Genomic DNA, 288,358 nt, shown 5'->3' with positions numbered 1-288,358 from the left:
TTTTTTAAAATATTTTCTGCAACACAGTTTCTTTGTTGTTTTGATTTAATGATGATGGAAACAGATACACTGGATGTGTTTTATTGTATTGTCTGGAGCAGTGCTGTGCATTTGCCACTGAGGTGCTTTTTACAAACATGTATCTTTGAGTTTGGTTGTGGAAAAATGGCACAACAAGTATGGGATCTGTCCAAAGGTAAATAGTACAGGAAACATTACTGCTTATGGAGGGGGATTAATCAGAATGTGTCAGGAAAAGGAACAGAAAGTACAGCGTTTTCAACTGGGATAATCTGTTGTAGATGTCACAGCAATAAGCAAAACAGTCTACAGGTAATGAACCAAAAACAGGCAGAAGAGCTGGTTCAAATGTAGACAGAATTAACTTTCCAGTACAAAGTACAGATCCCAAAAAAGTATCACTTGTTTACTAGTCAGCCTTATATGCAAATTACTTCTTTGTAGAGCAACTTGAGTAAGGTCTGTAGTAGAAACTTGGGAAACAATCTCCTCAGAACCAGAGTCATGTGCTCATGACGAAGACATGGGAGAAGCCCTGTCCTTGTCATTATCAGAATCCTTTGATAAAACATTCTCACAATTTCAAAGGTTGCAAGCTAAGTCATTCATTTTTATTAACATAACCACTTTCTTTAAATATGTTTAACCTTTTCTTTTTTCTAGGGACCACCTTAGGAGGAGACCAACTGAATGGATGACATTTCAAACCAGAAAGCAGAACTCTTACCCTGGCTACCCTGGGAAAAACCTCCAGGAGAAACATCCATGCCCAAAGTTGATGGTTCTCCCATACCCAGTATGGACACTGGAACAGCCACAAAAGGTATGCCTTACCCCTGGTCCATGGTGCCAAAAAGAACTATACTAAAATGTCCTGGTGAAACTAGTCTATGGCCACTGCAGAGTCACTCACCAATGCCTGAGGAGCAGACTGAGTCTACAGTACAGGCAAGGCTCTTTATTTATTTTTTTTCGTTTAGATACATGAGGAGGAAGAACCATAGGACCAGTAAGTGTATCCATGTTCCTGTCAAAGGAGAAGCCTGTCATAGTATGATGTAACAGCTTGTTGAACAGACATGAATTTGTATACAGGGGTCAAGCCATGGACCAGGGGTAAGGCATACCTTTTGTGGCTGTTCCAGTGTCCATACTGGGTATGGGAGAACCATCAACTTTGGGCATGGATGTTTCTCCTGGAGGTTTTTCCCAGGGTAGCCAGGGTAAGAGTTCTGCTTTCTGGTTTGAAATGTCATCCATTCAGTTGGTCTCCTCCTAAGGTGGTCCCTAGAAAAAAGAAAAGGTTAAACATATTTAAAGAAAGTGGTTATGTTAATAAAAATGAATGACTTAGCTTGCAACCTTTGAAATTGTGAGAATGGCAACTGTATTATAGTTTTCAGAATGTTTCCACCCCATCAAAAAAAGTGTGACCCTGGCAAAAAAGTAATTGCGTAGATGAATAAGTAAATAAAAATATTTACACACCCAAGCATTCTCAAAGGAAGGAAAAAATAAAACTGCAGTCATATTTCAAAACAGTTGCTTTCAATGCAACTCTGCCTTGATGCCATAAGGCTTGTTTTCATTGTAAGTGACTTATCTGGTTTAAGACCTATCTGTACCGATCTATAAACAGGCTTACACAAGGTGCCAGATTCCAATTGTCATCTCGTTAAACTGGGAGTCAGTATTCTGGGATTCCACTAATGTGAAGTAGTGCCATACATTAATGTGTGTGTGTGTGTGTGTGTGTGTGTGTGTGTGTGTGTGTGTGTGTGTGTGTGTGTGTGTGTGTGTGTGTGTGTGTAACTATAAACCATTATAAATGTACTTATTAAAAAAAAAGTCAAATTCCAGCACCTGCACAGTATAATTGTAAAAATTGTATGCAGTGACATGCATGCCATTTACCTGGATGTACCCACATTCAAGTGTGTGTGTATGTGTATGTCTGTGTGTGTGTGTGTGTGTGTGTGTGTGTGTGTGTGTGTGTGTGTGTGTGTGTGTGTGTGTGTGTGTGCGTGTGTGTGTGTGTGTATGGGTTCATAAGGGATTATTAGGCTAATTGCTTAAGAGCCTTCATAAGACATGCAAATAATACCCAAGATGTGGCAGTATTATATCTTAATTTACCAGATATGGGATGGGCTAATATTAAGGTGGTGGGTCTTTGGGTGTTGGAGCCCTGAATCATTTTACAGACTGCCTCTGTCCGTAAGGGATATGTGAAGTACCCAGAGAGTGAATTTACAGTTCCCCATCCATTTATCTAAAATTTTTCAAGAGGATGAGAAATGGGCTTGGTTTTGCAAAGGTGAGAACTCTATTACATAGACGAGGTAGCCTTTGGGATATGAATCTGTCTCTCCAGAAAGTTCTGTTAGAGTCCCAAATAAGGTTCAGGTCATGGAATGTTCAACCCTTGTATAATTTTCTTGAAAATATGTAACATTTTCATAAGGGCTGGATCAGAGAATGCCTTGTAGGTCAGGCATAAGTCACCTCACAATAAATGATGTGAGATGAAGTAATAGCCCTATGGTCTTTAATCAGTCTGCATAAGACATGTCTTATGCTTTGTATTTTTTAAGTGAGAAACCTCTGGGGCTGCTCCAGTTTGTGTGAGTGGCTGCATAGGTATATGCAGAAGGGAGCAATGTACTCGATTATGAGCCTGATGAGGACCGAGTACAATAGCATTATGATTTCTTTTGATCTTGATGCAATGCCTTTACTTATAAGTTGAGCCATACAGAAGGCATTCCTCACTACCGTAGTTTTTCTGGTTGCCAAAGTGTAGGTTACCATCTGTGTTCCTAGGTACCTCACCACTGGGTCTGCATTTAGGGGTGTGCTGTTAATACTATAATTTGCAAGGATATCTGATTTCCAAAGGGTATGATTATGCATTTTTTTAGTATTTAATCAAAGACCATGGTTTTGGCACTAGCCGTTTGTCATTTTTAGACCTATTTGTAGGATGTCAACATTGTTTGGGGATTCAGTGATTGATCCCAGCTTAAAGTCGATGAAATTGGCGATCCAGAGGCCTTCAACATTGGCTTTCACTTCAGTGAAGTATATACCAAACAGGAGGGGTCTCAACACTGACCCTTATGGGATACCACTAGTAACAGGTTCCTTATCAGAGGTGGATTCACCTATCTGAACAACATGTGTCCTGTCAGTGAGCCAGTTTGCTATCCTTCTGATGATGTAGAGGTTTATGCCTAACTCAGTAAGTTTATTTATGATCCCTGAGTGGGGGATTGTGTCAAAAACTTGGTCAGGTCTAGATAAGCAGTGTGTACTGTTTTACTCTAATCTATGGCTCTGGTGGCTTTCTCAAAGAAGTCAGTCAGATTCCATAAGATTGTCCAGGCAAGTTCTCCCTTTAACAAAGCCAATTGGGTCTGTCCCAGTGCTTGGCAAGTTCTTATGTTATTATTGATTAAGTCCACAGTACTTCTCTCCATGGCCTTGCAGATAAGACTGGTCAAGCTTATGGGCCTGTAGTTGCCTGGGTCAGTTGATGGGCCTCCTTGTGCAGAGGGACAACTGTTGCAGACCCCCATTCCTCTGTGACAAATACCATCCAGAGGCTGTTGTTAAAGAGGGTTTCTATTGGCCCTGATATATTCTGTTTTATGATATTTAAGAAGCATCCTGGAATGTTGTCAGGACCCTTGAAGTCTATATTGTTGGCTTTAGGTAGTGCAGCAATGCCTTGTTCCCTCATAATGACTGGAATGGGGATGGTTTTGGGTAATACCTTGGCTTGGAAGGAGTTGGGAACTTTAAACTGACCTTGTCTGCCAGCAGGTGTACTATAATTTCAGGCTAGCTGTAAGAGTTGCCATTCATGATTAACTTGGCACATTGCTGAGCATTTCCCCTGAGGTTACGAAAATAATTAAAAAAAATTCTTATGGTTATCTTTCACCTGGGAGCCTATCTTTGCCTCATAGTTTGCTTTGGCAGATTTCACCAACTCTCTAATTTGTTTGTTTAGAAAGGAGAGTACCTTTTTGCACTGTTTTGTCTGTTCTTTCTTCCTGTTTATGCTATGGGTCCACCAGGATAGTTTATTTTTGCCAGTAATCCTAGGCTTTACTCGGACAGGTACTGCTTTCTCTATGCAGCTATGAATGTGGTTGTGCAGTGCTTTTGTGTACAGCTCATAGTAGACCTCAGTGGCATCTGTGTTTGTAGGGGCTTGGAATTTTAATAAGCTGTCACTTAGTTTGAGGTATTTGGCCTTAACAATGTTCTTAACAGGTTTGGAGTTTGATGGGGGTACTAAGTTAATTTTTATAATAAAGGAGATCATTTTGTGGTCCGATCTTAGCAGGGAGGAGTTAATGCATGAGAGGGAGCAGCATCCCCCCATGTTCATCAATACTAGGTGTAGGATATTTGTACCTCTAGTTGGGGAGCTAACTAGTTGCTCCAGGGTATTTGCATTGACAAAGTCAAAAAACCTCTGAGCAAGTGACTTATGGGATGTATAAGTCTCCCAGTTTTTGGAGGGGTAGCTGAAGTCACCCATAAGTATGGTGTTAGGCTGAATGTTAAAAGATTCCAGTAAGTTTAGGGAGGTGTTTTTCCAGACTCATGTTATGGGGATCTGCATCTAGCAAGGATATGATAAGGGGTCACACCTATGGTTAGCTGGGCATGGAGCAGCTGAAGTGAGCCATTTTGTTGGACCAGTCTACCAGTGTACTTCTCCTTTATGAACACTGAGACACCGCCACCCTTTGTTTTATCCTGAGCTCTGGGGGATCAAAATGAATGAGAGGCATTGTAGCCTTTGAAAGTCAGGGTGCTCTTTATGGTTCTGAAGCATGTTTCTGTGACTTCACATATGTCTGCATTCTCCAGGGTGAGGAGTGCCTCCAGGAAGTGCAGTTCTTTATTTAAACTCCTAGCACTGAGCAGCAGTATCTTTGGGACATCATGAGTGATTGTTATGTTGGAAGGCTTAAGAACTTGGCATGGCCTAAACAAAGGCACTATGGGGATTGATAAAGTTTTTGTTGGTACCTGGAAGCCAAGTGACAACAAGTGCAAACTATCTCTGGCAACACAGTCAGTCATGTCTCCCCAGGCTGACAGACATTGGATCCCTTTATTGTGACAGCACAAACTAAGCCATTTGCTGAATTCAATAATTTTTTCTGGTACTGTGGCATCATCATTGGTGAAGGTAGGATCCTACTCAAGGCTAGATTCATACCCACCTGAGACGCATATTCATCATGTCTTTTCATATAGTCCAGTAAGGTATATCTTAGGACATTTGCTCCCACATGGACTATGACCTTGTCATACTGGTATTTGTGGTTTAAAGACCTAAGTGCTTGAGTGACCTGGTGGACCCTAGCTCCAGACAGACAGACCCCCAACTTAAATATACTAACTGAGATCACACTATAGTGGGGAAAAGGATATATTTCTGTAGCTCCACTGTAATGCGCTTCAGAGAACCAGCTTTTGCAAAAGTGCACTTTCGATTTAGTGCACTTTCGCTTAAATGGGTTCGATCTTCTGATTGTCGAGAAAGTGAGTTTTTGACAATCAGAAGTAGACCCATTTATATACATATTTGTATGCTTATATTTATAGACAAACCCAAATGCTCACCTAATCTTTGTAAAAGGTCACACAGAAAGACTGGTTGCCAAATTACCACAAAGCTTAAAACAAAAGCCCCACGTAAGAAAGAAATATCCCACATTAGCATAGTGAACAAATAGAACTAAAGAAAAATAAGGTTTAATGTGTGAGAAAATATTGAAATAACTCATCACACAAAGTGCGGGAAAACTGGTAAATGGTAAAATATGAAACGTGGAGTATAGTAATTTAAAGAATGCAACACTGAAACAAAATGTGCATTAAATACACAATTCCAGCTTATTTACTCCTCCAGTAGTTACACCTTGCACAAGAGACAACAGAAGTGATTCATCACAATTTAAATAAGAATTTCCCAAGCATAAAAAAGTGCTTCCCTGTCTTTAAAGTTCAGTCTCATGAAAGCCATATTTTTTCTTAAAGGTGATCACTTCTATGAATGACCTCCACAAGACAATCACTGTCTCTAACATCTCCTACAACAGCAGCCAAATTCAAGTCTCCTTTTACAAAATCCACTGAGTCTAATTTATAAGCCCACTGTCACCATAAAAAAAAAATCTTAAATAATTCCAATTTTTATTCTTAGAAAAATACTGTATTAACCTTACTTCCAAGTGTGACAGTACATTCTCAACGGAGGTGAATTCTGTGGAAAGTGACAAACATGTAACATTGCCTAAAAAGTATACACAACCACCCCAGTCCTCTCAAAAAAAGAAGAAAGAACAAATGGAAGAAAGATAAAAGGAATAAAAAGAAGACCTATACTATTTTCCTGAGAGCATTACCAAGTTAACAAAGTTGAATGAATAAACACATTGCATGAATGGATACATTTTACACAACCCAACATTTAAGCTTTTCATTCAATTAACTGAATATTAGGATCAAATCGGGTTGCATTGTAATCAATGCCTCATTAAGATGAATATGATCATTTTCACCTCTGCTGGCACCTATTGTTTAATCCCCTCTGTCTAGGATCAAAAATGCTTAACACATAGGCAAGGATGATGGATAGAAGTTTAGCAGAATGCTATATGCAAGCTGATTAAGTCCATATCCTCTTACCACATACTGTGTCAGGGGGCTGACCAGAATATGTAACTATTTTTCAGGTTTTAGTCAACCGTTTATTTCATGTGAGGAGACTGAAATCAGCAGAAAATAAATAAATATACTATGCATAGCATTTTCTTGCCCAATTTGTGGGCCTGAAACAGACGTGGACAGGTATGAAAAATAATTACAGTGAAATCTGAGGGACCAGAAATATCAGCTGGCAGAGTCTCACAGGAAACCCATTCATTTGAATGACCATCTAATCCAACTACAAGAACCCAAAGCCTGGTACATAGGGGTTAGGTTATGCTTATATAAACTTGAACAAGATCGTATGATGCATAGATGTGTGGCCCCTAGTTTATAGCTGCACTCAGTGCTATGTACAATTAATGTGTATAACTGAAAGGAAAACAGTTATGTACTACAAAGGTAGGCAGGAAATGATCACAGAAGAAGGACTACAGTCTACATAGGTTAAGGGACTGAAATCAATCAGTATGATGACAGGGCAGAAGGACAACCTGCACTGAATGCCTTCTAGATCAATCAATTTAACTTTAGTATAGGCCAAAGGCAGAAACACACACTGGCATGCACCAATAAAATACAGACATGTACTGGACTCCCTGTAAATACAGGGAATATCCATAATACAGTGAATAACTCCTTTGGAAACTAAGTGAAGAGATCATCAAACACCTATCATTACATCAGACTCTAGTAACAAAATATGTATAGCCTGGAAAAATTAATGTAAAAATATGTGGGAAATCTCGGATCTATATTATGTCACCAAAATGGCAACACAGCTAATGCCATTTCAGTGACAAATAAAACACCAATCCACCACTTCCACAAATGGCCAGACTATCAATTTTTTTCCAAGGAAAAATAATCACTTGGCCATCACCATGTAATTGCCCCTTACATTGGTATATTTACTTAGGGGGATGACCCCCACATTGGGGTGTGTGGGGGCAAGGCCCCCCCACTTTGTAATGTTAGGTATGGTGTTTTGTGTGTGGCTGGACAAATTTTTTTTTGGAAAAAATCGATGTTCTGACCATTCACGCAAGTGGTGGATTGATGTTTACATGTCGCTGAAACGACATTTGCTTTATTGCCATTTTGGCAAGATAATATAGACCCAAAATCTCACTCACATACTGAAATAAACAGTCACACTAAATGCAGTAAAAAAAAAAGGCAACCTGTAAAAAAGAAACTGAAAAATTAAAACATTGCATTAAAAATACGCTAACTGCATAATTCCTATGCATTTGTTCTACCAACAATTACATTCATCAAAATAAACGACATCAGTTAATTTAATCACAGTTTCAGTGATAATCTGCCAGACATAAAAATGTACACTTACTTGCAGTGTCCAGTGTCTGTGGGGGTATATGTAGGATTCACAAAGTCCTTGATGAGACATCTTCATCTACAGAGATGTTTGTTTTCTAGATGAGCACCACAGAATGCCTACTCACTACCCAAGCAACAAAACATAACAATTACCTTTAATACTTGCCAAACAGCACCCAAACTCATAACCCCCTTATACCAAAACAACTGATCCTACTTTATAAGCACACTGCCACTAGTTACTAAATGTATGCACAGTAAAGATCCACAACAAAAAATAAAAGTTTATATATATATATATATATATATATATATATATATATATATATATATATATGCGTCTACTTGAGAAGACTGAAAAATCAAGACTGAATCCCAAAAGACTGGAAATTCAAAATACCGAATGATGGAATCTGCCCCTTCTCTACTGTTGTGTAATCTTGGACTTGGTATATACAGTCAGCAGGGAGGGGGGGGGGGTGCAGCACCCTGCAATAAAAATGTGTTCAGTATTCTGAATTTTCAGTCTTTTGGTTTGTCAGTCTTCTGAAGCAGACCCATATATATATATATATATATATATATATATATATATAGGGTCTATATTAGCTGAAAATAGCAAAAATGCAAATGATCAAATTCTTTCCTTGCAAAAGAAATTGCTAGCCCTACCAGTTACACACTAATCTAAACATAAAGTGGGGGGCTTCATCCCCCACACCCCCAACTAAATATATCAACTCTAAGATTGCACTACACCAGGGAAAAGGGCAAACTCGCAAGGATGGCCAAGCGGTTTCTTTCCCAGGGAAAGAATTTGCTCATTCGCGTTTTCGCTATTTTCACCTTTCGACTTTTCTGGTTCGATGAAAAGCCATTCGATATTACGGCTTTTTGATAAGGTAATAGGAACCCTATAGATATATATATATATGTATATATATATATATATATATATATATATATATATATATATATATATATATATGTGTGTGTATATATATATATATATATATATGTATGTATATATATATATATATATATATATATATATATACACACACACACACACACACACACACACACACACACACACACACACACTCACACAAGCACACATATATCTGTGTGTGTGTGTGTGTGTGTGTGTGTGTGTGTGTGTGTGTGTGTGTGTGTGTGTGTGTAAAAACAAGCTTCCATGACAAGAGAATGTCTTTATTCAGTATTGTATAAACTCTTGAGGGAGCTCTATGCATGCCTTCCATGCCATTAGGGAGCCATTTGTCCTACATCCCCAGAATCTCTTCAAGTTGGATAAGTTCCACAAATAAAAGAACTGTGATCTAAATTTTCACCAACAGATAAATAAAATGTGACTGAGACAAGATCCATCATCCAGCACCCCTCCGCCTCTGGAACATGCTGCTCCTATAGATTAAGCAGGATGATACACTATCATTCTTTAGATTGGCCTTAGATTATTAGATGAGAACTGACATATTAATTTTAGGTTTGACAATCCTATCCCTCTTAAAAATGGGGTATGGCCAAAGGGTGAGTACTGGCAAATCATAAAAGGTCACAAGAGTCAATTGCCTTGAAATTCCTATGAATAGTATCAAAAAATTAAAATAGGAAAAATGTATATATTATTTTTAGAAGAGGGTCTGACAAAAAATTCTAAACACAGAATCTTTGACAATCTTCCTTTAAAATATGATATTGCATTTTAAAAACCTTATTATATGCAACATCACAATTAGCTAAAATTCATCAACAGAGATTCAGGGGGCAGCCCTAACAGATCAACACACATACAAAAGACAGATATCACAGAGATACACACGCAAATAAAATCTTAATTAGCTATACAAGGATAGTCCAAAGGGGCATTAAGAGCACATTTTCCACTGGAAGCCTGGGGAGAAAAGCTCCAAAAATACAAATGCATGTAACAAACATGAACAATTAGTTGAATTCTACATACCAAATACAGTAATAAGCAATTTAAGTCCAAGAGATTCTTATGCGTATGTGAATATTAAACATTTGAAGGAATTTACAAGATAAATAAGCTTTGCTTCAAAAGGTAAACACTCCAAAATTAAAAAAAAAAGATTGCATTACACTCCCCTACCACTGTGACCGAGTTCTTAACGGATTTGAAGTCTATAGTAGTTCCACAACAAATAGACTCAAAGTAAAACAGTTTTTAAAAAATCTCAATTACCCGATGAAATAACTGTTCACAAAAAATGCACTAAAATCAGACAACCTGTAAAAAATTAAATATGTACTACAAAGAATTACTCCACATAAAGTATAAAAGATGGTAAGAAAAAGTACAATAAATGCACAGTTCCTCCTTATTTACTCCTTCAACAGTTACTTATAAAAGATATTATTCATTATATCCTGAATAAGAATCCCCCAAACATAAACATGTACACTTATCAGTAAAATCCATCAGCTTTTTTATAAGCATGTCTCAGCCACCTTCTTTTACTTAGCTGATTGCTTTTCTAGATATTTTCTACAAATGTGCCTACTAACTCATCAAACAAACATACATATTATCTCTTACACTTAACTTCAAGTGCACCCAAGTTCAGAAGTTTTGAAGTACTCTGTGAAACCTAATTTATAAATAAGCTTTGCTACAAAAGATAAACACTCCAAAATTTTTAAAAAGGATTGAAGTAACCTCCCCTCCCACTGTGACTGAGTTTTCAACTGAAATAAAGTCCATAGAAGTTCCACGAATACCAGAACTGGGTTGAAAAAAATTGCCTGATCTCTTACAAAAGAATACCCCAACCAATCAAAAAAGAAAACCCCAAAATATCATTGTTTTACAACAGGCTACAACCAGTCAAGTCCTACAATCAGTCTGTTGTGAGAGTACATTACACCTTACTTAACAATTTCAAAGCAATAAAAGCATGAATAAATGAATATATTTTAAACTGCCCACAGTTTAAACTTCTCAAGCCATTTTCGCTTCAGTTGGTGCCTATTGTTTAATTTCCTGGTCCAAGACTTTGAGCTATTAACATATAGCCAAGGTTGATGACATCAACCTTAGAATAATTCACACGCAAAGTAATAAAATTGCCCTCATCACCAGGTCACCAGGGGATGTCTAGAATCCAGTTATTTCTTATAATCTCAGTCAACATTTTATCTGTAAGAAACTTTTTTGTGGAGATTCTAATATACAGAAAATGCTACAAAAATCAGTAAGTAAGTAAATAAATAAAAATAAAATAAAATAACAAAAAAGTGCATACAATTTTAAGTTACCAACTTATGAGCCTGTAATAGATTTGGAAGAGGTATGGGGACATTACATAGACAATCTAGGGAATCACAAATATCAGCTGCTCAGATGAAGAGCTTTAGGGAAAAAAACAACTTTTGAGTGAGGAGAAGCACAGTAATTTGAATGACCATTTTCTCTCACTGCAAGAACCAAAATGTTTCAAAATATGTGTTGGGATGGGCTGGGGTGAGCATACCAAAACTGGTATTAACTGAAGCAAAGCCCATCCTGGGATATTACGTTGCAATCATCATCTTTCCAGTGACCATTTCAGAATGTTATCTTCCTGCAATTCACTGTTCAGTGCATGCACAAGTTTATGTATAATGCATAACCATGCACATAGAACATAATTATGAAGCAGATATACAGATCTGCACTAAGGAAAAATGTACAGTAATGAGAAAACAGTCAAATGGAGACATGCAGTTTGGGAAGAAAAAATGATTTCTTAAGCTTGTGCATTTATTTTATTTGTAACCACAATCCATTTAGGTGTTATGAACTATGAAAACATGTATAAGAGGTAATGTAAAAGAAAGAATATCTTGGAAATGAGAATTAATACCATAAAGGAATTAAAGAAAAACAATGGCTATGATCAGAAATGCCCATCAATAACTTGCTGTCCCTCTAGCCTTCCTTCAGTAGTCCATTCATTATTATCATAGTAGAGTAATAAGCTATTAACCCAAAGGGCCTTGTTGTTAATAAAATTTGATAGGAATCTGTTCCCAAGGATTTTGTGTGTGTGCGTATATCTATAGATCTATATGTATATGTATGTATGTATGCATCTATGTGTCTGTGTGTATATGTGTATGTATACACACACACACACACACACACACATATATATATATATATATATATATATATATATATATATATATATATATATATATATATATAGATGGTTTACTATCAACATACAATTTGGACAATGTGTGAATAGGAAAACTCGAACGGCTACTTTCAACATTTCAAATAATTGAAAAAAAATGTTGAAGTCACAACAGCTGATGCACACTAGCATTCACTGTTGTGGAGTCAACATTTTGAATGCAGATCATACCTTTCCCTCACTGTAGTGTGATCTCAGATTTTTATATATATATATATATATATATATATATATATATATATATATATATATATATATATATATATATATATATATATATATATGTAAGCAGGGGGTGTGGGGGTGTAGGGGAGCTTGCCCCCCTGCAAAACATTCTTAGCTCATGACCGGAAGTGTGGTATTTTCTGTAAAGTTGACATGCCTGAGATGCCTACTTTCCTTAAATACCTCGCAGGTGTGAGATTTTGATAGTAAACATATATATATATATATATATATATACACATATATACATACATACACACACACACACACACACACACACACACACACACACATACACGTGTGTGTGTGTGTGTGTGTGTGTGTGTGTGTGTGTGTGTGTGTGTATATGTATGTATGTTTGAGCATGGGTAGCCAAGCATTTACAAGCTTCCTCTCTTTAACAGAGACACAAGTGCCAGACTAGGGTTATATATTTACAGTTCCTCAACCACTGATACAGGCTTTGCTTGAATAACTGCAGGGATGAAATCTGCTTCACATGGACGGGAAGCCTGTTTCAGAGAAGTGGGATCCTCTGAGACACATACTTGTCCCTCCAGCATGTCCCATTTATGTTACATGAAAGGTTTAGTTACATGGATCGGATATTCCTGATGATACTTGTTTAATGGATGTACAACAGGTTCATTAGGGGTGGATCAGAGGTTGGTTTGTAAGCGTGGCATAGGTTGTCTGTTAGCAGCCTACAGAAGGCCATGTGTAAGGATAAAGCTTTGAGATAGTCAGCACAGAACTTATTTTCCACACTATGTATTCTTTTGTGAGGAATATTGGTGGGGGATTATTGTATTCAATGACTGATCTTATAAGAGCAGAGTACAATGGAACAATGACATGTTAGGTGGAGATGCCATATCCCTGCTCATAAGTTGTGCAACACCGAATGATTTTCTTACCAGAGTAGACATATAACAGTCAAATACTAAATAACTGTCTTTATGCGTTCGCCAATCCTTGGCTGCAGAGTCTACTTTTAGTGATGTATTGTTAATGTAGTACTTTGCTGGGATGTCTATTTTTCCAAAAGATGCAAAGATATACTTTTTAGCAATGAGTTTCAGACCATGTCTCTGACATGAGTTATTACTCTGTGTCAGGCCTTCTTGCACCCAGTTTGCAATCATCTGTGAACTTAGTCAGCCAGAGGAACTTGATATTAGTCTTGACCTCATTGAAGTAGATGCCAAATAGAAGAAGACCCAGCGATGAGCCCTGAGGCACCCTACTAGTAACTGGTATTTTTGTGGAAGAAGACTCCACTATCCTAGCTTCTAGGGTCCTGTCTGTAAGCTAGCTGGCTATCCAGATGATGTAGGAGAGTGATAGTTACAGGCAGTTACTCCCCACTGCCAAACAACCTCATTTGTTGAATGGAATAATAAGACACATTATAGTGCCCAACTTGTATGCGCAATGGGTTGTGCCCTCCAAAGTGCCTGAAGCAATGGCAAGCCATTTTCACTTAAAGAGAGTCATTACAGAAGCTAGCAAGATTAACCTGTTTGACATTATGTGCATTCTGCCACTCATGCTTGGGGTCAATGTTCAAAGCATTTGTTATGTACACCCACTTCAAACACTACTCATCTTGCTATCCTATGGCATACACTAACATACAAACCGACATTCATGTTAGTTTATGTGTGCGTAAGACATGCATGCTATTGCCCCTATAAATGAACCCTTGTATCCTCATTCTGTGCACTGCCTTGTACATTAACATTGATTCACACCACACTGTGCTACACCATACTCAGATTACTCAGATCCCGTCATAATTGGGATCTTACAGGGTTTGAGGGGGTTGATGTGCACATTTAACAGGTTACACATGAAGCTGTAATTTGCACCTTCCTTCATCAACAACCTGTATGCCTTGCCCACTTCCTCACTTGTAGTGACATGTACAGCATACATGGTACACTGTACATAGACAAGAGGGTCCAGCTGGACATCTCACATCTTTACTGTAAATCCCTTTATTGAATTGTTGTCATGGCTGCTCTACATGATAGTCTGGGTCTTCTGTATGCATCTATGTCAGACCATTTTTGTGAGCCTAAGTTGTCAAAATAAAATGGTTCTTTTGTTGAAGTGAAAACTTTAACATATATGTATGCATATACATACACTTTATATAAATACGTACAGCTCTCCCTTAGCTTCCCTGTGCACTTAGCCAGCTGACACTCAAAGGACAGGACAACAGTGAGGGCTAGAAAACTTTCTCTCCTTCCATTGTTAGCCTCCTAGCATCTGGTATCCTAAGGCAGTTGTAGTAATGACCTCATGCTCACTAATAACAAACTCATACGTAACACAGAAAGTTGTGTCTGTGAGAGTTGTAAATATCAAGATAGCATGAAGATGCCTCCTTTCATGACTAACAAAATGCACTGAACATCACAATATTCATACCCACACCTCAACCATCACCACATTCTTAAACATTCTCAGAGTGCACACAGTAAGTAATTCAGTACACTGATGCGATAAAGACATCTTGCAAAAGCCTCCTACAACTTGTAAGAACAAACCTCAGCGGATGCTCAGCTCACCTTTTTGATGCCCACCTACATCGATGACTTAAAAACAGCCAGACTACTACTATCCAAAACTCAACACAGATTCCGACCAACCCATAGCACTACCACTGCCCTAATAAACTTCACCAACACCATAAACTCATACAAGGACCAAGGGGAAACTTGTCTCTGCCACATTTCTAGACTTATCCAAAGCCTTCAATACAGTTTCTCACAAACTCCTATCCTACCTCTCAGAACTCAACCTCGACAACTCCACCCTGCTATGGTTCAGTGGTTATCTAAACTATTGGTCTCACTCTGTCAAATGGCTTAACTCCCTATCCCCACCACTCCTGTCACATGGCGTACCTCAAGGCTCAATACTTGGCCTCCTTCCCTTTAACATCTTTACAAACCAACTGTACTTAACCACAAAAGCTGACAGAGTCCAATACGCGGATGACACAATCCTAATCTGCTGTGCACCCAACATCCATCTTTTACAAAGCAAAGCCCAAGAATCCTTCACAGAGATAGAAAATTGGCTAAACAATTCCCAACTGATATTAAACCCTCCAAAAATACAACTAATGCTATTCCACCCAACTAAGACAAACAACCTGGGTGGCTCAGTGGCTTAGGGAACCTAGCATGGGTGATAGTATTGATGGTTCTGATCTCGAATTACTCACATCTTTTTCAGGCTTATCAGTGGGAGTGGTAAGCACTAGGTAGCCTGCCCTACCACAAGGGGAGTGGTTTCTGGCCCAGAAATTGTAGCTTATTGGCCATTTGGGCCGTTTTTCCATATCTTTCAATTTTCTGGTTTAAAAGCCCATGTTTGTGCTGGTTTCCCACCTTTCCTGTAACTAGTCTAGTCCAGATAGATTTGCTGTATCCATGACTGTTTGTAAGCTTCTGAATGGTGCCAAAGTCTGCTCTTCAATTTTTACCTTAGATATGCTAGTTCTCTCCTCTCCTGCACTTTTACTAGCTTATTAGTCTAGCACTTTACCAGACTTCTTGTAGCAATTATTGTAGCACACAAATGTGCTACCAGCACTTAACGTTCTACAAGGAAACTGCTCCACTACTTATTATTAATGCCCACCCCTCCAGGCATGTCTAAAGGTCAGTTCCCTGTGCTTTCTCCTATTAACCTGGTAAACTTGGGAATCCTGAGGCAATGTAGCAACTGCCTCATGTACAATGACAACCCTCTCCTCTTACCTTTCAACACTCAGACTTGTGAGAGATGCATTTATATCCAAAATCGGAAGCCACACACTCTATAGCCAAGACCTGAATAGCTGGTCAAGAGGTGAAGGTCAACACTTGCACCACACAATATGGAATACATAGCCCTCCAGAACACTCACCAGTACTGCCTTCACATAAAAACACAAACCACACACCCATCTTCGTGGAGGCTCTCAATAAAAACCTTCCCAAACACCAGAGACCTCCAAGGCAGAAATGCACTCGACCACCACAACACAACACTAATCATGAGACACACAACTTTCCTAAACAGTGTGCCACTCAACCAAAGCCCCTAAGGCAAAACAGCAGGCCCAACACACTAGTCATAGGTGACTCGATAATGAGGCACACTGATGTCCCACTCACTAGGTTGAATAAGGAGAAAGTAACAGTCAGCTGCTTGTCAGGTGCCAGGATCCAGCACATAATGCACACACTCATGTCCCTCAATAACAGGTACAAATATGACCCTGTCATTGTACATGTGGGTGCGAATGACCTGAGACGTACCTCCCTGGACTACATGAAGAGAGACATGGAGGAGCTCTCGGATTATGTATCCCAGGCGGGTATGACCCTAGTCCTGAGCAGCATCCTACGATCACCCAGAGTGATACTACAGTCCAAGCAGAAAATGACTGATTTCATCAACTGGCTAAGTTTCTGGTATCATTCTAAGGGGATCCAATATCTGTCTGCCTGGGATGACATGACTGAGAGACCTCAAGGTTTTGCCAGAGATGGACTGCATCTGTCACCCTCAGGCTTCCAGATACTGGCCAAGGCTCTTGCTACCCCTATAGTGCCTTTTTAGGCAGTGCTCCAAAGGACTAAATTGCCACTGTAACAGCTACAAACAAATGCAATCTGAGGATCAGGCTGCTCAATGCTAGAAGTCTAAATCTCAAAATGCACTCGCTCAAAGCACTCCTTAAAATGGAGAACATCAACATTTGTGCTGTAACAGAGACCTGGTTCAAAGCAGAAGAAAGCACCCCTGCACTACTAGGCTATAATTCATTCCGCACCTTTTGGCCCCAGAACTTGGACCCAAGGCGGTGGTGTTTCCATATTCATAAATGATGCTCACACCTCCAGTTGGGTAGCCTAACAGAATGCATCAGAGATACTTCAGGTGCAGCTAACATTGGGTAAGACTGCAATTCAGGTCATAGCCTTCTATAGGTCCCCAACCATGTCCCAAGACTCGCACTCCATGTTCCTAAGTACCCTGGAGAATATTAAGGTCTAAACTAACACTGTTACTGGGCGACTTCAACTACCCCTCCATTAACTGGGAAAACTACTCATGTACAAATACACTTGCCCATTTCTTGGAATTCATTAATTCTAATGCCCTGGACCAGCTTGTTCTTACTCCCACTAGAGGTAGCAACATCCTTGATCTGGTCATTACTAACATGGGCAACCATTGCTCTACACCAATAGTCAACTCCTGCCTGGTTAGATTTGACCACAAACTAATCACCTTGGAAATCCACCCCCCCCCCGCAAAGATAACCTCCATGAAAAATGTCTCCAAAGTTAACTTTGGGCTCCTAAAAACAGAGGTGGCTAACTTCACAGCACCCATGCAAATGGAGAATAGTTGCATGACCGCTGAATCATACACCAATGCACTGTTCGAACACGTACACAAATGCATGTATCTTGTCATATCCAATAGAACCAAGACGCTCTCCTCCAAAAAAGGAAGCCAATCTGGTGGTCCCCTGCCATAAACAAACTCTACAACAGAAGGAGGAAACTGATGTAGAATAAGGTGAAGTCCCAAGACTGGAAAAACTCCCTTATTAGTCTCAACAAAAAGTTGAGGTCCCTCATCAAATCCTCTAAAGCTAGCTATGAAAACAGAATTGCAGCAGATAGTAGACAACCACAAGGCCTTCTATAGTTATGTAAAGAATCTTCACAGCAATACCCAGATTTGCTCTGAGCTGCTGCACAATGGTACCTCCTATACTGAGCCAACAGATATTGCCAATATACTGGCCAACAAATTCAATGCCAACTTTACCCCTCTCCCCCAAAGGACCGATCACAATACCAGTAGATTGCCAGGTACCCAGTATTACTACTGCACTGATTAAAACACAACACTGTCCAAGACCAAGAATACAGATTCTATGGGACCTGACAATATCCCTGGCTGTGTTTTACATGAACTACACAGTAAACTGGAACCCTAAGTGTGTGCCCTGTTCAATCACAGCCTCATCTCAGGCTTTGTCCCTACCAAATGGCAGACTGCTACAGTCATCCCTCTCCACAAAGGAGGAGTGATTACAGACCCTGGGAACTATAGCCCCATTAGCCTGATGAGTCTGATATGCAAAGCTATGGAACGCATCATCATGGACCTAATAAACAATAAACTCTAGATCCCACACAGTTTGGTTTTGTGAAGGGTAGATCATGCCTGCTCAACCTGGTCGACTTCTTTGAGTCAGTCACCAGAGCTGTGGATGAAAGCAAGGTGGTTCATATAGCCTACCTTGATCTGGCCAAGGCCTTTAGTACTTGATACCATTCCCCACTCAGGAATCATAGAAAAACTCACTAAGCTAGGCATCAACCCCTATATCACTAGGTGGGTTGCAAACTGGCTCACAGATAGAACCCACAGTGTAAAAGTAGCGGACTCCGAGTCAGACTGCTGACCAGTCATGAGTGGAGTCCCATAGGGTTCAGTCCTGGGTCCTTTCTTGGGTCCAGGCCAACAAGAACGGACTCTGGCTGACAAACGTCACATATGATTGCAAGTTGGGAGCTATTATTAACTCCCCAAGTGATGTTGACATCCTGCAAAGGCCTCACTGAGACCAACCACTGGTGTCAGAACCATGGCCTTAAACCTGGTTCCAATGAATTACCACATCAGTGGTAGTCCACTGAACACAGAAGGTGTTATAAAACATCTGGGAACACAGGTTGACACCAACCTCTCTTTTGACCACCACATTGCTACTTTGGTCAGAAAGTCCTTCTATATGGCACATCTCATTACTAAAGGTTTGGCGTCCAGGAAGAAAAAGGTTATTGTCTCCCTCTACTCTTCCCTCATTAGGCCAATCATCAAGTGCAATGCCCCATTTGGCATGTACCTCACTAGACACCTGCATCAACTGGAGAGGCAACAAAAGTACCTCACAAAGAGGATCCTAGGCCTTAAACATTTGTCCTATATCGACAGACTAAAAAAACTCCCAACTATTCTCTGTCTCATATCGCCTACTTAGAGGCGATCTCTGCTTGACTTACAAACCCATGTCTAACCCAGCTCTGCTAGAAATGCTACGTCTAAAAAAATCCAATCTTTCCATACCAAATGCTCCAGAGAACTCAACCTCATTACCACAATCAACAGAACATCAACAGAGACTGCCCACACTATGGAATATACTTCCCATACAGGTCAAACAGAGCACCTCACTGGCCCTCTTCAAGAGAAATCTTGATGAGTGGACGTGAAATAGAAAATTCACCCCAGGGATCAGTCCAGTGGCTGTACTCGACAGCGGCACTGGAAACTAAAGTCCAGTGGCATGATGCCAGGGTAATCCTATGGGCAAGGCTTGTTAAGCTCCAGGGCCATTAGCCTAGTACATGCCTATGAACCTTCTCCATACTGTCAACCAACAAGACAGTCATCCCCCCAGTCTCAGAGGCCAAACTACTAGGTCTTACAATCAACCAGCAACTTAAATACAATACACATATATCTCTGTCTGCAAAGTCCACAAAAAGTTAGGATGCCTCTATCATTGTAAAAGGTTACTAACCCCAGAGTTCAAAACCGCCATAGCCAGAACTCATCTCTTATCAACATTATTCTATGCATCCCCAATGCTAACAAATCTAAATAAAACCAACCTGAACAAACTTTCCACATGCTACACCAAAATAGCTAGGTTTACCACCAATCCTAATTCATGCTCTCACCTCTGACAATCTCTACATAAACTGCAATGGCTAGAACTTCCAAACTTACTACATTACCACCAGCCCAACACAGCACATCAAATACTATACCATACTGATAAATCCCCCACCCTAACTAGCTTTCTGAACTTCTACAATTCTAACAGGGAACTAAGATCCAGTAACAGCCCTGATAGAAGTTATTCCATGTAAGAACAGCTCTGGGGAATCCCTATTCCCTCATGAGGTTGCAAAAACATGGAATACCCTGCTCCCTGAACTCAGATTACAAAACCACACATCCACATTCAAAAATCTCTTTAAATCACACCTTTATGACAACCATATATGTAACTGCAGTGATCCCCCTGAAGCCTCACCCTACTAAAACTAATGTTTTTTCAGCTTTTCCCGGTTAGGGGTTGCCACAGTGGAACTCCTGTCCACTAATGATTGGCAGTGGATTTTTTTTACGGTGCCGAGTTGCCAGCCCGATGCCCAGTCTTCAAAGAAGGCACACCCATTCATGCACGCACCTACCTGCATGTCTTTAAACATCACTCGACTGTGGGGAGGACATGCAGACTCCACACAGAAGGCGCTCCAGCCGAGAATCGAATGGGAGAACCTCTTGCTGTGAGGCGACAACACTAACCGCTGCACCACCCTACTGTAGACTGTTATTGCCTGGTGCCCTGACATATACTGTTTTCTGACACTGTGCTCTACCTATGTTAATTGTAAATATTGTAAATATGTACTTACTGCAAAACCAAATATTCATATCTGTACTTATGCTTACTCTACAAATAAGGTGTGATCACATATCTGTACTAAGACCACGTGTTGTCTTTAACTGCTAACCTTTCTACAACTAGTTATCCTAAGTTGTGTTATGACCTAAACTATGTAACCTCCTACACTTTTATCATGTAATTTTTATCATGTATTACTTACTATTCTAACTTTGTGGTGCTTTTCTCCCCAGAATTCCTCTGAAAAAAGGACACTAGTTGTCCAGGCGGACTAGCCTGGTAAACAAATGTTAAATAAATAAAATAAATAAATAAATTATTCCCAGTTAAGTGTTCATCAATTAGCTTTTGACAAAAATAGTGTAGTGACTGGTAACACAGTTGGTAGGCATACAGATTCCCCACTCACCATGCTGGACAAGGATATGGTTACTGTCATCTAGCTTTCAAGTATCAAGATCACAGACATTACAAGGGATTTCAAGACCCCTTCTTCAGACAAGCATGACTACAATTTGGTATTGGTCCATGCAAGAATGAATGACCTCGGAAAAAATCCTGCAGAACATGCAGAGAAGCATGTCTGAATGTTCTATGTATGTGACAGAGGCAGGTAAGACTCTGATCCTGAGCAGAATTCTTTATTCACCATGAATGCTCCCTAGGTAAAACAAACGATAAGTGGGTTTAAAAATTGGCTTTATATATTCAGAGGGCTACAGTATGTATCAGCCTGGTGCATGATGATCAACAGTCCTACTTGCTTTGCCATGAATGGTCTGCATCTCTCATTCAGTAGTTTCTACTTACTGGCAAAGGCCTTTGAGGCACCGTAGTAACATTTTAGGCAGAGTCCATCTAGTAGACATCCCTGCTTCGCAAATTCATTTAACCTTAAACCAGACTGCATTAAGGAGTCTCCTTTCAACACTAGGAGTTGAGGACAAATTGCTTGATTTTGAGGCTCTCCTGCATATGGAAAATGTCCATGTCAGCGTAGTTACAGAGACTTGGTATAAATGTCAAGAAAGCACTTCCTCCATATCAGGGTTTTTCATCTACCATGCCTTCAGACATGATGGAAGCTGCAGTAGTGTCTCCATATTTGTCAGGGACATCCATCTAGACTGATTCCCAGAGACCCATATATTGAAATCCTAGAATTTCAGTTTACCATGGGCAAGTCAAGCTTCTATTTTCTAGCATGGTGCAAAACCACCTCCATGTTCCCAGATAATGTTAAACTCCTGCGTGTTTTATAATAAATTCCTACAAGAAACAAATCAATAATCCAAGGTGGCTTCCATCACAGACTGGAGCACCTATAACTCTAATGTAGAAAAGCAAAAGAGATTTTTGGATTTGATAAATAGAAGCTGCCTCAATAAAATAGTGAACCTACTAGAGGACAAAATGCACTTGATCTGATCCTCACAAATATTGCCTCTACCTTTCCACTCCTACAGTTTCTCCTTCATCGGTTAGGTTAGACTATATAATCTCTTGGTATTTGCCCTCAGGACGATCATACCCCTGTTCATAGGTAGGTACCAGCAGCCCCTAACATTTTGTTAGTTTTGACAGGTAAAATTTCCCCTTCTGTGTATACCAGTTGTGTAGAGTTTGTGGGAAAAACCAGACTGAAAAGTGTTTGCATAGTTTATAGTAGTGTGCTGGGCTGCTGCCTGTGTAATTGGCTAATTCTGATACATTTCACCTGCTAACTATGCTAGCTCTCCTTGATTGCCTTCCTACTGCTGTTTTCCCTTCCCATTGCCTTCATGTTTAAGCCCCGAGGTTGTGCCGTGCATACCCAGTGCTAAGATGTGAACAGAGCTGCTATTTCCTAGTTTTTTTTTTTTTTTTTTTTTTTTTTTAAACAGTGCATGGCACACACACCCATTTAAGCAGGGAAAACAGTGCTCAACAATATGAGACACACCCCCTTCCTTAACTTTGCTTAGCTAAGGGCAAACACGTGCCTTACAACTCCAATAAGCTTACTGCATGCATGACACCCCCCCTTATGAGGTCATCCACCTCTTAGACTTATACAATGGTGTTGCTGCATCTACACGGTTGGGTGCAAGCTAACACTGAGAGGAAATCTGATTCAGTATCAGTCCCCTCATTTACATAAACCAGAATGCTAATTTATAGTTACCACACTCGCACTGAGCCTTCCCCCTTAGCAACCACTATTCCCTGGTATTGTTGTCTTATGTATGCCATTGACTATTGTGGAAAAATGCTGATTTGGGTATAAAAGCTTATTTCCCCCTTTTTTCTTATTTTCGTGTTGATCCCATTTGTTCACCGCTGCCCTACGCTTAAACGTCCGAAATCAGCCAAAAATAAACTTGCTTTTTATAAAATTTCAACTATTTTTCATGCCAATGGCCATATATTTGGCCATTGGCATGCCTACTACATTGAATACATGCTTTCTTTTGAGCTGTCATGCCTCCGTTTTGTAATTTGCAGAAATGTATTGGGTTAGTAACCGAATACATTTCTGCAGGTTACTCTATTCCTGCACAGACGGCTGTCTGCTTCCTGGATTGCTAATTCACCTCATTTGCATAGTTTTCACCATCAAATTAGGTAATTAGCACATAGCAGTGGTGTTCATGCAGGAATAGTGTAGAAGCACTAATGCACTTCCTGGGAGCTCATTCCTGGATCATTCATCGGCCATATTGTATGTAGCAGCTCTTGCACTATTCCTGCACTCCATGCAGAGCTTGCTGAATCCGGGAATAGTCTATAAATAAATATCACCTTTTTATGTTCATTTATATTAATTTAAAGAAAGTTTCTTTATTTACCTTTCAGTTTTACATATAGCTTCTAAACATCTGCATACTAATTCTTTACTTAACGTCATACACGTTTTTTTCAGAATGGCCAACTAAAACAATTTGAGTTTAAATTCAATGTTTAAATCATTCGCTGAATAGCAACTTCAACAATTATGGTTCGATGATTATAAAATAAAAGTCTGATGAAATGATATGGACCCATAGCCAACATATTAGCTGATAAGTTAAATTTAGTTCAACCCACTCCAACCCTCCCATATATGACATATCTACATCCTAAAGATAAAGTTTGAGGAGATTTTAAATGCTCTGTCAGTCTTAAGCAATGGTTCAGTGTGCCCTAAAAATGTGCTGGGATGTTTCCTTGTTGGTATGAAGTACTGTCTCACTGACCCACCCCTGAATCATTGTGTCAACCTCTCAAAAGCTTTTGTGCCAGAGGTGCAGAGATGGACCTTACCATTGTTATCTGCAAGATAATGCAGCACATCATTATGGAGCTCATAAATCTAGACATTGCTTGCAGTCCCATGACCAAAACTTGCTTGGGTTTATGAAAAGATAATCTTTAGTTGCTTAGTCTAGTGAATTTCTTTAAAAAAGTCAAAAAAGCATTGTTCAAGGGGAAAAATCTGCACACATAATGCACCTTGACCTACCCAAGTCATTCCAAACCATTGCACTCTTAGACATCATAGGCAAAATAATAAAACTAAATGTAAACCCTTATTTTACCTTATGACCAGTAATAGTGGCTCACAAACAGAACACAGCAAATCAGGACAAGGGGAGATCGTCTCCTCTGAAAAGTTCACTACTAGTGGGATTCCTCCAGGACTCATCCTTAGGTCTGTTTCTGTGGGTGAAAAACTCACTCAAAATCAATAGTTAGGGAGAACACTATTGTGGTGTAGAGATGTCATTCTTTTCATATGTCTAAGCTGTCAGGAGTCTCTTGTTGACCAGGTTCACAGGTTATTTCAAACACAGAGCCATCATCAATTCTCCTGAGGATTCCCTGATCCTATAAAGTGGTAAGCATGTGCAAACAAATATATCAGGATCATGACCAACACTTAAATGCTAAAAAACTTTGAAAAATGTTTCAAGATCTTTGAAAAACATGACCATCCATGCACATACCACAAAAGTGATAACCTCATTCAAAATCAACAGTTAGAGAGAAAAGCATTATTGTGGACAATAAGGTCTCCTTCAACCACCATGTACCTAATGTCCATAGAAAGTACTTCTGGTGAGCCATGCTGATTACTAAAGATATTTCTTGTAGGTATACAGATGCCATTTATTTATTTACTCTTTGGTGACTAGGTTAGTCCCAGTAGGACAGTACCATCTTTTTAAGGGGAGACTGAGGGTGATATTAACTAGAGTCCCTATTATTTTAGCGAACACAATGAATTGCCGCTGTTTAGTCAAACGTCATTAAGCGAAAGGGAAAAAAAAAAATCACTGGGCCATTTTCAGATCTTTGCCATTTCCTCCACTGTGGTGTGATCTCATAGTTGGTATATTTAAGTAGTGGGGGTGTGAGGGGCACAGCCCCCACATCTGGAAGTGTGGGGGCCCCCCACTTTATTTTGTGTTTTGATTCTTTTTTATAATGGATCAGTGATTTTTTTTTTCCCCTGGAAAAAAAACTGCTGATCCGTGTGTTTGACATTTTAGGTTTTCGGGCATTGTGGGTCGATTATATAGTGTTCGCAATTCACTGCATTCACTTATATAATATAGACCCATTAACTAGCTAACATGAAGAAATTTGATCAGAGCACTTGTGGGACTTTCTCTACTATTTTTTTCGATAAGTGCTAAGTGATCTTTTACATCCACCTCTGCTACAACCAACTCAGGCTGATGGAACCTCAGTTTAAAAGCTCACCCAAAGGACAGCAATGCAGCACCTCCCTTACATACTGCACTTCAATGTCAGTATAGGAAAATTAATCCAACTATCTGGTGTGGGGATATACTCCATAGCATTCAGATCTTCCAACACCGAAGGTTAGTGTGCTACCTGTTGAGCCACTGACCTTGTGTACTCCAGAACATAACACACCTTTTGATGTGCACTTATCCAGATGGACGATCCCTTTTGAAAGAACCCCAATGATTCCCCACTAAGAAAATCAAAGGCCCAAGTTAGATGACCTACTCAGCATGCCTTCAAACTCTATCTCAGTTTCTGTCTTTTACTCACTTGTGTGGTATGCATGTACCTAGTTTACAAGCTCTTAAATGACCTTGACCTGAGTGACCTATATGTTCACAAAACTGGTAACATCACAAATACCTGGCCAAATCATTATCTACCTTTACTATGCCTTTTTTAGGCAATACCAATCTGATAAACCTTCCAACATAGTAAATTTGACTCAAGATAGCTAGATTTGCTACTAACTCACCTCACAACTCTCACCACTGCACAGACTACAGCCCCCCCAGCTGAAAACCAAAATAAAAAATCCATGTGTGCATGGAAACTTGAATCCAGACTGCTGTTTATCCAGTCCAGATTCAGAAGAAGGCAGCAGTGTTACAAATGCCACAGAAGTCTAAACAGTTACAACCGCATAGACTAGAAGGAGATCGAACTGCAAGGTCTGCAGTCTGTGACACATCGAGGCAGTGCAGGCATGCTCAGCATTCCGGCATGACAATTACAACAGGAACTGAACATGCAGCTGGCTGCTTTGAATTCCAGCGCCAAGAACATGGCTGGCTGTTTGAACGAAATTTGGCAAACGATCGATCTCTGGCTCCAGGTACTGTGTGTGTGTGTGTGTGTGTGTGTGTGTGTGTGTGTGTGTGTGTGTGTGTGTGTGTGTGTGTGTGTGTGTGTGTGTGTGTGAGATAGACAAGTGTGCTCACCCTCATTGAGGAAGTTTTTTTTTGTGGTTGTTGAAGAGTGAATTACAGACCGGAACTGCAAAGGAAGACTGTCTCAAGATTCTGATTTCTGCTTGATGTTCTATTGTTATCGTCAGCACTGTCAACTTATGTGGCTCTAATTTATGTGGTTGGACATCTAAACTCTGCTTTGGTTAGCTTTAGAGTTGTGGTTTGGTTGATTTTGCAGTATTCTGCATGAGCAGCTCTTGAATGTTGTTTCCTTTTACTTTTGTTTGCATATTAGATGTCAACCCATATGCAGGATTTTATTACATATAGAGCGTCTCTTGCCTCTTGATTGGTGAAACTGAATATTAAGTGGTTTAATGGTGATGAATGTATGTATATAACACACCCATTTATATTGGTGTGTACTGTAAGTCCATGTGTGTATTTGTGAGCATATTAGTCATGTGGGTTATGTCCTTTATGTAATATATGACCAAGTAAATCCAGTTACGCAAACTACTTCTAAAGTACATTAGTAAGGGATATGCAATGGGGTTTGTAAGCGTAGTATAACTAGTTCACTAGAGTATACTTCAATCTTGTGGATTCCTAGCTGGCAGAGCTGCAGTATTTTGATGAGTTCCTTCTGTTCACAGACTTGTGACAGAGTTAACAATTTAGCAGTATGGCAGAGAAATGCATGTTACAGTCATAGATGGGGGCAAAATAGTCCTATTCAAGTCATGTAGTCTGATATTGTTAAAACTTGAGGTTTTTCAGTAAAGAATTTGTGTGTAAAATGGCTAGAGAAACCTCAGCAAGTATACCTGGTGGTGGTTAGAGAATAACTCAAACACTGTACCTTGGGTGCAGGTAGCAGGAGACAGAATTCCCTACCCACCACCATTTGTAAAAGCTTTTCAGATTTTTGCCTCTTATGTTTGTTCTGTTATGTTCCTCATAAAATCTGTGGTTTTCTGAAATAGTTCACTGAATAACTGATGGGGCAGTGGTAGCACTGTTGCCTCACAGCTAGAAGTTCTTTGGTTTGATTCTTGGTTGGGGTGCCTTCTGTGTGGAATCTGCATGTCATCCCTGTGTTTGTGTGGGTGTCCAGTGGTTTTCTCCCATGTTACAAAGACATGTCTGGGGTGTTTCTCCCTGGGCCTGTGCTGAAAATTAGCTTTGTTCCAAGTCAGACTTTCCTGGTTAACAAATGTTAAATAAAATGACAGGCATTTGAATTTCAGACTTCATATTCTTCAGAAAGTATATGGTAACACAAAACCTTTTATTCTAGCAATTTTCTAAGTTTATAAGATGAATATTTGAAATTTGTCCTTATTTTGGGGGCTGCATTCCACCATTATTGGCTTCGTTCAGGTTTTTTGTGCTAAGAGGTTGACTGCTATGCTGAGAACTGAATTCACTGAATGTTTGGGGGCTGTATTCTCCCATTATTGGCTTTGTCCAGGTGTTTTGTGCTAAGAGGTTGAGAGCTATGGCTGAGAACTGAATTAACTAAATGGTACAATTTTAGTTTAAGTCTTCCTTGCTTTCAAGAAACAGCTGATTTGGCATAGTGGTATGTTGCTCTGACTGTTTTGCACAGGGTCCTAGGTTCAAGACTTGGCTGAAATGTATGGTGGTAATGCATTTTATTCTAGCAACTTTCCAAGATTATACAAGCAATGTTTAAAATGTGTCCCTGGTTTTTGGGCTTTTGTCCCCCCCCCCCATAAATTTTGGCTTTTTCCAGATTTCTTGTGCTGCAAAGTTGAGAGATACAGTTGAGTGTCAAGTGGATTTTACAAGGAGCTGAGAGCTTCAAGGGAAGAGAAGTTTACTGCTGCTGATGCAGAGTCTGCTTGCATTATTAACAGCACAACAGGTAGTGTACTGGCTTTTCATGTAGAAGGCTGTGAGGTTCTACTCCCACAGTATGTAGATGCATTGCTGGTACTCTGCTGTGTTATAAAGGGGATAGATGCTGCAGTCCTGAAAATGTCATCTTTGGCAAAGATACCTAGTAACTATGACCCTGTTATCAGTTTGCCATCCATTCCCTATTGCAATATTACTAGCTTATCTTTTTTTAATGTAACATAGGCAATTTATTCCTCAAGGACAACAGGCACTTTATTTGTAGATGAAACAATGAAATATAAAGTTGTTTGCTAGCTGCATCATCTTCATTAGTTACAGATCTCTTTAATGTGGAATTACTTAGATGAGTTTTATTTCTGCAGAAATTCTGCATATTTACTGATACCGGTGGATTGTAGAAGTTTGAGTAGACTTTGTAATGGAAATTTTCTCAATTGGGCATGCATTTTTTTTTCATTGTATACCGGAAAAATGTTCAAAACAATACATTTAAAACACCCTCTAACAACTGTACTGCATTATACAAAGAATATAATTTAATACAGTCAGGGAGGTGTATCAAAGAACGCATGTATGTTTCATGTGCAAGGGGCCTATGATTTGTAAACAGCCCAAAGTTAATCTTTATCTGCCACTGACCAAATGTATTTTCTTTGAATGGGGGTTTCAGTGCTGCTTCAATAAATGAGAGTTTCAAGGGCAGAGAAGTTATAAAGCTAAGTCTGTTTTCATTGTGAGACTGCATTGCTTTGTTTAGCACATGTCTGTTAGTGTTTGTGCTGTAAAATGCAAAATAAAACTTTCAAATGAAATCCAAATCATTGTAGAAGTAAAGCACTATGCACATTACAGTGTTTATGGCAAATGGGGTGAAATAGCCAAGTAATGGGAGATTGGAATGACTGTGGGGGGAGGCTCCATTTGACCATGATTTTGTAAGTGGGGAAGGGTGGCAAACTCAAAGACAGCCCCAGCTGAACTATACCTGAGAACTGTCCAGATGTTCGCAGAATGAATAGATTTTTGCTTATTTTTGGTTTGTTCCTCATAAAATTTGGAGTTTTCTGGCAAATCATTTAGGAATAAAGTCACTAAATAATGACAGACATTGAGTTTCAGACTTCATAACCTTCAGAAAAATGCATGCTAAAGGAAGACGTGTTATTCTATCAACTATACAAGAGCAATTTTTAGTATTGTTTGTATGTTCCCCAATATATTTGGCCTTGACCAGATTTCCAGTGTTAAGAGTTTGAGAGGTACATGCAAATAAATCACTTTATAGAATTAGGCATATCCAAACCTCTCCACTTTCCCCGATTTTGTCTCAAAATGTTCTCCTCCTAATAATCCCTCTGCAAAATTGCAATTTTGGAAGCAAACATGGAAAGTTTACAATTAATAAATAACTGTAATAATCAGTTATAGATTACTTTTATTTCAGAAATGCATGTAGATTCTCTTATTTTGTCAACTGCTCAAGTTAACAGTACTACTATTTAAAAAGTGTCCCTTCTTTGACAGGTTCCCAGCTGTATTGTGTGGCTATTTTATATTTTTTGCATCACATTTTTGGGCTGTTTTTCATAGAAGTCTGTTTTTCTGGCAAATTAGTGGAAAATCATTAAAGACTGAAGTTAGAAAATAATTATTTTAGATTTCATACCCTTCAGAAAATTCCTACTAATGAAAGACCTATTATTATATTACCTTTCCAAGTTTATAAGAGCAATATTTAAAAATTGTCCTATTTTTGGGCATTTGTCCCACTTCTATGTATGGCTTTGTCCATATTTCTTGCTCTGTGGTTGAAAGGTATGAAAAATGTGTCAGGGCCATCACCATCAGCCAGAGACATTTCAACTTGTGACATACTTGTTGCACCCCACTCCCCCATGTAGTGACTCTGGATGTGTCCAAGCAAGGAAGGAGCAGTTATGCAGTATAAGTGTGCAGAGTATCCCCTCATCCAAGGTAGACACAAGTACTACAGTGGCTTTTCATCTGTCCTTGATTTTGCAGAATGTTCTGGTTTTCTATCATATTTTTATACTGTTAATTTATGCTTCTTATTATACAGAAAATGCATGCTGTTTCAGTGCCTGCTGCCCTGTGTTTTAGTAGCAATGCTTTAATGACCATCAGGTAAGCTTGTCTGAGATTTTAAGTTGCAAGTAAGCTTTAATAAGCATACTGTTAAAGAATTACCAACATTGAAAGCCTTTTTTGTTGTTGCCATGCAGAGAATATTTACATACTTAGATAACGTATAAGTCTCGAGTATGCCAGTATTTGTAATAAAGGACAGGATTACAGTATTTTCAGACGCTCATTACATTTGTTGGAGACTTGCAGTCATCTTTGAAGGCTTTACCTGTAAACTAAATAGAATGCCAATCTATTGTGTGGTCCATAACCTGTGCAGTAGTCCTTTAAGCAATTTATCTTGAGCTTGTTTATTGTTTGTTGTTCATTTTTTACTTTGATCATGTTTTTCCCATGAAATAAGTATATAATTGTTGTCAGGCAAAAGGTCTTTTTTGGATAAGAAACATTTTTGCAAGTGGGGGTATCACAGAGATTGTTACTTTCGGCATGTTACTTGGTACTTTTATAAAGCTGAATATAAATTATAATTAGGACTGCAGTGCAAGGAGAAGTGGTTTGAGTTGAGTGCTGTTTGTTTTTCTTATACTTGATTTTGCTGGCATTCCAATAATGTATTTAGAATGTAATTTATTTTTTCATGACTCACAACCTTTTTGTTTCCATCTAGATATTAAGTAAGCTATTATGTAGGCAATGCACTGAAATATGTTTTCTTCTACACTTCATTTTGTCTTGATTGGACTCTCATAATGACAGTTTGGCACCCAGGGCACCATATTTAATTAAAGTTCCAGTTTTTGTGGTTTTGAGCATAGCTCCACCCCTTTCTAGTTGGCCACACCCCTTCCCACTGGTCCACCCATTCAGCTGTCTCCTGCAGCCCCCCTTTGATTTGAGGTCACAGCCACCACTGCCACTGCCTTGCACTCAACTGACTTCAATGGCTAGAATTCCTCCAACAATTCCAACTATCACAATTTCATATCACACATTCCATTCTATACAAGCCTACTTCTTGATCTTCTCTCTCCTCCCTTGTATCCTACTACACCCCTAATCTTCCTGTCTGTACCTCCAATCAACAACTCCTTGATATCTATAAACCTAAAAAAAATTGGCAAACTACTTTACAAATACACTGTAGCCCAAGCCTGGAATAAACTCCCCTCATACATAAGAACCATCTCCCAACACAAGCACTTCAAAAAGAAGCTAAAACAACTCATACTTAACACAAAATCCTGCCCCTGTCATGACCCTACCTAATCATCCACACCCCTTTGTCTCCAGTATCCTGTACAGAAATATTACGCTACTCCATTTTTCTCTAAACACACTGTTTATTTCATTGCAACTCCATGGCCTAGGCTACTGTGTCACATGTACTGTAAATATGTATATATTAAGCTCTACTTTAACTATCTTCTCTTTATTATAATTTAGCTGTACTTTAATATTTTCTCTTCAGACATGTCATATACTAACACTGCTTTTGTTTCCTTTTCCTCTCTTACCTAATATCACCATTTTTTTTGTTAAAAAAACACAATTTTTCCCTTTTCACAAATGGATGAGTTATAGCATGTTTTTCATGTTTTATTTTTTTCTGTACTCATAAATATATTTTTGTGTATATATTCCTTTTTTTGGTCTGTACAACTCTGGAGCTTTTCTCCTTGGGTCTCCACTGAAAATGGGCTGTTGGCTCAGTTGGAACAACCCAGTTAGCAAATGTCTAATAAATACAATAAATAAATAATAAGATAGACTAAAGGTGTTACTGCTCAATGTCAGGAATCTCAACATGAACTTCCAATCCCTGGAAGCACTCTTCACCCTGCAGAGTGTTGACATCTGTGCAGTTACTGACACCTGGCTTAAATCCACAGAAGGCACCCTGGAAGTGCAAGGCTAAAATGCACACATTTAGACCAGCATCTGCATAAGAAGGGACAAGAGCTGGAGGTGTATCAATCTACATAAAAATTAAGCACACCTCAAAATTTAGAAATACGAAAAAACGGCAAACAAACTGTGAAACGAAACACAAATCAGGTCCAACAAACAAGAACTCAAAACCGTAAAAAATCACTAAAAAAACGAAAACTGTAGTCAAAATAGTAATTTAAATGGCGGTCCTTTTGACTTGAATATTGTTTCTGAAGAAGTCTCGTTTTTATAGTAGACGAAAAGCGCTTAAAATAAACTATTTTCTTTTTAGGCCCTACTATTTTGACTACAGTTTTCATTTTTTTAGTGATTTTTTACACCTCAAAATTTGTCAAACAATATGAAATGCTTGAGCTAATCCATGTCCAATTAACCTTAGGTAAAGGTCCATATCGTATACTTGGTAAATCTAGGCCCCTAACTATAACCCAGGATAACCATACCACATACTCGAATGTACTGGAGTCACTCACAATGAAGCCCAACACCATATTCATGGCTTATTTTAACTATCCCACTACAAACTGGGATATATACTCAACCACTAAAATGCATTAAAGATTCCTGCATTTTGTCAATTAAAACACACTGCAATAGCTAATCTGCACATCTACTAGGCGTGCAAATATCCAGAATCTGGTACTCAAAAATATGAGGGAAAGTTGCTCCCCTCCTTGTGTAATATCATCACTGGAAAGATCAGATCACAGAATGGTCACTCTTGAAATAAATATAAAACCTGAACTTCCAGCAAACCCCAGAACCTTTAAAAACTTTTCCTAGGCTTACTTTCTCCTGTTAAGTGATGGAATAGCTAAATTTCAAGCCCCCCACAAACTCATTGAAAACTGTGGTGTGTTTACAGAGACCCTGTATATGCATGTAAATAACTACATAGAAACAGCAGTACCAAACTGGAATAAACTTAGCACAACTTTAAGGCTTAAAACCTGAGCTTTGGCCAGCTGAGATCTAGCTGTATTCAACTGGACGTATAAGAGAATTTAAGTACCTTTTATCTGCACGTTTTTCAAATAATACAGCATTTTAATTGATTTATTTGTGTTGCAACTGAACTTAACTGAACTGGAAGTTTTGACTCTGTTTTTTTAGTTAGTTCCCCACCCAACCCACCCTCCCTTGTTTTGTTTCGGTGTTAATCTTGGTGGCTTTTAAACTAACCGCCCCTCTTGTAAATATGTGTTTGGATACTCCTTCCGGGCCCATCTCATTTGCTCACTCAACTGAGTGCAGTGAGATCATATTCTGATTTCAGGCACTCCTACTGTGTACAAAGAGAGCATCTGAGAAAGAAAAAAAAATGTTAAGCTTGTTTCCTGCCTTTCCTGTAAGTGGTTTAGGCTGTTTGTAGCCTTCTGAGCCCCCAAGACTTTCTGTGTTGGAGGGAAGCCTTCTAGCTTAATTTTGTTCCTTAGAACTAGCCAGTTTTCTAGTTTCAGCACTCAAATCTGTTTCTTTGAACTCAGCACTTGTTCAGAACTCGTAAGTACTAAATAAGCTGCAAATTACTACAGCACTCAATTTTCCTCACTTGTCTAGAGGAAAGCAGCTTTTAGTACTTAATAAATAAGCACGTACCCAGGCATGTCCAAGGGTCAGCTCCCGGTGATTGCTCCTGTCTACCTGAGGAATCTGGGCATCTTGGGGCAATGCAGCAATTGCCTCATGTACACAGACAACACTCTCCTCCTAATACCCAACACTACAACCTGTGAGAGATGCACTTATATAGCCAAACTGGAAGCAAAGCTCTCTTTACCCTAGACTGGACTAGACAGTCAAGAGGAGAAGGTAAACACTTGCACCACACCACACTCATCACATAATCCCTCAAAACCTACACCACCAAAACACACACATAGAAACACAAAACACACACCTACATTTGAAGAGGCTCTCAATAAAAACCTGCCCAAGCATCAGGGACCTCAAAAGCAGAAACGCAAGCAAACTCCACCCCCAACACAACCCACATAGCCCACAAACTCATTGTGCCACTCAACCACAGCCCATAAGGCATAATGTACCCAACACTCTAGTCATAGGTGATTCTATAGTCAGGCACACTGATGTTCCACTCACCAGGCTGCCTGTCAGGTGTCAGGATCCGCCACATAACACATGCACTCAGGTCACTCCACAACAAGTACAAATATGACACTGTCATTGTTCATGTTGGTGTGAATGACCTGAGATGTACCTCCTTGGACTATATGAAAAGACATGGAGGAGCTCTCCAATCTTGTAGCCCAGGCAGGTATAACCCTAGCCCTGAGTAGGATCCTGCCATCACCCAGAATGATACCACAGTACAAGGACAAAATGATTGACTTCAACAATTGGCTAAGCTTCTGGTGTCATTCTAAGGGGATCCAGTACTTGTCTGCCTGGGACGACATGATTGACAGACCACGATGCTTTGCCAGAGATGGCCTGCACCTGTCACCATTGGGATTCCAGATACTGGCTAAGGCTCTTGCCACCCCTATAGTGCCTTTTTTTAGGCAAGGTTCAAATGACAAATTCACCACCATAACAGGTACAAGCAAGCAAAATCTGAGGGTAATGCTACTCAATGCTAGAAGTCTAAACTTCAAAATGCACTCACTCGAGGCACTCCTTAAAATGGAGAACATTGACATCTGTGCAGTGACAGAGACCTGGTTCACAGCTCCAGAGAGCACCCCTGCATTACTAGGCTGTAATTCATACCACACCTTTTGGCCACCTAACCCGGAACGAAGCACTAAAGGTGGAGCCGTGTCCATATTCATTAAGGATATCCACACCTCCAGGCTAGTTGCACAGCATAATGCATCTGAGATTATCCAAGTGCAACTAACTCTGGCCAAGACCCCCTACCATGCCCCAGGATTCCCACTCCTCATTTCTTGATACACTGGAAAGTATTAGGGTATAACCCAACACCCTAATAATGGCCAATTTCAACTAGCCCACCATTAACTGGGAAAACTACTCATGTACCAACACTTTTGCTCAACGTTTTTGGAATTCATAAATTCCAATTCCTTGGATCGACTTATTCACACCCCCACCAGGGGCAGCAATATCCTAGACCTGGTCATTACCAACATGGGCAACTGGTGTTCCACACCAGAGGTCAATTCCTTGTTGTTCAGATCCGACCACAAGCTAATCACCCTAGACATCCACATCCCACCCCAACCCCCAATTAGGGAAACCACCGTAAAAAACTTCTCCAAAGCCAACTTCACATTTCTTAAGACAGAAGTGGCAAACTTCATGACACCCATGCAGACGGACAATAGAGGTACAACTGCTGAATCCTACACAAATGTACTTTATAAGCACTTACATGTGCATGGATCATGCTATCCAGAATAGAACCAAGATGCTATTCTCCAAAAAAAAGGAAGCCAATCTGGTGGTCCTCTAACATAAACAAACTCTACAACAGAAGAAAGAAACTGTTGCAAAAAACGAGTAAAATCCCATGACTGGAGGAACTCCCTGGTCAACCTCAGTAAGAAGCTGAGATCACTCATAAAATCCTCCAAAGCTAGTTATGAAAACAAAATTGCCACTGACTCTAAAGACAACCACAAAGCATTCTATAGCTATGTCAAGAATCTCAATGGCAACACTCAGATCTGCTCTGAGTTACAGCACAATGGCACTAAATATACAGAACCAACTGATATTGCCAACATCCTGGCAGATAGGTTCAGTGCTAACTTTACCCCCCCCCCCCTTACCCCCTAGAGTTCCCATCTCTATACCAGAAGAATGTAAAGTTCCTGTAATCATGGCTATACAGGTAAAAAAAAAACACTCTCCAAAGCCAAGAACACAGCATCCATGGGACCTGACAATATCCCAGGCTGCGTTCTACATGAACTACAGAATGAACTGGCACCCTACCTAAGTACCATGTTAGCCTCACCTCAGGCTTTGTGCCCACTGAGTAGCGCACCACGATGGTTATCGCACTCCACAAAGGGGGAGCTATGACGGACCCTGGGAACTACCGCCCCATTAACCTGATGAGCCTGGTCTGCAAGGCCATGGAACGTATCATCATGGAACTCATAAACAAAGACTTTGGTAATCTCCAAACTATGGACCGTACCCAGTTCGGGTTTGTAAAAGGCAGATCATGTCTCCTAAACCTGATTGACTTCTTTGAAGCAGTCACCAAAGCCATAGATGAGGGTAAGGTGGTTCACACAGCTTATCTAGATCCCACCAAGGCTTTCATCACCATAGGAAATTCACCTCATGGATCACTTCTGTGGCTCTGCTCGACAGGGGTGCAGAAAAATAATTTTCTTGGGTGGCGAAAGCCAGGATACCTTTTTGGCTAGGCTTATATAGGCCCTAGGGCTAATAGCCTAGTACCTACCTATGAACAAACTCCAAAAACAAGCTCCCCTGGTGAACCACCCAGAATAAATAGGTTGTATAACAAAATAAATAAAGGGCTGTCCAAAAAATAGGAATGGCTATGCCCAAAAGACAAAAAAACTCCATCAGTCTCAACAAGCAACTAATACTCAAGTCCACCAAAGCTAACTTTGAAGCAAAAATAGCCCCCAGGTTAAAGATAATGATAAGACATTTTTCAGTTATGTACACAGCCTTAAAGTGAACACTGAAGAGTGTGATGACCTAATAGTACATGGAAAGTACTATTCCAAACTGTGGGAAAAGTAAATTTGCAGGTGGATAAATTTTGTTCCAGTTTCACTCTCTTGTCACCCCCGATACCCCCTCTCTCTACCATTTCTCCCCAGCTATTACTAAAGAACAGGTACTCACTGCACTCTTCAGAGCTAAACACTGCATCAGTAGGCCATGATAATACCCAGGATGCCTCCTGAATAGATTGAAACACAACCTGCCAGGCCCACTAGAATCTCTATTCAACTGCAGCCTCAAAACAGGCTTTGTCATTAGGGAATGGAGGACTCCAATGGTAATTCCACACAGTACACAAAGACAGACCATCAACAGACCTAGGGGACTGCAGAACCATAATTTTGATTAGTCTTCATGCAAGGCTATAGATGGAGCTGATAAACAAAGACATAGAAAATCTTCAAACACTGGACCCATTCCAGTTCATTTTTTCAAGGACAGGTTATGGCAACTAAACCTAGTGGACGTCTTCGAGGAGATCACTAGAGCATGGATGAGGCCAAAACAGTGCATACTGCCTATCACTACCTGGCAAAGTACAATACCTCACTTGAGTATTGTAGACAACCTCACAAATTTAGGCATAAATCCCAGTGCCACCCAATGGATATCCAAATGGATCTTGGATAGGACTCGTGAAGTTAGGGTTGGAGAATCCACCTCCACCAAGAAGCTTGTGGTGCCCCACAGTTCTTGGTTCTGGGACCATATCTGTTCAGAATATACTTCTCTGGAGTCAAGGGAAATCTTCTTTTGGCTGCTCCTGTCAGGGGTCGCCACAGCAGATCAACTGTTTCCATTTCTTCCTGTCCTCTGCATCTTGCTCTGTCACACAAACCACCTACATGTCCTCTCTCACCACATCCATAAACCTCATCTTAGGCCTTCCTCTTTTCCTGTTACCTGGCAGCTTCATCCTTAGCATCTTTTTCCCAATATACTCTGCATCCCTCCTCAGCACATGTCCAAACCAACGTAATCTTGCCTCTCTGGCTTTGTCTCCAAACCATCCAACCTGGGCTGACCCCCTAATATACTTATTCCTAATCCTGTCCACCCTCATCACACCTAGTGCAAATCTTAACATCTTCAACTCTGCCACGTCAAGCTCTGACTCCTGCCTTTTTGTCAGTGCCACTGTCACCAGTCCATATAACAAAACTGGTCTCACTACCCTCTTGTAGATCTTCCCTTTCACTCTTACTGATACTCGTCTGTCACAAATCACTCCTGACACTATTCTCCACCCACTCCATCCTGCCTGTATTCTCTTCTTCACCTCTCTTCCACACTCACCATTACACTGAACAGCTGATCCCAAGTATTTATGCTCACCCACCTTCGCCACCTCTGCTCCCTGCATCCTCACCATTCATCTATCCTCCCTCTCATTTACACACATATATTCTGTCTTAATCTTGCTGACCTTCATTCCTCTTCTCTCTAGAGCATATCTCCACCTCTCCACGGTCACCTCCACCTGTTCCCTACTCTCGCTACAGACCACAATGTCATCTGCAAACATCATAGTCCACGGGGACTCCTGTCTGATCTCGTCTGCCAACCTGTCCATCACCATTGCAAATAAGAAAGGGCTCAGAGCTGATCCTTGATGTAATCCCACCTCCACCTTATACGCATCAGTCACTTCCACCACAGACCTCACTGCTGTCACAATACCCTCGTGCATATCCTGTACCACTCTTACATACTTCTCTGACACTCCCGACTTCCTCATACAATACCACAACTCCTCTCTAGGCACCCTGTCATATGCTTTCTCTAAATCCACAAAGACACAATGAAACTCCTTCTGACCTTCTCTGTACTTCTCCATCAACACCCTCAGAGCAAACATCACATCTGTAGTGATCTTTTCTGGCATGAAACCATACTGCTTATCACTAATCATCACCTCCCTTCTTAACCTAGCTTCCACTACTCTTTCCCATAACTTCATGTTGCGACTGATCAATTTAATCCCTCTGTAGTTACTACAGCTCTGCACATCACCCTTATTCTTAAAAATCAGTACCAAAACACTTTTTCTCCATTCCTCAGGCATCCTCTCACTTTCCAAGATTTCATTAAATAATCTAGTTAAAAACTCCACTGCCATTTCACCTAAACACCTCCATGCTTCCACAGGTATGTCATCTGGACCAACAGCCTTTCTGTTCTTCATCCTCTTCATAGATATCCTTACTTCCTCCTTGCTAATCCACTACACTTCATGATTCACTATCCGCACATCATCCAACCTTCTCTCCCGCTCATTCTCTTCATTCATCAGCCCCTCAAAGTACTCTTTCCATCTGCTCAACACACTCTCCTCACTTGTGAGTACGTTTCCCTCATTATCCTTTATCACCCTTACCTGCTGCACATCCTTACTAGCTCAGTCCCCTCTGTCTAGCCAATTGGTACAAGTCCTTTTCTCCCTCCTTAGTGTCCAGCCTTTTATACAACTCTTCATATGCCTTCTCCTTAGCCTTCACCACCTCTCTCTTTGCCATGAACCTCATCTCCTTATACTCGTCTACTTTCTTCATCTCTCTGACAATCCCACTTCTTCTTCACCAACCTCTTTCTCTGTATACTCTCCTGTACTTCTTCATTCCACCACCAGGTCTCCTTGTCCTCCTTCCTCTTTCCAGATGTCACACCAAGCACCTTTCTAGCCATCTCTCTTACTAGCTCTGCTGTAGTTACCCAGCTATTCAGTAACTCTTCACTGCCACACAGTGCCCGTCTTAACTTTTCCCTGAACATCACCTCACAATTACCCTTTTTCGCAAATGTAAAGGGCCTTTGGCTGACCAAATCTGCTGATGACTGCAAGTTGTGGGCAATCACTGAATCCCTTAAAGATGTAGATATCCTCCAGAAGTATCTGACACAGACAAATAACTGGTGCCAGTACCATGCCTAAACTTCAATTCAAAGAAAAGGCATAATTATACCTTTTGGAAAGATGATCATCCATGCAAATATTAACATTGATAACACTTCCCTAAGAGTAGACCCAGTAGTAAGGGACTTGGGAACTCAGGGTGACAGCAAACTCAACTTTGATCACTGTGTGTCCATGGTAGTAAGAAAATCTGTCCATGTGACACAATTTATAAGTAAGCTGTCCATAATGATAGAAGTCCCACGGGGTTCTATCTTAGGACCACTACTATTCACAATCTTCACAAATGACCTCCATACCTCCACACAGCATGCATCTATCATTCAGTATGCAGATAATACTACCTTAGTCTGTGCTGCACAAAATATTCCCACCCTCCTGCAAACAACTCAACTAGCATTCTCTGACGTTGAAAAATACCTTACCAAAGCCCAACTTATCCTCAATCCAAAGAAAACTCAGCTTATGATTATAAACAGTTCTAACAAAAACACTGATAACAGTCAATTCACTATCTACTCCACAAATGCTACTCCAATAGCTCCAGTGGCACAGGCTAAGCTATTGGGAATAACCATAGGCTCCATCTAAAATTTGATAGTCATCTCAACATAACTATTAAAAATGTACATGCCAAACTGGGATCACCCTACCATATCAAACCATTTCTTACCAACAACACAAGATCAGCCATTGCTCGCTCCCAACTTCTATCCACCATACTCTATGCATTTTCCATTCTGACTAATCAACAAAACTGAACTAAGCAAAATTGACCGAATTGCCTGCTTTGCTGCAAATTGCTCATATAGAAATCATCACTGTACTGCTTTGAGACAGCTCCACTGGATTGAACTGCCCAACCTCCTAACCTACAATCAGCTCTGCCTCTGTCATTGTATCTATTACCTCCCCAATAAGTGTTCTGCCCTCAAAAATCTAGTACAACATCACTCAGCCAAAAGGCCTCTTAGATCATCAAGCAAACTACTGCTAGAAGTCAACAACAGCTACAATAGTTTTGGAGACACACTGCATAGTAGTTCAGTGACTGAAAAATGGAACTCTCTCCCCATTAGCATAAAACACACATCATCCAAAGCCTCCTTTAGAAACCTCATTAGGCAACATCTCAAGCAAAGTTGGCAGTGCCATGACTACTCCCCAGGCTAGTGAAAGCGGATAAGGTACACACACTAAACCTAGAGTACTTGATAACAGTTTTCACTCTTACTCACAAACACTGGCTAATGTACAATGTATGTACTATACCTGTGTACTATATGTATTCTACATATGTGCTAAATTTCAGCTGTACACCACAAATCTATTACCTTTATTTTTAAATTAATATTTTCTTGTTTGTTCTCTCCACTGTAACTGTTGATGTGTTGCATACCACTGTAAAAACATGTCTATTGTAATTTGTCTGTATATTGATCATGTCTAACTATCTAAATGTATCTGTAATTTTTGTGTGTGGAGCTTTTCTCCCCGGGTAAAAGGCTGCCATAAAAGGCCCTTTTCAGCTCAGTCAGACAGTTAACAAATGTAAAATAAAAAAATAAAAATAAAAACTGCATGGCATCCAGTTTTAATAAGATCATAGTTCCACTATACTCAGCCATCATTAGACCAATAATTAAGTACAATGCACCCTTCAGCATGTATCTGACCATGCATTTGCAAGAGATGGAACGGCCACAAAGTTTACTCATTAAAAGAATACAGGATGCAAATAACATGTTCTATGTGGGCTGCTTCAAAGCCCTGTCCCTGTAGTCAGTCTCCAAAAGATTACCAAGGGGTGATGTATGTCTAACCAATAAGGTATTCTCCAATCCAGCCCTGTTGGATATGCTACACATTCTCAAAACAAACAGTACTATAAAGGAACTTAAGCTGGAAGAGTGAATAAATATTTGGGAAATGATGAAGGAACACCAATAAAACATGAGCAAATGTAAATAAAACTCTGTAAGGAATACTCCAGAAGACTAAAACTAATATTGAAAACAGCTTTGACATCCAGGAATAAAGTCCAACTATAAACTAATTTACTCTTCCTGTTTTAAATTATACTTTTGGTGTGACTGACTGGTCCCAAAGATATTGGATCAGTTGGACAGAAAAACAATAAAACTCCTTCACACTTGCCAAATGATATATAAAAATCAGTTTTAAAACATGAGGAGAGGAAGTCCAAGATGAGCTCTCTACCTAGTTTAGCAGAAGCATTCAATTGGTAAGCAGAAATGGAAATCAAACCAGAAGTAGACAAAAATAAGACAGAAACCGAATGTGCCAAAAAACAGAAGAATGTAAGGAGAAGCATCAGATGAGAAGGAACGAAATGTGGAAAAGCCATAAATGTAGCGGCAAGTATAGAGTTCTCCTGGAATAACATTGTGTTGATTAGGATTTGACACAGGAATGGATAAGGAGATGTGAGGTTAATAATGTCATCCCAGGATAGTGGACTATATACATGTTTACAAAATCCATTGAGCATATGGGAGAAGCAGACAAATAAGAATTGAAACAGTCACTCACCTTCTTGCTGGGTATGATACTCTCATGGCAAAGGACCTTTACACTGAAATGCACAATAATGTGGTAAGATTTTTCCATTGAGAATTGTGCAAACACAACATTGCCATACATTGTGATTACAGTATCTCACATACAGTGAAACATAAAGTCATAAAATATCAAGATTTGCAGATAGAAAGGACAGCAATGTGGATGAAAGTTACCCAGACAGTAACAATAGTATTAGCAGGAGTAGTGGATCTAAAAATAAAATCTACAGTCATATTTAGATAGGCCAACAATACAAGTGATTCCCTATGAACTGCAGGTGTCAATTCTGGGCCCATTACAGGTGCTGTGAAGAGAACTTTTGGCGAACATCACAGATTGAAACACTACTAATTTCAGGAACTTTAGTAATACCCTGACTTAGGAATGGGGTTCATTCCCATAATAGTATCGGAAACCCAAAAGACTTGCAGAGATTATACCAGACATCTCACAGATCCATCTAAATGGTATGTTTACAAAGCAACATGCAACCTGTCCAAGTTTAACTCAGACATATTCATAACTACTCTATCATCCATTAACAGGAATATCCTAAAATTCCTCCCCTTAGATTATGCTGTAAGTGGATTCAATGCAGCTTTCCCAATTAGCCTTGCACCTCCTAGAAGGAAGAATTAAAAACAAATAATGCAGGCTAAAGAAAAAAAAATAGAAATATAAAACACCATATTTCAAAAACTTGAGTGTATTCCACAGCCATACTAAAAGGCAAAAAAGAATAAAAAAAGCTATACTATGACAGCATTCAGAACAGTAGTTAACACAACCCTAAAAAAGTCTGGTCAGCCATAAAAAATTTTTTCATCCTGGCCAAAACTTCATCCCTAATCCCTTTCCCAGTAACTCAGCACTCAAAACTGCAACAGGATTCAACTCATATTTCATAGATGGTATAGTGAGTGTCCAAGGATTCCCACATCTAATCCCTTCCCTGTCCAGCAGCCACATATCACTACATCCATTCAACTTCAAACCTGTGCTCTAATCCTATATAAAATGACTCATACTCAAGCCATGCTCAGCTTCAGCTGATGACCTTCCAAGCGAGGTCAGAATTGAACCCTGTACTTTGTGTCTATGAGATTAATCTTTATGCTGAACTTACCCTGTCTGAAATATTGAAAACGTACCTAAAACAATTGTTATCTATCTCCTGCAGGAAAAAGTCATATTTCTCACACAACATGGCTCCCATACCTCCCACAGTAGTAACACTGCACTTCTAACCCATATAGATACTGTCAGTAAGGCTAGTGATAATGACAAACTAGTACCAAAGCCATGGAATCGAACTCAACATGAAAAAATGTATTATAATGTCTTTGTGAAATTGTTTTCCCAAGCTAATTACTCCATAGATAATACACCCGTAAGAGATGACCCAATAGTTAGGGATCTGGGAACATACATAGACAGGAAAAAAAAAAAAAAAAAAAGGCCAGCACTTTCCAAGCCACTAACTTGTTCTTTCATTAGTTGGTATAGAAACCATAAAATATACAAACATTAATTTGGCCTTTGACCAACATGTGGCCAAAATATAAGAAAATCATTCTATTTCACCCAGCTCATAAGCAAAGGTATAGAATCCAAGTCCACGGAAGTTATAGTACCACTATAAACGCTCAGCTCTCATTACACCCATGTTCTCCTTTGGCATGCACCCAACCAGGTATTTGCAACAGTTGGAATGAATACCCAAATATCCGGTCCTACACAGATCACCTTAAGGCCCTATATCTGTACCTGGTCTTCTACAGGTTATTGACAGACTATCTATGCTTAGCATACATGGCATCCTCAGATCCAGCTGTGCTGGATCTCTTGCACATTTGCAAAACAAACAACACCAGAAACACTAGACAGAAAGACATGAACTTTGCCTGTGACATAAATAGAACATGCTGGAGAGACTGTTAGTTTCTCAAAGGATCTCCGTGCTATGGAATAAGCTCCATATCTACATGAAGTAAAGTTCATCCCTTGATCCTTTTAAAAAAAAAACAGTAATCTCCAGCTGTAGTACCTCGCACATAGTTGTGTGCAGCTTTGGGCGTGCCGTCAGTGATTGGCATGCCAAATGGGTGGGGATATCGAGGAAGACCGACAGGCATGCTAATTCGCATGTCATGTAAATTGTGAAATATTCATGCAACAACGAACTCCATCCTTGTAGAAATTATTTCCTTTTCTCCTTTTTCAGGGGGGCAAGCCCCCTGCACCTCCTTGTGGGGGTGCTGCCCCCCCTTCTGTACAGATGTGGATGCCTTAAGGCCAGCTGACCAGTTCAGCACTAAAGTGCTGTGCAACAGTGCTGCTACCCTCTTCAGGAAACATTTTCAGCCACTAAAATGTAACGGTATTCTATCTAAATAAATAGAGTCTTGGTTGATGAATTTCTTAATTCAGAGTGTTGTTGGAGTTACACAGGTTCTGTAAGTCTATAATAATAACTAATAATTTTATAAGCATAGCTTCTTGTGTTTCTACAGGTACTCAATATTAATGACATCCCCTACCATCTGCAAATGAATATTCATGCGGCTGCTGCCTAGTCCGGCCTGGAGGCGTGTTTTGGGCGGGATTTGCTACTGCGCAACCTGCGAAATACTACACTTGTAGATTACCAAGAAACCTTGATCATTGCATGGGAAACCATAAATGCACAATCCCAGTCTGGCCGTCATGTCTCAGATGGACAAAGGTCAATAGTAGTAAATTAATCCCCGAATAACATGCCCCCCCCTCACCCTTTAGCTAACTCTTTACTAACATACCACATCATATAGGTGACAAGAAACTCAAGGAGAAAACAGGATTGGGTAAAGACCCTGGTGGTCATTAGTGTGGTATAAACCTATAAACCTATTACTTTTGCACAAAACTTAGCACAAAAATAGGTGAAATTGAAGTGTATTAACCCACCAGATGCGTAGTAGCAAGCCCTGCCCAAACCCCACCTGCGACCATTTTGACTGCACCGCCCACCGTTTGCTTGAAAGATGCCACCAAAACACTAGGTAATATAGACCTACAAACAGATTAGCAAAACAGAAAATTAATAAATCCGTACATATTTTATTTACTCATTAAACCCCATAGAACTACAGAAAACGAATAAATCAATATGTACTTTATTTACTTTAATAAACCATACTTATTGTGTAGGTTATTTCTAAGCACGCTTTGTCTTCTAATTTGCAAAGTACCCTTTCCTTTTCTATAATCATGAAATAAAAACATCACAATGACCGTATGTGTTTCTGTGATGACGCTGCAGGTATGTAATACGTGTGTAAGTGTTGTGTAATTCTTGTAATTAATCCTACATGGCTGTTTGGTACTCTTGTTCTACTGTGTACTTTTCGCTATTACTATATGGAAATTTTCTTTCTCCCTGAAAATTAATTATTTTCTCTGTTGCTAATTAATACTATTTCAGTGTATTTAAATGTACTGTAGTGGAGCTTGTCTGCCCGGGCCTCCACTGAAAACAGGCTTTTTGCCCAGTCAGACTTTCCAGGAAACAAATGTAAAATAAAAATAAAATAAATTTTAATTGTGCTTATGTAAAAATATTGTTTGTGGGTCTCATCTTCCGTAGTTCATTAGGTATAAAAAGTACAAGTATTTGTTATTAAGACAGCCCATCTGCACACACTGTCAGTCAAGAAATTAACACATGTCTATCACAAAAGTAATGCCCGAACCTGTACAAAACTAGTGGCAGGGGGCTCGATTACATTACAATCCTCCAACACTAGATAAAATGGGAAACCCATCTTCTCCCTTTTCTCCAAACTGACACATACGATAAAGCATGTGCCAGCACAAGTACTAGCAGGCAAGTGTGAGTTTATAGGGGACACGGGATTGCAATTAATAATGCACATGAAAAACAGAAGTTTACAATATATGTTGTTTAACTTTCTGCAAAACTATTTCTAAGACTAAAGAAAACCAAGTCAAGCAGAGAAACGTGAAATTCATTACCTGTTTACCATTTACTATTTACATATTTACTATTATTTGCACTTATTTGACTGTTACATTTGCACTGCGTGTCAATCACGGCACATTGCCGTTGTTAATACCTGCCCTCCGGCATGTCAATCATGGCGGGCACGCACATTCCTGCGCAAACTCGGAGGTGGGTTAATGCACTTCAATTTCACTCAAAAATATACTGAATACATCATTCATACTTATTTATTCCTACAACATATATTCCAAATTCAAGAGTTAGCATACATAACTAAAGAGAATTTACATAATTTCTCAAAACAAAAGAAATTAAACTAACCTGTAGCATCCTTCAGTAGGCTTGTAGGCATGTACCACAATGTCTTAACTGGAGCCACATCTTTGTGTGAAACAGACCGCTATTGCAACTGAGCCAGCAGGAAAACCTACCAGGTACTGAAGCAATAAAACATGTCCATAATCACTACCATGTACAGCACCAGAAAGTGTAGTCAGAACTCAGATTTCATGACCCCTTAACAAAACTAGTTCTAAACTTATTGTCACTAGCCATAAAAGGAAAACAGAGTAAATATTGAAAAAAAAAAAAAACTAAGACACAAAAACATTCAACAATGATCGCATGCTCTCAGTTGAGCTAAAATCCTGCAGATCAAAGCAAAATTAACATGGTACACCTTCTGCAAAACCAGGTTCACGACCAGTCAGGGAAAAAAAATAGCCAGTTATCAGAGTAAAAACACCCCTCCACAGACACACACACACAAATACACTGAAATAACTACACACACAGAATGCAATAAAACTAGCAACCTGTAAAAAAGTAAACCTAAAGCTTTACACTATATAAACTATACAACATGGAAACAAGAAGTATACCAAATACATACTTTCTACTTAAAATTATCCAGTAATTACACCAAATACAAGAGATACCATCAATAATTTGGTTTAAATAAAAGTCTCCCAAACATAAAAATGTTCACATACCTGTAATATCTAAGAGTGTAGTCTAAACAAGTCCCATTAATTATTTTAGCAGCTAGATGACTGCTTCTCCAACTGTCTTGCAGAAAGTCTACATACTGCTTAAACAGAATAGAGCCATTATCAGTAAAATGTACTAAAATTCAAGTCACCTATAGCTAATCATGACAGTCATTTATAATCTCGCTGTTACAGCCACAAAAAGTAAAATTCTTTAAAAAATAGTAATTTTTAAAAAAAGGCTGCACTAACCTCTCGTCCAACCTTCTGTCATGACTTTAAATTCCAAACTGAGCTGAATTCTGTAGAAAGTGACCCACATATAATTTCATAAAACAGCATACCCACCTCCAAACAATTAAGACAAGCCTTGTCTGTCCACAGGATGCACCTAGACAATGCCTGGATTTAGTTTGTAATGAATGCATGAATAGATTACACTGGTTGACAAGTTCAAAGAAATACATACAATGGAATGAATAAGACCCCTTAAACAGCTAAGCATTTAAACGTCTTATTCAATGAAATGAAAATCACTATCAAGTCAAAGAGCAATGAGTGTGTCATCAAGTTGAATAGGGCCATTTTGACCTCTGCTGGCAGCCATTGTTTAATCCAGTATGTCCAAGATCTAAAATACTTAAATAGCCAAGGATAACTGCAGCAGTTTTACAAAAATTAACATGCAAACAAATTGACCCAGGATTCTTTACAACAAACTGACAATGATGTAACTATTTTTATATATTTATTAAACTTTTAGTTAATGTAACAAACTTTAAGAAACCATGGATTTATTTATTTGACATCTGATTACCTGGAAAGTGTAACTGGGTAGAAGCCCACTTTCAGTGGAAGCCCCACTGAAAAGCACCAAATTATTACAAAAAGTTTACGAACAATAATAATAATCTTCAAAAGTGAAACAAAAACATCACTAGTTTAAATTATAACAAATTAGACATAATATAAAAACACTGGTTAAGAATTGATGCAAGTTATATGACAACCATTTAATGGTTTTACAAAATTGTACACAGTTTGTAGAGAAGTTAAAGGTAAGGTAGTCTAATACATACAGGAATTGTAATATGAAGTAAGGAAAAAACAGGCTTATGGTAGATTTAGATAGAGAAACTGGGGAGGGAAACTGATAGAAGTAATGAAGTAAGTGATGAAGGAAAAGTAAGAAGGTACAAGGAATGAAAAGGTACTTGTTCTCATTTAGGGATATAAATTATCCTGGTTTTGAGCAAGAACAGAGCCAGATTTCAAGTAGGTAGTCTTTCAGAGTGGTTTTGAAAGATGGGAGGGAGGTTATTGACCTGATCGATACAGGTAAAGGGTTCCAGACCTTAACAACTCTGAGTACAGATAATGCCAGGCATATTTGATAGGTTTTTAGATAGACAGGAGTTCTTAGTCACTGGATCATGACTGACTGGGGACACATTTGTGTAGAATGGTAGATGGATTTTCAGTGGATATTGCTATCTGCAGAAAATGAGAATACATTTACATATACAGTTTTAAGTGTCCTAGTTATGGACCTGTAACAGACTTGGAACAGCTATGAAAAAAAAAAATTCTGTGAAAATCTGGGGAGCCACATATATCATCTGTCCAAGAGAAGAGTTGTAGAAACAGAGGCTGGTATGAGAGGAAACATTCATTTTAATGATGCACTTCTCCTGCCAAAAAAACAGAACCTCTAAATGTATGAGTTGGATTAAGCTTAGAGAAACCAACATCTCAAAATGGTCTGACACACAAAATCAAACAGTACATTAAAGTATTGTGACTGGTATACTGGATATTTCTGTTATGAAGCGCTATATATCATAATTAAGCACCAAAGGGCATCTCTTCTAAAACCAAGGAAGTTATAGTTCTCCTGTACTCTGCCATGGTTAGACCAACTGTAGAATATAATGCATCTTTTGCTATGTATCTCATTAGATATATCAAAGAACTCTAAAGACCATAGCTGTTCCTAACAAATTAGATAGATAGATATGGAGTTGTTGATTTGAAGTTTAGCAGTAAGGGTTTCTGCATTAGTATCTGAGGGTAGGAGCACATTGAAGGGTGAAACTTGGAGTTCTGATTTATACAAAATGGCTACACCTCCACCCTTTTTGGTTTTGCAGTCACATCTCAGGATATTATTTCCAGGAGGTGTCATTTCCTGGTCCTGAGTTGAGGGCTTTATGAGGACTTTAGCCATGTCTCTGTAATACAGAGAATATCGAATGCGTGCACTTCTAAGAGTGCATGTAGGTGGGTAATTTTATTATTAACGCTACAGATGTTAAGGTGAGCTATCAGGAGGAAATTAGACATTCTTTTTGGGGTAATGGTAGCATGAGATCTTAGGTTGTGTGGGTTACTGGGAATACCTGTATTGGGGCTGGGGTTTGGATGAATATCATCATCTAATAGGGGGTGTTGTTGAGGATATTGTATTAACTTTAGGATTTTGTAGTAGTTGTTTAGGGTTTTCTTGTCATGGAAGTAAGTAACATGGGTAGATCTATGGTACTTTGGAAGCATATATATAGAAGTGGAGGTTATATTAATGTGATTGAGGGAGTTTACATGAGAAGCTGGTAGGGGGTGGTGTTGTTCAGGAAGAGAATAATGTTCAAAGAAAGTTAGTGTGTATGGTAGAGTAAGAGAAGCTAGAATAGTAGTTAAGAGTAGTAGGTTTGTGTATATAGACTTGTGTAGAGTAAGTTGAGGGAAGGAGTCTAGTATAAGTTAAAATAAAGGTGGGAGAAGGAGAGAGTGCTGTAAGAGGTAGAGTAGGTTGAGGGAAGAAGTGTACAATAAACCAAAATAAAGGTGTATAATGTTAGTAATACAGGATGAAGTAGTGTTTAGAGGTTAGGGAGTGAACTTAAAAGGTATTAAATTACTTAAGGAATTGTTGAGGCTGGGGGTGGGGCTGTTAAGTTGGAGTAGTCAGTGATAGGGTGATAAAGGGAGGGGGTGTAGCAGCACTGGGGGTGGGTGGGACACACACACATATACAGCTGTATAAAGAAACATACACATATGTGTATGGGTCTACTTACTGTAGTTGAGTACCCCAGATGTTATCCTCCAAAATGTTGAGTACAAAATGTTGGGAAACACTACACTGACATATTACCATTCAAGCACCAAGCAAGAACTTCACCCTCCAAAATGTCTACAGCAAAAGATCAACAAACCAAATGTTCACACACCATCACTCATGCGTCAAGAAAGAACCTTGCTGCATGCAACAAATAAGATCATTCACCCTATTAATTATGTATAGTAACTCCAGGATCATGCAGTGTCTGGGGAGTGGGAATATTCCCCTACCCAGGGACGGTCGCTGTCACACAACTGACAACCATTTGCATATATCAACCAAATGCAGTCAATTAAACAGATGCCGATAAATAAGCATATAGACAAAGAACAGGACACCCATACACATACTTTGTTAGGGGAAAAAATGTACAATAAGCTAGTTGCATAAGTGTGCACACCCTTAAACTAATACTTTGTTGAAGCACCTTTTGATTTCATTACAACATCCAGTCTTCTTGGGTATGAGTCTAACAGCATGGTACATCTTGACTTAGCAATATTTGCCCACTCTTCCTTTCAAAAGCGCTCCAAATCTGTCAGTCAGATTGCGAGGGCATCTCTTGTGCACAGCCATCTTCAGGTCACCCCACAGATTTTCTATTGGATTTAGGTCTGGGCTCTGGCTGGGCCATTCCAAAACTTTAATTTTCTTCTGGTGAAGCCATTCTTTTGTTGATTTGGATGTATGCTTGGGGTCATTGTCATGTTGAAAGTTGAAATTCCTCTTGATCTTCAGCTTTCTAGCATACGGCTGAAGGTTTTCAGCCAAAAGTGACTGGTATTTGGAACTGCTCATAATTCCCTCCACCTTGACTAAAGCTCCAGTTCCAGCTGAAGAAAAGCCACCCCAAAGCATGATACTGTTACCATCATGCTTCACCGTGGGGATGGTGTTATTTTGGTGATGTGAAGTGTTGTTTTTTGTGCTAAACGTACCTTTTGGAATTGTGGGCAAAAAGTTCAGCCTTGGTCTCATTAGACCATAACACATTTTCCCACATGCTTTTAGGAGACTTGATGTATTTTGCAAATTTTAGCCAGGCCTGGATGTTTTTCTGTGTAAGAAAAGGCTTCCGTCTTGCAACCCTACCCCATAGTCCAGACATATGCAGAATCCGGGAGATTGTTGTCACATGTAGTACACAACCAGTACTTGCCAGAAATTCCTGCAGCTCCTTCAGTGTTGCTATAGGTCTCTTGGCAGCCTCCCTGACCAGTTTTCGTCTTGTCTTTTCATCAGTTTTGGAGGGACATCCAGTTCTTTGCAATGCCACTATTGTCTCATATTTTCTCCACTTTTTGATGAGTGTCTTCACTGTGTTCCATGGTAGATCCAATGCTGTGGAAATTTTTTTGTACCCTTCTCTTGACTGATTTTCAACAATGAGATCCTTTTGATGCTTTGTAAGCTCTCTGCAAAGCACGACTTTTGCTGTAGCAGGCAACTGAGCAAATGTCAAGAAAATCCTACTAGGACATGTAAACTTTATTTGGGGTTAATATGAGTCTCTTTAATTGATGGCAGGTGTGTACCCAAGATGACTAAATGCTGTAATTAAATCAAAAGGTGCTTCAACAAAGTATTAGTTTAAGGGTGTGCACACTTATGCAACTAGCTTATTGTACATTTTTTATGTTTTACATTTTTTCCTCTAACAGATTTTTTTTTCAATTGAATTGTACAGGTTATAGGTCCATTAAAGGGGGGAAAAGTTTTGAAATTATTTATTGTGGACTCATTTTTTTATATCGCGAAATCCTGGCATTTTAACAGGGGTGTGTACACTTTTTATCTCCACTGTAGATAGATATATAAAATGATTTGCATGTATTAGGTGTGTGCGTATATATACATACACACATATATATATATATATATATATATATATATATATATATATATATACATATATATATATATATATATATATATATATATATATATATACATATATATATATATATATATATATATACATATGTACATAAGTTCATAGGTAGGTACTAGGCTATTGGCCCTAGGGCCTATACAAGCCTAGCCAAAAAGGTACCCTGGCTTTCGCCACCAAAGAAAATTATTTTCCTGTACCCCTGTCAAGCAAAACCACAGAAGTGATCCCCGGGGTGAATTTCCTATTACCCATCCAATCATCAATTTTTTTCTTGAAGAGTGCTAATGAGGAGCTCTGTTTGGCATAGATAGGTAGTCTGTTCCAGAGTATGGGAAGTTTCTGGGACAGGAATCTATCCCACCAGCATGTTCTGTTTATTGGGGTGACAAGGTTTAGGTCCCTAGAGCGTGTAGCTCAGAGGGATTGGGATTTCTTTAAGTGGAGCATGTCCAGCAGCTCTGGCAGAGATCGCCTCTGAGTAGGTGATATGCGATGGAGTAAAGCTGGAGTTTTTTGAGACGGTCTGCGTAAGGCATCTGTTTGAGGCCAGTAACCCTCTTTGTGAGGTATTTTTGCGGCCTTTCCAGTTGTTGTAGATGTCTTGTGAGGTACATACCGAAAGGGGCGTTGTATCTGTCTCAGTAAGGCCCTTTTGTAGGATGTCCACATCGTTAGAAGTTTCAATTATGGCTCCTAGTTTGTAGTCATCTGCAAATTTAGTTAGCCAAAGACCTTCTGTGTTAGCCTGTACTTCAGAGAAGTAGATACCAAACAGGAGAGGACCCAGGACTGAACCATGTGGTACTCCACTTGTCACTGGTCTGACGTCTGATTTGGAGTCTGCTACTTTCACGGTGTGGGTTCTTTCAGTAAGCCAGTTGGCAACCCATCTTGTGACATAGGGATTTATACCTAGTTTAGTGAGTTTATCTATAATTCCAGAGTGGGGGATGGTGTTGAACGCCTTGGCGAGATCTAGATAGGCTGTGTGAACCACCTTACCCTCATCTATGGCTTTGGTGACTCATACACATACACATATACATACACATATACACACACACACACACACACACACACACACACACACACACACACACACACACACACACACACACTTGTATACAGACACACACATGTATAAATATAATAGAGAGTGAGAGAGAGATAGTCATGTAGCTATATCGAGAGATACAGATATATTCACAGAGTCAGTGTGCGGGCTAATGACCTTGGGACCCTTCCAAGTCTAAACAAGTTTTACAGAAAGAATAATGGCATTCTCCATTCAAATAGGACACTGAGGGCCAGTGATTTATAATCTACCAATGTCCATGAGGGACACAGGTGCAAGGCCTGGTGTATATTTTCTATTGCCCATCCACTGGTCTAGGTTCCACTTAAATTGAATAATAGACAAGCTCAGCTCCACATGGATGGAAAGCCTGTACCACAGGTGAGGCAGTCTCTGGGCACATATCTGTCAGCATGTTCTGTTTAAGTCACAGACATAGTTCAGATCCCTATACCTTGCATTTCTGGTACTGTTTGACTTATGAATATGCAGGAGATTCATAATTGCAGATTTTGGGGATGCTTTGAAAGCCAGGCATAGATCACTCCTCAACAATCTATAGGAGACATAGCAGAGGGCACTCACAGATATATGCATATCTATCTATCTATCTAGAAAAAATGCACAAACACAGACTTATACATACACAGATACACACAGGTATATATATATATATATATATATATATATATATATATATATATATATGTGTGTGTGTGTGTGTGTGCTTTGAGTACCGTGAATTACATTACTTTTCATATATATATATATATATATATATATATATATATACATATATATATATATATATATATATATATATATATATATATATATATATATATATCTATATATATATGGGTCTACTTCTATTCGCTGACAGCCCATTTCACTGAAACCCATTTGGTTGACAGCTCATTTCATTGACAAAAGTATTCAAGGCAAAAACCTGGGTTTTGCCCCCCTCCCCACTGTTGTGCGACTGTGGAGTTGTTATATATAGTTGGGGGTGGGGCACAGCCCCCACATTGGGGGGGCGCAGCCCCCCACCTAGAATGTTTGTCGATGAAATGAGCTGTCGACCAAATGGGTTTCAGTGAAATGGGCTGTCAGCGAATAGAAGTAGACTCATATATATATATATATATATATATATATATATATATATATATATATATATATGTGTGTGTGTGTGTGTGTGTGTTTATGTGCTTTGGGTACCGTGAATTACATTACTTTTCATATATATATATATATATATATATATATATATATAGATATATATATACATAAATACATACACATATACACACACACACACACATATATATATATATATATATATATATATATATATATATATATATATATATATATATACATATACATACATACATACACATATACACACACACACACACACACACACACACACACACACACACACACACACACACACACACACACACACACACACACACACACACACACACACGCATGTGCATGCACACTACAATACACACAAATACATACATACATATATATATATATATATATATATATATATATATATATATATATGTATATTTATTCTAACTAAACTGTAGTAATGAAGAAGAAACAATAATATTCAAAACTGAACTTCTTACACACCGAACTTCTAGTAGTTGAAGGCTATTAAGTAATATAAAATAATAGTAACTGAATGAAAATGAAGACACCAAACTGATATTTAAGCTTTCGCTCTTATTAGGTAGAAAAGCTTCATCAGAATAAACTTGAATTCCACATAAGCACATTCAAAATCTGTACATTAAGTCATATGACAGTACAGTAGCCAGTAAACAGACTCAAATTAATATATACAGTAAACGCAGTAACCAATAACCTATCTGTAATACATTCAAACTGTACCAATCCTGTGAACTGTAGTAAGTAAGAAATATGAATAAACATGAATAAACATGAGAGAATGTATATATTCACGACAAGGAAAAGAGACAGTATTAACAATACAATCTCAGGGCACATTTAATATTAATACTTTCGTTTAAACCTGGAAACACCTCAGCATTAAGCTGTAGTTGCCACTTTAGCTCCCTTAATTCTAAAAATAGTTCCCATTCACCAAAAAAGCAATTAACCTGTTCTAGGACAATAAAATGAAACTTAATAAAGGTAGCACAAGTACAGCTATGTTTGCCAAGGGCATTATTAATGTTGCAAGATCTAATGGCTCCTAGATGTTTTTTCACCCTGTCAGAAAGCTTTCTGGTGGTCATGCCAGCATAGAAAGCATTGCAAGATGCACATATTCCTGCATAAACTACTACAGTAGAGTGACAAAAGAAATTTTTGTGGAACCGAACAGTGTAGTTACAGTGTGAAAAAGTGTAATCAGACCCTGTTAGTATAAAAGGACATATAACACATTTATTACAAGTATACATTCCCTTGGAAGTGGAGGAAATAGGGGAAATAATAGTAATAAAAGGGGAATCTCTGTTTTCTGGACTCATTCTAATAGTTCTGGTTCTTTTAAAAGAGAAGAACCTAAGGCTGCAGACAAGGGTTGAGATTCAGTTAAAAGTTCCCAGTTGTTATTAATAATGTTATGAATACGAGACATATCTCTGGAAATGGGCAGCGGGAAACTAAGGGTTTTATTAGTGGTAGTGGATTTATTAGTAGTGGGTTGAAAGCCAAATAATAAAATAGGCAAATATTTGGTAAATCTATCAGAAATGGCACTGATTAAAGAAACCTGGTAATTTCTTTTCAGAAACATGTTTTTCAGTAAGGTGGCTTGTATTTTAAATTCAGCTTATGATTCTAGAGATTCTAATAAATTGACTTCTCACTAAATTCCTTTTCATAAAATAAGGGTGAGAGCTAGAGAAATCTAGCAGGTTGTTTTTATATGTTTCTTTCCTGTATATAGTAGAGCACATAATACCTGCTGAAGACCAATATATTTTAGTGTCAAGAAATGTAATGGAGGAGCCACTACCTGACGTAATTAAATTAAGAAAGACAATGCTCTTTTTCATGTCAGAAATTAATAGGTCTAAGCTATATTAATCTCCCTGCCATGCAAAAAAAATATCATCTATATATCTTTTGTATATGATTTCAATAGAACTAAACAACTCCAATGTTCTGTTCAGAGGAAAAGGGAGAGGGAAAGCCAGAAACAGTCTAACCAGCAAGAGACCTCGAGGATTTCAACCTACAATGTATTCAGACCCCCCAACTAAATAAATACGATAGTCATAATGTTATCAGTACCAATAATACCTTAGACCATAATGACTCATACAGCTCTGACGATTCCACGGACACTGATGTTTCCAATAATTTTACAATTCTTAAACCTAAAAGTTTGTTTAATCCCACTTTGAATAATCCCCTACACACTTTTTTAAAAGTTTGTGAAAGAGCTGTTAGAAAATTATGCAAGTCAAACAACACTGATAAATGGTTTAATTTATCGCATGTTGAGAAAAAAAGCATTGTCAGAACTTACAAAAGATAAAACACTATGGATTATGCGGGCTGACAAGGGGACTGGGATAGTTCTAATTGAACAAGATACTTACATTCATAAAATAGATTCCACATTACAAAATAATGAGTTCTTTAAATGTGTTGATTTCAGTACTGTTAATAAGCACTTTTCTAACAGATAATATTTTAAAACATCTACAGTCAACTAATGCCATTTCCTTCAAGGAATTCATGTTCATGTCTGTCCCAGGTCCTTGTTTAGGGGAACTGTTTGGCATACCAAAGGTCCATAAAGATGCATCTAACCCCCCATTCAGACATATCATATCTAACAAAAGAACTAAAACGGAAAAAATGCAGAATACTTAGGTACTATTATTAACCCACTAGTACAAACTACACCTTATTATATAAGCGATTCATGGGCATTTTTAAATGATTTATACCACAAAAAAGTGAGTTATCTGACTGTATTTTAGTTACTCTTGACATAGAGGGCCTCTATACTAATATTCCCCATAAAGAAGGATTTCAGTATTTCTATTTTTAAGAAAGCACACTAACTTTTCTCCTACTAAAATGAATACACTTTGCACCTTAGTTGATATTGTTTTAAACAATAATTTTTTTCTATTTTAATGATAGCATTTACAAACAAACGAAAGGTATAGCGATGGGCTCAAAAATTGCTCCTGCATTTGCCAACATTGTGTTAAGTACATGGGAATTAGAAAGCTTAATTCATGTAAATAATTTTGATCACATGCTCATATACAAAAGATATATAGATGATATCTTTTTCGCGTGGCAGGGAGATCAATATAGCTTAGAGCTATTCATATCTGACATGAAAAAAGCATTGGCTTTCTTAATTTAATTACGTCAGGTAGTGGCTCCTCTATTACATTTCTTGGCACTAAAATATACTTGTCTCCAGCAGGTATTCTGTGCTTTACTATATACATGAAAGAAACATTTAAAAACAAACTGCTAGATTTCTCTAGCTCTCACCCTTATTTCATGAAAAGGAATTTAGTGAGAAGTCAATTGATTAGAATCTCTAGAATCATAAGCCTTGACTCTGAATTTAAAATACAAGCCACCTTACTGAAAAACATGTTTCTGAAAAGAAATTAACCGATTTCTTTAATCAATGCCATACAGAAAACGGTTGTTTCTGATAGATATACCAAACATTTGCCTATCTTATTATTTGGCTTTCAACCCTCTACTAATAAATCCACTACCACTAATAAAACCCTTAGTTTCCCGCTGCCCATTTCCAGAGATATGTTTCATCTTCGTAACATTAAAAACAACTGGGAACTTTTAACTGACTCTCAACCCTTGTCTGCAGCCTTAGGTTCTTCTCCCTTATTCTCTTTTAAAAGAACCGGAACTATTAGAATAAGTCTAGAAAATAGAGATTCCCCTTTTATTACTGCTATTTCCCCTATTTCCTCCACTTCCAAGGGAATATATACTTGTAATAAATGTGTTGTATGTCCTTTTATAATAACAGGGTCTGATTACACTTTTCCACACTGTAACTACACTGTTCAGTTCCACAAAAATTTATTTTGTCACTCTACTGTAGTAGTTTATGCAGGAATATGTGCATCTTGCAATGTTGGCAATGACCACCAGAAAGCTTTCTGACAGGGTGAAAGAACATCTAGGAGCCATTAGATCTCGTAACATGAATAATGCCCTTGCCAAACATATCTCTACTTGTGGAACCTTTACTAAGTTTCATTTTATTGTCCTAAATGAGGTTAATTGCTTTTTTGGTGACTGGGAACTATTTTTAGAATTAAGGGAGTTAAAGTGGCAACTACAGCTTAATGCTGAGGTGTTTCCAGGTTTAAACAAAACTATTAATATTAAATGTGCCCTGAGATGGTATTGTTAATACTGTCTCTTTTCCTTGTCATGAATATATAGATTCTCTCATGTTTATTCATATTTCTTAATTACTACAGTTCACAGGATTGGTACAGTTTGAATGTTTTACTAATAGGTTATTGGTTACTGTATTTACTGTATATATTAATTTGAGTCTGTTTACTGGCTACTGTACTGTCATATGACTTAATGTACAGATTTTGAATGTGCTTATGTGGAATTCAAGTTTATTCTGATGAAGCTCTTCTATCTAATAAGAGCAAAAGCTTAAATATCACTTTGGTGTCTGCATTTTCATTCAGTTACTATTATTTTATATTACTTAATAGTCTTCAACTACTAGAAGTTTGTTGTGCAAGAAGTTCAGTTTTGAATATATATATATATATATATATATATATATATATATATATATATATATATGCCTACACACACACACACACACACACACACATATATATATATATATATATATATATATATACACACACACACACACACACACACACACACACACACACACACACACACACACACACACATATACACAAATGCATATAATCATAAATATATACATGTGTACTGCTGCAAATGTTGGACCCTCATTAGTTAAAACCGACCACAAATCAGTCACCTTAGAGCCGACACTAACACCAGAACTCACAGAGGGTAAAATCAGACTAAAAAACTTCACCAAGGCAAACTATACCCTCCTAAGTGAAGGTTTAAATGCATTTCAAACCCCACCCCAAGCTGAAAGGTGTAACTATGCTGAAACGTACACTAAAGCCCTGTACAATCACTTGCACAAGTGTATAAAATCGGCTGTACCAGATAGCCCCCTCAAGTAAAAACAAGCTGCCATGATGGACTTCCAGCATCAACAAACTCTACAATAAACACAAAATTATACTGTCCAAGAAAACAAAGACAAGGACCCAACAATGGAAAAGCACCCTTCTCTGCCTTAACAAGCAAATAAGACAGCTTGTCAAATCCTCCAAGAGCTCATTTGAAATAAACATAGCAAGTACTGCCAAGGATAACCATAACGCCTTTTACAGCTATGTATGTAACCTAAAGGGTATGACCCAAGCATGTGCAGAAGGGGTAGCCAATGGTATTGCACATACTGACCTCACAGAGATAGGGAACCTGCTAGCGGACAGGTTTGGTGAAAATTTCACTCCCTTCTCTCCTGCTAACTTACAACGCCCCCCCCCCCCCCACACACACACACACAGTTTACATATCTGAGGAGCAGATACTCAAAGCCATGCCCTAGACAAAGAACATAGCCTCTCTGGGACCAGATGACATCCCAGGTGGTTTTCTAAATAGGCTACAATATGAATTAGCATCACCACTACATACCCTTTTCAATCATAGCTTAACCCATAGGCATTGTTCCTGCAAAATGGAGAACAGCTACAGTTATTCCCCTCCACAAGGCTGGCCTAGCAACAGACCCAGGAATTACAGACCCATAAACCTGACCAGCCTCATCTGTAAGGCATAAATATAGATATAGGTGGCCTCCAAACCCTAGACCCTATCCAATTTGGCTTTGTAAAGGGCAGATACTGCCTGTTAAATCTTGTGGAGTTCTTTTGAAAGTGTGACCAAGGTCACTGATGAAGGCAAATCTGTACACACAGCATATCTTGACTTGACAAAGGCTTTTGACACAATCCCACATTCAGACACTACTGATAAACTTAGCAAACTGAATGTAAACCCCTTTATTGTAAGATGGGTTGCCAACTGGCTCACAAATCGGGCACACACTATCAAAGTGGGTGACTCCACATCAACCAGCAGACCTGTTACCAATGGGGGTACCACAGGAGTCAATGTTGGGCCCCTACCCCTTCTGTTTGGTATATACTGCTTAGAAATTCAGGTCAAGACTAAAGGGTTGTGCCTGACCAAATCTGCAGATGACTGCAAACTAGGTGCAATCATTGAATCCCCAAATGATGTCAGTATAAACAGGAGGATCTCACATAGACTAGTGACTGGTGTATTAGTCATGGTCTCAAACTGAATGCAAAGAAATGCATCATCATTCCCTTTTGCACAAACAATGTCCCTTCACACTATCAAATCAACAACAATACCCTAGGTACCCATGAAGTGGTAAGGGACCTGGGATCACAGGTTGACCGAGACCTTAACTTTGACCACCATTTGTCTACTGTTGTAATGAAAGCTTTCCACATAGCTCACTTGATTAGTAAAGGAATCACCTTGAGAGCAAAAGAAGTCATAACCCCCCTGTACTCGGCCCTTATGTACTAAGCACCTTCAGCAACTTGAGAGACCTCAGAGGTTTCTAACAGAAGATCAAGGGTCTCTAGCATGTGTCTTACATAGACAGAATAAAATCCCTGTCATTATACTCCCTATCATGCAGACTTCTTAAGGGAGACTGATGCCCGCACTGCCTATCATACAGACTTCTTAAGGGAGACTGATGCCCGCACTGGTTAACTCCTACCATAATCAGTCATTACTGATGTAGAAATAGGACTAGAATTCCACAAAGGTGAAGTCAGACTAAAAAAATTCACCAAAGGTAACTATATCCTCTTAAGGGAAGGTACAAATAACTTCCAAGCTCCAGTTTCAAGAGATGGCATTAACGGCTATACTAAGGTTGAAAATGTTGAAACACAGGTGCCCAGTAGGAGGGTAGCTGGAATAAAGAAACTGAACCATGACAAAGTAAAATCTCCTTTTTTAATACAAAATGGTGAGCGCTTTCACAATGGTAACCATTGCTTCATCAGACAGTTCATTCAAACAGCAACAGCACTTAAATACTTTAATTCATTACTAGAACAACTAATCCTACCACTCAAAGTTTTTTCAGCACTCAGCAATCAATTAACTACTATGGTTATGTTTTGCCCTTCATTAATTGCTGAAGTCAGAAAAACTCTGTTTAAAAACCACATGCACAAAATGTAAAGACAAGAACATGTGGATAAATATAAATAAAATATATAAAAAGTCAATGAATACATATACTCATGTTCCCCATTTAGTAACTACTTATGTGCATAGATATAAGCATAAATATATATATATATATATATATATATATAAAATATAAGCAGTACACACTCAAAAACTTAATGAATACATATATTCTGCCTAATAAATGCACATGTTGTCCACCTAGTGAATACATGTGCTTTAATACATACATCTCAACAAATGCTTGTCTTTAATGATATCTATGCTAGAAGCAGCTCAAGAAATACTGTCGTATTGACCCAAAGCCCTGCATGTGTTTATGTAGTCTTCTCTTGTTAAAATATTATTATTATTTTTTATTTTATTTTTAGCCTTCTAAATTTTATCACTGGCTTCAATGGAACACTATAATTCAAATCCAAACCTCTATGTGCTCCTAAACGCAAAATTCATTTTCCTTCCATATTTCCAGTAGTATTGACTATGTCCCCCATCCTATTTCTGACATTCTGAATGTATAAAACCTAAAACAAAAATATATGATCATCCCCCTTATCCAATGTATGCTTAGCCAAAGCACTATACAGTTGCCCTTTTCTAGTGCAGTAAAGGTGATCACTTATCTGTTTCCTAAGGTGACGGTTAGTTTTTCCAACATAGAAATGGAAACGTAGTGCAGTGAGCTACATACACTACATTCTTAGTATTGTAATCAGCAGAATTCCTTAGCTCCCATAGACGCCCTGTTCCAGGGTGCTTAAAAAACCTTGATTCATCTATATAAATGCACTGTGTACATTTTCCACATCTATGGGTACCAATCACTGTGCTATCCATCAGAGCAGGTGTCCTTGGATAGCAAAGCTGATGTTTTCAGATTTTTCTTATTTCTAAATACAAAATGTGGTTGTCCACCCACTATGTTGGTGGTATCCTCATCTACTAACAACATATGCCAATTTTGTTGTATGATGGTTTCAAACCTTTTCACATAATATATGTATTCATTAAGTTGTTGAGTGTGTACTGCTTATATTTTATATATATATTTTTATGCTTATATCTATGCACATAAGTAGTTACTAAATGGGGAACATGAGTATATGTATTTATTCATTGACATTTTTATGTATTTTATTTATATTTATCCACGTTCTTGTCTTTACATTTTGTGCATGTGGTTTTTAGAGTTTTTCTGACTTCAGCAATTAACTAAGGTTAAAACTTAACCATAGTAATTAATTGATTGCTGAGTACTGAATAAACTTTGAGTAGTAGGATTGGTTGTTCTAGTAATGAATTAAATTATTTAAGTGCTGTTGCTGTTTGAATAAACTGTCTGATGAAGCAATGGTTACCATTGCGAAAGCGCTCACCATTTTGTATTAAAAAAGAAGATTTTACTTTATCATGGTTCAGTTTCTTTATTCCAGCTACCTTCCTACTGGGCACCTGTGTTTCAACATTTTCAACTTCTGGGCTGGTTTGGATTTATTTACGTGCGGCTATACTGAAGTATACATTGATGCCCTCTAAAAACGTCTGCACAAATGTAAACACACAGTTATGCTGGATAGGATTAAAGCAAGATGCTCAAAAAAAAAATCCCAGTGGATGTCCAGCATTAACAAGTTATAAAATAAGCACTGTCTAAAACACAAAAGGGAGATGACAGAACTGGCACAGCACTCTCCTGAGCCTAAACAAGCAAATAAAACAACTCATAAAATCTTCAAAAAGCAACTATGACAAAAATCTAGCTAACCTAGCCAAGGATAACCCATAAGGCTTTCTTCAGCTACATCCACATCCTAAAAGGGTATGCCTCTGCTGTTTGCTGAACTAATTGTGGATGGGATCACACACTTTGACCATGTAGCAATTACAAATATGCTAGCAGATAAGTCTGTCAAGAATTACACCCCCCCAAGCATACCACAACCCATGTCTTCATCATCTTCTCCCTGTACCTCCAAAGTGCAATTCATCAATGCTCTCTCTAAGGCTAGGAACACAGCCTTCATGAGACCAGATGGCATTCTGGGTTGCTACATACTCTCTTAGGCAGTCTATTCAAACACAGCTTGAGTACTGGCTTTGTCCCAAATGAATGGAAAACAGCAACTGTTATCCCCTTCCTCAAGCACAGCTTGGAAACAGATCCGGGTAACTATAGACCCATAAGTTTAACCAGCCTCATCTGTAAGGCAATGGAATAAATCCTCATGGACCTCATAAATAAGGAAATAGATGACCTCCAAACTCTGGATCCATCCCAGTTCTGTTTTGTCAAGGGCAAGTCATGCCTGCTAAACCTGGTGAACATCTTTGATAACATGACCAGAACCTGAGACAATGGCAAAGCCATGCACACAGCCTATCTTGACTTGCCCAAGGCCTTCAACACTATCCACTATTCATGTCATTGACAAACTAACACAGCTGAATATCATCCTCTATGCTGTCAGGTGTGTTGCAAACTGGCTTATAGATTGACAGCACTCCTGCAAAGTATAAGACTTTACCTATACCAGCAGGTCTGTCACCAGTGGGGTTCCACAAGGGTGAGTGCTGGGCCCTCTCTTGTTTGTCATGTACTTCTCTGAAGTCCAGGCCAAATGGAGGGGCTGGTGCTAACCAAGTTTGTGGATGACTGCAAGTTAGGTGCTGTCATTGAAACCCCTATAGATGTCAGCGTACTTCAAAGGGTCAGACCAATGATTGGTGCCAAAGTGATGGTGTTAAAGTAAATGCTAAGAAATGCATCATCATTCCCTTGGGTAAAAACAATGTCCCTGATGATTATAAAATAAACAATAACACCCTAAGTACCTATTTCAGGATCCATGGTGGTGCAGTGTTAGTGTTGTTGCTTCACAGCAAGAGGTTCTCCCATTCACTGCTTGGCTGGAGTGCGGGGAGTGCCTTCTGTGTGGAGTCTGTATGTCCTCCCCGTTGTTTGGTGGCCATTCAAAAGACATGCGTAAATGGGCGTGCCATTGCTGTAGGTTGAACGTCGAGCTGGCACCTTGGCATTTGTAAAAATCTACTGTCAATCATTAGTGGACCGGAGTTCCGCTGTGGTGACCCCTAACCAGGAAAAGCCAAAAAACAACAACAACCCTAAGTACCTATTCAATGGTGAGAGACCTGGGAACACAAGTTGACTCTGAGCTGAACTTTGACCACCATGTGTCTACTGTGGTGAGGAAGCCATTCTACATTGCTCACCTGATTAGCAAAGGCATCACCTCAAGAACAAAATAGGTTATAACCCCCCTGTACTCATCCCTCATCAGGCTTATAAATTAATAGAATGCTCCCTTTGGTTATGTACTGTACCAAACACCTGCAGCAACTTGAGAGAGCTCAGAAATGTCTAACTAAGAAAATTCAGAGTCTCCAGCACATGACTTATACGGACAGACTGCAGTCACTGTCACTGTACTCAGCATATAGACTAGTTAGAGGTGAATTATGTCTGGTTTACAGGGCTATCTCTGACCCAAACCTAATGAAAATGCTCCACATCCTTAAGTCCAATGGTACTGGAGTCACTCATTCCAGGGACAACAATCTAGCCAGTGACATAAACAGAACCTGCTAGAGAGACAGATACATCTCACAGAGGTTGACACTGCTCTGGCATAGGCTTCCAATCCATATCAAGCAGAGCTCCTGCCTGACCCTGTTTAAGATCAATCCTAGTCATTCTAAGGGTATCCACTATCTGTCAACCTTGGATGACATGATCAACAGACCTTGATGCTTTGCCAGTCATCTGGTCATCTGTCACCCTGGGATTTCGGCTACTGGCTAAGGCTCTTGCCACCCCCATATTGCCTTTTTTAGGCAGTGTCTCAAGGACATAATTCCCAATGTAAAAACTCCATCTAAAAACAGCCTCAAGGTTATGCTGCTAAACGCTGGGAGTCTCTACACGAAACTGCACTCACTGGAAGCTGTCCTCATGCTGGAAGATGCAGAAATCTGTGGTGTCATGGAGACCTGGGTAAAGGCAGTGAAGAGCACCCCAAATACTGGGTTACACCTCATTCCACACATTCAGACCTCAAACTGAATGCATGAAAACCAAAGAAAGTGATGTATAAATATTCATTAAAGATAAGTACACCTCCAGATTGGTTAAACAGTATGAGTCCCTGGAGATACTTCAGGTGCAATTACCTGTTGGTAGGACACTGCCAGCTACAGGAGCCCCTCCAGGAATAGGGAAACCCACTCTGCCTATTTGAATCTACTTGAGTCTATCAAGGTACATCCAAACACAATGGTTTTGGATGACTTTAACTATTCAGCAATTGACTGGTGTCAATCATGCTCAAACTCACTTGCCAAAAGGTTCACTGATTTAATTAACTCCAGTGTCCTGGACCAGCTGGCTGACAGCCCTACACGGGGTGCCAACATCCTGGATCTGGTGCTTACCAATATGGGGGAACCACTGTAGCACACCCATTGTGAGGTACTCCCTGGTGATATCTGACCACAAATCAGTCTCATTTGAATTAACTATCACCCCCCAGCAGCAAGTAAACTAAACTAAAAAAAAACTTCTCCAAAGCAGATTATAACTTTGTACAGGATGATATAAATAGCTTCACTGCACCTACTCTCTCAGAAGGAGCTGTCAACTATGCCAGGCTCTACACCAATGCTTTATACAAACACCTGTATAACTGTATTGACTCTGCCATACCTGATGGGACCAAAACAAGCTCCTCAAGGAAGAGTAAACCTGCCTGGAGGCCAACTGCCATTAGCAGTCTTTACAATAAAAGGAAGAAATTATTGTCTAAGAGTAAGAGGGAGTGAGCCCTCAAACTGGAAACACTCCCTCCTAAGCTTAAATAAGAGTTCTTGTGAAGTCATCCAAAGCAAACTACAAGTCCAAATTAGCTTCCTCAACAAAGGACAACCACGAGGCATTCAACAGTTACATCTGTAACCTAAAAGGAATGGTCCAGATTTGTGCAGAACTGGTGGCTAATGATACCACATATACTTAGGTAACCTGTTGGCTGACAGCTTCTTTAAAAACTTCACTCCCCTGTCCCCACCACACCTTACCTCATGACATCCCTACCACCTGTCCCCTATCTTGTATCTCTAAACAGCAGGTCATAAATGGCCTCTCTAAGGCCATAAACACAGCATCTATGGGACCTGATAACATCCCAGGGTGCATCCTACATGGGCTCTAACATGAATTAGCTACACCACTGGGTACTCTTTTCAATCATAGTCTAAGCACCGGCTTCACACCAGCTGAATGGAAAACAGACACTGTTATTCCCTTGCACAAAGGTGGTGCTTCCACTGACCCCAGTAACTATAGACCTATTAGCCTGAATAGCCTTATCTGCAAGGCCATGGAGTGAATCCTCATGGATCTTATCAACAAAGATATAGGTAATCTCCAAACAATTGACCCTACTCAATTTGAATTTGACAAAGGGAGATTATGCCTGTTAAACCTGGTGGACTTCTTTGAGACAGTCACCAAGGTCCTGGGTGAGGGGAAATCTGTGCATACAGCCTACCTGGACTTAGCCTGGGCATTTGATACTATCACCCACTCAGGCATCACTGGCAAACTCACCCAACTAGGCAGCAACCCTTATATCATTAAATGGGTCACTGACTGGCTCACTGATAGAATTCATATAGTCAAAAAAGGGGAATCCACCTCCAACAGCAGACCTGTAACCAGTGGTGTTCCACAGGGCTCAGTCCTGGGACCTGTACTGTTTGTAATCTATTTCTTCGAAGTACAAGCAAAAACTAAAGGTCTGTGGCTGACAAAGTTTGCAGATGACTACAAACTGGGAGTGGTCATATAATCTCCAAATGATGTCAACATCCTACAAGAGGGTCTTAAACAAACAAATGATTGGTGCCAAAGCCATGTCCTTAAATTCAATGCAAAAAAAATGTATTATCATTCCTTTCAGTAAAAGCGATGTTACTGCTAACTATCAACATCTTAATTACCCACTCAGTGGTCAGAGACCTGGGCACACAGGTTGAGAGCAGCCTTACCTTTGACCACCATGTCTCCACAGTGGTAAGAAGGGTATTCTAGCTTACTCATCTCATAAGTAAGGGCAATGCCTCCAGAAAAAAAGAAGTTATAACCTCACTGTACTCTTCCCTCATCAGGCCAATAATTGAGTACAACTCCCCTTTGGTATGTACCTTTCTAAGTACCCACTGCAATTGGAGAAACCGCAAAGGTTCCTCACAAGAAAAATTCAAGGTCTTCAGCAACTGTCCTATGGGGATAATCTTAAATAACTGGCACTTTATTCTGTTTCATACAGACTACTCAGAGGTGATCTCTGCCTTGTATAAAAGGCAATCTCTGATCCTGCGTTACTGGAAATGATGCATATCCGTAACTCAAATGGTATACGTGTTACTCACTCTAAAGACCTTAACCTGGTATGTGACATCAATAAAACCTGCTGGAGGGACAGATTTGTCTCCCACAGGTTACCACACCTTTGGAATAGACTGCCACTTCATGTCAAACAGTGCACCTCATTGGCCCTCTTCAAACGCAATTGGGACGATTGGATGGGTGACCATAATTTCACCCTGGGGTTCCACCTGTGTTCCTCTTGCACAGGGTCAATAGGTGCTGATCATGGAAAGAAGGGTAAGAAACTGGATACACTTGTAAGGACCCTAGGTCCATTAGCCATTAAACTCAGTGTGCCACTCAACCACAGCCCATAAGGCATAACAATGTACCCAACACTCTAGTCATAGGTCATGTACCAACTCTTTTGCTCAATGTTTTCTGGAATTCATAAATTCCAATGCCTTGGATCAACTTATTCACACCCCCACCAGGGGCAGAAATATCTTAGACCTGGTCATTACCAACATGGACAACCGGTGTTCCACACCAGAGGTCAATTCCTCGTTGGTCAGATCCGACCACAAGCTAATCATCCTAGATATCCACATCCCGCTCCCACACCCAATTAAGGAAACCACCATAAAAAACTTCTCCAAAGCCAACTTCACACTTCTTAAGACAGAAGTGGCAAACTTCATGGCACCCATGCAGACGGACAATAGAGGTACGACTGCTGAATCCTACACAAATGCACTTTATAAGCACTTACACAAGTACATGGATCATGCTATCCCTAATAGAACCAAGATACTGTCCTCCAAAAAAAGGAAGCCAATCTGGTGGTCCTCTGACATAAACAAACTCTACAACAGAAGAAAGAAACTGTTGCAAAAAAGAGTAAAATCTCATGACTGGAGGAACTCCCTGGTCAACCTCAGTAAGAAGCTGAGATCCCTTAAAATCCTCCAAAGCAAGTTACGAAAACAAAATTGCCACTGACTCTAAAGACAACCACAAAGCATTCTATAGCTATGTCAAGAATCTCAATTGTAACACTCAGATCTGCTCTGAGTTACAGCACAATGGCACTAAATATACAGAACCAACTGATATTGCCAACATCCTGGCAGATAGGTTCAGTGCTAACTTTACCCCCCCTTTACCCCCCCTCACCCCCTAGAGGGCCCATCTGTATGCCGGAAGAATGCAAAGTTCCTGTAATCATGGCTGCACAGGTAAAAAACGCACTCTCCAAAGCCAAGAACACAGCATCCATGGGACCTGACAATATCCCAGGCTGCGTGCTACATGAACTACAGAATGAACTGGCACCCTACCTAAGTACCATGTTCAATCATAGCCTCACCTCAGGCTTTGTGCCCACTGAATGGTGCACTGCGACGGTTATCCCACTCCACAAAGGGGGAGTCACGACGGACCCCAGGAACTACCGCCCCATTAGCCTGACAAGCCTGGTCTACAAGGCCATGGAACGTATCATCATGGAACTCATAAACAAAGACATTGGTAATCACCAAACTCTGGACCCTACTCAGTTTGGATTTGTAAAAGGCAGATCATGTCTCCTAAACCTGACTGACTTCTTTGAAGCAGTCACCAAAGCCATAGATGAGGGTAAGTCAGGCACACTGATGTTCCACTCACCAGGCTAAACAAGGAGAAAGTTACTGTCAGCTGCCTGTCAAGTGCCAGGATCCGCCACATAACGCACGCACTCAGGTCACTCCACAACAAGTACAAATATGACACTGTCATTGTCCATGTTTGTGTGAATGACCTGAGACATACCTCCCTGGACTACATGAAAAGAGACATGGAGGAGCTCTACAATCTTGTAGCCCAGGCAGGTATGACCCTAGCCCTGAATAGCATCCTGCATCACCCAGAATGATACCACAGTACAAGGACAAAATGATTGACTTCAACAATTGGCTAAACTTCTAGTGTCATTCTAAGGGGATCCAGTATTTGTCTGCCTGGGACAACATGATCGACAGACCATGATGCTCTGCCAGAGATGGCCTACACCTGTCACCCTTGGGATTCCGGATACTGACTAAGGCTCTTCCCATCCCTATAGTGCCTTTTTAGGCAAGGTTCAAATGACAAATTCACCACCATAACAAGTACAAGCAAGCAAAATCTGAGGGTAATACTACTCAATGCTAGAAGTCTAAACCTCAAAATGCACTCACTCAAGGCACTCCTTAAAATGGAGAACATTGACATCTGTGCAGTGACAGAGACCTGGTTCAAAGCTCCAGAGAGCACCCCTGCATTACAAGGCTGTAATTCATACCACACTTTTCGGCCACCTAACCCGGAATGAAGCACTAAAGGTTGAGGCGTGTCCATATTCATTAAGGATATCCACACCTCCAGGCTAGTTGCACAGCATAATGCATCCGAGATTATCCAAGTGCAACTAACTCTGGGCAAGACCGCAGTCCAAATTGTAGCTTGCTACAGACCCCCCACCATGTCCCAGGATTTCCACTCCTCATTTCTTGATACACTGGAAAGTATTAGGGTACAACCTAACACCCTAATAATGGGCGATTTCAACTACCCCACCATTAACTGGGAAAACTACTCATGTACCAACTCCTTTGCTCAGTGTTTTCTGGAATTCAAAAATTTCCACTCCTTGGATAAACTTATTCGCACCCCCACCAGGGGCAGAAATATCCTAGACCTGGTCATTACCAACATGGGCAACCGGTGTTCCACACCAGAGGTCAATTCCTCATTGGTCAGATCCGACCACAAGCTAATCATCCTAGACATCCACATCCCACCCCCACCCCCAATTAGGGAAACCACCGTAAAAAACATCTCCAAAGCCAACTTCACACTTCTTAAGACAGAAGTTGCAAACTTCATGACACCCATGCAGACGGACAATAGAGGTACGATTGCTGAATCCTACACAAATGCACTTTATAAGCACTTACACGAGTTCATGGATCATGCTATCCCTAAAAGAACCAAAATGCTGTCCTCCAAAAAAAGGAAGTCAATCTGGTGGTCCTCTGCCATAAACAAACTCTAGAACAGAAGAAAGAAACTGTTGCAAAAAAGAGTAAAATCCCATGACTGGATCCATAATAAAATCCTCCAAAGCTAGTTACGAAAACAAAATTGCCACTGACTCTAAAGACAACCACAAAGCATTATATAGCTATGTCAAGAATCTAAATGGGAACACTCAGATCTGCTCTGAGTTACAGCACAATGGCACTAAATATACAGAACCAACTGATATTGCCAATATCCTGGCAGATAGGTTCAGTGCTAACTTTACCCCCCTCTCACCCCCTAGAGGGCCCATCTCTATACCGGAAGAATGCAAATTTCCTGTAATCACGGCTGCACAGGTAAAAAACACTCTCCAAAGCCAAGAACACAGCATCCATGAGACCTGACAATATCCCAGGCTGCGTTCTACACAAACTACAGAATGAACTGGCACCTTACCTAAGCACCATGTTCAATCATAGCCTCACCTCAGGCTTTGTACCCACTGAATGGCACACTGCGACAGTTATCCCACTCCACAAAGGGGGAGCCACGACGGACCCTGGGAACTACCGCCCCATTAGCCTGACGAGCCTGGTCTGCAAGGCCATGGAATGTATCATCATGGAACTCATAAACAAAGACATTGGTAATCTCCAAACTCTGGACCCTACTCAGTTTGGATTTGTAAAAGGCAGGTCATGTCTCCTAAACCTGATTGACTTTTTTGAAGCAGTCACCAAAGCCATAGATGAGGGTAAAATGGTTCATACAGCTTATCTAGATCTCGCCAAGGCTTTCAACACCATCCCCCACTCTAGAATTATAGATAAGCTCACTAAACTAGGTATAAATCCCTATGTCACAAGATGGGTTGCCAAATGGCTCACGGACAGAACCCACACTGTGACAGTAGCGGATTCCAAATCTGACATCAGACCAGTGACAAGTGGAGTACCACAGGGTTCAGGCCTGGGTCCTCTCCTGTTTGGTATCTACTTCTTTGAAGTGCAGGCCAACACAGAAGGTCTTTGGCTAACAAAGTTTGCAGATGACTGCAAACTAGGAGCCATAATTGAAACTCCTAACAATGTGGACAAACTACAAAAGGGCCTCACTGAGACAGATACCTGGTGTCAAAGCCATGACCTGAAGCTCAATGCCAAAAAGTGTATTGTCATCCCCTTTGGTAAAAACTCTGTACCCATTAACTACCACATAGCTGGTAGTCTACTTAATGCCGAAAATGTGATAAGAGACCTTGGGACACAGGTGGACAGTAGTCTCTCCTTTGATAATCACATCGCCACAGTGGTCAGGAAATCCTTCTACATGGCTCATCTCATCACAAAAGGATTCTCATCCAGAAAAAAAGAGGTCATTGTTCCCCACTACTCACCACTCATTAGACCCATTATAGAGTACAATGCCCCTTTTGGTATGTACCTCACAAGACATCTACAACAACTGGAAAGACCACAGAAATACCTCACAAAGAGGATTACTGGCCTCAAACAGATGCCCTATGCAGACCATCTCAAAAAGCTTTACTCCATCGCATATCGCCTACTCAGGGGCGATCTCTGCCTAACATACAAAGCTATGTCAAACCCAGAGCTGTTGGACACCTAGAATGATGCCACAGTACAAAGACAAAATGATCGATTTTAACAATTGGCTAAAATTTTGGTGTCATTCAAAGGGGATCCAGTGTCTGTCAGCCTGGGATGACATGCTCGACAAGCCACGTTGCTTCGCTAGGGACGGCTTGCACCTGTCACCACTGGGATTTTGGATATTGGCAAAGGCTCTTGCCACCCCCATAGTGCCTTTTTTAGGCAAGGCTCAAAAGTCAAACCCACCCCCATAGACAGCACAAGGAACAAGAAACTAAGGGTAATGCTGCTAAACGCCAGAAGTCTTAACCTCAAGATGCACGCATCAAGCTCTCCTCAGTATGGAGAACATTGATATCTGTGCAGTGACAGAAACCTGGTTCAAGGCTCCAGAGAGCACCCCAGCACTACCAGACTATACCTCATATCATGCTTTTCGGCCCCAAAACCCAGACTGAACCACAAAAGGAGGGGGAGTTTCCATATTTATCAAGGATATCCACACCTCCAGGTTAGTGGCATTGCACGAAGTATTGGAGACCATCTATGTGCAACTAACAGTGGGCAAGACTGCTTTTCAGTTTATAGCATCCTACAGACCACCCTCTCAAAGTCAGGAATCCCATTCGGCTTTCCTGAAAACATTGGAGAACATGAAGATCTCTCCGAACACCATTATATTGGGCGACTTCAACTACCCAAACATTGACTGGAAGCACTACACAAGCCCCAGAACCTTAACCCAAAGATTCCTGGAAAATATAAACTCAAATGCTATGGAGCAACTAGTCACCACTCCCACAAAAGGGGACAACATACTAGACCTGATCATTACCAACATGGGGACTCTATGCTCCACACCAGAAGTATATCCCTCATTGGTAAGATCAGACCATAAATTAATTTCACTGGATGTCCACATCCCGACCCCACCCCCAGCCCAGAAAACCACAGTGAAAAACTTCTCAAAAGTGAACTTCTCACTTCTCAAAACCGAAGTGGAATCCTTCAAGGCCCCAGGGCCAGTGGAAACTACAGCCCAAACTGCAGAATCCTATATAAATGCATTCTACGGACATCTCCAGGAATGCATGGATCATGCTATCCCAAACAAAACCAAGACCCAATCATCCAAAGGCAGGCGTCCAGTCTGGTGGACCCCTGCCATAAATAAACTGTACAACAGAAGGAGGAATCTACCACATGATAGAGCAAAATCCCTAATAGGGAAGGCATCTCTGATCAGTACTAGCAAAAAATTACGATCCCTCATAAAATCCTCCAAGGCCAGCTTCGAGAGAAAAACTGCACAGGACACCAAAGACAATCATAAGGCTTTTTTCAGTTATGTTAGAAACCTGGGATGCAACTCCTAGACTTGTTCTGAGTTGATTCTAAATGACAAAAATACACTGAACCCACAGACATACCCAATATCCTGGCAGACAGGTTCAGTGCAAACTTCTCCCTCCCCCCCAAAAGAGCAAGTATCTATCCCGGCAGAGGGCTGCCTCCCAAACATCTCAGATGCTCAGGTGAAGGCTGCCCTCTCCAAAGCAAAAAACACTACTTCCATGGGACCAGATGGTGTCCCAGGTTGCGTCCTACATGAACTACAAGAGGAACTAATCCCTCAAATAAAACAGCTATACAATCTCAGCCTCACTACAGGATATGTGCCCACAGAATGGCGTACAGCAAGTGTGGTCCCACAAAGGTGGAGCTTCTATGGACCCTGGAAACTATCGCCCCATAAGCCTGACTAGCTTAGACTGCAAGGCTATGGAGAGGATCATCATGGAGCTCATAAACAAAGACATTGGGGACCTACAGACACTAGATCCTACCCAGTTCGGCTTTGTCAAGGGCAGATCCTGCCTTTTGAATCTGGTTGACTTCTTTGAAACAGTCACCAAAGCCATAGATGAAGGGAAGGTAGTCCACACAGCCTATCTGGACCTTGCAAAGGCATTTGACACAATACCCCACTCGGGTATCATAGATAAGCTATCCAGCTTAAATTTAAACCCCTATGTCACAAGATGGGTCGCAAACTGGCACAAAGACAGAACCCACAGAGTGAGAGTTGCTGGAGCCATGTCGGACTCGAAACCCAGTCACAAGTGGCGTCCCACAGGGTTCTGTCCTGGGACCACTCTTGTTCGGTATATACTTTTCCAAGGTACAGGCAAACGTGGGAGGACTATGGCTCACCAAGTTTGCAGACGACTGCAAACTGGGCGCCATAATCAACTCTCCAGCTGACACAAACATCCTTCAAAAAGGTCTCACAGAGACAGATAACTGGTGCCAGCGCCATGGTTTAAAGCTAAATGCCAAAAAATGTATAGTCATACCCTTTGGCAAACAATGTGCCCACAAATTACCACATAGGCGGAAACCCATTAAGTACAGAGAAAGTTATTAGGGACCTGGGGACCCAAGTTGATAGCAATCTCTCCTTTGAAAACCACATTGCCAAAGTGGTTAGAAAGACCTTCTACATAGCCCACCTCATCACGAATGGTTTCACATCTAGATCAAGAGAGGTAATCATGCCCCTTTATTCATCCCTCATCAGGCCCATCATAGAATACAATGCCCCTTTTGGGATGTACCTTACCCAACACCTGCAGCAATTAGAAAGACCCCAAAAGTATCTCACCAAGAGGATCAAGGTTCTCAAACAGATGCCATATGCTGCTTGGTTAAAAAAACTCCAGCTCTACTCAGTTGCATACCGCCTACTTCGAGGCGATCTATGCCTGACATACAAAGCTATGTCAAAACCAGAATTAATGGACATGCTCCACCTCAGTAAATCTAAATCCCTTAGAGCCACATGCTCGAGGGACTTGAACCTCAGCACAGAAATAAATAGAACTTGCTGGAGGGAAAGGTTCATAACCCAGAGGCTCCCTTCGCTCTGGAATAGAATTCCTGTTCATGTGAGGCAGAGCACTCCACTGAATCTCTTCAAGAAGAATCTCGATAAGTGGATGGGGGATCGTAGGTTTGTCCCAGGGATTACTCCCGTGTCACTATTAGACAGAGGCACAGTAAACTAAACCTTAAAAAGGGCACAGTATACTCAAATCAAGGGGTGGCGTAAGCCATACAGAATCGGGCTAGGCTTATAATTGCCCCAGGGCAGATAGCCTAGTATGAACCTATGAACCTATGCTCCACTTAAAGAAATCCCAATCCCTCCAAGCTACATACTCTAGGGGCCTTAACCTTGTCACCGCAATAAACAGAACATGCTGGAGGGATAGATTCCTGTCCCAGAGACTTCCCATACTCTGGAACAGACTACCTATCTATGTCAAACAGAGATCTTCATTAGCACTCTTCAAGAAAAATCTTGATGATTGGATGAGAAATGGGAAATTCACCCCAGGGATCACTTCTGTGGCTCTGCTCGACAGGGGCACAGGAAAATAATTTTCTTGGGTGGTGAAAGCCAGGGTACATTTTTTGGCTAGGCTTGTATGGGCCTTAGGGCCGATAGCCTAGTACCAACCTATGAACCTATGAACCTTAGCTAAAATGTTTTTAGAGTCAAGAGCACTGGAGATTGGCAACATTTCTCTGTATACATGCAGAAACTCTCTCAGTCCTGCCAAAATGTGAAAATTTATTTATGAGCATTTGCAGTTAGACAGCCCAGTTGCCAAAGTGTATACCTCCCTGCAGAGTGATCCAGTTTTAGTTTAAGAAAAAGGTTTTGCAAACAGCTACAATAATGTAGACCATACACAGAAAACTACGTCGGTTAGTTTATGTCTTAGCTAAAATGATGTAGAGTGATAACTGAATTGTCAGATTTAGGCAGCATTGAGGAACTGACATTTCTCTTTCTATAGGGATTGGCAAGACCAGACAGGAGGAGAAGGAAACCACGCACACCACAAACCCAGTTTCACATAGAACTATCACAACTGCAAAACAAACACATAAACACACAAAGACATACTCGGAGGCACTGATCAAAAATCTACCAAAACTACAGAGGCCTCCAAAGCAGACACCCAAGCAACTGCCACCTCAAGACATAAGACATGCAACACATAGTTCTCAAAGTCAGTGTGCTAAACAGTCACAGCCCTTAAGGCCAAACATAATGCCAGACACACTTGTTATAGGTGACTCCATAGTCAGACACACTGACGTCCCACTCACCAGACTGAACAAGGAAAAGATCACAGTAAGCTGCCTGTCAGGCGCTAGAATCCGCCACATAACACAAGCACTCAGGTCACTCCACAGCAAGTACAAGTATGACTCAGTCATTGTCCATGCCGGTGTGAACGACCTGAGACGTACCTCCCTGGACTACATGAAAAGAGACATAGAGGAGCTCTCAGATTATGTAGCCCAGGCCAGTATGACCCTGACCCTGAGCAGTATCCTACCCTCACCAAGAATGATGCCACAATACAGAGACAAAATGATCAGCTTTAATAATTGGCTTAATTACTGGTGTCATTCTAAGGGGATCCAATGTCTGTCTGCCTGGGATGACATGCTTGACAAGCCACGCTGCTTCTCAAGGGACGGCTTGCACCTGTCACCCCTGGGATTCCGGATATTGGCAAAGGCCCTTGCCACCCCCATAGTGCCTTTTTTAGACAAGGCTCAAATGATAAACCTACCACCCTAGAAAACAAAAATGGAGAAAAACTAAGGGTAATACTGCTCAATGCCAGAAGTCTAAACCTCAAGATGCACGCCTCAAGCCCTCCTCAGTATGGAGAACATCGATGTCTGTGCTGTGACTGAAACCTGGTTCAAGGCTCCTGAGAGCACCCCAGCACTATCAGGTTATACCTCATATCATGCGTTCCGGCCCCAAAATCCGGACCGAACCACAAAAGGAGGGGGAGTATCCATATTCATAAAGGATACCCACACCTCCAGTTTAGTGGCAACGCACGAAGCATCGGAGACCATCCAGGTGCAATTAACCATAGGTAAAACTGCCCTACAGTTTGTAACATGCTACAGACCACCTTCTCAAACTCAGGAAACCCACACAGCCTTCCTGAAGACACTGGAGAGTATGAATGTCTCTCCAAACACCATCATATTGGGTGACTTCAACTACCCAAACATAGACTGGGAACATTACTCAAGCCCCAACACCCTAGCCCAAAGGTTCCTTGAGTTCATAAACTCAAATGCTATGGAACAACTAGTCACCATTCCCACAAGAGGAGAAAATGTACTAGACCTGATCATCACAAACATGGGGATAAAATGCTCCACACCGGAAGTATATCCCTCATTGGTGAGATCAGACCATAAATTAATCTCACTAGAGATCCACATCCCGTCCCCACCCCCAGCAAAAAAGACCACAGTGAAGAACTTCTCAAAAGCAAACTTCACACTTCTTAAGGCTGGAGTGGTATCCTTCAAGGCCCCTGAGCCAGTGGAAACCACAACCCACGCTGCTGAAACCCTTACAAATGCCTTCTATGAGCACCTCCAGGAATGTATGGATCAAGCAATCCCTAATAAAATCAAGACCCTTTCCACCAAAGGCAGGTGCCCGGTCTGGTGGACTCCAGCCATAAACAAACTCTACAACAAGAGGATAAAGCTACTACATGACAGAGCAAAATCCCTAAATGGGAAGGCATCTCTGATCAATACTAGCAAAAAACTACAATCACTCATAAAATCATCCAAGGCCAACTTTGAGAGAAAAATCGCTAATGACACAAAAGACAATCATAAAGCCTTCTTTAGCTATGTTAGAAACCTGGGTGGAAACTCCCAGATATGCTCAGAATTAGTCCAAAATGATAAAAAATCACTGAACCCACAGACATTGCCAACATACTGGCAGACAGGTTCAGTGCAAATTTCTCCCCCCCCCCCCCAAAAGGAGAAATATCTATCCCACCAGAGTCTAGCCTCCCAAACATCTCAGATGCCCAGGTGAGAGCTGCTCTCTCTAAAGCAAAAAACACAGCATCAATGGGACTGGACGGTGTCCCCGGCTGTGTGCTACACAAACTCAATGAGGATCTAAACCCACACATAAGGCTGCTGTTTAATCTTAGCCTTACTACAGGATATGTACCCAAAAATGGCGTACGGCAACTGTGGTCCCACTCCACAAAGGCGGTGCTTCTACGGACCCTGGAAATTACCGCCCCATAAGCTTGACGAGCCTTGTCTGCAAAGCTATGGAGAGGATCATAATGGAACTCATAAATAAAGACATTGGGGACCTACAGACACTGGATCCTACCCAATTTGGCTTTGGCAAGGGCAGATCCTGCCTCTTGAACTTGGTCGACTTTTTCGAAACAGTCACTAAGGCCATTGATGAGGGTAAGGCAGTTCACACAGCCTACCTTGACCTAGCAAAAGCGTTCGACACAATACCCCACTCGGGCATCATAGAAAAGCTCACCAGCTTAGATGTAAACCCATATGTCACAAGATGGGTTGCAAACTGGCTCAAGGACAGAACACACAGGGTTAGAGTTGCTGGTGCCATGCCAGACTCTAAGCCGGTCACGGCGGTGTCCCACAGGGCTCAGTCCTGGGCCCCTCTTGTTCGGCATTTATTTTTCTGAAGTGCAGGCAAACATAGGGGGATTGTGGCTGACAAAATTTGCAGATGACTGCAAACTGGGCACCATAATTGACACTCCATCAGACACAGTCATCCTCCAGAAAGGTCTCATAGAAATGGATAACTGGTGCCAGAGCCATGGCCTTAAGCTAAATGCCAAAAAATGTATAGTCATACCCTTTGGGAAAAACAAGGTAACCCCTAATTACCACATAGGTGGTAATCCATTAAACACGGAAGAAGTTATCAGGGACCTGGGGACCCAAGTTGACAGTAACCTCTTTTGACAGTCACATTGCCAAAGTGGTTAGGAAGACCTTCTACATTGCCCACCTGATCATGAAGGGATTCACATCCAGATCAGGAGAGGTCATTGTACCCCTGTACTCTTCACTTATCAGACCAATGATTGAGTACAACGCCCCATTCGGAATGTACCTTACCCGACACCTGCAGCAGTTGGAAAGACCCCAAAAGTTCCTCACCAAAAGGATAAAGGGGCTCAAACATATGTCATACGATGCCCGACTGAAGAAACTCCAGCTCTGTTCAGTCACATACAGTCTGTTCAGAGGTGATCTGTGCCTGACATACAAGGCCATGTCCAACCCGGAATTAATGGACATGCTCCACCTCAAAAAATCCAAATCCACCAAAGCCACGAGAGCAAGAGACTTAAACCTCAACACGGATATAAATAGGACGTGCTAGAGGGACAGATTCATCACCCAGAGACTCCCTACACTATGGAACAGAATCCCAGTCCATGTGAGGCAGAGCCCCTCACTGACTCTGTTCAAGAGAAATCTTGACGAGTGGATGGGAGATCGTAGGTTTACCCCGGGAATCATCTCTGTATCACTGCTGGACAGAGGCACAGCAAACTAATGGGTATAGTATTCTCATCCTAAGGGGTGGTGAAAGCCACACACACTCTGGCTAGGCTTATAAATGCCCTAGGGCAGATAGCCTAGTATGAACCTATGAACCTATACAGGCAGCAGCTCTCTCAATGTTGCCAAAATCTGACAGCTCAGTTATGCCCATTTGCAGCTAGGCAGCCCAGTTGCTACAGCGTACACCTCCCTGCACAGAGAGCTTCAGTTTCAGCTCTCCAGTTTTAGTTAAAAAAAAACAAAGCTACAAAGCAGCAAACAGCTGCGATAGTGCAGTCCACACACACAAAACTATGTTGGTTAGATTTTCAGTTAAAAGGCTGTATAGTAAAGAGCACTGGTGAGCGGCAACATTTCTTGTTATATTGCATTGCATTCATGTAGTTACAGTAAGGGGTCTGCACATAAAAAATTTGCATTTACCAAGAAAGGATCGGAATCAAAGCATGCCTGTGCTTGTTTTCCCAAGGGAAGGAAAATAATCCTGGGAAAGGTTATGACATGGTTTAATTAAAGGAGCTGAAGGTAGGGAAGGGTGTGTGTGTGTGCTGATGTCACACTATGGGTGGTACTATCCAAGCCAGACTGAGAGCAGGACTCTCTTTAAAGAGACAATCCCAGTGTTTCTTTGTTTACATTCTGCAGTGTTTATCTTGAGCAGTGTGTAATTCTGAGCATGCTCAAGATATGTCTGCGTAGGGTAGGGGGAGGGTTACATACAGGAAGTTTCAGCCTTTTAATCACAGTCCTTCTTTTTTTCCTGATCTATTCACAACACCTTTTAGGTTGAGCCATTCATTATTTTAGCTTATGGCTTGTTATTTTCAAAGAAAGGAATGTTCTAAATGTTTTTAATGACCTGCCTTCTCCTGACTTCTAGTTTCTGTGGAAATGATTAGTAAACAGAGTTATTCAGTCTTTTTAGAGATGTTAATTAGCTTAGCCAGTGGCTTTTGTCTTTGCCAAACAATAGTACTTCATGGATTTTATTCCCTGCTGCTCCTTCTGTAGAAAGCATGTGTGATTCAACTCACAAACATTAGTACATGGATTTCTCTATTCCTTGCATTTCATGTTATTTTGTGCCTACTTTGGAATCCACATTGAATGCATTTTGTAGTAAAGGCCTTGCATCTTGCTACATTACTGGATTTGATCATTGTCCATTTCTTTTGCTCTATATATTTTAACAATTTGTGCAGTTTTTCTCATTCAAAATGAGAATGAAAGCATTTTATAATGTGTCTGGTATCATTTTTCTCAAAGAAGTATTATATATTTTTTTCTGTTACTTTCACTTGACCTATTATTTTTAAGCAGAATTCTGCATTTCCAAGTATAGCTGCAGCCTGTTGTTTCATTAGTTTAGTTATTAGTCCTACAGGCTGCAATCCAAACTTTTGTACTGGCATGGATTATACACCAAAATGACAAAAATGCCACGCCATTTGAGCTGCATCACATAAGTCTCTTTCATATCAGTGCAGTAAAATAATAAAAGCTAAAGGTAATATTTTCTTCAGTACATGCTCTTGACTGACTCTACTTGCTTTTCAAAAGTTTCAAGCAGTGAGATTCCCATGAGCGATGCTTTCATAACTTACATTGCATGGCTGCAGTTCAAACAGTGAGAGTCCCATGAGTGATGCTTTCATAGCCTGCATTGCATGTCTGCAGTTCATTCAAACAGTGAGATTCCCATGAGTGATCCTTTCATACTCTGCATTGCATGTCTGCAGTTCATTCACCCAGTGTGTCTCCCATGAGTGATGCCCTCATACCTTGTATTGCATGTCTGCAGTTCATTCAAACACTGAAATTCCCATGAGCGATGCTTTCTTACCCTGCATTGCATGTCTGCAGTTCATTCAGTGAGATTCCCGTGAGTGATGCTGTCATACCCTGCATTGCAGTTCTGCAGTTCATTCAAACAGTGAGATCACCCTAGATATCCACATCCCGCCCCCACCCCCCATTAAAGAAACAACAGTAAAAAAATTCTCCAAACCCAACTTCATGCTTCTTAAGACAGAAGTGGTGAACTTCATGACACCCATGCAGATGGACAATATAGTTATGACTGCTGAATCCTACACAAATGCACACTACAAGCACTTACACGAGTGCATGGATCGTGCTATCCCAAACAGAACCAAGATGCTATCCTCCAAAAAAAGGAAGCCAATCTGGTGGTCCCCTACCATAAACAAACTCTACAACATTAGGAAGAAATTGTTGCAAAAGAGAGTAAAATACCATGAGTGGAGGAGCTCCCTGGTCAGCCTCAGCAAAAAGCTGAAAACCTTTATAACATCCTCCAAAGCTAGCTATGAAAACAAGATTGCCACTGATTCTAAAGATAACCACAAAGCATTCTAAAGCTATGTCAAGAATCTCAATGGCAACACCCAGATCTGCTCTGAGTTACAGCACAATGGCACAAAAATTACAGAACCAACTGATATTGCCAACATCCTGGCAGATAGGTTCAGTGCTAACTTTACCCCCTCTCTCACCCCCTAAAGGGCCCATATCTATACAGGAATTATACAGAATCCCTGTAATCACAACTTCACAGGTAAAAGCAGCACTCTCTAAAGCCAAAAATACAGCATCCATGGGACCGGACAACATCCCAGGCTGCGTTTTACATGAACTTCAGAACGAACTGGCTCCCCATCTAAGCACCATGTTCAATTATAGCCTCACGTCAGGCTTTTTGCCCACTGAATGGCACACAGCAACAGTTATCCCACTCCACAAAGGGGGAGCCACCACTGATCCTGGGAACTATCACCCTATTAGCCTAACGAGCCTGGTCTGCATGGCCATGGAACGTATCATCATGGAATTCATAAACAAAGACATTGGTAACCTCCAAACTCTGCACCCCACCCAGTTCGGGTTTGTAAAAGGCAGATCTTGCCTTTTGAACCTGGTTGACTTTTTTGAGGCAGTCACCAAAGCCGTAGACGAGGGTAAGGTGGTTCACACAGCCTATCTTGACCTCGTCAAGGCTTTCGACACCATCCCCCATTCTAGAATTATAGCTAAACTCACTAAACTAGGTATAAATATTTATGTCACAAGATGGGTTGCCAACTGGCTCACTGACAGAACCCACACTGTAAACGTTGCAGACTCCAAATCTAACTTCAAACCAGTAACAAGTGGAGTACCACAGGATTCAGTCCTGGGACCTCTCCTGATTGGTATGTACTTCTCTGAAGTACAGGCTAACACAGAAGGCCTCTGGCTAATGAAGTTCGCAGACAACTGCAAACTAGGAGCTATAGTTGAGTCCCCAAATGATGTGGACATCCTACAGAAGGGCCTCACTGAGACAGATGCCCGGAGTCAGAGCCATGGCCTCAAGCTCAGTGCCAAAAAGTGCAATGTTATCCCCTTTGGTAAAAACTCTGTACCCATGAACTACCACACTGGCGGCAATCTTCTTACCACCAAATGTATGATAAGAGATCTTGAAACCCAGGTGGACAGTAGTATCTCCTTTGATAATCACATTGCCACAGTAGTCAGGAAATCCTTCTACATGGAACAACTCATCACAAAAGGGTTCTCATCCTAGAAAAATGAGGTCATTGTTCCCCTCTGCTCGACACTCATTAGACCCATTATAGAGTACAATGCCCCTTTTGGAATGTACCTCACATGACATCTGCAGCAGCTAGAAAGGCCACAGAAGTACCTCACAAAGAGAATTACTGGCCTCAAACAGATGCCCTACACTGGTCATCGCAAAAAACTCCAGCTTTACTCTGTAGCATATCGCCTGCTCCGAGGTGATCTCTGCCTAACATATAAAGCTATGTCAAACCCAGAGCTGTTTGACATGCTACACCTATAAAAATCCTAATCCCTCCAAGCTACATGCTCTGGGGACCTAAACCTTATCACCACAATAAACAGGACTTGCTGGAGGGAACGATTCCTGTCCCAGAGACTTCCCATACTCTGGAACACGCTACCCATCTATGTCAAGCCAAGTTCCTCATTAACACTCTTCAAGAAAAATCTTGATGAGTGGATGGGAAATAGGAAATACACCCCGGGGATCACTTCTGTGGCTCTGCTGAACAGGGGCATAGGAAATTAACTTTCTTGGGTTGGCGTAAGCCAGGGAACTTTGTTGGCTAGGCTTACTTAGGCCCTTGGACCAATAGCCTAGTACCTACCTTTGAACCTATGAGTCATGCTTTCATGCCTTACATTGCATGTCTGCAATTCATTCAAACCATGAGATTCCCATGAGTGATGCTTTCATACCCTGCACTGCATGTTTGCAGTTCATTCAAACAGTGAGATTCCCATGAGTGATGCTGTCATGCCTTGCATTGCATTGCATGTCTGCAGTTCATCCAAACACTGAGATTCCCATGAGTGATGCTTTTCATACCTTGTATTGCATGTCTACAGTTCATTCAAACAGTGAGATTCCCCTGAGTGTGCCTTTCATACCCTGCATTGTATGTCTGCAGTTCATTCAAACAGTGAGATTCCCATGAGTGGTACTGTCATACCCTGCATTGTATGTCTGCAGTTGATTCAAACAGTGAGATTCCCTTGAGTGATCCTTTCATACCCTGTGTTGCATGTCTGCAGTTCATTCAAACAGTGAGATTCCCATGAGTGATGTTGTCATACCCTGCATTGCATATCTGCAGTTCATTCAAACAGTGAGATTCCCATGCGTGATGCTTTCATAGCCTGCACTGCATGTTTGCAGTTCATTCAAACAGTGAGATTCCCATGAGTGATGTTTCTTACCCTGCATTGCATGTCTGCAGTTCATTACAATAGTGAGATTCCCATGAGTGATGCTTTCCTACCCTGCATTGCATGTCTGTAGTTCAGTTCTAATGCTACTCTCTGCAGCGTTTTCACTATTCTGTTATGCATCACTGCCTTTCATTTTGTTCTGATCAAAATTCACTGCTTCTTGACTACCTTGCCAATTATATCCTTTAAGTTCTAGTTCCTTACTTTCTTTGCCATTGGTTCTAAGTATAATACAAATAGCAAAGAGGGAGAGGACTCCCCTGCTTGGTTCCTCTGCTCAAGCAGTGATTATAAGAGAGGACCCCCACCCACTTTAGTTTTCACTTCCAATCCCTTGGATATCATCCTAATCAACCTTATAGCTTTATCAGGGAATGAAAATGCTTCCATTGCTCTGCTCCTAAAGTCCCAGCCTACTCTGTCAAATGCTTTTCTGCTTCAAGATCAATAACAGTGGTATCGTCTTACGTTTTGCTTCCTTCTGGATCATCAGTGTTCTATTAATGTTGTCAAAAGTTTTCCCCCTCCACAAAACCACATGGTTCCATATCTATCAATTTTTGGCATCACTTTTGCCATTCTTTTAGCCATTATAGACACTTTATAATCATGATTTAGTATTGAAATGGGCCTGTCAAACCATTTATAATCATGATTTAGTATTGAAATGGGCCTGTATGAACCTGGATCTGACAGATCTTTACCCTCTTTAGGTATTACAGCTGCCATTGCTTTCTCCCAGGATGTTGGTACTTCTCCACCTCTTAAAATACTGTTAAAGTATTCCAGATCTTTATCAGTTTTTTCCTGTCTAACTTCAAAACATCCACAGGAATACCATCCATTCCTGGGGACTTTCCTGTAGATTAGTTATACATCACCATTGTTGTCTCATCTCCTCCTATTCTAACTGCTCATCTAGTACTTACCTATGAACTGGAGAAGATGCCTGGCTAATCAATCCAGTTTGAGACTAGGATAAAAATTTAATGACCATGACCTACAGTTTACCTAAAGTTAATGATTTTATTTTGGGAAAGTTTTTGTTTTCCTCAGGCTCTCCCAAATTATGTGGCATGTGAAAAAAAGCATAGTTTAAGCCAATAGTGATGCTTCATGTACTAAGAGGTGTTCACACATGCCACATGCCAAAAATCATTCATTATTTCATCAATTACCCACTTAGCTTCATTGCAGACGCATAGTAGATTTGGAGCTTATCCTGAACAGGGTTCCACCAATGAACTGCCAGGCACAAGGACAAACAGTACAGTAAGATCAAGTGAAGAAGTGTAATTTCACCACACATTATTTCATTGGATGTGGGAGGAAATGCAGTATCAAAATTCACAGGCAATTTGTACAGATGCAGATAATGTGCCACCATTTAAAACTGAACTGAAGACATAGGTAATGCAAGGCAGTAATGTTTATTACTTCATGACTGTGCTATTTTGGATATAAATTAGCATGTAGCTAATATGAAGATTCTGGTCCTCCAGAACAAGCTAAGTACAATAGTGTTTTCATTCATAATCCCATGACACAGGTATAGCATACTCAATAAGTGATCAGGCTTTAGCACTTCATTGATGTCAAATGAAACATTGCCTCCAGTGATCTATTAAGCAGTTTTCCCTTGCCTGCACAAGCACTTCACTGACACCAAATAAAACATTTCCCCCAGTGATCCTTTGAGTCGTTTCTTCAAGTCTCCATAAGCAATCAACTGTCATCAAATGGAACACTTCACCCAATAATCTCAGGACAAGCACTTTTACCAAGATCAAATGAACCACTTCTCCCAAATACACATTCAGTAATTTGTCCATGTAGGACCAAGCACTTCACGAACATCAACTAAAATATTTCCCCTAGTGATCCATTTCATAGTTTGTCCATGCCTAAAAAAGCACTTCACCAACACTAAAAGGAACATTTTCTCAAAAACAATCCCTTCAGTAAGTTGCCTGTGTCTGCACAAGCATATCACTGACACCAAATGAAACATTTCCTCCCAAAATGTCAGCACATGGATTTCAATGTTGACAGAACAAATAATTTCTTCAAATGAACCCTTCTGTCATTAGTCCATTATTGCTGAGGTCATTCACTGGCACCAAATAAAACATGTCCCCCAACGATCAATTATGTCTATTTCTGTACAAGCACTTTTACTGACACCAAAAGAAACATTTTTCCCTATGACCCTTTTTAGTAGTTTTCCATATCTGTACAAGTACTTCACTAACATCATTTTTCCATACAAGTCCAAGCACTTCTCTGACACCAAGTGGAACATTCCCACTCAATGATCCCTTCAGTAATTTCTCCATGTATGCACAAGCACTTCACTGATGCAAAATGAAACATTTCCCCCTAAAGAAACCTTCAGCAGTTTGTCCATGTCAGTGCAAACACTTTACTGACATCAAATGAAACAGTTCCCCAATGATCCCTTTAGCTAAGAAGTCAAGAGGTATGCAGACCTCTTAACTGCTGCTGCGACTGCTGGATCAGTCTTACCCCCTCACCTTGGAACACAGTCATGGATCAGAACACGCATGCTAACACAAATCCTGTTGGTCAAGCAACTGCTGCTGCCACTGCCCAATCGCTTTCACTCTTCATATTTGTATACACACATGCACACTGGTTTCCCCCCATATTTGAATGACATACAGTAGGTGGATTCAACATACTAAATTGGCTGTTGGTGAGAGTGTGTGCATGAGTGAATGAACTCTTGCAGCAGGGCTAGCCACCCAGTGGTGTAAACCTTGGCTCAAGATGATTGAGACTGCGGAAGTGACTCCCCAACCCCATGTGTAACATGCGAAAAGAGGTTGAGGATGGACACACACACACACACACACACACACACACACACACACACACACACACACACACACACACACACACACACACACACACACACTTTTTAAGTTTTTTTTCTTACTTTTACACTCGCTAAAAATAGTTTTTCTGAGTCTAGGTATACTGGCCTCTGGAACATTTCAGCAGCATAAGGGAGATACTGTAGGAGTATTCCAGGCAGCTGCCATTCAGATTCTCTGGCATTTCCTGGCAGCAATGTGCCCCAAGGTGGATGATTACAGCCACTTCTCAGCAACAGTCATGGATTACAGAACTAACATGCAACAATTCTGTGCTATAGCCAGTTTCCCCTGTATCGTTGGTGAACTACACCCACTTTCCATTTAAAACATCTGCTGTACATTATGAAGAATTGTACATCAAAACAAATGGATGTCAGCTGGTGTGCTCAGTAGACCCCTTATAATTAATATCATGGTGACACAAACTGCTAGTGACCATGGTGCTGCAATATGAAGGGAAAGTGGTCTGAGGGCTGCTTTCCAACATGGCGAAATATCTGAGAGACTACTAGTCAGTAAGTACAGGACTACAGCTATGATGTAATCATAATCCACACCTGTCAGCATTAAGCATGAGAGCAACATATGTCCTGATGGTATGATTTGAGGCCAGTAACACTGTTACCTCATTTGGATGGCAAGGGTGGCCCATTTCCAGTGGCATTCCTTGCCCTCTCATAGCAGCAGTCTGTAGGCTATACTGAGGATCGTGCCAGAGTAACATCACTGACAGGTCTCACTGGGTCTCTTGTGACTGCCCAAAGCATTAATCATGTTTGGAAGGTCTGTTCACACTTCATTCCTCCAGACAGTGTTGCCCGTCCATCCAAGAAGAATGCAATCATGCTGGGGAGGAACCTCAATTGTACTTTCATTCTCTCTGTGCGAGAAATTGTCTTCCCTACTTCTGATTGACATCTGGAGGACAGTGTGATATGCAAATGTTATACTTTATATGGAGGCTCACATATTGATATGATAATGATACAAGTATGTATCAATTGGCTATCTCACCTCTCATTTACAATACAAAGCTGTGCTAAAGAATACATTTCATTTGTATTATTGTTATGAATAGATAATCAGAATAAATAAGAAAAAATGCCTGAATATGTAACACTTAAGAAGTAACAACATCATAGCATGCACAATCCATTAAAGTTTCATAGGTCACATGGGATTTGAACCCATGGCAGTGGATATCAGAACGAGTAAGGGATAACCACACAACCAATGTGCCTTAGTAATGGTGTTCCACAGTTACATGCACATCCAAACAGAATGAGCATGTGTACTCCAAGAATGTCAGATACCACAGTCAGTGATACATATCATAACAAATGTTACTCTCATAAAATGGTATGTAACACACATAATGGAAGTTACAGTAGATATAAAAAGTGTACACACCAACCTGTTAAAATGTCAGGGTTTTGTGATATAAAAAATGAGACCACAATAAATCATTTCAAAACTTTTCCCACCATTAATGTGATCTATAACCTGTACAATTCAATTGACAAACAAATCTGTTAGGGGAAAAAATATAAAAAATAAAAAACGTACAATAAGCTGGTTGCATAAGTGTGCACACCCTTAAACTAATACTTTGTTGAAGCACCTTTTGATTTAATTACAGCATTCAGTCTTTTCGGGAAGGAGTCTATCTGCATGGCACATCTTTACTTGACAATATTTGCCCAGTCTTCCTTGTAAAAGTGCTACAAATCTGTCAGACTGTAAGGGCATCTCTTGTGCACAGCCCTCTTCAGGCCACCCCACAGATTTTCTATTGGATTAAGGTCTGGACTCTGGCTGGGCCATTCCAAAACTTTAATTTTTTTCTGGTGAAGCCATTATTTTGTTGATTTGGATGTATGCTTGGGGTCATTGTCATGTTAAAAGGTGAAATTCCTCTTCATCTTCAGCTTTCTAGCAGATGCCTGAAGTTTTTGGACCAAAAGTGACTGGTATTTGGAACTGTTCATAATTCCCTCCACCTTGACTAAAGCCCCAGTTCCAGCTGAAGAAAAGCAACCCCAAAGCATGATGCTGCCACCACCATGCTTCACCGTGGGGATGGTGTTCTTTTGGTGATACGAAGCATTGTTTTTGTAACAAATGTACATTTTGGAATTGTGGTCAGAAAGTTCAACCTTGGTCTCATCAGATGATAATACATTTTCCCACATGCTTTTTGGAGACTTGATGTATTGTTTTGCAAATTGTAGCCGGGCCTGGATGTTTTTCTGTGTAAGAAAAGGCTTCTGTCTTGCAACCCTACACCACAGGCTAGACATATGGAGAATATGGGAAATTATTATTGTCACATGTAGTACACAACCAGTACTTGCCAGAAATTCCTGCAGCTCCTTCAGTGCTGCTGTAGGTCTCCTGGCAGCCTCCCTGACCAGTTTTCATCTAGTCTTTTCATCAATTTTGGATGGACATCCAGTCCTTTGCTACATCACTGTTGTCCCATATTTTCTCCACTTTTTGATGACTGTCTTCACTTTGTTCCATGATATATCCAATGCTGTGAACATTGTTTTGTACCCTTCTCCTGACTGATACCTTTCAACAATGAGATCCCTTTGATGCTTTGCAAGCTCTCTGCAAACAATGGCTTTTGCTGTAGCAGGCAACTGAGTAAATGTCAGGAAAATCCTAATAGGACATCTGAACTTTATTTGGGGTTAATCAGTCTCTTTAATTGTTGACAGGTGTGTCCAATATTTGCCCACTCTTCCTTGCAAAGAAAACTGAATGCTGTAATTAAAGCAAAAGGTGCTTCAACAAAGTATTAGTTTAAGGGTGTGCAAACTTATGCAACCAGCTTATTGCACGTTTTTTATTTTTTATATTTTTCCCCCAACAGATTTGTTTTGTTTGTCGATTGAATTGTACAGGTTATAGATCACATTAAAGGTGGAAAAAGTTTTTAAATGATTTATTGCGGTCTCATTTTTTTTATAACAAAAACCTGCCATTTTAACAGGGGTGTGTACACTTTTTATATCCACTGTATATAGAAACAGTGCAGAAAAAAAGTCAGCAAATTAAAATAAACTGTTATGCACTCATGGCAACATAACACAATAAATAGTGAATCATCCTCATGTTGTTTCTGTCAGACTGCATGCACTAACATCTACTACTATATAACTAAGCATCAGAAAGTATCTGTAAACTAGTCAGTGAACATACAATTTACGGAAATCCTCAGAAGTCATTGCTTTCCATTAATATACCACAGATACTGCAGGTTAGTCAGAAATAATACTGCAGATATATTTTCATTCCATCCATGTGTATAGCTCACTGAGACAGGTTTCCTTTTATCCATATGTTATATCTGCATATGGGGAAAATCTCCTTGTCAGTGGTGGTCTTTTACCCATCTCTAATATATATATATATATATATATATATATATATATATATGTATGTATGTATGTATGTTGTTGAATTCTATCCCCCTCCTTTATGTGACAGGCAGATTATAATGCAGACAATTTACCAAAAAAAAAAAAAAAAAAACGACTGACACCATGTATAAGTTGATTAATACAGATTAATGATAATATAGGTATATGATAATAGCAGTCTATTCCACCACAATGCCAGCAGCTGAATGGTTACCTTTTAATCTAGCTCTACAGTAGCTGTACCTTAAAGTGAGTTAGAAGTCTGATAAAATAAATGAACACAGTAATTAGGACTGTCCACAAAGATTCATGTTATATACCAAAACTAAATAATATATACTGCTGTGTAGCTAAATTAATAACAGATATAGTCTTACCACAAAAAGAGAGGGCAGTATGGGAAAGGAAGGTTAGAAATCGAATGCCATCATGGAAACATCGAATAAAGAAAACTGTAAAGCAATTAAGACAAGAAGTGTCACTGTTAGAAGAGTATAGATGAGGGAATAGAGCAACAAAAATACTCAGAAAGATAGAAGTGATAAAAGCAATGCACAGCATTAGAACAGATTCAGATCCATTGTTCATTGTCATAAATAATAAACTAAAAATATCAGCATATGCAGAAAAACTAAGAAGATATGCAGATAAATATAAAGTACAAAATAAACAATTTATTGATGAACTAAAACAGTTTTATAGAGTATTGGGAAACAAGAAAAGGAAACCAGTCTGGTGGACTTCTGCCATAAACAAGTTATACAACAGAAGGAGGAAACTAGTAGAGAAAAGAGTAAAATCCCAAGAAGGGAAGACATCCCTGATCAGTATCAGCAAGAAACTACGTTCCCTCATAAAATCATCCAAGGTGAGCTTTTAAAGAAAAATTGCCAAGGACTCCAAAGATAACCACAAGGCATTCTTTAGCTACATCAAGAATATAAGTGGCAATGCTCAGATCTGCTCGGAATTAGTGCAGAATGGCACAAAATACACTGAACCGACCGATATCCCCAACATCCTGGCAGACAGGTTCAGCGCAAACTTCACCCCCTTCTCACTCCCAAAAGGCCCATAACCATGCCAGAAGAATGTAGAGCCCCTGAAATCACAGACACTCAGGTTAAAATAGCCCTCTCCAAAGCCAAAAACACAGCATCAATGGGACTTGATGGCTTCCCAGGCTACGTCCTACACAAGCTCAAAGACGAACTAACCCCTCACCTAAACACACTGTCAAATTCAGCCTCTCCACAAGCTACGTACTGATAGAGTGGTGTACAGCAATGATTATTCCGCTCCACAAAGATGGAGCCACAGTAGACCCCAGGAACTATCGCCCTATAAGCCTGACTAGCTTGGTCTGCAAGGCTATAGAGCGCATCATCATAGAACTCATTAACAGAGACAATGGGGCTCTCCAAACACTGGACCCTACCCAGTTCAGCTTTGTTAAGGGCAGATCATGCCTTCTAAATCTGGTGGACTTCTTTGAGACAGTTACCAAGGCTATAGACAAGGGAAAGGTGGTACACACAGCCTACCTAGACCTCGCGAAGGCCTTCAACACCGTTCCCCATTCTGGTATTATAGACAAGCTCACCAGCCTGAACATAAACCCCTACATTACAAGATGGGTTGCCAACTGGCTCATGGACAGAACCCACATGGTGAGAGTTGCGGGAGCTAGGTCCGACTATAAACCGGTTACAAGTGGCATTTCCCAGGGCTCAGTCCTAGGACCCCTCCTGTTTGGCATATACTTCTAAGAGGTGCAGGCAAGCACAAAAGGACTATGGCTGACCAAGTTCGCAGACGACTGCAAACTAGGGGCTATAATTGACTCTCCGACTGACACAGACATCCTCCAAAAGGGTCTCACTAAGACGGATGCTAAATGCCAAAAAGTGCATAGTCACCCCCTTTGGAAAAAGCAAAGTACCCACAAACTACACATAAATATGGAAGACGTAATAAGGGATCTGGCGACCCAAGTAGACAGTAATCTCTCCTTTGATAATCACATTGCCAAAGTGGTTAGAAAATCCTTCTACATGGTCCACCTAATCACAAAAGGGTTCACATCCAGGTGAATAGAGGTCACTGTGCCCCTCTACTCATCACTCATCAGACCCATCATAGAGTACAATGCCTCATTTGGGATGTACCTTACAAGACACCTGTAACAGCTGGAAAGACCACAGAAGTACCTCACCAAGAGGATCATTGGCCTCAAACAGATGCCCTATGCAGCTCCAGCTGTACTCAGTTGCATACTTCCTACTCAGAGGTGATCTCTGCCTGACATACAAGGCCATGTCCAACCCAGAATTGATGGACATGCTCCACCTAAAGAAAACTATATCCCCCTCAAGCCACACACTCTAGGGATCTAAACCTCACCACAACAATAAATAGGACGTGCTGGAGGGATAGATTCCTGTCCCAGAGACTTCCCATGCTTTGGAACAAGATTCCAGTCTACATTAGGCAGAGCTCCTCACTAACACTCTTCAAGAGAAACTTTGACGAGTGGATGGGAAACAGAAAGTTTATCCCAGGGATCACTTCAGTGGGTCTACTGGACAGAGGCACAAGGAACTAATCTAAGGGGGCTGCGAAAGCCAACACATTCTGGCTAGGCTTATAAATGCCTTCGGGCAGATAGCCTAGTACCTACCTATGAACCTAAGTAAAAGGAATTTAAACACCACCACAAGAAGAAGAAATAGATACATTTAGGAGAAATATCTATGAAGATATGAAGAGTGGAACAGAACAAAATGCTAAATGGATAGAAGTAAAAGAAAGAATAAGAAGTTCAAATGTACGGGATATGAAGTGGGATGAAGTAACAACCAGAAAGATTGAAAAAAACTGTTAAGAAAAGCTCATAATTGGAAAATCCCAGGCCCAGATATAGTACCTAACTTCTAGCTAAAAGTATTAACATCTTTACATGAAAATTTAACCATGCGTTAGAACTATTTATATGAGCATCGTGAACAGACAGGAAACACAACAGTAACAGGAAAAACAATACTCTGACTTAATGTAAACCTTCAAGATATCCTAAAAACTATAGACCAATAGCTTGCCTTCTGACAATGTATAAACTACATACTGGAATCGATGCCTACAAGAGTTTATAGTCATTTAGAAGGAAACTCAATCATGGCAATAGAACAAAAGGGTAAAGGGTAATAAAAGAATGTCATATGGAACAAAGAATCATTTCCTGTTAAATAAAGTCATAATGGAGAACTGTAAAAAGGGACATAATCTATTAGCCTAGTAACATACCATGAACATGAACACTCAGTACAGATGTCTGTTATGTATACCCATAAGCACGAGTGCACAGACAGACACACACACACACACACACACACACACACACACACACACACACACACACACACACACACACACACACACACACAGACACACACACACACAGACACACACACACACAGACACACACACACAAAGATACACACATAGGTTTATAGGATGATACTAGGCCATAAGTCCAGAGGCCCTTATAAGCCTAGCCAAGAATTTCGCCCATGTTCCCACAAAGTCAGCAGCTGTTTCCCCTGTCCAGCAGGGACACAGGAGGGATCCCAGGGGTGTATTTTCCATTTCCCATCCAGTTGTACAGATTCCTCTTAAAGAGGGTTACAGAGATTCTCTGCAAAACATCAACAGGGAGTCTATTCCACAGATGGGAGAGTCTTTCAGACACAAATCAATCCTGCCAATAGGTTCTATTAATGTCACAGACTAGGTTGAGGCCTTTTGTCCAGGTTGCATGAGTGGAGTTTGACTTACAGATCTGCAGCAACTCCATCAAGGCTGGGTCTGAGATGGCCTTGTATGCCAGACACAGATCACAACTGAGCAGTCTGTATGAGACTGAGTAGAGGGACAGGGCTTTTAGCCTATCTGTACTGGATAGGTGTTTGAGACCCTGGATTTTCCTGGTCAGGAACCTCTGTGTCTCTTCAGCTGCCGCATGTGCTTGGCAAGGTACATGCAGAAGGGGGCATTGTACTCGATAATGGGTCTGATAAGGGAGGAGTACAGGGATGTTATGACCTCCTTGTACCTGGATAAAATGCCTTTGCTTATGAGGTGGGCCATGTAGAAAACATTCTGCACAATGGAGGCAACGTGGTGGTTAAAAGTCAGGTTGCTGTCAACCAGGGTGACCAAGTCCCTCACGACTTATTGCATGCTTAGTATGTTGTTTTTTAATATGATAGTTAGTGGGAATGCCATTTTCCCCAAAGGGGATAATGATGCATTTCTTGGCATTCAGTTTTAGACCATGTTTCTGGCACCAGTCATTAGGTTGGGTAAGGCACTCTTAGAAGATATTCACATCACTAGGTGAATTTAAGACAGCCTCCAGCTTACGAACTTGGTCAGCCACAGACCACTGGTTTTGGCTTGCACCTGAAAAAAGTATATCCCGAACAGTAGAGGTCCCAAGACCAATCCCTAGGGTACACTGCTTGTTACGGGACTACTGCTAGAGGTGGCTTCCTCTATTTTGACCGAGTGGGTTCTATCAGTGAGCCAGTTAGCTACCCATCTGGTAACATACGGGTTGATGTCTGACAGGGAGAGTTTCTCTATTATGCCCGAGTGGGGAATAGTGTTGAATGCTTTGGCTAGGGCAAGGTAGGCCGTGTGCACTGTCTTCCCCTCATCCATGGCTTTGGTGACTGTTTCAAAGAAGTCATCCAAGTTTAGCAGCATGATCTCCCTTTGACAAAACCAAACTGCGTGGGGTCAAGCGTTTGGAGGTTGCCAATGTCCTTGTTTATAAGTTCCATGATAATGTGTTCCTTGGCCTTGCAGATCAGGCTAGTTTGTCTGACGGGCCTATAATTGCTTTGGTCAGTGGACATTCCACTTTTGTGTAGAGGTATGCCAGTGGCTGTTCTCCATTCAGCTGGGGTGAAGACAGTGTTCAGGATTTGGTTGAATAGGGTGCTTAATGGAGCTGAGAGCTCATGCCTGAGTTCATGTAGGATACAGCCAAGGATGTTGTCACGTCCCATGAAGACTGTACTTTTTGCCTTTGAGAGCACAATAAAGACCTACTCCCTGGTGATGAGGGGAGAGGGGCAGGTTCTGGGGATGTCCTGGTTTACTGATGGGGGACAGGGGGGGTAGGGGAGTGAACACACACACACACACACACACACACACACACACACACACACACACACACACACACACACACACACACACACACACACACTAAATGGCAAGCTCAAAGTGATGTAGCTTAAAATTCTCTCAAACAGGAAGATCAGGAGACATCTGAAGAAGAAATATGGACATGGGAAAGAAAAAGAGATTTAATATGGTGTAATATTTATGCAAAGGAGAAAGCAAAACTAACCAATACAAAAAGAGCAGTACCAAAGATGTTTGGAGAGAAATGTAGGTATAGTAATCTGGACATGGAAAACTTTACAATACAAAAAAAATAAGAAGACAAACAGGAAAAGTAGAAAAGGGGATTAGCAATGGATAAGTTAAAGAAATAGAAACTGAGGTTATGGAGTACCTGCAAAGTGAAGGATTTGGTGTAGAAAATCAAATGCAGAAAAGCACCACAACAGGATAGAGCAATGGACATCCAAACTGAAGGGAAATTAGTGGAACAGGAAATAATTGGTCAGGTGCAATATAGGTTGGTACTAGGCTATCGACCCTAGGGCCTATACAAGCCTAGCCATAACAATTCCCTGGCTATCAAGATATTTTGGAGCTTTCCACAGAAAACCAGTATAAATGTTCACTTGAAACTAGACAGCAAGGAAAGGAACAGGAAACTGTGGAAACTCTGATCCAGTCAATGTTGAGGAGTGATAGGCCAGTGAGTTCCCATATGACAGAGCAATGGATGGCACAGGATGAAATTGAAGAGAATGTGCCACAGGAAGATGCTGTAGAACTTTCTACAGAATGCCTGCAGGAAATGGAAAATAAGGGATGTGCTCTTAGTTTGGAAGAAAATGAGCTAAGAGAAGAGTTGCTTGATTTAATAGACATGCATAGATATACAGCCACTGGGGATGCACAAGCCAGTGCATTTCTTTATGCCGGTCCCAAGCCTGGATAAATGGGGAGGGTTGTGTCAGGAAGGGCATCCGGTGTAAAAATTCTGCCACAACACATATTTCCATACCGGATCGGTCGCGGCCCGGGTTAACAACGACCGCCACCAGTACTGTTAGCCAACAGGGTGCTGGCGGAAATTTGCTGGCCGAAGGAGAAGAGGAGGGAGAAGGCATGCCTGAAGGCAGGAAGGGAGGAGGAAGGTTAGGAGTGTAGCAGTGAGGGTAGGAACTTTGAATGCTGGCAGTATGACTGGTATAGGAAGAGAGCTAGCTGATATGATGGAGAGAAGGAAGGTTGATATATTGTGCGTGCAAGAGACCAGATGGAAGGAAAGTAAGGCCAGGTGTTTAGGAAACGGGTTCAAATTATTCTATCATGGTGTGGATGGCAGGAGAAATGGGGTAGGGGTTATACTAAAGGAACAATATGCCAAGCGTGTTTTAGATGTGAAGAGAGTGTCTGACAGAGTGATGTTTATGAAGCTCGAAATTGATGGTGTAATGATGAATGTTGTTAGTGCATATGCTCCACAAGTTGGGTGTACGATGGATGAAAAGAGAAATTTTGGTGTGAGTTGGATGAAGTTGTGGTGAGTGTACCCAAGGGTGAGACACTAGTGATTGGAGCGGACTTTAATGGGCATGTTGGTGAAGTGAACAGAGGGGATGAGGAAGTGATGGGTAGGTATGATGTTAAGGAGAGGAATGCAGAAGGTCAGATGATTGTGGATTTTGTGAAAAGGATAGACATGGCTGTGGTGAATACGTATTTTTAAGAAGAGGTAGGAGCATAGGGTTACGTACAAGAGTGGAGGAAGATGTACACAGGTGGATTATATCCTATGTAGGAGGGCCAGTCTGAAGGAGATTGGAGACTGTAAAGTGGTGGCAGGGGAAAGTGTAGTTAAGCAGTATAGAATGGTGGTCTGTAGGATGACGTTGGTGATCAAGAAGAGGAGGAGGAGTGTGAAAGCAATGCCAAGGATTAAATGGTGGAAGTTAAAAAAGGGTGATTGTGAAGTAGAGTTTAGGGAAGAGTTAAGACAGGCACTGGGAGGCAGTGGAGAGTTACCGAATAGCTGGGTAACTACAGCAGAACTAGTAAGGGAGACTGCTAGAAAGGTGCTTGGTGTGACATCTGGACAGAGGAAGGAGGACAAGGAGACCTGGTGGTTGAATGAGGAAGTACAGGAGAGTATACAGAGGAAGAGGCTGGCGAAGAAGAAGTGGGATCGTCAAAGAGATGAAGAAAGTAGACATGAGTATAAGGAGATGAGGCGCATGGCAAAGAGAGAGGTGGCGAAAGCTAAGGATAAGGAGTATGGAGATTTGTATGAGAGATTGGACATTAAAGAGGGAGCAAAGGACCTGTACCGGTTGGCTAGACAGAGGGACAGAGCTGGGAAAGATGTGCAGCAAGTAAGGGTGATAAAGTTTAGTGAGGGAAAGGTACTCACAAGAGAGGAGAGTGTGTTGAGTAGATGGAAAGAGTATTTTGAGAGGCTGATGAATGAAGAGAATGAGAGAGAGAGAGAGAGAGAGAGAGAGAGAGAGAGAGATAGAGAAGGTTGGATGATGTGGGGATAGTGACTCAGGAAGTGAAACAGATTAGCAAGGAGGAAGTAAGGAGAGCTATGAAGAGGATGAAGAATGGAAAGGCTATTGGCCCAGATGACATACAAATGAAAGCATGGAGGTGCTTAGGAGAAATGGCAGTGGAATTTTTAACTAGATTGTTTAATGAAATTTTGTAAAGTCAGAGGATGCCTGATGAGTGGAGAAAAAGTGTTTTGGTACCTATCTTATAAGGGTGATGTGCAGAGCTACAGTAACTACAGAGGGATAAAATTGATCAGTCACAGCTTGAAGTTATGGGAAAGAGTAGTAGAAGCTAGGTTAAGAAGGGAGGTGATGATTAGTGATCAGCAGTATGGTTTCATGCCAGGAAAGAGCACTACAGATGCAATGTTTGCTCTGAGAGTGTTATTGGAGAAATACAGAGAAGGTCAGAAGGAGTTGCATTGTGTCTTTGTAGACTTGGAGAAAGCATATGACAGGGTGCCTAGAGAAGAGTTGTGATATTGTACGAGGAAGTCGGGAGTGGCAGAGAAGTATGTAAGAGTGATACAGGATATGTACGAGGGTAGTGTGACAGTGGTGAGGACTGCAGTGGGAGTGACAGATCCATTTAAGGTGGAGGTGGGATTACATCAAGGATCAGCTCTGAGTCCTTTCTTATTTGCAGTGGTGATGGACAGGTTGACAGATGAGATCAGACAGGAGGCCCCGTGGACTATGATGTTTGCAGATGACATTGTGATCTGTAGTGAGGGTAGGAATCAGGTTGAGGAGACTCTGGAGAGGTGGAGATATGCTCTAGAGAGCAGAGGAATGAAGGTCAGCAGGGCTAAGGCAGAATATATGTGTGTAAATGAGAGGGAGGGTAGAGGAATGGTGAGGATGCAGGGAATATAGTTTGTAAAGGTGGACGAGTTTAAGTACTTGGGATCAACAGTTCAGAGTAATGGTGAATGTGGAAGAGAGGTGAAGAAGAGAGTACAGGCAGGGTGGAATGGGTGGAGAAGAGTGTCAGGAGTGATTTGTGACAGACGGGTACCAATAAGAGTGAAAGGGAAGGTCTACAAGAGGGTAGTGAGACCAGCTATGTTATATGGGTTGGAGACAGTGGCATTGACAAAAAGGCAGGAGTCAGAGCTGGATGTGGCAGAGTTAAAGATGTTAAGATTTGCACTCAGTGTGACTAGGATGGATAGGATTAGGAATCAGTATATTAGAGGGTCAGCTCATGTTGGACAGTTTGGAGACAAAGCAAGAGAGATGAGATTGCGTTGGTTTGGACATGTGCTGAGGAGGGATGATGGGTATATTGGGAAAAAGATGCTAAGGATGGAGCTGCCTGGTAAGAGGAAAAGAGGAAGGCCTAAGATAAGGTTTATGGACGTGGTGAGAGAGGACATGCAGGTGTTTTTTGTGACAGAGCAAGATGCAGAGGATAGGAAGAAATAGAAAGAGATGATCTGCTGTGGCAACCCCTAACGGGAAAAGCCGAAAGATGATGATGAGATATATTAGGATGAATGAGAGAAATAGACTGCAGAAGGTTAATAAAACCCCAAAAGTCAAAAATCCGACAAAACAAATGAATGCAGTAATTATGACTGTCCATAAAGATCCATGCGATATAACAGAAGTAAACAGGGTACATTACTGTGCAACTAAATTAATAACTGAAAGTTCTACCACAAAAACACAGGGTAGTGAGGGGAAAGGAAGGGAGAAATCAAGTACCATCATGGAAATATCAAATAGAGAAAAACTATAAAGCAGTTAAGACAAGAAGTGTCATTGTTAAAAGACAATAGAAGTGGGAACAGATCAACAAAAATACTAAGAAAGATAGATGGGATAAAAGCAATGTGCAGTATTAGAACAGACCAGGGTTTAGCATGCACTATCGCAAAAACAAATTAAAAATTTCAGCACAGGCGGAAAAACTTAGAAGATATAAAGGTAAATATAAAGGAAAAGTACAAAATAAACAATTTATTGATAGCCCAAAAAAGTTTTATAGAGAACTGGGAAGTAAAGTAAAAGGAATTGAAAAACTGCCAAAAAAGAATAAATAGTTATATATTGGAGAAGTATCTGTGAAGATCCCATGAAACATAACAAAGATGCTAAAAGGATAGAAGTTAAAGAAAGAATAAGAAGTTTAAAGGTACAGGATATGAAATGGGATGAAGTAACAGCCAGAGAGATTGAAACATTTAAGAAAAGCCTCTAATTGGAAAAACCCAGGCCCAGATGCAGTACCTAACTTTTGGCTGAAAGTGTTAACATCTTTACACAGAGATTTAGCCATGAATAAGAACTATTTATATGCACACCCTGAACAGACACCAACCTGGATAACAACAGGAAAACAATGCTCCTACTTAAGAGTGAACCTGCAAGCTACCCTAAAAATTTGTAGACCAATAACTTGCCTTCCGACAATGTAAAAACCATGCGTGGGAAGTCATATGGAACAAAGGATCATTTGTTGTTAAATAAAGTCATAGTGGAGAACTGTAAAAAGGGTAATAATCTAAGTATGGCATGGGTTGACTACAAAAAAGTATTGGATAGTATCCCACATTCATGGATAAAAGAGTGCTTAAAAATGCATAAAATACACCCTACACTGATCAGCTACATTACAGTGACCATGAAATTAAAAAGGGGGATATTCCAGGGTGACACTTTGTCACTGCTGCTATTCTGCCTTGCACTTAACCCATTAAGCTGTATTTGGCTCCTAGAAAACAGCAATATGTAAGGACTTCTCATCTTCTCTTTGTTGATGATTTAAAACTGTATAGCTCATCAGATGAGGAACTGAAAGCACAACTGCAAGTTGTCAAAACTTTTTCAGATGATATAAAAATATCATTTGGTATTAATAAATGTGCAAAAGCAACCCTTAAAGCAAGAAAACTGCAACACCAGGAAAACATTAGTCTGGGACAAGAATGTGATATAAAAGATCTTGAGCAAGAAGGAGTGTATAAATATTTGGGAAATGATTGAGGCTCAACAATATTCAAAACACAAACAAATGCAAATAAAACTTGGGAATACTTCAGTAGACTTAAATTAATCCCCAAAACAGCACTGATGTCTAGGAACAAAATCCAAGCTATAAACCAATTTGTTCTTCCTGGCCTAACTTACAGTTTTGGAGTAAGTGACTGGCCCCAGAATGTACTGGATAAATTAGAAAGGAAAACAAAAAGGTTTCTTCATGCTCACCAAATAATTTATAAAAATCAGTGCATACCAAGATTATATATTCCCCATTCCGAAGGAGGGATGGTCCTCCTTGAAATTGATTATATGTATAGATCTGCAATTGTGTGACTCCACACATATCTGCTGACCTCACAAGACCCAAATGTAGTGAACGTTTTGAAACATGAGGAGAATAAATCTAAGATAACTTCTCTGTTTAGTCTAGCGGAAGCATATCAATGTCAAGCAGGAATGGAAATCAACCCAGAAGCAGATAAAAATCAGGCAGCAACTGAATGTGCTAAAAAACAAAAGAAAGAATATAAGGTGAAGGACCAGATGAGAAGGCAAGGAATGTGGAACATGAATAAATATAGTTACAAGTACAGAAAACTTCTGGAAGAACTTCATGTTGATCAGGAACGAATGCAGGAATGGTTGAGGAGAGGCGAATTCAAAGAGGTGAAAGGTTAATATTGGCAGCTCAAAATAGTGGGCTGCATACATGCTGGTTTACAAAGTCCATTGAACATGTGGGAGACACAGACAAATGTAGGTTTTATAAAACAGAATTGGAAACAGTTGCACATCTCGTTGCTGGTTGCGACCAACTAATGGCAGAAGGACTGTATACTGAAAGGCATAATAATATGGCAAGACTGTTGCACTGGGGATTGTGCAAACATTATGGTATTGAAGTGGCTGAAAAATATTGGAAACATGAGCCACAAAGCATCATAGAAAATGATGAAGTCTACATCACATGAGATCATCCATTATTGACAGTTCAAAAGACAGATGCTAGAAAACCAGATATAGTGGTCCATGAAAAGAAGACAAAAGTAGTATTGATCAGTGAAATCACCACTATAGTGTCCTCAATACAGAGAGACACAAAGTCATAAAATATCAAGATTTGCAAGCAGAGATTAGAGCAATGTGGAAGAAGATACCCAGATAGTTCCAATAGTAGTAGGAGCAACGGGTCTTATAAAAAAAAGAGTACACAATCATATTTAGATATGCTACCAATACATGCAACTCTGTACAAATTGCAGGAGGAGTCATTACTGGGCACATTGCGGGTGCTGCAAAAGGCACTTTTGGCTGACATCAAAGAGTGAAACAATTCTAATGTCATGAACTTTAATAGTACTTTGACTTAGGAATTGGGGTCCATTCCCGTCATGGTATTAGAAACCCAAAAGATTTGGAGAAATTAAAGAGATAAAGCATGGATAGAATGGTATAAGAATAAAACACATGCCTACCAAAATTTTACATATCTCAGAAACTGTACGAAGATCCTTGTTAAATCTGACAAAAAATCATACTGCAGTAATCTCCAGAAAACACCAAAACAATCCCAAGCTTTTTTGGTCCTGTCTAAATTAACTATTACACTCCAGGCATTCCACTATACATTGTCCTTCTACTTAAGAGGCCATTGCCACTCAGTTCAACACTCATTTTATTCAGTCAGTTCTATCACGAATCAGTGACTCACTTCATCCTTTCAACTTCCACACTGTCTTTTAGGTTTCAGTCCAAACCAGCATCAACCATAAAAAAGTATGAGCTAAATTAAAAGCAACAACCTCAGCTGCTGATAACCTTCACAATGAGTTTCTGAAAAAAGGTGCAAAAGCATTAGCATCATTTTTCTCCAATATGATCAATTGGTCAATAACTAAAAACTGTGCCACATCCATCTGGAAAAAATCCATTATTATACTTCTTCACAAAGAAAGTATGTCAACACAAGATAACAATAGGTCTATAGTTTAACTATAACCCCCTCTCTAACATCCTCAAGAAATGTATTCACTCTCAGCTTATGAAACATCTAACCAAACACAACATCCTCTCCAACACCCAGTACGGTTTCAGGCCTACCCACAATACTACTACTGCCCTCCTCAACTTCACCAACATAGTAAACCAATGCAGAAATGAGGACAATCTTATTTCCTCACTTTTCCTTGACCATTTCAAAACATTTGACACAGTGTCCCACCAAAAACTTCTTTCTGAGCTCGCAGTTCTAGGCCTCACCTACCCCACCCTCCCCTGGTTTCACGGTTATTTACACAGTCATCAGCAGGCAACTAAATGGCAGCAAAACCTTTTAACATTTCAACCAATCTCTGTTGGTGTTCCCCAAGGGTCAATACTCAGCCCCCTTCTGTTTAATATTTTCATAAACTTCATACAGCTCTAACACTTGCCAGTCTCATACAATATGCCAGTGATTCAACCCTTATCTGCTCTACCCCAATCATAACAAAATTACAGGAAATGACTCAAAATTCTTTCACTGACATTGAAATATGGCAAAAAAATTCCAACTTGTTGCTTAATGCAAAAAAAAAAACTTATGCTCTTTAAACCAACATAATACTTTAAGCAGAAACACATATTTCATACTACCTGAAGTAATAACAGAAAAATAGAAACCATAAGCCAAACTAAGCTACTGAGATTCATAATAGATGACAACCTCAAATCTGATAACCACATACTTCATTCCATCAAAATAACTCACCAAAAACTTGGCTCCCTCCATAGAGCCAAACACTACTTGCCAGATAAAGCAAGGAGTACCTTAGTAGGAACATATGTCCTTCCTTCTCTATTGTATGCTTCCCTTATTCTTACAAATTACAACATTAAGTATAAAACTAAACTAGCCTCCTGCTGCTACAAAATAGCTAATTTTTCAACCACCCACACATTAAACACACAACTGGCTTGCATTAAAACAGTTAAACTAGCTTGAACTGCCAAATCAGTTGACTTACTCACAGCTAAACAAATGGTCAACATTAGAAAAAATATTCTACTCTACTATTCACCCTTTAGCGATCTTTGCTCTAGCAATATATTTTTACTATCTATCAATAAAACATTTTACCTGCTGGAGACTCTCCCTACTCTCATTATGTGTCTAAATTCTGGAATGAAATCCCCACACAGTTAAAACAGAAAACTTAAATAGTTTCAAAACTTTGCTTAAACAGCACCTATGTCAAAGATCGCTCTATTCTTATTTAGTTACACAGTTATTTATTTAACATTTGTTAACTGGGAAAGTCCAACTTGGAACAAAGCCAATGGGAACCTCTTGCTGTGAGCTAACGCTGCCGCTGTACCAATGTGCCATCAGTTTACACATTATATATATATATATATATATATATATATATATATATATATATATATATATATATATATATCACATCACAAGTGATATGATAGAAGTTTTCTTGTACTTTGAGCAAATTAATGGGTCTGCAGTTTTACAGCTCTGTGTTGCAGCAGTTGCAGCAGTTTTAGTTATGTGGAATTGTCTCATCTAATCAGAGGGCAACACAATCCCCCGGATTCACTAATCTTTTGTGCAGGTCTAATCTAGTCCTGCACAGAAGTGGCAGTTTAAGAGGAGGACGGCAGTGCACCATGCATATTAAGGAAGGTGTGCTGCCTGAACTCCTAATGCTACGCGGAGTGTGGACGAGTGCAGGTGGCGTGTCTGAGAGCAGAGCTCTCAGAATAAACAAGCCCCTGCAAAGTAGAACAGAAGAATGTGTAAATAAATGAGCAAGACCACTCATAAGTGTCCGCATATCCCCACCAACAGTCCCCAAGTGTTCAATAGCAACAGTACACTTAAATAAAATGAAGAAACCTTTGTAGTATTTTTTTTTAAAAACCCAGAGTACAGCTAACCGTAGGTGCGTGGGTTTGCGCTGGCAAGACCAGCAATATACAATGCACATAACAACACTACTCACTCTGTCTGTAGGTCTGGAACCTCATACAAATGTGTAATTGGCCTGTGTCTGCCATTCCTGCTGTAAGAGGTATTGCGACCTGCTGTCTATAACACTGCTGCCTACATACAGGAAGGATGTCCTCCATACTGGAAAGGTTAAGGGACAACGCCCACATGAGTCAGTATTTTAGCTACAGGCAGACTAACTCAACAATGGGCTACATCTCCCATGTGGGAATACACATGTATCTGCATAGATAGCAGGCTCTACAGGGATTTCCTGCTGTAAGAGGTATTGCAACATGCTGTCTATAACACTGCTGCCCACATACAGGAAGGATGTCCTCCATACTAGAAAGGTTAAGGGACAATGCTCACATGAGTCAGTATTTTAGCTACAGGCAGACTAACTCAACACTGGGCTACATCTCCCATGTGGGAAAACACATGTACCTGCATAGATGGCAGGCTCTACAGGCATGTCACATCTCAGAGTAACGGACACCTGTGTGAAAATGCATAACCACAACCAATGTGAACACAGCCACAGCCACATATGGTAAGCTAGTGTACTATTACATTATATGGACTATCTGATCTACACTATCCTCATATGAGCCACTCACACAACAACCCTACATATACTGGGCCAATAGACAGTTTGGTCCAATGCCTGTCTGTGGTATGGGACATGTGTGTGTTCGCCCCTACAAACATGTAAGCTGATAGGGTGACATACAGTGGCGCAGCATGTAACATCAGATAGAAGAGCACCAAGAACAATGGTATCTACCACAGTCTCTACACAGTCCAAGGTACATATTCACTATTAAGACACTGTCGACAGTTACCAGACTTACACATACCTCAGTACTGTATCCACAACCACAAAATGCCCAGGCTATGTCCTCAAATATAACCACTACTATACATAACGTGTAGCAGTCTGACATCTCACTGGCTTGTTATCAGATATGCTGTCAATGAATATGGTGTACAGAACATATGCACCCCCTACTGCATGATATATGTACAAAGGTTGACAGAGCTGTGGCTGGAGGCACAAACACAGGGCCAATATTGACATGTCGCTGTGATACCCTCATACATTTACTGTCGTAACAGGGTTTGTTGCACCATATGTCCTATGAGGGATATGACGTCTGTAACTCTCCTGGCTGTCACCATCTACTGACTGCAATCCTCACACTACCTTCTGCAGTTGAGAGATAGTTGCACTGTGGGTAACACAAGGAACACAAGGCACCGCACACTGCCCAGTCTGCAGATGACCTTACAGATGGGGATTCTCCATAAACATAGCACTGACATGACAAGTATTAAAACATGTAGGACAGCCATATCCACACACACCCTGTTAAACCAATATTTCCCCAACTGCAGTATAGCAGCACTTACAGTCTGTAGTCAAGACAGGCACATCCCCCTGTGTTGGCCTGTTTCCACAGTGTATGTTGTCAGAGGTAAGTCCCCAATCCATCCGTGATGCTGTTTGCCAAACAACAGATCTCGTTCCTGCTTATAGTGAATAAAATGGCCTAACACCAACATGATGTTCCTAGAAACTGGGGTGTGTTTTCATGCAATTGGCTATGGGAATGTTACCACAGCTGTTCCACATGCAATCAGGTAGAGGAGGGCTGTAATTCATGCAGAGGCCATCAGCCGATTATGAACATTACTGTCAATACACATGCCACTGCCTAAGCAAAGCAGGTGTAAGTCTCCACATCCACCAGAGAGGGTGTGAGAGAGGCAGACCGAGGCAAAGATAAGTCAGGGTGGGTTGGGAGAGTAAAAGGTAAGCATGTTTGTGTCACACACCTACCAGTCCAGGGTATGGAACCCCTGACTGACTATGTACTGATATCACATCTGTCATCCCTGCACAGTAGATATTGTGATATATGCTAGTGGCACCATATAAGAGATTTGCAAAACCCACTCAACATTGAGTCCAGTTGTTACACACTCACAACCACCTCCACATGGGACATGGATGACAAACATCAACACATTAAGAAACACACACACACACACACACACACACACACACACACACACACACACACACACACACACACACACACACACACACACACACACACACACACACATCAGGGATTAGACCTCCAACCTAACTAGTTATTACACTACAGCACTACGCAATTATTGAATGCACCATGGAGAATACTGGAGTTCTCTTTCCCCAAAGGTTTATTTCACAGTGAGTGACATCAGCAGGAGTGCCAAAGTAGGTCAAATAAGTTGTAGTCTCCCCACATAACAAATGATATCAAACTCCTGTTCCCTTCATTCTATGGAAAACAAACTCCTTTTTCCCTTCATTCCATGCCTTAGATTCCTTCTCTCTCTCTCTCTTTCTCTCTTCTCTTTCGCTCTTATTCTCATCAAAAACTTTTTCCTTCTATCATCTCTCCATATACTTTTATTCCAGTACTTATATGTTAGTTGTAAATAATGCATCAGGCTATTACTACTTATATGCGATTTGTAAACAATGAATCAGACTGTAACTATGAACTATATGTTCCTAAGAAGAAATGCCTCTCAGCTGTACAATGCAATGTTCCATTGCCAGTCAGTTTTAACTCCAACCTCATCACTATGTGTATTATTTGCAATATTTGCTGTATTCATTGTAAATGTCTTGCTCAAAACTACTACCCTTGTATAAATATAATCTTTAAACTATTGTAACCTAGATTGTTATTGGAGCTTTTCTCCCCAGGACTCCATTGAAAATGGGTTCAAATGGCCCAATGGACTATCCTGGTAAACCAACTGCAAATAAATAAATAAATAAATAAAATAAAATAGTGAGTGTGACTAGCCAAACATGCAGTGCTCTCGACACAGGCATAGGAACAGACACAAAAGCATCCACAACTCCGATGTGTGAAAATAGAACCCCTACCAGAGTTCTATATCATACTACAGCATTACATTGTTATAGCATGCACCACAGAGATTGCTGGAGTACTCTTTCCCTAAAGGTTTACTTCAAAGTGGTTGACATCAGCAGGATTGCCAAAGTAGGGCATTTGAGTTGCATTGAGTGTGACTAAACTAAATTGCCCTAAGTAGTCTGTATGCATTAACCGCTGTTCTGGCCAGAACAAAAATAACCTTTCTTTGCAGGTCATGAACCCAAGACCCTGTACACTACAGTCACAGTAGCTAACCACTAAGCCATCACAGCAATATACAAGACTGAGGTTTCACCAAAGTAATCCTACCATAGGCTAATCAAACCGAACATGTGAAAGGAATGTATATACAGTTGTCCGTAAAAGCCAACATCATGCTACTCAAGGCAGAAGTGACAATGTGTGTGACACCCATAGAGACAGGAGCTGACAGTTCAACTGATGAATCCTGCACTAAGGCACTGTATGAGCACATTCATTTGTGCATGATTCCTGACATCCCACATAGAGCCATAATGCTCTCCTCCTAAATAAGCAGGCCAGTCTGGAGGTCTCCTGCCATCAGCAGAGTATACAACAGAAGGTAGACACTGTTGTAGGAAAACGGATAATCCAAGGGTGCAAACAACTCCCTTACCAGCCCCAGTAGGCAGTTGATATCCCTCATGGAATTCTCCAAAGCTGGTTATGTAACTAACATTGTCAAAGATTCCACAGACAACCACAAAGCATTCTATAGTTATGTCCAGAACCTAACTGGCAATGCTCAGAAGTGCTCTGGGCTACAAGAGAATGGCATTACATAGACTGCTACCAGGGAATTTGCCAATATCCTGGCAAATTGATTTAGTATCACATTCAATCCCCTCTCACCCCCAAAAGGGCCCATGTCAATACAAAATGAGTTCCAATGTCCAGTAATCACAGCCACACAGGTAGAAACCACACTTTCCATAGTTAAGAGTACAGCATCCATGGGACCAGATGACATCCTGGGCTGTGTACTACATGAACTACAAAATGAAATGACAACTCACCTAACTATCATGTGTAATCATAGCCTCACATCAGGCCTGGTGCCCACTAAGTGACACACAGCTGCAGTTATCCCACTACTCAAGGGGGAACCCACCTTGGATCCCAAGAACTACCGTCACATCAGTCTGATGAGCCTGATCTGCATGGCCATGGAATGCATTATCACAGAATCTTTGAAAGCAGACATTGCAACCCACAAACACTGGAACCCACACAGATTGGGCTCATGGAGGGCCAGTCTTCTCACCTGAACCTGATTGACTGCTTTGACTCAGTCTGCATAGCAGTTGAAGAGGGTAAGGCAGTCTACAAAGCCTATGTGGACCTCGCCAAGCCCTTCAACACCATCCCCCAGTATTGAAACATAGATTAACATACTAATTAGGCCATACATCTCTATGCCACATGATGGTTTGCTACATGGCTTACTGACAGAACCCAAACTGTAGATGTAACTGACTCCAATTCCAGCTTCTGACAGGTGACAAGTGGAGTACCTCAGTGTTCAGTCCTGTGATCACTGTTGTTTGGCATCTACATCTCTGAAGTACAGGCCAACAGTACGGGACTTTGGCTAACAAAGGTAAGAGATGACTGCAAAATGCAAGTCATTATGAGTCTGACTGTACTGCATGATATGCTACTGATACCAGCCTGACATCATACATGTGGAATGGAGTACTGTTAACATCTTGTGCCCTTGTCATGTAAGGTCCTGGTTATGGGATCTGCAACAGTTGGCAGTGTATTGCAGGGCAGATGTGTTTGGCTGCAGAGGGGGAATACCTATTCGTGCATGGCATATGTTTTTGCCTGTCAACCCCCTTAATGGTGCATGTGGACATATATGTTTCTGCTATGTTCCCACTTTATCTACAGATGTATGTCCATACATACCTATATATATATATATATATATATATACCTATATATATATACATATATATATATATATATATATATATATATATATATATATATATATATATATATATATATATATATATATATATATATATATATATATATATATATATATATATATATATATATATACACATATATATATATATATATATATATATATATATATATATATATATATATATATATATATATATATTGCTGTATATATGTACACATTTGGATGTAGGCATATATATATATATATCTATAGATGTAGGTATTTGCATGTGTACATGTTCATATATATTTATACATGTATATATATTGCTATATACATATATATGTATATATTGCTTTATATATATATATATATATATATATATATATATATATATATATATATATATATATATATATATATATTTATTTTATTTTACATTTGTTGACCGGGCTAGTCTGGCTGGATACATGTCCATTTTCAGCAGAGGCCCGAGGAGAAAAGCTCCACTATAAACTAAGTACATTACAATTACATAAAAATTTACTATTCTAAGATATAGCTACAATCAGAGAATAGAAAAACAGAGGATTGAAAGGATAATTTCAAAGAAACTCAAGTTTACAATATGCAGATAATTAAATATCACACAACTGTGCAAAATGTACATACTTAAAAACTCAACAGTAAAAGGAACAGAACTAATGTAGTGCAGAGATGAAAAAGAGTGGAGGAGAAACAGTAAGAGAAACAGGTTAGTCAGGTGTACTACAGGAACAAAGCCAATGATTTTGGAAGTACCGTTTAATTTTCTGTTTGAAAAGTGGCAAGGATGTAGTCAGAGTTATGTCACAAGGTAAGAGATTCCAACTTCTACCTATTGTGTTACTGAAAAGGGAATCACCTGCTGTGTTGTTTGCCTTTATAGATTTTGTCATGAGTTTACTAGATGAGCGAAGTGAGTTAAGATTGTTGTAAGGGATTAGAAGTTGTGAGAGTATAGGGGTATTGTCAGGTTGGTGTAATATATTGTGGGCAATAGTGAGTTGAGGAATTATAATGTGGTTTTGAACTTCAAGCCAGCCTAGTTGTTTTAGGTTTATACAATGATGGGTCCTAAAGGGGCTACTAGTGGCGAAGCGAGCTATATTGTTATAGCAAGTAGCAAGTTTGTTTAGATTGGTTTTCTTTAGGTTTGTATAAATTGGGGAAGCGTATAGGAGGGTGTATCTATATAGATAGATATATATACACACACATATATATTAATATGTTGTATCTGTTTAGATATTAATATATTTTCATACACACATACATCTACATGTTGGAATACATTCTCTGTACTGTTGAAAGACTGGGCTGGATGATATGTATGTGAATACAGCAGGGTTATGTATATCTGAGATGGCTTACAGGTAAGTCACTTTGGTTATGGCATGCATGGTCCTGGGTTCGAGCCTAGCAGAGGTTGTTTATTTTGTTGCTAGGCAGTACAAGGGCCGATGGATACAGAGTGATTAAGGCAATTTAAAGCAGTTGTAAGCGGGTTTGCGTGGAAGTAAGCAGTGTTAACCTCCTGTTACGTTTTCATACATTCAGCTTCTAAAATTGCTTAACATGTGTAGGCAATGCTTAGCTATGCGCAAACCCACACAAACCTGCTTCCAACTGCTTTAAAGTGCCTTAATCTCTCTGTATCTAACGGGCCGTGTTCTGGCCAGCAACAAAATAAACAGTTCTTGCAAGGCTCACACCAAGGATCCTCCGTACCCTAGACAAAGTAATGTACCACTAAGCCATGACAGATGCACAGAAATTCAATATTGTTAGAAACATATCATCCAGTCCTGACATGCAACAGTACAGAGAATGTATACCAACACCTAGGTGTCTGTGTGTGTAACTATATTCAAATCTGAACAGATACAACATATCTATATATGTATATGTTTATGTGTGTGTATATATATATATATATATATATATATATATATATATATATATATATATATATGTATATATGTGTGTGTGTGTGAATATATATATATATATATATATATATATATATATATATATATTATATATGTACACATTTTGTTCTTCTCACTCTATCTGCATATATATCACTATATATGCACATATATACATGCATATGCCTAATTCGACACACATATATGTGTCTGCCCCTATATGTCTACATATACACAGCACGGTACATATGTGTATGCAGATATATATCTATGTAGGTATATACGGACATAGTTATATATATGTTGGCAGATATATATATATCTATATATATATATATATATATATATATATATATATATATGGCCATACATATGTAAATGGCAGATTAACAAATACACATATGTCCACATACACCATTAATGGGGTTGAGAGGCCCCACACACTATACGTGTTTTACAAATAGGCATCCCCCCGACACCCAACCACATGCACCCTGTAATACACTACCAAGTACTGTCTGCCTCCCATTGGACATGTAATATGTGGAAGCCATCAACATCCCTAAGATACAGATACACAGGCACAGATATGCAGATATATATATATATATATATATATATATATATATATATATATATATATATACACACACACACACACACACACACACACACACACACACACACACACACACACACACACACACACACACACAAACACACACACATGTGACTACACATAAACATTCAGATATATGTACAGTAAGATACATATGTAGGAGGTGCACACAATATGGAACAGCCACTATGCCTTCAGTTAACACCTGAACAACTGGACACTGTATGGTCCACCCATACAAATGTCAATCGTTGCCTGCAACATATACCCATAGAAAGGTCATAGGAAAGACACCACACACAGGTTTGCAGAAATGGGAATCCGTTAATTGTGTACTATAACAGTTCTATATGCCATGTCATATAGCTGTTCAGATACTGACAACCATATAAACAGAGTACTGCAACTGTGAAAAAGGTTACACTAATACAGTAGTCTGGAAAGGTTCACAACTGTTGCTCTCCAGGCCAAGTCCTTCAAATTGTACAATAGTGGAGACAGACTATGCCACAGGATGCCAAACAATCAACAGTATGTACTGCAGGTGTGTAGTTCAGCAGACTCTATACACACTCTGTACAAACTCAGTAGGAGGTAAAGACGTTTTGTGGTCAAATGGGTTGTAACTGGTATATAACAAGGCATACCTGACACCATCACGAGCACACTGACAAACAGAACAGTCTGGCAGAGGGCAGTAGGCTTGCAGTAGCCCAAGTAATGTAAGTAATGTAAGTATAGCTGAAGTATACGGTACTGTACATCCAGATACCTTGTGGCAGCTCACCCCTGATACCCCCTCATTTTGTAACAGCCTAGGTCATTTATGGTGCTCCCCACCAAGACTCAATAATACAGGCCCATATACCATTGTTACATACACTTGCTTCTGGAGTGCATAAGGGCACACATGTATTGTGTGGGTGATGCCCACACACATATGGCCCCAACCCCACTGTATGTGTGGGGGATATGTGGGGGATACAACAGCAGTGGACTAATGGCAGCAATGGCAGTGTGTTATACTCACAGCCCACTACAGAACAACCACCAATAGCATGACATATGTGCAAAGCTTGGTATGTGGATGGAGGACAAAAGCTGGAACACAGGCACATATGTGGAACACTGTTGCCATACACTAAGCAATGTGCTGGTGTTACAGGATAGTATTCAACATTCCCTTAGTCCGGGAATTGAGGTTAGAAACACAAATGGATGCAGCCATGTACTGACAGCATGCAACACACACACTGCCAGTGTAATATCTGACACAGGACCTGTGTGGTGGACAGACAACACATGATAGGCATACCTCTGTCCAGCAAGAGGATAGGCCCACAGTAGTGAGCTATGCAGACAGACTGCATTCCAAGGTACACTAGTATGTGCACACACACACACACACACACACACACACACACACACACACACACACACACACACACACACACACACACACCCTGTAACACCAGTACTATGCAAAGCATAACACAACTCTACTCACAGTCTGTCTCTAGTTCCTGATCCTTCTACAGATATGCGGCCGCTCTGAGTGTGCAAGTTCTCCTGTGAGAGGTATTGCTACCTGCTGTCTGTAACACTGATGCCCACACACAGGAAGGATGTCCATCACACAGGAAATGTAAAGGGACCACGCCCACATGCTGTTGGGATATATAGTGGGTGGTTGCCATGACAGCAGTAATTGGAAGTAGTACACATGTGTAATCATATATATTTGGCTATCTGGATAAGTGTATGTACATATATTTCCACCATATGTCCTGGACATGGGGTGTAGCCCTACCCCAGCCCCTATAGTCCCACAGTTGTAGTGCAATGGAATGTCAGGTATGTATTGCAGGTATTTACTAGATTATTGCTACTGTCATTAGGATTGTCTTCACAGACATGGTGTGTGAGGAAAGTGACATCTGCTTATAACATGTGTGCCATTGGCTACTGACAGACATCCTAAGGAAATCATTGTGAAGTACCGCCTTTAGCATGCATTTCCCCTGTGGAGTGCAGCAAAGATATTGGCCAATATATGTGGAATTCTGGACACACCCTGTACAGTCCAGAGGTATACACATAATTCCTTAGTGCACAACATGTGTACCAGACTTGACAATATGGATGTAGACAGCCATGTAGATGGGTATAACACATAATGACTGGTATACAATTGCCGTCATCTGTTTTGGATTCACACACTCCTGTCTGGCATGACACATAATGACTGCTGGTACAGGGGTGCCATGGACACATACTACTCACTAGATATTGACATACATCTGTACAGCATCCCACTGACACACATACATGACTTTTAAGGGAGGCCCGGCAGCAGTACACCTGCAAGTATCTGCACATGACATCTCACTGGGTAAGTACACTAAGCTGCTAGGCATGTAACAATGCACTGTGCAGGCTACAGGCAGTCTGGATCAACACTGGGGGAATGCACATGTACCTGCATATATAGCAGGCTCAATGACCATGTCACAGCACAAGGTGAGATACACCTGTGTAACAGTGCATAACCACAACCAATGTGAACACAGCCACGTATGGTATGCTAGCATCATATTACAGTATATGGACTATCTGTTCTACACCATCCTCATATGTGCCACTCACAGAATGACCCAACATATACTAGGCTGCTGCACAGTTTGGTCTGATGGCTGTCTGTGGTATGGGACATGTGTGTGTATGGCCCTACAAACATGTATGGCAAAATGGTACCATACAGTGGGGCAGCATGTAACATCAGATAGAAAGGGAGCTAGAACAATGACATCTACCACAGTCTGTACACAGGCTAAAGTACATATTAACAATACACACACTGCCAACATTCACCATCACTACACAGACCTCAGTACTGTACAATCATCCACAAAATGTCCAGGTTATATCATGAAATATAACCCCTACTGTACATGACATGTGTAGCAATCTGATATATCACTGGCTTGTTATTGGATATAATGACACTATTTATGGTGTACAGCACATATGCACCACTTCATGCACGACATATGTATAAAGGTTGACAGAGGTGTGGCTGACAGCACATACACAGGGCCAGTATAGACATGTTACTGTGATAACCACATAAATTTACCATTGCAACGGGGTTTGTTGCAACATATGTCCTATGAGGGATATGAAGTCATAAGTGTCACGGCCTTCACCATCTACAGACTGAAATCCTCACACTACCTTCTGCATTCCACAGATAGATGCACCATGGCTAACACATGAAACCAAAAGCACAACACTGCCCAGTCTGCAGATGACCCTGCAGATGGGGATCCCTCATATACATGGAACTGACATGGCAGGTATTGCAACATGTACGACAGGCATATCCAGACAAACACTGTTAAACCAACATTACTCCACATGCAGTATAGCAGCACTTACAGTCTGTAGTCAGGTCAGGCACATCACCCTACTGTTTGTTGCACTCTTTCCACAGTGTATGTTGTTAGAGGTAAATCCCCAATCCATCTGAGATGCTGTTTGCCAAACAACAGATCTAGTTCTTGCTCACAGTGACTGAAAAGGGCCAACACCCACCATGTTGTTCCTAGGTATTGGAGTGTGTTTCCATGTAATTGGCTATGGGAATGTTACCACAGCTGTTCCACATGCAATCAGCTAGGGGAGGGCTGCAATTCGTGCAAAGGCCATCAGCTGATCATGAGCATCACTTAAAATACATATGCTGCTGCCTAAGCAAAGTAGGTGTGGGTCTCCACATCCACCAGAGAGGGAGTGGGAGAGGCAGACAGAGGCAAATACATGTCAGGGAGGGGTGGGAGAGTAAAACAGAAGCATGTTTGTGTCACACACCTACTAGCACAGGGTATCAAACCTCCGACAACTATGTAGTGCTATCACAGTTCGATGCAGTTATTGATGCACCACATGGGTTACCTGCTGTGGCGCACTCAGAATGTATATGTGATGGTGAGTGACATCTGCAACAGGGATACGGTATATATACGGTAGGTGATGTACACGTGCCTGTCTGCATGAACAGCTGCCAGCATCAATACAGGCACACTAACACATCAGTGTGCTGGTATCACATGTACCACATGGGTCATGTGGAGGTCATATGGGCAAAGAGTAGAGGTGTCAGACAGTATGCCCTCAGGAGTTGTAGTGAGTGTGGATGTGGTCATATGCACCATACAACACACACACACACAGGGTGCCAGTTCTGACATGCATGGGTGCATGTCTGCACGGGTGTGTGGTGGTCACCTGTGCCAGCAGGCTGTACAATGGTAGGGGATGGGTATACCTTGACATCAGACCACATGACAATGTTCTGCATTCTGTCTCAGGCCTGTAGTTTCTGCATTTGCCCACACAGGTGGGTATTGCATCACCCATCCAGTCACCTAGGTGACTATTGTGTGTGGCCAATGCCTTGCATCACTTGCCATGTATATGTTCCTTACTCCATGACATGGATGGTGTCTGGGATGTGCACACCTCCCACATCCATGTACAGTGACATGTAAAACTGTACCTGGGGTGTCTGGCCCATGTTGTGAACACAGATTATCATTGGATGTGCCAGTATTGCCCACCTGTGCAGAGACTGGTAATGGGCAGCAGGTTTACCCTGCACCTACATTGATAGCATGCTAACAGCATTCCCTGATGTCAGTGTCATCTGTCCATACAGGGCATGTTGTCAGGCATGGTATGTCCATTGGGAGTCGCATGTGAATGCACCACGGGTGGTGCAGGTGTCCATTTGGGAACATGGTAGAGGTGCATTGTCTGCATGTACATGCACATTGGACAGATGGGCAGGGTGACATGCCCTCTGTAGCCCACTGCTATCACTGCATAGTTACGATCAGTGGCCAATATGCAGTGTACTACCCACATAATGGCTGTTGCCTAGGCATGTGTGTGCAGACAACACATGGGTTGTGTGTGCGCTCTGGGTAATAGTGGGGTTGCTAACTGTGATTGGCTGGCCTTGATGTCACATGTCTGGGTATGACTTTGCACCCCAGCCTCTCAGCTAATTTACATCTGTAATCCCTGTATGGTTGACATTGTGATATATAGTAGGGCCACCATAAAAGAACTGAGCAAAACCCCCTCCACATTGCCCACAGGTGTCACGCACTCACACCACCTCTACACAAGATCCGAGTTAAAAAAACGCACACACACCAGTCATGTCTGGAAGTAGAACCCCTACCTAACTAATTTATTACACTACGCAGTTATAGTACGTGCCATGGACATTACTGAAGTACATTTTCCTCAAAGGTGTATTTCACAATGAATGACATCAGCAGGATTACCAAAGTAGGGCATTTCAACTGTACTGCGAGTGACTAGCCTAAAATGCATTGCTCCCTGCGCAGACAGTGAGACACACACAAAATATCCACAACTGACATATGTGGGTATAGAACCCCTGACCAAGGTCTATATCACACTACAGCATGGAGCTGTTATAGGATGCACCATAGGGATTACTAGAGAAATCCTTCCCCAAAGGTGTATTTCCAATGAATAACATCAGCAGGGTTACCAAAGTAGGGCATTTCAACTGTACTGCAAGTGACTAGCCTAAAATGCATTGCTCCCTACACAGACAGTGAGACACACACAAAACATCCACAACTGACATGTGTGGGTAAAGAACCCTTGACCAAGGCCTGTATCACACTACAGCATGGAGTAGTTATAGGTCGCACCACAGGGATTACTAAAGAACTGTTTCCCCAAAGTTGTATTTCACAATGAATGACATCAGCAGGATTGCCACAGTAGGGCATTTGAAATGTACTGCAAGTGAGTAGCCTATAATGCATTGCTCCATACACAGACATTGAAACACACACAAAACATCCAGAACTGCCATGGGTGGAGATGGAACCCTGTCACAGTTCTAAATGGCACTACAACAGTATGCAGTTACAGGACATGCTACAGAGATTACTGAGCTACAACCTTCCCAGAGGTGTATTTCTAGGTGGGTGACATCAGCAGCCTTGCCAACACTGAGTATTTGAATTCTGAGGAGTGTGAGTACCCTAAAAAGCATAGTTCTCTACTCCGTCAGAGACACACAGATGCCAAGTCTGAGGTTGGAACATCTACCTAACTACATTATCACACTACAGCAGTATGCAGTTACAGGACGTGCTATGGAGATTACTGGGTTGCACTCTTCCCAGAGGTGTACGTCTAGGTGAGTGACATCAGCAGCCTTGCCAAAGTTGACTATATGAATTGTATGGAGTGTGAGTAGCCTAAAAATCATTGCTCTCTACTCAGTCAGGCGCGCACACACACACACACACACACACACACACACACACACACACACACACACACACACACACACACACACACACACACAGCAGCCAAGTCTGGGATTAGAACACCTATCTAGGTGCTTTATCACACTACAGCAGTACGCAGTTACAGGACGCACTACAGAGATTACTGGGTTGTGACTTTCCCAGAGGTGTATTTCTAGGTGAGTGACATCAGCAGCCTTGCCAAAGTTGAGTATATGAATTGTACGGAGTGTTAGTAGCCTAAAAAGCATTGGTCTCTACTCACTCAGACACACACACAGATTCACACACAAACATACACACAGTTGCCAGGTCTGGGGTTAGAACACCTACCCAACTAATTTATCACATTACAGTAGTACCCATTTACAGGGCACACTACAGAGATTACTGTGCTATGATTTTCCCAGAGGTGTATTTCTAGGTGAGTGACATCAGCAGCCTTGCCAAAGTTGAGTATATGAATTGTAAGGAGTATGAGTAGCCTAAAAAGCATTGCTCTCTACACAGTCAGAGACAGACAGACACACACACACACAGAAACACACACTCACACAGTTGCCAAGTCTGGGGTTAGAACTACTACCTAACTAGTTTATCACTACAGCAGTACACAGTTATGGGACATGCCATGGTGATTATTGAGCTACAGCTCTCACAAAGGTGTATTTCACATTGGATGACCGCAGCAGGCTTGTCATAATACTACTAAGGGGAGGGCGGTGTGTGCATGGGCCATAACCCATTCTTGTAGGGGTTGACATGCCACATGTGGGCACACACGGGGTTGTATGTCACAGGTACATGTATACAGCTACTAGATGACTACTTCCTTGTACAGTCATGTTGCACAGCTGGCACGAGCACCACATAGTTTGTTATGCTGACAGATACTGGTGGCTAGTATCTGCAGTGAGTGACATCTGCGCCTCATGTGTTTGGGGCCCTTTGGCTGTGTGCTGGGTGGGACAGGCCTGGATGGCTCCTTGTCATGGTCAACCTCTTCCACACATCAATGTCCGTTTTCCTTTGGCTTATTATAGTGTGTTGTCCTTACATACATGTCTGTATTCCTGTCCACTGTGTGTGCAAGGCAGGAGTGGTGCATACTGACATGTGTCTGCACTAAGAACTGCGACTGCCAGATATGTCTGGTCCACTGGTATTTGCTGACATGGCCTTCATGTGTTTAAGTGTATGAGCATGCCCAGTATGACCTTTCAGTATGTTGTTGACTGACATTGCCTTCATTCCTCTAAGTGTGTGAGCATGCCCAGTATGGCCATCTTGACTGTATGTGTGGATCAAGTCCAGGTAGTTTGTACTGCAGTGCTGACCTGTGTGTTGTACACTGACAGGTAGCATGCTGTGTCTGCAGGGTATCGATCGGTCATTTAACATTTACTGTTGCTACATTTCTGCATAGCAGGGGGGGCACCTGACTGTTTCTACATTTCTACACAGGAGTGGGGGTGCACACCTTACTGTTACTATAAGTGTATGTAGGATGGGGGGGCACACCTGACACTTTTGCACATTTGCTAGGACTGTACTGGTATGGCGGGTACTCCATTTCAGTCTGTAGTCTTACCTATCATGCTGAATACCATACCAGTATACTACAGAGCTTAGCTTTAACTACCTACATATTAGTTTCTGACTTCCTAGCCTTCACATCTTACATCCAACTGCCTGGCCTGCTGTAGTCTGTCTGTGTAGGCCTGGGGGGGGGGTTACGCATAGGGCTCATTCAGAGGCCATAGTACAGCATTTGTTTGTGTTTATCTACAACTATCCTGCTGGCTGTAACTGTTGTTGGCTATGTGACCCCCCCCCCCAACTGGCATGTGTGAGTCACTTACTTTGTGGGTGTCCCAGTATTAAGGGTGGTTCTGCAGGGCTGTCTATGTTGGATGCACATACTACACTCCCTATACATGGTTGAGAACAGGTAGTGTCATGTTTGGCATCCCATTTACTGTATGTGCGAGTCGGAGAGAGGTGTCATTCCCTGGGTCCCTACTGTGTCAGTGCATATGCTATGCGTTGCCTCTTTGCCAAGGCCAGGGCATACGGGGCACACCACCTTCTACCTGCTGGGGCAGGCTCAGGTTGCTCCGAGTCATTCAGTGCCTGTGCAGGTCTTGGCAATGGTGGGGGGGATGTGTGGCCCTGCCCCATGCTGTTCCTGCTGCAGCTTTTTCTGCAGGATCATATTGTGTAGCATGGCACATACAAGGGCAATTTGGGTACATGTAGTTGGTGAGTACTGCAAGGCTCCACAAGATGTGCCCAGACACTGGAACCGTGACTTGAGCATCCCAAACACCCGCTCTATTATGATTCGTGTTTGTGCATGTGCCTCATTATGGAGTTGTTGTTTGGGTGGATGTGCATTTCTGATGGGTCTCATCAGCCATAGCTCCAGTGCATATCCAGCATCCCCCACTAGGTGTCCGTATGGGATGCCTCCATTGGCAAATCTCTGGTACAGCTGTGTCAGATGCCAGATGTGGGAATCGTAGTCGCTTCCAGGGCAGCCAGCACACACATTCATTATTATGCCTTGGGGATTGCACATAACCTGGAGGTTGATGGAGGGTAAGCCCTTCCAGTTGATGTAGACCCTATCCCGCTCACCAGGTGGTGCTTTGATGCATATGTGCCTGCAGTCTATTGCACCCACTACCTCAGGGTATTTTGCTATTTGGTGGAAGAGACGCATATTGCTGGCCAACGCCTCACAGGTGATGGGGAAATATACATGCTCACCGACATGTGCTGACATGGCATCCAGGAACTGGTGGAGTACCCTGGATGCTGATGCCTGTGATATCCCCATCATATCCCCAGTTGGCCTTTGGAAGGTACCTGTAGCTAGTATTCATAGGCCTACACATACCTTGTTATCCACTGGGATGGGTTCCCCTCTGTTAGTTCTGTGTGCGAGGCGTGGCCGGCACAGCTCAACCATTTGCTGTAGGAGGTCCCTGATCACCCTATAGTGCTCCACTATCTCTAGCTCATGTAGCCCTTGGTAGGTTACTCTGGGTCTGTACACTCTTCTCTGTCTCCTCACTGTGGGTTACTCAGCAGCATTCACATCCTCACCACCATCAGCATCTTGCGCATGCTGGTTTATGATAGCAAAAGCAGCCCCTTATCACATTTTTTCTCTTGCTTTTGTTTTGTAAAATTTCCCCATTTGCATACACTGGTGGTGCAGAGTTTTGGGGGAAAAACAAGGGGGAGATGTGTTTGCAGCGTTTATAGTGGTGGGATGGGCTGGTCTGCTGCCTATGTGATTGGCTGATTCTGATACATTTCACCTGTCAGCTAAGCTAGTTTTCCTTGGTTACCTTCCTACTGCTGTTTTCCCCCTCCCATTGCCTTCCTGTTTAAGCCTGTGTGTGCACCGTGCAAACGGGGTGCTAAAATGTGCACAGAGCTGATATTTTCTGGTTTAACTTCTTTTTTCTTCATGTAACACCCAGTGTGCGGTGCTCACACCCGCTTACACTTTGTAGAGAGTGCTAGGCAGGTTTAGACACACCCCTAGCTTAGCTGTGCTAAGCTAGGAGCAATCTCGAGCCACAGAACTCCAATCCACTTAAAGTGTATGCCTGACACACACCTTCATGATGTCACCTATATTCTAATCTTGCACCCAGCTATTCATACTCTTGCACTGTTGGGACCTGTGTCACATGCTGGGGAAAACTGGGATTCACTATCCTTCCCCTCATTTGCATAGGATTGCCTGCTAATGCATAGTTACATAGGTTCATAGGTTCATACTAGGCTATCTGCCCTAGGGCATTTATAAGCCTAGCCATAGTGTGTTTGGCTTTCGCCACCCATTTTCAATTAATTTTGCTATGCCCTTTTTCGAGGTTAGTATACTGTGCCTCTGTCTAACAGTGACACAGAAGTGATACCCGGGGTAAACCTACGATCTCCCATCCACTCATCAAGATTCCTCTTGAAGAGAGTCAATGAGGGACTCTGCCTAACCTGGACTGGGATTTTATTCCAGAGTGAAGGGAGCCTCTGGGTTATGAATCTGTCCCTCCAGCATGTTGTATTTATTTGAGTGCTGAGGTTCAAGTCGGGTAGCTCGATGGAATTTGGATTTTCTGAGGTGCAGCATGTCCATTAATTCCGGGTTGGACATGGCTTTATACGTCAGGCACAGATCGCATCTGAGCAGGCGGTATGCCACTGAGTAGAGCTGGAGTTTCTTTAACCCGGCAGCATATGGCATCTGTTTGAGCCCTTTGATCCTCTTGGTGAGGTACTTTTGGGGTCTTTCCAGTTGCTGCAGGTGTCTGGTAAGGTAATCCCAAAAGGGGAAATTGTGTACTCAATTATGGGCCTGATGAGGGATGAGTAAAGAGGCACAATGACCTCCCCTGATCTAGATGTGAATCCCTTCATGATTAGGTGGGCTATATAAAATGTTTTTCTAACCACTTTGGCCACGTGGTTGTCAAATGAGAGATTGCTATCAACATGGGTCCCCAGGTCCCTAATTACTTCTTCTGTACTTAATGGATTACCACCTATGTGGTAATTTCTGGGCACTTTGTTTTTGCCAAAGGGGATGACTATACACTTTTTGGCATTTAGCTTGAGGCCATGGCTCTGGCACCAGTTGTCTGTTTCTTTGAGGCCCTTTTGGAGGAAGCTTGTGTCGGCTGGAGAGTCGATTATGGAGCCCAGTTTGCAGCCATCTGCGAACTTGGTCAGCCACAGTCCTTCCATGTTGGCCTGTACCTCCGAGAAATATACGCCGAACAAGAGAGGTCCCAGGACTGAGCCTTGTGGGACGCCACTTGTAACTGGTTTGGAGTCTGACATGGCTCCAGCAATTCTAACCATGTGGGTTCTGTCCTTGAGCCAGTTTGCAACCCATCTAGTGATGTAGGGTTTTATATTTAAGCTGGTGAGCTTATCTATAATGCCCGAGAGGGGTATTGTATCGAAGGCTTTTGCGAGGTCCAGGTAGGCTGTGTGGACCACCTTCCCCTCGTCAATAGCCTTGGTGACTGTTTCAAAGAAATCAACCAGGTTTAAGAGGCAGGATCTGCCCTTAACAAAGCCAAACTGGGTAGGATCCAGTATCTGTAGGTCCCCAATATCTTTATTTATGATGTCCATGATGATCCTTTCCATAGCTTTGCAGACCAAGCTAGTCAGGCTTATGGGGCGATAGTTTCCGGGATCTGTTGAGGCACCACCTTTGTGGAGAGGGACCACTGGTGCTGTATGCCACTCTTTGGGTACATATGCTGTAGTAAGGCTGAGATTGAACAGTAGTTTTATGTTTGGGTTTAGCTCTTCTTGGAGTTCATGTAGGACGCAGCCCAGGACACCGTCTGGTCCCATTGATGCTGTGTTTTTTGCTTTGGAGAGGGCAGCTCTTACCTGAGCATCTGAGATGTCAGGGGGGGCAGCACTCTGCTGGGATAGATATTTGCCCTTTGGTGGGAGGGGAGAAGTTTGCGCTGAACCTGTCAGCTAGGATGTTGGCAATGTCTGTGGGTTCGGTATATTTTTTGTCATTTTGGACTAATTCTGAGCATATCTGGGAATTCCCACCCAGGTTCCTAACATAACTAAAGAAAGCCTTGTGATTATCCTTAGTGTTCTGTGCAATGTTTCTCTCAAAGCTGGCCTTAGACGATTTTATGAATGCCCATAGTTTTTTGCTAATACTGATCAGAGATGCCTTCCCTTTTTGGGATTTTGCTCTATCGTGTATTAGCTTCCTCCTTCTATTGTATAGTTTGTTTATGGCTGGGGTCCACCAGACAGGACGTCTGCCTTTGGAGGATTGGGTCTTGGTTTTATTTGGGATTGCATGATCCATGCATTCCTGAAGGAGTTCATAGAATCCGTTTATAAAGGATTCTGCAGTCTGGGCTGTATTTTCCACAGGCCCGGGGGCTTTGAAGGATTCCACCTCGGTTTTGAGGAGTGTGAAATTTGCTTTAGAGAAGTTTTTCACTGTGGTTTTCAGGTCAGGGGGTGGAGTCGGGATGTGAATATCCAGTGAGATTAGTTTATGGTCTGATCTTACCATGGTCTGGAGCATAGAGTCCCCATGTTGGTGATGATCAGGTCCAGTATGTTTTCCCCTCTTGTGGGAGTGGTAACAAGTTGTTCCATAGCATTTGAGTTTATAAATTCTAGGAACCTTTGGGCTAGGGTGTTGGAGCTAGAGTAATGCTCCCAGTCTATGTTTGGGTAGTTGAAGTCGCCCAATATAATGGTGTTTGGAGAGACCTTCATATTTTTCAGTGTTCTCAGGAAGGCTGAGTGGGGTTCCTGTGTTTGGGAGGGTGGTCTGTAGCAGGCTATAAACTGGAAGGCAGTTTTACCCACTGTTAGTTGCACATGGATAGTCTCTGATGCTTCGTGCTGTGCCACCAACCTGGAGATGTGGGTATCTTTGATGAATATTGATACTCCCTCTCCTTTTGTGGTTCGGTCCAAGTTTTGTGGCCGAAAAGCATGGTATGAGGTATAACCTGGTAGTGCTGGGGTGCTCTCGGGAGCCTTGAACCAGGTTTCTGTTACTGCACAGATATTGATGTTCTTCATGCTAAGGAGAGTTTTGAGTGCCTGCATCTTGAGGTTTAGACTTCTGGCGTTCAGTAGCATTACTCTTAGTTTCTTATCCCTTGTGATATCTATGGAGGTGGGTTTGTCTTTTGAGCCTTGCCTAAAAAAGGCACTATGAGGGTAGCAAGAGCCTTTGCCAAAATCTGAAAGCCCAGGGGTGACAGATGCAAGCCGTCCCTAGCGAAGCATCGTGGCTTGTTGAGCATGTCATCCCAGGCTGACAGGCTTTGGATCCCTTTGAATGACACCAATACTTAAGCCAATTGTTGAAATTGATCATCTTGTCTTCATATTGTGGCATCATTCTTGGTGAGGGTAAGATGCTACTCAAGGTCAGGGTCATACCGGCCTGGGTTACATGCTCAGAGAGCTCCTCTATGTCTCTTTTCATGTAGTCCAGGGAGGTACGTCTCAGGTCATTCACACCAGCATGGACAATGACTGAGTCATATTTGTACTTGCCTTGGAGTGACCTGAGTGCTTGTGTTATGTGGCAGATCCTAACGCCCGGCAGGCAGCTCACCGTGACCTTCTCCTTGTTCAGCCTGGTGAGCGGGACGTCAGTGTGCCTGATGATAGAGTCACCTATTACAAGTGTATCAGGTGTGTTGTTTAGCCTTAAGGGATATGACTGTTCGGCACACTGGCTTTGTGAGCTATGTGTTGCACGTGTTTTGTTTTGGGGTAGCGGTTGCTTGGGTGTCTGCTTTGGAGGTCTCTGCTGCTTAGGCAGATTTTTATTTAGAGCCTCCGAGTATGTTTTTGTGTGTTTATGTGTCTGGTTTGCTGTCATGGTAGGTCTATGTGAGACTGGAATTGTAGTGAGTGTGGTTTCCTTCTCCTCCTGACTGGTTTAGCCAGTACTGAGTTGAGAGAGCTTAGCCTCCAGTATGGCTATATGGTTGCATCTCTCACATGTGTTGGAATTTGTTGGGAGGAGGAGAGGGTTGTCTGTGTACATGAGGCAGTTGTAACATTGCCTCAAGATTCCCAGATTCACCAGCTGGACCGGAGAGGAGATTGACAACTGACATTTGGACATGCTAGAATAGTATTAGGAATTCCTTTATAATTGAAAAAAAGGGCCAATGGGGAACGAGGTACTCAAGGGGAGTTTGTGAGGGTGTAGTGCTTTTAATATTTTAGTGCTGACTTATATAATTGCTTTAGTGAGCAAGTGCCAGGTAACTTAAATGCAATGTGTTACAGGTAACTTAAATGCAAAAATGACAAACGGTAACTTTCTTTCAAGTGAAACAAGGAAATAAGTACAGTAAGCAATGCAGATATCACTAGGGATCCACAGAAGCACTGAAAAGCTGCATTTTAGGTGGAATTAGCATTTCAGGGAAATAACAAGCAAACAAACAACAAGCATACAAATAAAGCTAGATTCAGCAGGCCTGGATCTAGTCTATGCTACAGTAAACAAGGTGTACCAGTTTCAGTAAGAAACAGTTCAAATATGCAGGCACTATAAGCCTTTAACCAGAAATTCCCAGCTCAGAAGGGCAGAGTCCAACTTCTCCTCCCACAAGAGTGTAGGCCACGAACCTTCTTAATGTAAAATAACTGGCCTGAAGCCCAAGTGCTTAAACCAGAACTAATACACTTTTAGAATAACAGACACTTCACACTGAGCCCTTCCCCTTAGCAACCATTACTCACTGGCCCGGTTGTCTTCTGCCTGCCATTGACTTGCATGGCAGAATACTGATTTTAGTTAGAATGTCCATTTTAAGTTTGTTTTCTTATTTTCCCCTTGATACCATTTGCGTGCCGCTGTCATATGCTTAAACAGCTGAGATTGGTGAAAAAAAAATACATTTTTTTTTTATTTTTTTTTATTGTTTGCAATGCCAATGGCCTTATACTTGGCCATTGGAATGCTTGCTCAGTGATATGCAGCCTTTATTTGGAGCTGTCATAGCTCCATTTTTGATTTTGTAGAAATGTACTCTGTTACTAACCGAGTACATTTCTGCAAATTGCACTTGTCTTGCACGGACTATTGCAAGCTTCCTGGATTGCAAAATCACCTCATTTGCATGGATTTCTCCTGCAAATGAGGTGATTTGCATACCAGGGCTTAGTCCGTGCAGGATTATTGCTGGAGCTCTCGTGCATGCCCCTGCTGGCTGTTCCTGGATCGCACGGCAGACATATTGACTGCGTGGGCTCCTGCACTCATCTTGCACTCCGTGCAAGCTTTTGAGAATCCGGGGGAATATCTCTGATTTAAAATGATAGTCATTCAGTGATAGTTTTATAATTCTTCTTTGGACCTTATGAAATCCTGTTGTTTTACTTTAAGGATTCACCACATTAACTATTTTGACATTTTTGATGGGGTGCCAGAAGCTGAGAAGTATAGGTGTGTGCATGTCTTTATGCATCTCTGCTGTGGGGAAATAAAATACCAGCTTGCCTTATCTGTGCAGGTATTCCTTTAAGAAGACAGGAATAGATGTGTACTTGTTTACTCATCCTATACTTGGATTTTAAATTTTACATTTATACCTTGTTTCAGATCTTGTCTTTAACTGAGTATATTAGGAAGCCTGAGTATAATGATACAAACTGGGAATGTTGTCATTTGTATACCTGTATCTTTCTTGTGTTCACCCCATTTTGGTTTGAAATGCACTGGACACATCTATGATCAAGAATTTATAACTTTCAGAGATTCTGCAGTACACAGCTAACAGAACGGTAATGCTCTTCTACAAGGTCTGCTGTAGCAGTTATTAATGGATTCAGTGAATCATTTGTGACACCCGTATTTTATGAAAATGCATACAGTGGAACACAGTTATAACTGAATTCCCATTTACTGACACAGACTAGCAGTACTGAGAGGCATGTTTCATCGTCTGATGCTAGGAATGGAGTGTCCGGTCTGTAAAATAACGTGATTGCGTAATATTTGCAGTTGCAGTAATGGTAACTACTTAAAGCAATGTTCCTATTAAATAAAAGCATACCTATCAGCTATCCAGATTTTAGCTTATCAGTATTGATTTTCACATTTGCCATTCCCTCCTAAAATTTTTGATTTTTTTGTAAATAAATTCGGATTAAACAAAATTAGTTATGCCAGATTTCAGAGTTTCACATGTATTTTGCTCATAAACTGAAAATGGATGCAAAACCTAATGTTTTATTTCAAATCTCATAGGAAAACAAAACCAAACTTTAGTTCACACTGGGAACTAAAAGGAGACTGGAACTGCTGATTTACAGGATATTCCAAGTAATCTGACACTGTGGGTGGAATAAACATGACATAAAAGCAACATCCACTTTAATTATCAGTTTAAACACAGACCCGAATTTTCAACACTGGGATTGTCCCTTTAAGTAAAAAGAGGCAAATTGCAAAAAAACTAAAGGGAAAGGTGCAGAAAGAGTGAGACTGATGCACTTTATCGTACTTAAAGTATGCACTGGTGGAAAAAAAAGGAAGTGTTCTAGAAGGTGCATCTTTGACACTCTCCCTTTAAAAACATGTAAATATTCTAAAATGTAGGAAACACCAAACCATGATGAAATAATGTTTGGGTGCAGTTCTCCTTTAAGATGGTTTCAGGCAGTTGGAGTTGTCAAAGTACAGACTTCATTAATGATATGCAGACTTAACAAAATAGATCTGTACTACTTTGTAAAATTCTGAAGTCGTCTGCACTGTAGTGATGTTCACAATTCAGATGGTTTCAGGGGGTTCCTATTACAAGACCGAAGATGCATTCTTTCGAATGCATCTTTGTCGAACATAAAAGACTGAAAAGGCAAAATATCAAAGCGGCTTTTAAGTGAATTCTTTCCCTGGGAAAGAATTTGCTTGGCCGCTTCATTACTTTGCCATTTTCAGCACTGTAGTGCAGTCTCGGAGTTGGTATATTTAAGTAGGGGGGTGTGGGGGGCGCAGCCCCTCACTTAATGTAATGTTTTAAAGTGTTTTCTTTTTTTTGTTGTTGGAACAGTGATTTTTTTCCCTTGGGAAAAAAATTGTTCTGACATTTTGACATTGTAAGCTTTCAGTTACATAGGGTCGATTAATCACCGTTCGCTTTTTTAAGCATTCGGTGATGTAATATACACCCAGTTTCAGGCAGTTGGAGTTGTCAAGGTGCAGACTTTTTTACTGACTAGCAAACTTATCAAAGTAGGTCTATATTTCTTTCTTAAATTCTGAAGTTGTCTGCACTATAGTGATGTTTGTACTTCAGATGTTTTCAGGCAGCTAGAGTAGTCAGGGCGCGGACTTCATTACTGATTGCCAAACTTATCAAAGCAGGTTTACATTTTTTCATTAAATTCTGAAGTCATCTGCACTGTTGTGATGTTCACACCTCAGATAGTTTCAGGCAGCTGGAGTTGTCAAGGTGTGGACTTCATTACTGATTGGCAAACTTATCAAAGCAGGTCTATTTTTCTTTGTTAAATTCTGAAGTCGTCTGCACTATACTGCTGTTCGGACTTTAGATGGTTTCAGGAAGTTGGAGTGGTCAGAGCACAGGCTTCATTACTGATTGACAAACTTATCAAAGCAGGTCTATATTTCTTTGTTAAATTCTGGAGTCAGCTACATTTATTTATTTATTTTACATTTGTTGACCGGGAAAGTCCGACTAGGTATATGCCCATTTTCAGCGGAGGCCCGGGGAGAAAAGCTCCATATATTCAGACATATGAGATTTGCATAATATAAGAGTACAATCTAGCATATCAGATGAAAAAAGAAACAGTATAATTATAGTAAAGACACAGTTCAACAGGAGAAATGACCTATATGTCAGAGTATAATATCACAAGGAAGGCTCCATATATTCAGACAAGCAAAATTTCACATAATATAAGAGTATAATCTAGCATTTCAGAAGAAAAAAAACTGCATATTTATAGCAAAGAAACAATCTGACAGGTAATGACATATGTCAGGAGTATAATCTAGCATTTCAGAAGAAAAAAAACTGCATATTTATAGCAAAGAAACAATCTGACAGGTAATGACATATGTCAGGAGTATAATAACAATATAAGGTGCAAGACATTTGCCTAGTATTAATTTCTCACATAGAGAAAAGAGTAAACATCATACTGCAATTATCTGCTAGTTAAAGGATATGAAATAGTAATGAAATACTGATAACCTGTTGACAGTTAATAGTAGAGCTGGCAGCTAATTAGTGGTACAGGAGAAAGGGGGGGGGTTAGTTGGGGTATGGACAAGGACATAGCCAGTGAGATTTTAGGTGTGCTTTAAGAGCATTTTTGAAGAGACTGCTGGAAGGGGGGTAGTTATGGCAGTGAGAAGTGAGTTCCAGATTTTGGATATGGAGTAGGAGAATAGCGCTTCCTCTGCAGAGTTGTTGGGTTTGGTGACTTGGAGTAGATTTTTGTTGCAGGAGCGAAGGGGTCTGGAGGATTGGTAGGGTTGGAGAAGTGTATGAAGTGAGGGAATTTTAAGAGGGTGGTTTTCAAGTTTATGAGCAAAGGTAAGTTGGATTTAGGTGTAGGAGTTGAGGGAGCTCAAGCCAGTCTAGGTTTCTAAAGGAGACACAGTGGTGACTGTGGTGGGAGTCCCCTGATGCAAATTTTGCAATTTTATCGTAGCAGGCTTCAAGTTTCTTTAAGTCTGATTGTCGAAGACTTGTGAGTATGGGTGATGCATAGAGCAGGGTTGAGATTAGTTGGGAAGTTGCGGTAGAGATTCTGGTTGGTTTGGTTAGGTATTGTTGGTTTCTATACAAGGCACCCATTTTTTGTGGACTTTTTTATTATGAGTGATATGTGAGTGTCAAATTTGAGTTTGTTGTCAATCTGTACACAGAGTAGCTTAGTGTGAGCTGTTGGTGAGATGGAAGTGTTGCCTTTGGCAAGTATGTTGAAATGGGGGATGTTTGGGGTAGATTTTGAGGGTTGAAAGATAAGGAGTTTGGTCTTAGTTGGGTTGAGGAGGAGTTGAGCATTTAATAGCCAACTTTCAATAGAAGAGAAAGATGCTTGAGTGATCTGTTGTAGTTCTGTTAGAGTTGGAGCTGAGCAGATGAGAGTAGAGTCATCTGCATACTGTATGAGGGAGGCATGTTTGGTGGCAGTGTGCAGGTCATTGGTAAAAATGGAGAAAAGCAAGGGGCCAAGAATGGAGCCTTGGGGAACGCCGAGAGTAACAGGGAGGAGAGGGGATAGATTATTGTGCCAGACAACTGACTGCTGGCAGCCGTGTAGATAGCTGTGGAACCAATTGATGGCAGGTATGGAAAAGGAGAGATTGGAGAGTGCACAGAGTAGAAGATAATGTGATACAATATCAAAAGCCTTTGATAGGTCAAGAAATACAGCAGTGGAGAAAAGGCCATCTTTTTATTTTGGAGAATGGTGTTAGCGAAGGAGAGCAGAGCAGTTGTGGCGCTATGATGTGGTACGAAACCATGCTGTGTGTAGGAGAGGAGATTATTGTCTAGGCGATAATTGGAGATCTGTGAGCGGATACATTTTTCGAGTATCTTGGAGAGAGGTGAGAGGATGGCAATGGGACGGTAGTTGGGGATGTCTGTTGAGGGACTGCCTTTGTATAGGGGAATGATGTGGGATATTTTCCATAAGGTTGGCACATAGGACTCAGATATGGAGCGGTTGATTAATATGGAGATGGGATAAGCTAAAACATCAGCTGCTATTTTTAGGTATTCTTTGGGCAGGTTGTCAGCTGCTAGTCTTGTGGGTTTAACTCATTCACTCCAATGGAACACAGGAAGTTTCCACTGTAACTTCCAATGGGTGGAGCCTAAGCCTTTTGGAAGAATCAAGTTATGTCTTCACATTTCAAACAAATGTTTATATCTCTGGAACCATAGGGATTATGAAAGAAGTATAAACGGCAAACTCTTCAGGACAACCCATTTTTATAGTGACAGTATTCCTTAGGTACTAAGTCTTAGACTGAATTTTATAAGTCACATTAAACACAGTAACTATTACATTTGTAATATTTTGTAAACATCTTACAATATCTCAGCAACCACTCAAGTTACATACATACTGTTAGCAGCATTTTATTCATATACCTGAGAGCTTTCATATGAGGCTAAGGAGTTCTCTCTGTGAATTGGTTGTTGACATATTTCAAAAAAATATGAAAACTGTATCTGTATAAATTACTATTATAAAAACAACAGTTACTATCTATTTACCTGCACTAGACAGAGGTCAAATATTAATGCAATCGAGTTTGGTATTGTGTAAGCTTTAAGATGAAATCTTTTGAAACCTTGCACATAGCATGGTTTTGGAATTATTGATGCAAATATGAACATGCAATATTTGATGCCTAGAGGCATCAGTAGGACTTAACTGTAGATGTACCTGCAGGCATCACTTGGATGCAATGAGTTATGTTTTGTCAGTATTTTTTTATGTTGAAGTTGGGTACTTTGGAAAGGAAGAAGGGAGGGGAGGGTGGAGTTTGTTTGTGTGTGGAGGATGTTGATGTAGGGAAGTGTTTTTTATTTAGGGATAGAACGGTCTCTGTAAAATGTTTGTTGAAAGAGTCAGCTATGCTACAGGTGGATAGAAGGGTGGTTGGTGGGGGGTGTTTACCTTTCCTGGGCAGAGGAAAAGTTAATTGTGGACCAGAATTGCTTTGGGTTGTTTTGGGAGGAGTTTAGGGATGTCTGATAGAAAAGGGCTTTGTCTGCTTTTACTTGCATTTTGACTTTGTTACGTAGTTCAAGGAATAGTTGCCTAGCTGAGGGGTTTTTGGTTGTGCTTCATTGTTCCCATATTTTATCCCTGGATTTCATAAGGTCTTTGGTGTTTTTTTTGTAGCCAGGGGGATTCTTTAGTTTGGATTTTGGTGCATCTTTGGGGGGCATGGGAGTTAAGTATGTTGAGGAAAGTGCTGTTAAAGTAGTGGACTGCTTAATCTAGGTTGAGGTATTTTAGGGGTGACCAGTTTATTTTTGTAGGGAGGTGGTGAAGTAGCTGGAGTTGAATTTAGCTTTGTAACGAATGTGTGGGTGGACAATGGGTTTGCTGCTATTTATGTGGTGTTTTAGTAGGAAGGTTGGAGAGTGGTCACTTAGGGAGTCACAAAGGAGCCTGCCAGGTAAGAGTGAGGATCTTTGTTGACTAGGGCCCAATCAAAAATGGTGTGATTATTGGGGTTTTTATTTATCCTGGTTGGGGATTGTATAAGCTGTGAGAAGCCGTGGAGATATAGGTGGAGTGCTGGGGGTTTACTATTGCAGGATAGCCAGTTGATGTTAAAGTCACCAAGTATGATGGCTTCTTGGGGTAGGGGGAGATTGGCCCAGTTTAATAGGTTTTCAAGGGGGGTGTATTTTGGCCTGGAGGGAAGTAGCAGCCTATTAAGTTGATTGCTTTCTTAGGATTTAATTTTAGGGTAGCATAGAGGATTTCTTCCTTGTCAAGCTGGGGAACTGACTGGGTGAGAATTTGGATATTGAGGTGATGTTTATACATCAGTGCCACTCCTCCTCCTTTTCTGGATATTCTGTCCTTGCAGAGGAGGTTATATCCAGATGGGAGTATTTCTTCACTTTTGATGTGAGGTTTAAGCCAAGATTCAGTTAGGATAAGGATGTCAGGGGAATGCAGGTGTATGTATGCCTGGAGGTCTTGGATTTTGTTACAGATGCTTCTGATGTTGAGACATAATGAGGAGGTCTGTTGGCTTTTTATTAAGTGTGATTTGGGTGATACGGGAACTATTTGGAGGGGGGTTTGTGGAGAGGTTGAAGAAATTGGGGCCAGGGTTAGGGTGTAAGTTTAGAGAGAATGGGGAGGATATGTTTTATATATGCAGTGAAGTGCTTGTGGTATTTTAAGAATAATTTGCATTCAGATGAGGTGCGGGCTTGGTAATTAGGTAGGTGTGGTGAAAGAAGGCATTTTGGGGTTGGAGTAGTGAGTGTGGTGAGAATTTGAGAGGTGTAGTTGACAGAGTGCAATGGAAGTGATTGGAAGAATTGAGTGAAATGACTTCATAAGATGCAGTAAATACTAGAATAGTGCAGCAAAGGATTATAATTGTGTAGTAGTACGAGTAAGTCAGCAGAAACCCAAGATTACCCAAGTAGAAATAAGGATTTAAAGTCCTGCAAGGAAAATACTTAATTTCTGCAGCCAAATTCAAACATTTCCACTGGGAATTAATGTAAAGGAAATTATTAGGCAGTGGGAATAAAAGTGGGGTTGGCTAAAGAGGGTTTCAGATGGGGACAGTGTTGGTCTGATTGAGTGTGTGCTACCCTACAGATAAGGAAGGTTGAACACATACACTGTTCTTTGCAGGGTAATGTTAATTGGAGTAAGTCAGCAGAAACCTAAGATTACCCAAGTAGAAATAAAGATTTAAAGTCCTGCAAGGAAAATGCAGGGGGGGGGGGGGCGCAGGTCCTAGAGTGCAAGTCTCAGAATGGTATTGTACAAAGTGTCAGGAATACAAAGATATTTAAATGTAAACCTACACAGGGTGCTTGTAAGACATCAGAAGATAAACTTTTAAAGTATCCTGTTTAATTGAGAGGCAGCTTGCAGATAGGTCCAGAGAACAGGAATCAGCACACTGTTGCAGTATAACTCTAAGTAGCTGGTAGGTAGAGTAACTGCAAAAGAAAAAAAGAGAAAATAAGCATATAAAACTACAGTTTCTTAGCAAAGATGGTTAGGATAGAGCAGATAAGGAATGTGGATACTTTTTTATACTTAAAAACCAATACAATGATTAGAGCAGTTGAGAGATTTTGCCTGTTATTACAATAATTGACCAACTATCCTTACATGAATATATACTTAGCAGTAAAACAGTTGTACTTAAACATAATTAGACATAAACCTTGCAGAACAGAAGTTATACTTTCATAAACAAGGTCTTTTGATCACCACATACAGTTATATGAAAATTATCTAACAGTTGATTCACTTTCTTATTCAGCTTATCATCAGTGCTGCATGAATTCTTTACAGAGTATGTAACTATACACTAGAATTGTGTTTCCACACTGTAATGTTCTAAGATTCACTTACTTCAGTTTCCTACAGTAATGCTCAGGTAAGTCTAGCTTCAGACTTAATACAAGCTCAAATGGAATAACATTAGCATTCTGCCAACATTCCACATGGAGCTTACAAACAATGATAAAGTTTACAAACATGAGAGCCTAAATTTCCCAATGGCAGCATCCAAAACCAGTATGCATCAGTCACTAGTATTTTTAACTTATACTCTGTGCAATAGAAGCCAAAGTACTTACATTTAGAGACATACACACATCTAGGACACCACAGTAGTTAAATCCAGCAGGGAAGATTTTAGATTTAAATATGGCTCCAAGCTATGCAAGCAGGGTAATAAAAAAAAAACTTCTGATCTGCTGTCAGTGGGCAGGCAAATAAAGAATGACAAAGTGTGAGCCAATGAAATGCTAAGGAGAGCCAAAGGAGGGAGGGTTTGAAGCATATGAGCCAAGTAACACACTTCAGAGCACACAACACTGTTAATGGGAGTGAGTCAGCAGAAACCCAAGATTACGCAAGTACAAATAAAGATTTAAAGTCCTGCAAGGAAAATGCAGGGGGAGATGCAGGTCCTAGAGTGGGCTAAAATCTTTGGCAAGGATTGCTTGCACTTCAGATGGTTTCAGGCATTTGGAGTAGTCTCGGTAAGGACTTCATTACTGATTAGCAAACTTATCAAGGCAGGTGTATATTTCCTCATTACATTCTGAAGTCATCTGCACTGTAGTGATGTTCGCACTTCAGATGGTTTCTGTCAGTTTGTGTTTTCAGGGTGTGGACTTTGTTACTGATTGGCAAACTTATCAAAGCGGATCTATATTTCTTCTTTAACTTCTGAAGTTGTCTGCACTATAGTGATGTTCACACCTCAGATGGTTTCAGGCAGCTGGAATTGTCAAGGTGCTGATTTTGTTACTGATTGACAAACTTATCAAAGTACATCTATGTTTCTTTGTTAAATTCTGAAGTCATTTGGACTGTAGTGATATTCGCACTTAAAATGGTTTCAGGTAGTTGGAGTTGTCAGGGTGCAGACTTCTTTACTGATTCACAAACTTATAAAAACAGGTCTGTTTTACTTTCCTAAATTCTGAAGTTATCTGCAATGGAGTGATTTTTGCACCTCAGTTGGTTTCAGGCAGTTGGAGTCATCAATGCTTGGCTGATTAGGAAACGTACTAAAGCAGGTCTATATGTCTGTTAAATTCTGAAGTCATCTACATTGTAGTGATGTTTGCACTGCAGATGGTTTCAGGCAGTTCAAGTTGTCAGGTTGCGGACTTTGTTACTGATTGCAACCTTACCAAAGCATGTCTGTCTTTCTTTGTTAAATTCTAAAATCATCTATACTGCAGTGATGTTTGCACTTAAGATTGTTTTAGGCAGTTGGAGTTGTCAAGGTGTAGACTTCAATGTTCTTCATGTTTCACTGTTGCAGTCATCAGCTGTGGGTTATCCCTTCTGTGGTAGCCCTTGGCCGTCCTGAATACCAGAGTCAGTGTTTTTCTGCGTTGGCTGATGTCACTTGCTACCTGATGTTAGGTTGTCAGTGTTATAAAGGAGAGCAGCTGACACCATTACATCAGTCTTTCTTGGCGTGGAGCCTGTAGCAGAAGCAGTTCATAAGTGTGCTGGTCGGTCGCTACCAGAGTTTTGATTTACAGCTGAAAATGTCTATAGCTAAGTACCCTTTTGAGGATCCTTTTTTTCTCTCAATAACCGATGTCCAAAAAAGTTAACAATTGTCTCGCCTGTGAAAAGCAAATACCACACTGAGACTTCCACTCATACTGCGGCACTTGTTTAGGCCCAGATCATGATGTCCCCCATTGCCGGTTCTGTGCCCTCTTTAATGCAAGAACCATTCATCGTAGCACTCTTATTATAGCCATGGATTTTCGTCTTCCGTCTTCGCATTCTGAAATGGTGTCAGATAGCCAACCATCCATAGACATTCCAAACAAATGTAAGGATAACGATAGAGACAGACCACACAAGGCCAAGCCTTCCGACGACTCTACCGCTAAGCAGGTAGTCAGTTCACCAGAATTCAGGAAGGCAACTTCACAGCCCCTGATGCCCAATTTGATACCTTTGCAGGCCTCTACTGAGACCCTTTCCAAGTCTGTTATGCTGCAGAAATCTTCTTTGTCTTCCAAGCCTTTGGTTGTCTCTGTCTCAGTTGGATCCAGAGCCGTGACAGAGGCACTGTCTTCTGAGGAGGCCTTTCTCACAACCGATTCCAGACAAAAAAATGACATTTTCTCTTCTGATTACCATTCCTCTCAGACTGATGGATTCTGTTAGGCCTAGAGGCAAGGCCATTCCCAGGAAAACTACCTATAGCCACCATGTTACTCCTGCTCCTCCTACCCAAACTCAAACACTTAAAATGGCAGAGGATCTTATCTCCCTTATGAAGGGTAGTCAGGCCACAACTTCTTAAAGGAAAGGAGACCTCTCTCCTGATATACTAAGAGAACAGGATTCAGAGGAATCTTATTAGTCAGAGTTTGAAGAGGAACAACAACCTCTAACTGCTTATGAGGATTCAGATGCAGAGGAATCCATTCCCTCTGCCTCCGCACCAGAAGATCTTTCCTTTGGGGAAACCCTTCACACTCTCAGGGAACATTTCTACTGGGAATCCCAGGACTTCCCTCTGTCTAAGAAAAGACTAAGAGAGTTTCTAGACCTGCCCCAGCACAGACCCTTGGCCATTCCTCCTATCTTAGAGGTGGATGATGATGTCTTCCAGGAATCCAGTTTAACTCCTGACACCCTCCCACCTGCTCCGAGAAAACCTGACAGGTATTACAGAGATTCTCACAAATACCTGTACAGAAATCCTGCTGCAGACCCAGAGGTCATTACACAGGGACCAAAAAGAGCTAATGCTAGATCTACAAAGAATCCTACTCCTTCTGACAAGGACACCAGAGCTTTGGACAGATGGGGTAAAAAAGTATACACCTCTGCAACCTTGGCCATTAGAGCTTTCAGCTGTCAGTTCCACATGTTAAAATATCAATAACACACATTGGAACCGTTAAAACAAAAAAAATTTCTACCTTTCCTGACTGTGCCAATTTGAAAGAGTTAGCAGATTTACTGCACTCTACTTGTCAAGTGGCTAAACACTCATTACACTGTGGATATGATGCCCTAGAAGCCTCTAGCAGGACAGCAGTGTCAGAATCTTTCATTAGGAGACATATGGCTGAAGAAACAACCTCTCCCTGATCATGTCAAATCTAAATTACTTGATGCACCCTTGGATAAGGGCCTCTTGTTTGGAGAAAAAGCAGATGAGGTACTTAAAACAATGGAAGACAAAGCAAAATCTATGCAAACAGTAAAATATTTCCTTCAGGTACAACCTCCTAGGTTCAGCAGGAATTTTCCCTCAAAACATTGGTCCTTTCCTGCACCTAGCAGACAGGGACAAGGTAAGCCTCACAGGGACAGACCACCCAGACTCCCACCCCAGGGACAGCAGAGAACCAAACAGTGAACCACTTCCACTCCAAAGGCAGGGAGTTCTAAGCCATCCCTCTATGGCAAAAAATCTCAATGACTACCCCCCATCCATCTTTTCCCTCATGAAAAACTAGGAAGAAGGCTCTCCCTCTGCAAAGAAAATTGGCTGTCTGTAACTAAGGACCAATGGGTCTTAAAGATAGTTTTTCAGGGATACAAATTCTCCTTCAAGAAACTCCCAATTCTAAGAGGGCACCCATACTTACCTCCAAATCAGTGGGCAGAGGTATTGAAACAAATCCAAACTCTCATATCCCAAGGGCCTGTTCCCTCAGATCAAACAGTCAAAGGCTTTTATTCCAGACTATTCCTGGTTTCCAAAAAGGAGGGCACGTGGCATCCCATCCTGGATCTATCCATTCTGAACAACTTCCCGGTGGTCCCCAAATTCAAAATGCTAACCTTACAGCAGCTGCTGCCTATGCTGACAAAAAAATGCCTGGTTAGTAACCCTAGATCAAAAAGATGCCTACCTCCACATCTCCATAAGGGAATCCTGCAGGAAATTCCTTTACTTCAGAGCAGGCTCACAACACTTTCAGTTCTCTTTGCTGCCCTTTGGTTATCTACTGCTCCCAGGGTATTCACCAAATGCTTAGCTCCGGCCATAGCCTTATGCATACAGAAAAATATACAAATTTACAATTATCTGGATGACTGCCTCATTCAGGCAGACTGCAAAGAAAAGCTCCTCAAGGACCTCCTCTTTGTCAAAACCCTCTTAACCTCCTCATCAATGAGAAGAAATCAAAGCAAACATCCTCCAGGAAGATAATTTTCTTGGGAGCACTGCTGGACACAGCATCCCAAATGGCCTTCCTATCCACAGAAAAGCAGAGCTTCCTGCCTCTCTATTTCACCTAGCTGGCTTCCAGAAGTCACCTCACTGCCAGTAAGTTCCTCCAAGCCTTGGGGTACATGGCATCTTGCATCCTTCTAATTCCTCTGGCCAGGCTTCAAATGCGAAAACTTCAGTGTTACCTAAAGAACCTTTGGTGTCAGCACTGTCAACCTCTAGAGACCTCGCTCCCTCTAATTCCCTATATAAGGGCCTAGTTTCTCTGGTGGGAAAGGGCTTGTGCTCAGAACAAGGTCTTCCCATCACCCTTCACCCAACCAGGCAGACCATTACCACTGATGCCTCAGACACTCCTTGAGGTGCTCACCTAGAAGGCAGGTGCACCTAAGGTCTTTGGGATGCACAGCACCTTCCCTTGCACATCATCCTGAAGGAAATGATGGCAGTACAAAAGACTCTGACTTCCTTCAAACCCCATCTCAAACCCGGGGTTCTCCTTATCAAAACAGACAACACTACAGTAATGTTGTACATCAACAAACAGGGAAGGATCCAATCTTATACTCTGTGCAGGCTAGCCATGAACCTCTGGCTGACAGCCTCTTCCATGGCACTACACCTGATAGCCCAATACCTACCAGGGCTCAACAACACCTTGGCAGACCACTTAAGCAAAAACTTACTGGACCCTCACGAATGGCAACTCCACAGAAAAATCTTTTTACAGATCACTCATGCGTGGGGGACTCTGGAGGTGGATCTCTTTGCTTTGCATCTCAACCATCACCTGAAAAAATTCTGTACCAGGGAGCATCACCACCTAGCATGGAAGGTGGATGCATTGACCTTCCCCTGGAACACCCTCTTTGTGAATGCATTCCCTCCTCTGCCTCTTATTCCAAAGGTACTGATCAAAATAAGGGAGGAGAGACCAAAGGCCATCCTCATTGCTCCAGATTGGCCCAGACAACATTGGTACCCATTACTGTGCTGCCTGACCTTACAGCCTCCCAGACAGCTTCCCCTGATCTCAGACCTCTTAACTCAGTTGGGGGGAATGCTGCACCCAGATTTGCAGACTCAAACTATCAGCGTGGCTAATATTCTAAAGTCAAACAAGGGGCCCGTGTTAAGCAAACAGGTCCTAGACATTATCACAGAGGAAGCCCAGCACCAGAAAATCTTATGCAAGAAAATGGAAAAGATTTTGTTCCTGGAGTCAGTCCAGAGGGGGCAATACCTCACAACTTTCCATCCCTCTTATCCTGGACTACCTAGTGGAGCTACTTAGTAGTGGCTTCTCCTTCTCTTCTATTAAAATCCATGCCTCAGCCGTTTCAGCTCATTTTGATACAGAACAGCTCCTCTTCTCCCATCCTGTGATTAAACAATTACTCAGAGGGTCTTTTAATATCAGATCTCCCAGAAGGCCACCCACTCCAGCCTGGGACCTGAGTTATGTTTTGGAAAAACTAACTTTATTACCTGCTGCTTCATAAGAACTAAGACTTCTCTCCTGGAAGACTGCTTTTCTCTTAGCTATCACCTCAGCCAGGAGAGTTTCAGAACTTCAAGCACTCATGGCCATTGAGCCCTTCATCATCTTCCATGCAGACAGGGTCTCCCTGAGGACTAATCCCTCCTTTATGCCCAAGGTAGTATCTAATGCAACTCTCAATCAGGCCATACATCTATCCACCTTCTTTCCTAACCCTCAAAACAAGGGAAAGAGAATTCTGTACTTACTAGATGTGCACAGACAGCTCAGATACTATCTGGACTGTACTAAACCTTTCAAGAAAATGGACCAACTGCTTGTCAGCTTTGCCCCAGGGGCAGAGGGGAAGCCCATTTCCAAACAAACCATTTCCAAATGGATATCACATTGTATCCATTTCTGCTACAGATTGCATGGGACCCCCCCTAAGTCTATTCAAACCCATTCCACTAGGGCAGCCTCCACTTCCACAGCATTCCTCAGAGGAGTTCCCACCAGGGACATCCTGGAAGCTGCCACCTGGACTTCTGTCCATACCTTTACCAAGCATTACCACCTACCTCTATTTTCTAAAGCTAGGACAGGGTTTGCCTCTGCAGTTCTACGGGGCATGCTGACCCATGCCTAGTTCTCTTACCAAGCCTACCATCCCTCTCCTCAGCCTTGGGAATCCTCCCACAGGTGATGACTGCAACAGTGAAACATGAAGAACATAGTACAGTTGCGTAGACTTAACATAAATGTAGATGTTCGAGCGTATTCCCTGTTGCAGTCATGGTTTCCCACCCTCCTTCCCCGTTATATCTTCTTTCTTTAGGAAGACATAAGTTTCAAAAGGTGACTTTTATCCACCAGGACCACTTTGCCATATTTACTTGGGCCTCTGATGGGTTAGGGCAAGAAAAACTGATGTAATGGTGTTGGCTGCTCTCCTTTATAACACTAACAACCTGACATCAGGCAGCAATCGACAGCAGCTGACGCAGAAAAACACTGATTCTGGTATTCAGGCCGGCTGAGGGCTACCAAAGCAAGGATAACCCACAGGTGAATACACTCGAACATCTACATTTCTGGTAAGTGTACACAACTGCACTTTACTAATTAGCAAACTTATCAGAGCAGGTCTGTATTTGCTTATTAAATTCTGAAGTCTTCAGCACTGTAGTGATGTTCGCCCTTAAGATGGCTTTAGGCAGTTAGAGTTGTCAGGTTGCTGACTTCATTACTGATTGGCAAACTTATCAAAGCAGGTCTGTACTTCTATGTTAAATTAGGAAATTGTCTGCACTGGAGTGATGCTCCTACTTCAGATGGTTTCAAGCAGTTGCAGTTGTCAAGGTGAGGACTTTGTTACTGATTGGCAAACTTATTAAAGCAGGTCTGTATTTGCTTGTTAGATTCTGAAGTTGTCTGTACTGTAGTGATTTTGGCACTTAAGATGGTTTTAGGCACTTGGAGTTTTCAGGGTGCAAACTTATCAAAGCAGGTCAATAATTCTTTGTTAAACTATGAAGTCTGTACTGTGCTGATGTTTGGACTTCAGATGGATTCAGGCAGTTGCAGATGTCAGGTGTGGACTTTGTTACTGATTGGCAAACTTAACAAAGCAGGTCTCTATTTCTTTGTTAAATTCTGAAGTTGTCTGCACTGGAGTATGCTCACACTTCAGATGGTTTCAAGTTGCTGAAGTTGTCAGGGTGTGGCCTTTGTTACTGATTGGAGAACTTAACAAAGCAGGTCTATATTTCTTTGCTAAATTCTGAAGTAATCTGCACTGTAGTAATGTTCGCCCTTAAGATGGTTTCAGGGAGTTAGAGTTGTCAAGGTGTGGACTTCATTACTGACTGGCAAACTTATCAAAGTAGGTCTCTATTTCTTTGTTAAATTCTGAAATCATCTGTATTGTAGTGATGTTCACACTTAAAGGACAACAATGAGATTCTATTATTAAATACACAGCTTCTCTGTCTTTTTCTCCCTATTTACTGTCCCTGTTATGAATAAGCGAAAATACAGCATTTAAAATATTCTAAATTAACTGCTTCTCCCTACTAGAACAGTACCTTACTGTACTGTGGTGGTTTCACTTTCAAAACATTTTTGTCCTGCCATTGCTGCAGTCTCCAATTCACTGATGTCATCAAGGCCACTGAATACAGGTAGTTTTCTGGCCATTTCCCTCCCCAAACTGACATCCCCACTACTGTCCTAAAACCCCACCCATACTGTGATGTCACAGCTCCCTAGTCCTTCCCCTACCCATACAAAAAGTAAAGGCTAGAACAGGAAAACAGTACATGAGCCAAGTCTCCTGCTTTGAGCTGTCAATCACAGTAGCTAACAGCTCAAATTTCACTTAGCAGTTTGACAGCTAGGGAACTTAGATGTGACGGGGATGGATGAGAGATGAGTCAAACTAGTACAATTCAGGCTGCACAAAAGACTGCAGTTTAGCCATTCTAAAAAGAAGCAGCAGTAAAAAGCACTTTGAAAGTCCATCCTGTGGGATTTGCACTGTTTGTCTTTTAAGTAGTCACTGAATGGCATGAAATGTTACTTAAAATCAACTGACTGAAAGACAACAGTGTATGCATGTAAAATCAATGCAGTGACAAGAGCTTTAGGAAGAAAGAAGCCAATGTGAGATATTTTTTTACAGACAAGCACTGCATTGTGGGATACCTAGAGGCAGACTAAACAATCAGAATTACTTCAAGATGCCAGACCCCATGTGGTCAGACTGAGGAATTACATATAAAAATATTTAAAAACCTGTACATATTCTAAAATGTAGGAAACATCAAACCATGATGAAATAAACATGTTTTTTGAGTCTGTGGGTGCAGTTCTCCTTTAAGATGGTTTCAGGCAGTTGGAGTTGTCAAAGTGCAGACTTCATTACTGATTTGCAGCAAAGTAGGTCTGTGCTACTTTGTTAAATTCTGAAATCATCTGCAATGTAGTGATGTTTAGAATTCAGATGGTTTCAAGAAGTTAGAGTTGTCGGCATGGGACTTCATAACTGATCGGCAAAGTTATCAAAGCAGGTCTATATTTCTGTGTTAAATTCTGAAGTTGTCTGTTCTGTAGTGATATTTGTACTTCAGATGGTTTCAGGCATTTGGAGTGATCTTGGTAATGAAATGGTTACTGACTGGCAAACCTATCAAAGCAGGTCTATATTTCTTTGTTAAATTCTGAAGTTGTCTGCACTATAGTAATGCTTGCACTTCAGTTGGTTTCAGGCAGCTAGAGTAGTCAAGGTGTGGACTTCATTACTGATTGCCAAACGTATCAAAGCAGTCTATATTTCTTTCTAAAATTCTAAAGTCGTCTGCATTGCAATAATGTTCTCGGTTCAGATGGTTTCATGCAGTTGGAGTTGTCAGGGTGTGGAGTTTGTTACTAATTGGCAACCTTATCAAAGCCCATCTATATTTCTTTGTTAAATTCTGAAATCATCTGTACTGCAGTGATGTTTGCACTTGAGACGGTTTTAGACAGTTGGAGCTGTCAGGGTATAGACTTTGCTACCTATTCGTAAACTTCTCAAAGCAGGTCTGTATTACTTTGTTAAATTCTGAAGTCGTCTGCACTGGAGTGATGTTTGCACTTCAGATGGTTTCAGGCATTTGGTGTTTTCAGGGTTCGGACCTTGTTACTGAGTGGCAAACTTATCAAAGCAGGTGTGTATTTCTTTGTTAAATTCTGAAGTCATCTGCAGTGAAGTGATGTTTACAATTCAGGTGATTTCAGGCAGTGGAGTTGTCAGTGTGCAGACTTAATTACTGATTGACAAAGTTATTAAAGCAAGTCTATATTTCTTTATTAAATTCTGAAGTTGTCTGCACTGCAGTGATATTTACAATTCAGATGGTTTCAGACATTTGGAGTTGTTAGGGTGGGACTTCATTACCAACTGGCAAAGTTATCAAAGCAGGTCTATATTTCCTTGTTAAATTCTGAAGTCGTCTGCACTATAGTGGTGTTCAGACTTCAGATGGTTTCAGGCAGTTGGAGTTGTCAGAGAATAGGCTTCATTACTCACTGGCAAATTTATCAAAGCAGGTCTATATTTCTTCATTAAATTCTGGAGACATCTGAAATGTAGTGATATTCACACCTCAGATGTTTTCAGGCAGCTGTAGTTGTCACAGTGCAGGCTTCACTACTGGTTGGCAAATTTATTAACGCAGGTCTGCATTTCTTTGTTAAATTCTGGTTATCTGTACTGTAGTGATGTTCAAAATTCAGATGATTTCAGGCAGTTGGAGTTGTCAGGGTGCAGATTTTTTTTACTGATTGACAAACTTATTAAAACAGGTCTATATTTCTTTGTTAAATTCTGAAGTTGTCTGCACTATAGTGATGTTTGATGCAGCTAGACTAGTCATGGTGCGGACTTCATAACTGATTGCCAAACTTATCAAAGCAGATCTTTATTTCTTTGTTAAATTTTGCAGTCATCTGCACTGGAATGATGTTCGCACTTCAGATGGTTTCAGGTTGCTGAAGTTGTCAGGGTGCGGAATTCATTACTTATTGGCAAACTTAACAAAAAAGGTCTATATTTATTTCCTAAATTCTCAAGTAATCTGCATTGTAGTGATGTTTGCACTTCAGATGGTTTCAGCCAGGTAGAGTAGTCAAGGTGCGGACTTCATTACAAATTGCCAAACTTATCAAAGCAGGTTTATATTTCTTTGTAAAATTCTGAAGTCATCTGCACTGCAATGATGTTCTCAGTTCAGATGGTTTCAGGCAATTAAAGTTGTCAGGCTGCGGACTTTGTTACTGATTGGCAACCTTATCAAAGCCCATCTATATTTCTTTGTTAAATTCTGAAATCATCTGCACTGTAGTGGTGTTCACCCTTAAGATGGTTTCAGGCAGTTAGAGTTGTCAGGGAGTTGACTTTTTTACTGATTGGCAAACTTATCAAAGCAGGTCTGTATTTCTATGTTACATTATGAAGTCGTCTTCACTGGAGTGATGTTACCAATTCAGATGGTTTCAATCAGTTGCAGTTGTCAGGGTGAGGACTTCATTACTGACTGGCAAACTTATCAAAGCAGGTCTATAAATCTTTGTTAAAGTATGAAGTCTGTACTGTGCTAATGTTTGCCCTTCAGATAGATTCAGGCAGTTGGAGATGTCAGGTGTGGACTTCGTTACTGATTCGCAAACTTATAAAAGCAGGTCTGTTTTACTTTCATAAATTCTGGAGTCATCTGCAATGGAGTGATGGTTCAGATGGTTTCAGGTAGTTTGAGTTGTCAGGGTGTGGACTTTGAAACTGATTGGAAAAGTTATCAAAGCAGGTCTATATGTCTTTGTTTAATTCCGAAGTCATCTGCACTGCAGTGATGTTCGCACGTCAGATGGTTTCAGGCAGTTCGAGTTGACATGGTGCAGAGTTTGTTTCTGATTGGCAAACTTAGCAAAGGAAGTCTATATTTCTTTGTTAAATTCTGCAATTGTCTGCACTGGAATGATGTTCGCACTTCAGATGGTTTCAGGCTGCTGAAGTTGTCAGGGTGTGGCCTATGTTACTGATTGGCAAACTTAACAAAGCAGGTCTATATTTCTTTGTTAAATTCTGAAGTCATCTGCACTGTACTGATGTTCGCCCTTAAGATGGTTTCAGACAGTTAGAGTTATCAGGGTGCGGACTTCGTTACTGACTGGCAAAGTTATCAAAGCAGGTCTGTATTTCTATGTTAAATTCTGAAGTTGTCTGCACTGGAGTGATGTTCCAACTTCAGATGGTTTCAGTCAGTTGCAGTTGTCAGGGTGTGGACTTCATTATTGACTGGTAAACCTATCAAAGCAGGTCTATATTTCTTTGCTAATTTCTGAAGTCTCTACTGTGTTTGTACTTCAGATGTTTTCATGCAGTTGGAGACGTCAGGTGTGGACTTCGTTACGGACTGAAAAAGGTCTATATTTCTTTGTTAAATTCTGAAGTAATCTGCACTGTAGTGGTGTTCACACTCCAGATGGTTTTTAGGCAGTTGGAGTTGTCAGGGTGTGGACTTCATTACTGATTGTCAAAGATATTAAAGCAGTTCTATATTTCTTTGTTAAATTCCGAAGCCTTCTACACTGTAGTGATGTTCACAATTTCAGATGGTTTCAGGCAGTTAAAGCTGTCAGGGTGGTACTTCTTTACTGAATGGCAAAGTTATCAAAGCAGATCTACACTTCTTTGTTTCTGAAGTTGTTTGCAATGTAGTGTTGTTTGCGCTTCAGTTGGTTTCAGGCAGTTGGAGTTGTCAGGGTAATGACTTTGTTATGGATTGGCAAACCAATCAAAGCACATCTATATTTCTTTGTTAAATTCCGAAGTCATCTGCACTGTAGTGATGTTCATAGTTCAGATGGTTTCATGTAGTTCGATTTGTCAGTGTGTGGAGTTTGTTACTGACTGGCAAACTCATCAAAGCAGGTTTACATTTCTTTGTTAAATTCTGAAGTTGCGTGCACTGTATTGATTTTCACACCTTAGATGGTTTTAGGCAGCTGGAGTTGTCAAGGTGTGGAAGTCATTACTGACTGGCAAACTTATCAAAGCAGGTCAATATTTCCTTGTAAAATTCTAAAGTGGTCTGCAGTGCAATGATGTTCACAGTTCAGATGTTTTCAGGTAGTTAAAGTTGTCAGAGTGCGGGTGTTGTTACTGATTGGCAACGTTATCAAAACCATCTATATTTCTTTGTTAAATTCTGAAATCATCTGTACTATAGTGATGTTTGCACTTGGGTTTTAGGCAGTTGGAGCTGTCAGGGTATAGACTTTGTTACTGATTCGTAAACTTTTCAAAGCAGTTCTGTATTACTTTGTTAAATTTTGAAGTGGTCTGCACTGGAGTGATGTTTGCATTTCAGATGGTATCAGGCATTTGGAGTTTTCAGGGTTTGGGCTTTGTTACTGACTGGCAAACTTATGAAAGCAAATCTGTATTTCTTTGTTAAATTCTGAAGTCATCTGCAATGTAGTGATGTTTACAATTCCGATGATTTCAGGCAGTTGTCAGTGTGCAGACTTTATTACTGATGGACAAAGTTATTAAAGCAGGTCTATATTTCTTTATTAAATTCTGAAGTTGCCTGAACTGTTGTGATATTCTGAAATCAGATAGTTTTAGACAGTTGGAGTTGTCAGATTGGGACTTCATTACTGACTGGCAAAGTTATCAAAGCAAGTCTATATTTCTTTGTTAAATTCTGAAGTCGTCTGCACTATAGTGGTGCTCAGACTTTAGATGATTTGAGGCAGCTGGAGTTGTCAGAGCACAGGCCTCATTACACAGTGGCAAACTTATCAAAGCAGGTCTATATTTCTTTAAATTCTGAAGTCGTCTGCAATGTAGTGATGTTCACACCTCAGATGTTTTCAGACAGATGGAGTTGTCACAGTGCGGGCTTTATTACTGAATGACAAACTTATCAAACCAGGTCAACATTTAAATTCTGATCATCTGCACTATAGTGATGTTCGCAACTCAGATGATTTCAGGCAGTTGGTGTTCTCAGTGTGCAGACTTTATTACTGATTGGCAAAGATGTTAAAGCAGGTCTATATTTCTTTATTAAATGCTGAAGTTTTCTGCACTGTAGTGATATTCACAATTCAGATGGTTTCAGACAGTTGGAGTTGTCAGAGTGGGACTTCATTACTGACTGTTAACTTTATCAAAGCAGGTCTATATTTCTTTGTTAAATTCTGGGGTCGTCTACATTGTAGAGATACTCGCACTTCAGATGGTTTCAGACATTTTGAGTGGTCTTGGTAAGGACTTTGTAACTGATTAGCAAATTTATCAAGGCAGGTGTATATTTCTTTGTTAAATTATGAAGTAATTTGCACTGTAGTGATATTTGCACTTCAGATGGTTTCTGGCAGTTTGAGTTTTCAAGGTGTGGACTTTGTCACTGATTGACAAACTTACCAAAGCAGATCTATGTTTCTTCTTTAACTTCTGAAGTCGTCTGCACTATAGTGATGTTCAAGATGGTTTCAGGCAGCTGAAGTTGTCAAGGTGCTGACTTTGTTAATGACTGGAAAACTTATTAATGTATGTCTATGTTTCTTTGTTAAATTCTGAAGTCATCTAGACTGTAGTGTTGTTCACACATAAAATGGTTTCAGGCAGTTGGAGTTGTTAGGGTGCAGACTTTGTTACTGATTCACAAACCCATAAAAGCAGGTTTGTTTTACTTTCTTAAATTCTGAAGTCATCTGCAATTAAGTGATTTTTGCACCTCAGATGGTTTCAGGCAATTGAAGTTGTCAGGGTGTGGACTTTGTTACTGATTGCAACCTTATCAAAGCATGTCTATATTTATTTGTTAAATTCTGAAAGAATCTATACTGTAGTGATGTTTGCACTTAAGATAGTTTTAGGCAGTTGCATACCTCCCAACCTCTCAGTGCAAGAAATCTGGACAAAGACTGAAAAAATGGGTGGACACAGGCCCAAAAATAGGGACATATTTCAAATATTAATTACTGTTATGAGCTTAGAAAGTTGCTAGAGTAACACAATTTGTTTTAACATACATTTTGTGAAGAATTTGAAGTCTGAAACTCAAATGTATGTCATTATTTAGTGAATTCAGTCATCAGATCATCCCAGTAATTTGTCAGAAAAACACAAATTTTATGAGGAACAGACAAAAATATGAGCTAAAAATCTGGACATTCTGCGAAAATCTGTACAGTTGAAAGGTCTGGGCAGTTGGAGTTGTCAAGGTGCAGACTTCGTTACTGATTTGCAAACTTATCAAAGTGGGTCTGTATTACTTTGTTAAATTCTGAAGTCATCTGCACTATAGTGATGTTCACCTTTAAGAATTAATTATTGTGCATGGTAACAAAACATACTTACAAAGATGGGGGGTTGCCATGGGCACCCCCTGTGCTAATAGTTATTCAAATCTAGTTCTAGTAAACTGGGAAACACAACACTTTCTTCATCCTAACAACCCATGTTATAAACGCATCCTTTATTATGGGTGTTTTGTGGATGATTTATTTATTTTATGGCAAGGAGAGATTGAACAATTCCAGCATTTCCAAACTTATCTTGACCTACTACCACAACATTCACAGCCAGTTACTCAAAAGAAATAGTTAGCTTCCTAGATGTTAACATCATCCTCAATGAAATAGGGGTTTTAGATACGGAATTACATAGGAAAGAAACATGGAGGAACCACTATTTATTAAAGAGCAGTATGTATCCCAGGCACATCACAAAAAACATCATGTGTAATGAGGTTAAAAGGATCCATAAGTGTTGTAGTCAGAAAACTACACGTGATAAAGAGATTGAATTCTTACAGAAAAACTTGAAGGAAAGAGGCTACAGTGAACAAGATCTTAAGGTTACTGATAACAAGGAACGGAATAGAAATATGGATGAAAAGGAGAGAATCAGAGTTTTATTAACTTACAGTACTGATAATTATCAAATTCAAGATGTGATAAAACAATTTTGGCCCATGTTGACACAAGACCCACAATTGAAGGAAATAGTGGGAGATAGACCAAAATTTGGATTTAAGAATAAAAAGAATTTGAAAAGGCTATTATGTAATACCCATGGTAATGATAAAAACCAAATAGTAGGCCACAAAGGAACATTCAGATGTGGCCATTGTGTTGCCTGTCCATTTACAGACAGCAGCAACCAATTTGAAAATACAAGAAATAAGAGAAATTATATCTTTAATGTTAAGGCCACGTGTATTACTACCAATGTTGTCTATTTAGCTACATGCAAGTCTCGCCCATCTTTTTATGTGGGCAAGACAACCAAATGTTGAAGAAAAGAATACAGAGACATCAAAGGGACATTGTCAATAATGACCCTCATAATGCATTGGCACTGCATATTAGCTCTAATAAAGATCACTCATTCGCATTCAAAGTGATGGAAGTTGTGTATCTTACAGAAATGAGGGAAACAAAATGGATAATTAATCTGCGGGCTGACCAACCACCAGGTCTAAACAGTATCATTCCGTTAAAACCTGTATTGAAGATGAGAAGACCAACCATAAGTTAAAGGAACATATGAGAGAGCATATAATGTGTACAAAGATTAGAAGAACACTTACCATATGTGTGAGAGGATCAAATGTATATGGAAGAACAGATACAAATGCCCTCATATAGACCTAGTGGCATTTACTATCTATACGAAAATGAATAATAAGGGTATCCCCTTGGAATTTGTTCTCCTAAGTCATTCGAAATTATTCTAGTTTTAGATTTGCTAATATTATGCAATCCTAATCTAGATGAAGAGTTATCTGAAATTATTCCAGTTCTAGTTTTGCCATTGTTGTGCAAAGAAAGAGTTATTAAGAATTTCCTTATGAAGTCAAGTACCTATTTATTCTGCATGAATATACTTATGGTGTAGTTTATAAGTAATTTAAAAGGAAAATATGAAAGTTTAACATCAACAAGGCTTCGAGTAATATGAGACTGCTCTCTGTTTATGAAGTGAAAGCTTTATAATCTGATTTTCACCAAAACTGACCACGTGCTTTTTAAAAGCATTCAAGTTGCTTATGATGCTTTACTCGCATGCAAACAGGTCTTTGGGGAGAATGTTGTAGGCAGATTGCTGCAATGAAGTGACGCAGAGTAAGCGTTCACTTATATTTTTGCATTTGAAAGAAATCTTCTAACTATCGATGAGCAGTGATGGATAAGGAACACATTATTAGGAACGCTTATCAAGTACCACCCAACTTTCTGTTGATTGGAAAACATTTTTTCTCATGGCCCTATGACAAATGCTTAGAATATGTTATATCTTTGGATATCAACTATTACGGCAAGCAGTAGTAACATTAGCATTGGCTAACTTATTCCTGCATTATATATAGAATTAAAAGGCGTGGAAAAAGTTTACTTCAAGCCATATTTTTAAAAGCATTTAAGTTGTCTATGATGCTTTTTTGGAATGCGAACAGTATTTAGGTGAGATTGCTGTAAGCAGAATGCTGCTATGAAGTGACGCAGAGTAAGCATTCACTTATTTTAGAGAGATCTTATAACTACCGGTGAGCAGTGACGGATAAGTAACACATTATTAGGAATGCTTATCAAGTACTACCCACCTTTCTGTTGATTGGAAAATACTTTTTCTTATGGCCCTATGACAAACGCTTAGAATATGTTATATCATTGGACATCAGTTATTACGGCAAGCAGTAGTAACATTGGTATTGCCTAATTTATTCATGCATTACATACAGAACTGAAAGCTGTGGAAAAAGTTTATTTTAAACCTTAATGAATAGAGGAATCAAATCTCTCTTACACCATAATACCAATGGGGAATATTTCTTCCCGCCATCATCAGCAATCAAGTTTGGGGAAAACATCACTTTTTCAGTATGTGTGCCACATTCTGCACTTTATACCTAAGATTAGGGCAGTACTATCAGGGCTGTTAATCGAGCATATCATTATGACTCTAGGATTGTTGCCATTGTAATGGCAGGCTAAGCAGATTGTTGTAAAGACACCAGGCAGTATGAGTTATAATAAAATGACTTCGCGATCAGCTTTCCTCTCAGAAGTTTTCTTTTTGCAAGTCCTCTGAACGTAAAGATTTTAAAAGGTTTTTAAGGATAAAAAGAGTGAATTTCACGTTATGACGTATTGGCGAGAAGTTTACTGCCATACTATAATGGAGGAAGGATGCATTAAGCTATGTTAGGAATACACTTCTAACTTTGATTGGCCACAATGGACTTTGCTCATTTCTTAATGGTTGTTTTTCCAGCTAATTTACATATCAGTTAAAAACGTCAATACGAACAGCTTAGAGGTAAACCAAACATGACATTCTAAGTTCAAAAGGATGAGAAAGGTGCAGCAATAATTGGCCAACTGCAAATTGGTAATGGCCAATAGAATGTAAATATTTTATATATAAAAGCAAGACTGTCCCAACTTTCTCTATGATCTGAAGAAGATTAATTCGAAAGTGCTTATCATTTGTGAGCATCCAGAGACTTTCTTGTTTTCTTTTAACTGGAATCATTAAGTTCATTTTAAAACAGATATTGGATGTGTCTTGTAGATTAATCCGCCAGAAACATTGCTTTTATCTTTGGAGCTTCAGTGTTAGCCTTGGTGATTCAGCTGCCTTGGTTTGTGTTCTTATTGCTGAATTAGCAGTTTCACCATAGCAGTTGGAAGGTTTTTCTCGCATTCACCTTTAAGATGGTTTCAGGCAGTTGGAGTTGAAACGGTCCTGACTTTGTTACTGATTGGCAAACTTACCAAAGCAGGTCTGTATTTCTATGTTAAATTAGGAAGTCGTCTGCACTGGAGTGATGTTCCCACTTCAGATGGTTTCAATCAGTTACATTTGACAGGGTGAAGACTCTGTTACTGATTGCCAAACTTATCAAAGCAGGTCTGTATTTGCTTGTTAAATTCTGAAGTTGTCTGCAGTGTAGTGATGTTGGCACTTAAGATGGTTTTGGGCACTTTGCTACTGACTGGCAAACTTATCAAAGCAGGTCTATAATTCTTTGTTAAAGTGTGAAGTCTGTACTGTCCTGATGTTTGCACTTCAGATGGAGTCAGGCAGTTGCAGATGTCAGGTGTGGATTTTATTACTGATTGAAAACGGCATCAAAGCAGGTCTATATTTCTTTGTTAAATTCTGAAGTCGTCTGCACTGGAGTGATGTTCGCCCTTAAGATGGTTTCAGGGAGTTAAAGTTGTCAGGATGTGGGCTTCATTATTGATTGGCAAAAGTATCCAAGCAGGTCTCTATTTCTTTGTCAAATTCTAAAATCATCTGTATTGTAGTGATGTTCGAATTGAAAGGACAGCAATAGGATTCTATTATTAAATGCTCAACTTCTCTGTCTTTTTCTCCCAATTTACTGTCCCTGCTATGAATAAACCAAAATGCAGCATTTAAAATATTCTCAATTGACTGTTTCTCTCCACTAGAACAGTATTATACTGCACTGTGGTGGTTTCATGTTCAAAAAACTTTTGTCCTGCCCTTGCTGCAGTCTCCCATTCACTGATGCCATCAAGGCCACTGAATACAGGTAGTTTTTTGGCCATTTCTCTCTCCAAACTGACATCACCACTATCATCCTAAAAACCCACCAATGCTGTGATGTCACAGTTCCCTGGTTCGTCCCCTACCCATACAGAAAGTAAAGGCTAAAACAGGGAAACAGTACATGAGTCAAGTCTTCTGCTTTGAGCTGTCAATCAGCAGTAGGTAACAGCTCAAACTCCCCTTAGCACTTTGACAGCTAGAGAAGTTAGTTGTGAAAGGAAAGGTTGGGAGATTAGTCAAACTAGTACAATTCAGGCTTCATAAAAGACTGCAGTTTAGCCATTCTAAAAAGAAGCAGCAGTAAAAAGCACTTTGAAAGCCCATCCCATGGCATTTGCACTGTTTATCTTTTAAGTAGTCACTGAATGTCATGAAATGTTACTTAAATCTAACTGATGAAAGACAGAAGTGTTTGCATGTAAAATCAATGCAGTGGCAGGTGCTTTAGGAAGAAAGAAGCTTGTGTGATGTAATTTTTCTTAAAGGCAAGCACTGCATTGGGGGCTACCTAGAGACAGACTAAACAATCAGAATTAAATGAAGATGCCAGACCCCAAGTGGTCAGACTGAGAAATTACATATAAAAATATTTAAAAACTTGTAACTATTCTAAAATGTAGGAAACACCAAGCCATGATGAAATAAACATGTTTTTTGAGTCTGTGGGTGTGGTTCTCCTTTCAGATGGTTTCAAGCAGTTGGAGTTGTCAAAGTGCAGACTTCATTACTGATCTGCAGACTTAACAAAATAGATCTGTACTACTTTGTTAAATTCTGAAGTCGTCTGCACTGTAGTGATGTTCACAATTCAGATAGTTTCAATCAGTTGGAGTTGTCAGGGTAGGACTTCATTACTGACTGGCAAAGTTTTCAGAGCTGGTCTATATTTCTTTGCTAAATTCTGAAATTGTCTATTCTGTAGTGATATTTCTACTTCAGATGGTTTCAGGCATTTGGAATGGTCTTGGTAATGAGTTGGTTACTGATTGGCAAAGTTATTAAAGCAGGTGTATAGTTCTTTGTTAAATTCTGTTATCTGCACTGTAGTGATGTTCGCACTTCAGATGGCTGCAGGCAGTTCGAGTTGTCAGGGTGTAGAGTTTGCTTCTGATTGGCAAACTTATCAAAGCAAGTCTATATTTCTTTGTTAAATTCTGCAATTGTCTGCACTGGAATGATGTTCGCACTTCAGATGGTTTCAGGCATTTGGAGTTTTCAGGGTTTGGACTTCGTTACTGACTGGCAAACTTATCAAAGCAAATCTGTATTTTTTTGTTAAATTATGAAGTCATCTGCAGTGTAGTGATGTTTACAATTCAGATGATTTCAGGCAGTTGGTGTTGTCAGTGTGCAGACTTTATTACTGATTGGCAAAGATATCAAAGCAGGTCTATATTTTTTTGTTAAATTCTGAAGTCGTCTGCACTATAGTGGTGTTTGGACTTCAGATGGTTTCAGACAGTTGGAGTTGTCAGAGCACAGGCTTCATTACTGATTGGCAAACTTATCAAAGCAGGTCTGTATTTATTTGTTAAATTCTGGAGTCATCATCATTGTAGTGATACTTGCACTTCAGATGGTTTCAGGCATTTGGAGTGGTCTCGGTAAGGACTTTGTTACTGATTAGCAAATTTATCAAAGCAGGTGTATATTTCTTTGTTAAATTCTGAAGTTATCTGCACTGTAGTGATGTTTGCACTTCAGATGGTTTCTGGCAATTTAAGTTTTCAGGATGTGGACTTTGCTACTGATTGGCAAACTTACCAATGCAGATCTATATTTCTTCTTTAACTTCTAAAGTCGTTTGCACTATAGTGATGTTCACATCTCAGATGGTTTCAGGCAGCTGGAGTTGTCAAGGTGCTGACTTTGTTACTGATTGGCAAACTTATCAAAGTATGTCTATGTTTCTTTGTTAAATTCTGAAGTCATCTAGACTGTAGTGATATTTACACATAAAATGGTTTTAGGCAGTTGGAGTTGTTAGGGTGCAGACTTTGTTACTGATTCACAAATTTATAAAAGCAGGTCTGTTTTACTTTCTTAAATTCTGAAGTCATCTGCAATGGAATGACTTTTGCACCTCAGATGGTTTCAGGGAGGTGGAGTTGTCAGGGTGTGGACTTTGTTGTGATTGCAAACTTATCAAAGCATGTCTATATTTCTTTGTTTAATTCTGAAATAACCTATACTGTAGTGATGTTCACACTTAAGATGGTTTTAAGCAGTTACATACCTCCCAACCTCTTAGTGCAAGAAATCTGGACAAAGACTGAAAAAATGAGTAGATACAGGCCCAAAAATAGGGACATATTTTTAAATATTACTCTTATAAGCTTAGAAAGTTGCTAGAGTAACAGGATTTGTTTTAACATACATTTTCTGAAGGATTTGAAGTCTGAAAATCAAATGTATGTCATTATTTAGTGATCACAGTCCTCAGATCATCCCAGTAATTTGTTGGAAAAACACAGATTTTATGAGGAACAGACAAAAATATGAGCCAAAAATCTGGACATTCTGTGAAAATCTGTACAGTTGAAAGGTCTGGGCAGTTGGAGTTGTCAAGGTGCAGACTTCGTTACTGATTCGTAAACTTATCAAAGTAGGTTTGTATTATTTTGCAAAATTCTGAAGTCATCTGCACTGTAGTGATGTTCGCCCTTAAGATGGTTTCAGGCAGTTGGTATTGTCAGGTTGCTGACTTTGTTACTGATTGGCAAACTTATCAAAACAGGTCTGTATTTTTATGTTAAATTAGGACGTCATCTGCACTGTAGTGATGTTTACCTTTAAGATGGTTTCGATCAGTTGCAGTTATCAGGGTGAGGACTTCATTACTAATTGGCAAACTTATCAAAGCAGGTCTGTATTTGCTTGTTAAATTCTGAAGTTGTTTGCAGTGTAGTGATGTTGGCACTTAAGATGGTTTTATGCGCTTGGAGTTTTCAGGGTGTGGACTTCATTACTGACTGGCAAACTTATCAAAGCAGGTCTATAATTCTTTGTTAAAGTGTGAAGTCTGTACTGTCCTGATGTTTGTACTTCAGATGGATTCAGGCAGTTGCAGATGTCAGGTGTGGATTTTGTTACTGATTGAAAAAGGTATCAAAGCAGATCTATATTTCTTTGTTAAATTCTGAAGTCGTCTGCACTGGAGTGATGCTCACCCTTAAGATGGTTTCAGGAGTTAGAGTTGTCAGGGTACAGACTTCATTATTGATTGGCAAACTTATCAAAGCAGGTCTCTCTTTCTTCATTAAATTCTAAAATCATCTGTATTGTAGTGATGTTCGAACTGAAAGGACAACAATGGGATTCTAATATTAAATGCTCAACTTCTCTGTCTTTTTCTCCCTATTTACTGTTCCTGCTATGAATAAACAAAAATGCAGTATTTAAAATATTCTAAATTGACTGATGTTCTTTGTGCTTCACTGTTGCCATCATCACACTTGGGTTATCTGCCTGCAGGTAGCCCTCAGTCGGCCTGAATTCCAGAGACTTAGTATTTCTGCATCGGATGCTGTCACTCCAGGACTGACCTCAGGTCATCAAGGGTATAAAAACAGGCAGCCTACACCATTACATCAGTCTTTCTTGCTGAGGAGCCCAAAGCATAAGCAGTTCGTAAGTGTCAGGCGGCTGCTACCTGAATTTTCATTTACGAATTGAATAATTCTGAAGTCTTCTAAAGCTAAGTACCCCGTTGGGAATCCTTTTTTCTTGCTCTAACCGATGTCAGAAAAAGTTAACAATTGTCTTGCCCGTGGAAAGCAAATACCTCACAGAGATTTTCATTCTTACTGCATCACCTGCTTAGGCCCAGACCACGATGTACCTCGCTGTCCATTTTGTGCCTTGTTTAACACCCAAACCATTCATCATTGGGCTGTCTTCGGTAAGCCATCCAACTAGCGATATTCCAAAAATCCGTAAGGATAAAGACAGAGACAGACCACATAGGTCCAAATCTGCCAACAACGCTTCCGTTAAGCTAGTCGCCAGTCCGCCGGTATTCACTGAGGAGCTTTTGCAGCCCCTAATGCCCGCGTCAATGGATTTGCAGGCCTCTACCGAGACCTAGTCAGAGTCTGGTATGCTGGAAGACTCTTCTTCAACTATGGAACCTGTGGATGTCTCTACCTTAGATGGGTCCAGAGCCACTGTGCAGACACTGACTTCTGAGGCAGTTCTTCACTCAACTGATGTTCGACTCAAGCCAACAACTTCTTTTTTAACCAAAATTACCGAGTTTCTTATGCCCAGAGTATACACTACGCCTAGAAAACCGACAACCAAAGCACATGCAATGGCTCCCATGCCACAAAAACAAATGCTTAGAATGGCCGAAGACCTTATTATGCTGATTAGGGGAAGTTAGCCTTCCCCTGCTAAGAGAAAAAGAGACCTGTACCCTACAGGTTCTACAGACCAGGAGTCCGATGACTCTGAGATTTCTGATTATGAAGACATGCCCTTATCTGCTTATGAGGATTCAGATGCAGAAGAATCCACTCCCTCTGCCTCCCCTCCAGAGGATTTTTCTTTTGGTGAAACCTTGCATACCTTAAGAGAGTATTTCCACTGGGAATGCCAAGACTATTCTCGGTCCAAAAAGAGACTCAGAGAATTCCTAGAGTTGCCTCAGCACGGACCTTTAGCAATACCCCCTGTCCTGAATGTTGTTGATGATGTTTTTATTGAATCCAGTCTTACTCCTGACACTTTACCTCCTGCCCCTAGGAAACCAAACACTCCAAATTTCTTTTCAAGAATCCTACTGCTGACCCAGAGATAATTTCCCAGGGACCTAAAGGTATCAAGGCAACTACAGCCAAGAATTCCACCCCTTCGGACAGGGATTCCAGAGCTTTGGACAGATGGAGTAAGAAGGTATATACCTCTGCAACTCTTGCTATTAGGGCATTGAATTGTCAGTTTCACATGCTGAAGTACTAGCAACATATTATGGAACTTATTAAACAAAAAGTGGCAACCTTTACAGACTGTGCAGAAAATAAAGAATTGCAGGAGGTTATGCACTCTGCAAGCCAAGTCAACAAGCATACTTTGCAGTGTGGCTTTGATGCCCTAGAAGCATCTTGCCAGGCAGCAGTCACTGGCTCTGTACTGAGAAGGTATGCTTGGCTCAAGGAGCAGACCTTGCCAGACCATGTCAAATCAAAGTTGCTAGATGCTCCTTTGAACAAGGACAGTTTGTTTGGCACCAAAGCAGAAGAGGTTCTTAAAAAGATGGAAGAAAAAACTAAGTCTATGCAGACTGTTAATGAATTCTTACAAGCGCAAGCCCCTAGATTCAGTAGACATTGCTCTTCCAAGCACTGGTCCTTTCCAGCCCCCCTCCAGGCCTTTTCAAACCAGACCCAGGGGAAACAGACCACCCAGACTACAGTCTCAGCGTATGCAGAGATATAAACAATGGAGTGCCCCCACCCCTAAAGCAGGGAGTGGTAAGCCACCTCTTTATGGAATAAACTCTCAATGACTTCCTTACTCCCACTCCCCAGCCCTGCCCAATTGCTTGTGACCCTAGAAGGAAAACTTGCCCTTCATGCAAAAAACTGGATGTCCATCACACAGGACCGGAGGGTCCTCAACATTGTATCCCGGGGTACAAATTTTATTTTCATTCACTGCCAACCCCAAGCGGGTTTCCAGACCTTCCTCAAAACCAGTAGGCAGCGGTTCAAAGCCAAGTAGATTCCCTGCTCAATATCAGAGCTATTCAGCCGGTTCCAGTAGAACAGAGCTAAGTTATGGTGGGGAAAACACCACCAGTAAAAAGTAAATAGCAATACCAATACCCCAGAAAGGGGTGAGTAATAGCCATAGAGAGGAGAAAGAGAGAGAGAAAAAACAGGGGGCTGGAGGGAGGGAAACCAGGACTGCAACAGTGAATACACTTGAACATCTACATTTATGGCAAGTGTACTATGTTCTTCTTGTTTCACTGTTGCAGTCATCATACTTGGGTGGATTCCCAAAGCTGAAGAAGGGTGGAGGCAGTCAAGAAGAGTTAGGGCTGGCTAGTATGCCTTGCAAGACTGCTGTTGCAAAACCTTCCCCTGGATTTTTTCACTAATGCTTGGTGAAGGTGTGTACAGAACTCCAGGTAGCAGCTTCCAGAATGTCCCTGGTAGGGACTCCCCTGAGAAATGCTGTAGAGGTAGATGTTGCCCTAGTGTAATGTGTTCTGACCCCCTGAGGGGTTGTTCAGGGGTGGTTCCCATGGTGCTTGTAGCAGAAATTGATGCAGTGTGCTATCCATTTGGAAATTGTTTGTTTTGAAATGGCCTTGCCCTCTGCCCCTGTTGCAAAGCTGACTAGTAACTGGTCAGATTTTCTGAAGGGCTTAGTTCTATCAAGGTAGAATCTGAGCTGTCTGTGCATGTTCAAGGAGTGCAGGATGCTTTCCCCTTTACTTTGAGGATTAGGGAAGAAAGTTGGCAAATGGATGGATTGGTTGAGAGCCACACTGGACACCACTTTAGGCATAAAGGAAGGGTTAGTCCTGAAGGAAACCCTGTCAGCATGGAAAATAATTAAGGGTTCCACAGCCATAACTGCTTGTAGCTCAGGCACTCTTCTAGCTGAAGTGATGGCCAGAAGCAAGGCTGTTTTCCAAGAGAGGAATTTTAACTCTGCTGAAGCAGCAGGTTCAAAGGGGGAAGCATGAGCTTTTCTGGTACAAAATTAAGGTCCTAAGCAGGGGTGGGTGCTCTCCTTGGTGGCTTTAAATTGTTTGCCCCTCTCAGGAACTGTTTGATAAGAGGGTGGGAGACAAGAGGTGGCTAAATGTTGTAATGAGCCAAAATGGCTGAGGCATGTATCTTAATGGAGGAGAAGGACAGGCTTTTGTGGAGTAGATCTGCTAATTAATCCAGGATTAGAGGCAGGGATGGCAGAGTTGTGTCCTCTCCTTTAGATCGAATCCAGGAGTAGAACCTTTTCCACTTATCAGCATAGGATTTTCTTGTACTGGGTCTTTTGGCTTCAAGAATGACATCCAGCACCTGTTTGCTTAGGGTTGCTGGTGGAGAAATCAAGGAATAAGCCAGGCTGCAAGATTTAGGGTTTGCAGCTGTGGATGCAAAATCTGTCCCTCCTGCTGAGAGAGCAGGGTTGGGTTCTGGTGTAGGTGCCAGGGTGGCACCAGTGACAGGCTGTGCAGGAGTGTGTGCCAGTGCTGGTATGGCCAGTCCAGGGCAATCAGAATTGTCCTTGGTCTGTCCTGTCTTATCTTGAGTAATGCTCTTGAGAGAAGGGGCAGAGGGGGAAAGGCATAGATTGAGAGATTTATCCACTGAAAAGATAGGGCATCCACTTTCCAGGCCCTGCTGTGAGGATTCCTTGTGCAGAATTTGCTGAGCTGGTGGTTGTAGGGGGAAGCTCCACCTCTGGGGTCCCTCATTACTGAATCAGAAGGTTGAAGGTGCTGGGCTCCAATTGCTACTCATGTGGGTCTAGGAGATTTCTGCTTAAGTCATCTGCCAGTGAATTTTGTTTGCCTGGCAGCAATTGAGCTTGCAGATGGACTTGCATGTCCAAGGCTGTATGCCACAGGGCCATGGCTAACCTGCAGAGTGAGTAGGAGTGGGTTCCCCCCCTGCTTGTTGATGTAACTGTGGTGTTGTCTGTTTTTATTAGCAGTTGTCCTGTAAAGAGAAGGGATCTGAAAGCTGTCAGGGCATTCTGCACAGCTAGCATCTCTTTTTGGTTGATGTGCAGATGAATATGACTTGGGCTCCAGTGGCCCTGAAAGCATTTGCCTTCCATGTGTGCTCCCCAGGCATAGTCTGATGCATCTGTGGTTAGAGTCTGGGTGGCAGGGGGTTGAGAAAAGGGCAGTCCCTTGTTGTGGTAGCATGTTTCTGCCCACCAAAGGAACTCTGTCCTTAGACAGGATATGATAGGAATGACTGTTTCCAGGTCTTGAGAATGTTGGCACCAAAGACTTTTTAAGTACCACTGAAGTTTCCTCATATGCAGTCTTGCATATGGAATTGGCAGTATACATGAGGCCATGAACCCTAGGGCCTGCAGTATTTTTCTTGCAGATAACTGGGTTCTGGTGGCCATTTGTTTGAAGGAGGCTGTCAGATAGACTTGTTTTTCTGAAGTGAGGAATGCCATCTTGGATGTTGTGTCCAAGTTTGCTCCCAGGAATACAATTTTTTGACTGGGTACCAGTTTTGATTTCTTTTCATTGATGGTGTACCCCAAATGTCAGGTGCTGCAACAGAAATTCCTGACTGTCTGCCTGAATCAGGCAGTCATCCAAGTATGGGTAAATTTGGATATTTTTCTGCCTGCGGTATGCAATGGCTGGAGCCAGGCATTTTGTGAAAATTCTAGGTGCAGTAGATAAGCCAAAGGGAAATGCAGAGACCTGATAATGCATAGATCCTGCCCTAAAATGTAGATACTTCCTGCATGACTCCCTTATGGGGATGTGCAGATAGGCTTCTTTTAAGTCTAGGGTGACTAACCAGGCATCCTTGGCTAGCATAGGAAGAAGCTATTGCAGGGTAAGCATTTTGAATTTTGATACCACCAGGAAGGTGTTGAGAATTGAAAGATCCAGGATTGGGTGCCAAGAGCCCTCTTTCCTGGGTACCAGGAAGAGTCTGGAGTAGAATTCTTTGGGTGACTCCTGACATTTGGGGCAAGAAAAACTGATGTAATGGTGTCGGCTGCCTGTTTTTATGCCCCTGACGACCTGACGTCAGTCCTGGAATGACGGTATCTGATGCAGAAATACTAAGTCTCTCATATTTGGGCTGACTGAGGGATACCTGCAGGCAGATAACCCAAGTGTGATGACTGCAACAGTGAATACACGTGAACATCTACATTTATGGTAAGTGTACACAACTGTACTTTTCTCTCCACTAGAACAGTATCATACTGTACTGTGGTGGTTTCACTTTCAAAAAACTTTTGTCCTGCCCTTGCTGCAGTCTCCCATTCACTGATGTCCTCGAGGCCACTGAATACAGGTAGTTTTCTGGCCATTTCCCTCTCCAAACTGACATCGCCACTACCATCCTAAAAACCCATCCATGCTGTGATGTCACAGCTCCCTGGTCCTTCCCCTACCCATACAGAAAATAAAGGCTAGAAAAGGGAAACAGTAGATGAGTCAAGTCTCCTGCTTTGAGCTGTCAATCACAGTAGGTAACGGCTTAAACTCCCCTTAGCACTTTGGCAGCTAGGGAAGTTAGGTGTGAAGGGAATGGGTAGGGGATTAGTCAAACTAGTACAATTCAGGCTTCACAAAAGACTGCAGTCTAGCCATTCTAAAAAGAAGCAGCAGTAAAAACCACTTTGAAAGCCCATCCTGTGGCATTTGCACGGTTTATCTTTTAAGTCCTCACTGAATGGCATGAAATGTAAAAATCAATGCAGTGCCAGGAGCTTTAGGAAGAAAGAAGCCTGCATGATGTAATTTTCTTAAAGACAAGGACTGCATTGTGGGATACCTAGAGGCAGACTAAACAATCAGAATTACATCAAGATGCCAGACCACACACAGTCAGACTGAGAAAATGTGTATAAAAGTATTTAAAAACCTGTAACTATTCTAAAATATAGGAAACACCAAATCATGACTTGAAATAAACATGTTTTTTGAGTCTGTGGGTGCAGTTCTCCCTTCAGATGATTTCAGGCTGTTTGAGTTGTCAAAGTGCAGACTTAATTACTGATTTGCAGTCTTAACAAAGTAGGTCTGTACTACTTTGTTAAATTCTGAAGTCGTCTGCACTGTAGTGATGTTCATAATTCAGATGTTTTCAAGCATTTGGAGTTGTCAGGGTGGGACTTCATTACTGATTGGCAAAGTTTTCAGAGCAGGTCTATATTTCTTTGCTAAATTCTGAAGTTGTATGTTCAGTAGTGATACTCCCACTTCAGATGGTTTCAGGCATTTGCAACAGGGGCAGAGTGCAGTAATGAGTTGGTTACTGATTGCCAAATTTATCAAAGCAGGTGTATAGTTCTTTGTTAAATTCTGATGTAGTCTGCACTGTAGTGATGTTTGCACTTCAGATGGTTTCAGGCAGCAAGAGTAGTCAAGGTGGGGACTTTATTATTGATTGCCAAACTTATCAAAGTAGATCTATATTTCTTTGTTAAATTCTGCAGGCACCTGCATTGGAATGATGTTCGCACTTCAGATGGTTTCAGGCTGCTGAAGTTGTCAGGGTGCGGTCTTCATTACTGATTGGCAAACTTAACAATGCAGGACTATATTTATTTGTTAAATTCTGAAGTCATCTGCATTGTAGTGAAGTTTGCACTTCAGATGGTTTCAGGCAGCTACAGTAGTCAAAGTGCAGACTTCATTACTGCTTGCCAAACTTATCAAAGCAGGTCTACATTTCTTTGTTAAATTCTGAAGTCATCTGCACTGTAGTGATGTTCACATCTCAGATGGTTTCAGGCACCTGGAGTTGTGAAGGTGTGGACTTCATTACTGATTGGGAAACTTATCAAAGCAGGTCGATATTTCTTTGTAAAATTTTGAAGTCGTCTGCACTGCAATGATGTTCTCAGTTCAGATGGTTTCAGGCAGTTGGAGTTGTCAGGGTGCAGACTTTTTTATTGATTAGCAGCCTTATCAAAGCCCATCTATGTTTCTTTGTTAAATTCTGAAATTATCTGCACTGTAGTGACGTGCACCCTTAAGATGGTTTCAGGCAGACAGAGTTGTCAGGGTGCTGACTTCATTACCGATTGGCAAACATATCAAAGCAGGTCTATACTTCTGTGCTAAATTCTGAAGTCATCTGCACTGGAGTGATGTTTCCAATTCAGATAGTTTCAATCATTTCCAGTTCTCAGGGTGAGAACTTTGTTACTGACTGGCAAACTTCTCAAAGCAGGTCTGTATTTGCGTGTTAAATTCTGAAGTCATCTGCACTGTAGTGATGTTAGCACATAAGATGGTTTTAGGCAATTGAAGTTGTCAGGGTGCAGACTTTGTTACTGACTGACAAACTTATCAAAGTAAGTCTATAATTCTTTGTTAAAGTATGAAGTCTGTACTCTGCTGATGTTTGCTCTTCAGATGGATTCAGGCAGTTCGAGTTGTCAGGGTGTAGAGTTTGTTTCTGATTGGCAAACTTATCAAAGCAAGTCTATATTTCTTCGTTAAATTCTGCAATTGTCTGCACTGGAATGATGTTCGCACTTCAGATGGTTTCAGGCTGCTGAAGTTGCCAGGGTGTGGCCTATTTTACTGATTGGCAAACTTAACAAAGCAGGTCTATATTTCTTTGTTAAATTCTGAAGTCATCTGCACTGTACTGATGTTTGCCCTTAAGATGGTTTCAGGCAATTAGAGTTATCAGGGTGCAGACTTCATTACTGACTGGCAAAGTTATCAAAGCAGGTCTGTATTTCTATGTTGAATTCTGAAGTCGTCTGCACTGGAGTGATGTTCCCACTTCAGATGGTTTCAAACAGTTGCATTTGTTAGGGTGTGGACTTCCTTACTAATTGGCAAATTTATCAATGTATGTTTGTATTTGCTTGCTAAATTCTGAAGTTGTCTGCAGTGTAGTGATGTTTGCACTTAAGATTGTTATAGGCACTTGGATTTGTCAGGGTGCAGACTTCATTACTGATTGGCAAACTTATCAAAGCAGGTCTATATTTCTTTGTTAAATTCTGAAGTCATCTGCACTATAGTGGTGCTTGGACTTCAGATGATTTGAGGCAGTTGGAGTTATCAGAGTACATGCTTCATTACTCATTGGCAAACTTATCAAAGCAGGTCTATATTTCTTCATTAAATTCTGAAGTTGTCTACAATGAAGTGATGTTCACACTTCAGATGTTTTCAGAGAGATGGAATTGTCACAGTGTGGGCTTCGTTACTAATTGGCAAACTTATCAAAGCAGGTCTGCATTTCTTTGTTAAATTCTGAAGTCATCTGCACTGTAGTGATGTTCACAATTCAGATGATTTCAGAAAGTTGGTGTCAGTGTGCAGACTTTATTACTGATTGGCAAAGATATTAAAGCAGGTCTATGTTTCTTCATTAAATTCTGAAGTTTTCTGCACTGTAGTGATATTCACAATTCAGATGGTTTCAGACAGTTGGAGTTGTCAGGGTGGTGACTTCATTACTGATTATAAAAGATATTAAAGCAGTTCTATATTTCTTTGTTAAATTCCAAAGTCTTCTACACTGTAGTGATGTAAACAATTTCAGATGGTTTCAGGCAGTTAGAGTTGTCAAGGTTGTACTTCTTTACTGAATGGCAAAGTTATCAAAGCAAATCTAGATTTCTTTGTTAAATTCTGAAGTTGTTTGCAATGTAGTGGTGTTTGCTCTTCAGATGGTTTCAGGTAGTTGGAGTTGTCAGGGTAAGGACTTTGTTACAGACTGGCAAACCTATCAAAGCACATCTATATTTCTTTGTTAAATTCTGAAGTCATCTATGATGTTCCCATTTCAGATGGTTTCATGTAGTTCGATTTGTTTGTGTGCAGAGTTTGTTACTGATTGGCAAACTCATCAAAGCAGGTCTACATTTCTTTGTTAAATTCTGAAGTCATCTGCACTGTAGTAATGTTCACACAGCAGATGGTTTCAGGCAGTGGAGTTGTCAAGGTGTGGAATTCATTACTGACTGGCAAACTTATCAAAGCAGGTCTATATTTCCTTGTAAAATTCTGAAGTTTTCGGCACTGCAATGATGTTCGCAGTTCAGATGTTTTCAGGCAGTTAAAGTTGTCAGAGTGTGGGCATTGTTACTGATTGGCAACCTTATCAAAACCATCTATATTTCTTTGTTAAATTCTGAAATCATCTGTATTGTAGTGATGTTCGCAATTAAGACGGTTTTAGGCATTTGGAGCTGTCAGTGTATAGACTTTGTTACTGATTCATAAAATACTCAAAGCAGGTCTATATTGCTTTGTTAAATTATGAAGTTGTCTGCACTGGAGTAATGTTCGCATTTCAGATGGTTTCAGGCATTTGGAGTTTTCAGGGTTTGGGCTTTGTTACTACTGACTGACAAACTTATCAAACAAATCTGTATTTCTTTGTTAAATTATGAAGTCATCTGCAGTGTAGTGATGTTTACAATTCAGATTATTTCAGGCAGTTGGAGTTGTCAGTGTGCAGACTTTATTACTGATTGACAAAGTTATTAAAGCAGATCTATATTTCTTTATTAAATTCTGAAGTTGTCTGAACTGTTGTGATATTCTGAATTCAGATGGTTTTAGACAGTTGGAGTTGTCAGGGTGGGACTTCATTACTGATTGGCAAAGTTATCAAAGCAGGTCTATATTTCTTTGTTAAATTCTGAAGTTGTCTGCACTATAGTAGTGCTTGGACTTCAGATGATTTGAAGCAGTTGGAGTTGTCAGAGCACAGGCTTCATTACTCATTGGCAAACTTATCAAAGCAGGTCTATATTTCTTCATTATATTCTGAAGTCATCTGCAGTGTAGTGATGTTCACACCTCAGATGTTTTCAGACATGGAATTGTCACAGTGTGGGCTTCATTACTAATTGGCAAACTTATCAAAGCAGGTCTGCATTTCTTTGTTAAATTCTGAAGTCATCTGCGCTGTAGTGATGTTCACAATTCAGATGATTTCAGGCAGTTGGTGTCAGTGTGCAGACTTTATTACTGATTGGCAAAGATATTAAAGCAGGTCTATGTTTCTTCATTAAATTCTGACGTTTTCTGCACTGTAGTGATATTCACAATTCAGATGGTTTCAGACAGTTGGAGTTGTCAGGGTGGGACTTCATTACTGACTGGTAAAGGTATCAAAGCAGATGTTCTTCGTGTTTCACTGTTGCAGTCATCACACTTGGGTTATCTGCCTGCAGGTAGCCCTCAGTCGGCCTTAATACCAGAGACTTAGTATTTCTGCATCGGTTGCTGTCACTCCAGGACTGACGTCAGGTCGTCAAGGGTTTAAAAACAGGCAGCCGACGCCAATACAGCAGTCTTTTTTGCAGAGGAGGCTGAAGCAGAAGCAGCTCGACGAGTGCCTTTTGGCCGCTACTTCAGTTTTCGTTTCCGAATTGAATCATCCTGAAGTGTTCTAAAGCTAAGTACCCTGTTGGGGTTCCTTTTTTCTTGCTCTAATTCATGTCTGAAAAAGTTAACAATTGTCTCACCTGTGAAAAGCAAATACCACACCGAGATTTCCCTTCTTACTGCATCACCTGTTTATTTTATTTTATTTTATTTATTTTATTTTACATTTGTTGACCGGGCTAGTCTAACTGGATACATGTCCATTTTCAGTAGAGGCCCGGGGAGAAAAGCTCCAGACAAACATTAAAAAAAACATTAAAAGATTAATAGAGGATTTACAGAAACAAATATAAACAGTAGTAATTGTAACATAAAAACATTGAAACCAAATAAAAAATATAGAAAAAATTGATTAAAATTTTTGTTTTTTTAACAGAGGATGAACTACTCTTAGTAAATGTAGCATAATGAAAATCGTTTAAGGGTAGTCTATTAAAAAAGGTATAATATACTTGTAAACATTGCAATTATATGCAAACCTTAGTATAAAGGAGCAGACCACGACGTACCTCGCTGTCAGTTTTGTGCTTTGTTCAATGGCAGAACTATTCGTCATCAAACCCTTATTGTCGCTAAATATTTTCGCTCCCGAACTCCTTATTCCAAAATGGCTTTGGTAAGCCATCCGATGATTGATCTTCAGAAAAAATGTAAGAATAAAGACAGAGACAGACTTGCACAGGTCCAAAACTGCCGACGACAGTTCAGTTATGCTAGTGGCCAGTTCGCCTGTACTCAGTGAAGTGCTTTTGCAGCCCCTCATGCCTGCTTCGATGAGTTCTCAGGCCTCTACTGAGACCTGTTCAGAGTCTGGTATGCTGCGAGACTCTTCTTTGACTACAGAACCTGCGGATGTCTGAAGCTTGGATGGGTCTGGAGCCGCTGTGCAGGCACCGGCTTCCGAGGAAGTTCTTCACACTACTGATATTCTACATAAACCGAAGACTTCTTTCACTTCTTCAGTTCTGTCTAAAACTACTGAGTTTCTAAGGTCAAGAGTACGAACTACGCCTAAAAAACCGATGACCCAAACTCAAGCACCTGCTTCCTTGCCACAACATCAAATGCTGAAAATGGCAGAAGACCTGATTATGCTGATTAAGGGAGGCCAGCCTTCCCCTGCTAAGAGAAAAAGAGACCTGTCCCCAGCAGCTTTAACAGACCAAGAGTCTGATGACTCTGAGGTTTCTGAATACGAAAACATGCCTTTATCTGCTTATGAGGATTCCAGTGCAGAAAAATCCATTCCCTCTGCTCCCCCTCCAGAGGATTTTTCTTTTGGTGAAACCCAACATACTTTAAGAGAACATTTCCACTGGGAATGCCAAGACTATCCTCAGTCCAAAAAGAGACTCAGAGAATTTCTAGATTTGCCACAACATAGACCTTTAGCAATACCTCCAGTTCTGGATGTTGTGGATGATGTTTTTATGTAACTGAAACAAACACCAGTCCTCGCACGTACGGCTTGCTCGGCCAACCAACCTTGAAACAAACACGAAGAGGCCAGCAAATAGGTTTCACCGTTTATTAGAGGTACAAAAACGGACCAAAAGGTACCGTAAATTAAACAGAGATACTCATACTAGTTTCGGCCCCCGCCTTCTTCAGTGAGTATAAGTAGACAAAATGATATGAATATACACCAGCGTCAGTATAAATACTTTTGTTAGCCAATGGGAATGAAGACATTCAAATTATGCTCTCAGCTCAAAATTAAGTGATAAGAAAAACATGGTAATGCAGTATGATGAACCAAAAAAGGTTATATCCAATTTATGGATAAGATAACATAAAGCTAACACCTAACAAAATATAACATGAACAAATAAAATAAAAAATATAAAAATATGCAATCCAAGACCATAAAACAATATATGGTCTAGGCAAAAAAACAAACCAAATAGAATAAGATGTGTAAACATATGATCAAAAATTATGATGCCCAGAAGCACACCCCTGGCCAAATGTAATATAAGCAATTAGTGAACATAAAAATATGTAAATAAATCCAGAGATATGGATTAGAGAACAATACAAAAATATGAAAAATAATAAATAAATAAGAATACAACCTCAACATCCAAATGTTGAATCCTGTAAATTGTATAACTGCAAATAATTGCAGTAATACAACCATATACACAGGTAATAATGAAATGATAAATATCTTGAATTATAAATGGTCATTCAGACCAGGCGGAAAAAGGGCACCAAGATGTGTGATCCAGTATTTTTCTTTATGGCTCAGTATTCCCGGCCAACCTGTCATGTTATTTCTGTTGCCAGTAATTTTATCAATAATGCTAAACATGAACTTGGCACTTGGATGTTGGACCGTATGTAAATATAGTGCATTGGATGTTTTGTGGTTCCTAATGTCACTGCGGTGTTCACCAATTCTGATTCGTAGTGAACGTGATGTTTTACCAACGTAAAAAGATTTACATTGGCATGTGGCCAAGTATATAACCCAGCTTGTAGAGCAATTACCAAAGATCCTCATATCATATACTTTGCTAGTATTGGAACTCGTGAATTGTTTCAACTGGCTGACATTACCACAAGACACACAATGTCCACATCGAAAAGTTCCTATTAACTCATCCCCCATGATGGTAAGTTGCTTGTATTTGGCTGCACCACTTTCCCTATGTTTGTAATGGGAAAGCATGCCACCCAGTGTTTTACCTCTTCTAAATGAAAAAGAGCATTGGTTATCCAGGATTCCCTTCAGAAAGTCATTGGCTAATAAAATATTCCAATTATTGTTGACAGCTTGCCTAACTGTTTGGTAGTTTTTACCTAGAGTAGTGATGAGTCTAATATTTTCCCTACTTGGATGTTGACTTTTGTCCCTGTATTCCAACAGTGTGGCCCTATCCTGTCTGTCTGACCAAATTCTAGCAGATTCAATGTCAGAGATATGGTATCCTCTATCCAAAAATCTTGATTTCAGATCAGATTTGGCAACTGTGTAATCTTCTGGAGAGGAATTGATTCTACGAATTCTCAAATACTGAGATTTAGGGATGTTGCGGATGGTGTGACGTGGATGCATACTCTGAGCATGTAATAGAGTATTGAACTGGGGATATTTGCGGTGAATTTTAGTATTGAGTGTGTGATCAATATTCCGATATATAGTTACATCCAAAAAATCAATCATCTCCTTATGGAAAGTCACCGAAAATTCAATTCCCCAGATGTTATTATTGAGATATTCCAAAAATTCTTTGAGATAATCCTCATCCGCACGCCACACCATCCAGCAATCATCAAGATATCTCCTCCATATATCCATTTCCACTAGAAATATGTTGTGTAAGGGGTTATAAATGATGTATTCCTCAAGGTAGGCCATAAAAAGATCTGCATAGATGGGGGCAAAAGAAGCCCCCATGGCCGTACCTTGCAGCTGCCAATAGCATTCCCCTTGAAAATAAAACACATTTTTGGTCAGGACATGTTCTGTTAGGCAAATAAGTAGGGTATTGAAACCCGGAGGGTAAAGTTCCGCTCTAGTAAGCCAATATTCTAAAGCCTGAAGCCCGGCCCAATGTGGTATACTGGTATAAAGAGATTTTACATCCAATGTACACATCAACCAATTGGGCTCGAGCTGACTGTTCTCAATAATTTTCAAAAATTGCGTGGTATCCTGAATTCTTGCTCTAACCATTGACAATAAAGGTTTGAGAAATTGGGTTAAAAATGCTGACAGTGGTTCAGTGAGGGAGCCATGGCCAGAAACAATTGGCCTTCCTGGTGGATGTGTGATTGATTTGTGTATTTTAGGGAGCAAATATAAAATTTGTCTATCAGGTTCTTTAACTTGTAAATGTTGTACAGTTTTAGATGTGATAATGCCCTCCTCCAATGCTGATTCTAAAAATAGATCAATTTCACGCTTGAATTGACTAGTTGGATCTATAGTCATTTTCATATAGCAGCGTTCATCCGATAATTGTCGTAAACCCTCAGTAACATAATAGTCCATATTAAGAATAACTACTGCACCACCCTTATCAGCTTGGAGAATAGCTATATTATGATTGGCTCGAAGTTCCGATAAAGCCTCCCTTTCTGATATGGTGACATTGTCCCTGCCAATTGAAGTTTCAAAAAGCGGAAAATGTAAGTCTTTTAGCACCGCTTGTTGAAAAATAGATACATTTTTATTCATGGGTGGTTGAAATGTAGACTTATGGAATGTAAAATCAGTAGATCTTTGAGTATTGGTACTATCCTGTTCAGCAAAAAACAATTTGAGGTTAAGTCTACGACAAAAATCAAGGACATCAAGTGTAGTTCGGTACTCATCAGAAAAGAAACTAGGAACAAAGTTAAGTCCTTTATTCAAAATTTTTTCTTGATCTTCCGTAAGTACATAGTCTGATAAGTTCAAAACATTCTTAAAGGCTGTAGTGGTTATTTCAGTAGTGCTTGAATTAGTCCCGTCATGGACTCTGTAGATATGTTTGTGTCTGTGTTTCCTCCCCCCTCTGGATTTCCTCCCATACCTAAAGGGTATTTAGTATTAGTTTTCTTTTTTAGTGGGGAGTTAGCAATGTTACCGGATTCACTGTCAGTGTAAGAAGACTCCTCTCCAGAGGTACTTGTGTGAAACTGGTCCCTATTCTTGAGTATAGATCTGGGTCTTTTTCTGGTCCTGCCCCTGTTTACACTAGGGACATTCTCCTGAAATCTAACAGTTCTTTGTACTTGAAAAGGATGTCCCTTATCATAATCATTAGTATCCCGGTTGAATTTCTTAATTTTTCTTTCCTTAATGGTAGTATCATATACAGTTAACTCCTTGGACAATTTACCGAGAAGTTCAAGATACTTAGGACTTGATTCATGTTTCTTGCATTCATTAGCAAGATCTTTAACCTCCGATAAACACAAGTCTATTGTTCTTTCATAATAGGAAGCGAGAATTTTAACAAAGACCATAGAGCCTTCTCGAAGAGCTGCATCCCATTCCTCTGTAAGCCTCTCTTCAGATCTGCCTACAAGTGGGTGCAATTTAATGCGTAGTCCTCTGGGTGCCATATTTTTATAAATATAGGCCTTAAACAGCCTGAGATGCCAAATATTGGCTCTCAATCCCTTGAGGCCCTTTTCCAAATTCTTAAAGGATACCTCGCAATCATCTATTGTGTTGATAATCGGTTGGTTGGGATTGTTGCTTGGGATATGGTTAAGACCAAAAATGGCTAAATCCTCCCTATCAGCACACAATCCATCCACCATTTTGTCAAGATCCATATTATAAAGAGGGCTTGTTCAAGGAGTAAACTGTAAAAATGATAAAGAATAGAAAAATAAGTGTAACAAGGACAGGACCAGAAAATCCAGAGTTATTGCACAAAATAGGCAATTAATCAAATATAGAAATATTATTGGGACCAGTTTTTAAACCAAGTACCCCAATGTATCATATGTAGAGTCCTCGAGTGGTTATACCTGAAATCCAATATACAAAATGTTTTAGTCCAATACCCAGTATGATGGACCCTAAGTATAATTAGGCCTGTGTGTGACCAACCATGGTATGTAACATCCAAGTGAAACACTGTAATAGTTTAACATACAAGAATAGGTATTTAATATAACCAGTTCCCAAATTAGAGTGGACAAAACCTATGATGTTCGTAAGTCCAAAACCAATGTGTAGCTTATAATGTATAAGAAACAGATGGTATACACAAAAAATAGGTAATATTATATTATCAAAAAGAATAGCAAGAAAGCATACCCAACTTATCTAGAAAAACATCAGTGTCTACTAGTGTATAGCCTATATTAAGTAGGGCAATATTCTATTCTCAAAGAGAATGACTGAAAGGCATACTGGTATAGTAAACTTAAATGTCTACTGGAATATAGACCTATATAAGTGGGACAATATTCTATTGTCAAAAAGAGTAGCTAAAGAGCATACTCAACCTGTCTAAAGTAAACTTCAATATCTACCAGTATGTAAACCTATGTTAAGTGGACCATATACAAACTAACAATCAACTAATATAAGTGGAAAAAGTCATTCCATGTCACTAGGAGAAAATGTATTTTCTCATAATATGTAAGGTTCAATCTATAAACATATCCTGAAAAAAATATATTCAAGACGTATTAGACTGCCTACATATATAGTCAAATATATTCATAAAAGTTATAACCAGAAAATGGTATTTACAATCATCATCTTCCTAATGACAAAAAACTAGTATAAAGATCCATAGAACATGCCAATGTTATAGCTATAGTGTCTTAATTATCCACCTTAAATAATGTTATACATACATGGAAAATTATAATATAACTGAAAATGTAGAGAGGCCTATATTATTTTTTAAAAAAATATTAGTTGAAAAAATATATTGGACCAATCTATTACCCTTATGCACTAAATATCTAAATAATAGAGAAGTGTGCATATATATCACCATAAAAAATCAAAAACTGTCATTAGTCACACAATTTTGATGTGATGTGGGCAATCAGGCAATAGTTTGTGACTTCAAGGTCCAAATCATGAAAAATATTCTTTAGGTACAACCAATAACAAATGCCATATGAATAGTGACATTAAACAGTATCAAGATGTTGAATAAGATAATGAATCTCACAATACTTGAAATCCGACCAGTAACAAATGTATATCTCTCTGACCCAAAGGTCTGAATAACAATATTGTACTTGTCCCAAGTATTCAACATGTATAAATGATCCCCATCATGGTCATTTGTAAATGCCACCTGATCATAAAACAGTGTACAACAACAAATTGCTTCCGGTTGACAAAAAAGAAAGAGAATGTCCATAAAAGTTTCATGAATACCGAAAGATTGTCCCAGATTAATACACTACAGTCCATTCATCCGTGAACATCCATCTACAGGGTATATGGCTTGAGGAATGATGCTTTATGATGCTTTATGAACAGTTCTTCACGTACTGTCGTATACACCAAATACAACACCAGCCCACTATGTAGACCAATACAAAATTGTAGAACAAAGTTCACATAGTTTCAAAATAAAATTGAAATAGTTGCGCCCACTGATATGATCCGCCAAGCAAGGTTGGAAATATTTTAACAAAGTATATGAAAAAATATGTAATGATATTGAACTCGTAGATCTAGACGAAAGTTTGAAAATTTTCAAATAGGAAGCTTAATTTCACAACATGCCGTGAGATATATAGGATTGTAAAAAATGGCCAGCTGTAAACATGCCCTCATATCCGCATATACATCAAATGCAACCAGGCCCTCAATACCATCGTGAAAAAATAAAAACGAGCCAAGTTCAAAATAGCGGAGAATATATCATGACATCCACACGAGTTCGAAAAAAAGAGCACACACCGTAGCGGTAATCAATGCCGTTATGATTACCAAAAATATAGTTGGTCAATGTAAAGATTCACAGTACCTGGTTTGACGATATTTTTAGAGCCCAACGGTCAAAAGACCTGTAAGCAGAATGTAACCCAATGTTCCGTTAGGTTCACCATACCAGAAAAGTTTTTCTGAAAGCTTGAACAAAGTCCCAATGGTGCAATGCATAAATCTATGCACTGACGATGGTGTAATACACACAAAGATAACCTCCGGGAAGGAGCCTTCTCCCACCGACAGTGAATCCTGGACGCCAACAGCGAAGTGAAGCAACTGAAACAAACACCAGTCCTCGCACGTACGGCTTGCTCGGCCAACCAACCTTGAAACAAACACGAAGAGGCCAGCAAATAGGTTTCACCGTTTATTAGAGGTACAAAAACGGACCAAAAGGTACCGTAAATTAAACAGAGATACTCATACTAGTTTCGGCCCCCGCCTTCTTCAGTGAGTATAAGTAGACAAAATGATATGAATATACACCAGCGTCAGTATAAATACTTTTGTTAGCCAATGGGAATGAAGACATTCAAATTATGCTCTCAGCTCAAAATTAAGTGATAAGAAAAACATGGTAATGCAGTATGATGAACCAAAAAAGGTTATATCCAATTTATGGATAAGATAACATAAAGCTAACACCTAACAAAATATAACATGAACAAATAAAATAAAAAATATAAAAATATGCAATCCAAGACCATAAAACAATATATGGTCTAGGCAAAAAAACAAACCAAATAGAATAAGATGTGTAAACATATGATCAAAAATTATGATGCCCAGAAGCACACCCCTGGCCAAATGTAATATAAGCAATTAGTGAACATAAAAATATGTAAATAAATCCAGAGATTATTTCCCAGGGGCCTAAAGCAACTACAGCTAAGAATCCCACCCCTTTGGACAGGGATTCCTGAGCTTTAGACAGATGGGGTAAAAAAGTATACACCTCTGCAACTCTCACCATTAGGGCATTGAATTTCCAGTTTCACATGCTGAAATACCAGCAACATATCATGGAACTTGTTAAGCAAAAATTAGCTACCTTTACAGACTGTGCAGAAAATAAAGAATTACAAGAGCTTATGCTTTCTGCAAGCCAAGTCAGCAAGCATACTTTGCAATGTGGCTTTGATGCCCTAGAAGCATCTTGCAGGGCAGGAGTCACTGGTTCTGTACTGAGAAGGCATGCTTGGCTTAAGGAGCAGATCTTGCCAGACCATGTCAAATCAAAATTACTAGATGCTCCTTTGAACAAGGACAATCTGTTTGGCACCAAAGCAGAAGAGGTTCTAAAAAAGATGGAAGAAAAAGCTAAATCTATGCAAACAGTGAACAATTTCTCACAAATGCAGCCTCCTAGATTCAGTAGGCATTGCCCCTTGAAACATTGGTCCCTTCCAGCCCCCTCAAGGCTATCTCAAACTAGACCCAGGGGTAACAGACCCCCCCCCAGACTGCAGTCTCAGGGTATGCAGAGATCTAAGCAATGGAGTGCCTCCAGTTCAAAAACAGAGAGTGCTAAGCCACCCCCTTATGGGAAGAATTCACAATGACTTCTCAACTCCACTCCTCACCTCTGCCCAACTGCTCATGCCCCTAAGAGGACAACTTGCCCATCATGCAAAAAACTGGACCTCCATCACCAAAGACCAATGGGTCTTCAACATTGTATCACAGGGGGTACAAATTTTACTTCCACTCACTGTCTACCCTAAAAGGGTTCCCATACCTTCCTCCAAACCAGTGGGCAGAGGCACAAAACCAAGTTCAATCCCTGCTCTCCATAAGGGCAATTCAATGTGTTCCTGCAGAACAGATAGGTCAAGGGTTCTATTCCAGACTCTTCCTGGTACCCATAAAAGAGGGCACTTGGTGCCCAATCCTAGATCTTTCCATTCTAAACACCTTCCTGGTGGTACCAAAATTCAAAATGCTCACCCTTCAGCAGCTTCTTCATATGCTGTCCAAAGATGCCTGGTTAGCCACCCTAGACTGAAAAGAAGCCTATCTGCACATCCCTATCAGGGACTCATGCAGGAAATACCTACGTTTCAGGGCAGCATCTATGCATTATCAGTTCTCTTCACTTCCCTTTGGCTTATCCACTGCTCCCAGAGTATTCACAAAATGCCTGGCTCCAGCATTGCCTATTGCATGCAGAGAAAAATTCAAATTTACCCATACTTGGATGATTGCCTGATTTAGGCAGACAGTCAGGAACAGCTGTTGCAGCACCTGACATTTGTAAAGAACCTTCTAACCTCCCTGGGGTACACTATCAATGAAAAGAAATCAAAAGTAGTCCCCAGTCAAAAGATTGTATTCCTGGGAGCATGCTTGGACACAGCATCCCAGATGGCATTCATTACTCCACAAAAACAAGCCTATCTGACAGGCTACTTCACTCAAATGGCCACCAGAACCCAGTTATCTGCAAGGAAAATCCTGCAGGCTCTAGGGTTCATGGCCTCTTGCATCCTACTAATTCTATATGCCAGATTGCATATGAGGAAACTTCAATGGTACTTAAAAAGTCTTTGGTGCCAACATTCTCAGGACCTGGAAACCATCATACCTATCATATCTTGTCCAAGGACAGAGTTTCTTTGGTGGACAGCAGCATGCAACCACAACAAGGGACTTCCATTTACTCAACCCCTACCCAGACCCTTACCACAGGCACATCAAACTATGCCTGGGGGGCACACCTGGACAACAAGTACATTCAGGGCCAAATTCATCTCCACATCAACCAAAAAGAGATGTAGCTGTTCAGCATGCTCTGACAGCTTTCAGGTCACTACTCTCACCAGGACCTCTGCTAATAAAAACAGACAACACCACAGTTATGTGGTACATCAACAAGCAGGGGGGAACCCACTCTTACCCACTCTACAGGCTAGACATGGCCCTGTGGAACATGGCCTTGGACATGCAGATTCATCTGCAAGCTCAATTCCTGCCAAGCAAACAAAACTCTCTGGTAGATGACTTAAGCAGAAATCTCCTAGAGCCAGTGCCTTCAGCCTTCTAATCCAGAAACGGGGGACCCCAGAGGTGGACCTCTTTGCCTCCCCCTACAATCGTCAGCTCAGCAAATTCTGCACCATAACATCTCACAGCAGGGCCTAGAAAGTAGATGCCCTATCCTTCCAGTGGGAAAACCTCCCAATCTATGCATTCCCCCCTCTGCCTCTTCTCTCAAGAATATTACTCAAGATAAGACAGGAAAGACCAAGGACAATCCTGATTGCCCCAGATTGGCCACGCTAGCACTGGTACCCACTACTGCACAGCCTGTCTCCTGTGCCACCATGGCACCTACCCCAGGTCCCAACCCTCCTCACTCAGCAGGGGGGACAGCTCTTGCATCCACAACTGCAAACCATGAATCTTGCAGCCTGGCTTATTCCTTGAATTCTCCCCCAATGACCAGCCTAAGCAAGCAGGTGCTGGTCATCATTCTTGAAGCCAGAAGACCCAGTACAGGGACATCCTATGCTGAGAAGTGGAAAAGGTATTATTCCTGGACTCAGTCTAAAAGAAAGGACACAGCACTTCCCTCCTTACCCCTAATCCTGGATTACCTAGCAGATCTACTCCACAGAGTCCTATCCTTCTCCTCCATTAAGATCCATGCCTCTGCCATCTTGGCTCATTACAACACTGAGCCACCTCTCTTTTCTCACTCTCTCATCAAACAGTTCCTGAGATGGGCAAACAACTTAAGGCCACCAAGGAGATCACCCACCCCTGCTTGGGATCTTAACTTTGTAATGGAAAAGCTCACGCTACCCCCCCCCCCTTTGAGCCTGCAGAATCAGCAGAGTTAAAATTCATCTCTTGGAAAACAGCCTTGCTTCTGGCCATCACTTTAGCTAGAAGAGTGTCTGAGCTACAAGCACTTATGGCTGTGGAAACCTTCATTATTTTCCATGCTGACAGGGTTTCCCTCAGTACTAACCCTTTCTTTACGCCTAAAGTGGTGTCCAATTTGGCTCTCAACCAATCTATCCATTTGCCAAACTTCTTCCCTAATCCTCAGAAATAAAGGGAAAAGGATCCTACACTTCTTGGATGTGCACAGACAGCTCAGATTCTACCTTGATAGGACTAAGCCCTTCAGGAAATCCGTCCAGTTAATAGTCAGTTTTGCACCAGGGGCAGAGGGCAAGGCCATTTCAAAACAAACAATTTCCAAATGGAAAGCACACTGTATCCATTTCTGCTGTAAGCACCATGGGAAACCAACTCCTCAGGGGGTCAGAACACATTCCACTAGGGCAACGTCTACCTCTACAGCATTCCTCAGGGGAGTACCTACCAGGGACATTCTGTAAGCTGCTACCTGGAGTTCTGTACACACCTTCACCAAGCATTACCACCTGCCTATCTTTTCCAAATCCAGGGCAGGTTTTGCAACAGCAGTCCTGCAGGGCATACTAGCCAGCCCCAACTCTTCTTGACTGCCTCCACCCTTTCTTCAGCTTGGGAATCAACTCAAGTGTGATGACTGCAACAGTGAAACATGAAGGACATAGTACAGTTGTGTACACTTACCATAAATGTAGATGTTTGAGTGTATTCACTGTTGCAGTCCTGGTTTCCCTCCCTCCAGCCCCTTGTTTCTCTCACTCTCACTCTCCTCTCCATGTCTATTACTCACCCCTTACAGGGGTATGGGTATTGGTGTTTACATTTTGCTGGTGGTGTTCTCCCCACCGTAGCTTAACTCCCTATTTGGGGGGGCTCCTGACATCTGGGGCAAGAAAAACTGATGTAATGGCATCAGCTGCCTGTTTTTATACCCCCAATGACCAGACGTCAGTCCTGGAGTGACAGCAACCGGCACAGAAATACTAAGTCTCTGGTAATCGGGCCAACTGAGGGCTACCTGCAGGCAGATAACCCAAGTGTGATGACTGCAACAGTGAATACACTCGAACATCTACATTTATGGTAAGTTTTAAAACCTGTCCTGAGCATCCACAGCTCCTCTGTGCTGGTCCTGCAGTTTAGGCTGCTTGTTTTCGCCTCCCATAATCCATCCTGGGTGCTCCCTCCCTGCTTTAAGCACAAAAGGAATACCTCCGGCCATCCCCTGAAGACACCCTGAATTGGCCAGCTTGCCTGGTACTTAGAAAAATACTACTGAGAAGACCCCCCCAACAAGATTGTGTAAATTTTAACTTTAAACTTTAAACTTCGCCCATTCTTGGCTGCTGTGCGCCCTTGGCTGAGAGTGTACTCCTACACTTTCTTGCCCTGAATTCCCCCCTGTGATTTCACCTGGGTAGATACCTTGACCCAACTAAAGTAAGATATGCTCATCCAATTGCTCAAGCAATAATTACAACTCTGCTGCCTCAACCCCCTTTTGTGGAAAGTGAATCCAAGAGTTTCCCAGAAGAATATAAGGAACTTTCTTGCCCTGAATTCCCCCTTGTGATTTCGCCTGGGTGGATACCTTGACCCAACTAAAGTAATATATGCTCATCCAATTGCTCAAGCAATAATTACAACTCTGCTGCCTCAACCCCCTTTTGTGGAAAGTGAATCCAAGAGTCTCCCAGAAGAATATAAGGAACTTTCTTGCCCTAAAATCCCCCCTGTGATTTCGCCTGGGTGGATACCTTGACCCAACTAAAGTAATATATGCTCATCCAATTGCTCAAGCAATAATTACAACTCTGCTGCCTCAACCCCCTTTTGTGGAAAGTGAATCCAAGAGTCTCCCAGAAGAATATAAGGAAGTACGTGCATCTGCTGCTAAATCTTAAACTACTGTACTTCTTAAACCCTGCTAGCTAATTTAGTATGCTCCCTGCCAGGAAAGTCAGCAGCCTAAACTCCCCTTATTTCTATCTCTCTGTTCTTCACCCCTCATATAGTTACCTGAGTTACACTGGCTCCCTTCTCCCTTCAGTCTACTTTAGCCCAGAGATTGCCCTGGTGGGCTAAGTGCACTTCTGCATTTGTCCACTAGATGGCATCCTCTCTCCACTAATATAGACTTCAATTCACTCACTTCTTGTTCATAGGTTCATAGGTTCATAGGTTGGTACTAGGCTATCAGCCCTAGGGCCTATACAAGCCTAGCCAAAACAATTCCCTGGCTATTTCTTCCCACATTATTTACTTTCCTGGACCCCTGTCTAGCAGGGCAACTGACGTGATCCCTGGGGTGAATTTCCTTTCTCCCATCCAATCGTCAAGGTTCCTCTTGAAGAGGTCCAAAGAGGCACTCTGCTTGACATGTATGGGCAATCTATTCCAGAGTCTGGGGAGTCTCTGGGTCAGGAACCTATCCCTCCAGCATGTTTTGTTTATTGTGATGACAAGGTTTAGATCCCTGGAGCATGTAGCTCTGAGGGATTGGGATTTCTTTAAGTGTAGCATGTCCAACAGCTCTGGGTTTGACATGGCCTTGTATGTTAAGCAGAGATCGCCTCTGAGTAGGCAATATGCGACAGAGTATAGCTGGAGTTTTTAAGGTGGTCAGCGTAGGGCATCTGCTTTAGGCCTGTGATTCTTTTAGTGAGGTATTTCTGAGGCCTTTCCAGTTGTTGCAGATGTCTTGAGAGGTACATACAAAATGGGGCGTTGTATTCTATAATGGGTCTAATGAGGGATGAGTACAGTGGGACAATGACCTCCTTTTTTCTGGATGAAAAGCCCTTTGTGATGAGGTGTGCCACATAGAAGGATTTCCTGACTGTTGTGGCAATGTGGTTATCGAAGGTGAGACCACTGTCCACCTGTGTCCCTAAGTCTCTTATCACACTTTCTGTGTTTAGTGTACTGCCACCTATATGGTAATTCATGGATACATGTTGGTACATTGTACTCTCTCTAAAGTTCTAACACTTATTTTTCTCGCTCTCTCTCCTAAAACCTTATAGCCCACTCTACCTACTATATCCAGGTCCCCTCTACTTACCCTTCTGCTACTTACCCTTCTACAAACAACGCTCCACTGATAGGTTCTCGATCTTCTCCTGCCCTCCTGGGTTCTGCTTCCCTGTTATCATACTGTACTGCATTGCCTTTTCTCCCTCTCTCTCTCCCTCTTATCTATTTTATACTCCTGCCCGTGATATCCGAGTTTTCGCTATTACACTATGTTGCATCGTTCTCTTCTCTCTCCCTCTCTCTCTCGCTCTCTCCTCCTCTTATCTAATTTAGTATCCTGCTCATGATATCTCTGTCTTCCACTACCTAGCCCTATTCCTTAGATCTCTCCTTACTCCCTGGACCGATTCATCCATTTAGAAACTACCTACACATCACCTCCCCTCTTTACCACAGAAGTACAGCTCTTCCGGTCTGTACCTGCTAACACATACCCCTTCTCCTCCCCCCCCTTCCCATACATCCTCCTGGAAGTGATAAAATCCCTCCCAACCCTTGGGCGCCATCTTTAAACTTCGCCCGTTCTTGGCTGCTGTGCGTCCTTGGCTGAGAGTGTACTCCTACAGTAAGTAGAACCTGTTTGTACTTGTATCGTTGTTTTTATTGTTTAACTCCATTGTGTTCTCTGTTCAGAAAGTGCAAGGATAGTCTTGACTTTGTTAGAATATTAGCTGATGTACTCGATATATGCTGAATACTGACACGCTAGCCACTTGTAATTCTGGAATTGCTTTATATTATAACTGTGTAATAGGGAATGTCCCTCCATTAACACATGACTACAATAGGTGTGCTAGGCTAATGTACTTATTGTTAAAGCTATTATCTGCTGTTCTGTGGAGTGTACTGGAATATGTAATCTAAAAACGCTGTGGAGTTTACTAGTTAAATGTTTTTTGTAAACGCCTTATAGTTAAAGCCATTATCTGCTGTTTTGAGGTGTGTACTGGATTATGTAATCTATAAACGCTGTGGAGTTTACTAGTTAAATGTTTTTTTTTTTGCAAATGCCAACTTCCACATGCAAGTGCTGTCTTCCCACGTGCTTAGCGAGACGCTGTTGTAGGGCACATTGTATTGCGACATCGCCCTGCCTATTTTGGTAGTACCTATTTGTAAAACTAATAGTTTAATAGGTTTTCGTACTGATTTAAATGTGCGCTGCCTATTTGGTAATGCCTATTGGTAAAACTGAGTGTTGTGATGCTTTTAGCTGTTTACATGTACTCTGCTAATGTCAACTTCCTTACATTACAACTGTATATTAGCATCTTTGTTTAACAATCTGCCTGCATTAGTAGTATGGTTGCTTAATCTGGTTATAAATTACAAATCTATAATTAGCGACCCTGGTCTAACAATTTGCCTTCATTAGTAGTTTTGTTAAACGAATGCAATACCTATTCTTTGGTAATGTATGTTTAGATAAACGTATGTTTAGATAAGCATATGTATGTTTAGATAAGCGTGTAGATGCTTATATTTGTCCTGATACAGTCCCAACTGATGCTTCTAATTGACACAAACCATCAGCCAAGGGGATTAATTTTTACCTCGTTGTTACTTGATAATTGTTGATTTTTGATAGTAACACAGGCTTGATACCTGCCTATTACCACTACTAGGAGATAAGGTGTTTTTTTATGTTACTAACGCACTATTTCTCTTTCAACTTTTTCCCCTGTTCTCCAGCTTTCCTGCCCTGAATTCCCCCCTGTGATTTCGCCTGGGTGGATACCTTGACCCAACTAAAGTAATATATGCTCATCCAATTGCTCAAGCAATAATTACAAACTCTGCTGCCTCAACCCCCTTTTGTGGAAAGTGAATCCAAGAGTCTCCCAGAAGAATATAAGGAAGTACGTGCATCTGCTGCAAAATCTTAAACTACTGTACTTCTTAAACCCTGCTAGCTAATTTAGTACGCTCCCTGCCAAGAAAGCCAGCAGCCTAAACTCCCCTTATTTCTATCTCTCTGTTCTTCACCCCTCATATAGTTCCCTGAGTTACACTAGCTCCCTTCTCCCTTCAGTCTACTTTAGCCCAGAGATTGCCCTGGTGGGCTAAGTGCACTTCTGCATTTGTCCACTAGATGGCATCCTCTCTCCACTAATATAAACTTCAATTCGCTCACTTCTTGTACTCTCTCTAAAGTTCTAACATTTCTTTTTCTCACTCTCTCTCCTAAAACCTTATAGCCCACTCTACCTACTATATCCAGGTCCCCTCTACTTACCCTTCTGCTACTTACCCTTCTACAAACAATGCTCCATTGATAGGTTCTCGATCTTCTCCTGCCCTCCTGGGTTCTACCCGCTTCGTTCGCCCTTTGGGCTCACTCCGGTCCCCTACCCTGCCCCCAAATTCCACCTGCCCCCAGCACCTCTACCTTTATCCCTCCTGAAACCACACCCACTGCCATTATACACTAATCAGTCTCCTACACTCTGGAAACACCCACTCGTTTTTCCCGCCCAAATTAAAACTTCATTCACCTCTCCAAGAACATCCCACCTAGCCAATAGGTTTCCATTTCTCCCTCCGACACCCACTCCCAAACCACACCCCCTACAATCCTAACACAACTCTCCACTCCCACACTACTATTTATGTACATACCAGCTCCTCTATACATAATTGTTTCTTATATACATATATAATTCAACAACAACATTGCTCCTCTAAGTAACCCTATTTCAACATGCTCACAAAACCCTCTTCCATCTCCCTTTTACTACTGCTACTTCTTAATTTATCCTATCTTCACTACCTCTCCCAACCCATTATTTCCTACCATTCACAATCCTTCCATGTAACCAACCATCTTAACTCCCCTCTCTCACACTCACACTCTCCTATTTCTCCCCATCTATATCCTACAAAAAACCTCCTTCTTTTCCCATACAAACTTATCACCTCTCAAACACATTCTACCCCCATAACTTCTAGCAAAAGTTACTCCCTATAACAAACCTATTCCACACTTTAACAACGCTGAACTACTCCTCACTCTACTACAAGTCAACAAACACAAGCACATATGCCTAACTTCCCTCTATATCCCCCCAGAGGATAATATTTCTACACTTGAAGATATCCTTTCCTGGCTCTCCAATAACATTCGTAATGAAACCATAATCTTAGGAGACATGAATATTAACTGGGCCTCCATTCAGTCTCCGACAAACTCTCTTAACATCAACCTCTACAATTTTTCACAGCTAATCAACTCTGTAACTCTCCCCTCAAAAAAACCTCTCTAGCGGGAGTATTCTGGACTGGATCCTAGTCTATTTCTCCAATAGTGGCACTCTTCCCGATCCCCTTAGTGACCCCATACCCATCTTCACTCACCGACTTCCCTCAATCCTACATTGCACCCATAATTATATTACTATCCGTAACCAAAAAAACTTTAACCCAACAACCTTTTCAAACTCTCTAAAAGCAATAAACTGGAATTGTCTTAAAACATTATCTCTAGACAACGCAGTTGCCCATTTCAACTCAACATTCTTAAAACTAGTAGACTCCCATGCTCCCTTAAGGACAAAGAGAATAAAAATTAAATCCGGCCCTTGGCTTACCAAAAATACACTAGCAACCATGAGGCATAGAGATAAAGTCTGGGCACACTACCAGAAAAACAAGACCCGCCTGCTCCATAATGAATATAAAACGCTTCAAAATAAAGTAAAAAAGCTCATCATCACAGATCGACAAAATTACTTCTCTATACTCCAAAACAATAATAAAACTAACCCTCAGAAATTCTGAAAAGGTATCTCTACTCTCCTTAACCCCAGCAAACCAGACACCCCCACCCCAGACCCTAATGCTCCTGAATTAGACTTAGCTACACAATTTAACTCTTTTTTATTGAATCTGTTTCCAAATTAACCTCTTCATTCTCCAACACCACCACACTTCCCAATACCCCCACCCTCCCCTACCAACACTTTACCCTGCACTGCTACTACTCCCTCATTCCCATCTACCAGTTCTCTATCCTCTACCTCTTCTTCTATTCTAACTTTATCATCATCTTCATCACCCCCTAACTCCCCCTCTTCCGACTCCCCTCTATTCTCATTAAAACCTATACCCACTTCTACTATAAAGAAACTCCTTCTGAAATTGAAGCCATGTACCAACGCTCCTAATAACATCCCTTCTTTCTTAATATAGCTGCTGAAGCAATTGCCTACCACATTAGCATTTTAATCAACCGCTCTATCCAAGAATGTATAGTACCCCAAATCTGGAAACAGGCCTTTATCATACCCTTACATAAAGGTGGCAACAATAATAATGTTACTAATTTCCGTCCCATAGCTATCCTGTCTCCCATTTCTAAACTCCTAGAAAAGTGTGCCCAACTTCAACTCCTACCACATCTCTTAGATAATCACCTTCTAACTCCCACACAACATGGATTCAGACCAAATCATAGCACTATGACAGCCCTCCTCTCCTTCCTTGAAACTGTAAATAAAGCCCGTGACTCTGGCCTAATTGTTTCTACCCTACTACTTGACCTCTCTAAGGCTTTTGACACTATCTCACACAGCCTGCTTTTAACTAAACTCTCAGAACTTAACCTGTTTCCCTCCTCTTTGAATTGGTTCTCCAGCTACTTATCCAATAGAAATCAAGCAGTAAAATGGAAAAAGACCACCTCCTCATTTCTTAGTACCCCTACCGGAGTTCCCCAAGGCTCCATACTGGGTCCCCTTCTCTTTAATATATTTATAAATGATTTCCGCAAATCTATCCCATTCTTAAACATCATCCAATATGCAGATGATTCAACTATTATCTGTTCTGCCACATCTATCCCCATACTCCTAAAACTTACACAATATGCCTTTTCTACCACAGAGCAATGGATGAAAAGAAATCATCTAGCACTCAATGCTTCTAAAACCAAATTAATGATATTCACCCCCTCTAAAGTCACTCCTTTCGATATAAACACATTCTCGATTACTAGTCAAAATAACTCACCTCTGGAACTGGTGTCAGAGATCAAGTTACTTGGGGTCCAAATTGACAGCCAGCTCAAATTCAACTCCCACCTGTATCAAAAAAAAGCCATCAAAAACTAGGTATGCTTTACCAACAAAATCACTACCTTACGCCTGCCACTAAAATCACTCTCTCTACTTCCTTTCTTATCCCCTCCCTTCTCTATGGAGCCCTACTCCAAACTAATCTTCAGTCCTCTTTAAAAAAACAACTTTCCTCTTGCTATAACAAAATCGCCAAATTTGCTACCAGCCATAAGTCCTCCACCCACCACTGCTCCTCTCTCCAAAAACTAAACTGGCTAGAACTACCCAATCATCTCACTTACACTCAACTAACTCTTGCCCATAAGCTCATTCTCAACCCCTCCCTCTGTCCCTCCCTTTCTTCTGCCTTTAAAATGCACCTACCTGATAGAGTATTAAGGTCAAATAATCAAAATTTATTAGAAGTGTACAAACGTACTCATCTCCCAGGCAAAAACCTTCTGTCCTATGGTCTAGCTCGCCTCTGGAACTCCCTACCACCGTCCATTCGCACCACCTCTAACCATTTTACTTTCAAAAGATCTCTTCACTCATATCTAGCATCCCAGAGGGAATGCTCTTGCTCCCACCCCAAATAACTAACACTGGCTATTTTCATTTTCCTTCTCTTTACTCCAGCAAATTTCCTTATTATTTTCCCCTAGCACACACATTATTATTCCTATGGTAATTGCAAAGAATGTACTAGACTGTGCCTTTTAAGTCTATGCTTCCTAATATGCAATGACTTTCAGTATTACTTTGTAATATTCCTTCTGTTAGTCTGTATCATCAGTATGTTTCATCACAAGTCTGTATTATTTCTAATGTTTGCTGTATTATTTGAAATTATTTGCTTGAATCTTTTACATCTGTATAATTATCATTAATAACCTGCTGTACCTAGATTGTTGATAGATAGATAGATAACCTAGATAGATTGATTCTGTATCTACATTTTTGGAGCTTTTCTCCCCAGTACTCCATTGAAAACGGGTTCATTTTGGCCCAATGGACTATCCTGGTAAACCAAGTGCAATAAATAAAATAAATAAAATAAATAAATTAATCTATCCCAGATGCTCCCTCCCTGCTTTAAGCACATAAGGAATACCTCTGGCCATCACCTGAAGACGCCCTGAATTGGCCAGCTTGCCTGGTACTTAGAAAAATACTACTGAGAAGACCCCCCCCCCCAACAAGATTGTGTAAATTAATCCATCCCAGGTGCTCCCTCCCTGCTTTAAGAGCAAAAGGAATACCTCCGGTCATCACCTGAAAACACCCTGAATTGGCCAGCTTGCCTGGTACTTAGAAACATGCTACTGAGAAGACCCCCCCCACCCCCCCAACAAGATTGTGTAAATTAATCCATCCTGGGTGCTCCCTCCCTGCTTTAAGCACAAAAGGAATACCTCTGTCCATCACCTGAAGACACCCTGAATTGGCCAGCTTGCCTGGTACTTAGAAAAATACTATTGAAAAGACTCACCCCAACAAGATTGTGTAAATGTATGTTGCTTAACACTAATTAAATGTAGACTTGATGTACTATCTATAGAGTTAATCTGCCCTCCCATGTGTGCGTCCTAGCAGCCTACCGCAGACCATTTGCCCTCTGCCCCTCCTGTTATCACTACCCTAGAATATATTTAAACCTAAGACTGGTCCAACTATCCCTGCTGTTTGCTATCTCCTTCTACCATTAGGTGGCAGCATCTACCAATATAAATCCTAGATATTCTTTATAATCCCAACATGTTTTATTTTTTCACAAACAGTTGGTTATGAGTTAATATCCTTAGACTGTACATATCTTCTCCCCCCTGCTAAACCACCATCTGTAAAGGCAGCCTTCTTTTTCTGGCTGGAAATATTTAGCTCATACCTTTCAACTACAGCCTTTAAACTGCTCTTTGCTGATACTTTTTCTGCCATACTCACCTCTGTTAAGCCCTCCCCCCTCCTGGAACTGTTCTTCCTACCAACTTTCCACCCCTTTAGTCCCCTTTAGTCCCTCCTACCCCTCTAGTCCAACCACCTTTTCTCCACCTATCCCCTCCCCCATAGCTAGTTTCCTCCTGGAGTTTACTTATATCTCCCACAGACTGTGGTGCCATTTTTAAATCCTGTCCTGAGCATCCACAGCTCCTCTGTGCTGGTCCTGAGGTCTAGGCTGCTTGTTTTTGCCTCCCGGTAGATCTTTTCAGCATATCTGTCTATCATTTCCAAGCCTCTAAGCAACTATTGTGCTAAACTCTGTGTTTTTACTTGTAACTGTGTTTTAGGGTTATAGATGGCCTTGTGCTGATGGCTATCACTCCAGTGCAATGTTTGTAACTGTGTTGTATGGTTATTGTTGGCCTCTTGCAGACGGCTTCATTTATCTGTGACCTAGATGTGTTTTTGACCTTTGCAGCCTTTAAACTGCTCTTTGCTGATACTTTTTCTGCCATACTCACCTCTAGTGTTCTTTCCCGCTCTGTTCGCCCTATGGGCTCACTCCACTCGCCTACCCTGCCCCCAAGTCACATCCACCCCCAGTACTCCTAGCTTTATTCCTATCTTACCCCACCCTCTCAGCCTAATTACCCAATACCAGCTCCCCCTCATTACTCCTCCCACTTATAGCCATCCTTCTTAAACTCTGTAATCTGCACTCCACTCAATAATTATAGTCTCCTCCTCTTTCCCTAAATCTCTAGAATACCTCCATCACTTTTTAACCCCTTTCTTCTTCATAGCCTTCTCTATTTTCCTAACCACTCATACCACTCTCTCTTTGCTCCAACATGTTCTCCTCAAGTTATCACAGCCTCCAGTCCCCCAGCCTCCTCTTTCTGTTCCTACTTCCCTTATACTATGCAACCTCATATTCCACCTATGTTTGTCCAATACCACCTACAAAGACAACTACCATACAAACTCACCTTCCCCCTCACTCTTACTCCCATTTCCACTCCTCTTCTCTCATTCAGCACAATCCTCTGCACCTATTCCACCCTAAACTCTTCTCCTCTAAAGTCAAGATACTATCACCTGCTCCAGTCTACAATCTACCAAAATTCATGCCTGGCAGACCAATATGGCTAAAGGATATCTCCTTCAACAACCTAGTCTAAGCTGATATCCATCCTAACCCTGGTCCTACATCCTTTATTAACAACACTCATCTCTTACTATCTTCCTCCTATCTCAACACCCTAAAGATTTTTACAATTAATGCACAAAATCTAAACAACAAAGTACACCAATTTCAAGCTTGGTTAAGCCATAACCAACCAGATATCTTAGCCATCTCTGAAACCTGGCTCAAGCCCTTTATCTCCGACTCTGAGATTCTGCTCCCAGGATTTCATTGTCTCAGAAATGACTGACTAAATAAAAAATGAGGAGGCACTGCCCTAGTCTACTCCAACCTTTTTACCTTAATTCCCCTCGAAATTCCAATTCCTCAATTCCAGAACACTGAACTAACTGCTGGAATTCTAAAACTAAATAAACATAAAAATATCTGCATCATTGCCCTGTATATCTCACCTGGTAACAATATCTCTACACTCGAAAATATTCTCCTATGGGCTTCTACTAAAATTAACTATGAAACTTATAGCCTTGTTGATGTGAATATCAACTGGAATAAAATCAATTGCCCCTCTCCCTCCCTATCCATTAACCTCTATAATTTCACTCAAATAATCCTCTCCATCATTTGACCTAACAAAATAAACCCTCCCAGATCAACTATAGCTTGGATCCTAGTCTCAGATCCAAATAAAATAACCAATTCTGGCACAATTCCTGATACCTTTAGCGACCACCTCTCAGCCTTCATGCATTGCTCAACTAGTTCCTCCTCACACCAGCATCACTACATTCAAACTCATAACCTCAGTAGCTTCAACCTAACTACTTTCTCAAATACTTTCAAACAAATGAACTGGCAAATTCTAAACATCCTGCCTCTTGACAAGGCTATAGGATACTTCAACTCTGTCTTCCTTGATACTTTAAACTCACTAGCCCCACTAAGAAAAAAAAAAGGATAAAAACTAAAACTGCTCCTTGGCTATCCAAAGAGACAAAACAGATTATGCACCACAGAGACAAACTATGGAAGCTTTACCAAAAGAATAAACTGGACAATACCTTGCGCCAATATAAACAGCTCTGCAACTGTGCAAAACGACTAATCACCAAAGACAAAAAAATCCTACTATATCAAACTTCAGTCCAATAACAATAAAACCCCCCAAAAATTCTGGAACTCATTATACTCACTCCTCAATCCAGGCTCCAAGAATAATCCCTGTCCTGACCCAAGTAAATCTGATCTGAACTAGGCTCTGAATTTAACTCATTTTTCATAGACACTATTACTACCCTCACCAAAACATTTCCCAATAATAACCCAACTGCTCTACACTCTCCCCCTTCTAACTCACCTCATCTGTTTGAACTCAAACCTATCTCCACTAACTTTATAAAAAAACTTTTGTCCAAACTTAAACCTTGCTCTAACGCTCTTGACAATATTCCCTCTTCCTTTCTAAAATGTGCTGCTGATGGCATTGCACTCTCAATCAGCATCATTATCAACCGATCCATAAAAGAACCATACGTCCCCAAACTCTGGCACTTAGCTTATATTCTTCCTCTTCATAAAGGAGGCAACAATACCAGCATCTCAAACTTTCGCCCCATTGCTTTGCTCTCACCAATCTCCAAAATCCTAGAAAAATGCATCCACCTCCAAGTTTTGCTTTTCCTGACCCATCTTCTCACTCTTACCCAGCATGGCTTCCATCCAGGCCATAGCACAATAACCGCTCTACTCTCTTTTCTAGAAACTGTCAATCAAGCCCGAGATTCAGGCCACTTAGTTTCTACTGTTTTACTCGATCTGTCCCTTTGATACTGTTTCCCACAAGCACCTTCTCTGTCATCCGTCAGACCTTAATCTCTCACATAATGCTTTATCCTGGTTCTCCAGCTATCTATCAGACAGATCACAGGCAGTCAGATGGAAGAACTCCATCTCTTCCTTTCTATCTACCCCAACTGGCATACCACAGGGATCCATCCTTGGGCCAATGCTTTTTAACATCTTCATCAATAACTTTTACACTGCGATTCCTGATGCTAAAATCATTCAATACACAGACGATTCATCCTTAGTCTGCTCTGCCTCAAACCTCTCTGAATTGCTGACTAAAACCCAAACTGCCTTCTCAACAACTGAAAACTGGATGCGCCAAAACCACCTCTCTCTCAATGCAAATAAATCAAAGATTCTACTATTCCCTCCCACAAAGACCCTCTCCTATGATAAAAACAACTTCAAAGTCTATAGTCAAACCAACTAACCTATAGATGTAGTCCCATCTGCCAAACTACTTGGCAATACTGTAGATGAACACCTCAAGTTTGATATTCATATTCAAAAAAATATTAAGAAAACCCACCAAAAGCTAGATATGCTGTATAGGAATAATCACTTTCTCTCCAACTCTACCAGGCAAACTCTGGCCTCGACTTATCTTCTTCCTTCCTTATTATATGGAGCCCCTCTCCTAACCAACCTGTCCTCCTCTATCACCTCTAAACTAGAAAACTGCTACAACAAAATCTCTAAATTTGCCTCTAAGTCTAAAAAAACTACCTTAACCCTTAACCCTACAATCCTTGAATTGGCTTGAACTCCCAAACTACCTAAACTATCTCCAACTCACTACTGCACATAGACTCATGTTTTACCCAACAAAATGTCCCACTCTAACTAACATCCTTCCCCCTTATACACCCAACAGAGCTCTTAGATCTGAAAATCAGAACTTAATTACTATCTATAAACCTAAACATCCTGCTGGCCAACTTCTCCTATCTTTCTCACTAGGCAAAAAATGGAATTCCTTTCCCTCCACACTAAGAACCATACCAAACTCAGAAAACTTCAAAACCCAACTATTCAAACACCTGTCCACTAAATGCAACTGTACCTGCCTTCACCCAACCTAATCCAAGGGGGTTCTCGCTCTGGTTCCCAAGCTCTACAACTCTCTTAGTTATCTTCCTATGAGCCTATCTAAGCTCTCAACAATTTCTATAGCTTCTCTCTAAGCTCTCACCTCCTACAGCTACCCTCATGCGGCCCAACCTTGTAAATAGCATTCTACTGTTGACGTGTGTATGTAAAACGTATTTACATTTTCTTAAAACGTTTATATGTAAACTGTTTCCACACCTAACCATATCTGTTTTCCTCAAATGAAACTGTGATCCCTACCTTCAAGCTTAATGAATTTGTTAACTATGCATGATATTGAATGCATTCATGAGTAGCTATTCTACATAAGATCTTTAATATTAACTATCATTTGTATCTAAATTGTATAATGCATCTTGGAGCTTTTCTCCCCGGGCCTCCACTGAAAATGGGTTAATTCGGCCCAGTGCACTTCCCCAGTAATCAAATTGCAAATAAATAAATAAATAAAGTGTACACAACTGTACCATCTATATTTCTTTGTTAAATTCTGAAGTTATCTGCACTATAGTGGTGTTCAGACTTCAGATGGTTTCAGGCAGTTGGAGTTGCCAGAGCACAGGCTTCATTACTTATTGGCAAACATATCAGATCAGGTCTATATTTCTTTGTTAAATTCTGGAGTTGTCTACATTGTAGTGATACTCCCACTTCAGATGCTTTCAGGCATTTGGGGTGGTCTCGGTAAGGACTTTGTTACTGATTAGCAAATTTATCAAGGCAGATGTATATTTCTTTGTTAAATTCTGAAGTCATCTGCACTGTAGTGATGTTTGCACTTCAAATGGTTTCTGGCAGTTTGAGTTTTCAGGGTGTGGACTTTGTTACTGATTGGCAAACTTACCAAAGCAGATCTATATTTCTTCTTTAACTTCTGAAGTCATCTGCACTATACTGATGTTCACATCTCAAATGGTTTCAGGCAGCTGGAGTTGTCAAGGTGTTGACTTTGTTACTGATTGGCAAACTTATCAAAGTATGTGTATGTTTCTTTGTTAAATTCTGAAGTTATCTAGACCGTAGTGATGTTCGCACATAAAATGGTTTCAGGCAGTTTGAGTTGTTAGGGTGCAGACTTCGTTACTAATTCACAAACTTATAAAAGCAGGTCTGTTTTACTTTCTGAAATTCTGAAGTCATCTGCAATGGAGTGATTTTTGCACCTCAGATGGTCTCAGGCAGTTGGAGTTGTCAGGGTGAGGACTTTGTTACTGATTGCAACCTTATCAAAGCATGTCTATATTTCTTTATTGAATTCTGAAATAATCTATACTGTAGTTATATTTGCATTTAAAATAGTTTTAGGCAGTTGCATACCTCCCAACCTCTCAGTGCAAGAAATCAGGGCAAAGACTGAAGAAAAATGGGTGGACACAGGTCCAAAAATAGGAACATATTTTAAATATTACTCTTATAAGCTTAGAAAGTTGCTAGAGTAACAGTCTGAAACTCAAACGTATGTCATTATTTAATGATCTCAGTCCTCAGATCATCCCAGTAATTTGTCAGAAAAACACAGACTTTATGAGGAACAGACAAAAATATGAGCCAAAAATCTGGACATTCTGCGAATATCTGTACAGTTGAAAGGTCTGAGCAGTTGGAGTCGTCAAGGTGCAGACTTCGTTACTGATTCGCAAACTTATCAAAGCAAGTCTGTATTACTTTGTTAAATTCTGAAGTCATCTGCCATGTAGTGATGTTTGCCTTTAAGATGGTTTCAGGCAGTTGGTGTTGTCAGGGTGCTGACTTCGTTACTGACTGGCAAGTGTATCAAAGCAGGTCTGTATTTCTATGTTAAATTAGGAACTTGTCTGCACTGGAGTGATGTTCCCACTTCTGATGGTTTCAATCAGTTGCAGTTGTCAGGGTGAGGCCTTCGTTACTGACTGGCAAACTTATCAAAGCAGGTCTGTATTTGCTTGTTAAATTCTGAAGTTGTCTGCAGTGTAGTGATGTTGGCACTTAAGATGGTTCGAGGCAAATAGAGTTTTCAGGTACTGACTGGCAAACTTATCAAAGCAGGTCTATAATTCTTTGTTAAAGTTTGTACTTTGCTCATGTTTGTACTTCGGATGGATTCAGGCAGTTGCAGATGTCAGGTGTGGATTTTCTTACAGATTGAAAAAGGTATCAAAGCAGGTCTATATTTTTTTGTTGTTAGCACTGGGGTGATATTACACTTCAGATGGTTTCAGGCTGCTGAAGTTGTCAGGATGTGGCCTTCGTTACTGATTGGCAAACTTAACAAAGCAGGTCTGTATTTCTTTGCTAAATTTTGAAGTCATCTGCACTGTAGTGATGTTTGCCCTTAAGAATGTTTCAGGAAGTTAGAGTTGTCAGGGTGCAGGCTTTATTATTGATTGGCAGACTTATCAAAGCAGGTTTCCATTTCTTCGTTAAATTCTAAAATCATCTGTATTGTAGTGATGTTTGAACTGAAAGGACAACAATGGGATTCTATTATTAAATGGACAACTTCCCTGTCTTTTTCTCCCTATTTACTGTCCCTGCTCTGAATAAACAAAAATTCATAAATTAAAATATTCTGAATTGACTGTTTCTCTCCACTAGAACAGTACCTTACTGTACTGTGGTGGTTTCACTTTCAAAAAACATTTGTCCTGCCCTTGCTGCAGTATCCCATTCACGGATGTCATCAAGGCCACTGAATACAGGTAGTTTTCTGGCCATTTCCCTCCCCAAACTGACATCACCACTACCATCCTAAAAACTCCCACCCATGCTGTGATGTCACAGCTCCCTAGTCCTTTCCCTACCCATACAGAAAGTAAAGGCTAGAACAGGGAAACAGTACATGAGTCAAGTCTCCTGTTTGAGCTGTCAATCACAGTAGGTAACAGCTCAAACTCCCCTTAGCACTTTGACAGTTAGGGAAGTTAGGTGTGAAGGGGATGGATAGGAGATTAGTCAAACTAGTACAATACAGGCTTTACAAAAGACTACAGTTTAGCCATTCTAAAAAGGCGCAACAGGTAAGCCTGTTCTGTGGTATTTGCACTGTTTATCTTTTAAGTAGTCACAGAATGGCATGAAATGTTACTTAAAACTAATTGATGAAAGACAGCAGTGTATGCATGTAAAATCAATGCAGTGACAGGAGCTTTAGGAAGAAAGAAACCTGCATGATTTAATTTTTTACAGACAAGCACTGCATTGGGGGATACCTAGAGGCAGTCTAAACATTCAGAATTACTTCAAGATGCCAGCCCCCTTGCGGTCAGACTGAGAAATTACTTATAAAATATTTAAAAACCTGTAAATATTCTAAAATGTAGGAAACCCCAAACCATGATGAAATAAACATGTTTTTGAGTCTGTGCGTGCGGTTCTCCTTTCAGATGGTTTCAGGCAGTTGGAATTGTCAAAGTGCAGACTTCATTACTGATTTGCAGACTTAACAGAGTAGATCTGTACTACTTTGTTAAATTGTGAAGTCATCTGCAGTGTACTGATGTTCACAATTCAGATGGTTTCAAGCAGTTGGAGTTGTCAGGGTGGGACTTCATTACTGAATGGAAAAATTATCAAAGCAGGTCTATATTTCTTTGTTAAATTCTAAAGTTGTTTGCACTGTAGTGGTGTTTGCACTTCAGATGGTTTCAGGCAGTTGGAGTTGTCAGGGTAAGGATTTTGTTATGGATTGGCAAACCTATCAAAACACATCTATATTTCTTTCTTAAGTTCTGAAGTCATCTGCAGTGGAGTGATGCTCCCACTTCAGATGGTTTCAAGTAGTTTGAGTTGTCAGGGTGCAGACTTTTTTACTGATTTTCAAAGTTATCAAAATAGGTCTATATTTCTTTGTTAAATTCTAAAGTCATCTGCACTGTAGTCAAGGGCGCCCGCAGGCAGGTGCAAGGGGGTGCATTTGCACCCCCCTGGAATTGGCTGAGCGGGAGATTAATTTACTTTTAAGTAAAAAAAAAAAAAAAAAAATGCATTATATTTTTTGAAGGGTGTTCTACTTTAAGAACGCCCTTTGCGTCCAGTCAGTTGCACAGAAGCTTCTGCTTTTGTGCAACTGACGCTCCCGCGCAATTTGAATTCCAGATGATGTCTCGACAATGGATGAAGGTACAAGCGACTGACGGCTTACATTTTCATCTTCCGCTCCGAAGATGTCTGGACTACGGATGAAAGTACAAGCGAGAGGTAAGTGTGTGTGTGTGTGCATGCGTGTGTGTGTTTAAATGATTAGGAGGTGTGTGTCTGTGAGAGAAATAGGTAGCGGCTTAGGAGGAGTGTGTGTCTGTGAGAGAAATAGGTAGCGGCTTAGGAGGAGTGTGTGTCTGTGAGAGAAATAGGTAGCGGCTTGTGGATGTAAAACTACACTCCCAATCATGAGTGGACAGGTGATCAACTGTGGCGACTGGCGACCCCTAACAGGGAAAAGCAGAAAGAAGTATGACTTCTTCAAGCCACAGTCTTAAATAGCATACTACCATTACAAACCTACATTTCTGCTATTTTTCCCATAAATGTTTTGGCGTCAGTAAACAATTGATATGTTAATTCTTTACACTGAGTTTTTTAATTGGGCATGTCCATATTTTCTTTTGTAAGCATTATAAAAAAGCACAGGAATTCTGACAAAAGAAAATATGTATATGCCTAATTAAAAAACTCAGTGTAAAGAATTAAAACATATCAATTGTTTACTGACGCCAAAACATTTATGGGAAAAATAGCAGAAATGTAGGTTTGTAATGGTAGTATGTTATGTGCCACTTTCTTTTAGTACATTAGGGAAAAATAAGTTTAATTCTTTTTAGTTCAGGCACTTGATACTAAGGGCTGGGCCGGGTATCTAAATGTCACTAATGAGATTGTTGATAGTGAATTAAGGGAGTGAATTAAGGGAGTGTAGTGGTGAAATACTCAAATGAGAGGGTAGGGAGGCTTCTTAATTACAAATAACCTGCAACCTTTAAAGGACCACTTTTCTGTGGTCCAGAAATCAGAATGGATGATAGTGGTCAAAGCTAATGGCAGTGATACTTCCCACGATTAGTGGGAAGCTAACAAGTCAGACCTAGTCATATACTGTGTTTAAATAACTAATACAAGCAGGGAAAATGTTTTGCTGCATTACATACGACATGTATTCCATTGAGGGAGGGGTTGGCAAGATGATAGATTTGCTTAGTGTGTTTAATTAATGGTGACACTTTTATTCCTTTTATTTGTAAGCTTTGCCAAGGATCACCTATGACATTCCAGTTGATCCATACTTATTGTATACTTAGATAATTCTATTTCTCTTTTTGTGGTGTTGGTGATGAGTGGTTTCTAATTAATACAATTAATATTTGATTATCTTAAGTAACTTTACCCATGTGTATATAACTTTGATTCATCTATGATCTACTACTTGGCTATAGTTGGGAGATTTTGAAAGTAAGCACTTAATTTAACACTTGGATGTTACACACTTATTCTCTGTTGTGAGTAAAATATATGCTCTATTATGGATTTCATTTTAGCCAGCAATTCAACACTACCATTTTTAACAGTTATGTGTAAAGTAATCATATGTAAAAATCTAATTGATACCAGTCCTGAGTTTCTAACTTGTTTTGAAGTTAAGTGAAGAGCAGTGAAGTGACAGGAGTAATGTTCATTTTTCAAAGTGCAATGTGATAGGTTATTTTCCTCTTGCTGCCTGTAGAAAGGGGTTTTATTAACTTTTATTTGCCCTAATTAGGTACAGGATGGGACAGAGGGAAGTGATACATAATTTACCTTTCAAGCTACATCATTTCTTTGTATATCCTTTAAGGCTTCTCAGCTGGAAAAGTGTTCAAAACAATAAATTTAAAACACGCTCTCAAATGTGTTGTATTATACAAGGACTATAATTTAATACAGTCAAGAAGGCGAATCAAATAACATGTGTTTGCATGGTTCTACATATACAGTATGTGTGCAATGAGCCTATGATTTGAAACACAAAAGTAAACTTTATCCACCACTGGTCAGATGTATTTTCTTTGAATGTGGGTTGCATTGCTGTTTCAATGAATGAGAGTTTCAAGGGCAGATTATTTTTAATGCCAAGTCTGTTTTCATTATGAGACTGTATTGTATTGTATTGTTTAGTAGATGTCTATCAGTGTTTGTGCTATAAAATTTAAATTAAAAGTTTTAAATGAAATCCAAATAATCTTTGTAGAAGTAAAGCATAAAGACACTATGCACATTACAGTGTTTATGGTAAATGGGAAGAAATTACCAAGTAATGGGATACTGGAATGGCTGGGGGAGCTGTGTATGGGAAAGGAAACTTTGTTATATAACAGTCTGAACATTTTTATAATGGCTTCCATAGTATAGTGTATCAAATCACACCCTCTAAAACCATCCGTTTCTGTGAGCAGTAAGGCAGCATGACAGTTTTTTTTACCTAAGCATTTCTTTATTTCATTTTGTTGACTGGCTGGATATCATTAAGCCTAAGGCATTTTCACAGGGGTAATCAAGGTGCATTTAAAAACAGTAGACAAATTGCATTCACTGTTCTACAGAGAAAAAGAATGAAAAGATAGTGCTGTATATTCTGGAATTCTGATGAGTGCTGCAATGCATTTTAATATTTGATGATAATGAATTCAGTACTGGACTTACTTGGCTCGGCATATCACTTGGTTGTCTGCTTTCCCTCCCCTTACTTTGAGAGTTATTTTCATACATTTTCTTTGTAACATACAACAATATGTAAGAGAATACATATTAAAAAAGTGTATTTTTGATGGGATGTAACCTCATTTGAACAATTTTGAAAGCATTCTGTAGATGGAACTTTTTCTGTGCTTAGGGGGGTTTCATTCTTCCTGTTAAATTAATATTCATATTTCTTTAATATTTAAAGTTAATAACTAGAAAAGACTGTGCAAGGCACCATAGGCAATTTATGCTTCAAGAGCAATAGGCCTTGAATTTGTAGATGAAACACTGAAATGTAAAGTTGTTTTCTAGCAACAACCTCTTCAGTAGTTTCAGATGTCTTTAATGTGGAATTATTCAGATTACTTTTACTTCTGCAGAGATTGTGTGTATAGACTGATATTGGTGGATTGTAATGACAGAAGTTTGAGTGGCTTTTTATGGTTGAAGTGTTCTGAACTGGGCAGTTTGCCATTTAGTCTATATGTTTTGTTTCACTGCTTACTAGAAAAATGTTCAAAACTAAATTTAGATCAGTGGTGCTATTATACAAGGGATATAATTCAAATATATTTTATAATTAATATAGTAAGAAACGTGAATCAAAGAACTTTTTGCATGGTCCAAAAAATGCAAGGGCTTATGATTTGAAAATAGCCCAAAGGTAAACTTAACCTGCCACTGGCCAGATGCATTTTCTTTGAATGTGTGTTTCAATGTTGTTTCAGTGAATGTGGGTTTCAAAGGTAGAGAAGTTTTAATGCTAAGTCTCTTTTCTTTTGTAAGACTATTGTGTTTAGTAAATGTCTATCAGTGCTTGTGCTATAAAATTTGAAATAAAAGTTGTAAATGAAATACAAATATATGTAATCATTGTAGAAGTAAAGCATAAAACAGTATGCAGACTGAGAGATTTGAACAGTGTCTACGACAAATAGGGAGAAATAGCCAAGTAATAGGACACTGGAATGGCTGCGTTGGCAGAGGGGTGGGGTGGGCTTGGGGCTGTGTGGGCGGGGCCAGCAGAGGGGTGGGGTGGCATGGGCGGGGCTTGGGTTTGCACCCCCCTGCAAAAAATCCTGCGGGCTCCCTTGACTGTAGTGATGTTCACAGTTCAGATGGTTTCATGTAGTTCGAGTTGTCAGTGTGTGGAGTTTATTACTGCTTGGCAAACTTATCTAAGCAGGTCTACATTTCTTCGTTAAATTCTGAAGTCGTCTGCACTGTAGTGATGTTCACACCTCAGATGGTTTCAGGCAGCTGGAATTGTCAAGGTGTGGACTTCATTACTAATTGGCAAACTTATCAAAGCAGGTCAATATTTCCTTGTAAAATTCTGAAGTGGTCTGCACTGCAATGATTTTCACAGTTCAGATGGTTTCAGGCAGTTGGAGTTGTCAGGGTGGGGACGTTATTACTGATTGCCAACCTTATCAAAGCCCATCTATATTATTTTGTTAAATTCTGAAATCATCTGTACTGTAGTCAAGGGAGCCCGCAGGATTTTTTGCAGGGGGGTGCAAACCCAGAGCCCCGCCCACACAGCCCCACCCCCACGAAGCCCCACCCCCACCCACGCAGCCCCACCCCCACGCAGCCATTACAGGGTCCAATTACTTGGCCATTTCTCCCCAGTTGCAATAAACACTGTTCAAAATTCTCAGTGTGGATACTGTTTTATACTTCACTTCTACAATGATTGCATATATATAGATTTAATTAGGAATCTGTGATACTTTTTTTACATACCCCATGTTACCATGAACATTGCAACTAACTCAAGCGAACTATCAGCTGGCAGCCCTTTTGAATTCTGATTAAAAAGGCTTGACTGTTCAGTTCTCTATACTGGAATAATTTCTCATTCATTGCTAATAATCATTTTATTTACTTGGGTGCTAACAGAGTTTTCCTTTTTCCTTTTACCTACCATAAAGACAATGTATTTGTTTTATCTCAAAATACTTCCCTTATTTATTTATAAGTGACTTTGAGCCAACTACTGGAGACTAGTGTTCATTAGCTCAGTATTTCTCATGTAGGACACTAAACTGAGTCCCATGAGCTTGTTCAGATTAAACAGATTTAAATAGATTAGTTAATAACACTAGTGTTCTTTGGCTTCCAAGATTAGCTCTCAGTAACACAAGTTGCTGTTTAAATAAAAGCTGGCATACTGTGCTCTGAATGCAAGATGCATTATAGCTGTATTTAACAAACTGTGGGCAGTCACTAAATTATGTATATCTTTTAATTAATGCTTAATCAAGCATTTCTTCATAACCCCAACATTGACATAGTTGCAAATCACTTCATCTTTTTATAGATAATTCCAGTAGCCCTAATATATGCACATTATTAACTCTTTTTCAAGATTAGTTTTACTGAGTGGGCAAGGGAAATGGTTGACCCTCAGTTATATGAAACTGAGTCTGCATTATCAGTGATGTGAGCAACTTCACTATATGCTCAACTAATAGCTTTAGACCTTTTTTCTTGACACAGCCATTACAGTATCCTTCCTGTTACTGTGACAAACAAGAGTAGCCATGCATAAGAAGTGTACATATTTATACATAGGATTATAATATATACAGATTGCATTAATTATAATAATTTAATTATATCCCTTCTATAACACAGCACCACTTGTTAGACTGTTTTAAATTTATAGTTTTGAACATTTTTCCAGCAAGCAATGAAACAAAACATATGAACCAATAATGGCAAACTGCCCAGTTCAGAGCATTTCAACCATAAAGGCCACTCAAACTTCTGTCATTACAATCCACCAATATCAGTCAATGTGCACAATCTCTGCAGAAGTAAAAGTCATCTGAATAATTCCACATTAAAGAGATCTGAAACTAATGAAGTTGTTATTGCTAGAAAATAACTTTATACTTCAGTGTTTCATCTACAAATTCAATGCCTGCTGCCCTTGAAGAATAAATTGCCTACGTTACATTAAAAAAAAATGGTAAGCTGGTATATTGCAATAGGGAATGGGTTCTAAGCTGAAAAACAAGTTCATAGTTATTAGGCGTCCCATCTAAAGGAGGACAGTCAGTACTGCAGCACTCCATCCCCCTTAAAATACAAATCCCATGCTGTGGGAGTAGAACCTATAGCCCTCTGCATCAAGATGCAAGTATGCTTCCTGCTGTGCTACTAATATCGCGTTAAAATTCTATACCACAATAATGATACCATTTGCTAAACAAAATAGTTGCACGTTTTAAGCAGACTTTGCATGAGCAGCAGTAAACTTCTCTTCCCTTGAAGCTCACAATTCCTTGAAAATGCACTTGAAAATAAATTCCACCTGCTAACTCTTAACGAGGGCACTTAACTCTCTCTCACACACCTCAACCTTTTAGTGCAAGAAATCTGGACAAAGCCCAACATAAAAGGGGCAGATTATAAATATTGCTCTCATGAACTTAGAACATTGCTAGAATAACAGGATGTTAGTATGCATTTTTCTAAAATATATGACATCTAAAACTCAAATGTCTGTCATTATTTAGCAACTTCAATCTTTTTAGGAGGAATATGGGGACAAAATCTGGACATTTTGCAAAAACCTGGACAGCTGAGGGGTATGCTACCTCCTTCTTATACAAACACACATACACACTTGGCTATTTTGTCTTCTGCTACTGATTAAGGTTACAAGTACAACTTCAGAAGCTCCACCAGAGGTTTTCTGCAACTTAGCCCAGCAGCTTAAGCAGTGAACGAAGCAACTTAGCCCAGCAGCTTAAACAGTGAATGGAGCAACTTAGCCCAGCAGCTTAAACAGTGAACGGAGCAATTTAGCCCAGCAGCTTAAACAGTGAACAGAGCAATTTAGCCCAGCAGCTTAAACAGTGAATGGAGCAAGCCCAGCAGCAGTTTCATAACAAAATACATGGCAGTGCTTACAGTGTGACTCTGGCAGCAAGTTTCATAAATAAATGGCAGTCCTGGATGGTATACTTTTGATAACACCTGCATTAACAGTTCTCTGCAAATGTGAAGACCGTATTTTCTTTAATATGTTCCCATACATGTATACATACTTGCTTCTTTATGCTTTAGTTTTCAAACTAGCTTGCTGCACAGTGGTAAGTCTAGGCACTAAACGAAAGGGTAAAAGGTCACGCACACAAATTATTCACTAAACACAGCAAGAGACAGAGCCAAGCTAAAGTTTTCACTACCTGATAAAATTCTTGTAATGCAGGCCCTTAAAATACAAGCAAATGACCCCATAAGGAACTGATGTGTTTCAGCAACACAGCTTCTGAATGCCCATGACATTTTCCTTTTTCAAAGGCTTAAAAGGTACTTTAAGCCAATAAAGCTAAACTCCACTAGCTGTGGATTTGTATGGTTTAAGCTAAACTCCACTAGCTGTGGATTTGTATGGTTTACACTTCTAATTGACCTCATTGGCACAGCATAAGTAGAAAGCTTGGCTACAGTTAAAAATACATTTTAAACCAAGCTTGACCTCATAAACATCAAGAAGCCTACAAAATATCTCAATTAAGATCCAAACCAATGTGTAGAAAGATCATACAAACAACAAGGCAGTAAAAAACTGCAGGAAAAACTCAACCAAACTGGAATTTCACACTCCTAAGTCTCACATCAGCTTCTCCTATCGCTAATCCTGGCATGTATTAGTTGCTACTGTCTTAGAAATGCTTCAGAAACAATTCAGTCTAGAGTATAAACTAGCATTTTTATTTTTACTTGTTTGTAATTTTTGGGGGAGGAAGACTTTTTTAATGTATGTTGACCTTAATTTGCCCACTTAACCTTTTTTGTACCATTTCTCTACTAATTAATGGCATGGTGAAATTCAGCAATTGGTCTAAATGTTGCAGTAGTAGTTTTAATTAATTCTTACTGGCAACAGCTAAGCAAGACCGAACTGTAAACATGCTGATGCACCCCTTTTCTAATCCACAATGCTTTGTGGCCACCACCCGCTAGACAAAACTTAATATGCTTATTAATATTTTGACCAAATGCATTTCTCTTAACTATAACATAAACCAAACCACTCTTGCTTTAGGTATTTAACACAACGAAAAAGGTGGATCTAAATTTATTTCCATTTAAAACCAGTACAGCCATGCTGGTAGGATTACAGGCATTGTATAGTCCAGGCAATGCACAAGCATTCATTCTCTGTGGTTATACAGGATTCTTCCCTGGGCTGAAGTATGTAGCTTAATAGGTTGTTTTTCTTCCTCTGACAAAATCTGACTAAGTACAGTTCCCACTTCATAACTGGAAGCATCTTCCTGACAATGAATTCTTGACTATAATCAGGGCTGGCTAGTACAGGGGTCCTCTCAAAACCTCATTAAACTTTAGAAATGCCTACTAAAACACTGTATACGAGGCCAACCTTTTTCTGTTAAAGTTTATCAGGGAGCAGTCTTATAGCTGTGAACAGTATCCCAGTGTCTCTAGGAATGTCCTCAGTTGTTTCTTCCTAGCTGGGGTAAGCCATACTTCAGTAATTTCAGCCTTGGAGGTTCTGGCCCAATCATTCCAACACCCACTCTGATACCGAGATAAGGTACCTCTGCCATACTTATCTGACAATCACTATCCTTGGGAGTCAGCCCTGTCTCTTGCAGTATATCCAGCGCTTCACCAGCATGCTAAACATATTCTGTCCATGAGCAGCTATAGATGGCAATGTTATCCATGTAAATAAAGGCATAATCTCATGCTCTTATTTGTATGAGCTGTATTAGCCTTTAGGAGTTAGTTGGGAGATTCTTCATTACATAGGGCATTTTTCTGTAAACTTGTTTAATCCAAATCAGTGACGCATACTGAACTCTCCCTAATTTCAGGTGTCAAAGATACCTGCCAGTAGCCATTAGAGAAGTCAATAGAGGTTTGGTATATTTATCCCCACAACCTTCTGCCTCCTGTTTGGCAGCTCTGCTATATAGTTAACATCACACACTTTTTTAAAATGGTGAAACGACTCTCCCTGGCTGCCTGCACATTAATGTGTCTAACAAGAATAAATGCCATCAACTGCTGCACAATAGAATACTCTCTAGCTCTGGCTGTCTTGCCTTAAATGTGTCTTTGCTGCTCTTGTGTCAGTGACAAGTAGCCTTGGGCTGCCACAATGAACTTCTGAAGCCCAATATCGAAGTTCTAGATATACTTCACAACAGATTATTTGTGGGAATTGCACTCACCCACCAAATCATCATGAATTATATCCTGAGGGACCTCGCTCTGTGATCATGAGGGTGAAAACCTGCAGACTGGTGGGCACCTTCCCTATAAAGAAAGAGAGTAGGATATATATAGATTTTAAATGCGTTACTCATGATGCTTCCACACACACGACAGCATGGCTGACATAACCTTGGCACTACTATCTAAAAGTATTTGTCTCCTTTCACCATAGCTATTAATGCCTTGCCAGTGCAACATGATCCAAAATCTTGGTTAGGGAATGGCTGAATCTGGTTGATAATTACTTCAAAAGCAGATGACAGACGCTGATGCTGCTTGCATAGAATGAAAAAAGCTTGACTATGGCCCAGGTGACTTAAGTTCAAGGTTTGTGCTTGACAGCATAGTCAGAGAGGATAGTCATGTCCATTTAATGGAAATAGGGGAGTGGGCACACTCAAGGGTACATACATGTGAGTTGATATCCCTGGTGGATACCAGGGGTGCAGTCATTCCACTCATCCTGTGGCAAGGAGTGAGGAGCAGTTCAGCTGATGCCCCTTTTACACTTTATCCATTGGCTGTCACTAGTGGGAGTGCACAGGGTAGGGCATAACAAAAGAATAGATAGAGGAACATATTTTATGTGGCTGTGGGCACTGTTATGGCAAAGCAGTGAGTACACTTGAAATAAAAGAGATCACTAGGTATAAGTAGAAATGCTTATTTGTACTGTGCATCCTTCTGGATATGTGATGCAGTGATCTTCTAACAATGAACCTGCAGCTGCTGATCAGGATTATCCAGGTTTGATCCTTCATGATCTCCATAAGATAATCAGCAAAGGCACAGTTGTCTAAATCAAGTTATGATTCAAATGTTAAGCATGATATGAAGGGAAGCAAGCAAAACATATAGAAAATTTGCTAAAAATTTGTGACAGAGTTATACAGTTGAATGCCATCCTTCTGCAATAAAATATTAGTAGAGGTTTTGAAATTAGATCAGAAAGTATGTAGGACTGTCACAGAAGAGGCCAAGGTCTTGTCAAAAGTCCCGTAATGCACTGGATCTCTTCCTCTCCACATATGTGCACGATGGGGAAGAATGCTTGGCAAATGTGAACATTTAGTTCAGCTACGTGTGTTTAGAATCTGTGTAAGAGGCTGATAGATGACATTAATCACCACTGATGGGCTGCTAAAATGTCTGGGAACAAGACTCCTACATGTGAGAGAGGCTGTTGCTGAGTAGCATGTTATTGGTCTGAGTAGATGATAGACATGTGGTATTACATGATCCTCCTCTGCTACAATGTCTGGGAACAAGACTCCTACGTGTAAGAGAGGCTGTTGCAGAGTAGCATGTGACTGGTCTGAATAGATGGTAGACATGTGATATTACATGATCCTGCCAAGACTGGACAAATGCTGGTTAATTTAGTATTTTGATAACCAGCACTGTCCATATATATGTTTCTTCACTTTAAGTAGAAAAGAAAAAATTAAATACTAAATGTTGCAGTATGATCTTTATGGATCCAGTCAGAAATAAGTTAAAATGGTGTAGAAAATGTATCTTGAAGGCCAATGCCTGATGACAGTATTGCATATTTCCCTTTACAGCCAGTGGTGGAGCATACAATGAAGTCACTATATAAAGTTGCACACCTATACCATGGTGATGTCATAGTATGTTCTACCACTGTCTGTAAAGGAAATGGCTGGAAATAATCCACTGTGGTTCTCTTATCTAAGCAATGCCATCTCACAATCTTCAGTAATTGTTCTTGTGTTGCATTACTTTCTTCTCTTTAAAATATAGAAGAAAGCAAACGTAAACAGCTACCTGACTATCTACTCAAATACTCACATACAGACAGTGCACAATCAACTTGAATTTAGGTCAGACCAGGGAATTAGCATAGCTCTTTTGACATTATCAAATATATCTGCTGTCTACTCAGCTCTGGAAACTGTTGACACTATATTTCTGAATCTATCGAAAGTGTTTGATGCTGTATCATACAACAATTTCTTATTGTCTTACAAAAGCTTCGGTCTCTCAGACAGTGCAAATAGATGGTTCACAGGTATTTAAATGACAGAACCCAAGTTGTAAAACAGAAAAGTACCACATCAGAATAATGTTCAATTATTGTCGGAGTCCCACAAGGTTCTGTACTTAATTCATAACTATTTAATATATCTATGAATATTACATCTGATAATATCACCAATCATACCTCTCAATCTCTTAGAGCAAGAAATCTAGTCAAAGCCATAAATGAAAGTGGGACAAAGGCACAAAAATAGGGACATTTTTTTAAACATTGCTCTTCAAACTTATAAAGTAGATTGAATAACAAGTTTTGCATTAGCATGAATTTTCTGAAGGGTATGAAATCTGAAACTCAAATGCCTGTCATTATTTTCTAACTTCAATTTTTAATGATTTGTTACAAATTTGCCAGAAAAAAAAAACAATTTTTATGAAAAACATACCAAAAACATGAGTCAAAAATCTGAACATTCTGCGAAAATCTGTAAAGTTGAGAGGTATGTTAAAGTAATGCTATATAATGTGCAGATTATTCCACCATCACAGTTTCCAGTGAATTCCTAAAATTGTCAATCACCTCTTACAAAATCCTTCTGCACATTTGAATTCCAGTTAAATAGCATACACCTTCTCTTAAATAAATCTGTTTTTCTCTCCAAAATAACAGTCTGTACTAACATCTCCAACTACACCAAACCTGTTTCATGACTCCATCATTCCTAACAACACACGCTCAATAAATATTACCTGAATTAATGCCATACTCTTTGGGTACGTGGACTCAGATTACATGGTCAACCCTCAGCAGTTTTATTAAATTCAACATTTATAGATAAACAGCAATTCGCAAGAACAACCTCACTCTAAGCAAATATGCAGGGCAAACATCTGTAACATACAAAGCAGGATTCTTTTCCCACATTCATTTTCCATGCTTCCATCAATGGCCCGTCCTCCTGATTCCCTTCTGTTAAACTTTATGAATCCTACAGCATAATTGCTCCATTTGCTTCTGGACATAAATGTCAACCCCACCACTGTATTTCATTTAAATACATTTACTGGCCTGAGCTCAGCTACTTCCTTACTTCTAAAACTGATAAAGAGCAAAACTGCAAACTTTAACAATGAATAGATAAAGAGCAAAACTGCAAACTTTAGCAATGAATAGATAAAGAGCAAAACTCAAACTTTAACAGATAAAGAGCAAAACTGCAAACTTTAACAGATAGTTATTCATTGTTACTTTACTTCTACCAAACTATTCACGGTCCAAAGAATATTTTACAAGCCTTAGATGAACATTCTTAGCTAATAATATTACATGAATATCCCCTCCTTCATCACTCAGGCTACATGTCATCATGTCCACATAATAATAATCAATAAGTCTGCTGAAATACAGATTAATTAACACAATGTTAAAATCTTTACTTACAAGTACACGGAATACAGAGCAGTAGCACCCATCCCTTTCCTGTGTCACATTAAAGTATTTTTTAAATTGTAACTCCAGTCCTAACCCTCAGGGAACCTTACTGTGCGACTCTCTGGCAGGCTGGCAGCAATAACGTGATTCCCTTCCCGCGCAGGCTTCTGTTTAAAATTCATGCGACGCACGCATGACTGTTGTGTCCTTCTGACTCCTAAAACCGGTCTTTGCAGCTGAACGCACAAGAGACGAAAACAGGTCGCAACTCGCAAACACTTGTTGCGTCTGTGCAACTGGATGGGTGCAAAGGGCGTTCTTAAAGAGGAACGCCCTTTAAAAAAAAAAAAACTTTTTTTTTTTAAATTAAACTAAAATCAGCCGGTTCCAGGGGGGTGCAAGTGCACCCCCTTGCACCTGCCTGCGGGCGCCCTTGACTGTAGTGATGTTTGCACTTGATGGTTTTAGGCAGTTGGAATTGTCAGGGTATAGACTTTGTTACTGATTCGTAAACTTCTCAAAGCAGGTCTGTATTACCTTGTTAAATTCTAAAGTCTGCACTGGAGTGATGTTCACACTTCAGATGGTTTCATGCATTTGGAGTTTTCAGGGTTCAAACTTTGTTACTGACTAGCAAACTTATCAAAGCATATCTGTATTGCTTTGTTAAATTCTGAAGTCATCTGCAGTGTACTGATGTTCACAATTCAGTTGATTTCAGGCAGATGGAGTTGTCAGTGTGCAGACTTTTATTACTGATTGGCAAAGTTATTAAAGCAGGTCTATATTTCTTTGTTAAATTCCAAAGTCATCTGCATTATAGTAGTGTTCAGACTGCAGATGATTTGAGGCAGTTGGAGATGTCAGAGCACAGGCTTCGTTACTCATTGTCAAACTTATCAAAGCTGGTCTGTATTTCTTCATTAAATTTCGAAGTTGTCTGCAATGTAGTGATGTTCACCCCTCAGATGCTTTCAGGCAGCTGGAGTTGTCAGAGTTCGGGCTTCATTACTGACTGGCAAACTTATCAAAGCAGGTCTGCATTTCTTTGTTAAATTCTGAAGTCATCTGCACTGTAGTGATGTTTGCACTTAAGATGGTTTCAGACAGTTGGAGTTGTCAGGGTGGGACTTCATTAATGACTGGTAAAGTTATCAAAGCAGGTCTATATTTCTTTGTTAAATTCTGAAGTTGTCTGCACTATAGTGGTGTTTGGACTTCAGATGGTTACAGACAGTTGGAGTTGTTAGAGCACAGGCTTCATTACTGACTGGCAAACTTATCAAAGCAGGTCTATATTTCTTTGTTAAATTCTGAAGTTGTCTGCACTATAGACATAAACAGAGTAATTGTTGAAAACTATGTGCCCAAACTCTGGAAAATATCCTATGTTACACCCATACATAAAGGTGGGACCTCCACTGAACTTAATAACTACAGACCCATTGCTTTACTCTCCCCCCTGGCCAAAATCCTAGAAAAATGCATCCATACCCAGATGCTAAACTATCTCCTAGACAGCAACATCCTGTCACCTACTCAGAATGGTTTCAGACCTTACCATAGTACCACTACAGCCCTCCTCTGCTTCACAGACACAGTAAACCATCTCAAAAATGAAGGCCTACAAGTGTCAACTCTTTTTTTGGATATGCCCAAAGCATTTGACACAGTCTCATACCAAATCCTGCTAAACAAACTAAACCAATATCATCTATTAAATTCCACTCTTACCTGGTTCCAAAGCTACTTAACTGACAGGTACCAAGCTATGAAATGGGAAAATTCTCTCTCTCCTCAGCTGCCCATAACTATAGGAGTCCCACAGGGTTCTATCTTAGGACCAATACTATTCACAGACTTCACAAATGACCTCCATACCTCCACACAGCATCCATCTATAATTCAGTATGCAGATGACACTACCTTAATCTGTGCTGCACAAAACACTCCCACCCTCCTGCAAACAGCTCAACTAGCATTCTCTGACGTTGAAAACTACCTTACCAAAGCCCAACTTATCCTCAATCCAAAGAAAACTCAGCTTATGATTATAACCAGTTCAAACAAAAACACTAACAGTCAATTCACTATCTACTCCACTAATGCTACTCCAATTGCTCCAGTGCCACAGGCTAAGCTATCGGGAATAACCATAGACTCCCACCTAAAATTTGATAGTCATCTCAACTTAACTATTAAAAAAGTACATGCCAAACTGGGGTCGCTCTACCGTACCAAACCATTTCTTACCAACAACACAAGATCAGCCATTGCTCGCTCCCAACTTCTATCCACCCTACTCTATGCATCTTTCATTCTGACTAATCTCAACAAAACTGAACTAAGCAAAATGGAAGCCTGCTATAACAGAATTGCCCGATTTGCTGCAAATTTCTCATATAGAGCTCATCACTGTACTGCTTTGAGACAGCTCCACTGGCTTGAACTGCCCAACGTCCTAACCTACAAGTTCTGCCTCTGTCATTCTATTACCTCCCCAATAAGTGTCCTGCCCTCAAAAACCTAGTACAACATCACTCAGCCAAAAGGCCTCTTAGATCATCAAGCAAATGACTACTAGAAGTCACCAACAAAACTAAAAACCCCTCTGATCGACAGAAATTCATTGAATTAGGTAACAGAGTCAAACAACTAATAAAACAGGACAAAATCCTATATTACCAGTCTGCCCTGAACTCCACCCAATACAACCCCAAGCAATTCTGGTCAACCATCAACTCCATCTTCCACAAAGGTGAATGAAAATATTCCCACCTCTTTCAATGCACACATCACACAAACCATTCTATCCCTAGCAAGACAACATAACCCCCCTCCCCTCCACCCTCCAACTACACCTAATAACCTGCCTACTACATTCTCTTTTTCTCCTATTCCTACCTCCAACATAAAAAACTCTTATCAAAACTAAAGTCCACAAAACTAGCAGCTGTCAACCTCCAAATGTAATACTTTAAAATTGCAGCTGAAGCCCAAGCCTTGATCAACTAATCTTTATCTGAATGCTATGTCCCTTTACTATGGAAAATATTCCACGTCATTCCCCTCCAGAAAGGTGGCCCCTCCACAGAACTTACCAACTACCGGCCCATAGCAATTCTCTTTATGTCCCTTTACTATATTTCTTTGTTAAATTCTGAAATAATCTATACTGTAGTGATGTTCTCACTTAAGATGGTTTTAGGCAGTTGCATACCTCCCACCCCCTCAGTGCAAGAAATCTAGACAAAGACTGAAAAAAAATGGGTGGACACAGACCCAAAAATAGGGACATATTTTAAATATTCCTCTTATAATCTTAGAAAGTTGCTAGAGTAAGAGGATTTGTTTTAACATACACTTTCTGAAGGATTTTAAGTCTGAAACTGAAATGTACGTCATTATTTAGTGATCTCGGTCTTCAGATCATCCCAGTAATTTGTCAGAAAAACACAGATTTTATGAGGAACACACAAAAATATGAGACAAAAATCTGGACATTCTGTGAAAATCTGTACAGTTGAGTGGTCTGGGCAGTTGTAGTTGTCAAGGTGCAGACTTCGTTACTGATTCGCAAGCTTATCAAAGCAGGTCTGTATTTGTTAAATTCTGACGTCCTCTGTACTGTAGTGATGCTTGCCCTTAAGATGGTTTCAGGCAGTTGGAATTGTCAGGGTCCTGACTTCGTTACTGATTGGCAAACTTATCAAAGCAGGTCTGTATTTCTATGTTAAATTAGGAAGTCATCTGCACTGGACTGATGTTCCCACTTCCGATGGTTTCAATCAGTTGCAGTTGCCAGGGTGAGGACTTTGTTACTGATTGGCAAATTTATCAAAGCAGGTATATAATTCTTCATTAAAGTATGAAGTCTATACTGTGCTGATGTTTGCACTTCAGATGGATTCAGGCAGTTGCAGATGTCAGGTGTAGATTTTGTTACTGTTTGAAAAAGGTATCAAAGCAGGTCTATATTTCTTTGTTAAATTCTGAAGTTGTTTCCACTAGGGTAATGTTCACACTTCAGATGGTTTCAGGCAGTTCAAGTTGTCAGGGTGCAGACTTTGTTACTGATTGGAAAAATTATGAAAGCATATCTATATTTCTTTGTTAAATTCTGCAGTTGTCTGTACTAGAATGATGTTCACACTTCAAATGGTTTCAAGCTGCTGTGGCCTTTCTTACTGATTGGTGAACTTAACAAAGCAGATCTATATTTCTTTGCTAAATTCTGAAGTCATCTGAGCTGTTGTCTTCTTCTTCTTTCAGCTGCTCCCATTTGGGGTCACCACAGCAGATCAATTGTTTCCATTTCTTTCTGTCCTCTGCATCTTGCTCTGTCACACCAACCACTGCATGTCCTCTCTCACCACATCCATAAACCTTATCCTAGGCCTTCCTCTTTTCCTGTTACCTAGCAGCTTCATCCTTAGCATCTTTTTCCCAATATACACTGCATCCCTCCTCAGCACATGTCCAAACCAATGTAATCTTGCCTCTCTGGCTTTGTCTCCAAACCGGGCTGACCATCTAATATACTTATTCCTAATCCTGTCCATCCTCGGCAAACCCAGTGCAAATCTTAACATCTCCAATTCTGCCACGTCAAACTCTGACTCCTGCCTTTTTGTCAATGCCACTGTCTCCAACCCATATAACATAGCTGGTCTCATTACCCTCTTGTAGGCTTTCCCTTTCACTCTTACTGGTACTCGTCTGTCACAAATCACTCGTGACACTCTTCTCCACCCACTCCATCCTGCCTGTACTCTCTTCTTCACCTCTCTTCCACACTCGCCATTACTCTGAACTGTTGATCCCAAGTACTTAAACTCATCCACCTTCACCACCTCAACTCCCTGCATCATCACCATTCCTCTATCCTCCCTCTCATTCACACACATATATTCTGTCTTAGTCCTGCTGACCTTCATTCCTCTTCTCTCTAGAGCATATCTCCACCTCTTCAGGGTCTCCTCCACATGTTCCCTACTCTCACTACAGATCACAATGTCATCTGCAAACATCATAGTCCATGGGGATGCCTGTCTGATCTTGTCTGTCAACCTGTCCATCACCATTGCAAATAAGAAAGGGCTCAGAGCTGATCTTTGATGTAATCCCACCTCCTCCTTAAACGCATCCATCACTCCCACTGCAGACTTCACCACTGTCACACTATCCTCGTACATATCCTGTACCACTCTTCCATACTTCTCTGACACTCCCGACTTCCTCATACAATACCACAACTCCGCTCTAAGCACCCTGACATATGCTTTCTCTAAATCCACAAAGACACAATGCAACTCCTTCTGACCTTCTCTGTACTTCTCCATCAACACTCTCAGAGCAAACATCGCATCTGTAGTACTCTTTCCTGGCATGAAACCATACTGCTGATCACTAATCATCACCTCCCTTCTTAATCTAGCTTCCACTGCTCTTTCCCATAACTTCATGCTGTGATTGATCAGTTTAATCCCTCTGTAGTTACTACAGCTCTGCACATCACCCTTATTCTTAAAAATCGGTACCAAACACTTTTTCTCCATTCCTCAAGCATCCTCTCACTTTCCAAGAGTTCATTAAACAATCTAGTTAAAAACTCCACTGCCATTTCACCTAAACACCTCCATGCTTCCACAGGTATGTCATCTGGACCAACAGCCATTTCGTTCTTCATTCTCTTCAGAGCTATCCTTACTTCCTCCTTGCTAATCCACTGCACTTCATGATTCACTATCCACACATCATCCAACCTTCTCTCTATCTCATTCTCTTCATTCATCAACCCCTCAGAGTACTCTTTCCATCTGCTCAACACACTCTCCTTGCTTGTGAGTACATTTCCCTCATTATCCTTTATCACCCTTACCTGCTGCACATCTCTAGCCAATCGGTACAGGTCCTTTTCTCCCTCCTTAGTGTCCAACCTTTTATACAACTCTTCATATGCCTTATCCTTAGCCTTCACCACCTCTCTCTTTGACATGCACCTCATCTCCTTATACTCTTGTCTACTTTCTTCATTTCTTTGACAATCCCACTTCTTCTTCGCCAACCTCTTTCTCTGTATACTCTCCTGTACTTCTTCATTCCACCACCAGGTCTCCATGTCCTCCTTCCTCTTTCCAGATGTCACACCAAGCACCTTTCTAGCCATCTCTCTTACTAGCTCTGCTGTAGCTACCCAGCTATTCAGTAACTCTTCACTGCCACCCATTGCCTGTCTTAACTCTTCCCGGAACAACACCTCACAATTACCATTTTTCAATTTCCACCATTTGATCCTTGGTGCTGCCCTCACACTCATCCTCCTCTTCTTGATCACCAATGTCATCCTACAAACCACCATCCTATGCTGCCTAACTACACTTTCCCCTGCCACCACTTTACAGTCCCCAATCTCCTTCAGACTGGCCCTTCTACATAAGATATAATCCACCTGTGTGCATCTTCCGCTACTCTTGTATGTCACCCTATGCTCCTCCCTCTTGTTAAAATACGTATTCATCACAGCCATGTCCATCCTTTTTGCAAAATATACTACCATCTGACCTTCTGCATTCCTTTGCTAACACCATACCTACCCATCACTTCCTCATCCCCTCTGTTCCCTTCACCAACATGCCCATTGAAATCTGCTCCAATCACCAGTCTCTCACCCTTGGGTACAGTCATCACCACTTCAGCCAACTCACTCCAAAATTTTTCTTTCTCATCCATCGCGCACCCAACTTGTGGAGCATATGCACTAACAACATTCATCATTACACCATCAATTTCCAGCTTCATAAGCATCACTCTATCCGACACTCTTTTCACCTCCAAAACACTCTTAGCATACTGTTCCTTCAGAATAATACCTATGCTATTTCTCCTCCCATCCACACCATGATAAAACAATTTGAAACCACCTCTGATGCACCTAGCCTTGCTCCCCTTCCATCTGGTCTCTTGCACACACAATATACCAACCTTCCTTCAGTCCATCATATCAGCTAGCTCTCTCCCTATACCAGTCATACTGCCAACATTCAAAGTTCCGACCCTCACGATCACAGTCCAAGCCTTTACCTGCCTTCCCCCTCTTCTCCTCCTTCGGCCAACAGTAGCCCAATTTCCGCCAGCACCCTGTTGGCCAACAGTACTGGTGGCGGTCGTTGTTAACCCGGGCCTCGACCGATCCGGTATGTATTTCTGCACTGTTGTCTGCATGTATGTTTTGGCAAAATTTTACGCTGAATGCCCTTCCTGACGTAACTCTCCCCATTTATCCGGGCTTGGGACCAAAGAAATGCACTGGCTTGTGCATCCCCAATGGCTGGGTTTTGTCTGAACTGTTGTAATATTCACAATTCAGATGGTTTCAGACAGTTGGAGTTGTCAGGGTGGGACTTCATTACTGACTGGCAAAGTTATCAAAGCAGGTCTATATTTCTTTGTTAAATTCTGAAGTTGTCTGCACTATCATGGTGTTCGGACTTTAGATGATTTGAGGCAGTTGGAGTTGCTAGAGCATGGGCTTCATTACTCATTGGCAGACTTATCAAAGCAGATCTGTATTTCTTCTTTAACTTCTGAAATCATCTGCACTATTGTGATGTTCACACCTCAGATGTTTTCAGGCAGCTGGAGTTGTCAAGGTGCTGCCTTTGTTACTGATTGGCAAACGTATCAAAGTATGTCTGTGGTTCTTTGTTAAATTCTGAAACCATCTGGACTGTAGTGATGTTTGCACTTAAAATGGTTTCAGGCAGTTGGAGTTGTGAGGGTGCGGACTTCATTATTGATTCACAAACTTATAAAAGCAGGTCTGTTTTACTTTCTTAAATTCTGAAGTCATTTGTAATGGAGGGATTTTTGCACCTCAGATGATTTATTACTGATTGGCAAGTTTATTAAAGCAGGTCTACATTTCTTTATTAAATTCTGAAGTCATCTGCATTGTATTGATGTTTGCATTCCAGATGGTTTCAGGCAGTTCGAGCTGTCAGGGTGCGGACTTTGTTACTGACTATAACGTTATCCAAGCACATCTGCATTTCTTTGTTAAATTCTGAAATCATTTATACTTTAGTGATGTTTGCACTTAAGATGGTTGTAGGCAGTTGGAGTTGTCTAGGTGCAGATTTCAGTACTGATTCACAAACTTATCAAAGAAGTTCTGTATTTGTTAAATTCTGAAGTCGTCTGCAGTGGAGTGATGCTCCCACTTCACATGGTTTCAAGTAGTTTGAGTTGTCAGGGTGCAGACTTTTTTACTGATTTTCAAAGTTATCAAAATAGGTCTATATTTCTTTGTTAAATTCCAAAGTCATCTGCACTGTAGTGATGTTCACAGTTCAGATGGTTTCATGTAGTTCGAGTTGTCAGTGTGTGGAGTTTATTACTGCTTGGCAAACTTATCTAAGCAGGTCTACATTTCTTCGTTAAATTTTGAAGTCTTCTGCACTGTAGTGATGTTCACACCTCAGATGGTTTCAGGCAGCTGAATTGTCAAGGTGTGGACTTCATTACTAATTGGCAAACTTATCAAAGCAGGTCAATATTTCCTTGTAAAATTCTGAAGTGGTCTGCACTGCAATGATGTTCACAGTTCAGATGGTTTCAGGCAGTTGGAGTTGTCAGGGTGGGGACGTTATTACTGATTGCCAACCTTATCAAAGCCCATCTATATTATTTTGTTAAATTCTGAAATCATCTGTACTGTAGTGATGTTTGCACTTAAGATTTTTAGGTTTAGGTTTAGGTTTTAGGCAGTTGGAATTGTCAGGGTATAGACTTTGTTACTGATTCGTAAACTTCTCAAAGCAGGTCTGTATTACCTTGTTAAATTCTAAAGTCTGCACTGGAGTGATGTTCACACTTCAGATGGTTTCAGGCATTTGGAGTTTTCAGGGTTCAAACTTTGTTACTGACTAGCAAACTTATCAAAGCATATCTGTATTGCTTTGTTAAATTCTGAAGTCATCTGCAGTGTACTGATGTTCACAATTCAGTTGATTTCAGGCAGATGGAGTTGTCAGTGTGCAGACTTTTATTACTGATTGGCAAAGTTATTAAAGCAGGTCTATATTTCTTTGTTAAATTCCAAAGTCATCTGCATTATAGTGGTGTTCGGACTGCACATGATTTGAGGCAGTTGGAGATGTCAGAGCACAGGCTTCATTACTCATTGTCAAACTTATCAAAGCTGGTCTGTATTTCTTCATTAAATTCTGAAGTTGTCTGCAATGTAGTGATGTTCACCCCTCAGATGCTTTCAGGCAGCTGGAGTTGTCAGAGTTCGGGCTTCATTACTGACTGGCAAACTTATCAAAGCAGGTCTGCATTTCTTTGTTAAATTCTGAAGTAATCTGCACTGTAGTGATGTTTGCACTTAAGATGGTTTCAGACAGTTGGAGTTGTCAGGGTGGGACTTCATTAATGACTGGTAAAGTTATCAAAGCAGGTCTATATTTCTTTGTTAAATTCTGAAGTTGTCTGCATTATAGTGGTGTTTGGACTTCAGATGGTTACAGACAGTTGGAGTTGTTAGAGCACAGGCTTCATTACTGACTGGCAAACTTATCAAAGCAGGTCTATATTGCTTTGTTAAATTCTGAAGTTGTCTGTGCTATAGTGGTGTTCAGACTTCAGATGGTTTCAGGCAGTAGGTGTTGTCAGAGCACTGGCCTCATTACTGATTGGCAAACTTATCAAAGCAGGTGTATATTTCTTTGTTAAATTCTGGAGTCATCTACATTGTAGTGATACTCGCACTTTAGATGGTTTCAAGCATTTGTACCTAACTAAGTACTATGAACTGCGCAACCGTGCAAAAAAATGCATTAGGCTGGACAAAAAATCCTACTACACAACATTACAAACTAAATACCAACACAACCCGCAAAAATTTTGGAAAAATGTAAACCAGCTACTAAAATCCACCCAAAAGGCTACCCCCAAACCAACCACCCCTGACACTAAAGTTCCCATCGAAACACAATTCAACTCCCACTTTGTGAACTCAATTCTATCCTTAGTATCACAGGACATTTCCTTCCTCACTATCCCCCCCAACACAAATAACACTAATACAAGCTTTTCCCTCAAAACAGTTTCCACCACTTCAATCAAAAGCATGCTCTCCCAACTAAAAGCCTCATCAACAGCAGCCGACCTAGTCCCCAGCTATTTCTTGAAACTCACAGCAGATGCTATTGCTATCCCAGTCTCCACTCTCATAAACAGATCAATTGTTGAAAACTATGTGCCCAAACTCTGGAAAATATCCTATGTTACACCCATACATAAAGGTGGGACCTCCACTGAACTTAATAACTACAGACCCATTGCTTTACTCTTCCCCCTGGCCAAAATCCTAGAAAAATGCATCCATACCCAGATGCTAAACTATCTCCTAGACAGCAACATCCTGTCACCTACTCAGCATGGTTTCAGACCTGCCCATAGTACCACTACAGCCCTCCTCTGCTTCACAGACACAGTAAACCATCTCAAAAATGAAGGCCTACAAGTGTCAACTCTTTTGTTGGATATGCCCAAAGCATTTGACACAGTCTCATACCAAATCCTGCTAAACAAACTAAACCAATATCATCTATCAAATTCCACTCTTACCTGGTTCCAAAGCTATTTAACTGACAGGTACCAAGCTGTGAAATGGGAAAATTCTCTCTCTCCTCAGCTGCCCATAACTATAGGAGTCCCACAGGGTTCTATCTTAGGACCACTACTATTCACAGTCTTCACAAATGACCTCCATACCTCCACACAGCATGCATCTATAATTCAGTATGCAGATGACACTACCTTAATCTGTGCTGCACAAAACACTCCCACCCTCCTGCAAACAGCTCAACTAGCATTCTCTGACATTGAAAACTACCTTACCAAAGCCCAACTTATCCTCAGTCCAAAGAAAACTCAGCTTATGATTATAACCAGTTCAAACAAAAACACTAACAGTCAATTCACTATCTACTCCACTAATGCTACTCCAATTGCTCCAGTGCCACAGGCTAAGCTATTGGGAATAACCATAGACTCCCACCTAAAATTTGATAGTCATCTCAACTTAACTATTAAAAAAGTACATGCCAAACTGGGGTCGCTCTACCGTATCAAACCATTTCTTACCAACAACACAAGATCAGCCATTGCTCGCTCCCAACTTCTATCCACCCTACTCTACACATCTCCCATTCTGACTAATCTCAACAAAACTGAACTAAGCAAAATGGAAGCCTGCTCTAACAGAATTGCCCGATTTGCTGCAAATTGCTCATATAGAACTCATCACTGTACTGCTTTGAGACAGCTCCACTGGCTTGAACTGCCCAACCTCCTAACCTACAAGTTCTGCCTCTGTCATTCTATCTATTACCTCCCCAATAAGTGTCCTGCCCTCAAAAAGCCTAGTACAACATCACTCAGCCAAAAGGCCTCTTAGATCATCAAGCAAACGACTACTAGAAGTCACCAACAGCTACAATAGCTTTGGAGATGCACTATATAGTAGTTTGGTGGCTAAAAAATGGAACTCTGTCCCTACAAGCATTCAAAACACATCATCCAAAGCCTCCTTTAAAAACCTCATCAGGCAACATCTCAAGGAAAGTTAGCAGTGCCATGATTGCTCCCCAGGCTAGTGAAAGCGGATAACACATACATGCAAAATCTAGAGCACTTGATAATAGTTTTCAATCTTACTCACAAACACTGGCTAATCTACAATGTATGTACTGTACCTGTGTACTATGTATGTATTCTGCCTATGTTCCAAATTTCAGTTGTACACCACAAATCTATTAATTACCTTTATTTTTAAAATTAATATTTTTTGTTTGTTCTCTCCACTGTAACTGTTTATGTGCTGCATACCACTGTAAAAACATGTCTCCTGTAATTTGTGTGTATACTGATCATGTCTAAATAATAACTAAATGTGTCTGTAATTTTTCTTTGTGGAGCTTTTCTCCCCGGGCCTCTGCTGAAAAAGGGCCTTTTCGGCTCAGTCAGACACCCCTAGTTAACAAATGTAAAATAAATAAATAAATAATCAATTTGGAGTGGTCTCGGTAAGGACTTTGTTACTTATTAGTAAATTTATCAAGGCAGGTGTATATTTCTTTGTTAAATTCTGAAGTCATCTGCACTGTAGTGATGTTCACACCTTAGATGGTTTCAGGCAGCTGGAGTTGTCAAGGTGCTGACTTTGTTACTGATTGGCAAACTTATCAAAGTACATCTATGTTTCTTTGTAAAATTCTGAAGTAATCTAGACTGTAGTAATGTTCACACATAAAATGTTTTCAGGCAGTTGGAGTTGTCAGAGTGCACACTTCGTTACTGATTCACAAACTTATAAAAGCAGATAGGTTTTACTTTTTCTGAAGTCATCTGCAATGGAGTGATTTTTGCACCTCAGATTGTTTCAGGCAGTTGGCGTTATCAGGGCTTGGACTTGATTACTGATTGGCAAATGTAAAGCAGGTCTATATTTCTTTGTTAAATTCTGAAGTCACTGCACTGTAGTGATGTTTGCAGTATAGATGGTTTCAGGCAGTTCAAGTTGTCAGCGTTGTCAGGGTGCAGACTTTGTTACTGATTGCAACCTTGTCAAAGCAAGTCTATATTTCTTTGTTAAATTCTGAAATAATCTAATAATCGTGACAGTACACCAAGGACCACGGCTATAATTTCAAGGACTTACTGGGCTAAAGTGCCTCAGAAACCTATGTACATCAATAATTTACTAATTTGACCTAAAAGTAAGAAATAGGCTATAGGCTAACTTTATTGTCTCTACGTCTGCCTGTCTGCCTAAGCATTAACTGTACTTTTGACACACTTCGCCAAGAAGGACAGCTGCATAGTTTTCTTTCTTTTTTTCCCTTCCAGTATTCTATCCATCCCTGTTATTGCAACCCCTGTAACATGCAGAGCTTACGCCTCCGTAACTAATTACCTGATCTGGCCTGTACTTAAGCAAAACAAGTATTTCATTTTCAGTAAAAATAAAGTAAACTTAGAAAAGACTCTGTAAAAATGTGGTTACTTAACAGACTTTCCAGCAGAGCAGATTATCTTAATAGCCTGTTTCCAGCCCACAACCCTGATAAGTACAACAAATAGGGTCTCTGCCCACTACACTTGCTATGCTCCCCTCCCCACCCCAATTCTCACCCATCCCAGTACACCCACATTTGTTCTAACCAAAATTCCCTCCCATCATACTCACAACCAGTCACACCTATAGCACCAGCTCTGACCCTACCTCCAGCCTAAAACCAACCTCCCACCTATAATAACATGATTCCACACACTCTACCTATACTCAGTACTTGGACTGTTCTAGCACACATTGCATCTTACCAAAACACCATTATTCTCCCACCAAACAACTTCCACTGCACAACTACAATCATCACCACTCATGACACACCCTCCCACTACTCATGCACTTTAAACAAAAAAAAAAATCCTATTGCACAACCCACATTATCTATCACCCATCAGACCCAAACAAAAAGCTACCCCAAAACTTAAAGTAATCCTCTCATTAATAAAGCTAATGTCCTCAGCCATAACAAAACTTGCCCTCAGTGGTGACATCCACCCAAACCCTGACCCCTAAAACTCCTCCACTGAAAATTAGCGTTAACAACTTCACCTTCTCTCAAATTATATTCAGTAGGAAGCCAACTGACCTCCTTATCCTAAGCCTAAATATCAGAAATATAACCAATAAAATCCATGAACTCCGCACTAACATAGACTTATATTCCCCAGATATTATTGTTCTGACAGAAATCTGGCTCAAACCTTACATTATCAGTGAGCAAATTCTCCCTACAAGTTATGACATGCTAAGAGCAGATTGGTTGCACAAAAAAGGGGGTGGTGTAGCTATAATGTATAAACAGCATCTAAACTTCCAAATCCTAAACTTATCAGCCCCTCAAATTGACAAAGAAGAAATAATCTATACCAAACTAAAAGTAAACCAAGACAAAACTATTAACATAATAGGATGCTACTTCCCACCTGGCCACAATATCCCTCCACTAGAAAACCTCCTCATCTGGGTAAAGCATCACCTTCCACAATAAACCATAATTTTAGGTGATTTTAATATTGACTGGCAATCCTGTTCCAACTACCATCCAGCCTACCATCTAAACCTTCATGGTTTCTCACAACTCATCCAGACACCCACCAGAATAAATAAAAATCCCAACAAGCATATTACTCTTGACTGGATATAGTCAGCAAGAACCCCCAATCATACATAGCTGACTGCCTACCAGATAGCCTCAGTGATCATGCCCCAACATTCTTACTCAAAAAACACATATATCAGGGTAAACCCATTACCTATCGGCAAATACATAAGAGTAATACATTAGGGTGAAAGCGCTTGCCGAATTTGATTATTTGTCCAATAAATTGGAATTTTTATTTACTTGGTGAAGTGAAGACTATTTTATCTACTTGGTGAAGTGAAGACTGCCTTGTTTCATATATTTTACCATTATGAAGACTCGTTGATGTGGACTTTTTAGACCTGCCTTTTTACACTCCTGTGCCTTGCATTTGTTACGTAATAAAGTAAACTTTAACTCAAATAAATTCATCTCATCTCTCAAAAACTGCAACTGGACTGCACTAAAATACCTGAACCTAGATGACACTGTCCAGTTTTTCAATACCACTTTCCTTGAAGCCCTAAACACCCATGTGCCCATGTGCCCACAAGACATACTAGAGTTAAAACCCAGTCTTCTCCATGGCTACAAAAAGCCACTAGGTCAGAAATGACAATCCAAGATAGAGCCTGGAATCACTGGCGCAAAGCTAAAACCCTCTGATAGACAGAAATTCATTGAATTAGGTAACAGAGTCAAATAACTAATAAAACAGGGCAAAATCCTATATTACCAGTCTGCCCTGAACTCCACCCTATACAACCCCAAGCAATTCTGGTCAACCATCAACTCCATCTTCCACAAAGGTGAATGAAAATATTCCCACCTCTTTCAATGCACACGTCACACAAACCGTTCTATCCCTAGCAAGACAACATCAACTCCCTCCCCTCCACCCTCCAACTACACCTAATAACCTGCCTACTACATTCTCTTTTTCTCCTATTCCTACCTCCAACATAAAAAACTCTTATCAATACTAAAGTCCACAAAACTAGCAGCTGTCAACCTCCAAATGTAATACTTTAAAATTGCAGCTGAAGCCCAAGCCTTGATCAACTAATCTTTATCTGAATGCTATGTCCCTTTACTATGGAAAATATTCCACGTCATTCCCCTCCAGAAAGGTGGCCCTCCACAGAACTTACCAACTACCGGCCCATAGCAATTCTCTTTATGTCCCTTTACTATATTTCTTTGTTAAATTCTGAAATAATCTATACTGTAGTGATGTTCGCACTTAAGATGGTTTTAGGCAGTTGCATACCTCCCACTCCCTCAGTGCAAGAAATCTAGACAAAGACTGAAAAAAAATGGGTGGACACAGACCCAAAAATATGGACATATTTTAAATATTCCTCTTATAATCTTAGAAAGTTGCTAGAGTAAGAGGATTTCTTTTAACATACATTTTCTGAAGGATTTTAAGTCTGAAACTGAAATGTACGTCATTATTTAGTGATCTCGGTCTTCAGATCATCCCAGTAATTTGTCAGAAAAACACAGATTTTATGAGGAACACACAAAAATATGAGACAAAAATCTGGACATTCTGTGAAAATCTGTACAATTGAGTGGTCTGGGCAGTTGTAGTTGTCAAGGTGCAGACTTCGTTACTGATTCGCAAGCTTATCAAAGCAGGTCTGTATTTGTTAAATTCTGACGTCCTCTGTACTGTAGTGATGCTTGCCCTTAAGATGGTTTCAGGCAGTTGGAATTGTCAGGGTCCTGACTTCGTTACTGATTGGCAAACTTATCAAAGCAGGTCTGTATTTCTATGTTAAATTAGGAAGTCATCTGCACTGGACTGATGTTCCCACTTCCGATGGTTTCAATCAGTTGCAGTTGCCAGGGTGAGGACTTTGTTACTGATTGGCAAATTTATCAAAGCAGGTATATAATTCTTCATTAAAGTATGAAGTCTGTACTGTGCTGATGTGTCTGCACTTCAGAATAGGCAGAAATAGTCAAGTAATAGATTTTGACACTGTTTGAATCTGAAGTCTGAGCTGTTGTCTTCTTCTTCTTTCAGCTGCTTCCATTTGGGGTCACCACAGCAGATCAATTGTTTCCATTTCTTTCTGTCCTCTGCATCTTGCTCTGTCACACCAACCACTGCATGTCCTCTCTCACCACATCCATAAACCTTATCCTAGGCCTTCCTCTTTTCCTGTTACCTAGCAGCTTCATCCTTAGCATCTTTTTCCCAATATACACTGCATCCCTCCTCAGCACATGTCCAAACCAATGTAATCTTGCCTCTCTGGCTTTGTCTCCAAACCGGGCTGACCATCTAATATACTTATTCCTAATCCTGTCCATCCTCGGCAAACCCAGTGCAAATCTTAACATCTCCAATTCTGCCACGTCAAACTCTGACTCCTGCCTTTTTGTCAATGCCACTGTCTCCAACCCATATAACATAGCTGGTCTCGTTACCCTCTTGTAGGCTTTCCCTTTCACTCTTACTGGTACTCGTCTGTCACAAATCACTCGTGACACTCTTCTCCACCCACTCCATCCTGCCTGTACTCTCTTCTTCACCTCTCTTCCACACTCACCATTACTCTGAACTGTTGATCCCAAGTACTTAAACTCATCCACCTTCACCACCTCAACTCCCTGCATCATCACCATTCCTCTATCCTCCCTCTCATTCACACACATATATTCTGTCTTAGTCCTGCTGACCTTCATTCCTCTTCTCTCTAGAGCATATCTCCACCTCTCCAGGGTCTCCTCCACATGTTCCCTACTCTCACTACAGATCACAATGTCATCTGCAAACATCATAGTCCACGGGGATGCCTGTCTGATCTTGTCTGTCAACCTGTCCATCACCATTGCAAATAAGAAAGGGCTCAGAGCTAATCTTTGATGTAATCCCACCTCCTCCTTAAACGCATCCATCACTCCCACTGCAGACCTCACCACTGTCACACTATCCTCGTACATATCCTGTACCACTCTTCCATACTTCTCTGACACTCCCGACTTCCTCATACAATACCACAACTCCGCTCTAAGCACCCTGACATATGCTTTCTCTAAATCCACAAAGACACAATGCAACTCCTTCTGACCTTCTCTGTACTTCTCCATCAACACTCTCAGAGCAAACATCGCATCTGTAGTACTCTTTCCTGGCATGAAACCATACTGCTGATCACTAATCATCACCTCCCTTCTTAATCTAGCTTCCACTAGTCTTTCCCATAACTTCATGCTGTGATTGATCAGTTTAATCCCTCTGTAGTTACTACAGCTCTGCACATCACCCTTATTCTTAAAAATCGGTACCAAACACTTTTTCTCCATTCCTCAAGCATCCTCTCACTTTCCAAGAGTTCATTAAACAATCTAGTTAAAAACTCCACTGCCATTTCACCTAAACACCTCCATGCTTCCACAGGTATGTCATCTGGACCAACAGCCATTTCGTTCTTCATTCTCTTCAGAGCTATCCTTACTTCCTCCTTGCTAATCCACTGCACTTCATGATTCACTATCCACACATCATCCAACCTTCTCTCCGTCTCATTCTCTTCATTCATCAACCCCTCAGAGTACTCTTTCCATCTGATCAACACACTCTCCTTGCTTGTGAGTACATTTCCCTCATTATCCTTTATCACCCTTACCTGCTGCACATCTCTAGCCAATCGGTACAGGTCCTTTTCTCCCTCCTTAGTGTCCAACCTTTTATACAACTCTTCATATGCCTTATCCTTAGCCTTCGCCACCTCTCTCTTTGACATGCACCTCATCTCCTTATACTCTTGTCTACTTTCTTCATTTCTTTGACAATCCCACTTCTTCTTCGCCAACCTCTTTCTCTGTATACTCTCCTGTACTTCTTCATTCCACCACCAGGTCTCCATGTCCTCCTTCCTCTTTCCAGATGTCACACCAAGCACCTTTCTAGCCATCTCTCTTACTAGCTCTGCTGTAGCTACCCAGCTATTCAGTAACTCTTCACTGCCACCCATTGCCTGTCTTAACTCTTCCCGGAACAACACCTCACAATTACCATTTTTCAATTTCCACCATTTGATCCTTGGTGCTGCCCTCACTCATCCTCCTCTTCTTGATCACCAATGTCATCCTACAAACCACCATCCTATGCTGCCTAACTACACTTTCCCCTGCCACCACTTTACAGTCCCCAATCTCCTTCAGACTGGCCCTTCTACATAAGATATAATCCACCTGTGTGCATCTTCCGCTACTCTTGTATGTCACCCTATGCTCCTCCCTCTTGTTAAAATACGTATTCATCACAGCCATGTCCATCCTTTTTGCAAAATCTACTACCATCTGACCTTCTGCATTCCTTTGCTAACACCATACCTACCCATCACTTCCTCATCCCCTCTGTTCCCTTCACCAACATGCCCATTGAAATCTGCTCCAATCACCAGTCTCTCACCCTTGGGTACAGTCATCACCACTTCAACCAACTCACTCCAAAATTTTTCTTTCTCATCCATCGCGCACCCAACTTGTGGAGCATATGCACTAACAACATTCATCATTACACCATCAATTTCCAGCTTCATAAGCATCACTCTATCCGACACTCTTTTCACCTCCAAAACACTCTTAGCATACTGTTCCTTCAGAATAATACCTATGCCATTTCTCCTCCCATCCACACCATGATAAAACAATTTGAAACCACCTCTGATGCACCTAGCCTTGCTCCCCTTCCATCTGGTCTCTTGCACACACAATATACCAACCTTCCTTCAGTCCATCATATCAGCTAGCTCTCTCCCTATACCAGTCATACTGCCAACATTCAAAGTTCCGACCCTCACGATCACAGTCCAAGCCTTTACCTGCCTTCCCCCTCTTCTCCTCCTTCGGCCAACAGTAGCCCAATTTCCGCCAGCACCCTGTTGGCCAACAGTACTGGTGGCGGTCGTTGTTAACCCGGGCCTCGACCGATCCAGTATGTATTTCTGCACTGTTGTCTGCATGTATGTTTTGGCAAAATTTTACGCTGAATGCCCTTCCTGACGTAACTCTCCCCATTTATCCGGGCTTGGGACCAAAGAAATGCACTGGCTTGTGCATCCCCAATGGCTGGGTTTTGTCTGAACTGTTGTAATATTCACAATTCAGATGGTTTCAGACAGTTGGAGTTGTCAGGGTGGGACTTCATTACTGACTGGCAAAGTTATCAAAGCAGGTCTATATTTCTTTGTTAAATTCTGAAGTTGTCTGCACTATCATGGTGTTCGGACTTTAGATGATTTGAGGCAGTTGGAGTTGCCAGAGCATGGGCTTCATTACTCATTGGCAGACTTATCAAAGCAGATCTGTATTTCTTCTTTAACTTCTGAAATCATCTGCACTATTGTGATGTTCACACCTCAGATGTTTTCAGGCAGCTGGAGTTGTCAAGGTGCTGCCTTTGTTACTGATTGGCAAACGTATCAAAGTATGTCTGTGGTTCTTTGTTAAATTCTGAAACCATCTGGACTGTAGTGATGTTTGCACTTAAAATGGTTTCAGGCAGTTGGAGTTGTGAGGGTGCGGACTTCATTATTGATTCACAAACTTATAAAAGCAGGTCTGTTTTACTTTCTTAAATTCTGAAGTCATTTGTAATGGAGGGATTTTTGCACCTCAGATGATTTATTACTGATTGGCAAGTTTATTAAAGCAGGTCTACATTTCTTTATTAAATTCTGAAGTCATCTGCATTGTATTGATGTTTGCATTCCAGATGGTTTCAGGCAGTTCGAGCTGTCAGGGTGCGGACTTTGTTACTGACTATAACGTTATCCAAGCACATCTGCATTTCTTTGTTAAATTCTGAAATCATTTATACTTTAGTGATGTTTGCACTTAAGATGGTTGTAGGCAGTTGGAGTTGTCTAGGTGCAGATTTCAGTACTGATTCACAAACTTATCAAAGAAGTTCTGTATTTGTTAAATTCTGAAGTCGTCTGCAGTGGAGTGATGCTCCCACTTCAGATGGTTTCAAGTAGTTTGAGTTGTCAGGGTGCAGACTTTTTTACTGATTTTCAAAGTTATCAAAATAGGTCTATATTTCTTTGTTAAATTCCAAAGTCATCTGCACTGTAGTGATGTTCACAGTTCAGATGGTTTCATGTAGTTCGAGTTGTCAGTGTGGAGTTTATTACTGCTTGGCAAACTTATCTAAGCAGGTCTACATTTCTTCGTTAAATTCTGAAGTCTTCTGCACTGTAGTGATGTTCACACCTCAGATGGTTTCAGGCAGCTGGAATTGTCAAGGTGTGGACTTCATTACTAATTGGCAAACTTATCAAAGCAGGTCAATATTTCCTTGTAAAATTCTGAAGTGGTCTGCACTGCAATGATGTTCACAGTTCAGATGGTTTCAGGCAGTTGGAGTTGTCAGGGTGGGGACGTTATTACTGATTGCCAACCTTATCAAAGCCCATCTATATTATTTTGTTAAATTCTGAAATCATCTGTACTGTAGTGATGTTTGCACTTAAGATGGTTTTAGGCAGTTGGAATTGTCAGGGTATAGACTTTGTTACTGATTCGTAAACTTCTCAAAGCAGGTCTGTATTACCTTGTTAAATTCTAAAGTCTGCATTGGAGTGATGTTCACACTTCAGATGGTTTCAGGCATTTGGAGTTTTCAGGGTTCAAACTTTGTTACTGACTAGCAAACTTATCAAAGCATATCTGTATTGCTTTGTTAAATTCTGAAGTAATCTGCAGTGTACTGATGTTCACAATTCAGTTGATTTCAGGCAGATGGAGTTGTCAGTGTGCAGACTTTTATTACTGATTGGCAAAGTTATTAAAGCAGGTCTATATTTCTTTGTTAAATTCCGAAGTCATCTGCATTATAGTGGTGTTCGGACTGCACATGATTTGAGGCAGTTGGAGATGTCAGAGCACAGGCTTCATTACTCATTGTCAAACTTATCAAAGCTGGTCTGTATTTCTTCATTAAATTCTGAAGTTGTCTGCAATGTAGTGATGTTCACCCCTCAGATGCTTTCAGGCAGCTGGAGTTGTCAGAGTTCGGGCTTCATTACTGACTGGCAAACTTATCAAAGCAGGTCTGCATTTCTTTGTTAAATTCTGAAGTCATCTGCACTGTAGTGATGTTTGCACTTAAGATGGTTTCAGACAGTTGGAGTTGTCAGGGTGGGACTTCATTAATGACTGGTAAAGTTATCAAAGCAGGTCTATATTTCTTTGTTAAATTCTGAAGTCTGCATTATAGTGGTGTTTGGACTTCAGATGGTTACAGACAGTTGGAGTTGTTAGAGCACAGGCTTCATTACTGACTGGCAAACTTATCAAAGCAGGTCTATATTGCTTTGTTAAATTCTGAAGTTGTCTGCACTATAGTGGTGTTCAGACTTCAGATGGTTTCAGGCAGTTGGTGTTGTCAGAGCACTGGCCTCATTACTGATTGGCAAACTTATCAAAGCAGGTTTATATTTCTTTGTTAAATTCTGGAGTCATCTACATTGTAGTGATACTCGCACTTCAGATGGTTTCAAGCATTTGTACCTAACTAAGTACTATGAACTGCGCAACCGTGCAAAAAATGCATTAGGCTGGACAAAAAATCCTACTACACAACATTACAAACTAAATACCAACACAACCCGCAAAAATTTTGGAAAAATGTAAACCAGCTACTAAAATCCACCCAAAAGGCTACCCCCAAACCAACCACCCCTGACACTAAAGTTCCCATCGAAACACAATTCAACTCCCACTTTGTGAACTCAATTCTATCCTTAGTATCACAGGACATTTCCTTCCTCACTATCCCCCCCAACACAAATAACACTAATACAAGCTTTACCCTCAAAACAGTTTCCACCACTTCAATCAAAAGCATGCTCTCCCAACTAAAAGCCTCATCAACAGCAGCCGACCTAGTCACCAGCTATTTCTTGAAACTCACAGCAGATGCTATTGCTATCCCAGTCTCCACTCTCATAAACAGATCAATTGTTGAAAACTATGTGCCCAAACTCTGGAAAATATCCTATGTTACACCCATACATAAAGGTGGGACCTCCACTGAACTTAATAACTACAGACCCATTGCTTTACTCTCCCCCCTGGCCAAAATCCTAGAAAAATGCATCCATACCCAGATGCTAAACTATCTCCTAGACAGCAACATCCTGTCACCTACTCAGCATGGTTTCAGACCTGCCCATTGTACCACTACAGCCCTCCTCTGCTTCACAGACACAGTTAACCGTCTCAAAAATGAAGGCCTACAAGTGTCAACTCTTTTTTTGGATATGCCCAAAGCATTTGACACAGTCTCATACCAAATCCTGCTAAACAAACTAAACCAATATCATCTATCAAATTCCACTCTTACCTGGTTCCAAAGCTATTTAACTGACAGGTACCAAGCTGTGAAATGGGAAAATTCTCTCCCTCCTCAGCTGCCCATAACTATAGGAGTCCCACAGGGTTCTATCTTAGGACCACTACTATTCATAGTCTTCACAAATGACCTCCATACCTCCACACAGCATGCATCTATAATTCAGTATGCAGATGACACTACCTTAATCTGTGCTGCACAAAACACTCCCACCCTCCTGCAAACAGCTCAACTAGCATTCTCTGACATTGAAAACTACCTTACCAAAGCCCAACTTATCCTCAGTCCAAAGAAAACTCAGCTTATGATTATAACCAGTTCAAACAAAAACACTAACAGTCAATTCACTATCTACTCCACTAATGCTACTCCAATTGCTCCAGTGCCACAGGCTAAGCTATTGGGAATAACCATAGACTCCCACCTAAACTTTGATAGTCATCTCAACTTAACTATTAAAAAAGTACATGCCAAACTGGGGTCGCTCTACCGTATCAAACCATTTCTTACCAACAACACAAGATCAGCCATTGCACGCTCCCAACTTCTATCCACCCTACTCTATGCATCTCCCATTCTGACTAATCTCAACAAAACTGAACTAAGCAAAATGGAAGCCTGCTATAACAGAATTGCCCGATTTGCTGCAAATTGCTCATATAGAACTCATCACTGTACTGCTTTGAGACAGCTCCACTGGCTTGAACTGCCCAACCTCCTAACCTGCAAGTTCTGCCTCTGTCATTCTATCTATTACCTCCCCAATAAGTGTCCTGCCCTCAAAAAGCCTAGTACAACATCACTCAGCCAAAAGGCCTCTTAGATCATCAAGCAAACGACTACTAGAAGTCACCAACAGCTACAATAGCTTTGGAGATGCACTATATAGTAGTTTGGTGGCTAAAAAATGGAACTCTGTCCCTACAAGCATTCAAAACACATCATCCAAAGCCTCCTTTAAAAACCTCATCAGGCAACATCTCAAGGAAAGTTAGCAGTGCCATGATTGCTCCCCAGGCTAGTGAAAGCGGATAACACATACATGCAAAATCTAGAGCACTTGATAATAGTTTTCAATCTTACTCACAAACACTGGCTAATCTACAATGTACGTACTGTACCTGTGTACTATGTATGTATTCTGCCTATGTTCCAAATTTCAGTTGTACACCACAAATCTATTAATTACCTTTATTTTTAAAATTAATATTTTTTGTTTGTTCTCTCCACTGTAACTGTTTATGTGCTGCATACCACTGTAAAAACATGTCTCCTGTAATTTGTGTGTATACTGATCATGTCTAAATAACTACATGTGTCTGTAATTTTTCTTTGTGGAGCTTTTCTCCCCGGGCCTCTGCTGAAAAAGGGCCTTTTCGGCTCAGTCAGACACACCCCTAGTTAACAAATGTAAAATAAATAAATAAATAATCAATTTGGAGTGGTCTCGGTAAGGACTTTGTTACTTATTAGTAAATTTATCAAGGCAGGTGTATATTTCTTTGTTAAATTCTGAAGTCATCTGCACTGTAGTGATGTTCACATCTTAGATGGTTTCAGGCAGCTGGAGTTGTCAAGGTGCTGACTTTGTTACTGATTGGCAAACTTATCAAAGTACATCTATGTTTCTTTGTAAAATTCTGAAGTAATCTAGACTGTAGTAATGTTCACACATAAAATGTTTTCAGGCAGTTGGAGTTGTCAGAGTGCACACTTCGTTACTGATTCACAAACCTATAAAAGCAGATAGGTTTTACTTTTTCTGAAGTCATCTGCAATGGAGTGATTTTTGCACCTCAGATTGTTTCAGGCAGTTGGCGTTATCAGGGCTTGGACTTGATTACTGATTGGCAAATGTAAAGCAGGTCTATATTTCTTTTTTAAATTCTGAAGTCACTGCACTGTAGTGATGTTTGCAGTATAGATGGTTTCAGGCAGTTCAAGTTGTCAGCATTGTCAGGGTGCAGACTTTGTTACTGATTGCAACCTTGTCAAAGCAAGTCTATATTTCTTTGTTAAATTCTGAAATAATCTAATAATCGTGACAGTACACCAAGGACCATGGCTATAATTTCAAGGACTTACTGGGTTAAAGTGCCTCAGAAACCTATGTACATCAATAATTTACTAATTTGACCTAAAAGTAAGAAATAGGCCATAGGCTAACTTTATTGTCTCTACGTCTGCCTAAGCATTAACTGTACTTTTGACACACTTCGCCAAGAAGGACAGCTGCATAGTTTTCTTTCTTTTTTTCCCTTCCAGTATTCTATCCATCCCTGTTATTGCAACCCCTGTAACATGCAGAGCTTACGCCTCCGTAACTAATTACCTGATCTGGCCTCTACTTAAGCAAAACAAGTATTTCATTTTCAGTAAAAATAAAGTAAACTTAGAGGAGACTCTGTAAAAATGTGGTTACCTAACAGACTTTCCAGCAGAGCAGATTATCTTAATAGCCTGTTTCCAGCCCACAACCCTGATAAGTACAACAAATAGGGTCTCTGCCCACTACACTTGCTATGCTCCCCTCCCCGCCCCAATTCTCACCCACCCCAGTACACCCACATTTGTTCTAACCAAAATTCCCTCCCATCATACTCACAACCAGTCACACCTATAGCACCAGCTGTGACCCCACCTCCAGCCTAAAACCAACCTCCCACCTATAATAACATGATTCCACACACTCTACCTATACTCAGTACTTGGACTGTTCTAGCACACATTGCATCTTCAAAACACCATTATTCTCCCACCAAACAACTTCCACTGCACAACTACAATCATCACCACTCATGACACACCCTCCCACTACTCATGCACTTTAAACAAAAAAAAAAATCCTAGTGCACAACCCACATTATCTATCACCCATCAGACCCAAACAAAAAGCTACCCCAAAACTTAAAGTAATCCTCTCATTAATAAAGCTAATGTCCTCAGCCATAACAAAACTTGCCCTCAGTGGTGACATCCACCCAAACCCTGACCCCTACAACTCCTCCACTGAAAATCAGCGTTAACAACTTCACCTTCTCTCAAATTATATTCAATAGGAAGCCAACTGACCTCCTTATCCTAAGCCTAAATATCAGAAATATAACCAATAAAATCCATGAACTCCGCACTAACATAGACTTATATTCCCCAGATATTATTGTTCTGACAGAAATCTGGCTCAAACCTCACATTATCAGTGAGCAAATTCTCCCTACAAGTTATGACATGCTAAGAGCAGATTGGTTGCACAAAAAAGGGGGTGGTGTAGCTATAATGTATAAACAGCATCTAAACTTCCAAATCCTAAACTTATCAGCCCCTCAAATTGACAAAGAAGAAATAATCTATACCAAACTAAAAGTAAACCAAGACAAAACTATTAACATAATAGGATGCTACTTCCCACCTGGCCACAATATCCCTCCACTAGAAAACCTCCTCATCTGGGTAAAGCATCACCTTCCACAATAAACCATAATTTTAGGTGATTTTAATATTGACTGGCAATCCTGTTCCAACTACCATCCAGCCTACCATCTAAACCTTCATGGTTTCTCACAACTCATCCAGACACCCACCAAAATAAATAAAAATCCCAACAAGCATATTACTCTTGACTGGATATAGTCAGCAAGAACCCCCAATCATACATAGCTGACTGCCTACCAGATAGCCTCAGTGATCATGCCCCAACATTCTTACTCAAAAAACACATATATCAGGGTAAACACATTACCTATCGGCAAATACATAAGAGTAATACATTAGGGTGAAAGCGCTTGCCGAATTTGATTATTTGTCCAATAAATTGGAATTTTTATTTACTTGGTGAAGTGAAGACTATTTTATCTACTTGGTGAAGTGAAGACTGCCTTGTTTCATATATTTTACCATTATGAAGACTCGTTGATGTGGACTTTTTAGACCTGCCTTTTTACACTCCTGTGCCTTGCATTTGTTACGTAATAAAGTAAACTTTAACTCAAATAAATTCATCTCATCTCTCAAAAACTGCAACTGGACTGCACTAAAATACCTGAACCTAGATGACACTGTCCAGTTTTTCAATACCACTTTCCTTGAAGCCCTAAACACCCATGTGCCCATGTGCCCACAAGACATACTAGAGTTAAAACCCAGTCTTCTCCATGGCTACAAAAAGCCACTAGGTCAGAAATGACAATCCAAGATAGAGCCTGGAATCACTGGCGCAAAGCTAAAAACCCCTCTGATAGACAGAAATTCATTGAATTAGGTAACAGAGTCAAATAACTAATAAAACAGGGCAAAATCCTATATTACCAGTCTGCCCTGAACTCCACCCTATACAACCCCAAGCAATTCTGGTCAACCATCAACTCCATCTTCCACAAAGGTGAATGAAAATATTCCCACCTCTTTCAATGCACACGTCACACAAACCGTTCTATCCCTAGCAAGACAACATCAACTCCCTCCCCTCCACCCTCCAACTACACCTAATAACCTGCCTACTACATTCTCTTTTTCTCCTATTCCTACCTCCAACATAAAAAACTCTTATCAATACTAAAGTCCACAAAACTAGCAGCTGTCAACCTCCAAATGTAATACTTTAAAATTGCAGCTGAAGCCCAAGCCTTGATCAACTAATCTTTATCTGAATGCTATGTCCCTTTACTATGGAAAATATTCCACGTCATTCCCCTCCAGAAAGGTGGCCCCTCCACAGAACTTACCAACTACCGGCCCATAGCAATTCTCTTTATGTCCCTTTACTATATTTCTTTGTTAAATTCTGAAATAATCTATACTGTAGTGATGTTCGCACTTAAGATGGTTTTAGGCAGTTGCATACCTCCCACTCCCTCAGTGCAAGAAATCTAGACAAAGACTGAAAAAAAATGGGTGGACACAGACCCAAAAATATGGACATATTTTAAATATTCCTCTTATAATCTTAGAAAGTTGCTAGAGTAAGAGGATTTCTTTTAACATACATTTTCTGAAGGATTTTAAGTCTGAAACTGAAATGTACGTCATTATTTAGTGATCTCGGTCTTCAGATCATCCCAGTAATTTGTCAGAAAAACACAGATTTTATGAGGAACACACAAAAATATAAGACAAAAATCTGGACATTCTGTGAAAATCTGTACAGTTGAGTGGTCTGGGCAGTTGTAGTTGTCAAGGTGCAGACTTCGTTACTGATTCGCAAGCTTATCAAAGCAGGTCTGTATTTGTTAAATTCTGACGTCCTCTGTACTGTAGTGATGTTTGCCCTTAAGATGGTTTCAGGCAGTTGGAATTGTCAGGGTCCTGACTTCGTTACTGATTGGCAAACTTATCAAAGCAGGTCTGTATTTCTATGTTAAATTAGGAAGTCATCTGCACTGGACTGATGTTCCCACTTCCGATGGTTTCAATCAGTTGCAGTTGCCAGTGTGAGGACTTTGCTACTGATTGGCAAATTTATCAAAGCAGGTATATAATTCTTCGTTAAAGTATGAAGTCTGTACTGTGCTGATGTTTGCACTTCAGATGGATTCAGGCAGTTGCAGATGTCAGGTGTAGATTTTGTTACTGTTTGAAAAAGGTATCAAAGCAGGTCTATATTTCTTTGTTAAATTCTGAAGTTGTTTCCACTAGGGTAATGTTCACACTTCAGATGGTTTCAGGCAGTTAGAGTTGTCAGGGTGCAGACTTTGTTACTGATTGGAAAACTTATGAAAGCAGATCTATATTTCTTTGTTAAATTCTGCAGTTGTCTGTACTAGAATGATGTTCACACTTCAAATGGTTTCAAGCTGCTGTGGCCTTTCTTACTGATTGGTGAACTTAACAAAGCAGATCTATATTTCTTTGTTAAATTCTGAAGTCATCTGAGCTGTTGTCTTCTTCTTCTTTCAGCTGCTTCCATTAGAGGTCACCACAGCAGATCAATTGTTTCCATTTCTTTCTGTCCTCTGCATCTTGCTCTGTCACACCAACCACCTGCATGTCCTCTCTCACCACATCCATCAACCTTATCCTAGGCCTTCCTCTTTTCCTGTTACCTAGCAGCTTCATCCTTAGCATCTTTTTCCCAATATACACTGCATCCCTCCTCAGCGCATGTCCAAACCAGTGTAATCTTGCCTCTCTGGCTTTGTCTCCAAACCTTCCAAACCAGCTGACCATCTAATATACTTATTCCTAATCCTGTCCATCCTCGGCAAACCCAGTGCAAATCTTAACATCTCCAATTCTGCCACATCAAACTCTGACTCCTGCCTTTTTGTCAATGCCACTGTCTCCAACCCATATAACATAGCTGGTCTCACTACCCTCTTGTAGACCTTCCCTTTCACTCTTACTGGTACTCGTCTGTCACAAATCACTCGTGACACCCTTCTCCACCAACTCCATCCTGCCTGTACTCTCTTCTTTACCTCTCTTCCACACTCACCATTACTCTGAACTGTTGATCCCAAGTACTTAAACTCATCCGCCTTCACCACCTCAATTCCCTGCATCCTCACCATTTCTCTATCCTCCCTCTCATTCACACACATATATTCAGTCTTAGTCCTGCTGACCTTCATTCCTCTTCTCTCTAGAGCATATCTCCACCTCTCCGGGGTCTCCTCCACCTGTTCCCTACTCTCACTACAGATCACAATGTCATCTGCAAACATCATAGTCCCCGGGGATGCCTGTCTGATCTCGTCTGTCAACCTGTCCATCACCATTGCAAATAAGAAAGGGCTCAGAGCTGATCTTTGATGTAATCCCACCTCCACCTTAAACGCATCCGTCACTCACACTGCAGACCTCACCACTGTCACACTATCCTCGTACGTATCCTGTACCAATCTTCCATACTTCTCTGACACTCCCAACTTCCTCATACAATACCACAACTCTGCTCTAAGCACCCTGTCATATGCTTTCTCTAAATCCACAAAGACACAATGCAACTCCTTCTGACCATCTCTGTACTTCTCCATCAACACTCTCAGAGCAAACATCGCATCTGTAGTGCTCTTTCCTGGCATGAAACCATACTGCTGATCACTAATCATCACCTCCCTTCTTAATCTAGCTTCCACTACTCTTTCCCATAACTTCGTGCTGTGACTGATCAATTTAATCCCTCTGCAGTTACTACAACTCTGCACATCACCCTTATTCTTAAAAATCGGTACCAAAACACTTTTTCTCCATTCCTCAAGCATCCTCTCACTTTCCAAGATTTCATTAAACAAGCTAGTTAAAAACTCCACTGCCATTTCACCTAAACACCTCCATGCTTCCACAGGTATGTCATCTCGACCAACAGCCTTTCCATTCTTCATCCTCTTCATAGCTATCCTTACTTCCTCTTTGCTAATCCACTGCACTTCATGATTCACTATCCGCACATAATCCAACCTTCTCTCCTTCTCATTCTCTTCATTCATCAGCCCCTCAAAATACTCTTTCCATCTGCTCAACACACTCTCCTCGTTTGTGAGTACTTTTCCCCTCACTATCCTTTATCACCCTTACCTGCTGCACATCTTTACTAGCTCGATCCCTCTGTCTAGCCAATCGGTACAGGTCCTTTTCTCCCTCCTTAGTGTCCAACCTTTTATACAACTCGTCATATGCCTTATCCTTAGCCTTTGCCACCTCTCTCTTTGCCATGCACCTCATCTCCTTATACTCTTGTCTACTTTCTTCATCTTTCTGACAATCCCACTTCTTCTTCGCCAACCTCTTTCTCTGTATACTCTCCTGTACTTCTTCATTCCACCACCAGGTCTCCTTGTCCTCCTTCCTCTTTCCAGATGTCACACCAAGCACCTTTCTAGCCATCTCTCTTACTAGCTCTGCTGTAGTTACCCAGCTATTCGGTAACTCTTCACTGTCACCCATTGCCTGTCTTAACTCTTCCCTGAACATCACCTCACAATTACCATTTTTCAATTTCCACGATTTGATCCTTGGTGCTGCCCTCACACTCATCCTCCTCTTCTTGATCACCAATGTCATCCTATAAACCACCATCCTATGCTGCCTAACTACACTTTCCCCTGCCACCACTTTACAGTCTCCAATCTCCTTCAGACTGGCCCTTCTACATAAGATATAATCCACCTGTGTGCATCTTCCTCCACTCTTGTATGTCACCCTATGCTCCTCCCTCTTGTTAAAATACGTATTCAACACAGCCATGTCCATCCTTTTCGCAAAATCCACTACCATCTGACCTTTGCATTCCTTTGCTTAACACCATACCTACCCATCACTTCCTCATCCCCTCTGTTCCCTTCACCAACATGCCCATTGAAATCTGCTCCATTCACCAGTCTCTCACCCTTGGGTACAGTCATCACCACTTCATCCAACTCTCTCCAAAATTTTTCTTTCTCATCCATCGCACACCCAACTTGTGGAGCATATGCACTAACAACATTCATCATTACACCATCAATTTCCATCTTCATAAACATCACTCTATCTGACACTCTTTTCACCTCCAAAACACTCTTAGCATACTGTTCCTTCAGGATAATGCCTATGCCATTTCTCCTCCCATCCACACCATGATAAAACAATTTAAACCCGCCTCCGATATACCTAGCCTTGCTCCCCTTCCATCTGGTCTCTTGCACACACAATATATACAATATACCAACCTTCCTTCAGTCCATCATATCAGCTAGCTCTCTCCCTATACCAGTCATACTGCCAACATTCAAGTTCTGACCCTCACTATCACAGTCCTAGCCTTTACCTGCCTTCAGCCATGCCTTCCACCTCTTCTTCTCCTTTGGCCAACAGTAGCCCAATTTCTGCCAGTACCCTGTTGGCCAACAGTACTGGTGGTGACCGTTGTTAACCCGGGCCTCGACCGATCCGGTATGTATATGTGTACTTTTGTCTGCATGTATGATTTGGCAAAATCTTACACCGGATGCCCTTCCTGATGCAACCCTCCCCATTTATCCGGGCTTGGGACCAGCCCAAAGAAATGCACTGACTTGTGCATCCCCAGTGGCTGGGTTTTATATATATATTTATTTATTTTTATTTATTTAACATTTGTTGACCGGGAAAGTCCGACTAGGTTCCACAGAGCCTGTTTTCAGCGGAGGCCCAGGGAAAAATGCTCCAGATGCAGGTCTTTGGAATGTGGGAGGAAACCGGAGTACCCGGAGGAAACCCACGCGAACACAGGGAGAACATGCCAACTCCACACAGAAGGCACCCCAGCCGAGAATCGAACCGGAGAACCTCTTGCTGTGAGGCGACAATGTTAACAGCTGCACCACTGTGCCGCCCATATATATGTGTGTGTGTGTGTGTGTGTGTGTGTGTGTGTGTGTGTGTGTGTGTGTGTGTGTGTGTGTGTGTGTGTGTGTGTGTATATACACACACACATATATATATATATATATATATATATATATATGTATATGTTGTTATATTTGCATACATTTATATACATGCATTTGTTTATATGTATATGTATACTAAACTCCTCCTTCAAACACAAAACAATCTCAGTAAGTCAGTACTATTTCAAGCTCATTTTCTTCTTCCTACCAAAGTACATCACCATATATACATTCCCTAATCAAGTACTCAGATCCGTATTTTACACTGTCTAACCATCTGTACTAAAAGCTACTACTTACCTATAATCTCCTCTTCTTTTACCCTTTTTTAGCTTTCTATTATCTACTGCTATATAATGCCACTACAAGTGATCTGACATAATCTTTGCTTCCTCAATCATCATCACCAACTACATGAGCAACTCTAGAATTAATTACTTCAATACTCTTCAACCAAGTGGAAGCAACAGGCACACAAAGTAACACTGGACTTGATGTTCTTTATATTTTTTATACAACAGTACTAATGTAAGTGGTGAAAAATTCAACTGGTACTACCTCTATACCATTTTGTTTGTAAGTAGTGAGATTAAAATTCCCCACTATGTATCTTCACTATTGTATCAAGATGTTTTTATATCTATGTTCTTAGGGAATGTTTCATAAAGGTCTATTTCATTATAATATAAATCCAAATGAACCAGGAATCCAGGACGCCAATTAGATAACGTACGAACAATCCATTTAGCTCGGGATTATAGTAGAAAAAAATCAAGCACACTTTTATTCACTCAAAGTATGCCTCTGGGTAGAGGCATACTTTGAGTGAATAAAAGTGTGCTTGATTTTTTTCTACTATAATCCCAAGCTAAATGGATTGTTCGTACATTATCTAATTGGCGTCCTGGATTCCTGGTTCATTTGGATTTATTTTACTGGTTTTCCTAGTTTATATTTGTGTCTATTTCATTATCTCTGTAATGTCTCTATGTGGAGCCTTTCTCACATGGCCTCCACTAAAAATGGGTTCTGCCCAGTCAGACATTCCCACATTCCTAGTAAACAAATGGGGAAAAAAAGAATAAAAATATATATATATATATATATATATATATATATATATATATATATATATATATATGTCTGTGTGTGTGTGTGTGTGTGTGTGTGTGTGTGTGTGTAACTACTTAGTCTTTGTACATATTGTCTTCTGGAGAGAGTTAGTCACTGATATTGCATCTATGCATGTCTATTGTTTAAAATGTATTGTTTTGAAGTTTTTGGTAAAATACAATATAAAACAAACAAGGTTAGGGGCTACACTCCTCACACCCCCCAATGCACTATATATACTAACTCCATTATTGCACTACAGTGGTGAAAAGGGCATATACCTTTTACTTGCCTTACAGTAGTCTACACAGTGCCATATATACTAAGTTCAGTACAGAGAAATGATATTCAGTGAAATTAGTTTTCAGTGATTTGTGTTTTCAGCAAAAAGTGATCAGGGTGAAATGAAATTCAGTGAAATGAGATTCAATGAAACAAAGTAGATGTATATCTATTTCTCTCTCTCTCTGTAGATATATATATATATAAATATATATATATATATATATATATATATATATATATATATATATATAGATACACACACACACACACACACACACACACACACACACACACACACACACACACACACACACACGATATATATATTATAAAGTGTATTTCTAAGTGGCTGCATCTGTGTATATAAATTAATTTGAAATCTATTTGTTGTATTCCCTAGTTTTGTCATCGCTGCATCCACTCTTATGGGGGTATTGTCTCTATTGTAATGTTCTATATATCTATATACAGTGGCTGTAAAAAGATTACACACCCCTGTTAAAATGCCAGGTTTTTGTGATATAAAAAATGAGACCACAATAAATCATTTCAAAATCATCTCAACTGGTGAACCTGGGAATATTGAGGCAATGTTACAACTGCCTCATGTACACAGACAATCCTCTCCTTCTCCCACAAAACACAAATACATGCGAGAGATGCAACTATACGGCCAAACTGGCGGCTGAGCTCTCTCAACATAGGACTGGCAAGACCAGACAGGAGGAGAAGGTAACCACACACAATACATACCCAGTCACACATGGTACCATCACAACTTCAAATCATACACATACTCACACAAAGACATACTCGGAGGCTCTGATCAAAAATTTACCAAAACAGCAGAGGCCACCAAAGCAGACACCCAAACAACTACCACCTCACGACCCAACACATGCAACACATAGACCACACAGTCAGAGTGTCAAACAGTCACAGCCCTTAAGGCCAAACAAAATGCCAGACACACTTGTCATTGGCGATTCCATAGTCAGACACACTGGCGTCCGCTCACCAGACTGAGTAAAGAGAAGGTCACAGTAAGCTGCCTGTCGGGCGCTAGAATCCGCCACATAACGCAAGCACTCAGGTCTCTCAACAGCAGGTACAAGTACGACTCAGTCATTGTCCACGCTGGTGTCAAGCGACCTGAGGCGTACCTCCTTGGACTACATGAAAGGGACATCGAGGAGCTCTCTGATTATGTAGCCCAGGCAGGTATGACCCTGACCTTGAGCAGTATCCTACCTTCACCTAGAATGATGCCACAATACAGTGATAAGATGATCAGCTTTAATAATTGGCTTAAATTCTGGTGTCATTCAAAGGGGATCCAATGTCTGTCTGCCTGGGATGACATGCTGGACAAGCCACGCTGCTCGAAGGGCGGCTTGCACCTGTCACCCTGGGCTTCCGGATATTGGCAAAGGCTCTTGCCACCCCATAGTGCCTTTTTAGGCAAGGCTGAAATTCTAAACCTACCACCCTAGAACACCAAAAAGGAAAAAACTAAGGGTAATGCTGCTCAATGCCAGAAGTCTCAATCTCAAGATGCACGCACTCGAGGCCCTTCTCAATATGGAGAACATCGATGTCTGTGCTGTGACAGAAACCTGGTTCAAGGCTCCTGAGAGCACCCCAGCACTAACAGGTTTCACCTCATATCATGCGTTCGGCCCCAAAATCCGGACAACACCAAGAAAGGAGGGGTGTCCATATTCATAAAGGACACCCACACCTCAAGGTTGGTGGCAACGCACGATGCATCGGAGACCATCCAGGTGCAATTAACCATAGGCAAGACTGCTCTGCAATTTGTAGCATGTTACAGGCCACCCTCTCAAACTCAGGAACCTCACATGGCCTTCCTGAAAACATTGGACGGGATAAATGTATCTCCAAACACCATCATACTAGGTGACTTCAACTACCCTAATATAGACTGGGAACACTACTCAAGCCCGAACACTCTAACCCAAAGATTCCTGGAGTTCATAAACTCAAATGCCATGGAACAACTAGTCACCATCCCCACAAGAGGAGAAAACATACTTGATCTCATCATCATGAACATGGGATCAAAATGTTCAACACCGGAAGTATACTCCTCACTGGTGAGATCAGATCATAAACTAATCTCGCTGGAGGTCCTCATCCCGCCCCCACCTGAAACAAAAAGACCACAGTGAAAAACTTCTCAAAAGCCGATTTCACACTTCTAAAAACTAGTGTGGTCTCCTTTAAGGCCCCTGAGCCAGTGGTAAACATTACTCAAACCGCTGAATCACTTACAAATGCCTTCTACCAGCACCTACAGAACTGCATGGATCAGGCAATCCCAAACAAAACTAAGACTCTCTGTACCAAAGGCAAGCGTCCAGTCTGGTGGACCCCAGCCATAAACAAGCTCTACAACAAAAGGAGGAAGCTACTACAAGATAGAGCAAAATCCTTGAAAGGTAAGACACCTTTGATCATTATAAGTAAAAAACTAAGAGCTCTCATAAAATCATCCAAGGCAAATTTTGAGAGAAAAATCGCCAAGGACTCTAAAGAGAATCATAAGGCCTTCTTTAGCTATGTTAGAAACCTAGGAGGAAACTCCCAGATATGCTCAGAATTAGTTCAAAATGATGTGAAAATTACTGAACCTACACACATTGCCAACATACTGGCTGACAGGTTCAGTGCAAACTTCTCCCCTCCCCAAAGGAGAGATATCTATTCCAGAGGATTGTAGCCCCCAAACATCTCCAACGCCCAGGTGAGAACTGCCCTCACTAAGGCAAAAAACAGCATCCATGGGACCGGATGGTGTCCCCGGCTGTGTGCTTCACGAACTCAACGAGGAATTAAACCCACAGTTAGGACAGCTGTTTAATCTTAGCTTCACCTCAGGATACTTACCCAAGGAGTGGCGCATGGCGACTGTGGTCCCACTTCATAAGGGCGGTGCCTCCACAGACCCTGGAAATTACCACCCCATTAGCTTGACAAGCCTTATCTGCAAAGCCATGGAGAGGATCATAATGGAACTCATAAATAAAGACATAGGGAACTTGCAGACTTTGGATCCAACCCAGTTTGGCTTTGTCAAAGGCAGATCCTGCCTCTTAAACTTGGTTGACTTTTTCGAGACAGTCACCAAGGCCATTGATGAGGGAAAGGCAGTCCATACAGCCTACCTCGACCTGGCAAAGGCCTTCGACACAATACCCCACTCAGGTATCATCGAAAAACTCATCAGCTTGAATGTAAACCCATACATCACAAGATGGGTTGCAAACTGGCTAAGTAACAGAACCCACAGGGTCAGAGTTGCTGGAGTCATGTCAGACTCAAAGCCTGTCACAAGTGGTGTCCCACAGGGCTCAGTCCTGGGTCCACTCTTGTTCGGCATCTACTTTTCTGAAGTACAAGCAAACACAGGAGGGTTATGGCTGACAAAGTTTGCAGATGACTGCAAACTGGCGCCATAGTCAAAACACATCTGACACAGATATCCTCCAGAAGGGCCTCACAGAAACGGATAACTGGTGCCAGAGCCATGGCCTGAAGTTAAACGCCAAAAAATGCATAGTCATACCCTTCGGGAAAAACAAGGTTACCCCTAGCTACCATATAGGTGGCAATCCACTGAGCACAGAAAAAGTCATCAGGGATCTGGGGACCCAGGTTGACAGTAGCCTTTCGCTTGACACTCATGTTGCTAAAGTAGTTAGGAAAACCTTCTATATCGCCCACCTGATCATGAAGGGATTCACATCTAGATCAAGGGAGGTCATCATCGCCCTGTACTCATCACTCATTAGACCTATGATTGAGTACAATGCCCCGTTCAGAATGTATCTGACCAGACACCTGCTGCAGCTTGAAAGGCCCCAAAAGTTCCTCACCAAAAGGATAAAGGGTCTCAAAAATATGTCTTATGCTGCCCGACTGAAAGAACTCCAGCTCTATTCAGTCTCATACTGCTTGCTCAGAGGTGACCTGTGCCTGACATATAAGGCCATGTCAAACCCAGATTTGATGAATATGCTTCACCTCAAAAAATCTAGATCCCTCAGAACCACAAGGGCGGAGACTTAAACCTTGACACGGTTATAAATAGAACGTGCTGGAGGGACAGATTCATCACCCAGAGACTCCCTATGCTGTGGAACAAAATCCCGGTACATGTGAGGCAGAGCACCTCTCTGGCCTTGTTCAAGAGGAATCTTGACCAATGGATGGGAGATTGCAGATATACCCCAGGGATTACTTCAGTGTCACTGCTTGACAGAGGCACAGCAAAATGATAGGCATAGTTTTTATTCAAACTAAAGGGGTGGCGAAAGCCACATAACTATGGGCTAGACTTATAAATGCCCTTGGGCAGATAGCCTAGTATGAACCTATGAACCTATGAACCTATGAACCTAAAACTTTTCCCACCTTTAATTTGACCTGTACAATTCAATTGAAAAAAAAAAACAAATCTGTTAGGGGAAAAATATAAAAAATAAAAAATGTACAATACGCTGGTTGCATAAGTGTGCACACCCTTAAACTAATACTTTGTTGTGTGTGCACAGCTTTAAACTAATACTTTGTTGAAGCACCTTTTTAGGTAGGAGTCTATCAGCATGACACATCTTGACTTGACAATATTTGCCCACTCTTCCTTGCAAAAGTGCTCCAAATTTGTCAGATTACAAGGGTATCTCATGTGCACAGCCCTCTTCAGGTCACCCCACAGATTTTCTACTGGACGTAGGTCTGGGCTGAATGTGTAATGAGTTTTCAGTGATTTGTGTTTTCAGCAAAAAGTGATCAGGGTGAAATGAAATTCAGTGAAATGAGATTAAATGAAACAAAGTAGATGTATATCTATTTCTCTCTCTCTCTCTCTGTATATATATATATATATATATATATATATATATATATATATATATATATATATATATAGATACACACACACACACACACACACACACACACACACACATGATATATATATATTATAAAGTGTATGTCTAAGTGGCTGCATCTGTGTATATAAATGAATATGAAATCTATTTGTTGTATTCCCTAGTTTTGTCACCGCTGCATCCACTCTTATGGGGGGTATTGTCTCTATTGAAATGTTCTATATATCTATATACAGTGGCTGTAAAACATTTACACACCCCTGTTAAAATGCCAGGTTTTTGTGATATAAAAAAATGAGACCACAATAAATCATTTCAAAACTTTTCCCACCTTTAATTTGACCTGTACAATTCAATTGAAAAAAAAAACAAATCTGTTAGGGGAAAAATATAAAAATAAAAAATGTACAATACGCTGGTTGCATAAGTGTGCACACCCTTAAACTAATACTTTGTTGTGTGTGCACAGCTTTAAACTAATACTTTGTTGAAGCACCTTTTGATCTAATTCAGTCTTCTTGGGTAGGCGTCTATCAGCATGACACATCTTGACTTGGCAATATTTGCCCACTCTTCCTTGCAAAAGTGCTCCAAATTTGTCAGATTACAAGGACATCTCATGTGCACAGCCCTCTTCAGGTCACCCCACAGATTTTCTACTGGACTTAGGTCTGGGCTCTGGCTGGCCCATTCCAAAATTTTATTTTCGTCTGGTGAAGCCATTCTTTTCTTGATTTGGATGTATGCTCGGGGTCATTGTCATGCTGAAAGGTGAAAGTCCTCTTCATCTTCAGCTTTCTAGCAGATGCCTGATGGTTTTGGGCCAAAAGTGACTGGTATTTGGAACTGTTCATATGTCCCTCCACCTTGACTAAAGCCCTAGTTCCAGCTAAAGAAAAGCAACCACAAAGCATGATACTGCCACCACCATGCTTCATCATGGGGATGGTGTTCTTTTGGTGATGCAAAGTGTTGTTTTTGTGCCAAATGTACCTTTTGGAAATGTGGCCAGAAGGTTCAGCCTTGGTCTCATCAGACCATAACACATTTTCCCACATGCTTTTGGGAGACTTGCTGTATTGTTTTGCAAATTTTAGCTGGGCCTGGACCCCATAGTCCAGATATATGGAGAATATGGGAGATTGTTATCACATAATTACACAACCAGTACTTGCCAGAGATTCCTGCAGTTTCTTTAGTGTTGCTGTAGGTCTCTTGGCAGCCTCCCTGACCAGTTTTCGTCTTGTCTTTTATCAATTTTGGAGCGATGTCCAGTTCTTTGCAGTGTCACTGCTGTCCCATATTTTCTCCACATTTTGATGACTGTCTTCACTGGGTTCTATGGTATATCTAATGCTCTGTAAATGTTTTTGTACCCTTCTCCTGACTGATAGCTTTCAACAATGAGTTCCCTTTGATGCTTTGTAAGCTCTCTGCAAACCATGGCTTTTGCTGTAGCAGGCAACTGAGTAAATGTCAGGAAAATCCTGCTAGGACAGTTGAACTTTCTTTGGGGATAATCAGAGTCTCTTTAATTGATGGCAGGTGTGTACCCAAGAAAACTGAATGCTGTAATTAAATCAAAATGTGCTTCAACAAAGAATTAGTTTAAGGGTGCACACACCCACACAACAAAGTATTAGTTTAAGGGCGTTCACACTTATGCAACCAGTGTTTGTACGTGTTTTATTTTTTTATATTTTTCCCCTAACAGATTTGTTTGTTTTTCAATTGAATTGTACAGGTTATAGGTTACATTAAAGGTGGGAAAAGTTTTGAAATGATGTATTGTGGCCTCATTATTTATATCACAAAAAACTAGCATTTTAACAGGGATGGTGTAAACTTTTTATAACCATTATATGTATGTGTATACATACATATATATATATATATATATATATATATATATATATATATATATATATATATATATATATATATATATATTCACTTCAGAAGCCTGAAATATCACAATCCTGAATTTCATAATCCAGAAGACCAAAAGCCTGAAAATTCAAAATCCTGAAAACTCAAAAGCCTGAATCCCATAAGACTGAAAACACATAGGATACATATACTGACGGAAGACAACAGAAACCAGATTACATTCCACCAAATATAAGCAGGGGGGCAAGCCCCACTGCATCCCCCACACCCCCTGATACTTAAATATATCAACTCCAAGATTGTACTTCACTACACTTTCATGAGTTGTGTTGTAATATAGCAAGTTAAAAGGGAACATTACGAAGGTTACAACAGGCAGTCATGAAACATGTGATGGTATGTTTGCCATTTTTTTCTGTGAAATGCAATCTTGGAGATGATATATTTAATTAGCAGGGGGTGCAGGGTGCATATATATATATATATATATATATATATTTATATATATATATATATATATATATATATATATATATATATATATATATATATATATATATATATATATATATATATATATATATATATATATATATATATATATATATATATATATATAATATATATATGTGTGTGTACATATATATATATATATATATATATATATATATATATATATATATGTGTGTGTATATATATATATATATATATATATATATATATATATATATATAATAAAAAAAAATATATATATATATATATATATATATATATATATATATAGATTCACTTTATAACCTCGAAATACTGAAATATCGAATTTCAGTATCTCGAGACTATAAAACCGAATCCACAAAACCCCGACACAAAAAAAACACGAACTTCACAAAACCGAAAAAAAAACGCACACACTATACCACACATACACCACAACACCCACATCACAACATAAACAAACAAAACTACACACATACACAACTCATATACACATAAGCAGGGGGCAAGCCCCCCTGCACCCCTCATGTAGGGGGCTGTGCCCCCCACACCCCCCCTACTTATATATACTAACTCTGAGATCGCACAAACACAAAACAAAAGCCAACTCACACACACACATTCTCCGACCTCTCACACACACATCAGCACACTCACACACACTCTAACTCCTACTCAAAACCCTTAGAAAACACTTATCTGACATAACACCTACATCCACACATGGCACCGTGCACCATCAAAACACAATCCTGGACATCATGCAGCGTAAGATCATAACCGCAAATTCGACATATATTTGAGTTCGCGATTATGACCTTTCGCTATTTTTAACATTCGGCTTTATAGTCTCAAGATACTGAAATTCGACATTTCAGTAATTCGAGGTTATAAAGTGTTTATATATATATATATATATATATATATATATATATATATATATATATATATATATATATATATATATATATTCCAAAACTTTGCAAGTTAGGGGACTGTTTTTGTAAAGGAAATATTTTGTCAGATCCCTATAGGTGGCAGTATACGTACATTATGTTTGGATCAACCCCTTCACCCCCCCCCCAATCAGCCTCCCCACTACACAGCCATTTCAGTGTTCCATTACTTGTCTATTTCTCCTTAGTTGCCATAAGCACAATTCAAAATTCTCAGTGTGCATACTGTTTTCTGCTTTACTCCTACAATGATTACAGATATTTGGATTTTATTTAAAACTTTTACTTCAAATTTTATAGCACAAACACATTTGCTAATGCTAAACAAAACAATACAGTCTAACAATGAAAACAGACTTAACATTAAAACTTGTCTACCTTTGAAACTCACATTTATTGAAACAGCATTGAAACCCACATTCAAAGAAAATGCTGGTGATCATTTAATTAACACCCTCTCCACAAAGATCTTACCCAAACTACTGGAAATAATGTAATAGGCAACAAATCAGGATATATGAGTATCTCTCAGAGAAGTAGAGCCAGCACTTAACCTGAACTCATCTTACTGAACCTCAAAATCGTGGTGTTCATGAGATAAATCTAGTTTTGTTATCTGGCAGTTACCAACACACGTTTACAAATGTAAAATAGAGACCAGAAGGCTTCAGCACCCCAGCAACAGACATCAACCATGAGGGAAAAAAGTAAGCGAAGTTGCAGTGAGAAAATGCATAAGGAAATAGAAGGTATGAATACTCAAACCTCCAAAACTAAATTATCAGCGATAGCATCCCCTGAAAAAGAAGTTTTATCTACAAGACAGAAAACAACCAAAATACAGCAGGAACAAGTTAAAGATAACACCAAACCAAAGCCTGAAAATATCATTCATATGGAGGATCTTAAGAGCACCCTTTTACCATTGCAATCTGCAGTTCAAGGATTCTCAGAACAACTTAATAAATGTGGAGGTACAATGAATCAAATTACTGAAAGACTGGACTTAGAAGGAGAAAACAGAACTAATGAGTTAGAAACTGAGCAGCTGAAAGAAGAAATAAGAGTTAAAGACAAGACAGTAACTGACATACAATTAAAAGTCGTGGATCTTAAAGCGAGGAGCAGGTGGAACAATCTCATTATCAGAGGGCTACCTGACAAATATGAACAGAATCAACTGCTTCCAACACTTAAACAAATCTTTAGCATTCTACTACAATCAAGGGAATGCACAGATGAATGCATAATTGAAAGAGCGCACTGAGCTCTCTATAAAACCAAAGCACCACAATCCCAAAAGCAATATATGTGAAGCTTCTTAACTACCAGGATGTACAATCTATCCTCTCTGCATTTAAAAAACAAAAACACTTTATGTGGAATAGCTATACAATTTCTATATCACAGGCTGTCCCTCTAGAAATCAAGGAAAGACATTGCAAACTCTCTCCATACTGGACAGACCTAATTAATCGCAAGGTCAAATTCCAAATGAGATTCTCCAACACATTTTCTTTTTACCACAATGATATTAAATATGCCATGGTTTCACCTCAGGAAGCTAATTCAGTCTTTATGAAGTGTTTTGGCAAACTACCAGAGGCATAGATATGGAAAAAGATGCACCTTTACTTACCAGCTCTAATTTTTAGCTCTCCTGGTCCCAGTCTTCTGATCTTAAATTCAGACATGCATTAGTTTTATTTAAATTGTGTAAGTTGAACTAAAAAGAAAGATCCATTGTCATTCATGGTTCCCAGGAATGGTTGAAATGCAGCCAGTGGGACCCTTAAGTAGTAGCAACTTTCGACCTCACTAAACTAGGTATAAATCCCTACATCACAAGATGGGTTGCCAACTGGTTCACTGACAGAACCCACACTGTGAAAGTAGCAGACTCCAAATCCGACTTCAGACCAGTGACAAGTGGAGTACCACAGGGTTCAGTCCTGGGTCCTCTTCTCTTTGGTATCTACTTTTCTGTAGTACAGGCTAACACAGAAGGTCTTTGGCTAATGAAGTTCGCAGATGACTGCACACTAGGATGCATAATTGAAACTCCTAACGATGTGGACATCCTACAAAAGAGCCTCACTGAGACAGATGTCTGGTGTCAAGCCATGACTTCAAGCTCAATGACAAAAAGTGCATTGTCATCCCCTTTGGTAAAAACTCTGTACCCATGAGATACCACATAGGTGGTAGTCTCCTTAAAACCGAAAGTGTGATAAGAGACCTTGTAACACAGGTGGACAGTAGTCTCTCATTTGATAATCATATCGCCACAGTAGTCAGGAAATCCTTCTACATTGCACACCACATTACAAAAGGTTTCTCATCCAGGAAAAAAGAGGTCATTGTTCCCCTCTACTCGTCACTCATTAGACCCATTATAGAGTACAATGACCCTTTTGGTATGTACCTCACAAGACATCTACAACAACTAGAAAGGCCGCAGTAATATCTCACAAAGAGGATTACTGGCTTCAAACAGATGCCCTACGCAGGCCGTCTCAAAAATCTCCAGCTTTACTCCGTCACAAATTGCCTACTCAGAGGTGATCTCTGCCTAACATACAAAGCTGTGTCAAACCCATAGCTGATGGACATGCTCCACTTAAAGAAATACCAATCCCTCTGAGCTACATGCTCCAGGAACCTAAACCTTGTCACCACAATAAACAGAACATGCTGGAGGGATAGATTCCTGTCCCAGAGACTTCCCATACTCTGGAACAAACTACCTATCTATGTCAAACAAAGTTCCTCATTAGCACTCTTCAAGAAAAATCTTGATTGGATGGGAAATAGGAAATTCACCCCAGGAATCACCTCTGTGGCTCTGCTCAACAGGGGCACAGGAAAATAATTTTCTTGGGTGGCGAAAGCCAGGGTACCTTTTTGGCTAGGCTTGTATAGGCCCTAGGGCTGATAGTCTAGTACCTACTTATGAACCTATGAAAATAAAAACTTTTAAAGCAGAAAACTGGCTATTGCACTTGAGTGTGTTGTCCTCAACAGTTCAACAGTGGAAAAACGCCTAAAAACCATTAAAGTACAAATAGTATCAGAATTCAAAAATCTGTTCAAATAAGTTGCAAAGTTAATAAAAATGCCCAGAATAGTGTAGCTAGTGAAAATAATGACTACAAAGCAAAAGAGGGGTACTTAATCCACTCAAAGTCTCTCTTTTCTGTCTCTGCTGCTGTAGAACTCTGCAGGACACCAAGGCAGGATCTTCCTGAGGTAATACAAGCACAAAAATGTGTTTTTTACAGAAGGATGAAAGGGATAAACATAGAACAAAATGAGCAATAAAACTACAGATCCTGAGCTAAACCACTTTTCCAGTGACAGACTGCTCAAAGCGCACCACTCTCACTGATGAACAGAGTAGCCTTCTTCTATCTTACTAAGGTCTTGGCAAAATAGAAACTACAAAACATCCTAGAATTCAGCAAAATCTGAAAACTGGACTCTACTGGTGATAGAGAGATGGGAAAAAAGTAGAGAGATAGGATTATTTGTTTTTTTTCAAAACTTAAAACAGATACAGTAAAACAAACATGTTTAAATCAGAAAAAATGGCTATCACACTTGAGTGTGTAGCCCTCAACAGTTCAACAGTGGAAAATACTTAAAAACAATTAGTTAAAAAGTGTAAACAGTATCAGAATTAAAATAATAGTTAAAATAAGTTGCAAACTTAATAAAAAATGCTCAGAATACTGCAGCTAATGAAAATAAGCAATAAAAAGCAAAACAAAGGTACTTAATCCACTCAAAGTCTCCCTTGTATGTCTCTGCTGCTGTAGAACTCTGCAGGACACCCAGGCAGGATCTTGCTGAGATAAAACAAGCAGAAAAAACGTTTAATCATGGGTTTTAAGCAGAAAGATGAAAGGGATAGGAATAGCCCAAAATGGCCAATAAAACTACATATTCTGAGCTGAAACCACTCCTCCCGTGACAGACTGCTCAAAGCTCACCACTCTCAGTGATGAACACAGATGCTTCCTTCTATCTTTGTAAGGTTTGGGCAAAACAGAAACTACAAAACAGCCCAGAATTCAGCAAAATCTGAAAACTGCACTCTACTGGTTATAGAGAGGTGGGAAACGAGTAGAGAGATAGGATATTTTTGATGGGTTTTTTTTGTTTTTTTTTTTCAAAAATTAAATAGCTACAGTAAAACAAACACTTTTAAAGCAGAAAAATGACTATCAAACTTGACTGTGTAGCCCTCACCAGTTCAACAAGCTGAAAAACATTTAAAAACAAAGTGCAAACAGTATCAGAATTCAAAAAATCAGTTCAAATAAGTAGCAAAGTTAATAAAAATCACTTTGAATAGTGTAGCTGGTGAAAAAGCAATATAAAGCAAAAAATAGGTACTTAATCCACTCAAAGTCTCCATTTTCTCTCTCTGCTGCTGTAGAACTCTGCAGACCACACAGGCAGGATCTTGCTGAAATAAAACAAGTGCAAAAAACGTGCAAAAATGGCTTTTTAAACAGAAAGCTGAAAGGGTAGAAATAAACTAAAATGGCCAATAAAAGTACAGATTCTGAGCTGCAACCACTCCTCCAGTGACAGATAGGCTGCTCAAAGCTCACCACTCTCATTGATGAACAGAGAAGCTTCTTTCTCTCTTAGTAAGGTCTGGGCAAAACAAAAACTACAAAACAGCCCAGAATTCAGCAAAATATAAAAACTGGACTGTTTTGGTTATAGAGAGGTGGGAAATGAGTAGAGAGATAGGATTTTTTTGTTTATTTCAAAAATGAAAACAGATACAGTAAAACAAAAACTTTTAAAGCAGAAAAATGGCTATTGCACTTGAATGTGTTGTCCTCAACAGTTCAACAGTGGAAAAAACATTTAAAACAATTAGTTAAAGTGCAAATAGTATCAGACTTCAAAAATCAGTTCAAATAAGTTGCAAGGTTAATAGAAATGCTCAGAATAGTGTGGCTAGTGAAAATAATTAATAAAAAGCAAAACAGGGGTACTTAATCCACTCAGAGTCTCCCTTTTCTGTCTCTGCTGCTATAGAACTCTGCAGGACACCAAGGCAGGATCTTCCTGAGATAATACAAGCACAAAAATGAGTAAACGTTTTTTTTATAGAGGGATGAAAGTGATAGACATAGCCCAAAATGAGCAATAAAACTACAGATTCTGAGCTAAACCACCTTTCCACTGACAGATAGACTGCTCAAAGCACACCACTCTCACTGATGAATAGAGTAGCTTTCTTCTATCTTAGTAAAGTCTGGGCAAAACAGAAACTACAAAACATCCTAGAATTCAGCAAAATCTGAAAACTGGACTCTAATGGTTATAGAGAGATAGGATTATTTGGAGTTTTTTTTTCAAAACTTAAAACAGATACAGTAAAACAAACACTTTTAAATCAGAAAAATGTCCATCACACTTGAGTGTGTGGCCCTCAACAGTACAACAGTGGAAAAAAAACTTAAACAATTAGTTAAAGTGTAAAGAGTATCAGAATTAAAATAAAAAAAACAGTTCAAATAAGTTGCAAACTTAATCAAAAATGCTCAGAATACTGTGGCTAGTGAAAATAAGCAATAAAAAGCAAAACAAAGGTACATAATCCACTCAAAGTCTCCCTTTTATGTCTCTGCTGCTGTAGAACTCTGCAGGACACCCAGGCAGGATCTTGCTGAGATAAAACAAGCAGAAAAAAAATGTGTAAACATGGGTTTTTAAACAGAAAAATGAAAGAGACAGGAATAGCCCAAAATGGCCATTAAAACTACAGATTCTGAGCTGAAACCACTCCTCCCATGACAGATAGACTGTTCAAAGCTCACCACTCTCACTGATGAACAGAGCATACTCCTTCTATCTTAGTAAGGTCTGGACAAAACAGAAACTACAAAATAGCCCAGAATTAGGCAAACTCTGAAAACTGCACTCTACTGGTTATAGAGAATTGGGAATCGAGTAGAGAGATAGGATATTTCTGTTGTTTTTTTTGTTTTGTTTTTTTTTTTCAAAACTTAAAACAGATACAGTAAAACAAACACTTTTAAAGCAGAAAAATGGCTATCACACTTGAATGTGTAGCCCTCACCAGTTCATCAAGCTGAAAAACATTTAAAAACAAAGTGCAAACAGTATCAGATTTAAAAAAAAAACAGTTCAAATAAGTAGCAAAGTTAATAAAAAAACACTTTGAATAGTGTAGCTAGTGCAAAAAGCAATATAAAGCAAAAAATAGGTACTTAATCAACTCAAAGTCTCACTTTTCTCTCTCTGCTGCTGTAGAACTCAGCAGAGCACACAGGCAGGATCTTGCTGAAGTAAAACAAGTGCAAAATTTGTGCAAACACGGCCTTTTAAACAGAAAGCTGAAAGGGGTAGAAATAAACTAAAATGGCCAATAAAACTACAGATTCTGAGCTGCAACCACTCCTCCAGTGACAGATAGGCTGCTCAAAGCTCACCACTCTCATTGATGAACAGAGAAGCTTCATTCTCTCTTAGTAAGGTCTGGGCAAAACAAAAACTACAAAACGGCCCAGAATTCAGAAAAATATAAAAACTTGACTCTTCTGGTTATAGAGAGGTGGGAAACAAGTAGAGAGGTAGGATTATTTTGTTTATTTCAAAAATGAAAACAGATACAGTAAAACAAAAACTTTTAAAGCAGAAAAATGGCTATTGCACTTGAATGTGTTGTCCTCAAGAGTTCAACAGTGGAAAAACATTTAAAAGCAAAGTGCAAACAGTATCAGAACTAAAAAAACAGTTCAAATAAGTAGCAACATTAATAAAAAAACACATTGAATAGTGTAGCTAGTGCAAAAGCAATATAAAGCAAAAACTAGGTACTTAATCAACTCAAAGTCTCCCTTTTCTCTCTCTGCTGCTGTAGAACTCTGCAGAGCACACAGGCAGGATCTTGCTGAAGTAAAACAAGTGCAAAAACATGCAAACATGGCCTTTTAAACAGAAAGCTGAAAGGGGTAGAAATAAACTAAAATGGCCAATAAAACTACAGATTCTGAGCTGCAACCACTCCTCCAGTGACAGATAGGCTGCTCAAAGCTCACCACTCTCAATGATGAACAGAGAAGCTTCCTTCTCTCTTAGTAATGTCTGGGCAAAACAAAAACTACAAAACAGCCCAGAATTCAGCAAAATATAAAAACTGGACTCTTCTGGTTATAGAGAGGTGGGAAACAAGTAGAGAGATAGGATTTTTTTGTTTATTTCAAAAATGAAAACAGATACAGTAAAACAAAAACTTTTAAAGCAGAAAAATGGCTATTGCACTTGAATGTGTTGTCCTCAACAGTTCAACAGTGGAAAAACATTTAAAAACAATTAGTTAAAGTGCAAATAGTATTAGACTTCAAAAATCAGTTCAAATAAGTTGCAAAGTTAATAGAAATGCACAGAATAGTGTGGCTAGTGAAAATAATTAATAAAAAGCAAAACAGGGGTACTTAATCCACTCAGAGTCTCCCTTTTCTATCTCTGCTGCTGTAGAACTCTGCAGGACACCAAGGCAGGATCTTCCTGAGCTAATACAAGCACAAAAATGAGTAAACATTTTTTTATAGAGGGATGAAAGGGATAGACATAGCCCAAAATGAGCAATAAAACTACAGATTCTGAGCTAAACCACCTTTCCAGTGACAGATAGACTGCTCAAAGCGCACCACTCTCACTGATGAACAGAGTAGCTTTCTTCTATCTTAGTAAGGTCTGGGCAAAACCGAAACTACAAAACATCCTAGAATTCAGCAAAATCTGAAAACTGGACTCTAATGGTTATAGAGAGATAGGATTATTTGGAGGGTTTTTTTTTCAAAACTTAAAACAGATACAGTAAAACAAACACTTTTAAATCAGAAAAATGTCCATCGCACTTGAGTGTGTAGCCCTCAACAGTTCAACAGTGGAAAACAACTTAAAAACAATTAGTTAAAGTGTAAAGAGTATCAGAATTAAAATAAAAAAACAGTTCAAATAAGTTGCAAACTTAATACAAAATGCTCAGAATACTGCAGCTAATGAAAATAAGCAATAAAAAGCAAAACAAAGGTACTAAATCCACTCAAAGTCTCCCTTTTATGTCTCTGCTGCTGTAGAACTCTGCAGGACACCCATGCAGGATCTTGCTGAGATAAAACAAAGAGAAAAAACGTTTAATCATGGGTTTTAAGCAGAAAGATGGAAGGGATAGGAATAGCACAAAATGGCCAATAAAGCTACAGATTCTGAGCTGAAACCACTCCTTCCATGACAGATAGACTGCTCAAAGCTCTCCACTTTCACTGATGAACAGAGAAGCTTCCTTCTATCTTAGTAAGGTCTAGACAAAACAGAAACTACAAAACAGCCTAGAGTTCAGCAAAATCTAAAAAATGCACTCTACTGGTTATAGAGAGGTGGGAAATGAGTAGAGAGATAGGATATTTTTGATGGGGTTTTTTTTGTTTTTTTTTTTCAAAACTTAAAACAGATACAGTAAAACAAACACTTTTAAAGCAGAAAAATGGCTATTGCACTTGAATGTGTTGTCCTCAACAGTTCAACAGTGGAAAAACATTTAAAAACAATTAGTTAAAGTGCAAATAGTATCAGACTTCAAAAATCAGTTCAAATAAGTTGCAAAGTTAATAGAAATGCTCAGAATAGTGTGGCTAGTGAAAATAATTAATAAAAAGCAAAACAGGGGTACTTAATCCACTCAGAGTCTCCCCTTTCTGTCTCTGCTGCTGTAGAACTCTGCAGGACACCAAGGCAGGATCTTCCTGAGATAATACAAGCACAGAAATGAGTAAACAGTTTTTTATAGAGGGATGAAAGGGATAGACATAGCCCAAAATGAGCAATAAAACTACAGATTCTGAGCTAAACCACCTTTCCACTGACAGATAGACTGCTCAAAGCACACCACTCTCACTGATGAACAGAGTAGCTTTCTTCTATCTTAGTAAGGTCTGGGCAAAACAGAAACTACAAAACTTCCTAGAATTCAGAAAAATGTCCATCGCACTTGAGTGTGTAGCCCTCAACAGTGGAAAAAAACTTAAAAAACAATTAGTTAAAATGTAAAGAGTATCAGAATTAAAATAAAAAAACAGTTCAAATAAGTTGCAAACTTAATAAAAAATGTTCAGAATACTGTGGCTAGTGAAAATAAGCAATAAAAAGCAAAACAAAGGTACATAATCCACTCAAAGTCTCCCTTTTATGTCTCTGCTGCTTTAGAACTCTGCAGGACACCCAGGCAGGATCTTGCTGAGATAAAACAAGCAGAAAAAAAAAACGTGTAAACATGGGTTTTTAAACAGAAAAATAAAAGAGACAGGAATAGCCCAAAATGGCCATTAAAACTACAGATTCTGAGCTGAAACCACTCCTCCCATGACAGATAGACTGTTCAAAGCTCACCACTCTCACTGATGAACAGAGCATCCTCCTTCTATCTTAGTAAGGTCTGGACAAAACAGAAACTACAAAATAGCCCAGAACTAGGCAAACTCTGAAAACTGCACTCTACTGGTTATAGAGAATTGGGAATCGAGAAGAGAGATAGGATATTTCTTTTGGGTTTTATTTTTTGTTTTTTTTTTTCAAAAATTAAAACAGATACAGTAAAACAAACACTTTTAAAGCAGAAAAGTGCACCACTCTCACTGATGAACAGAATAGCTTTCTTCTATCTTACTAAGGTCTGGGCAAAACAGAAACTACAAAACATCCTAGAATTCAGCATAATCTGAAAACTGGACTCTACTGGTTATAGAGAGATGGGAAAAAAGTAGAGAGATAGGATTATTTGTTTTTTTTTTTTCAAAACTTAAAACAGATACAGTAAAACAAACACGTTTAAATCAGTTAAATGGCTATCGCACTTCAGTGTGTAGCCCTCAACAGTTCAACAGTGGAAAAAAACTTAAAAATAATTAGTTAAAGTGTAAACAGTATCAGAATAAAAAAAACAGTTAAAATAAGTTGCAAACTTAATAAAAAATGCTCATAATACTTCAGCTAATGAAAATAAGCAATAAAAAGCAAAACAAAGGTACTTAATCAACTCAAAGTCTCCCTTTTATGTCTCCGCTGCTGTAGAACTCTGCAGGACCCCCAGGCAGGATCTTGCTGAGATAAAACAAACAGAAAAAACATTTAATCATGGGTTTTAAGCAGAAAGATGAAAGGGATAGGGATAGGAATAGCCCAAAATGGCCAATAAAACTACAGATTCCGAGCTGAAACCACTCCTCCATGACAGATAGACTGCTCAAAACTCAACACTCTCACTGATAGCCCAAACTAACATAGAGTGTTTTTTACCACTCCCTGTACAACAGCAGCGTTTTGTGAGAGGCAGGTCCAACAGCAGGGGCAGAATGAAAAGGAAATACTCGGGAGAACAACAGTTCCAGAGAGGGAGAGCAAAGAATTGAAGAACTTGATGGTTAATCTTTCTAAATACAAGTTGACCCCCACAGATGAAATTTTATTAAATCGTGGCTTAAACTATATTCCAGCTCAGGTGAGTAATTTACCTGAATTGCTAACTGATTTAAGACTCTTCATACGGAGTTTGTCTCTGAAACTATTTTTTAATCAGCAAAGTAATCCATTAGACTACACAGACAATGGAACAGATAAATCCAAATTCAAGAAAAAGAGCGTGTTCACACCTGCACCATCACCAGTGGCAGAGTGTTTTTTGAAAAGCTGTGAGAATGACTTTTATAGATACTTCTATAGTCACAAGCACAGTGCCCCCTATTTTAACACTTGTACCAAAGAATGGGATAGTATATATGTCTTGAAACATGCGAGTGATTTAGTGGTGAAACCAGCAGACAAAGGAGGGGCCATAGTTCTGTTAGATACAGAAGTTTATGTCAAGAGCATGTTAGAGCTGTTGAATGAAGCAGCCACTTATAAACCGATCTCTCATATGGAGCTTGAGAAAGTTGTGTATGATATACACCAAGAGCTGTATGAATATGTTATGTCCAGACAAATAGATTATGAAATATACCAATACTTTTTTGTTGAGAAGCCCAAAATACCTTACATCAAAGGGCTTCCCAAAATACATAAGGGTATTTTTCCACCACCCATGAGACCCATAGTGGTTGGGCAGGGTTGGGCTACAGAAACTCTTTCTGCATATCTAGAGAAAAGGTTGAGACCTTTAGTATCTGAGACCAGTTCTATCCTTAAGGATACCTATGATTTGCTAGACAGCTTCGATAAATACCCTGTTGGTTTGGATAGCGTTCAGATGTTTGTAACTTTGGACGTGAAAAATCTTTTTACCTCCATACCGAATGATTTCGGCCTGGAAGCATTGAGATGTATTATTCATACGAGAAAGAGGTTTGGTAATAATGATGAGATTTTGCTATGCGCCATCATGGAATTGGTCTTGACACACAATGTTTTTAAGTTTAGAGACCAACTCTATTTACAGCAGTGGGGGGTTGCCATGGGCACCCCCTGCGCTAACACGTACGCTAACTTGGTTATGCTATATTGGGAGCGTACCTTCTTGTTTAATAATGATTGGTTTAAGAAGGTCAGTCTATACAAGAGATTTGTGGATGATATACTGATGTTTTGGCATGGGAGTAAAGCTGAACTTTTGTCCTTTGTGGAGTATATGGAATCCACTACTGAATTCCTGAAATTTACAGTCAATTCGTCCACAGATAGGATTGACTTTCTAGACCTAACTATATACAGAGGGACACAGGGGAACTTGGAGACCACTCTGTACAGGAAGGAATGTTGGAGAAACAGTTTGCTACAATACAATAGCATGCATCCAAGATTTGTGTTCGACAGCATAGTGAAGAGTCAATTTACCAGGGTTAGAAGGCTATGTAAAACAGAGTCTGAATTGCATAAACAGAGTCAGTTCCTTTTAGAATGTTTTGAGGAGAGGGGATATGACAAATGTAAGACAGAACTCATTAGAGATTTGGTTTTATTTGGCCAGAGGATGCAACAAAGTAATGCCAGAATATACGATGGTTCAAGGGGGGACAGGAGGAATTTTGACAACACCAAAGTGAGGTTGAACCTCAGGTACACTAGCGATATTAAACATATCAGGAATATAATAAACAAAAACTGGCATATTTTATTGACTGACCAACGCATCGTGAAGCTAGTAGGCCAAACACCCTCTTATATTTATCACAACAGCAAGAACCTCAAGAGATTACTCTGTGTAGAACCCAGTCAGACAATCAGATCCAAAAAATCCAGGGGAGATGATTCTGGCACCTTTCCTTGTCAGAGATGTAACATCTGCAAGTACATCACATTGGAGCAGACATTCATACATCCCATCCTGCCATACAGGTTTGAACCACATTTTAAAGCCACATGTGAGGATAGAAACTTGATATATTTAGCCAATTGTGTAATGTGTAGTGCTTTTTATGTGGGGATGACTACGAGATCATTGAAGGAAAGGGTACAAGAACATGTCAATGATATCTTGAAGAGCGACACAAAGAATGCCCTAGTGAAACATATTACAACAAATAGGGGACACTCCTTTGGATTCAGGGTTCTACAGAAGGTCACACCTAGCACGAGGGAAGGAGACATATTCAATGATCTGGAACAAGTGGAATTGAGCTGGATTTTCAAACTCAAGGCTCAATATGAGCCAGGGTTAAATCAATATGTGAGCATTAGGGCCCCTTTGAAGGCACGTTCACTCAAATAAGGGGTGATCCAGATACAGCCGTCCCTTTGAATAATACATTTAGGTTCGCAGTTTCAGTTGTGAATCAGTAATATTGATTTAGTTTTTTGTTTTAGTTGTTTGTACATCTTTATAGTTGCAGCATAACCTGCATGTTCACAGAATGTGGATCTACATCTCTGTTAGGGTTCTGCAGGTGAAAGGTTTTCTGTTTTTTGTCTGGGAGTTGGATACATCACCAGTAGTCTAAAATATGTACACACACTAGTATATGGTGATACACACGTTTACATATACAAACCTTGTATTTTAGTTGTGTATACCATACGCAGCGCAGTACACATATGGATGTTTATTTCTGATACTATATGTCTTCACATTCATTCATTTACAAGGGAGTGTCATGTGAAGATGGAGGCAATGATTGGGGTCCTTATAATAGGTTTTTGGTTGGCTTGGCTCTTGGAGAGGCTTTGAAGTTTTAGATGCCAGTTATTTCATTGATGAACTCATAAACTAGTGTTAATGGTTTAACTGATGTGCCTTATGTTATAGTTTTCCATATATATATATATTTTTTATACATTTCTTATATATGTTGATGTTGTTTTTTATAGATGTTGGTGTGGTTTCAATAAATTAGATTCACACAGACCCTTATATATGTATTTTAGACAGTTAGATGCATTACATTTTATGATCAAGTTACAATTAAATTATTTATTTATTTTAGTAGGACGTATTAGACACATTTCAGAAATTGTTTCATGGTTATAGGCAGCTTAAATTTCAAGCCACACATACAATGCGTGGTGATGTCTCTCATCGGCTGATAGCTGGCGGATGGTTTTCATTTGTTAGGCGCAGGCGGTGTTGTTATTATATCCGAGTTTGATGCATCTAGTTCGATATATATTTTCTGAATTTTTGAATGACTACTGTTGTTGTTCATGCTAGTGTGATCTATGTATTCACGGGATTGAGAGAGAGTTTGAGATCTAGTTGGGACGTTTTAGAATACTTCTCCTGTGACATAATGATCAGTTCAGTCAGTCAGCATTGTGGAGAGGTCCATGAGCCAAGCGTTTACTAGTTCACAGTAGGTTAGGCTTCAGGTCTCAGTCCCCCTCTTTTTGCCCTTTTCCTTGGGTGTTTTTGTCACGAACACATCAATGACTATTTATGGGTGATGGGATGACGAGAGTCTGATTCCTATTTGATGTTTGTGCTTATTTCATCATTTTTGTCATATAGTTGGTTAGAGGTCAGGGATGTCGAGGGTTCACAGATGGGAAGAGGAGACAGTTATGTGTTTGTCCATTTTTGGGATGGCCACATATAACGCACACCTGCGTTTTGATGGTCCTTATGGTATCAGGTTGCAAGCGTACAACAGTGACTTTTTAGTCGGTGCGTTAATGGACGTCTGATTTTTTGGATTCTGCTCAGATGGAATAATGGTTAGCCACGGTGGTTGGGTAAAGTAGGTAATTTTGGAGAGACTCTCTAGGATGGATGTTGATGGTTGTAGCTAAATGTTCACAGCTCATTTTAATGCTTCTTGATATAAGTTATTGATGGACTACGCAATATCATGGTTGTTAATTAATTGAGTGAGAAACAAACATGACATCAGTATGAGCTGCCAGGATATACACACACATCTATCGACTTATGTAGAGAGTTAGATTTTAGTTGTTGGGGTCTGATTTTAGATAATTTTGAAGGCTTTGTTGAGTAGGTTGTTGTGTGACTAATGCTTTTGCTCGTCTGTATGTTTTGCTGTATGTTTTGTTGCTGCTCACGTACAGTTTTGCTGCCATATATATATATATATATATATGTACTTTCATTCTTTTATGCTGCTGAGGATATGCGTTGCTATTTTTTACAGCAGAGAGAGCTTCTGATTGAGTTCCAAAGGGATGACAATAGCGTTAGGCGCTTTATGATATGTTAGCGTTTTTATGAAAGTGTGTGTTTCATGCCTAAGATACCTCCAACAGATTATATATATATTTTTTCTGATCGAAAGTTTTATTTTTTCTGATCGAAAGTTTTATTCTTGTTTTTTCTGATCGAAAGTTCTATTTTTATTTGTTGTGTATTTAAGTTATTTCCATATGTTTTAGCTGCCTTTTGAGTAGTTTTTAGGTTGATGTATATTGCATCAGATGTTTTCAGCATTGGAGCACAGATTGCCCAGTTGATTAATTAATTGTATAATTGTTTAATTGTCAATTGTTCAATCAGTTGCACATTTTATTGTAGAGGCGTGTCTATGTTAGAATGTATAAATATTGTATTTTAGATTTTTACTTTGTTTTAAGGATCTGAAGAAGCGTGTTTCACACGCGAAAGCGCTTGTCCGATTAAAGACTTATTATCCATTATTGTGGTGGTCTGGTCCAGTTTGTCTTGAGCAGACTCTCACTGATAAACACAGACGCTTCCTTCTATCTTAGTAAGGTCTGGACAAAACAGAAATTACAAAACAGCCCAGAATTCAGCAAAATCTGAAAACTGCACTCTACTGGTTATAGAGAGGTGGGATATGAGTAGAGAGATAGGATATTTTTGATGGTTTTTTTTTTGTTTGTTTTTTTTTTCAAAAATGAAAACAGATACAGTAAAACAAAAACTTTTAAAGCAGAAAAATGGCTATTGCACTTGAATGTGTTGTCCTCAAGAGTTCAACAGTGGAAAAACTTTTAAAAACAAAGTGCAAACAGTATCAGAATTAAAAAAAACAGTTCAAATAAGTAGCAAAGTTAATAAAAAAACACTTTGAATAGTGTAGCTAGTGCAAAAAGCAATATAAAGCAAAAAATAGGTACTTAATCAACTCAAAGTATCCCTTTTCTCTCTCTGCTGCTGTAGAACTCAGCAGAGCACACGGGCAGGATCTTGCTGAAGTAAAACAAGTGCAAAAATGTGCAAACACGGCCTTTTAAACAGAAAGCTGAAAGGGGTAGAAATAAACTAAAATGGCCAATAAAACTACAGATTCTGAGCTGCAACCACTCCTCCAGTGACAGATAGGCTGCTCAAAGCTCACCACTCTCATTGATGAAAAGAGAAGCTTCCTTCTCTCTTAGTAAGGTCTGGGCAAAACAAAAACTATAAAACAGCCCAGAATTCAGCAAAATATAAAAACTGGACTCTTCTGGTTATAGAGAGGTGGGAAACAAGTAGAGAAATAGGATTTTTTTGTTTATTTCAAAAATGAAAACAGATACAGTAAAACAAAAACTTTTAAAGCAGAAAAATGGCTATTGCACTTGAATGTGTTGTCCTCAAGAGTTCAACAGTGGAAAAAACATTTAAAAACAAAGTGCAAACAGTATCAGAATTAAAAAAAACAGTTGAAATAAGTAGCAAAGTTAATAAAAAAACACTTTGAATAGTGTAGCTAGTGCAAAAAGCAATATAAAGCAAAAAATAGGTACTTAATCAACTCAAAGTATCCCTTTTCTCTCTCTGCTGCTGTAGAACTCAGCAGAGCACACAGGCAGGATCTTGCTGAAGTAAAACAAGTGCAAAAATGTGCAAACACGGCCTTTTAAACAGAAAGCTGAAAGGGGTAGAAATAAACTAAAATGGCCAATAAAACTACAGATTCTGAGCTGCAACCACTCCTCCAGTGACAGATAGGCTGCCCAAAGCTCACCACTCTCATTGATGAACAGAGAAGCTTCCTTCTCTCTTAGTAAGGTCTGGGCAAAACAAAAACTACAAAACAGCCCAGAATTCAGCAAAATATAAAAACTGGACTCTTCTGGTTATAGAGAGGTGGGAAACAAGTAGAGAGATATGATTTTTTTGTTTATTTCAAAAATGAAAACAGATACAGTAAAACAAAAACTTTTAAAGAAGAAAAATGGCTATTGCACTTGAATGTGTTGTCTTCAACAGTGGAAAAACATTTAAAAACAATTAGTTAAAGTGCAAATAGTATTAGACTTCAAAAATCAGTTCAAATAAGTTGCAAAGTTAATAGAAATGCTCAGAATAGTGTGCCTAGTGAAAATAATTAATAAAAAGCAAAACAGGGGTACTTAATCCACTCAGAGTCTCGCTTTTCTATCTCTGCTGCTGTAGAACTCTGCAGGACACCAAAGCAAGATCTTCCTGAGATAATACAAGCACAAAAATGAGTAAACATTTTTTTATAGAGGGATGAAATGGATAGACATAACCCAAAATGAGCAATAAAACTACAGATTCTGAGCTAAACCACCTTTCCAGTGACAGATAGACTGCTCAAAGCGCACCACTCTCACCGATGAACAGAGTAGCTTTCTTCTATCTTAGTAAGGTCTGGGCAAAACCGAAACTACAAAACATCCTAGAATTCAGCAAAATCTGAAAACTGGACTCTAATGGTTATAGAGAGATAGGATTATTTGGAGGTTTTTTTTTCAAAACTTAAAACAGATACAGTAAAACAAACACTTTTAAAACAGAAAAATGGCTATCACACTTGAATGTGTAGCCCTCACCAGTTCAACAAGCTGAAAAACATTTAAAAACAAAGTGCAAACAGTATCAGAATTAAAAAAAACAGTTCAAATAAGTACCAAAGTTAATAAAAAACACTTTGAATAGTGTAGCTAGTGCAAAAAGCAATATAAAGCAAAAAATAGGTAATTAATCAACTCAAAGTCTCCTTTTTCTCTCTCTGCTGCTGTAGAACTCAGCAGAGCACACAGGCAGGATCTTGCTGAAGTAAAACAAGTGCAAAAATTTGCAAACATGGCCTTTTAAACAGAAAGCTGAAAGGCGTAGAAATAAACTAAAATGGCCAATAAAACTACAGATTCTGAGCTGCAACCACTCCTCCAGTGATAGATAGGCTGCTCAAAGCTCACCACTCTCATTGATGACCAGAGAAGCTTCCTTCTCTCTTAGTAATGTCTGGGAAAAACAAAAACTACAAAACAGCCCAGAATTCAGCAAAATATAAAAACTGGACTCTTCTGGTTATAGAGAGGTGGGAAACAAGTAGAGAGATAGGATTTTTTTTGTTTATTTCAAAAATGAAAACAGCTACAGTAAAACAAAAACTTTTAAAGCAGAAAAATGGCTATTGCACTTGAATGTGTTGTCCTCAACAGTTCAACAGTGGAAAAACATTTAAAACAATTAAAGTGCAAATAGTATCAGACTTCAAAAATCAGTTCAAATAAGTTGCAAAGTTAACAGAAATGCTCAGAATAGTGTGGCTAGTGAAAATAATTAATAAAAAGCAAAACAGGGGTACTTAATCCACTCAGAGTCTCCCTTTTCTGTCTCTGCTGCTGTAGAACTCTGCAGGACACCAAGGCAGGATCTTCCTGAGATAATACAAGCACAAAAATGAGTAAACATTTTTTTATAGAGGGATGAAAGGGATAGACATAGCCCAAATTGAGCAATAAAACTACAGATTCTGAGCTAAACTACCTTTCCACTGACAGATAGACTGCTCAAAGCACACCACTCTCACTGATGAACAGAGTAGCTTTCTTCTATCTGAGTATGGTCTGGGCAAAACAGAAACTACAAAACTTCCTAGAATTCAGAAAAATGTCCATCGCACTTGAGTGTGTAGCCCTCAACAGTTCAACAGTGGAAAAAAACTTAAAAAAACAATTAGTTAAAATGTAGAGTATCAGAATTAAAATAAAAAAAACAGTTCAAATAAGTTGCAAACTTAATAAAAAATGCTCAGAATACTGTGGCTAGTGAAAATAAGCAATAAAAAGCAAAACAAAGGTACATAATCCACTCAAAGTCTCCCTTTTATGTCTCTGCTGCTTTAGAACTCTGCAGGACACCCAGGCAGGATCTTGCTGAGATAAAACAAGCAGAAAAAAACGTGTAAACATGGGTTTTTAAACAGAAAAATGAAAGAGACAGGAATAGCCCAAAATGGCCATTAAAACTACAGATTCTGAGCTGAAACCACTCCTCCCATGACAGATAGACTGTTCAAAGCTCACCACTCTCACTGATGAACAGAGCATCCTCCTTCTATCTTAGTAAGGTCTGGACAAAACAGAAACTACAAAATAGCCCAGAACTAGGCAAACTCTGAAAACTGCACTCTACTGGTTATAGAGAATTGGGAATCGAGAAGAGAGATAGGATATTTCTGTTGGGTTTTATTTATTTATTTTTTTTTTCAAAAATTAAAACAGATACAGTAAAACAAACACTTTTAAAGCAGAAAAGTGCACCACTCTCACTGATGAACAGAATAGCTTTCTTCTATCTTACTAAGGTCTGGGCAAAACAGAAACTACAAAACATCCTAGAATTCAGCATAATCTGAAAACTGGACTCTACTGGTTATAGAGAGATGGGAAAAAAGTAGAGAGATAGGATTATTTGTTTTTTTTTTTCAAAACTTAAAACAGATACAGTAAAACAAACACGTTTAAATCAGAAAAATGGCTACCACACTTCAGTGTGTAGCCCTTAACAGTTCAACAGTGGAAAAAAACTTAAAAATAATTAAAGTGTAAACAGTATCAGAATAAAAAAAACAGTTAAAATAAGTTGCAAACTTAATAAAAAATGCTCATAATACTGCAGCTAGTGAAAATAAGCAATAAAAAGCAAAACAAAGGTACTTAATCCACTCAAAGTCTCCCTTTTATGTCTCCACTGCTGTAGAACTCTGCAGGACCCCCAGGCAGGATCTTGCTGAGATAAAACAAACAGAAAAAACGTTTAATCATGGGTTTTAAGCAGAAAGATGAAAGGGATAGGAATAGCCCAAAATGGCCAATAAAACTACAGATTCTGAGCTGAAACCACTCCTCCATGACAGATAGACTGCTCAAAGCTCAACACTCTCACTGATAAACACAGACGCTTCCTTCTATCTTAGTAAGGTCTGGACAAAACAGAAAGTACAAAACAGCCCAGAATTCAGCAAAATCTGAAAACTGCACTCTACTGGTTATAGAGAGGTGGGATATGAGTAGAGAGATAGGATATTTTTGATGGTTTTTTTTTTGTTTTTTTTTTTCAAAAATGAAAACAGACACAGTAAAACAAAAACTTTTAAAGCAGAAAAATGGCTATTGCACTTGAATGTGTTGTCCTACAGTGGAAAAACTTTTAAAAACAAAGTGCAAACAGTATCAGAATTAAAAAAAAACAGTTCAAATAAGTAGCAAAGTTAATAAAAACACTTTGAATAGTGTAGCTAGTGCAAAATGCAATATAAAGCAAAAGATAGGTACTTAATCAACTCAAAGTCTCCCTTTTCTCTCTCTGCTGCTGTAGAACTCTGCAGAGCACACAGGCAGGATCTTGCTGAAGTAAAACAAGTGCAAAAACGTGCAAACATGGCCTTTTAGACAAAAGCTGAAAGGGGTAGAAATAAACTAAAATGGCCAATAAAACTACAGATTCTGAGCTGCAACCACTCCTCCAGTGACAGATAGGCTGCTCAAAGCTCACCACTCTCATTGATGAACAGAGAAGCTTCCTTCTCTCTTAGTAAGGTCTGGGCAAAACAAAAACTACAAAACAGCCCAGAATTCAGCAAAATATAAAAACTGGACTCTTCTGGTTATAGAGAGGTGGGAAACAAGTAGAGAGATAGGATTTTTTTGTTTATTTCAAAAATGAAAACAGATACAGTAAAACAAAAACTTTTAAAGCAGAAAAATGGCTATTGCACTTGAATGTGTTGTCCTCAACAGTTCAACAGTGGAAAAACATTTAAAAACAATTAAAGTGCAAATAGTATTAGACTTCAAAAATCAGTTCAAATAAGTTGCAAAGTTAATAGAAATGCTCAGAATAGTGTGGCTAGTGAAAATAATTAATAAAAAGCAAAACAGGGGTACTCAATCCACTCAGAGTCTCCCTTTTCTATCTCTGCTGCTGTAGAACTCTGCAGGACACCAAGGCAGGATCTTCCTGAGATAATACAAGCACAAAAATGAGTAAACATTTTTTTTAGAGGGATGAAAGGGATAGACATAGCCCAAAATGAGCAATAAAACTACAGATTCTGAGCTAAACCACCTTTCCAGTGACAGATAGACTGCTCAAAGCGCACCACTCTCACCGATGAACAGAGCAGCTTTCTTCTATCTTAGTAAGGTCTGGGCAAAACCGAAACTACAAAACATCCTAGAATTCAGCAAAATCTGAAAACTGGACTCTAATGGTTATAGAGAGATAGGATTATTTGGAGGTTTTTTTTTTCAAAACTTAAAACAGATACAGTAAAGCAAACACTTTTAAATCAGAAAAATGTCCATCGCACTTGAGTGTGTAGCCCTCAACAGTTCAACAGTGGAAAACAACTTAAAAACAATTAGTTAAAGTGTAAAGAGTATCAGAATTAAAATAAAAAAACAGTTCAAATAAGTTGCAAACGTAATACAAAATGCTCAGAATACTGCAGCTAATGAAAATAAGCAATAAAAAGCAAAACAAAGGTACTTAATCCACTCAAAGTCTCCCTTTTATGTCTCTGCTGCTGTAGAACTCTGCAGGACACCCAGGCAGGATCTTGCTGAGATAAAACAAACAGAAAAAATGTTTAATCATGGGGTTTAAGCAGAAAGATGGAAGGGATCGGAATAGCGCAAAATGGCCAATAAAGCTACAGATTCTGAGCTGAAACCACTCCTTCCATGACAGATAGACTGCTCAAAGCTCTCCACTCTCACTGATGAACAGAGAAGCTTCCTTCTATCTTAGTAAGGTCTGGACAAAACAGAAACTACAAAACAGCCTAGAGTTCAGCAAAATCTAAAAAATGCACTCTACTGGTTATAGAGAAGTGGGAAACGAGTAGAGAGATAGGATATTTTTGATGTTTTTTTTGTTTTTTTTTTCAAAACTTAAAACAGATACAGTAAAACAAACACTTTTAAAGCAGAAAAATGGATATCACACTTGAATGTGTAGCCCTCACCAGTTCAACAAGCTGAAAAACATTTAAAAACAAAGTGCAAACAGTATCAGAATTAAAAAAAACAGTTCAAATAAGTACCAAAGTTAATAAAAAACACTTTGAATAGTGTAGCTAGTGCAAAAAGCAATATAAAGCAAAAAATAGGTAATTAATCAATTCAAAGTCTCCTTTCTCTCTCTCTGCTGCTGTAGAACTCAGCAGAGCACACAGGCAGGATCTTGCTGAAGTAAAACAAGTGCAAAAATTGTGCAAACACGGCCTTTTAAACAGAAAGCTGAAAGGGGTAGAAATAAACTAAAATGGCCAATAAAACTACAGATTCTGAGCTGCAACCACTCTTCCAGTGACAGATAGGCTGCTCAAAGCTCACCACTATCATTGATGAACAGAGAAGCGTCCTTCTCTTTTAGTAAGGTCTGGGCAAAACAAAAACTACAAAACAGCCCAGAATTCAGCAAAATATAAAAACTGGACTCTTCTGGTTATAGAGAGGTGGGAAACAAGTAGAGAGATAGGATTTTTTTGCTTATTTCAAAAATGAAAACAGATACAGTAAAACAAAAACTTTTAAAGCAGAAAAATGGCTATTGCACTTGAATGTATTGTCCTCAAGAGTTCAACAGTGGAAAAACATTTAAAAACAAAGTGCAAACAGTATCACAATTAAAAAAAAACAGTTCAAATAAGTAGCAAAGTTAATAAAAAAACACTTTGAATAGTGTAGCTAGTGCAAAAAGCAATATAAAGCAAAAAATAGGTACTTATCAACTCAAAGTATCCCTTTTCTCTCTCTGCTGCTGTAGAACTCTGCAGAGCACAAAGGCAGGATCTTGCTGAAGTAAAACAAGTGCAAAAATGTGCAAACATGGCCTTTTAAACAGAAAGCTGAAAGGCGTAGAAATAAACTAAAATGGCCAATAAAACTACAGATTCTGAGCTGCAACCACTCCTCCAGTGATAGATAGGCTGCTCAAAGCTCACCACTCTCATTGATGAACAGAGAAGCTTCCTTTTCTCTTAGTAATGTCTGGGCAAAACAAAAACTACAAAACAGCCCAGAATTCAGCAAAATATAAAAACTGGACTCTTCTGTTTATAGAGAGGTGGGAAACAAGTAGAGAGATAGGATTTTTTTGTTTATTTCAAAAATGAAAACAGATACAGTAAAACAAAAACTTTTAAAGCAGAAAAATGGCTATTGCACTTGAATGTGTTGTCCTCAACAGTTCAACAGTGGAAAAACATTTAAAACAATTAGTTAAAGTGCAAATAGTATCAGACTTCAAAAATCAGTTCAAATAAGTTGCAAAGTTAATAGAAATGCTCAGAATAGTGTGGCTAGTGAAAATAATTAATAAAAAGCAAAACAGGGGTACTTAATCCACTCAGAGTCTCCCTTTTCTGTCTCTGCTGCTGTAGAACTCTGCAGGACACCAAGGCAGGATCTTCCTGAGATAATACAAGCACAAAAATGAGTAAACATTTTTTTATAGAGGGATGAAAGGGATAGGCATAGCCCAAAATGAGCAATAAAACTACAGATTCTGAGCTAAACCACCTTTCCACTGACAGATAGACTGCTCAAAGCACACCACTCTCACTGATGAACAGAGTAGCTTTCTTCTATCTGAGTACGGTCTGGGCAAAACAGAAACTACAAAACTTCCTAGAATTCAGAAAAATGTCCATCGCATTTGAGTGTGTAGCCCTCAACAGTTCAACAGTGGAAAAAAACTTAAAAAACAATTAGTTAAAATGTAAAGAGTATCAGAATTAAAATAAAAAAAAAGTTCAAATAAGTTGCAAACTTAATAAAAAATGCTCAGAATACTGTGGCTAGTGTAAATAAGCAATAAAAAGCAAAACAAAGGTACATAATCCACTCAAAGTCTCCCTTTTATGTCTCTGCTGCTTTAGAACTCTGCAGGACACCCAGGCAGGATCTTGCTGAGATAAAACAAGCAGAAAAAAAAAACGTGTAAACATGGGTTTTTAAACAGAAAAATGAAAGAGACAGGAATAGCCCAAAATGGCCATTAAAACTACATATTCTGAGCTGAAACCACTCCTCCCATGACAGATAGACTGCTCAAAGCTCACCACTGTCACTGATGAACAGAGCATCCTCCTTCTATCTTAGTAAGGTCTGGACAAAACAGAAACTACAAAATAGCCCAGAACTAGGCAAACTCTGAAAACTGCACTCTACTGGTTATAGAGAATTGGGAATCGAGAAGAGAGATAGGATATTTCTGTTGGGTTTTATTTATTTATTTTTTTTTCAAAAATTAAAACAGATACAGTAAAACAAACACTTTTAAAGCAGAAAAATGCACCACTCTCACTGATGAACAGAATAGCTTTCTTCTATCTTACTAAGGTCTGGGCAAAACAGAAACTACAAAACATCCTAGAATTCAGCATAATCTGAAAACTGGACTCTACTGGTTATAGAGAGATGGGAAAAAAGTAGAGAGATAGGATTATTTGTTTTTTTTTTCAAAACTTAAAACAGATACAGTAAAACAAACACGTTTAAATCAGAAAAATGGCTATCGCACTTCAGTGTGTAGCCCTTAACAGTTCAACAGTGGAAAAAAACTTAAAAATAATTAGTTAAAGTGTAAACAGTATCAGAATAAAAAAAACAGTTAAAATAAGTTGCAAACTTAATACAAAATGCTCATAATACTGCAGCTAATGAAAATAAGCAATAAAAAGCAAAACAAAGGTACTTAATCCACTCAAAGTCTCCCTTTTATGTCTCCGCTGCTGTTGAACTCTGCAGGACCCCCAGGCAGGATCTTGCTGAGATAAAAAAAACAGAAAAAACGTTTAATCATGGGTTTTAAGCAGAAAGATGAAAGGGATAGGAATAGCCCAAAATGGCTAATAAAACTACAGATTCTGAGCTGAAACCACTCCTCCATGACAGATAGACTGCTCAAAGCTCAACACTCTCACTGATAAACACAGACGCTTCCTTCTATCTTAGTAAGGTCTGGACAAAACAGAAACTACAAAACAGCCCAGAATTCAGCAAAATCTGAAAACTGCACTCTACTGGTTATAGAGAGGTGGGATATGAGTAGAGATAGGATATTTTGATGTTTTTTTTTCAAAAATTAAAACAGATATAGTAAAAAAAACTTTTAAAGCAGAAAAATGGCTATTGCACTTGAATGTGTTGTCCTCAAGAGTTCAACAGTGGAAAAACTTTTAAAAACAAAGTGCAAACAGTATCAGATTTAAAAAAACAGTTAAAATAAATAGCAAAGTTAATAAAAAACACTTTGAATAGTGTAGCTAGTGCAAAAAGCAATATAAAGCAAAAAATAGGTACTTAATCAACTCAAAGTATCCTTTCTCTCTCTGCTGCTGTAGAACTCAGCAGAGCACACGGGCAGGATCTTGCTGAAGTAAAACAAGTGCAAAAATTTGCAAACACGGCCTTTTAAACAGAAAACTGAAAGGGGTAGAAATAAACTAAAATGGCCAATAAAACTACAGATTCTGAGCTGCAACCACTCCTCCAGTGACAGATAGGCTGCTCAAAGCTCACCACTCTCATTGATGAAAAGAGAAGCTTCCTTCTCTCTTAGTAAGGTCTGGGCAAAACAAAAACTACAAAACAGCCCAGAATTCAGCAAAATATAAAAACTGGACTCTTCTGGTTATAGAGAGGTGGGAAACAAGTAGAGAGATGGGATGTTTTTGTTTATTTCAAAAATGAAAACAGATACAGTAAAACAAAAACTTTTAAAGCAGAAAAATGGCTATTGCACTTGAATGTGTTGTCCTCAAGAGTTCAACAGTGGAAAAAACATTTAAAAACAAAGTGCAAACAGTATCAGCATTAAAAAAAAACAGTTCAAATAAGTAGCAAAGTTAATAAAAACACTTTGAATAGTGTAGCTAGTGCAAAAAGCAATATAAAGCAAAAAATAGGTAATTAATCAACTCAAAGTCTCCTTTTTCTATCTCTGCTGCTGTAGAACTCAGCAGAGCACACAGGCAGGATCTTGCTGAAGTAAAACAAGTGCAAAAATTGTGCAAACACGGCCTTTTAAACAGAAAGCTGAAAGGGGTAGAAATAAACTAAAATGGCCAATAAAACTACAGATTCTGAGCTGCAACCACTCCTCCAGTGACAGATAGGCTGCTCAAAGCTCACCACTCTCATTGATGAACAGAGAAGCGTCCTTCTCTTTTAGTAAGGTCTGGGCAAAACAAAAACTACAAAACAGCCCAGAATTCAGCAAAATATAAAAACTGGACTCTTCTGGTTATAGAGAGGTAGGAAACGAGTAGAGAGATAGGATATTTTTGATGGGGGTTTTTTTTTTTCAAAACTTAAAACAGATACAGTAAAACAAACACTTTTAAAGCAGAAAAATGGCTATCACACTTGAATGTGTAGCCCTCACCAGTTCAACAAGCTGAAAAACATTTAAAAACAAAGTGCAAACAGTATCAGAATTAAAAAAAAAACAGTTCAAATAAGTACCAAAGTTAATAAAAAACACTTTGAATAGTGTAGCTAGTGCAAAAAGCAATATAAAGCAAAAAATAGGTAATTAATCAACTCAAAGTCTCCTTTTTCTATCTCTGCTGCTGTAGAACTCAGCAGAGCACACAGGCAGGATCTTGCTGAAGTAAAACAAGTGCAAAAATTGTGCAAACACGGCCTTTTAAACAGAAAGCTGAAAGGAGTAGAAATAAACTAAAATGGCCAATAAAACTACAGATTCTGAGCTGCAACCACTCCTCCAGTGACAGATAGGCTGCTCAAAGCTCACCACTCTCATTGATGAACAGAGAAGCGTCCTTCTCTTTTAGTAAGGTCTGGGCAAAACAAAAACTACAAAACAGCCCAGAATTCAGCAAAATATAAAAACTGGACTCTTCTGGTTATAGAGAGGTGGGAAACAAGTAGAGAGATAGGATTTTTTTTGCTTATTTCAAAAATGAAAACAGATACAGTAAAACAAAAACTTTTAAAGCAGAAAAATGGCTATTGCACTTGAATGTGTTGTCCTCAAGAGTTCAACAGTGGAAAAACATTTAAAAACAAAGTGCAAACAGTATCAGAATTAAAAAAAAAAGTTCAAATAAGTAGCAAAGTTAATAAAAAAACACTTTGAATAGTGTAGCTAGTGCAAAAAGCAATATAAAGCAAAAAATAGGTACTTATCAACTCAAAGTATCCCTTTTCTCTCTCTGCTGCTGTAGAACTCTGCAGAGCACAAAGGCAGGATCTTGCTGAAGTAAAACAAGTGCAAAAATGTGCAAACATGGCCTTTTAAACAGAAAGCTGAAAGGCGTAGAACTAAACTAAAATGGCCAATAAAACTACAGATTCTGAGCTGCAACCACTCCTCCAGTGATAGATAGGCTGCTTCAAAGCTCACCACTCTCATTGATGATCAGAGAAGCTTCCTGTTCTCTTAGTAATGTCTGGGCAAAACAAAAACTACAAAACAGCCCAGAATTCAGCAAAATATAAAAACTGGACTCTTCTGTTTATAGAGAGGTGGGAAACAAGTAGAGAGATAGGATTTTTTTTGTTTATTTCAAAAATGAAAACAGATACAGTAAAACAAAAACTTTTAAAGCAGAAAAATGGCTATTGCACTTGAATGTGTTGTCCTCAACAGTTCAACAGTGGAAAAACATTTAAAACAATTAGTTAAAGTGCAAATAGTATCAGACTTCAAAAATCAGTTCAAATAAGTTGCAAAGTTAATAGAAATGCTCAGAATAGTGTGGCTAGTGAAAATAATTAATAAAAAGCAAAACAGGGGTACTTAATCCACTCAGAGTCTCCCTTTTCTGTCTCTGCTGCTGTAGAACTCTGCAGGACACCAAGGCAGGATCTTCCTGAGATAATACAAGCACAAAAATGAGTAAACATTTTTTTATAGAGGGATGAAAGGGATAGGCATAGCCCAAAATGAGCAATAAAACTACAGATTCTGAGCTAAACCACCTTTCCACTGACAGATAGACTGCTCAAAGCACACCACTCTCACTGATGAACAGAGTAGCTTTCTTCTATCTGAGTACGGTCTGGGCAAAACAGAAACTACAAAACTTCCTAGAATTCAGAAAAATGTCCATCGCACTTGAGTGTGTAGCCCTCAACAGTTCAACAGTGGAAAAAAACTTAAAAAACAATTAGTTAAAATGTAAAGAGTATCAGAATTAAAATAAAAAAACAGTTCAAATAAGTTGCAAACTTAATAAAAAATGCTCAGAATACTGTGGCTAGTGTAAATAAGCAATAAAAAGCAAAACAAAGGTACATAATCCACTCAAAGTCTCCCTTTTATGTCTCTGCTGCTTTAGAACTCTGCAGGACACCCAGGCAGGATCTCGCTGAGGTAAAACAAGCAGAAAAAAAAAAACGTGTAAACATGGGTTTTTAAACAGAAAAATGAAAGAGACAGGAATAGCCCAAAATGGCCATTAAAACTACATATTCTGAGCTGAAACCACTCCTCCCATGACAGATAGACTGCTCAAAGCTCACCACTCTCACTGATGAACAGAGCATCCTCCTTCTATCTTAGTAAGGTCTGGACAAAACAGAAACTACAAAATAGCCCAGAACTAGGCAAACTCTGAAAACTGCACTCTACTGGTTATAGAGAATTGGGAATCGAGAAGAGAGATAGGATATTTCTGTTGGGTTTTATTTTTTGTTTTTTTTTTTCAAAAATTAAAACAGATACAGTAAAACAAACACTTTTAAAGCAGAAAAATGCACCACTCTCACTGATGAACAGAATAGCTTTCTTCTATCTTACTAAGGTCTGGGCAAAACAGAAACTACAAAACATCCTAGAATTCAGCATAATCTGAAAACTGGACTCTACTGGTTATAGAGAGATGGGAAAAAAGTAGAGAGTTAGGATTATTTGTTTTTTTTTTCAAAACTTAAAACAGATACAGTAAAACAAACACGTTTAAATCAGGAAAATGGCTATCGCACTTCAGTGTGTAGCCCTTAACAGTTCAACAGTGGAAAAAAACTTAAAAATAATTAGTTAAAGTGTAAACAGTATCAGAATAAAAAAAACAGTTAAAATAAGTTGCAAACTTAATAAAAAATGCTAATAATACTGCAGCTAATGAAAATAAGCAATAAAAAGCAAAACAAAGGTACTTAATCCACTCAAAGTCTCCCTTTTATGTCTCCGCTGCTGTTGAACTCTGCAGGACCCCCAAGCAGGATCTTGCTGAGATAAAAAAAAACAGAAAAAACGTTTAATCATGGGTTTTAAGCAGAAAGATGAAAGGGATAGGAATAGCCCAAAATGGCTAATAAAACTACAGATTCTGAGCTGAAACCACTCCTCCATGACAGATAGACTGCTCAAAGCTCAACACTCTCACTGATAAACACAGACGCTTCCTTCTATCTTAGTAAGGTCTGGACAAAACAGAAACTACAAAACAGCCCAGAATTCAGCAAAATCTGAAAACTGCACTCTACTGGTTATAGAGAGGTGGGATATGAGTAGAGAGATAGGATATTTTTGATGTTTTTTTTTTCAAAAATGAAAACAGATACAGTAAAACAAAAACTTTTAAAGCAGAAAAATGGCTATTGCACTTGAATGTGTTGTCCTCAAGAGTTCAACAGTGGAAAAACTTTTAAAAACAAAGTGCAAACAGTATCAGAATTAAAAAAAAAAACAGTTCAAATAAGTAGCAAAGTTAATAAAAAAACACTTTGAATAGTGTAGCTAGTGCAAAAAGCAATATAAAGCTAAAAATAGGTACTTAATCAACTCAAAGTATCCCCTTTCTCTCTCTGCTGCTGTAGAACTCAGCAGAGCACACGGGCAGGATCTTGCTGAAGTAAAACAAGTGCAAAAATTTGCAAACACGGCCTTTTAAACAGAAAACTGAAAGGGGTAGAAATAAACTAAAATGGCCAATAAAACTACAGATTCTGAGCTGCAACCACTCCTCCAGTGACAGATAGGCTGCTCAAAGCTCACCACTCTCATTGATGAAAAGAGAAGCTTCCTTCTCTCTTAGTAAGGTCTGGGCAAAACAAAAACTACAAAACAGCCCAGAATTCAGCAAAATATAAAAACTGGACTCTTCTGGTTATAGAGAGGTGGGAAACAAGTAGAGAGATAGGATTTTTTTGTTTATTTCAAAAATGAAAACAGATACAGTAAAACAAAAACCTTTAAAGCAGAAAAATGGCTATTGCACTTGAATGTGTTGTCCTCAAGAGTTCAACAGTGGAAAAAACATTTAAAAACAAAGTGCAAACAGTATCAGAATTAAAAAAAAAACAGTTCAAATAAGTAGCAAAGTTAATAAAAACACTTTGAATAGTGTAGCTAGTGCAAAAAGCAATATAAAGCAAAAAATAGGTAATTAATCAACTCAAAGTCTCCTTTTTCTATCTCTGCTGCTGTAGAACTCAGCAGAGCACACAGGCAGGATCTTGCTGAAGTAAAACAAGTGCAAAAATTGTGCAAACACGGCCTTTTAAACAGAAAGCTGAAAGGGGTAGAAATAAACTAAAATGGCCAATAAAACTACAGATTCTGAGCTGCAACCACTCCTCCAGTGACAGATAGGCTGCTCAAAGCTCACCACTCTCATTGATGAACAGAGAAGCGTCCTTCTCTTTTAGTAAGGTCTGGGCAAAACAAAAACTACAAAACAGCCCAGAATTCAGCAAAATATAAAAACTGGACTCTTCTGGTTATAGAGAGGTAGGAAACGAGTAGAGAGATAGGATATTTTTGATGTTTTTTTTTTTTTCAAAACTTAAAACAGATACAGTAAAACAAACACTTTTAAAGCAGAAAAATGGCTATCACAATTGAATGTGTAGCCCTCACCAGTTCAACAAGCTGAAAAACATTTAAAAACAAAGTGCAAACAGTATCAGAATTAAAAAAAAACAGTTCAAATAAGTACCAAAGTTAATAAAAAACACTTTGAATAGTGTAGCTAGTGCAAAAAGCAATATAAAGCAAAAAATAGGTAATTAATCAACTCAAAGTCTCCTTTTTCTCTCTCTGCTGCTGTAGAACTCAGCAGAGCACACAGGCAGGATCTTGCTGAAGTAAAACAAGTGCAAAAATTGTGCAAACATGGCCTTTTAAACAGAAAGCTGAAAGGGGTAGACATAAACTAAAGTGGCCAATAAAACTACAGATTCTGAGCTGCAACCACTCCTCCAGTGACAGATAGGCTGCTCAAAGCTCACCACTCTCATTGATGAACAGAGAAGCGTCCTTCTCTTATAGTAAGGTCTGGGCAAAACAAAAACTACAAAACAGCCCAGAATTCAGCAAAATATAAAAACTGGACTCTTCTGGTTATAGAGAGGTGGGAAACAAGTAGAGAGATAGGATTTTTTTTGCTTATTTCAAAAATGAAAACAGATACAGTAAAACAAAAACTTTTAAAGCAGAAAAATGGCTATTGCACTTGAATGTGTTGTCCTCAAGAGTTCAACAGTGGAAAACATTTAAAAACAAAGTGCAAACAGTATCAGAATTTAAAAAACAGTTCAAATAAGTAGCAAAGTTAATAAAAAAAACACTTTGAATAGTGTAGCTAGTGCAAAAAGCAATATAAAGCAAAAAATAGGTACTTAATCAACTCAAAGTATCCTTTCTCTCTCTCTCTGCTGCTGTAGAACTCTGCAGAGCACAATGGCAGGATCTTGCTGAAGTAAAACAAGTGCAAAAATGTGCAAACATGGCCTTTTAAACAGAAAGCTGAAAGGCGTAGAAATAAACTAAAATGGCCAATAAAACTACAGATTCTGAGCTGCAACCACTCCTCCAGTGATAGATAGGCTGCTCAACGCTCACCACTCTCATTGATGAACAGAGAAGCTTCCTTCTCTCTTAGTAATGTCTGGGCAAAACAAAAACTACAAAACAGCCCAGAATTCAGCAAAATATAAAAACTGGACTCTTCTGGTTATAGAGAGGTGGGAAACAAGTAGAGAGATAGGATATTTTTGTTTATTTCAAAAATGAAAACAGATACAGTAAAACAAAAACTTTTAAAGCAGAAAAATGGCTATTGCACTTGAATGTGTTGTCCTCAACAGTTCAACAGTGGAAAAACATTTAAAACAATTAGTTAAAGTGCAAGTAGTATCAGACTTAAAAAATCAGTTCAAATAAGTTGCAAAGTTAATAGAAATGCTCAGAATAGTGTGGCTAGTGAAAATAATTAATAAAAAGCAAAACAGGGGTACTTAATCTACTCAGAGTCTCCCTTTTCTGTCTCTGCTGCTGTAGAACTCTGCAGGACACCAAGGCAGGATCTTCCTGAGATAATACAAGCACAAAAATGAGTAAACATTTTTTATAGAGGGATGAAAGGGATAGACATAGCCCAAAATGAGCAATAAAACTACAGATTCTAAGCTAAACCACCTTTCCACTGACAGATAGACTGCTCAAAGCACACCACTCCCACTGATGAACAGAGTAGCTTTCTTCTATCTTAGTAGGGTCTGGGCAAAACAGAAACTACAAAACTTCCTAGAATTCAGAAAAATGTCCATTGCACTTGAGTGTGTAGCCCTCAACAGTTCAACAGTGGAAAAAAACTTAAAAAACAATTAGTTAAAATGTAAAGAGTATCAGAATTAAAATAAAAAAAACAGTTCAAATAAGTTGCAAACTTAATAAAAAATGCTCAGAATACTGTGGCTAGTGAAAATAAGCAATAAAAAGCAAAACAAAGGTACATAATCCACTCAAAGTCTCCCTTTTATGTCTCTGCTGCTTTAGAACTCTGCAGGACACCCAGGCAGGATCTTGCTGAGATAAAACAAGCAGAAAAAAAACGTGTAAACATGGGTTTTTAAACAGAAAAATGAAAGAGACAGGAATAGCCCAAAATGGTCATTAAAACTACAGATTCTGAGCTGAAACCACTCCTCCCATGACAGATAGACTGTTCAAAGCTCACCACTCTCACTGATGAACAGAGCATCCTCCTTCTATCTTAGTAAGGTCTGGACAAAACAGAAACTACAAAATAGCCCAGAACTAGGCAAACTCTGAAAACTGCACTCTACTGGTTATAGAGAATTGGGAATCGAGAAGAGAGATAGGATATTTCTGCTGGGTTTTATTTATTTATTTTTTTTTTTCAAAAATTAAAACAGATACAGTAAAACAAACACTTTTAAAGCAGAAAAGTGCACCACTCTCACTGATGAACAGAATAGCTTTCTTCTATCTTACTAAGGTCTGGGCAAAACAGAAACTACAAAACATCCTAGAATTCAGCATAATCTGAAAACTGGACTCTACTGGTTATAGAGAGATGGGAAAAAAGTAGAGAGATAGGATTATTTGTTTTTTTTTTCAAAACTTAAAACAGATACAGTAAAACAAACACGTTTAAATCAGAAAAATGGCTATCGCACTTCAGTGTGTAGCCCTTAACAGTTCAACAGTGGAAAAAAACTTAAAAATAATTAGTTAAAGTGTAAACAGTATCAGAATAAAAAAACAGTTAAAATAAGTTGCAAACTTAATAAAAAATGCTCATAATACTGCAGCTATGAAAATAAGCAATAAAAAGCAAAACAAAGGTACTTAATCCACTCAAAGTCTCCCTTTTATGTCTCCGCTGCTGTAGAACTCTGCAGGACCCCCAGGCAGGATCTTGCTGAGATAAAACAAACAGAAAAAACGTTTAATCATGGGTTTTAAGCAGAAAGATGAAAGGGATAGGAATAGCCCAAAATGGCCAATAAAACAACAGATTCTGAGCTGAAACCACTCCTCCATGACAGATAGACTGCTCAAAGCTCAACACTCTCACTGATAAACACAGACGCTTCCTTCTATCTTAGTAAGGTCTGGACAAAACAGAAACTACAAAACAGCCCAGAATTCAGCAAAATCTGAAAACTGCACTCTACTGGTTATAGAGAGGTGGGATATGAGTAGAGAGATAGGATATTTTTGATGGTTTTTTTTGTTTTTTTTTTTTCAAAAATGAAAACAGATACAGTAAAACAAAAACTTTTAAAGCAGAAAAATGGCTATTGCACTTGAATGTGTTGTCCTCAAGAGTTCAACAGTGGAAAAACTTTTATAAACAAAGTGCAAACAGTATCAGAATTAAAAAAAACAGTTCAAATAAGTAGCAAAGTTAATAAAAAAACACTTTGAATAGTGTAGCTAGTGCAAAAAGCAATATAAAGCAAAAAATAGGTACTTAATCAACTCAAAGTATCCCTTTTCTCTCTCTGCTGCTGTAGAACTGTGCAGAGCACACAGGCAGGATCTTGCTGATGTAATACAAGTGCAAAAACGTGCAAACACGGCCTTTTAAACAAAAAGCTGAAAGGGGTAGAAATAAACTAAAATGGCCAATAAAACTACAGATTCTGAGCTGCAACCACTCCTCCAGTGACAGATAGGCTACTCAAGTCTCACCACTCTCACTGATGAACAGAGTAGCTTCCTTCTCTCTTAGTAAGGTCTGGGCAAAACAAAAACTACAAAACAGCCCAGAATTCAGCAAAATATAAAAATTGGACTCTTCTGGTTATAGAGAGGTTGGAAACAAGTAGAGAGATAGGATTTTTTTTTGTTTATTTCAAAAATAAAAACAGATACAGTAAACCAAAAACCTTTAAAGCAGAAAAATGGCTATTGCACTTGAATGTGTTATCATCAACAGTTCAACAGTGGAAAACATTTAAAAACAGTTAGTTAAAGTTCAAATAGTATCAGACTTCAAAAATCAGTTCAAATAAGTTGCAAAGTTAATAAAAATGCTCAGAATAGTGTGGCTAGTGAAAATAATGAATAAAAAGTAAAACAGGGGTACTTAATCCACTCAGAGTCTCCCTTTTCTGCCTGTGCTGCTGTAGAACTCTGCAGGACACCAAGGCAGGATCTTCCTGAGATAATACAAGCACAAAAATG

This window comes from Protopterus annectens, chromosome 7.part0 (assembly GCF_019279795.1).
Source record: "Protopterus annectens isolate FY-2018-M chromosome 7.part0, PAN1.0, whole genome shotgun sequence".
NCBI lineage: Eukaryota > Metazoa > Chordata > Ceratodontiformes > Protopteridae > Protopterus > Protopterus annectens.
This window is presented reverse-complemented; position numbering follows the sequence as displayed.